This window comes from Rissa tridactyla, chromosome 2, assembly GCF_028500815.1.
Source record: "Rissa tridactyla isolate bRisTri1 chromosome 2, bRisTri1.patW.cur.20221130, whole genome shotgun sequence".
In the NCBI taxonomy this organism is placed as follows: domain Eukaryota; kingdom Metazoa; phylum Chordata; class Aves; order Charadriiformes; family Laridae; genus Rissa; species Rissa tridactyla.
The window spans coordinates 109963877-110237237 of record NC_071467.1 but is presented as its reverse complement, the minus strand read 5'-3'; the positions used below and the strand labels follow the sequence as shown (position 1 = coordinate 110237237).

Sequence of the window (273361 nt, the reverse complement as noted above, 5' to 3'; positions counted from 1 at the left end):
AATGAGAAGGGAGTCAGTCCATTTCCGCCACAATGAAATCTCCGACTATGCCACTTTGAGAGAAAAGGCACTACCTTGATACACCTCGCCCGTAGCTCTGGTGTGGCCGGTCCTTCGTACGTCCGAGGCTTGTGCAACAAGCCCAGGCTGCACTGTGGGATGAGGAGGGAACCTGCCTTTCCTGTGGCTGAGCAGCTGGTTTTCAGCCAGAGGTTTCGCCGTCAGTCCTGTCCCAATGAAGAACAGCAAAGGTCATGGATGTCTGGATGTGCTCTGCTCTCTTTCCTCCTTGAGGATCATGCTGGGAGGGAATGAGCAGAGGTCGTTATAGACTTGCAAGCACCTTGTGATCAGCTTGTGCCTCCAGGTATGCTGTCATCAAATGTGACGGGCTATTAAAAGGCTGTATTACTGAGACTCTCAACAGGGAGTCGGCCATCTCCTGCCGCACACCTTCCCAACCTCGGGTGTTTTCAGGGCCACGGACCTGGCCACGTTTCTGAGCAGGTTCCAGCTGCTAGTTCTTCCACTTCCACATCACTGGAGAGACCAAAAAGCCCCATTTGCTTCCCTTCCTATCAGCTGGCAGGAGGTTTCTTACCTGTAGGTATCTGTGTGTGACCAACCCACCATCCGCCCTTCCTCCTTCAGCCAGCGCTGCTCTACTTCCATCCCACCAGCCGTGTGTCTCCCCAGCCAGGGTGGTGCAGGGTGTGGACTCTGCTCCCCAGGTGGAGGGAATAGTTTATTTCTCAGGTGTTTTTCAGGTCATTAATTGGGCCGGTCTGTCTACAGATACCGGAACACCTTGAGATTTGTTTTGGATTATGTTAAAGCAGTTGGCTGCCTGATGAGTGCTACAGGTAAACATTTGGTACAGACATAGCCTGGCTCCTCCACGCTGTAGAAATGCACCTCTTTGGCAGAAGAGACCTTCTTCAATACTGGTTTGAGGAGGGTGGGCAGGCTCTGCCTGCCTCCCCTCGCCTCCGTCATGTGTGTGAACCACCCTGCCGCTGGACACGGATGTGAAACCCTGGCAAATGCGATGCAGACTGGGAGGTGCTCAAACGCTCAGCTCGGTGGGTTTGGGCAGAAAATCAGTCCCGACTGCTGAATGGCTGCCCTCGACTCCTGCAGCCCCATCTTGCGTGGTGGCAGAGCTGCCGGTGGTCTGGGGTAGGTGCTGCACCAGGGAGATGTTTTGGCAGGGGGAGGCTGGGATATGGGTGACCTGGTGGTGGGGGGCAGATGGGTGGGTGTGACCCAGCACCAACAAAGGGACAGAAACGATCCCGTTTCCAACAGTAAAGGCGTGAAGTGGCACGGCCTGAAAACTTGCTGGCTCGCATTGTGCGCGGTGCTCTGTGTCTGTGGGCAGCTCCAGGGGGTTATGCAGACGTTGGTTATCAGCCTGGGTTTGTTGGCGGGTTGCTGTGGTTTGAGTGGGGAGGAGAGGAAGAACACTCTTGTAATACCATCATCTTCTACCTAGCTACTGTTAGGAGTAAGCAGGGGTGCAGAGCGACTCCATGATCATGGGACCAGCCTGCAGATGCTGTGTCCTGCCTGTGCCAGGAGGCCTTGGGAATTCCTTTCCTTTAGCTCCCCGCCTCTTTGTATGCTCCACACATCTCCTTTCAACCCTGCAGCCCGAAAGTGATGGTTCATTCAAGATGATCCCCCCCCCAAAACGCAGCACTGGGGATTGCTTTTCTGTCCTTCAGCAGGGCTGTAAAGCCTCTTTCAGCAATCAGGCTAAAGCTCACCCTTCAGCCGCCGCTGACACGGCTCTCGCTGCCTCAGGCTCACACTGAAGCAAGGGCTGGCTGCCGCCAGAGCATCTCCTGAGCCTGGGAGCTGCTTTTTTTCCCGGGAAAGTTAAGTTGTCTTCCCACAAGGTGCCTTCCCTCCAAGGTGCCTGTTGCCTTCCATGCTGTTGAAGGAAGGCTCCATATTAATGGCTGAATTATGTTCATAAAGTTTTGCTGCTTCTTTCTTCTTCAGCCTTCCAGCAACTACACAGCCCTGGCACTTGCTGTCGGGCCCAGACCGTCACGGCGGCGCGGGGGGAGCTGACGCCACTAAAGCAGCACAATGAATAATCATGGGATTTTTGTTCTCGCATCTCTCCTCCACCTCCTTCTCCCTGCTGTGACTGGGTGCCCCATGGCTCACGAGAGAGGGGCAAATGTCAGCGGCACTATCCGGCGGTGCCTCCTCCCAGTAATTAGCAGGCTGCCTCATCAGTTGTGCTGCAGATAGGCCCCCAAGGGGGGTACCTAAGGAGGGTACCAACCCTGCCACTTCCCTTTGGGGCTGCCAGGCATTCATTATCACTTGGTGAAAAGATACTGTAGTTGACAAGCTTTTTTTGTTTGTTTTGTAGGTGGTTTTGTGTTTCTCTTTTTTTCCTTTTCTTTAGAGTCCCGTGACCACTTACACTGCTGTGGAAACAAACAGCTGCGACTATATTTTCCAACAAGCTTTTCAGACTACGTGAAGAAGCAAAGGAGGTTCTACCTCAAACAAACCAAAAAAACCAACCCCCCCCCAAGCCCTCAGATGTGTTAAGTTTTATATGCATCCACCCAAAAAAGCCACTTTTTGGCACACAGGCCAGCCCAGAAGACAAAACACCTTGTCAGATAGCAAAGCCTTACTGTTTTCTCTTTTTTTTTTTTTTTTTTTTTTAATCCCCCATTTTTCTTTTTCTGGTCTAAACTAATGCGTCACTGCTAATTAAGTGGGCAAGAAGGATGGCCCAGGATGTCTTTGCAGGCCCTGTGGCTGTGGGACCCTCCCCTCCGATGCCCTGCTGCTGGCATTTTACAGTTGTTTGTACTCTGACAGGGACGTGACTCCAGAGACAGCGTGCAGGGGAAGATCCAGCGTAAGGCAGTTTCTACAAAGCAATTGCTAGATAGTGATGCTATCAAAGAGGAGAGGCGCAACCGGCAGCCACTGTCCCAAGCTGCCGAGTGCTGCGAGGTGAAGGGGACAGTAGAGAAAGCAGAGGGAGCAGTGACAAGTTAAGCAGCCCTCCCACCCACCCCCTGCAGGTGGAGGTAGCTGCTTAGCTGCACCTATGTCTTACTTTGGCTTTATGTCATGATCATCCCCCTGTACTTGGCACTGGTGAGGTCCCACCTCGAGTACTGTGTCCAGTTTTGGGCCCCTCACCACAAAAGAGACACTGAGGTGCTGGTCCAGAGAAGGGCAACGAAGCTGGTGAGGGGTCTGGAGAACAAGTCTTGTGAGGAGCGGCTGAGGGAGCTGGGGTTGTTCAGCCTGGAGAAAAGGAGGCTGAGGGGAGACCTCACCGCTCTCTACAACTACCTGAAAGGAGGGTGTAGAGAGGTGGGGGCTGGTCTCTTCTCCCAAGTAACAGGCGATAGGACAAGAGGAAATGGCCTCAAGTTGCAGCAGGAGTGGTTTAGGATGGATATTGGGAAAAATTTTTACAGTGAAAGGGTTATTTAAGCATTGGAACAGGCTGCCCAGGGAAGTGGTTGAGGCACCATCCCTGGAGGTATTCAAAAGGCAGGCAGCTGTAGTGCTTCGCGATATGGTTTAGTGATGGATTTTGTCGGAGTTTGGTTGATGGTGGGACTCAATAATCTGAAAGGTCCCTTCCAACCTCAGCAATTCTATGATTCTAGAAGGCACAAGGACAGGTGTCTGTGGCTGTCTCTATGTCACTCTGCATACAGTTATCACCTGCTGCCTAACCCTAGCTTATCTAATCGTTACAGCTGGATTTACAGCAGCCCACATGTAGCTGTTGAAGAGAAGCGGTGGCCAAAGCCAGGTCCCTGCTGCTCCCTGCAAAGACTGGGTTCCTGCACCTGGGAGTCGACACAAAGCCCATGAAAACAAATGGGGGGAAAGTGAACAATTTCACCAGGAAAGAGACTGCTGCATCAGCTGCTGCGACAGGGCTCAGGCATAGCTATTACCCGACACGAAGCACACGTGCTCCCTCCCACTTTTCTATCCTACCCTATTTTGACGTTACTTACAGACAACAGTACTTTGGTGGTTGAGAGCTATTGTGCTAGAGAAGCCCCCATTTATTTATCTAACTACAGCTTTGACGAGAGGAAGGAAAATAAATTTATAGAGATTTTCTTCGGGTCCCTACCTCCAGCCCAGAAATAATGCTATTAAATCAAAAAAGCGAGAGTTGCTCTCAGTGGCAGAGGGCCCCGAGTGGCACACGGGGCTTTGTGAAACGGAAATACTGCTCCTTGCCTGCAGCATACCTGAAGTTTTCTTCTGTTAAAGCCCAGCTAGAGAAAAACATCAAGAAAACAGATGTTAGTCAGCTGGACAGAGAAATTTCATACATGTGTCCTTAAAAACCAGCTAGTTATGAATCAGGCTTTAGCTGCAAACTGTTCAACAGCACCCATGTGACCAGAAAGGAAAGCAACGCTTTGTACTAAGCAATGTACACCAAAGATCACCTGAGAGAAGCAGCAGTAAAGAGGTCTTTGATGCCACCAAAAGGTGAAGGTTAAAAAAAAAAAAAAAGAAAAAAAAAACACCCCAAAAATTTGCTCACGCTCGGGCATGCGTTTCACCCTGCAGGACTATGAGATCGAGAGGCGGATCAGCAGTCACAGCGGTGGGACAGCTTATCGCCACAGGGCTGGAGGGAAGGAAGGAGTACAGCAAAAAAAAGAATCACGCAAATTACCACCACAAAGCTTGATCTTTACTAATAAAGCCAAAGAACAAAACATCAGCATTTTTTTTTTTTCCTCTTTTTCTGCCCGAAGAGCATCTCCATTTTTAACACTACTGCTTTTTTGCAACAGATGGACTATTACACACAGACGAAGCAAACCAGGGAATATTAAGACATTTTCCACATTTTTAGTTTGATGTGATTTCTGAAAACAATGCCTTGGTGAAATCCATTTTTTCACCTTCACACAATATCTTTTCTTAATGGGCCACCTAGATAGCACAACACTGTGACTAACGGAAAGGAGGAGCCATGGGGAAAGTCACATCAGGAAGACGAGGCAGATGCGCTGTCAGAGGCTTCCCGACTTGATACCTTACATTTCCAGTCTTTCTCAATTCCAAGAGGATTCTGCGGAGAAAGACGGTGCCAGCCCCCACGGCAGCAGAAGGCTGGCTGTGGTACAGAAAGAGCTGGTAGCTGACTTGTTCATTATTTCGATGGGTGCGCTCAAGCATCTCAGAGATCTGCTCAGTATTAAGCCATTCTAAGTGTGCCTACACCTATGTATTTTTTAAATCAGCAAGTTTTAATTCCCCTTAGGCTCCAGCCAGCCAAAAATCACCTCCCACAGGTGCCGTTCCAAGCTCAGCAGCCAAGAAGGCATATATGTACATAATAACTGAATGAAAATACCTGCCTGCCGACCCCTTATAGTTAAGCGGTCAGTACAACACATGCTTGGCATCTGCCGGGAAGGCCTGTGGTTTCTGTTCTGTGTTGGCAGGCGGTTCCTGCAGACCTGGCAAGCCCCTTCCCTTAAGTTAACCCACCAAACACGCTCTGCAGTCACAGCGGAAGGGAAGGCAAAACCGGGTAGGGGTGATGTGAAACAGGATCAGGACTGCTGTCTACCTCCTTTGCTAGGATTTCTGTGAGACTTCGCCCTGGACCAGTTTTGTCCCTGGCTAGGGATCAGTGATCCACAGGCTGAAGACAGAAACACAGTGTTAGACCTTTGCATGCTTGCCAGGGAAGAACACCTCATCGGAGATGGTCTCTACCGCTAGAGTCTATGCATTGCCTCCTGTAACCTGCTCTCCCTGTTCCTCACTGATCCCTCCGCTTTCTGCCGCTCTGCTCCCCTTTGCTTCACCCCAGCCACTTGTCAGGCCGCTTCCCTCATTCCCCACTGCCTTTCAGCATTTTCCCTCATCCCTGGCTGGGTTCGGTGCCCCCCCCCGCCTCATCTTCCGCCCTTTGCCAGAGGGGTGGAAAAGTCTCTCCCGCTGCTCCCATGTTTTAGTCCTACCTGACAAACCAGCAGAGGAGCTACGCTGTGACATTAAGCTGTCCCTGCACTGGCACTGCTGCTCTTGCCCAGCAAAACTGAGTGTGGAGATTATTAACGTCCCAATGGATTTGGCAACAGACACTGTAAAGCTCAAGGACGTCACCCGCTACCGGTCGGAGATTTATGCAGGAGCAACAATGCATCTCCAAGCCTGACTGCAAAATGCTGGCGCTCAGCAGATGTCCCATGGGTCACGTATATCCCAATGCACGCCTGAAAGGTCACACTCGCACCTGATGGAAGATATCAATTAAAATAAGCACCTGGAATGACAAAGCACAGGGAGGCCTGGGGGAAGGATAACAACAGAGCCCGTGCGAGTGAGAGTGCACTACACTTACTTACCTTTCCCCAGCAGTAAGCGTACTTGCTATCTGGAACACATAAGCCTGTTGTAGGTGTACTTACAGCACGTCCCACTTCTCCCAAACCAAGAGCCTGATGCTCAGGAGCATCTGGAGGCAGGTCTAGTAATTCACAACCCCACCACACTACAAGGGGAAGCACAGCACTAGCAGTACAGTTAAAACGAAGGGCAAAGGGCTTTTTCTGTTCGGATTTTATGATGAAATCAACTTCAATTACAGCCTCTAGCAATGGTTTCGCATTGCTCATTAATCTTCTGCAGCCTGCACAAGCAGCTGGTATTTATCGCTCAAATCGTACTATACGGGCTAAATGCAGCGCGGCTGGGAGAGGGAGGGAAGGGCCCAGAAGAAATCACCGCCTTGGTTCAGAAGCAAGAGTCATCCTGAGTTACCAGCATGAGAAACTGCCCTGATGCCCTCCCTTACTAGATGCTGCAGAACAGGTTTATTACAAATCCATGTACAGGAGAGGAGAAGCACAGTTATGCTGTCCCTGCTCTGCTCGTGGCAGCAGTGGGAGGTTAGTGTGGGTGACTCCATCTTCAGTTTGTTAAGGTCATGCCATGGGATGGGGCTTTGCAGAGGTGGGGACAAGCATCTCCACCCTGCTGTAAGTGCCTAACACGCTAACCAGGTGCGGGTATCAACAGTAGCCTCTCTTTCAAGCTTTCAAAAAAACCTCCCACAACAGCAGCAAAAGACCAAGTCAAGTCCCTTCTAACCTGCCGAGTTTCTGAAAACTGAGATGGGCTCATACCTCTTCATCAATAAAGGCTCATCTCCACCACCTTGACTTCTAGGGACTGTGGAGAAAAATGCAGAAAAATATGAACATAAAAACGTTTTTCATCTCTTTTTAAAGTTGCCAGCTCACCAGTGAAGCTGGGCAGTGTCCTGCAGCAAACTCTCTGGCATAAGGTGGAACTCTCTGGGTAACCACGCTGCAGAAAGCCACACTGCTGTTAAGAGTCATGCACGAAGGTACAGGACAGAGATTCACACAGAGACCAGCTTTTTTGCTAACAACAAAAGACTCGAATCAACAGACAACACCAATACACATGCAGAGCATGTCAAAGACCTGAAGAAGACAAATACAACAGAAGAGAGAAAGTTCAAAACTTGACTTCTCTTGTCCTACGTCTGAAGGTATCAATCACTTTAACTGAACTTAAGTGTGGCTTCTCCTGTTCATGCTCTAATGACTTCATGGTCCTTGGAGGCGGGGGGTTGAGAAAAGGGGTTTATCCATCCGTCGGTTCAGGGTCGAGTTAGTTCAGGATCAGAGGCACTAAACAGTCTCATCTCTTTTGGCATCAGTTTCCTTTCAAAATGATCTTTTAGCTGTCCTGTTCCACTTTGTTTTCCCTCCTTTGAGGTCCAAGTTCAAACGCTGGAAACTGGGAAGTCTCCGGTACTGAAATATCTGAGAGGAAGTGAATTGCTCCAGCCATGCCTAAAACATAACGAGAAAGAGATCTTTGTGCATCTTTGACATTAAAATAGCGCAGCTGACAGCAAAGGCAACCGCGCCTGTTTGAACACCTCTCACTCGATCTTTTTTTGAACAGGTGAACTTAGGGCCTATAGAAAGGCCATCTCATGTTACTTTGCCCAGGAAACCAAGTTTCACTTGAAAAGATCAAAGGCGAGAACCAAGATCTCTCTGCTACCACCTTTCCAGCTGCACAACCTCAATCCTACTTCAATTAAGAAAAAGTAAATCCCAATTTGGACCGTCCCTCAGAATTTGAGCAGCGCTTGCTCGTCATTTCACTGGTTAAAAAACAAAGGCAAAACTTCGTTGTACTTGTGATGTACAGATTCATTTGTTCGCTATTCATAAAGAAGTCATCCAGAGCCTGAAGCACTACCACCAGCATCACCTAGTGAAACTCTTAGGGTGACACACAACAGAGGCACCCTACAGCAGGACAGCATACAAATACAAGTTCAGTTTTATGGTCAAGTTAAAATCCCATTTTATCAATGGCTAAGGACATACAAACAAAGGAACCTTCCTGAAATACAGCATCTGATGCAAATGAAACGATTAAGACAATCCTGTAAGATGCACATGCAACTTCCACTGAACATGTGCTCGTACATGTGGAACCGGACAACTTCACACACAATTTTAGCTACAAAAAAAAAAAAAAACCAGCCCAAAATCAAGATTTTTTTGTCTCAAATTTGAGACTTCGAGATTTTTCTAACAAAAAAAAGTCACGGGCATTAAAAAACTAAAATAAAAGCAGTATGTCAGCATTAGAGTACAAATCATCCTGTTGTTGGCACTACTTCACCTTCTCAACAAATCTCAATGCTCTTACACAACAGATTGTAGGCCTACAAGTGCATCCAAGGGAGCTCTCAGGAATAAGAATACTTACGCTTTTCTCCCTTAAACATTAAGACAATAACTCTATATTTAGGAGGGATGCATGTAACTACTGCTCTCTTGTGTTCACACCTTGGACTGGTTTATTTGTAAAATAATCCTATTCGGTCTGCTGTAATTTCACGTATTTGTGATAGGTGGCACACTAGGCTCATTGTTCACCAAGCAGCAGCGCTACTTTAAGTAAGTCCTACTTGGGTCTGTGATTCCTTGGTACTGTATTTCTCAAACATAAGGATGAGATAAGGAATAGAAAATAAACTACGAATTAAAAAAAAAAATACAAAGGTCTAGGAAAGTATTTAGGAACATCTTTGAACTGACAGAAAAGCCCCTGAGAACTCTGTGTTTCTTTTCTGTTCAAGTGGTTTGGGTTCGTACTACAAGTAGCTTTTCATTGCTTCAGTACTGCAGCAGAGAAGCCCTAATTCTGACAAGCCAGCAACTAGTTTCAGACCTTCTACCCACAGCTGCTCCTCTGCCCTGGCCCTCTGCAGCAACACCTGTGACAAAACTGCTGCCCAGACTTCTGTTTGCTCTCAGGCTTTCAGCCAAGAGGCATCAGCACAGCAGAATTTTATTCAAGAACGACAGAGGCGGTGGCTTTATATTGGAAACTACTGAAACACAATCAAAAGTTCAAGTTGTGATAGTGAATGATTTTCTTTTGTCTCCCCCACCTTCTTTTAGGCAGAGGTGATGGTAGGGAGTGGGTGTATTTTTAATAGTAGAGGAACCCACCAAAGATTTCCCAACTCCTAAGCACGTGCCAAAACTGCAAGGTTGCCCTTCTTTCCTGTATCATACAATACCATTTGCAACACCAACACTTTACCTTCGAAGAGAGAATAAGGTCGGTCAGGAATACGACATCCATGTGCACCATACTCCAAACACCATTCAGCAAACTGGGGAAAACGTTAAAACAAAAAAAAATATTTTACTTTCAATTAAAGACTATTACATGCAAGCTTGAGCATCTGCATATCTTTAATAGGTACTAAATGTAAAACAGCGTAAGCAGAGACACAACACAGAAATCACTGTCCCAGATCAACTTGTCCCACTTCAACCGTGACAAGGCTGCAGTTAGGTGTTAGGATATGTATTTCCACAGCACGAGTTTCAGTTCCATAGCACCATAATTAGGTGGGCTGTACTTAACTTCTGTTTCCTGTAAATCAACCCTTCTACATGTCAATGAAAAATGCTACGAGAACATATATATTCAGTTTCAAGGGCAAAATTTTTCTAATACTATAGTGTCAGTTTCTTATTTGTCTTGGTGCTTAATTTATCCACGTGCTCAGGACTCAGGGTAGTAAACTGCATTTTGTTTTTCTTTCACTTCCATGCACCAATTTAAGAGTACTAAATCTCTAGCTGTCATTACTTAGTTTTATTTATTCTCTCTCCCCAAGCCTTATGAAAAGTCGTTATAAATAGTTAGACTATTACGGTCATCAATATTTTGTTGCAGAAGATGGAATACCATTAGAACGAGTTACCAGTGTCTGTCTTGTGTTTGCTCAACACTGCCGCAGCAGCTACACGAGACATACACGACTTATGAACCGCATCTGGATCAATTTAATAGCAACCATCTATTTCTCCTTTATGGTTCCCCAGAGCATACAGGGGGGCACAAGTTCCCCCGGCACTTCTGTGCTTGGAAGCAAACCACTGCTTATTCAAAATACAGCGCAAAGATTCCTGCAAAGCAAAGAACTGAGAGGCCTCTCCCGGCTCACCCTGCAATTTGGGCAACCTGCTAGCAAACGGATCATCTTATTCACTGGATGTGAGGATGCCCCCAGAGCCATCAGTCTGTTCAAGAGAAGGATAAAGGGGGGCATCTCCTCCCTTCTTCCCCCTACTCTGTTCTGTTGAAACCTTTATTGGGGGACGGATTTTTCTTCTCTTGGTAAAGGTGTGTGCATGTGTGTGAATGTCTTGAGGAAACCCAGCAAAAAACACGCAAACATGGTGGTCCACACTGTTATTGAGAACTGAGGAAACATCTTTGGGCCCCCTGAGTATAAATCTTCAAACCAAGGTTTAATTTGCCATGTAATCTTGTCTTATATGTGAGGACTGAACATGTTTGTGGCCTGTTTCTAAACGACAATCAATTCTTGCAACATCCACATCTTATTGCATACTAGCCTTTATTATTACTGCCGGCTTGGGAACTGCAACAGAAATTTTAAAAAAATGCACCCCAGGCTACTGAAGCATAACCAAGCAACATTACAAGTTCATAGCTTCAGCACAACTCACAGATCCAGTATGCCACACTAATATCTTTGTTAAACCAAGGGAAAAAAAAATAAAAATCTTCTAGCAGGAGTACATCTGCCATTATTTGTCACATAGACTGGTTGTGCTTGCCGTCAGCAATGGTTTAATCACAATGCTGAGTGAGTGGCACAGGGCTCGGATGCTCTCTGTTGCCCGGAGCCCAGGATGCCACAGCCCCTCTCTCCTCTCACAAGCCAGCTAGGAGTGGCTCAGCCTCCTGGGAGCCTGTCTGATAATGCTGGAGAAAAGCTGCGAAGCCGAAAGCGAGAAGCACAAACCAGGGGTCTCTGTGAGCCACAGCCCTTCAAGCTCTTCTGGTTCATTTGTGAAACAGTTTCACAGCTCCTGAGAGGTAACCAGGGATTCCTGGCCAGGCTCCTTCCCCTGGGCCTCATGTTTTCGGTGTGAGCAAACACCCCGGGAGGGGAGCCATCTAGTTCTCTCAGATACATGCCTTTAGGTACCAACATAACTGCATGTTTGCTTCCCTGCGTGCTCTGGCTCAAAACGGAAAGATTTCAAGAATGCTAGACAAGCAAATTCCTCTGCCTGTTTCAAGATTTCCCCTCCAAGAGCCTGAAGGGCCTGAGTGAATGCTGGAGATGCTAAAATGCAGAATGGTTGCAAATATGCTGCCAGACCTGCTGGGCACCTCCAGCAAGTAATCTTCGGCCACTGTGCCACATCTTCCTTCCCAAAGGGATTTCAGGTACGCAACTGAGTCTCTTCCTTCCTTTGGCTTTGAAACAAATATGTTTGCTTTTCTCTAGCTTGGTACGGAAGAACATCAGGGCTCTCCTGGGCCAGAAATGCAGCACCACGAGGAGCTGCCAACACGGCACAGAGCCATAGAAGGTGTACTAGCATGGAGTACATCCCCATGGGGGAGAGCTCAACAGGGAGCGGCCGACAGCAATGCTGGTTTTGGTGCTGTGGCTCAAACATCAGCAGTGGGTGACTCCACACGTAAGAAAGTCACACATTTGCCGTGGAAGTGATAGCGGTTTATTATGTTCTCTAGATGCAGGTATGCCTACCGGCATCCTCATGGAGTGATGCTTTGGTAAATGTAAGGTGAGACAAGCAGCTCTGCTAGCATGACAGGCTGACCATGGAGATGAACACAGTAGCTTTACATGTGGCCAGTGCTCATCTGAAAGCACCTAAGAAGCAACTCATCAAATTTCCCATTACAATACTTTTAAAAAGGCCTCTGCTAAATAGCTATGTATGCAATATGAAACCTAATATCCATTAATTAAGCTGGAAAAAAAAAAAACCCAATCAACAAACCAAAACCAAACAAAGCAAAAGTCTTAAGAGATGAGGAAAGAGAGGCTGAGAAAGCCTTCTCCTTTGGTAACTGCTAGCATTAACACAGCTGACAGCAGAACCTGGACAATTCCAATGGAAAAATTCTGAGCGTGTCTTTCTCTGCAATTTGCATTAATGAAAAAAAAAAAAAAAAATCTAAGTGAGCAATTTAATAACTGCAATTCAGAGCTCTAAAAGCCCCAAACAGACACTAGTCTGAAAACAAATAATTACAGAAGACTACAAACAGTATTGCTTGAGGAGCTGAAGACGACAGTGGATGTCTCAATGGAATAATTAGCACCACATAACATTAGTCTGTTATTGTTCAGGCAGGCTGACTTTCAGACTCTGATTTCTTCTGAATACGTGTTTAGTCCCTCCTCCCTTACAGGACATTCGTGCATTTCACTCTGTGTATTAAGATGGTGCGTGCCCCACGTACACTTTGACTGGACGTCTTCAGCTGTGTGAGTGAGGGGGAGCAAGTGACAGGACACCGTTGTCCCACCCAGCCAGCTCCAGCTCTAGCACACAACAGCCTACTCTGATCACAGTTTACTCTTGTATGGGCATTATGACATGAAAGGGAATGGTAATTTTGCTGGGATGCTGCGGATCTCACCTTGCAAGCCCGGTAGAGGTACTTTTTGTCCTGAGTTAGGTTATAGAGAGACAAGAAGGAGTAGCCATTGCCAGCAGTACCATGGCAGATCCCGTACCCTTTTCTCAATAAACCTCTCTGCCAGATGACATCGCTGCAATCCATAGCATCTTTCAAGTATTTATCCTCTTTAAAAGTCTGTGGAATGAAAACAGAGAATAAATACACATAAATTGAAGTTCTAATGAAAACATCTCTCAGGTCCAGCTTCATTTTGTTTCGCTGTTGGTGTGGGGGTTTTTCCATATACAATTTATTTTGAATTTTAATAATCCATTCATCATAGGCTTGCCTTTCTTTTCTAAGTTGTTTCTCCTTTTCCTGCATGGAAAAATAAAGAACTTCTCAAGTTTTGGCTTCTGAAATCAGGACCCAAAGGAAAAAACTCAAGGTCAAGGCCCTTGGTTCTACAATCTATAATCTATTTGAAGGGTACATGGTCTTTTTTTGCTTCTCCCCTCCATTCCCAAACCACAACACCATTTGATTTGAAATACAGAAAAGTACTTATTGCCTCCAAGAAATGTAACACAGGCTACTGGTCATCAATTCTGGTCCCAAAGGGCTAGGTCCTGGTCTTCCTGAGTAATTCTTCCTAGTTACTCACCATCTGCCTTCCATTCCATGTGAAAAATGCACAAGAATATCTCTTTGTGTAGCACAGGGCTCTTTTCTCTGTCACAAGTACAAGTAGGAACACTCCATTACCTTGATTAGTATTTCTATTGTAAATACTCAGAAGCACTAGCCAGTTTGGGCAAAGGACTAATTTTGCAAAGTTTATTGCAACTGAAGTGCATTTTGAACAGAGAGACCACCAAGAGAGCAGAAAACAAAAGCAAGTAATTTAGCTGAACACCACCAGACTTCCACCTTTATAAAGCTAATTTTTTACTCCCCTTTGTCGAAGTCATTCTACAGATCAGCAAGTCAAAAAACACCAATTAAAAAAACAGTTATTAATGCGCTACTGTAGACTGAGTCCTTTAGAGACAGCATTCCCTGCCAGGCTATTTCACAAGGTAACAGAAGCAACTAACATGCAAGTTTCTTAAATCCACAAGCTTGATAAAGAAAGTCCCTCTCTCTAAACAGGGTTTGTCAGCTACTTAGCTGTAACATTTCAAATTAAGGGCTGGCAACAGCATTTGATTTCCAGGACAAACACTTCTGCCTGTTATTGCAAGTCCCTGCGCTTGGTATGAAAGCATAGCCAGCAAAACATACTCTGATTTTCTTATCGCTTCTTCAAAAAGCGGAATATAAAGAGTAAAAGAAAAGCATCATATGCCCCATCACCTTAAACACAAAAAGAGGCCAGAAGGGAGACCGCTAAACGGAACTTGGCCCTGTCCCTCTTATCTCCTGCAAAACATTTTGTGCTGGGGAAAGCATCGCATTGATAAAGAAAAGGGGGAGAGGGTGGGAAGAGGTCTGCAGTGTCAAGTCAACCTCCTACCACAGTCCAAAGAAAAAGCAACTATGACTGCTGCTACATTCATCAATGCTGTAAGAGATTTACAGTTCACATTTCAGGTAGCTGCATGAGTAATTATTCCATAAACCAAGCCTGCATTTCATCAGCCCACCCAGAGGCCAAGCAGGGAATCTGCCAAGGAGTGCTGTCGAAAGCAAGAATCAATTTGCATAGATTTAATTAAATGGCACACTTTCAAATGTCATGCAAATCAGAAGTGCACAACACAAGGGAGAGAGAGAGAGAGCGCGCAAGCGCAAACCTAGTTAAGGATGGATAAGAGCAAACCGTAAGCTTGTGGTAGCTCAGTGATTACATTTATGCCCTTGAAGGGGCCTGGGATCTTTGCTCTGATGTTAAGTTCTCAAGAGCTATATCTTAATAATGGAGTGATTTATGGAAGACATTTGTTGGTAAGACACAATAACCTACGCTTTTGAAAACCAACACAATTCTTCAAAGTCTTGGGATGAAGATTCAAAGAATTTAGGTCAATGTTCTCACACCCAGGACTCTGATATCAAATTGTTTAAACACGTGACTCTTTTCCAAGAAAGCCTAAAGTCTGGTAACTACTAACACCCCGAGAAGCAATTTTACCCACTTATTTCCTCTTTACAAACATACCTATTCTGAGATTTTTAGATGCCTAGCCTAGGGTTCTGGTTTGAAAGTCTCGATCCAGAAAGATGTAAAATGTGAGCCTTACAATCCGAGAGGCCTTCGTACAGGTCTCTCTGTAAAAATAGAGGTCTATATGAACACAGAATGATTCACCTTATAAGCTTGCATGAGCATGTGGATGACTCCGGGGGCACCATGGCACCAATGAACCAGTCTGTCAGTCTCGTTGCTCAGTGACGACGGGTAGTTCCCAGATCGGAATTTTTTATGTCGCACATAGTCAATGCTTGGCTTGACCAGCTCTGCCAGGGTCTCCTGGTCCACGTTTGCAATTGGCTAAAGAAAACATTAAAAAAAAAAAAAAAAACACCACCAAAACCATAAACAGAAATAGTAACGAATTGTGTATCAGTACTAATTCTATGATCTATTTTCAAGTATCCTACATATGTGCCCTTGATCCAAATACTTTGAATCACTTCATACAGACTTAATTAATGTCTGCTTACAATACCCTTGCGAAGAGCATTTTTACAGCTACTGTAGAGACAAAGAAATTGGGGCACCAAGTTATTACCTGTCTTACTGGAGGTGACACAGAAAGACTATGGAAGAACTGAGAACAGAATATGGATTTCAAGACTCCCAGGCCTCTCTTTATACCTTAAAAAAGAGAGAACACTTACAGGAGAAAGATGGTTTTGTAGCTACCTTGCTCATAATACACACTTAAAACACAATGGGTTACACATTTTGTTTTAAAGATAACTAACGTAGACAAACCTGTCCTGTTTCCGAATAAATGAAGAAGAGTGTATGTGGCGGCATAGCTGGCAAAGGTTTGTGAACGTTGAAGTCTTCCATCATAAAAAAAACTTCCCTGAAGCTATGGGCTATAAATCTGCATTTCCAATTTCAGAAGCAATAGCTACTTCTCCAGGTAGCTAAATATCTCTGTACTGCAAACTCATCCTTAGATTGCTCTTCTGAATTTTCTTTCTTGTTCTATTTAGTTTACATCCTTGCCAAAAAGAGAATATATCCATCAACCTGCATGCTCCTTGTAAGTAAAGGTATAGAAGCTGAGTACCTGGTGGGTCTGCAGTTGTTCTTTTTTGGCATCCCTTCCTCTACCAGCCCATTTTACAGTATTTTCATAACAGAGCTCTCTATTTTTACACAGCCTACACAATTTCTGGAATTCCTGCAAGCTGTGGGAACAACTGTAGCAACCGGAGCCTAGAGGCGCCTAATAACTGAGCTTATTTTTTTAAATAACTTGTCTTTGTTGCTGACTCGATGTCATACAATTTCACTGTTTCCCACCAGCTCCAGCACATTTGCATTTAATAGGTGAGCACACTGCTACAATTGACAGTCTTACAGCCAAATGAAGGAAGACTTTCAATAGCTGTATTTTCAGTAACCTGAAAGAAACCAAAAGGTTCTGTTTCATAGAATCATAGAATGTGTTGGGTTGGAAGGGACCTTTAAAGGTCATCTAGTCCAACCCCCCTGCAGTAAGCAGGGACATCTTCAACTAGATCAGATTGCTCAGAGCCTCATCAAGCCTGGCCTTGAATGTCTCCAGGGATGGGGCCTCCACCACCTCTCTGGGCAACCTGTTCCAGTGTCTCACCACCCTCATTGTAAAGAACTTCTTCCTAATGTCTCATCTAAACCTACCCTGCTCTAGTTTAAAAGCATTGTCCCTCGTCCTATTGCTACACGCCCTTGCAAACAGCCCCTCCCCAGCTTTCTTATAGGGCCCCTTCAGGTACTGGAAGGCCGCTATAAGGTCTCCCCGGAGCCTGCTCTTCTCCAGGCTGAACAACCCCAACTCTCTCAGCCTGTCTTCATAGGAGAGGTGCTCCAGCCCTTTGATCATCTTCGTGGCCCTCCTCTGGACCTGCTCCAACAGGTCCATGTCCTTCTTGTCCTTAACCTCAGCCAGGAAAGCTTTGCCAGAGATCTACCTACCAGGTCCCTCAAGCAAACTCCATCTCTGCACTTTTCTGAGTGGCACAGAAACCTTCACGCTTCTAATCAGAAGTACACCTGAATACAGATCATCCTACCATGAAGAACACCCTGGAGCTGATCAGCCCCCACTCAGATGCTGACCTGTGGGGGAGGGAGGCTCTGGGGGAAGTTTTGTTTTGGGGCTCTGATTTCACGCTGCACCCCTGCAGCGGAAGACAAAGCAGATGGGCACCAGCAATAAATGCCTTCAGTCTTGAGCTGTGCAAGGCAAGCCCAGTCCAGCATGTCTGTTCTTGGGAGGTAAACCCAAGAAGAGCAGAGATCTTTACAAATCTCCTTCTCACCTTGTGCTTCTGAGAAGATCTGAGAACAAGTGAGTTCTTTGCACAAGCTGCTGAGGTTCCCAGCATCTACCACCAACAGCAAAAAAGTAACCTACAGGTATGTGTCCTGACTCTCTGGACAAAAGCAATGATATGAAAACAGACATTTTTGCCTCAGGATTAGTGAAAGGGGCTAGGATTAGAGATTCCTAGCTTTCACTTCAGCATTCTCCCTCTACATCCTGGATGAGTTATTTAACACCGCTGTGCTCTTATTCTTCCATTAGACTTTTGTAAATAAATCTGGCAATACACATTTGCTCATAAAGGTGTACAGAAACGATGATCAGTGACCTTCACATCTCAGATGCTATGTTGGACACCCCTTTTTTGTTATCAAACAACCACTCAAAAAGCCATCTCCTGAATTCTTTGCTGAAAATACAGAAAAATTCTCCTCATTTGGCATGGGAGGGATGGGGAAAAGATGGACTCCAGTATGCCATCTTCTGCAGTGGATGACTCAACTCTGCATGACTCACAATATTTAATGTACAGTGAAAAGACAGTAATCTAATGCTGCATAAACAATGGCTTTGTGGTAATTCTTAAAAGCAGCAATTACAGGTAAAGGAAAAGTTAGTTACGATTTTAACTTGTAGACAGAGTAGCTTTTACTTAAACCAAAAAGCACTGTGCAATTATTTCTCCTATCAGCCTTGAACCTCAGTAAATGAAGGATGGAGCCTTTAAAGAGGCTACTTTAAAGGACTGGATGTTTCTCAGAAAATCTAACAGAGCCAGGGAAGGAAAAATGGAAGTCAGGAAGATGAGGGAACTGAAAGAGGGTGGACCACCTTGTTGAAACAAGCAGGAAGTGAAGAGCCTGCTGGAGCAGGTCCAGAGGAGGATCAGAGGGCTGGAGCCCCTCTCCTAAGACAGGCTAGGAGAGTTGGGGTTGTTCAGCCTGGGGAAGAGAAGGCTCCCGGGAGACCTTATAGCGGCCTTCTAGTACCTAAAGGGGGCCTTACAGGAAAGATGGGGGGGGACTCTTTATCAGGGAGTGAACTGATAGGTTGAGGGCAACGGTTTTAAACCGTGAGGGTGGTGAGGCACTGGAACAGGCTGCACAGAGAAGCTGTGTCTGCTCCATCCCTGGAAGTGTTCAAGGCCAGGTTGGATGGGGCTTTGAGCAACCTGGTCTAGTGGTAGGTGTCCCTTGCCCATGCAGGAGGGTTGGAACTAGATGATCTTTAAAGGTCGCTTCCAACTCTAACCATTCTATGGTTCTATGATAAAGGCACAGTAAATCAGAGCAGCCTGAGGCCCCACTGAGATTGTCACTGCAGAAAATGGCTGTAGTGAGGTTAAGACATGCCGCCAGGCAGCAGAGCAATAGCCACTTCCACAGCAGAGTCGGCAGCTTTAGTCTGAGCTACCAGTGGAAGTGGTGTGAGCTAACGTGAAACAGGTGGGGAGAACTCACAGCATCTTTTGCAAATGATGGATGTCTGAGCAGTGGCAACACCAAATACCAGCTCAGTGACTTCTGCAGTGAACATCTGTATGCAGCTTCAGGCTGTGAGGACGTACAGTCTTTCCACTTGCCTGAAGGAAAGTCATTCTGCGTGAGCTGGTAAGAAAATTAACATTTACAAATGTGCCTCGACTGGCAGTGCCTTTAAAAACCAGAAACAGGTACAATACAAAATTTGCAGCTCTACGGCCATCTTCTGTAATGAATCTTCAGGCTCTTTTTCCAGACTGTACAACAGAAATAAGATACACAGGTCTGTTTTGAAAAATATCATAGTCCTATTGGAGAATCTCAGGGCAGGCGGAATGGATTTAAGTGTGGGAAAGAGGAGGTATACAGAAGAGAGGAATCTCACTCGGGACAACAGAAAGAGGAGAGTAAGGGTTATAAACGCACTGAGGAACATCAGATTTTTGGGGGAGAGATAGGGGGGATAAGGAAGAGGAAGAACTTCTAAAGAATAAAAGCATACTGAAGACTAATGTGTGATTAAGGATAGTCTTACAAAAGCTTCGAGAGTGAAAAGAAAAAAAAAAAGTCACCAGAGAAAAGAGGAAGGGCATGGAGGGCAGGAGGACAGAAGGCATCAGTGGTGCACTCATGCTAAAAGAAAAAAAAAATTGAAGAGTGATGGAGGGTGAGTTAGCAAATATTTAGCTGGACTAACTGCAGGCACCAGAAGAAGTAGGTATGGGGATGAGGGAAGGCACCTCACTGTCTCTGTTGATAGGAAACTTCAGCGCCTGGAACACTAGTGCTCTGAACTCAAGGGTTAATTCACTGTAATGCGAGGATACCCGAGTCACAGTTTTCTTCTGCTACCAGGGCCTGAACTAGCATCTCTGCACGGGTCTGTGCTGCAGAGCCTAACTCCAAATTGTGAGACCCTGACCCAGCACAACACTGCACAAGCCTGAAAGCCGAGGATAAGATCTTCTGATGCAAAATAAGGTATGGTGTTTCACCCCAGCCCACAGAAGATGCTCTTACCTGCATGAGCATGTAATAGATCCCAGCCACTCCATGGGCCGCTCCAACGTATTGCTTCCTGTGCCACTGGTACAACAGAGGACAACGCTCTGTTTTCCGCTCCTCCTTCGAAAAGTTTTTCCCCGATTCAATAATAGCATCTATTACCTAAGAAAAATAACACACCAATTCATTTGGACTTGAGTGTTGAGGTAGAAATGGATTTTTTCCTAAATGATGGAATCCCTTATATTTCTAAAAGTAGAAATTTAATACATAAATATTTCTAATCACTTTTTTCCAGGCCGGCCTTCTCTGGTTCTGGTATCTGCAGAACAGTCATGCATCTTCCCCACACTTAATTCTCCTTCTTTTCACTTAATCACTTCCACACTTCTGTCTTAAGGTTTTTGGTAACAATTTCTCAACCTCAAATGCTCCACAACTAGTTATGGATTAGATCCACTTCCATGGCCTGTCTCAGGCCCAGCTGCGCAGCAGGGAAAGAGGGAAGAGATTGGAGGGAGGATGGGACTGAGTTCCCAGTTCCAGGTCCCTCTCCTCTCCAGCATCCCTCTCTTAATCCCTTGAATTACGTGAAGGACTGATTGCAGTTCAACCTCACTGATGTTGTGGCACTGAAGAGAGAAAAGTACCTTACCTCTTTGATAACAGACTGTGGGACAGTGTCTGGACCGATTTCAGTATTCAGGTACAGCAAGGCATATAGGTAACCTGCTCTGCCATAAAGCAGCTCATCTGGAAGTTCAGCATCTGTGCTTATGACTGTCCTTTGGAGCTGCAACAACCTGTATCAGACAAGGAAGGTGGGGAGAGAGAGACCATACTGAACTACGTATTGCACAAGCCATCAATCAAACCAGAAGCCAAAGCCCCACCACCTCCCTTCAGTCATCCCCAGTTCAGCTGGCTGCCAGGTTTACACACAGGAGCTCTGCGAGCCTGCCATCCCTGATGGGCAACTCAGAGCCAGAGCCAGGTGAGTATCAGTGCAACCGTCAGGTTTTTGTGCAGACTGAAACAGATATATGGGTGCAGGGTGTGGGCTGGATGAGGCTGGAGGACTGCGCCAACAAATAGGGAGCACCACACAGAGCCTGTGGGAATTTCAGCTAAGCAAGAACCCTTAATTGGAGACGTACAAGAGGAAAATAACAAACAAAAATACCCAACACCACCATTCAGCTCTCCCCCTCCCTAGACAACACGTCGTCTCAAACGTTTAGCAGCTCAATTTTGAAAAGGCCACTGCTATTATGCACAACGTTTTGCTTGCATTTAGCGACCAAAAAAAAGCCAACCTTGGGCTGGCCATCGCAACTCTCATTTGCTCCAAAGAGACACCCTACTATTACTCCACCAGTCTGCATTAGAGTTGAGGTGGAGCAGAGATCTGTTTTCCTGCCCACTCCCTCCCTGTCTCTTCCTACCTTTTGTGATTAAATTGGCAATTAGATGAAACCACGGAGATGATTACATTTTAAATTGGAGGAGGGGGCAAGACAATCTGGATTGAGACTAAATTCAATTCCCAGATGCCCTCAACAGCTATTACTTAGCAGAAACGTTAGCACTACCATCATGCTGGAGCAAAAACACTGACTCCAATGGCTTGTTTATGCTGTCACTGCTTAATACTAGGGAAAAGCCACTCACAAAAAAAAAAATAAAAATATTTTCTGTTAAACTGTCCACTGTTAAGTTTTATTATTCGAGTCATAGAACTGGACAGCTACAAGGTAAAAAGTTAAAAGTGCAATCATAGATTACATTTTGACATCTATAATGTACCACTCAGCTGGTGTCATGAATATATTTGTAAACAAAAAAGGAAGAAAAGGAACAAATAATCAAACTAACCTTGTCAGTCCTCCTCCTAGAAATGACTTTCCAAGCAGAGGCGAGACTAAAAGATTTATTGCTAATCTTATTTTGCTATGCTCATGCTTCATGCCTTACAACACCACTGCTCTCCTAGCTGCATCCAAAATGACATGCCCAAGTTTACTGCCAGATCTAAAAGCAAAAAAAACCCAAACCTACCACCCATTTCAAAACTGGAATATTCATTCAGCAACAGCAGCAGAGATTAGGCGCACCAGGATTCCAGATTAGAACGAGATCAATCACATTTTCAAATATAAACCAGAATGGAGATGAGGACACAAGACCAGTCCGCAAACTCTGGCAGCCCAAGGTATGCTGCTGGACTGCTAGCAGGTGGATTGCTAATGCCGAATGCAAACCCCACAGGGCTCCAGTGCTTCCAGCCCTCGCCAAGACAGCAATCAACTCCATACCAGCAAAGAGACAGTTAGCTCTCCAAGGAAGCTCTACATCTAAATTGGATTTCTCAAGACATTTGTTACATTTAGATTACTTTGAAAGGGTCTGGAATTTTTTCAGGCTATCCTTCATACGCTCTGACCTAATTAAATGCCTTTGACGGTTCAGCAAATACCTCCTCCTTGTTTTATTAAAGCTTTGTTACATATCAATTTGATGTACCATGTTTCTGTCTGGATGCTTCCAGATCCCTGCAGTGTACATGTTTTGTAATGAATCTACAATTAAGACCCACCCTTTACAGAAAGTATCACATACTGCACAAGCACTACATATTGCCGATGACAAGCGTGCGGCTTTTGTTAAATATCACTTCAATGTGACAAAAGCAAAACGTGCATGCACTACAGATATGCCCAGGACATCCTGTTCTTACAGCGATAGAGGACTCAAGATAACCCACTAAAGATGAATCAAGTGTAAACCAGCTTTAAGAAAGATAAAGCCTATTTTGTATTCTTCTACTGAAAATGTATCAGGGGAGAAAGTGTCCCCTTTTTTTAATCCTGTCCTCCAAAACTCCACTTGCTAATGTTACTGAACCAATGCTCTCTACAAATGAAGGGCATGGCTTTTTCCACCATCAACCACTTACTTGGCAACACATTCTTTGGATTCACTGTCGTTTTTCAGCTTGTGATAAACCACTGCACCCACTGCCAGTGGCCCAGCATCACCACAGAGGAAAGTAACTCTTCTGCCATTCAGATTCCGAAGGATTCTCTTCACATAGTCAAGAGATCGCTGCAAATGGCTCTGGTTTTTCGTGACACGGTACAGTTGCAGATATAAGAGGGCAATACCTGGAGCATGAGAGAGAGATATTTTCATTTAGTTGTCCTTCAAAGTATATCACATTCCCCTCTTCAGTGTGTCTGAACCAGTAACTCAAATGCAAACAGGTATTTGGGCAATTAAAACATGTCAGTCAAGGGTCCTAGCTCATGCAATGGGATGGAATTGGGCCATCTGTTTTTACTACATTTCAATTTGGATTATGACAAAAGTAAAAAAAAAAAAAATTGAGACTGAAGGCCAATGGCAGACTCACAATTTGCAGAGAACAAAGGCAATTCATGACACAGGCACCAATGCTTGGTGAAGAACTCACTGAATCACAGAATGGTAGGGGCTGGAAGGGCCCTCTGGAGATCATCTAGTCAAACCCCCCTGCCAAAGCAGGGTCACCTAGAGCAGGTTGCACAGGAACACTTCCAGGCGGGTTTGGAATGTCTCCAGAGACGGAGACTCCACCACCTCCCTGGGCAGCCTGTTCCAGTGCTCTGCCACCCGCAAAGTAAAGAAGTTCCTCCTCATGTTTAGGTGGAACTTCCTATGCTCAAGTTTATGCCCATTACCTCTTGTCTGGGCACCACTGAAAAGAGCCTGGCCCCATCCTACTGACACCCACCCTTTAAGTGTTTATAAGCATTGAGAAGATCCCCCCTCAGCCGTCTTTTTTCCAGACTAAAAAGACCCAAATCCCTCAGCCTTTCTTCATAAGAGAGGTGTTCCAGTCCCCTAACCATCTTGGTAGCTCTCTGCTGCACCCTCTCCAGCAGTTCCCTGTCCCTATTGAACCGGGGAGCCCAGAACTGGACACAGTACTCCAGGTGCGGCCTCACCAAGGCAGAGTAGAGGGGAAGGATGACCTCCCTCGACCTGCTGGCCACGCTCTTCTTGATGCACCCCAGGACGCCACTGACCTTCTTGGCCACGAGGGCACATTGCTGGCTCATGGGCTTCCTGTTGTCCTCCAGGACTCCCAGGTCTCTTTCCACTGTGCTGCTCTCCAGCAGGTCAGCCCCCGACCTGTACTGGTGCATGGGGTTATTCCTCCCCAGGTGCAACACCCTACACTTGCCCTTGTTGAATTTCATAAGGTTCCTCTCTGCCCAACTCTCCAGCCTGTCCAGGTCCCTCTGTGTGGCGGCACAGCCTTCTGGTGTGTCAGCCGCCCCCCCCAGCAGCTTTGTGTCATCAGCAAACTTGCTGAGGGTGCACTCTATCCCCTCATCCAGGTCACTGATGAATATATTGAACAGGCCTGGACCCAGTACTGACCTCTGGGGAACACCACTCGTCACTGACCTCCAACTAGACTCTGTGCCCCTAATCACAACCCTCTGAGCTCTGTCTTTCAACCAGTTATCTATCCACCTTACTGTCCATTCATCTAATCCACTCTTCCTAAGCTTCCCAATGAGGATGCTGTGGGAGACGGTGTCGAACGCCTTGCTTAAGTCAAGGTAGACCACATCTACTGCCCTCCCCTTGTCTATCCATCCAAGTCATGCCATGATAGAAGACTATCAGATTAGTCAGACATGATTTCCCCTTGGTGAATCTATGTTGAGTACTTCTGATAACTTTCTTTTCCTCCACATGCCTTGAGATGACGCCCAGAACAAGCTGTTCCATCATCTTTCCAGGGATGGAGGTGAGGCTGACTGGCCTGTAGTTCCCCGGCTCCTCCTTCTTGCCTTTTTTGAAGACTGGAGTGACATCGGCTTTCCTCCAGTCCTCAGGCACCTCACCTGTTCTCCAGGACCTTTCAAAGATGATGGAGATTGGCCCAGCAATGACTTCTGCCAGCTCCCTCAGCACTCTCGGGTGCATCCCATTGGGGCCCATGGACTGGTGAATATCTAATTGATCTAACTGATCCCTCAACTCAATCCTCCTCAACCCAGAGGAAGCCTTCTTCTTTCCCCGTTACTTTCCCCAAAGCCTGGGACTCCTGAGGGCTGGGCCGAGCAGTAAAGACCAAAGCAAAGAAGGCATTCAGTAACTCTGCCTTCTCTGCATCCTCCATCACCATGGCTCCTGTCTCATTCAACAGTGGGCCCACAACTTCTCTGGTCTTCCTTTTGCTTCCAAAATACTTGTAGAAACCCTTCCTGTTGAGCTTGACGTCCCTAGCCAGGTTTAACTGGCTTTCCTTGTTTCATCCCTGCACGCTCTGGCGGCATTCTTGTAATCCTCCCAAGGGGTCAGTCCATTTTTCCACTTACTGTAAAGTTCCTTCTTCCACTTGAGCTTTTTCAGAAGCTCCCTGCTCAACCATGCAGGTCTCCTGTGTCCCTTGGCCAATTTCTTGCTCTTAGGGATGCACTGATCCTGAGCTTGGAGGAAGTGGTCTTTGAATACCAACCAGCTTTCTTGAGCCCCTTTGCCTTCGAAAGCCCTAGCCCATGGGATCTCTCCAAGCAGTTTCTTGAAGAGGTCAAAGTTATCCCTCCTGAATTACAGCCAAGGTTGTAATTTTACTTCTTGTTGTTTTGCGCGTAGTACCCATGATCCTGAACTCTATCCTTTCATGATCACTACAACCTAGGGTGCCCCCAACCTTAATGTCCTCCACCAGTCCCTCTGTGTTTGTCAGTACCAGCTCCAGGAGTGCTCCTCTCCTTGTTGGCTCCTGTACCACCTGTGCCAAAAAGTTATCAATGCACTGGAGGAGCCTCCTGGACTGTGTGTGCCTGGCTGTGTGGTCTTCCCAGCAGATATCGGGGTGATTGAAGTCCCCCATGAGAACCAAGGCCTGCGATTGCGAGGCTACCTTCAGCTGTCTGTAGAAAGCCTCATCAGCTTCACCATCCTGATCAGGTGGCCTGGAATAAACACCCACAACAGTGTCCCTCATATTTGCCTGCTCCTTAACCCTTACCCATAAGCTCTCAACCATCTCTTCATCCACCCCTAGTGAGAGCTCGATGCATTCCAATTGCTCTCTCACATAGAGTGCAACTCCACCACCACACCTCGCTGGTCTGTCTTTCCCGAAAAGGACATAGCCATCCATGACAGCATTCCAGTCATGTGAGCTGTCCCACCACGTCTCAGTAATTGCAATGAGATCGTGGCCCTGCAACCGCACGCAGATCTCCAGCTCTTCCTGCTTATTCCCCATGCTGCATGCATTGGTGTATAAGCATTTCGGAGAGGGAGTCGTGCGTGTAGTTTTGACCCTTGAGATGTGGTATGCCTTCTGGCGCTCAGAAATACTGGCACACTGGCCCACGAGCGCTGAGCAACTATGCCCTGGCACCTCACCAGCAAGCCCAGTACCGTCCCCACCCCGCTTCAAATCTAGTTTAAAGCCCTATCAATGAGCCCTGATAACTCTTGTCCTAGAACCCTTTTCCCCCTGGAAGTCAAGGTATTCCTGCCTGTTACCAGCGGGCCTGGTGTTTTGTAGATCAGGCCATGATCAAAGAACCCAAAGTCCTGCCAGCAGCACCAGGCTCGAAGCAGGCATTGATCTGCTGGCTCCTCCTATTTATCCCCTCATCATTCCCCGCAACTGGGGGGACAGACGAGAACACAACTTGCGCTCCCGATCCCTTGACCAGCCGTCCCAGGGTCTTGAAATCTTTCTTCATTGCCCTTGGACTTCTTTTTGTTACCCCATCGTTGCCTACCTGAAAGGGCAAAAGTGGGTAGTAGTCTGAGGGCCGTACCAGGGAAGGAAGCATCCTCTTCACGTCCTTGACCCGGGCCCCAGGGAGGCAGCAGACTTCCCTATGTACCGGGTCCGGCCTGCACATTGGCCCTCCTGCTCTCTTCAGCAGCGAGTCACCTATGACAAGGACCTGTCTTTTCTTCTTTACTGCAGAGGTTTTGATGCAGGGGGAGGTCTGACTAGACCTTGCTGACACCTCAAGGTAGGAGAACTATCGTGCTCGTCATCATCCAGGTTCCTCTGCAGAGCACTGTACCTGTTCCATAATAGCACCCGGGAAGATGGGGTAGTCGCCGGGCAGTCTCGAGTGCGGCGCCTGTTGCGCCATGCAGGAGCTTCCTGCCATTGCCCCCTGTCCTCCAGGTTACCACCTTCAGTTGAGGTGAGAGAGGACAGGGAGTTTTCTGTTGCGGGGGTTCTGTCTGCCTGGCGGGTTTCTGTCGTGGGATGCAGGATTCTACTCCAAGTATCTATCTCCCTCTCGCAATCCCTGATGCTCCTCAACCTACTTACCTCCTCCCTGAGCTCCACCACTAATCGGAGGAGATCCTCTACCTGGGCACATCTCTCACAGGCGTGCCCATCGCTGCCACCCAACACCAGCATAAGAGCAGGGCCCACCCTACAGCCTGGTGTCTGTGTGGCAGCACGTTCCCACAGGAGCTCCGGCTGAGAGGCCGCATCAGACCTGGTGGTTGTGGAGCTCATGGATGCCACGGTCTTCTTGCGAGTAGTTACCATCGCTACCTGGCCGGGTTGGCGGTCTTTCAGCGCTACCCTGCGCGAACTGCCGTGTGACTGGACTGGTGTGTCACGCCCTGTTTGGCCACCCCCTTCTCCAGCCCGGGAGGTACACCCTTGTCCTGGTGCTCCAGGATGGTTCTGCGGGTGACACCCAGGCAGCGCCCACTCGCCCCTGGCTTCCTCAGCGCCCAGCGAGGTCGCTGCGCTGCCGAAGGGCTTCTTTTATGAGGGGGGAGAGCGGTCCCACCCCCTGCTCGTTCACACCTGCCGCCGGGGGGTGGCGGCCCCGCCCTCGGCTCCTCAGCTGCCTCCGCCCCCCGGAAGTGCCGGGTACCGGCTCGGCCTGGCCGCTTTTCCGGGCTTGAAAAAGCCTCGAAAACGAGCCCCTAGCCGACCCTTTTTTGCCGCGATTCCCTTCCCCAGTGCGGACTTACTGGAGCTGCACTGAAGACCCAAAAACTTGGGCTAACAACCATGCGTACGACCGAGTACACTGACTGTACAATACTCATCTATTCCATGCAAGAAGTGAGTTATTTTCCATTTGATTTGTAAAAGGATTTTTTGAGGAGTTTTTGCATTCAACTTGCCAAGTCCTTTATAACCCTTAAATGTATTTCACAACAAGATTATGAGCTTCTACAAATTAAGCTGGTTTGTAAAAGCCAGAAAGCAAACAAGTCCTCAGAGAATGCCGGAAGGTAATATCAAGCTTCACTCCATTAAACTCATTACATAGTTTTACATTAAAACAAAACAAACCCGAACCTTAAAAATTGCAACAATGTAGACTGAAGAAAGGGAAACAAACCCCTCCCGGTGGATGTCTGTTGGCCAATTTCCAGCACAAAGGTACAGAAGCAAAACGTTTACCTCCAGACCATAGGGCATCTCAAACTGGTTTCTGAACAGGAAGAGCTCTCTCCTGAACCACAACTAAAGCCGAGTCCACGCAAGACCCGCTGAGCTCCACAGAGAGGTTACCCGAGGAGTACAAGAACAGCAGCGCCACAAGAGCGCTGGTACGTCCTCAGATGTTCTCCGGTCTGGCTTTGAAAAGGCCATCCATCTCTAGATGAGGCCAAGAGGAGAGCTGCAGAGCTTGGTTAGCCCAATTCAGCAGCACAGAAACTTGCGGGCTATTTACTGGGATTTCTGTAACCTTTTTTATGTTGCAGCAAACGTGTAGATATCCGGGCTTGATCAAAGGATGATCAGAAAAGCAGCCGTGAGGCCCAGTTTATCCAATCCTTCCTTTTTCGACACCCTTAAAATGGCTCCTCGAGGATGTCTGGCACATAAAAGAACACTTGTATAAGCAAGATGGACTCTAACATGAGTCCTATGATTGTTACATGCAAACAGTATGTGTTGCAAGATTTTAAAGAAGTTTCACAAAGCACAAGCTCAGGACTGCACTGCCAAAAAGATTTGTCTAGACTGGGTACGTAACAAATAGGGCACTTGTTTTCAGCATTGCTTTTACCTTCTGATTTGCACACTAGCAAAATGGTGCATGGAGCAAGTTTGGGGAGAAAGTATTTGCACCAAGTATTTTAAAAGCCAGGTCATTTATATATTTTTATTCAGAGTCATTTCCACAGGAGCCTTGAAAGAAGTTTATAACTTGGAACCAATGTAGCTGGCGATCCTGCTAGAGGATGGAAAAACCCCACTCTCATTAGACTGAGTCACTTGTTCATCTATCTTCTCGTTTCAGCTAATCATGGCTGTGTTACTTTTAGCTTATGACTCATTTTCAGCATGCTCTGATTTATCAGCCGTAACTTCAGTTGTCAGTCACAGTGTCAGAACACAGCTCCCGGGAGCCGTTTTGTAATGTCAGCGCGAGAAAGCCCACCACTGGAGATCTTCTGCACTCACTTAGCAGCCACTCACTTTCAGACCTTGAAACACATCTACTGTTTAAGTCTGAGTTGTCTAAAACTTCCCCACCCATCCACCCACAGCACCATCTGTACAGAAACATCAAGAAGAAAGCAATGAAGTTTTACCCTTTCATTGCCAGAATTAAGCCTGAGCACGGGCAAAGCCTGGAGAGTTTTTCCAAGCTGTTCCCCCTCACGACACGAAGATAAAAGAACAGATGTCCTCAGGGCACATTTCAAATATGCTGTGCTAAAAGCATAAGTATGCCTGCAGCGTGAGCTAAACAGAGCAGGAATAGAATATGCCATTGTAATAGCAAAGTGGCACTTAAGAGGCCTAGACAGGAAAGCGTGTTGGCAGCTTGAAGAGCAGTGGCCGCATGAGGCTTGACAACTGCAGGCTCTGCCTAAAGGATCAGAAGGGCTCATTCACATTTGGACAGCATCAGTGATGCAACACTAAAGGAACAATGGTGCCTAGCAATAACCGGCGCTCACACAGGCCTTTTTATCTTCAGGAACTTCACAATCTTGCAACCCCACCTCCATACTCCCCCCTCCTCACACGTTCTTTTACCATTTCTGTACAGACAGAACAAGCACAGCCAAACTATCCATATTCCAGATTTTAAGGCTGCAAGCTCCAGGGCACAGAACAGCCCCCCCACTACCTACCCCCTGCAATGATTAGAAGAGGTTGTTAGCATTAGACAACTGCTAACTAATAGTCAGTTGAACAGAAAAAGGTGAAAATAACTCATTTTAAGAAAACCTTAAAGAAACAAGAGGTAAGCAGAAAGAAAGAGCAGCCTTAGAAAATCCATTCCTTTTGCAAGACAAAGATCTCCACACACAAAATCCAATTATTTCTGAAGTCAACGGAAGTCATTCCAGACCGTAATGACCAAGGGTCCAGGGTTAAAAGAAACCAACTCACACAAATCCCTGTATCAGAGGATTTCTGCCAGTCCTCTGAGAATATCAGGACCTCCTCCTATCAATAAACCCAATTACATCATTTAAAAAACACACTTCATTCAAATTCTAGCTTTCTCACCAGTCCAGCCAGTATAGGCAGAGCAGTCATGTGGATCTGCCGTCTTCAGCCCTTCCTCCATTTGTTGCAGAAGGTCCTTGATTTTTGCCTGGATCCGTTTTGAGAACCGAGCACTGACCTGAAAACGGGAGACAAGAGAAAGGGAGCGAGTCAGAAAAGGAAAGAATCCAAGAATGCAAACTGTCTGCTCCGCTTACTCGTTTGAGAAAAAAACCCACAACAAAACAAAAACCAATCAAAGAAAAAATAACTAGGGAATACAGCAATCAGCAGTGTCAAGGTGCTTCATTTTAAGTGTGTCCCGCATAACGCGTTCTGATTACACATTAGAGTAAGTTACTAGTATCTACATTAGACAGAAATTATCTGGGGATGCTTTAAAGTCACATGAAGAGCAGCTATGGACACTGTGACAGTATGCAATTATATGCTGCCTCTTATCTCAGGCTTCTAATACAGTAAGCAGAGCTTCTCTGAGCTGAGTAAAAGGTAAATAGTAGCAAACAGAATACAACCACCTGCTGCCGCTCCACGGGCCAGTACTCCATCTAGGGTCCTGGTACCAAAACCACGTTATGGATGAACACAATACAGTGAACGTACAAGCCCCCTGTTATAGGTGCTTGCTCTCATCACAAGGTCCCTGCACGTTCTTTGTGACACTATGGAGCAGGAAATAGCTAAAGGAAAATAAATGCTCATATATGAGAAAACCAAGTCCAAGTCAGGCCATCATCTTTAAAGATGTGCTGAATCACATCAGCCATGATGTATTCACATCTCCTTCTTAAATCCAAGACTTTTTTTGCTGTCCCAGCTTGTGATTGCCACACTGAAGACAAGTCACATAAATGCCCTTCCTCCTGCTTTTTGCTCTTCCCTGTCCCTAAAACAGTATTAGGATTGACATGCTTTATCATGAGAGGAGGTTGTTAAATGCAGTGACGTATTGAAGAACAACTACCTAAAAGAGAGAACTAGACACAAAGAGGACGAGTTAAAGCAGCTTGGCAGCTTAAGCTCACTCATGAAGGTGAAGAAACAAATCTTTGATTTTACACATTGCTTGCTTTTACTTTTGACCAACAAAAGCTTACACAGATGCTATATATGAAATGTAACAGAGGACACTTTACTCTTGCCAACATTTCTCTCTCATTAAGTATACTGTATGGGAAGATACATTACCGATTACTCTCTTAAGCCTATGGAACATGGAAATAGTCAATTAACTATACTTTATTGCCCTATTAACTTCCATGGGAAAGAGTATTCATGAAGTCCCTTCACAAGATGATTCTACATTTGAGTGGGAGCATCAGGAATGACAATCAAAAATTATTTTTTTTTTATTAAACAGTATCACTTATTGATCAGCTTTTCCTATTAACACATTTATTAAAAACTATTTTATAAATTTAAATAGAGGTTAAGGGCTAGGCTTACTTATACCACAATTTATCTACTACAGAGCTAAAGAAGAAGAAACAAAAAACCTCTTTCCTTCCTGGGCTATAGGAAAAGCTTTTTCATTATCAGATAATTGCATCACCCTGACAAAATAGTGATGTACATAAACCTTGTGCCACCCAAAAATATTTCCTGAATGTGTTTTCCATCATTTTCAGAAAGCACACATCACTGGCCACCCACATCTTAGTTATCCAGGAGCAGTCAGATGAGAAACTCTCTAGGAACAGGAGTAACGGTTTTAAACGGAAAGAGAGTAGATTTAGGTTAGCTATTAGGAAGAAATTATTTACTGTGAGGGTGGCGAGACACTGGAACAGGTTGCCCAGAGAAGCTGTGGCTGCCCCATCCCTGGAAGTGTTCAAGGGCAGGTTGGATGGGGCCTTGAGTAACCTGGTCTAGTGGAAGGTGTCCCTGCCCATGGCAGGGGAGTTGAAACTGGATGGTCCCTTCCAACCCAAACCATTCTATGATTCTGTGAACATGGAAGCCAACAGAGCTTCCCCACCTCGCAAACCAAGAGCCACAACACAGTGGTCATCAGAAAAATGGCATTATGCAATTTGGCTACTTGTCAGCTTACACTGAGAATAAGCTACTGTTTTCTAAACAGTGCTTGATCTCCTTCCACCTCTTGCTTCCCAAATAACATCTGGAACAAATCAGATCAGTGAAGGCTTAGTTTGATGTTAAACACATCTACATTTATGTTTTTTTTTTTATTGGAGAAGGAGAAATTAGTTCATTAGGAAGGTTCGTTCTCATTTGATTACAAGACATCTCAAAAGGGATTCAGCTAAGTGACTGGTCCTGGATGCCACCATGCAACTGATTACTCAAAATACACCACACTTTGTACTCTTGTTCATAGCGAAAATTCAAATACATATCAGTGAATTCAAACATCCATTCAACACATTCAGAAATCAGAAAGGTAATAGGAATTAACACAAGTCCTCTGACACACCAGAATTATCCAGGGTCAACAGTTCAAATCTATTTTATGATGGTAGGATAAGGAGGGAGAAGGAAATTGTGGCATTTTATCTCATGTCGCATGTGTACCACTCTGGGAAGGAGGTAGAGCCCTCTTAACCTTCTCCAGTAACTCTAGAAATAGCAACCAAACACAGCAAGCACCTGATGTCTATTACTCTTTGGCCTTAATATAGCGTTAAGCACCTTTTTGTTAAGAAACTGCACCATGCACACACAACACCCCCCCACACCCTTTTGACTAGTTCAGTGAAGTCTCAACACACAGCAAAACCTTTCCGAAGGGCAGGGCTTCTCTCTTTCAAAAGACAACTATGCCAAGGCTAAGGCATATGGTGAAACAGCATGAGGATACCCACGCGGATGCATCCAGGCATAGAGCTCAGCTTATCTGACAAGAGTGAACTAAGGTTTCAGCCTCCTGGTTTATTTAGCTACTGCACACCACAAGCAGGCTGGTTATCTTTTTGTTCTGACAATACCTCTGCCGTTACCAAATCCAGACATTTTTTTATCAAACACCAAATCAAATTACTTTAGAGGCAGGAGGGGAGTACTAGGACATCAGGACACTTAGCTTCTGCTTTGAAACCTCGGTCCCATACAAATAATTTAGCTAAAGTTGGCATATCCCTCTCTCTAAGATGGGAATTGTAACTTACCTATCTTGATTCAGTGCTTGTAAAAGCATATACAAAAGGATTTTAAAATTATTATTAAAATTATTTGTCAGCCCAAACAAAGCTACTCCCAAGCTTATGCCAGTGTGAATAGGTTATGAGTGGCAACAAAGTTTTCCTCAGCTACCTATTCCTCCACCACTGCCTATTTTTTTTCCATTTGCTCTGAAGCTTTCACAACCGAGCACTATTCATTTGATAAGATTCCACTATAAGCTTATAACAGATGCTTACATGCACAAGAATAACTTAATTACATAAAGAAATGAATGTTGAAAGGTGGCTTTAGAAGATTTATAAACCTCCTTCAAGGAATCTTATGGCAGCATTACAGCTGAGCATAAAGCACGTTAATTCCTGTTGAGCACAATTGATTTTCACGAGAAGTGTATTCATTTCATGAGGATGATTCCAGCTGGCATTCAGCCTTTTTTGCAGGTGACTCTTTTTATTCCTGAAGGGACAAAGAAAAACCAGGAAGCCTGACCTCTGACCACGAAACAATGGGCCAACACATCTGTATGGTGTAGTCAACAACTCGAGTGCTCCTGAAAACAACATATTGTAAGAATTCCTGGTTCTGCATTCAGAGATCTCTGCCAGAAGTTCAAGCTCAGGGACACCCAAAGAAAAAACTGAGCCTCACCAACTGCCAAGAAGACCCTCAGAGATGGGGTGGCTGTAGATCAACATGCCTGCTATGGACAAGGACAGCAGAATAACCACAGGCTGTGATCCAACAATCCTGACATGTAACCTCTGATGTCTGGACCAGAGGATCCATCTGTTGTCACATTGACCTACTTCATCTCACTAAGACATTTACAAAGACAATATTTTGCATTTTGCATATTTTAATTCATGTTTAAAGACAAGAAAGTTCCTCTTAACATTTCGCCAAGAAACTGTCTGTTTAAATTGAGACTGTTGTAAACTCTTTCACCCACAAAAGCTTGAAAGCCTTGGATAACTCAAGACAACCCCATCCCTCGTAAACAAAATCCAGTTTACAAGAGAAAACACCCTGCAAAGACAAATGTTCGGTTTGTCACGTGGATTGTTACTTGCAGTCAGAATGTCTAGTGGGAGGTGTCCCTGCCCACGGCAGGGGGCTTGGAACTCGATGATCTTTAAGGTCCCTTCCAACCCAAACCATTCTATGATTCTATGATGATATGCAGTATCACATTTACTCCCGGTTCACAACAGACTGAGTGATGACAGGAGCTGAAGAGTATCTACCTAAAAAAGGCTCTCCCCAGGAATCCGACTGCTGCATTACTCCTCTGCAGCTGCAGGAAGAACAAACACTGTCATCCCAACCACTGCTCAACTTTTACATTGGCAAAACACAAAAAATGAGAGGTCCTTCCCCATTACAACCAACAGAACCCTGCACTATATTGATTATAGTAACAAGAAAGGCTCGTTAACAGCATGAAACAAAAGTAGTGCAGAAAAATACAAATACGTTGGTTTTGCAAATTAATTGTTTTGTGATTTTTTGGATTCATGTAACTTTTTCCACTGCAGCGAGGCAGTATGCAATGCTACACCCCAATCCAAAGCCAACAAAAAATCTAAGGAAGTGACTATGTAACATCATTCACTTTTGGCACTAATGACATGGTGTCAAAATTATGCTGTCCTTGTCAGCAATACCTGTTTCCCCTATCCGTTTTATTTCATTTGTAAGGTTCCTAAAAAGAACTTAAATAATCTTCTTTTGTAAACCCAGCACTAAAACTACACACACACATTAAAACTACACCGTGATGCAAATATAAATCTCCTAAAAGAAACACACATTTCACTTGCAGCTGATATTACCGCAACATACCAGTTCTTACTGACCTACTTCTCCATTACAGCCATATCCAGCTTTACAGACATGGCTTTAAAACAAACCAGCACCAAGAGCAGATGAGGCAATAAGCAGCTGCTATATATGTGTTTTATATCATGATTTCTGGTAGGTAAGAGAAGTCTGTACCTTAAAGTCTTGCATGCGCATTTGGACTAGATATCACACTGCTTACGTAAGTCTGACAACGCAACTGTGAGACCTCATGGCACTATTTTTGTGGTTAGAAGTAATACTCTGGTTTGACAGACACAGAATGAGTTACGTCATTTGCCTTTGTCAAAGACATTTAGATACTGAAGTGTTTTTCAAAAACACCCCTCAGCATTTATTTGCACTGTGACGCATCTATGCCAAATAACTTGTGCAGACCCACAGCAGGACAACGGAGACCTGATCTCAGCTTCTTCACAAGTTGCCAACGTATCAGCCTTTCCTGCTGCCACCAGCTCCAAAAACAACCATCTCGTTATTAACCCTATTTTACTTTATCAGCTTTTGGGGGACTGATGCTATGTGCAAAACTATACTGGAGAAGGAAGCAATTGATTCTGCAGAAGCAGCAAGGTGGTGGCACAGTGCTACCTATCAAACAAGCAAAACACACTTTAATTTCATCTCATCTCAGTTGGAATCAGGTTAAGAGACACTTCAGAGAAAAGTGACTTTATTGTTGGTGATGCGTAGAACATGAGACATAACACGATGCTGGGTTTTCTTTCAGCCAGAGTGCATTTCACAGAAAAGAAAATACAGCTTAAGTTGGCACTGAAGCAAGGACTCACTCAAAAACCAAACTTCTATAGAAGACTGCATGAGGAACATGACAGACACTGGTAAGGGAGAACGGTGTGGGGGACGACTCACAGCTCTACTGAAACGAGAAATCCTGGCCATACTGAAATCATTGGGAACTTTGCCACTGACTGTAAGGGAGCCAGGTTTCACACCCACGCACTGTGGCACGGGTTTATTGAAGCAGAATGAGGTCTCACACTCACCTCCACAGAGCTCCTGCAAGAGCAGACCAAAAGGAATGGCAGTAGGATCTCACGTGCGGTGACCTGGGAAGCGACCTGCCTTTTTGTACAAAAACCCACAAGTTTTACTTTGTTTTTACCTAAATCAAAAGACTCTTACAGCTCCAAGAACAGGTTTGTTTTTTTTCTTCTCTGAAAATACCAGATACTAAGAAACCTCATCACCCAGCCTCTGAAACAGTTTAACACAGCTCTCTGCTACTACTGAGTTAGGTCCTTCCAGAAACCAACACCAGTTCTGCAAAATCACATGCTTAATAAGTGATTTGAAACACTGCTGCCTGTAGAACACATTGCTCTACAGTGATCTGTTTTTCAGTGATCTGGCACCTAGTGCCATACATGTGACGGTGGGGAAAAAAAGGAAAAAAAAAAAAAGAAGAAAAAAGAAAAAGAAGGGAAAAAAAGGGAGAAGGGAGGGAAAGGAGGAGAGAGAAATCAATAGCTGTAGGCAAACTACTACACTGTTAGAAATGCCAGTTTAGGAATAGGCTTTAAATGCAGACATCACCCTACCTCAGAAGAGATGAGGGCGTGAAAAACAGCATCAAAAGGCAATTCATTCAAGTAACAGAAAGAATTGTTTAAAGCATGTAAGAAATAATGAGACTGTGCCTCTAATGCATTTGTGTGTAAAAGGAACTATTTGTCTCATTGATGATTAGGCTGCAAAAACCCCAAAGCCTCAAGATTTAGATCATCATAAAGAATCATCAAAAAGCTTAATCTGATAACAAAAATAAACACAACAAAAATAAACACAACAGACACTGAAGAACATTTCCCAAACTGATCCTATGTTTGGGAAATGGGAGGCTGGTAAGGCAAAAGAGCAATACTGAAAATCACCGGTCATCCCAGTAGCCTAACACCAGCATGCTATTTTTGAAAACTAAGAAAATCAAAGTCTGTTTTGAGTAGGATTTAAATTCACCCACTACACAAAGGTCTCCGCCCTAGCTGGGACACCTTAAGGTTGTAAGAAAAAAGCTAAAGCCTCGACCAATACTGTCAAAATTATTTTGATGCACAGAGAGCAGGTATATTCCACATATCGAACCTGACAGCATTATCAGTGTTGTGCAGTTAGACCCCAAATATCATTTATTTCCACCAGAAAACGAGTATGTGTTATTGCACTTTCCCATGCAACTAGGCAGAGTAACAACTCATTAACACACAGGTCTGCAAGATGAAACTAGAAAGTGGCGGAGTGGATGGACATGAGAAAATTTAATCAGAATTTGGGTTTTCATTATAAAAAGTATCTTCATTCAGAACTGGATGACTAAAGCCAAACAGGATTAACAGGAGAGGCTTTTGATATAAAAGCATCAGAAAAGCACTAAGTGATGCTGACGTGCAGTGTAGGAAAGAAGCAGCAGCTTTTTCTCTTAGACTGTATACACTGACTGCCACGAGTTAGTAATACACGGTGAAGTTCAGTAAAATGATTCTCAGTTTTGACCAAGACTCACGAAAAGCAAAACAAACTTTTCTTCAACAGAAACATGATTTGCAGTACACAGAATCCCCTCTCTGCTAAATAGAACAAATCTGAAATGGGGTGCCACGAAATGGCCAAAAAAGTGGCAATCTCAAGAAATGCAGCTACCCATCCCACAGCTCCAGCAAAAAAAAAAGTGGGAAGATGATACATTTACTGGCTCTAGAGGTTCAGTTTTGTCTCCAGTACAATGAGTGATATGATTCCCGTTAGTGTAAGTGGTTGCACATCAGTCCCAGAGGAGAGAGCTTGCTGCTCTCAGCGAGACAACTAAAATGCCCAGTGAGACAATCCAATAAGTATAAAAAAATGCCCCAAGGAAGGGAAGGAAAAATGAGGCAATGATTAAGAACTTTAGATATTATTATTTTTTCTGCATATTTTAAAAGAGGAAGGAGACTGAAAAGCAACATAAAGGAATTATCAGAACTAACAGGAGACTGAGAAAGCAACAGGAAACTAAACATCACTATATCACCCAAAAGATAATCTAAGTAAATATTCTATATCCCCATTGCATGATAATCTTTGCCAATAGCATCATTAGCTTTTTAACAGGTTCCCTACAAGGTGTCCCCTGCAAAGCCTAATTAAGTACATTGTATACATTTGTCAGAACACACAACCTTCTACTAATATTCTTAAAACATCATAGCAAGTCAGAAAAAAATTACCAAGAAAGAACTGGCCCAAAAAAGAAGTCACTGTTTGGGCATCCTAGTGACCTATCATATAGTTCAAATCCAATTTCAGTGCTGGGGTTGGGATGTGATAATGTCTTGATGCCAGGGTTGCTCTTCTTGCAAGCACGCAAAATCCACATCAGGTTGCCTAGGCACGGGATTGCTTACACCTTCCCCTGGATGAGCAGGTAAAATCAGCCTGCCTTTGGTTCACAAGTCACTGGCGTGAAGGTGGCTCCCAAATCTCACCCGACTATGCTGTGGATGCAGCCACAGAGCTGTGGGGGTTCCAAGGATGGTGGGCAATCTGAGGTTGATACTGGTGGGTCACCCACGGAGCCAGGTCCTTGAGCAAGCCATCACCACCCCTTACAAGCAAGCTCTCCTCACCTTTTTTTTCCCAGGAAATACATTACAGCCTTGTAGCTCTCTATCACACGAAGGTTTTGATAAACAGTTTCTGAGCCAGGACAACTGGCTGCCCCTGCTTTATCCAAGCCTGCTCAGACCTTCGCATTCTCAGTCCCCCACCCACAGGTAATGGGCAACACAATGCCAATGAGTCTTGACATTAATTGCAGCTATAAGTTGCCTCTGCTCCAGTCCAGGTGGGAAAGCAAAGCACAATACTGCTCAGATGAGTTACTCTTCAGTCACCAACCTGTACAGGCCCATAGCCTGACACTGCCACATTTAAGAACAGGTGAGTTTATAACCAGAGTTGCCTACAATGCAGGGGAAACTGTCAGAAGAACATCTGCTTTTCAAATATCAACACTTTCCCCAGTAGACAAAATTAAATGAAACCTAACAGACAAACTGATTTTCCCATGAACTAGGGAATATGCTTTGTTCTGAGTCTATAGCTGTCTATTCATTTCTCTGCCTCCCTGACCATTTACGTTTCCATTTTGAAAACTTTTGGACCACTTTCAGATAACATCTACAGGTACTTCTTCAGGCTAAGGTAGCACTATGGGATCCACATCAAAAGGAAAAAGGCTACAGGATATATATTTAATTGAAAGATTCATCATTTTTTAAACAAAGACTTAGATTTAAAATTATGTTTCTTATTAATCTGGAATTAATGCTGCCTGAGCAATTATTACCTTCAGCTTTCTCAGAAAAATTACAGAGGCAATTCAAGTTCACAATAGTTTCATGGTGAAGAAATCTAGTTAAGAAAAAGTGGATTTCAACTACATGAGCAGAGCCTACCTATACAACTGCAGTGTTTACTGTCACTATTTTTAAGGCACAGCAGCAGCCCCAAAGTTTGTTTTCTCTTCTCCTGCTCCCATACCTTCTGGCTTCCTGAACTGTAACTTATGCATACAAGCACACACTTCCATACGCAGCACTTCGCCCCAATTGTCTCACATTTCAGGCAATGACTTGAAGAGCTTCTTGTCCTTTTATCAGCCGGATGAATTTTAGATGGCAATCGTGGCAGCTTATGAAATCAAATGGAGGGATTAATAATGCATTGCCTTCCATGACAACAGCAGGGCCCCGCACACCTCTAGCTGTCATTACGTGAGTCACTCAGTGCTCCCCACTCCACACAGCAGCAGACGGGAGGAAGAATTTATGCGGGGCACTGAGGGCTTCTGAAAGCTTCTCTCATTTTTAGGAAACTTGTGTATTGTGGACAGCGGTTTACAGAACAGACTGCCTAACCTGCGTAAATTCCTTTGGTCTTCACTGGGGCTTTAGTCAGGCAAAGACATTTCTCTGATGGGACTGGAGCCTATTAAATGTGAAAAAAAAAAAACACAGAGAAAAACCCACAAACAAGAACAACAGCACCCCAAAATACTCATCAGGAAGGCTCATGAAGATAAGGATAGCACTAGGACTGACAATATGCAAATGCTGCAAAGAATATAAATACACATAAATATACTTATAGCTATGTTCTAGTCCAGAAATATGTAGGACAATTCCTCAGATTTTGCAGATGCAGAAACAAAAGAAAATGCACACTCGCACCTGCCTTCTCCTATGAAATGCACAGAGCTGAAAAGATTCAAAGACTACTGAAAGTTCCTGTAGTTACAGCACCTTCCGTACTGCATTAAAGTGATTTTTTTTTCCAGAGAGCTTCATACTTTTGAACATAACAAAGCCCAGATAGCACCTATTATCAAATACACAGCTACACAGGTGCTCAAAGATATTTTCTGAACAAAGCTGCACAAATAGCTGCCAACTGCCACCCAGCAACAAGGAATGTCACCTACCAGTGATGCTGTGAAAAAACATTTGCACCCACTGTAAAATAGCATACTCATCTACAGCAGACATTCCTAATGTGAATACAGGGCTAGAAATTCTCAACTAACTCATTTCAGCTCTGCCACAGAAGAACGTCTCCGAATTTGTATTCAGTCAAGGATTAAATCTGAAGTAAATTAAAGGTGAACTGTTCTGCAATATGGCTAGTATTCTTTTTAAAAAAAAAAAAAGGAAAAAAAGGTTCACCTTCCTCTGATATCAGTTCTCACTTTGGAAAGCTGCAGTGAACCTAGATCAGCAGTAAATGGCTTAGTTTCTCTCTAAAAAAACAGACATGAAGTGTGGGATCTAAAGCAGGTACAAAAGGATGACTGGCCTACAGAAGGCCTTAGACAAAAGTTCGTGGTATGTTTTTTTACTAACTTAACCACAATATATAGCTATAGCTGTTCTGCCATCTCTGCCTTCATAATTCAACTCATCATACTTAGATGTTTTTTTACATACTGAGCCAGATACGAAAGAACAAAGAAATCACCGTTCTCTTTCACACAAAAAAATTACCTTTACCAGCACTGAGCATACTCACATGGATTTTTGCAAAAACAAAGCAGATTTCACTTCCAAACCTACCCTTGCTTTTTAACACTTTTCACATGCCAACTTCTCCTTTTGACAGTTGCAATTAGCTGTCGCAGTAAGACACCAATCCCCCAAAGTATTCTCTTCTGTGAGCTCTGCCTAGCCATGCACAACTTCATAAACCTCAGCTGCAAAAACTAGTGAGACCTTTCATTGCCTCGGACTGATGGTGAGCTGATGCTGTCCTGCTCATTCTTACGATGGTCAGGAAGAATGCTGCTCCTGCTGCTGGGCATCACCATCCTTGTCCCACCCTATCAGTAAATCAAAGTAATCCCTGATCATCACAAGCAGGAAAATACAGAGCTGAGATTAAAGGCTCTCCTTTATCCACCGTGGAGTGAGTTAGGAAAGTTAGCTTCCCACCCACCGCATTCGTGCTTCTTGCAATGTCACCGCGCAGTGCTTTTCATCCAAAAGATGACGAAGCAGCACAGTATTGAAAAATGAGGCTGCTCAGGGGCTAAAATGACAGAAGCTCCACATTCTGGCACTCATTCTGCAGATTAAGCCCGCCTGCCTGGTAACAGGCCTGAGCAGCTTCTGTGCTTAAAGCCTAAAATGCACATAGCTGCCCAACCAGCAGCATGGTGTGGAGGAGATAAGCGAAGCAGGAAGGACTGTGAACATGGTGTGACGACCAAGCCTACCAGACAGACCTTCTGCTGGCCCAAACCGACTGACAGCTGCCTATCATGATGCACCTGAATCCATAGACGTAGGGATGTCAGTAAACACACGCCTCCGACAGTCCAGTATCACCTAAAGCCTAAGCGTTGCTGTCACCTGAGCAGAAACTCGTCTTTTCTAGATGGGCGCTCATCTTTTCCCTTCCCTGTCTGCTTTCTTTGGTGAAAGCCATCCAACTTGTACGGGGCGGGACAGAACCGCAGCGCTGCCTCCAGGCCCTCCCATTCAGGGGGGAAATAAACAGCTTATGGCGGGCACTTCCACCGACTCCGAGCCGTGGGGCCGGGCTGAGCTGAGCTGAGCTCCGGCGCCTTCCCTCAGCTCGGCCCGCCCGCCCGCCTCCCGCCTCTCCCCTCGGCAGCCCTCCAGGCCGCTGCCTCCGCCACGCCGCCCGCGGGGAATCGGCCCGGCGGCCCGCCCCGAGCCCGGCCGGCGGGCAGGGGCGGCGCGGCTCTCCGCAGCGGCTCCGACAGGCCGCGGGCCCGCCCCGTCGCTCCCGGGGCCCCGCCGGAGGCCCGGGACTCACCTTCCCATCGGCGCCGAAGGGGAGGGGCTCCTCCTCCGCCGGCAGCGGCGACTTGTCCCGCAGGGTGTCCGCCACGCTGGGGGCGGCGGCGGCGGCTCCGGCTGCCTGGGGCTGGTAGTCGGGGTAGGGGTTGGGAAAAGCCCGCTCCTCCATCTCCGCCTCGCCGCCCAGCTGCAGCTTCAGCCTCTTGGACATGCTCTCTCCCATCTCAGCCGGCCCCCGGCCCGCCTCCCCGCACGGCGAGCCGGCGGGGACACACTCCGCCCCGCGGAGCGGCGGATTGGCAGCAAGGCGAGCGCCGCGGCCGGCAGCCGCCCTCCGCTACAGCCGCCGCCCGGCGGGCGTGGAGGCGGGGGACCCGCGGCGGCCCCGCGGCGCTGGGGCTGGGTCAGGGAGGGCGGCGAGGCGCGGCCCGCCGGCCCCGCGCTGAGGGGGCTGCGGTGGCAGTGCCCGCGGCCGCTGGCCCATCGGGGCCGCCTCAGGGAAGAGGCGCCGCCGGCCCCGTCCCCGAAGCCCAACTCGGGAAAGCGAAAGGGGAGCTGCCACCCCGCGGGCTCTTGCCTGGCGTCCCCGTCAGACGGCGAAGGGGAGCGGCGAGCGCGGCAGCGGCGAGCGCGGCAGCGGCATCACAGCCGCAGGGGCAGAGCGCGACCGGGGCCGCGGCCGGGCGCGGGCTGCAGGCTGGGTGGCACGGCTGCAAAAACCCCCCGAGCTCCTCATCGCCCCCCGCCGGGGCCTCAGTCCCTCGGGCTGCTGCTGTTGCCGGCGGCCGCACGCCGGGCGGCGGAGCGGGGCTCCCGCCGGCTCCTCCCGTCCGTCCCCCCGTGGCGGGGACAAGCCGCTGCCCGGCGCATCTCAGAGGAGCGGCAGCAGCAGCAGGAGGGGGAAGGATAGCCCCAGGAGCAGGCCGTACGCCACCAGCTCCTTCCCCCGGCTCATCCGCAGCCTCCGCCGGGTCGCGCTCATCCGCCGGCAGCTCCCGCGCCCGGCGCGCCGACCCTCGGCCAGCCCCGGCGGGAGGGAAGGAGGGAGGGAGGGAGGGAGGGAGGCGGTGGCCGCAGCCCCAGCGCCCGCCCTGAGGGGAGGGAGGCGGCCCCTCGGCTGCCGCCCGGCGGGGAGGGGGGAGGTGGCGGCGGCCGCCCCTCCGCCGGCGAGGGGAAGCAGTTCCCCGGGGAGAAGCGGAGGTAGGGGGGAGGCTTCCTCCCCTCGTCCCGCTGCCGGGTTGCCATGTCGGCCCGGCGGCTTAGCGCGGGCGCGCCGGCTGCTCGCACCGCTCTGCCTGCGGCGAGCCCGCTCCCCCAAGTTAAACGTGTTAAAAAAAGGCAAAAAACACCGAAAATCCCCCCCTTCCCAGCACTGGAGGGGGGGCGCGGGCGGGCGGGGAGGTACCCCGCGATCGGCCGGGCGTGAGGGGGGATTGCACCCCGCCGCGGGAGGAGCAGCCGCCCCATCCCGTGGGGATCGAGGGACTGAGTTTGGGATCCAGTCCTTGGGGAGGGGGGCTGAATGCCAGCGGACCATGCCAACATAAATTTAACCCCCATGTAAATCTAGGAGAAGAGCCGCAGGTGAAGGGGCACTGTGCAGTAACCAAGGGTAAATATTCTCCGTTCACAAGTAGATGGCAGATGCTGCCGTTATTTGTCGTAGCCTTCCGGAATTCGTAAGGCATACTGGAACAGGCTTGTGTAGAAACAGGTTTGCAACAAGCCTGCAATCCAGCCAAACAGCGCACAGCATTGTGTAAAAATACAGACACGGGAGACCTCATTATCCCATCAAATATTTACTCCCAGCTATGCCATCGCTTTTTGCTAGTAATTGTAGGTCAGCCAGACTGTAAACTATTAATTCAAGATCAGGACACTGTGCAGACTTATTGATCTTTTGTTCTCTGTGCTGAGTAATTTTATTGCTATCGAAATACATATTCAGTGTGTAAGAGAAAGTATAGGTGACACCTATCCCAGCTTCAGTCTGTGGTTGGATGTAGCAATATGCATGTGAATAAAAGGGACGTGTCCGTTATCTTGTGGCAAGATCTAAATTTTAGGAAGTGCTGTTTTCATTTTTTGTATTTTTAGAAATTGATCTGATGACAAAGCAGAAATTCCCAACAGCTTGTCCGACAAGAGGTACCTCTTATTTGCTCTGGAAGTGAAAGAAACCATCCACTCAAAAATTACACAATCATCTATAAAATATCCTGTTCTGTAATAATTTTTTAAAAATCACTTTGTGCACGATTTCCTCTTTAATGGGGAAGCTTTTTGTTCTGTGTTGCAGAGCCTGAAAGGGTAAACGCAGAACCTTTTTTAAAAAAATCTCTTGTCTCTGTGTAGACATTTTACTGTGCAAAAACCGTGTTTTCATCTGGAATGGTTTCCTGCCTTCAGCAAACACCAGCTGCGTCAGTGCAAGTAACTACGTCCCCGTAACGAAGGTCCGAATTAAGCCTTTAATACAAATGTGTGTGGCTTCTCTTTTCTTACACCTTCTAGTCTTCTTGAATCAAAATGGTGGGAATATAAAAGGAAGACCATCCCAGCTGGTACCTGCTCAAGGCCTACAGATGAAGAGTGAAGGTGCTCCCTGGCACCTTGCAGGAACAGGTTCTTCTTTTCCTCTGGGGTGGCGGGTTTGCATCTCTTGCGCTGTGCATCATTCTGCTGCTTGGTTATCTGCCCGCTGCTGTGTTTAACACCCTGTTAAACACCTATTTCTGAGGCACTTCTCTCCATGTTCACTGTTCTTCACATTTGTTGCAACGGGGTACATTTAGTCTCAAGCATACAAGGTCTTCCTTTGTTCTTAGCAGGTGGCACATAGTTCAAAAGACTTTTAGGCTTCCCCCTTTTTGCTCACTTACCCTTGATACACACAGAGCTCCCAAAGCCTGAATGGGAATCATGGATAAAGGAGGAAGAGGAGACTAGGCTGAGTGAGGCAACAACTTCTAATGTAAGTTTTAAGGAAGAATCACTTCACATCTCTAGCAATAGAGGCCTTGCCTACTGAAATCACAATTTCACGAGCACCTTCATCCAGAATGTGTCTAAATGCTACTGAAAGCAGTGAGCCCTCGTCATTTCTTCCCGCTCCTGCTATGCTCTCCTGTAACCTGCCTTCTGCAGCATTGGCAAACATGCAGCCCTGCAGCAAGCTGATCTAGCCGGAAGCTGTCCTTTTTCTTTCTGTGGTGTAGGTGAAATTGCAAGGAATGTTTCACCAAGGCCCAGTTCCTACTTAGGTATCAGTTTCTTCATGTAAATCATGAACATTTTTGCTTAACAGATCATTGGGCTAGTCATTCTTTACACGGGAGGAATTCATAAACCCCTCTCTTTTACTTCTCACCTTTCCTTCCCTCTAGTCCTCTTTACATCCTGCAATGTCTGATAATTGTGCTCCTGATGGGACTGGTGCCAGTTTTTTAAAGAGTAAAATAAAGTGTTGTTACTTTTGGGGCCGGGACTAAATAATCAGAATCCGTGCATAAACCATTCATGACGCTGTGCTTTCCCATGTGTTTTGCTGTTTGATTCCCAGTAAGTTATAGTAAGTGCATAGTAAGTTATCCTAACTAACAAGGAGGGAAAGAGCATCATCAGAGCCAACTCTCCCAGGGCTGGCATGCCGCTGCCCTTCACGCTACACCCCACAAGAGCTACATCATATTGCAATGGGATGCAGCTTGCAGAACGAGTGTGTGCAACCGTCAGGAATCTCCGAAGCTCAAGCCGTGACACGTTTAATGGTTCCTTCAGCAGCTGTGTTCATTCTTATTACAGTATAATAGCGCCCATCTGTTTTCATGCGCAGCGGCTCCAGATACATGCAACCAACAGCCTTATCCATGTTTTGTTCCCTGGGGACAGGGTGATGAGTACGTGACTTCAGCACCCATAGTAAAGTGCCTCGTAAATTCTGGGAAACCAATGTAGCAGCTGGCATTAATCTCATTTTATTTCTAAATATAGATCTACGAGATTCAGCTGAAATTAACTGAGAGAAGCGAGAGCTTCAGGAATGGACCCTGCTATTGTGATACATAATGGTGGACAAGGCTCTACACTGCTTCTTTAGTATTTAGCTGTGGAAAAATAAGGTATGGCCATTTCTCAGCTGGCATTAATTAGGACAACAGGTCAGTGGAGATGGGGCAGTTTAAACCTGCTGCAAATCAAGGATCATACATTTGTTCAACATGAATGAAGTCTTTCATACTGACTTTTGCTTTCTCTCTGTCTGGTCCTCTCCTCTTCAGGCTGCGCTTTGTCTGTGCTGCATCCTTTGTGCTCTGCAGCAAGGCTTTTTCTCCTCTGGTACTACCATAGGCCTATAATAGCCTACAAGGACTTCTTAATTCCCTCTTCACTGTTACTATCCCCTCCCTGAACTGTGCTTCCTAGTTTCTTTTTCTCTCCAACACTCTCTAATATTATAATCTGCAACTATATTCTTTAAAAGTGTTCAGGGCTAATAAACTTAGGGGGACTGCTTCTTGTAATACGCAAGATATTATGAAATAAAATCTGTAGGATTAGGTGTTGCATTTTAATTGCAGAAGACTTACAGACTCTGGACCCCATTCAGTCCTGCTTTTCAATTCAGCTTCAGGTGGAGTATAACCCAATGTAAGAATGAATGGGTTTGTGTGATACGTTATTTTAATATTGCTTTTCAGTAGCAACAAATTTTGCTGCTGTAACTGATCTGTATTATAGCATAATCTTGCTATTTAAGATCTCGAAGATTTCTGTGAATTTAATACGACATTGTGCTACTCAACCACCAAAAAATGTTTTAATAATAAATCCATCTAATATAGTTCTCTTCTTATTTTGTGTTCTCATCTTTGGTGTTGTAGCAGAAAGAGCAGTGTTGTCGAGTCTGTTGCACTTCTGTTTTGCTAAGTGCACACTAAATAAATGATAAGCCTGAGCAGCAGTTGTTGCACTTCAGCCTGTTTTTAAAGAATGGGTTTTGTCATAATCAAACACTTCCCTTCCTTATCCCCTTAATCCCAGCAGTTTTTGATTTGCACGTCCTGAGGAATACAGCTAATAATCAAGTCATGCAAAGATGCCTGTAAATGTTCTTATAGGTCTTTACTGTCTATGCTGAAAACGGAATCAGCTCTCTATTGTTAAAATGTACCCTTAATAATCATTGGTCTAGTGTTGGATTTTCAAAGGAGCTGTTTCAAACCCTGACAAGGTTTGTAAGCCCAGGGAAAGAAAAGTTCAGTTAGTAGAAAGCAAATGTAACTGTCCCAAAGGCAAGGAGCAGGATGAACAGAGGTGAAAGATGTGTACTTTTAGGATACCTGTGGCTGGCCAGTATCTATAAAAAGGAGCAACAGAACAAGTGTTGGAGGAGAGGATTCCCTTTGCCTAAGGAAGGTGTTGCAAGCTGGATGTTCAAATTTGACTTTAAGTCTGCTACATCATGTTTTCTTATTTCTTCTGATATCCTTTCAGTGACACAATGTCAGTGTGGCTGCAAAAGTAGCGCTAGTCACTACCTTGAGGTAAGGATGGGTGAAAGACCCAGGCCCAGGTTTCACCAGAAGCGATGGGCATGGTGCTGCGATGCGCTGAATGACCTCAGTCCTGGATGTTCAGGGTTTGATTAGGGAGATTTGCTTTCCTCAAAATGTGCTCGCAAGGTCATAGGTTTGGGTTCTGTCTTCAGTGGTTTTCGCCACATCAGGACAGAGTGGAATAATGGTTTTTTGGGGGACTAAACATGCAAACCGCAAACACATTCAAGCAAAGTAGCTTTATAAAGTTTTCAGGATAAGAACAAATTAAAACAGTACAAGATAGGAGAGGACAGTCAAGGAGAAACAAGGGAATGTGAGGAAGCCAAGACAAAGATAAAACCATCAAGGACTAGTGAAGTGCTGTTCCTCCTACTAAAGGAGATGGGGAAAGATCTCAGTGGGTTTAAATGAGGCAGCTAGCTTATCTCTACCCTGACGCTGAGAGCACAAATACAGAAAGTACTGCTCAAAATAGTGCAATCTGGATAATGATAGTAGTGAAATGGCAAGAAAGACTCTAACACAGGCTGTACCATCCACCGCCTGTCGCTGTGGGTAGTCACCAGCCTTCAGAATCATCAACACGGTGCGGAGAGGGAGAACAAACAAACTTCTCACCCGCCTTCTGGCTGCAAGAGGTCAGGGCTGTTCCTGACACATTTGCCTGACCAGATTTTAAAAACCGCCGTCAAGAAGAGTTGCCTCCACAGGCAGCCGTCTCTGCTGTTGTTCCCATGAGAAAATTATTCCCTGTGTCCAACCTGGAAGTCCTTTGCTGCAGTTTCAGACTATGTGGAGAAGAGTTTACACTGTGTGATTCAGGCCTCTGCAGCCTAGCTAATAAATCAGAACTAGCACCACCATTTAACTAAGGTGAAAGAAGAGCCAAACCTACTTGTGTATCTCAGTTGATTACCACTAATTGCTCTGAGAGCCCTTGGGACTGCAGTGTTTGTAGAAGCATAGAAAGTCTCATTTTCTGCTGTATGTTATGGATGTGTTCCTGCAAGCTGTGGCGAACTTTTCTGATGAGCATGTAATTTTCAGAAGCCTGGATCAGAAACCAATTTACTAAGATGTTATTGGAGCATTCAGTACTCCGCTGGATTCTGTCCTTTCACGTATACTGCTCACATATTTTACTAGAAATATAAAACTTTTAGGTGGACTTCTGGTGGTGGAAACATTCTGCGTGTTGCCTGAGAGCACCAGGCAGTGCTCTTTTCAACCTTTGCTGTGGGGTCCATGCCCCAACCTTAGTCACGGAAACAGAAACTGTCTCATCTGGTGCTTTAGGTCCAAGCCTGAACTGAAATCGCAGCATAAGGAGATAGATAGGGGGTCAACAAAAGGATAAGCATTTTTCCCTTCTTACATGAAAGGCCAAAGGAGAACCACATTCATGTGGAAAAATTCCTAGCACTGCCTTCATACAGGAAGAGACTCCATATGGATACCAGCCTCTTGATTTAGGTATATCAGATCCCTCTTTTAACCTTGTGGGGAACAGCAAGGGAGCTGGTGTGTTTTTACAGAAGAGCAGCAATGACCAGGGGAGTCACAGCTCCCTTATTATCATTCCCTGGTGCAATTTTGCTCACGTGTCGTAAGATGGAGTCACAGGTACAAGGCTGTGCAGCTCATCCCTTCCAGTTCTTCCCAGTCAGTGCAGGGCTTCATCTGCCCCTGCAGGGTGTACAGTTTGCACCATTAGCATCGCTCTTCACACAGTTTCCGCATCTTGAAGTTGGGAAGAGGGAGAGACAGAAAAAGAAGCAGATCTGTTTTTTCCATTAGTAACTTTCCATTTGTTAACCAGAAACCCGTCTGCCAAATGTGTCTTGATGATCTTATCTTTTAAATTATTCTTGGTCTCCAAGTTCTGATTTGCATCTCTAAAAAAACCCTCCTGTTTTGTCAGAAAGTATGAGGAAAAAAGTCAGAGTTCCAAAAATTAAGGTGACTAGGATCTTGAAAAGAAGTCAACTCCTGCTGTAACAATGGTAAAATCCTTTCAGTGATAAAAGTAACAGAGAGCAAAGAAAAAGATGTGGGTTTTTTAAATAAGGTAAGGAGAATGTTAGAAAGTATTAAGGAGATAAGGGTAATCTACGTCTAGTGAAAAGCAAAATGAGTATTTTGGCTAATATTTCAGTAACACAGCAGTTACAGAATGTAGCGGTGAAACAGGGTAATGGGAACAAGTGAAGGAGAACAAATTACCACATTCTGGGTTTGGGTTGAAACGAAACTTAAATTCTTTAATACCCTGTTTAACTGGGATCATAGAAGTTGGCAAATGAAACAGCAATTCCCTTAGTGATGTTTATCTGTGCAGTTATCAAATTAGGCAATATTGTGTTGTTGGAGAATGGCACATATAGGACCTGTTTAACGAATAGAGAAATAATGAAGCATTCCATTACAAACCATTAGTACGACCTCAGTAGGATGTAGAGATTTAGAACAAATGTTGAGGAAAGGATTAATAAGGGAGATGGAGATAAATGGAAAAAAAACCAAACAATGGGTTTGTAATACATCACTCACACTGGAGAAACTCATTATGGTTCTTTGATGAGTAAAGCAGGTCTGTAGCTAAAGGATGTCCGGTAGCTGTCACTCATTTGTACAGCTGCAGTAGCATAATTGGTAATTTCCCATGTAGCCCAGGAGAAGATGAATACAATTATTTTACAGTAAGCAAGGATCTAGCAGATGGGAAGGCAAAAATGCATTGTCAAAGGGGACGTATGGGGCTAGAGGAAAGGTAATAAAGTTGATGGCAGGGTAATAGAGGAGTGGTTTTGGGACTGATCCTAATGGACATTTGTATTAACAACGTTTGTACAGAAAATACGAAAACAAAAGCCCCAGTTAATTTTGCAGAGAACAAACAGAATGTTGTGGTAGAAGACCTAAGTGACAGAAATGGGCAGCCATGAATGTGAGGTTGGAAGTTTCCATAGGGATAAGGGTGTATTGACCACAGTACAAGGTCATAATAACTGCCTGCAGTAGAGCTGGTCAGTCATACTCAAAAAAGATCCATTAAAATTGGAGCAGAGGCAGAGAATGGGAATGGAGAGTCTGTTTCATGAGGAAAGCCCAGGCTACTCTGTCTTTTTTAGCAGAATGAAGGCTGAAATGGTGTATAGTTGCTGTTCATAAGTACCAGAAAGATACAAAAATAGATCTGTATCTATACTAAGGAGAAGGCAGAATGATTAAGGACTATACTCGCAACGAAGCAAAATGGTTATACATTGCCCATAATGAAATTCAGGCTAAAAAAAAAAAGAGGTTTAACTATCAGAGGAGGAGGGTCTTGAAGCATCCTTTCAGTGAGGCTTTTTAGAAAGAGCTTGATAAACATCTTAGCAAAAAAAGGCTATACTGTGATTGTTGTGAGACAGTAAACCAAGAGGCTTGTAGTTATGTGCCTCTGAGAAGTGGAGTAGTGGTCTCAGGGGACGTGAAAGAGCTTCTCTTTATTCATTGACAGCTTCTAGTAGCTAGTGATTAAGAGAACACAGGGTTGTTGTTTTTTTTTCCTGTCATAAAGTTCCCGCTGAGAGAGGTATATTGGCAAGTGAGATGTTTGTAATATTCACTGAGCTTCCGGGTGAGATTTCCTACAGCAGGCTTTTGAAGTCTAATTGTCATTAACAGTTCTGCACATGTGGTGTTTACGTGGGGATGGAGAGAAGGCATCTAAACCTGCTTAAAATTCTGCCAGGGGAATGACGAGCCCAATCACTGGGCTGACAGATAAGCGAAAGTTAGAAAAGGATGGATCTAGGCAGCTTTCCATTTTATGGCTTGAGGGGAGATTTCTGTCTGAAGTGAATTCCACATTCAGACAGTTTCCTGACATGGGTTTTTATTTCCGTAGCTCTCTCCTGGTATTTAACTGTACAAATATTTCTGCCATCCAGCACTGAGCTTCCAGGTCCAACAATAATGAGAAGACAGCTGAAATATGAAAGTAGTTCCCTCCTGGAAGCCGTTTAAAATCTGTCAGTCTGACATAAAATAAGCTACTAATAGTGCCATGTTGAGATTTTTCCTAACCTGAACAGGCAAGGAATTTATGTGGGGTGTGCTCCCCTTTTTTTCCTCGGCTATTCTAGCTTTGAAGAGCATTTGGGGTCACAGAATAGGGGAATGGCTTAGTTGTTCTGTAGTTCCTCCATCACTGTTGGACTGGATGCCATTCACGATAAGGCTGAAGGGTACCAATATGAATATCCCTCTCCAGTTATGAAGATGCTCAGAAGAAGTCATACAGTACAGAAGTTTGTATGCTTGAATAATGTGAATGGTGATTGCTAACACCTTAGAAAATCTAAACTCTTCTGGGGTAACTGCGTTGACTGGTTTAGTAAAAAATTGATTAGCATTACTTCTCCGCGTGTGTGTCGCGACTTGTTTGCCACACCATATCAGAATTAAGCAGACCATCTTCGCACATTTCTGAAGTAATGTTGACCATTATCAAGTAGTACGTGTATTGTTGTATCCAGGGTCAGGCGGGACATGCTTTGCAGGCCTTTTCATATCTTTTTTTTTGGCCAGAAATTACAGCCGCTTTCAGACACAGGGGTTTCTTAAGACACCGGCCCAACTTCTGTAAAAATGATAGATTCCAGGGACTAAGGGGGAGGAAATGCAAAGCTATTGATCATAGTGCACTATTTTAAGAAAAGGACAGCGTGACAGAAGCAAAACAGAGATAATGGGCTTCGATAAAGCGGACGTTGATAAACTCAGGGAATTTGTAAGCAGATTCTCTTGGGAAGATAATTTAAGGATAAAGAACTGCAGGAGAGAGAGCAATTACTGAAAGAAGCAGTATTTAAGGCACAACAGAAAATTATTGTGCTACGAAGGAGAAAGAAATCAGTGTAAGAAGAAGGAATAGCTGCAGGAGAAGCTTTTTGAAGTCTTGAATATTAAAAAAAGGATTTATTTACAAATTAGGAACAAGGACATCTGTCTGAAGCTGAGTAGAAAAAAAGTAGACCAAAAGTGTATGGTTGAGCCTAGAAAGATAAAGTACACAATGACTTACTATGATTGAGGGTGATAAAAAATTAATGTGAAAAGATTGTATGAACACTACAAGAACAGAAAAAGGCAAAGCAAAATTCAGGCCCATTCCCTAATAGGGGAGGATTGCAAATAATAGACCATGGTAAGAAAGCCAAGATATTCAGTGACATCTTTTTTTTTCAGGCATGATATAAATTGTGAGCAAAAGCCTAATGAAATTAGGTTGTTTACAAGAGCACAGATGCAGGAGTCTGAGTAGGGAAAGAAGAGGTTAGAAAATATTTAATGTGTTACATATATTAAAGTTAGACTGGCCTGGTGGAATTTACCCTGGGACATCTGAGAAGCTGAAGCAGTATATGAACCATTAACACTCCTTGGTAAGAAAAGAGGAGAAGGGTCTCTAGGAACCAGAAGAAACCCACAGAACCCATCCTTCAAAAGAGGAAGAGGAAGGTTCAGGGAGATAACAAGCCTGTCTGTGTTATCCTGACAGATACACAAGACTAAATTATTAAAGAATCAATGTATAAGTACCTAGAGAATAATAAGGTAATAAAAAGAGCTGGAGCAGATTTGTCAATAATAAATCATGTCAAACTAACCTTGTATCCTTCTTTGACAGGATAATTGTTCTCATGGATAAAGGAGAAGCAGTAGATATGTCTTGACTCTACTAAGGGTTTTGACATAGTCCCGCCTAATATGCTCTTAAGGAAACAAAAGAAATGTGTACCTATGCAGAATCATGATACGGTGAGCACACGTTCACGTGGTTTGGTGTTAAACTGGGAAGGCATTAAAAGCAGGGCTCTGCAGAAATCACATTTCTACTCAGGATTTTCATTAACAACTCGAAACATGAAACACACAGGTTTTTGAACAACACGAGGCTAGGAGAGATTACAAGCTCTTTGAGATACAGGATCAAAATTCAGAACCATATTGAGAAACAGCACAAAAGGCCCAAAACCAACTAGGGAAAATTCAGTACTTAAATACAAACATTTGTACTTGGAAAAGGGAAATTAAAAACTAAATCATAAAATAGGGAATGAAGAGATGTGATTGCTCTAACGGAGCCACCTAATGGAGCCATGACAAATGAAATTATCGTAATATGATACTGTTACAAAACTAAGCAAATTTCATGCTGGGTGGTGCTGACAGAAATGTTGTTGGTAACATATGCGAGGTAATTATCTTTCCCTGCTTGGCCCTGGGATGCCGACATTGGCACTGAAGAGTTTGGGGCGCCGCACTGTCTGCGGTGTTGCCAAACTGGGAGGAGTCCAGAAGAGGGAAATCAGAAAGGTAAGTGGTAAAGAAAACATGGCCAGAAAACAAGTCTCAAAGACATGACTTTTGAGAAAAGATTGAAGGAAATGGCTTTGTTTAGTATAAGAAAGAGAAGATGAGAGATAAGATGTAATAATAATGCGGTATTCAAGGCCTGTTAAACAGAAAGGTGGCAATTTGTTCTCACAGACCCTTGCCCATAGGCTGTCATGAACTCAACGAATTGGCATTGGAGATACTTTAGGGTTTGGTATCAGGAAGTATCTGTGGTGCAATGCCTAAATATGCTGTGCAGAAGAGAACTGTTTATGGAAGGGTTTTAAAATCAAGCTAGACAAATTATTAGACAAAGTTAGGGTAATAGCCCTATCCTTCAGAGAGAAGAAAGAACCGTGTGATCCCAAGAGGTCCTTACCAGGCTTGCATTGCCATTATTTTATTAAATTAAGACCAGGAACACAGCAGGGTTGACTGTTATTATCTTTGCAGATAATTTTCAGTTCCAAGCTTCAAACATACAAGGCTATTATAAGGCTCCTTTTGTTTTATATGGATGTTAGACAACCACAAGTAAGAAAGGAATGTGATTAAATATATTTTTTAAACTGACTTTAATTTGGGGCCAGTTAAGGAATAATGATACGTGGAGAACAAGATGTAATTAAGGAACTGTGGGAGGCCTGTAAAGAATTACATCTGGTGTGTATAATGAAATCCCAGTAACTTCAGCATGCTGGTCAAGCTCGTAGCCTGGTTGGCAGAAATCAGGCTAATTGCACATAGCCTGAAAAACCATTTTTAGGATTATTGTGGAAGAGAAAATGGAGGATAAGACAGAACACAACCTTAATGTGAAAGACCAAGCATACAAGAAACTGGAAGGCAAGAAGAGGTGAGAACAGGTCGTAGGAATCCTGAAGACCTCAAGAACCAGAACCAATAGCTGAGAAATATGCTTAAGCCCAAAATCTGCCAGTTGGGGAGCCTCAGATTTGAGATGTAACACAGGAGTTACCTACAAAGGAGGAAATGTGGTGCTCTCCTTACTTAGCTGCTGGATCCACATACACCATTCAGTGGCTCTGAACGCCGCTGACAGCCTTGAAGCCGGGGGCTTTACTGACTGCTACCACTGTCGAGGCAAAGCTTTGGCTGGTATCACCAACTCAGCCCTCTGCCAGCCAACTTAGGGGTGCTTTATGTGCGGTGCAGAGGACAAGTGCCCATGCAAAGACAACGTCCCTCCTGGTTTCTCTTCCCCCAGGCACTGCAGTCTCATCCAGTCTAAACTGATCCCCAGAGACAAGCTGATGGAGCAGCAAAAAGGGCAGAGCTCTTCTCTCCTGCCTAGGGACATGGGAACCAGCAGCCTTATGGTTTGGTGCCAGCTCTTCCTTCTCCCACATAGTTCCCCACTGCAACATCCACAAGTGTTTGAACCCCTGTTCTGCGGCAGCACTCCTCCGAGGACAGGGGCCTTGGGATCTCTGCATCTCAGTCCTGGGGCTGAGCCTCCTTTCATGTGGGGAAGGCAGGTGGAGACACCCAACACAAGAAGCGTGTCAGGGATGCAAATAGAGTTGCCCCATAGTCCGGGGCAAAAAGATTTCCCTTTCCTCACTGCATCCTAAATCTTGATGTCTGACAGCAAAAGACTCATTACAATGAGATCTCCACTCTTTAGCAGAAACCCTGGCATCTGCTGTGGTATGCTGTTGAGAAAAGGCACAGAGTAGGAGGGAAGGAAGAAGCTGTTCTGAGGAAAGTGTGTTTTCTGAGAAAGCTTCAGAAGCAGAGGGAATTAAATTTGAATGAGTTCTAGCTTTATTCCACATTAATCTCCTGGCTATTAATCTGGACTCATAATCCTCAGAGCACCAGTGACTGCAAATGCCCTTCCTGCCCGTCTGAGCAGAGGTATGGGTGTACGCATCCATTGACCTGCACCTCGAGGGAGCAGCAGTAGATAGTGGGCAATAAGGGTTGGGTGAGGGAGGTAACCGTCCTTAGCAGATGGGATTTGTTAATTCTTTTTTCTTAACCAGACTTGTGCTGTTACTGAGAAAGGAAAAGAAAAGAAAAATTGTGAATTTTCTGCATCTAACTGAGGCAAGCAGAACGCCTGAAATATTTGATGTATGTCTGCTCTAGTTTACAGGGACTCAAGAATCTCGTGCGGTATATGCTTGGGGATGAAATAGAGCTGGACCCTGAGGCACAGTGACCTATAATTCTTAAATGGGTCCACTTGATTTTTTTAAAAGAGGCAGAAGCAGCCATAAGGTCAGCATCTTTGCCTTGTAGTGCCTGAGGCTTTAAAGTGTTATTCAGAGCAACCATTTATCTTGTACCTACGAGGAGTTAAACAGCAGAGTTTTTTTGCTTAGAGGAAATCACAGCAAAACTTTGCTCCTGTCAAGAAAGAAGACGTGGCATCTTAATTAGCTAAAAGACAGAGCTGGTTAGCTCTTCTGCTAATGATGCCTCAGAAGATCTCACTGACCATCAACAATAAAATAGGCAAAGGCCTAGCATATATAGGATATATTATTTCTCTGCAAAGGGAAGGATTTATGCACAATGCTTACTTTAAACTTTGGGTATTCTTCTTACCGTATTGCAAAAAAGCCCTTCCCCATTAATGAATAAGATTAAAATTTAAGAAAAAGACTTTTAATCTGTAACTTCAAGCGTCTCAATGGAGAAAAGTTAACATGCAATGATGCGACCTCTGTTTTCTGTATCCAGGATGCTTATTATTGCACTTCCAGACGATGAGGCAGCCTGTGCTACAGCTAATTAAGCTCGCGTTTTCTTCAAGATGGGTGGACATTTAGTCAATATCCAGCAGTGCATTGTCCGGAGAACATGATCTGCTTATCTTCCTTATATCAGGAGCTACTGAAATGAGCAGATGTCTACTCTAAGAATGCAAATTGAAACAGTGTAAGCATCTCTATTTATCTAACAATAAATTGAGCATCTTTTGTAACAGGAGTGCTGCAGAGAAAGGAGGAAGGATTTGTAACAAGAAGACGTTGATAATTTGCAAATCCTAAAAAGCTCAACGTGGTATTTAAGAACTGATATTAATTTTTTTCTGGCTTAATTGTCATCACCAGTGATTAAAACTTGCCTCTAACTTGTAGAATCTTTTTGGCTGGGATTTAATTAAACAATTCTCTCAATGGAAGGCAATGCAAGTTAGAACCTGGTTTGTGCTTTCCTAGCTGTATGGCATTTTTGGAGCTCATGCGACTAAGACTCAAACAATAGTATTTGAATCTTGAAATCAGCACAGAAGATTCTGAATAGAGCCCTGTGTAAGAATGGCCGAATAATAAAGAAACACCTTACATATATGGCTTCTTTCCTGATTTCACTGACAGTAAAAGTATTGCGAGAAAGAATTGGTAAGACTCAGAAGTTTTAATGTATTTTGATGTAGTAAGACTTTTTTTCACTACTTCCTTCTTTGCTTCTAGGTTTTACCAATTCATCTCTGAGATTCAGATTTCTATGGCTAAAAGGGACCTCTGTGCATCAGCATTTCTGAGTAATGCAAACCAAAGAGCAGCACACAGCAATTTCTGCAGCTAGTCGAGAACTTAACTTTGAATTATAGCACATTTTAAAAAGACATCCTGACTTGCTTTTGTCTCTGTTAAAAATTCTGTTCAATTGTCTGTTCAATGATTTTATTCAAGGTGATTTTATGTTCAATGCTTTTATTAGTGCTGCGGTATAGCAACAGAAATATCTTTCTTTGAAATGCCTATATATTGCTCCTCTTCTAAAGAAAAGACACATTAACTTTATGATAGTTAAGACGTGCATTTTACACAGATTATCTTGACAGTATTAATTAACTCCACACCTGGTAGCAATCTGGTAGCAATCTGAAGAAGGAGCTAAATGGGCACACAGACATTCTTGTGATGCTGCCATCTCATCCAAGGTCAAATCTGAAGGGCATTGGTTTAACAAGAAAAGCAGCTTGCTCTGCTGTGGCCTGGCCTCTCATTAGACATATTGATAAAAAAAAAATTGTGGATGTGTTGTGCTCGTGACACTTCCAGAAATTACAGTATGGGGTAAAATATGGAAAATGGATATTTATTCTCCAAAAGGTTTGCCTCTAGTGGAAAAGACTGACATTAGTTTTAATCCCTCCTCTATCAAATGTATCACATCATTACTTTTAGAAGAATCATTATGTCTTAACAATACCAAACAGCTATCAGTGGTGACTATTCAAAGCTCATTCATTGATTGCTAAAGCTAGTTACAGTCTATACCATCCCCAGATTTTTCATTGTGTTCAGTGGAAATTCATTCCTGTGCTGCTTTGGTTCTACTAACAACATTAATGATGTGACATTTTCTGCCTCCTGCCTCCTGGTTTGTCAATGTTGGTTTTGGGTTTTTTTATTCTTGGTATCTGTGTTGAGTTTGCATTGCTTAAATGACCTCTCTTTGTTCATTTTTCTCTCCCTGAAAAAAGAGATGCTTCGCTCTTTTCCAGTTGATCAAGGCTTAGAAACCCACTGCCTCAGGTATTTTGAGTCTCTTTTGAGTTTAACCTTGTTTGTCAGGATTCTTGCCAAGCACCTCAGGATGCAAAAGAATCACAGGCATCTCATCTGGGGATAGATTTTGTGTTCAAGCCCAGACTGAATTGACTTACTGGTTATATAGGGTATTAGGGAATACACATATTCACCGCATCTGTCTTCAAGTCAGGAGTTCACTTAAGCACAGGTGGAGCAAAACTTAAGATCTATATTTTAACAGAATTGTCAGATATGTTCTGCTGGCCATGTTCATTTATTTATTTATTTATCACACCCAGTATTCAAGCGGATATTTTCTGATGCCTGATGTTTTCTGCCATAACCACACTGAATGGCAGTGTCATGTTCAAACTAATAAAAAGTATCTGATCACAGCACTTTGTAATTCGGTGTTCTTTTTTTTCTGAGCATTTTCTAACCTGAAGATGAGCGGATCTGACTTTGGATGCAAATTTTGCCAAAGCTCAATTTTATCACTTGGGTATAGCCTATAAAAGCATTGGTCAGAAGCCATGCAAGTTCACGGGGAACACGGGAAAGGAAAATGCCCTTTTTGGTGACATTACTACCATTCAAACTTGCGGTGTTAATCTTACACCATCAAGATACCATGTGCTAGACAGACATCTTAACACAAACACTTTGTTCTTTGCAACGTGCAAATGTACGTGCAAATATATAGTAATTCACATTTTTCCTAATTTCACATGGTCATGTCCCTACATTGCTGTTTGCTGTAGCTTTTCAGCCATGTTCATTTCCTTATCATGAATATGACCAAGTCCTTTAAAAAAGGTGAAGGTTGGTATTGGGCTACTGTGGGAGAGCTAGAGTATAAGGGAGTTATTTGGAGTCTCTGGAGCCAAGGACAACCAGGAGAGCCATTGATTTTGTCTTTGGTGCTTGGCAGAGCTGAGGATGTGAGATCCTGGGATAGGAAGTCTCCCACATAGAAGAACCAAGGTTTAGGGGAGCTACAGATCTGCAGATTGGGAGAGCATCAGGAAATGTTTTTTTTGGAGGCTTACAAGAGAAAGGACGTTGATGGCTTTGCAACAAAACCACTTCATGCCAGCACCGATAAACTTGATCACAAAGCTCTGAGGGTACTCCCAGTGTAGCTGCTGCTTATAGGTGCAGGTTGAAAAGCTGAGGAAATTCTCCTTTCATCCTTCTTCCCTTTTTTGCATTCATGCAAAGGCCAAGTGCAATCTGGCAATATAGAAATCCAGTATATAAGTCACCTTGAATTCCTCACAGCATTTTCCTGATTGAAAGCATTCAATGGCTGTTGGAAATTGCATGTTGACCTATGTTGGTACTTCCTACATTACACGTCTATGAAATACTGGACTTGTATCATCTCAATCTTCAAGTATTTGAGCATGAACAGAATTAGGGCTCTACTTTTGTGAACCAACCGAACTTGAACAAAACCAGTTTTCTGATAGTCTCGTTCATCTCACTTACACTGGAGTTGGCCCATCAGAAAGCACCCTAAGGCTCTAATGAGCAGTGGTGTCTCTTTTGATTTGGGCTGAGGGAGACGTCTATGCTCAGAGAGCCCCCCTCAGAAGCAATGTGCTATGGAAGATCTATTTTAGGTTTTGCACAGCGATGTTCATGGGATCCATCTCTGAATCAGCAGCTACCTTGATGAAATGCTGGGAGGATCTCTTGGCCTTGCAAGGGAAGAAGGCTTCCCCACAGCCCTCCGTGTCCTGACAGCATCTGGCCAGAGCTTACAGCCCAGTAAATGTTGCGTCTGGTCTGGTGCAGTGAATGATTTCTGACATGGAGATGAATCTGCTAACTCAAAATCAGTTTCTTTTGTGATACCTAAAAGCACAGTTGCAGAGAAAAACCTAGTTCAGTGTCTAACTGCTTTGTTTTTCAGGGCTGTTAAAAGCATGAGATTGTTTTTACTCACGAGATGCCTTCCATCCTTCCCTTCACCTCTGACACAACATTCCTGTTCCAAACTACTGAGCTATTTTTTCTGGACCTTTCAACAAAAATAAGCATTTTTGGCAGACACTGAAAAAAGAAAATACAGACAGGAAAGAGAAAAAACTGTGGCCCACTGAAGACTGTGGGGAATTGTTGCATAATTTGATCTAAAGCAGCCGCTGTGACTCCCGTTCCAATTACTGTTCCTTTTTGACAAATCAAGGATAACCAGTGTAGAATTAAACCACTTGGGAAGCAGAATAAATCACAGTCATCAGGCTGCAGAGTGCTTCATTAAGTAAGTTAAGCTATCAGCTTTCCATGGGAAAAAAAAAAAATAAAGTTTTTTTTCAAACAAAGCAGCCCTGAGGGGAGAAGGCAGCATCAGCGTAACGAATTCAGTGGCTGACAGGATGGAGGTAGCCACAGGCTTTGGTTATGAGATCTGCCTCCTCAGCAGGGTGCATGCTCCTTGTAGCTGTGTCAGATCTGGCCTCCTGAAGAGCATATGGCTCTAGTCAGGGCTACGTGTTAATGCGAAAGAGCACAGGACTGAGGTGAGAGAGCGAGAAGGGATGTGAAGCCAAAGAGCTGGCAGGTAGTTTGAAGAGGTGAAGGAAAGGTGGAAAGACAATAAAGGATCCCATAAATTGAAGAATGATGACTGTAAGCGACACAGGAAGTAGATTGAGGATGTGAAGGAGAAAAAAGAAGGAGAAAAAAAAAAGAAAAGAAAAAAAAGAAAAGAAAAAAGAAAAGACAGAAAAAAGAAAAGAAAAAAGAAAAAAGAAAAGAAAAAAGAAAAGGAAATGAAAAGGAAAAGAAAAGGAAAAGAAAAGGAAAAGAAAAGGAAAAGAAAAAAGAAAAGAAAAAAGAAAAGAAAAAAGAAAAGAAAAAAGAAAAGAAAAAAGAAAAGAAAAAAAAAGAAAAGAAAAGAAATGAAAAAAACAAAAGAAAAGAAAAGAAACCCCAGCCTTTTCCTAGTTTTGTCCAGGAAAAGTTCCTTGGTCTTGGCCAGGAGGAGTTCTTTGGTCAAGTAGCAAAAATAAGTGGTGAGAGTGAATCAGAGAAAAATGAAAAGCCTAGGGGACATTCCCAGAGAGGTGCTTCTTGCTCAAGGAACATGATAACAGAGGCAGAAGGTGGTTTTTAGGGTTATACTGAGCTGTTTGAGATGCGATGAGGCGGGGGGGTGCCGAGTAAAACACGAGGACCAGACATGTTGCTGGCATGAGTGGTACAGCTTTAGCAGCCCACGCCTGCTGAGGTGGGATGGGGAGGAGAGGTATGCTCCTCTCACCAGAGATGTTTCCTTGCACCGCTTCAGATATTTCTGACCCAAAAGCTGTTGCAGGATGAGAAAAGCGAAAGAGTGGATTGATGTCTCCACTCCCACCCTAGATGTGGGCAAAATGGGTATATTTTCTTGATTGTATATTAACCTTGATGCTCACAGAAAGTTATATTCTGGTGATGCCATCATTTTTATTCCAACAGTTAAACTTAATCCCTCTACCTACCACATACATCAAACAGTCATCAGAAGACAGTTTTCAGTAAACCGTAATTCCAAGCAGCCATATACCACTAATTTAGAAACCCATCCTAGTCCTCTACCAATTCCGTGGGTTTTCCAGGTCTCTATGAATATTTCTCTTTCTTCCCATCTCTGGTTTTGAATATAAACAGATGGAGGCTTTAGAAAAAAATAAAAAGGAAATGCTGTGTGGTTTCTAGCTATTGGTAAATACCCAGATAAAGTGTCCTCCGTAGATTAAAGAAGTAAGCTCTTAAGAAGCTTATCTAGCCTCATCTCCTACTATTTAACCTTTATTTTTTCAGAATTAGCACTGATTTGATTTTTTCCTGAAATTGTTTGCTTCCTGAGTGGGCTGTCTTTGTGACGTGTAGCTGTGCACAGTGCGTGCTGCTGGTAAATGTGTAGCAGCTCTGAGGACAGTGAGCGTTCACCTACCACTTCAAGGACTGGAAGAGGAGCGGGCAAAACAGGGAAGGAAAGGCTTTAAATAAAAATCCCCCCAAATGATGATGTAGATAATGTGAGATTCTGAAAGCTGATGAGACAGTAGGAAACGCACAGCGCTTCTGATAACAAAACGCTTGATCGCTTAGAGGAAAGAGTGAAGATGTGGCTCTGAACTTTGCTGTATTTTGCTCCTTGTCGCACAGTGGGAAATCAAAGTAATCTTTGGCACAGTACCAAACTTTTGAAACAATAGCTCTGCAATTTTGAATCAGTGGATCAAAATTTACATGGTCTCATTCAAGGCCTGAAGATTTTAAAGAGAGTTCATAAGGGACAGGAATTTTAACTTAAATATCCCCAGATACCCAGCCAGTATACATTAGCACTGCTAACTTCCAGGCCAAGCCTATAAACTGGGCGGAACGGTCCTACTGTGGAAAACAACTGTCACAGGAAAAAGTGCTGGTAGCCCAGGAGCTTCAGTAGTCCCGCAGAGCTTTGCAGAAGGAAGGGATGGTGTGGGTTTGTAAGAGGTAAGGAGGTGCCCTTCAGCCATATAACATGAACTCAAGCTCTCTTTGAACTTCCTAGTGCTGAAAGTTTCCCTGAAAGATGAGGAAACCCTTTGTGCGCTTCAAACAAACGATAGCTATTTGCCTCAAAGAAGTAGAAGATGTGAAGGTTGCCTTGTGTGAAGCTGAGACAAAAGCTTCAGTGAAAACTTTTCAGAAAGTGAATATAATGAACTTTGAGATCCTTCTGTGCAGGCCTGCATAAAAGCTTTCATCTGTATCAACAGATGTACCCTTCTTCCCATCAGAAAGTTAAAAAGAAAAATCCCATTGATAGTAGCCCGTTTTGTATTTTAGTGTGTCTTGCAACCATTTCCACACCACAAAACTGAAAAGGTCCTTCCCCGTTTGGACAAATCTGCTTTGCTTCCAACACTGTTAGCAAACCATGCTCAAAGAAAAGTTTCTGATGTTTCCAGTTACTTAACCTACAACTTTATGGATCTAGTTTTCCGCTTGCACAGTTTCTCTTGACTGACTGAAACTGCTGAGATGTAAAAATTGCAACTGGACTAGTAAATAGCAAATCCTGCTGCTCTTGATTAATTGTCAGTGATGCCAGCTTACAATAATTTTGTCACTCTGTCACGGCGGTAATCACAGAAGCCCAAAAACTGAAGACATACAGGGAGTCTATCGTGGCAGAGCCTTTAAAAATTTGCGTTTGAAATGAACTAAGTAATATAGTCCTCAGCAAAGTTGTGCGACACTAAAGCAGTAACAACTGCATCGGACAACGAAATCTATGAGAAAGTCATAAATCATCTAGAGTTCATTTCAGAGCAGGAGGAAACGCCTCCTATGAACACATTACTCGGTATTTGGTTTTCGGTGGGTTCTCAGGCCTTACTGTAGCAAGTGATGGGAAATTAAACTTTATGGCCACTTTCCGAAAATAGCTTAAATTTTATGAGGGGGTAAGGAAAACTTTCTGTAAATGAATCAGGATCACATTTTGAAAGCAGTGGGAGTCAGATGGCAATCCATCTGCTAGGAGACTGTCTAAATGTCTAAGTGTACGTGTACTTTGAAGAATTGGGTCCTAAGTGATCTGGTTATTCCAAATCCCATTGTAAAAGAGACCTAGCCACTCTAGTTCTCTGAGCTTTCATAAAGGGATTGACATTATGCTATACCGTATTTTTGATGTCCATAAATCCGAGAGGAAATATATACAGAACTGCATAATTTAAAAATACAGATTTTACTAGTTTTACCTTTTGGATTACAATCATCAGCTAGCGAGTTGAACTCAGCTTTTACAACATGCACAAATGATTGATGCTCTTATCAGTGGCACGGCAGCAAACCGTGCCTGCGGTGAGGCTTCTTGGGGCACAGTCTAGCTTGGGTCTCCAAGTGAACCACAAAGTCGCCTCCCCACAATATAAGGATGCCCAGCAAAAAGACACAGGTGAGAGCAGTAACCGCAGCAGGGCTGGAGATCTGCTTGTGTGCAAAGGCCTGCCTACACCAACAAGAGTAATGGGCCAAACTGCAGATTTATACTCATTATGGCTTTGCTCATGCAAATGTCGCCTGCTTATATTACACCAGGAACAGCTTCACTGTTCTGTGGCACTACTTTACAAAGTTAATCATGTATGCAAGTCTTTGCAGACCCACCCAGAGAAAATCCACTCCAGCAGAGAGGGCTGATGTGCCATTAGTCATGTTTTAAAGACTTAAGAGGGACATAAATGATGCATAAGTTTTTACATAGGTTGTATACGCAGATATACATTTCAATAGCACTGTAAGTGCTATTTGAAGTATTTATAGAAGTGCTTTGCATTCAGTGGTGAGTCAAAAAAAAAAAAAAAAAAGGAATGTGTACTTCAACCGGCATCTTAAAGGGATATTTAGAAACTTTACTACCGTTTCCCCTAAGGCCCTTCCCACGATAACTGCACCACTGAGACATGGAAGGTAAATTAGTGAATGTTTGTAAAGGACTTTGAAGATTAAAAGCTTTCTTTCTTTCTTTTTTTTTTTTTTTTTTTCAAGTGCTAAACAAACTGATGATTATGAAGGTGGGATTTCTGACAGCTTCTTTGTTTTGCATGCTGCACTGAAGTGGTTTGCCATGAATCCAGTTTGCTGCCAGGTTTTCAGTGGTGAGTTTACGAGCTCCTCTTTGTCAGTGTATCTGCTGCTGCCTTCTGTTATTCTGCCGCCTCTCCCATGGACCAGCACTGCTGAGGGTGCCGGCTGATGCAGGAGGAGGCTGGGCTCAAGTGCCAGGTTGCACACCGCCACTTTGGGCCAAATAGAAGAACCTCCCTGTTTGTAACACGAAAGTCCATCAGAGTTTCTCCTTGACTTCAACGAGCAACGGAAAGATAACCTTGCAACCCAGAAAATGAAGATTATTGAACAAGATCTGTGAGACTAACTCTTCTCATCTACAAAGGCGACCCACACTGACGTTCTGCTAAGCATAATACACTCTACCCTTGCAAGACTGAAGACGTGACAGCAGCTTTGCCACTGGGAAGTTTGACAAAACCTTTTCTTCATGAAATCCCATACAAAAGAACACTACATAGAGTAAAGAGCCAAGTGCTAAACAATCCGCACTAGTACTACTTATTCATTTAAACACAAGAGCTCAGCAGCATTGAGTCTAATTCTCAGACCTTTCTGCTGTTTTAATAAAGAAATTTCCCATTGTCTTAATTAGACTCATTAGGTTGTTCTTTAGCTACTAAACGCTTCCACAGGAACCGAAGCGTGGAACAAGACGAACAGCAGTTAGTACACAAGTTAGTATATTTTCATATTCAATAAAATTAGCTAGTGTTATTCTGCCGGCAGTCTTGGTGTGCCTAATTTATTAAGCTTCCATTAAGGTAGACCACTGTAGTGCCTAATAGTATCTAATTTTATACCTAATAGAAGTAGGTTTATGAAACAGGTTATATTGGTACAAATATGTTTTGGGGCATTTTACACATTTGAACGTGTTTATAGCTGAGACACGAGGATACCTTGACAAGGTGCAAAGAGCAACCATCGGACTTCATCTTAGTTACTCGTTTGCTTGTTGCTTCGTTTGCCTGCTTTGCTTCTCCATATTGTGAAAGGCACCTTCCCTATAAAGACCATCCAGAGCACTACGACAGAAACCCATCATTAGAGCAAACTAGCAGTGTTACTGAGAGCGTTTGTATTGAGAGGGAACAATGCGTAGAGTGAGAATTTTCTAAAGGTACAAGCTCCCTGCAAAACGCAAAGCCCCAGCAAAATGCATTTCCCCAGCAAAGAGCAAATACACAGCCAAGAAGCCTCTTTAGCCCAATCTGTATTAAAATATTTATTGTACAGTAATATGATGTTGGAGGGAAGGCGTTTATACCACACAAATAATTCTCCCTCTTTTTCTCGAAATTATATTATAAATTATCATTACAAGTTTATTGAGCACTAATGTCTCGCCACCTATGGGTAAGCAGTCGCTCTCTCTATGTTTATGTTTTCAATATGAAGAGCGTCCCTATTCCATGTTTCAAGGCAAAAATCATAGTCAACATAATAGGGGACAAGCCATAAAGTCGTAAACTGAAATAAAGCACCACTGGCAGAGTGGGTGTAAATCAGTGGGTCTCCAATCGGACCCCATTGCTTTATCCTCACTGAAGAGCTGAAGCAGCCGCAGCACCAGGGAATAACTCTTCTGCTTGGTGGATGGGAATGAACAGCCAGAAGTGTTTCAAGGATGGCTGGAGCTAGGCTTACCCTTTATCTTTATTAAATCAGTATTATTAAAATTCTGGCTGGGTGTCATCAGACCAAAGGTCTATGTAGCAAAATGCCTTTCTGCTTCCAGTGGCTAAAAGTAGGTGCTCAAGGAAAGTGTGTGAGAAAGAGGTCATCCATGCTCTTGGGTAATTCAGTTTATAATGAACCTATTTATTCATTTCCTGGTAGCCTCTGGGTAATTTTTTTGCGTTTCTTTGCGTGAGAAAGGATAAATTTAAGTTGTGGACATTAAATTAGTTTGAAATAGATGTTAATAGAATAGCAGTCTTTCACACAAGAAAGTTTTCTGAGTGATCATTTTGAATGATAACCTCAATACTCAGCAACCCGGTATTCGGGGTGAAATGTCATCTATGAGCCCATTAAGCACACTTTGAGGTGATACCTTCTGTACTCAAGCAGCTGACAGGCTTGCAAAATAGGAAATTGAATCCTCCAAGTACGTATATCCATGTCTCTGCCCTGTTATTCCCGCTGAGCAAACCTCTTAGACCAGAACACCAGCATCTCTTTGTAGAAGTCGTACTTGGTACAGGGGTGGTCTCTTCCATGCAAAATCATAGAATCATAGAATGGGTTAGAGTGGAAGGGACCTTAAAGGTCAAAATCTCACAGGTAGATTTTAAAGGGAACTAACTGAGCTGACTACCTAAGAAACTTTGCTTTTAATAACACGCAGCACACAAAAAAAATCTGCAACTTGTATGTAGCTCAGGTACACGGCTAAAGCTTGTGAAGTTGCACCGTCCCTTTGTTAAAGGAGCTGAAGTTCTAAACATGGCCTCAAAATTTGACTTCCATAGGTACTTCCTTCAAACTGGCTCTTCCTACAGCCCGTTCTTCTCCCCACTTCCAGGCAGGACCTCCAGGCACTTCTTTGCCTGCAGCACTGCCCAAAAAGCCACTTGCTACGTCCTCCTCCACTAAAGAAAACAAGTCCAAAAGACCATCCAAAGAGCAAATCTACCTAATCCTGCCCAAAACATCTCCAGAGGGCTCAAGCCTTTGTCACAAAACAAAATAACACCATGTATAAAGGAGTTCAGTGAATAACTTAGGAAATAAAATGCTCTGTGTGTGCACCTGTGTGTTTGGTCACGCACCAGTGACCAAATTTTGATGCAGATTTATTTTAAAGAAAATGCCAGTTTTCCCAAGCCAGTCAACAAGCCTCCGACACGTCTTTCCTTAGCTCATACCTCTTCCAAGTTTTCTTTCTGTCCTTTAGAAAGATGTTATTCTTCCATCCTGATAGCCCTTGTGGAGCCTCACCACCTATTTGCTCTCTCCTCTTAGGCCATCCCACACCAGCCCCTTTTTCTCGCTTCCCTACCTCTGTGTAACACGCTTTCCTACCTCCCAGGTTCCTTGTGAGGCTAAATTCATATCATATGCTATGAAGCAGCCAGGGCCACCATGGAATTCTCTCCAGGATTACTTTGGATGGTCTGAATGTGCCACCTCCACCCTCCTGCCTCCTCCCACCAGCTTCCCCCTGCAAACCAGCCTGGTGGAAATCCTCCAGGCCAGCTGCCAGCTTTTCAATGGGCTCATCTCTGGCTAAATAATGATTTTAAGTTTCCCAGTGAGTGTTGTCCCCCTGGGAGAAGTGACCTATTGGTCTGAACCAGCTTCTATTGAAGGGAAGCATTAGAAAAGCCAATGCAATTAGCACTCTGACAAGGATGCTTACAAAGATGAATTTGGGATCAGGGCTACCTTGAATAACTAGTGCCTAATCACATTTTGTTTAATCATGTATAGATCACTGCTTCTCCAGGAACTGCCTGGTGCTTGCCTGCCTTTTTGTGTTGGTGTCAAGTGCCCGTTGGCCATCAAGTAACTATGAAGGTGTACCTTGTTGCTGCTGCTTACCCCACGGTGGGGGAATGCCCCGTTGGTATACAAGACCTTGGCAGGGGTGTCAGCATGGTTTTGCTTTGATAGGACACTGGGGAGAAAGCGGCTTGACTTTTAGGAGGAAGGAATCTGCGTGTGCTCATGAAATGTTATATGTTACTTATAGTGAAGCACCTTGGAGGCCTGTCTGTTGCCTTCTGTGAACACAAAAGAACGCTAAATGTGCTCAAAGATCTCAGTTTTTGGCACACAGGCATTTTGTTACTTTTGCCCACCTACACAACTGATTTCTGATGGAAGTTAGGTTTGTTGGCTTAGCACCCAAAACCCGAGAACAAATCAGAGCCTCACCTGTTTACAAGTCTATTCCAGCATCGTTATTCACAGCAAAATACAGGAGTTGTCAGATTTTTTAGGCAGGTCTCCACTGGATTCTGAACCAATACAATAAGTACTAGAAATAATTTTGCATTAGCGAGTCCCAGGGGCCAATATACTAATTTTTAAAAGTATATGGAGGCATTATTTGCGTTAGGCAAGACCGTGACTTTTCTAAAACTGCCGTTCACTAAAAATAGCCTTTTTTATTTCTACAATGGGATAAATCTGTGCTGGAGCCTCCTCATATGAAACAGAAAGGCTGGACAAAGACTGCTCCCCACCACCAGTTTAATGAACACAAACCAAAAATTAACTTAAATCTCTTTGTCCTGACACCGCCTGTTTGCATTATTTTAAGACGTTTTACAGCATCACCTGCACAATACTGCTTTTCTTGCAAGACATGAAGAAACCCAATAACTGAGCGTTAGGGGAATGGAGTGCTTCACAGTAACATGCACAAGAGCTCCTGAAGGCGGGAGGGTGTCACACACATTATGATCTTGTCACTTGTACACTTACCACCAGGAGGTACAGTCATGCCCTTCAGATGCACGTTGCCATGTCAGACTTCAGCTCTACCGTGTATGCAATTGCACTGCAAGTCTACTGAAACCAAAATGCCAAAGAGAAGGATTAATTTTCCATCGGATCGGTGCGGCGACCGTTTCCAGCAGCAGCCCCTACTTAAGTTGGATTAAATGTACCATGAACCTGTACTCCAAACGGACTGGAAAATAAATTGCCTACGCAAGCTTATTTTTTCTGCTCTGTTTCCTGGGAGACTTATTTTAAAGCTACCTATGTTGTGGACAGAGTTTCTTTCTCTTCCAAGAGAGGGCACTATTAGCTTTCCTTCTGCTGCTCTCTGAAGCAAGGGTAATTGCAGTAGTCTCGTTGTGGGGGGGGGGGGCATTGAGTGCCAAGCCAGAGGTACAGGCCCCAGAAGCCACGCAGACTTTGTGACCTTGGCTTCCCTTTGGAAATCTCAAATAGCTGCGTGTGCTTTCTATGGTTGCGCTATGGCAGGTCCATCCAGGGAGGAGAGCGGTAGATGGGCTGCTTTGTGCCTGGAGGACGTCACCATCGTCTTGTGCCAGAGCTGTGTCCTGGTTACATTTATGCCTAGCCCAGCTCGGTTTGACCTAGCATGGCTTGCTCTCCACAGGCAGTGGTAGGGGTCATGCATTGGTGTATTTCTTATCCATGAGCATTAAACTCACACGCAGGTTTTGATGATTTAACAAGCTCCAAGAGCACGATGGAAATCTATACAACCAGCCGTGACCCTTATTAGCCGTACTTTGGCTTGTTAAATGGGTGCCAATACAAATACTGCCAAATAAAAGCTGTCTGTGAAACAAGAATAACCACCTCTTGTATCATCTTCACTCCTATCTGAGAGTGACGGTGTCCAGTGAAGCCTAGTGCAACCCATAAGTCTGTGTTTCCCAAAAAAACAAAAGGAAAAAAAAAGTGCAAACCAGGCCATACGATACTGGATAAAGATGACAAACGCTTACCACACTATTTCTGAGCTAGCTCAGTTTCGCAGGGCTGTAACTCACTGAAGGCAGCAGTCTCTGGGGTTAACACATGCATTAAATCACTTTCCTTCTGCTCTTGTTAGAAAGGAAACAGGTTTGAAAGTAAAAGGCTTTCTGCAACAAGAGCTCTGGTGTTGAACTTCGCACAGATGGTGCTTATTAGAGAGATTTCAATTCCCAACAAACAATTTAAAGCACCACCTGATCTCTAATTCTAGCTCCTCTCTCAACAAAACAGCAACAATAATCCACATTGTGGGACTGGGGGGTTTACTCCCCCCGTATATACTTACAGATAGGCTCCGAGCAGGCTACCTCATCCTGTGGGCAGGGGTGTGAGGAAAAAGAACAGCCACCCCACCGAGCACCCTGGGCAGGACATGTCCCTTGGCACCTGCTGTGTCAGTGACACCCCTCCTGGGGGTCTGCCATGGGTCTGACTCAGGTGGGCCCTGACCTAGGAGCTGAGCCTGTCTCTGCCAGCAAACATAACGCAACTTTAAGGAGGCCGAGTCACCTTCTCTGTAGTTCCCAACACTTGCCTTTGAGGATTGCAAGGCCCCTCTTTCTTGCCAAATGCTGCTGCAGAAATGTTGCCCCAGCAGGCAGCCTTAGGAGAGGTACGAGCAAGGCCATCTGTGACCAGCTCCTGCTGAAATGTGACTGCCCCAAAGAGCAGTGGAGGAGCCCTTCCACCTTCAGTGTTGTACTAGGCATGTAGGTCTGTCCCGGGCGCCGTGGTAGGTGGTCTGATCCCGGCTGTGGACCTTCTCAAAGCGTGTCGGTTCATTTATTGGCAGCCTTGGAAATTTCTTAGGCAACCTGATGTAATTATCACGGGTTCAGATTAGTTCCCTAGGGGCTGGCTTTGTTGCTTTCCCTGGTGGAGCTCAGGAGAGCCGTGGGGCGAGGCTCGCTTAGCGCCGCTGCTGCTGCTAGTGACGGAGCATGCGGAAGAGGCTTGTATTTCTCTCCTATCTTTAAATAGCAATTTTCTATATTTTATTTTAGCCTGCCATATCCTGTGCAGGAAGATAACAGGGGGGTTAAACTGCAGCTGTGTTTCTTTGGCTGACTTCTCCCTTTGCACCCTTTGTCACTTCTTATCTCTGTTTGAAGTTGGCAGCTCTGAGCTGAGTGTAATTTCTGAATGCTCATCTTTCCCAAATACCCGCGCTTTTCTATACCTACACCATTCTTCACTTTAAGTTCCTCTCTTGTGGTGCTTTGAGAGTGGGATTTATCCCCATCAATATCCCTACCTCTCTGGGGTAAGTACTGAGGCATTGCTCTGCCTGTTATCCTACCTGTGAAATATGGAGAACAGCAGGTTCCTGTCTGATAAAGACTTTTGAGTCTATAAGTTGTTTTCTGATCTTCACAGAGGAAGTGCACAGATGTACAACGTATATTTCAGTTTCCTTCTCGATATTAATACTAATTATTATTGTTAATAATATTAACACTAACTTACATAAAATCTTCCCAAGCCGGCTGATCACCAAAAAGGGGGGAAAAAATCACGTGCCAAAAGAGCAAAGATTTATTTAATTACTTTTATTAAAATAAAAATATCATGCATTAATACGCATTAGACATTTTTGAGAACCAGTAATATGAAGAGTAAGACTACGTCATTTCTGCATAAAATAAGTTGAGCTGGTAAAACATGCAGCCTACGTATTGGAAGGGACTGGATGGAAAGATGAAAATGAGAAAGGTGCTGTAGTGGCTTTTTTTTTTTCTGTGTATAAAGTTCATCTATGAAGACAAAAATGATTTAATTTACTAATCATGATACCGGGGACTTATCCAGGCTGAATGTGTACTGACAGTCCCAGCTCCTCTCCTGTTTGCTGTCTTGTTAACCCAGTGTATTTTGCTCTGTTATGTTGAGGACCCTGTAATTCCTTTAATCCTTGTCTGCTACAAGTTCCACCAGTTGGATAATTAAACAGCAATACTCAAGAGGACGCCGGGGCTTCATTTGACTGGTTTTGCTAACAGAATTCCTCTTTCTGCCTAGCGCAGTACAACAATTTAAGTCACCAGTGTGACTCTGGATGAGACTTTATTTTGCCTTTCCTTTCGAGGGAGTCCTGCATTGCTGTTGCGCAGCTCATACCTATGCAATTTGCGAATGGCCAGCAGTGTGGCTTCATCTGCCAAATGACACATGGATGAGCTTTTGAGGGTTTGCTTTGACTGCTCTTCTGCTTTTGTCATAAAAGTTAAGTGAGAACCTGCCATGCATTTTGAAAGAGCAGCTTTTATTAGCGCCCTGATAAGCAGCACCTGGGCTTTCATATTGCACTTCCAGTGGTCACAAGTCTTAGCTGTATTATTGCTCACATTATGAAATTCCAGCACTGTGCATGCAGAGAGCCAAAGAGTCTCGGAGAGAGGAACGGGTCCCATTATTAGCTTCGCTAAGCTCTGGATAAATCCCCAAGGTGACAACTTTTACAAAAAAAAAAAAAAGTCTAAGTCCATCAATAAAGAACTCATAATGTGAGTTCTTCTCTGGCTACAAACCATACAAGCTAGCCACTGATTTTTCTTCCTCCCAAATACAACAGTATATTACAATAAAAGTTCTCCAAAAATTAAAAACAATTAAAAAGAATAATATACACCTCATTTTTATCGCTCAATATACAAACAATTTTTGATCAACAGTATAAACCATTAAACCATATAAAAGTCAACAGTTTCTTATTGTACAAATAGTGCTTTCATAATTGAGTAACTTTACAATGCTGTGAGGGTACCGTCTGTATCTATGGATATATTGCTTGACAGTTTATTAAAACCAAGACATTATACCTTATACTCGGTTGATTGCATCAATACAAAGCAGCCTAAAACGGGCAATGGATCCATAGGATCTCTGATTATTGCGAGGGATTTTCAAAAATCACTCAACATTAGCCTTGTTTTATACTCTCAGTGTAATCAAGTTAAACATCCCATTGATTTCAAGGGGAACAATATTAGGACCGGAGGATTAAAAAAGCAACCTAGGTATGTGAGCCAAGCCTCCTACCATTGTAGACAACTACTTCACTTACTCCCTTTCATAAAATATGAGGATAACATTGATGGCGGTTGCAAATGCACACTCTTCAGCCAACTTGTGAGAGGTAAGGAGAAGGGTCTGGATAAATTCCAGCGTGACTGGAAACGGTGTACCGTATCAGCTACATAGGAACAAAACCTCCAACCAGTCCAGTTGTTAGCTGCGGCTTTCTGGTTTCCACCTTATTAATCAGACAAATCCATTACTTCAAGGAGAGAGGTACAGAGAGACCACAAAGCCCGTGCTGTTGAGCATCCAGACAGCCCCGTCTGCACCACGTAAGAGGACAACTGTAAAGTTGGTGGAGCACCAGCCCTGAATCTTGGCCGAAGGCATTTTGCCTGACGACTCCAGCAGTGCTTGTCTTTTGCCATTTAGATCTTCAGTTGTCAATTTTTTCCTTGAGAAACCTTTTGTTTGGATGCTAGTGAGGGTTTGCTTCACTGCTGTGGTATGGCCCACTATCACCGCACTCTTCTCTCCCCTCCCATGTGTAAGGAAGGGTTGCACGCTTTGCCTCTGACCAACCCGCAATTCTCACACAGCCACAGCAATACAGGTGGATCTGCCAAAACACACGATGTCGAACAAAGGCAGGACGTGTGGCAGAAAGTAAAGCCTATCATGGAAGCGCTGTGATTTCAATGCCCCCGCATAATTAAAGTAATACATAACCAAAAATGTTATCGGTTTTAAAGACTCACTGCCTGCCTACACACTTCCTCACATAAAAAGCAGTTATCTCATCACGTCTCATCTTCACATCATTGTATTTTTTCCTGATACTAAGCCAAAACATGATGTATTTATTTCTTTTTTTCTTGACCGTGTCCCTGTTTAGCTATTGCGTTGAGTAGGAAATGAATCAAAATGGAGTAAAGGTTGTAGGTCTGGCCCTGAAGTGATACCTGGTCCTGATTTGGTTTGGTTTGGTTTGGTTTGGTTTTCTACAGCCAGGCCTCACCCTCCTGTCGAGCTTTCTTGGCTCAGTGGAGGTCTGGCCCAGCCCCAATGAAGGGTGCAGATCTGTAGCTTTTCCCTGTAATAAGAGGCTGTGGAAGTGGTGATCAATACCCTATTCCTTTAAAGCAAGAAAACAAGACATTACATCTTTGGTCCTAATGCAGCCCATTTGACAAGCTACTTGAAGGTGTCGTGTTTTTCTTTTGTATAAACTTTTTTCTGTTATTATTATTTTTTTTTATTTTAAAAAGGCTCCTTAAAAGTTGTATGTCAGAACAAAGAGAGAACACTTACAAAAAGAAAGCTAGAAAATGGGACCCCAATATAAAAATTTGAACCAGTGGTGATAAAACATTACAAAGCATTCTTGCCAAGTGTTATACACAGAGTTTGACGTTTCATGAGTATACATACGGTTTCCATCAGGGAGGAGGACACGGGTACATTTTCATACTTTGTCCTGATTCAGATGTTTTCTCACAGAGAAACGCAGGGGGAAACAAAAGCCACAGTACCGTAACTGCTTACTTGGAGAGGCAGCAGTCATACTAAAAGATGATGTTGAACTCTGAATCTGAAAAATGAGTGCTTGTCTGGAAATGCAAAGTTTCTCCTTGGCACTCTGGAGCACCCCAAGACAGACCAGGGACCTTCTGATGCACCTCATACTGTTTGGGGTCCTGTGACATTATTGTAGCCCTAGCTCCATCTTCCAGGGAAGAGAAGGGATTCGCCCTGTAGTATATTGGTCTTAGAACAAGTAACCTCTGCGGGGGGCTTCACTTCAAGCCGATAGCAGGGGCAGGAGCCGTGTGTCCATTCCCACCTGTACCTGCAAGAACACGCAGTGGCCTCAGTGATGGCCCTGGGCAAATGTGGCAGCTGTCTCATGTGCCATTACTCTCCCTACACATGTCCCTTCCTTTCAATTAAACCACGGGACCGTACTTTCTAATGCTGAGGCTTCACATGGCCATCTCAGGGTGACGCTGGTGGGACACGGCATCACCCTGAGGCGTTCCCAGAAACCACCAAACCTCACTGCACTGTTGCCTGCCAGCTGGAAACGAAAGCAAGCCCCCGACCTCTCGGCTGAATTTACCTGACGAAGACCAATTGCAACATGAAGGAAATTTCCCTAGCCAACTCCCTTTGCAGCAGAAGAAAACAACCCAAGGCCCAAATGAAGTCAAGTGCACTGACACTGTACGCAGATCACTGGAAAACATCCAAGTAAGATGAAGACTCTTGACTTAACATATATTTTCTTCTACTTAGCACTTCTTAAAAGTCTTAAATTATTATTGCAAAAGCAGTTCCATATTAACTGCTGCTTTATGATTAAGAGACACTCGGCATTAGCTTATGAGTGGTTTCGTTTTGCCTTTCATGAGAAATATAGTAAAAAGGGAAATTTTTCTTTTCTCAATTGGTAAGACTCTGTTAGCCTTAGTGACTGTGGCCTACTACATTGCCCTATGCAGTTGCGTTTTGAAAATCAGCATTTTCTACTCACATCTCCTGAGAGACAACGGCAGAACTTTCAAGTTATTTTTGCATGCCGATTTATGTAAGCTCACAAGATGCAGCGCAGTTATTTTTTCTAATATTTGTAAAAAAACCCCAACTTTCATGTCCCATTCAGTAGCCTAAACCCCTTGCAATGCTGCATCAGCAAGGTCGCATGAAATGCTGTCTAACCGTGTTCGCCTTTATGAGCACCTACGACCTGCACGGGGCTCCTTGCTGTTACAGGGGCAGAGAGCTGCAGTGGGAAAACCAGACCGTTTCAGCTGCTTATTGATTTTTTTTATTATTTTTTTTTTCATCTCAGTGGAAATCATTTGGTGCACTGCTAACGTCTGTCACCCTACGAGCATCACCCCACGTAGCACCCGTGCCTCCAGCGATAGCCACGTGGTCCCATCCGCTCCCACTGCCGCTGTACCTGCCCCTGCAGGCACTGCCCGGTTTTTATTTTTTGCTGGCTATTTTGAGCTGCCAATTTACAAATCACGGCTTACAGGATGCCTGTTTACCAGAACTACTTTATATTATAGCTAATCCCACCCATATGGAATACGTACATTTGTATAGAGACTTTGTGGTCCTACATCCTCTTTTCTACTTTCCTCATCAAAACCAACAAATTCAAAAAGTAATGCTCTTTCAAACTTACATGGCTTAATTTTTAGATGAATCTCCCTGTTTCTAGCTATTGAATCCCTATAAAATTGTTATGAGCAAGCATATTAACCTCTATTAAATAATTTTTATGCTACATAATGCTGGTGATACATATTGCTACTTCTTAGTGGCTTGTTTTAGCTAACACATTAAAACGGCAATAAATTCTTTTGTGCAATAGTGTCGTAAAGATTCAGCAGGAGAACGTGCACTATGTGATTTTTCTAGTGTTCTGCTTGGAGACGTAACAGATTTAGCAGATTGAAAATTATCTGTGATTTCTGTCAAGATCTTTTTTTTGGTTTTATGTACATTCCACCCGGGGCGGTGGGTGGAGAGAAGCAACGCTGCATACATGGTGCACGCTTGTGAGAGCAATGCAACAAATCTGCTCTCAGGAATGCAAGGAGAAATCTGCCACTAATTGGACGTGGGAACTGAATTTTGGTTAGCGTTTTAAATACAAGCCAGTAATAATCAAAGTCAAACACTGCATCCTCCATACCGCTGTGCCTGGGACTTGGCCATGGTGACACACATGTACCAAACAGGACAATCCCTGGATTTTGACCCAATATATTGCTCTACCCTAGACTGCAGCGTGGCCGATGAGCTACCGTACACACGCAAGCTGCTAATGCATTTTACACCGTGTTACTTATAAAAGGGGTCATTTCACATGACCGTTCTTCTCCTCCGTTCCTCAATAAATCTGTAAAAACAATGTTCTGAGGATTTGCTGCTTGATGCTGGACTCCAGATGTAATACTTAAACTGAAACATATACTGACATATTCAAAACACAGTGGTGGCATAAATTTGACTATTTCTTGATACTTAATATAGACAGCATATCCTCTGCAACTCTGCTGCTTATGCTACCTCCAGCAAGTTCCCAACATTCAACTAGTTAGGGACCTTTGTACCAAAATCACCAAATGTGCATTTGCTTTCTGATCTAGTGTTTTGATTAAAACATCACTGCCAAGCTGCTGGTGGGATGCATCTCAATTACTGTAAGCATCTTACTTCTCCTACATTCATAAGAAATGTTACTGACGGAAGAATCTGAAGTTCTGTATCACGGGCCCCAGTGAAGAGGAGCTGCTTTTGCTGCTGTGATTGATTTGTACTATGAAGCTAAAGTCTCAGCCTTGCCTAGACCATTGCACACTGATAACAGAAGAAGATGCCGGGCATTTTCAAAAAGCAGTAGGCAGCCCTGTGTTTCAGAAGAGGAAGATAGTATTTTCCATCACTCCAGATTATTCCTCCTTTCCTTAATTCATTCTCACTGCCCCTCCTGCATTGCCAAGACATGTAACCCCAAAGGGACAGGCAACAAGCCCCAGGATCTGCCCCAGCGTGGCACAGCAATTGGCAGTATTCTGCCTTGAAGTGAGTAAAGAATAACACTGATATACCCCTTTTCTTTGCCAAATGTATGAGGGAAATTTCTGCTCTGAGTCCCTTTAAGAAGGGAAATAAAACCGCTGGGCTAGAGCTACCTGTGTTTCTTGCCCTAGTCAAGTTTAATTTAATATAGTTCTTCCAGTCTGTCTCATGAATGCTCCAATTTGCCATCATTTGCATTTCCTTGACATTTAATTAAAGTCTGTTAAACATTATTTGACACTTCATTTTTCAGTTACAGCAACATCTTTAACAGTTTTGTTGAAGAAGGAAGGCATTTTGACAACTTGACAGCTGCATAAGGGATCAGGAAAAAAAAAGTCTTGCGTTTGACCATCAGAAAACAAACTAGCGAGCGCTTTATAACCATGTACAGATGACTTTGAGGTGAGTTCCTCCTGTCAGTTTTTAGCAGTAGTGATCAGTAGGTGATGCGTTGTGCCATTTTGCCCCTTGTGCTAGTTTTCCCCAGAGCGATCCACTCCATACCACCCTGGGCAGAGTCTCCCATATGTCCTCCAGATGCACTTCTCCTCTTCGTGCCAAGAAGCAGTGTGTGGAGCCAATTTGTAAAAATCCGGTGGTTTGGAATAACTGTTTCTGTTCCAGGAGTTTTGGAGAACTACTTAGTAACATTATTTTTCTTTTCCTGCTGGTGATCTGAGCACCGCATAGCAGACCAGCAGTACAAGCATCTGATCTTGTAAAAGATCCAAAAATTCTGCTAGAAACGTTTATAAAAATACAGACTGTAGAAAGGAATTTGACTGTACAATGTGTACAGTTCTCAAGTTCATCCCAGAGTGGCTTCTTACCATGCTACCATTTGAAAATGAAAGGAATGCATCCGTATTTCTTCTGTCCAGGAAGATCCCGCTCCATCCCAACACGCATCTGAGTGCAAGCTGTGGGCCTCAGTTATTACGTGGAAATGGGCGAGAAAAGACCCAAACTACCATCAGATAGGCTTTGTAGTTTCAGCCGCCGTGCTGAAAAGGAAAGGTGTGCTTACTGACGCATTGCAGTCGCCGTTCGCTCTGAGCAAGAGTCCATTCTTGCAGCAGCCAGGTGCTTCATCGAGTCTGGCTTTCCTCGCTGCAAGAAGAAATTCTCCATGGTCATGCTGAGGCTTCAATGTATTCACTTTTTGGTGCTGCTACCCTCAAGTACTCTGGGTTCTCTGCCGCGGGAACTTTCAGGAGACCGTTAGGTTTGGTTTCCTTCGGTAAGAAGTCCTGCTGGTAGTCAGGATTGTCCAGATTTATTTGGTGGTTGCCCGCCTGGATCCAGTAAGGAGAGCTCTCGAAGACTGTCTTGGAGAGCGGAGACTGGTTGGTGTTGAGATACTCGGGGTTGTCCACAGCTGTGCTGTGTGAATTCTGGTAGCTGGAGTCCGTGGGGACCTTTGAGTTTGCTGTGAGAGAGAAGTTGTTGTAGATTGGATTCTGGACCACTGAGGCAGATGCCTTCTTGGGCACCAACTGGTTTACGTACTCTGGAATAAAAAGAAAACAAAAATGAGAAGGAACGAAAATGAAGACATATAACTAGTGCAGCCATTTGCATCACTTGAGGTGTAGTTTCAACTTGCTCTTTGCGCACAGCATCTCACTGAACTTCCCGGAGCGGAAGAGAGCCAAAGGCAGGGACTGCCGTGCCGTGGCACCAAATGCGGTGCCCTGAAGCTCACCTTCGGGAATTTGGTTTGCAAAGCAGCAGAAAGATGGCTTGGACCACGAGACAGCGAGATAGCTACTGCTGATTTTAGTGACGTGTGGGTGGCTATGTCCCAGATACTGCTCTGAAACTGTAGTCTGGGAGCTTAGCTGCCAGAAGCTGTTTCCCTAGAAAAATGTTTAGAGCTGAGGAAAATGCCTAGAAAATACAGGACTGGCAGTAACAGACTCCACGTTTCACTTCGGTGACATCCCTTGCAGGGTCTTTCACCCTTTTTAGCTGTGGCGTGTTCTTGGAAGGGTTGGTTGGGTTTTTTTAAGGACACAATGCATAACCCAACAGCAGCTCCCTCGGTGCTTGCTGGCTCTCTCTCTGAGCGCCTACGCTGTAAGTCCATGTGAAACCGTGAGCTGCCTTCTGTGTATCAACATCTGAAAGCAGTGAAACTGCTAGAAAGCTGTTTATATTGCTGAAATGGTTTAAGGGGTGAAACCCATTTTTTAGAGGCTATTTTCCCAAGTGCAAGGGTGGTAGAAAGCTTTAAACACATAACTACACACGCAAACTCCCCAGCCAGATGGCACACATGGCAAACATGAGCGTGAAGGAACCCAAATGAGAGGCAGCCAGAAGCAGCCAGAAAAAGTCCAGTAAAGGGATACGTGCACACGCTTCCACTCCCATTTACTGAGCAAAAAAGGCAGGAAGCATTTGGATTGCTTCCTTTCTACAGAAAAGGAAGGACAATGATTATATTCACAACCAAACGACTTGTGAATGAATGGCTGTGGGATGGAAACACGGGAGAGGCACTCACCCGGGGCCGGCAGGAAGCCGTCGTCTATGCTGTCCTCCAAGAAAGCACCCGTTGGGTCTGAGCTGTACCTCTGGACAAAGCTGTCTTCCCTCACAGGGTGCCCCTGCTAGGTTGGAAATAGAGAAGATCAGTATCAAAGGGACTGTTTTGTAGAAGCTGATCCACGTAGGAGAAGTTGCTCCTTTTTCAAAGATCATCCCACTTACCCCGTTCCTGTCAATGCAGGTTGTAGCAGAGTTGTTGCTAGTAGCACTCTTAAAAAGAGAGAGAAAGAAAATACAGACATTATGAGAAGCAGATCACCCTTAAAATTGCTTGTCGTGTTTGCACAGAGGAAAAGTTTCATACCAATGAACTCAAGAGAGGAGTGCGGGATGTCGAGGGGCTGTTGAAAAAGCCCTGGTGCGGCACGAGATACTCATCCGCGTCCACTATATCTTCCATGTCCTCCTCCTCCATCAGGGTGCGATAAAACTTGGAGTCCGTAGGGCTGGGCAGGTGCATCCTATCATCTCCCTGTGAGACAAAGTTGGCATGAGAGAGGACTCACAAACTCCCTTCAAGCCCTCCTTATCCCCTTCTCTGAGAGACAAAGTACATTTAGTGAGAGGTCCGAGATGTAAAAGCTTGATCTGTGTGTTTAACCAAATCTACCTACAGCCTGGGCAATCTCTGTCTATGCTGCAGCAAAGTATCTGCATTTTGAAGAGGATCAAACTCTGCTCTCCTCTCAGGACTCGACTGGGACCAGTACTAAGAAAACAGTGACTGGTCTTGAAATTCTGTTTGTGGTTCTAGCTGAATGTGTTAAGACCTGGAAAGCAATGATAAATCTGGCCTTAAATTATCCATATTATAAGTTTTCATATGCATTACTAATCATTTTGGGCCTCATATTAAATGCCCATCAGACATCTTCCTACCGTTGGGTTTAGTACCTGTATAACGAGATAGCGTGGAGGGTCGCGGGCCATTTTCGAGAACTCCGCTATCAGTTCGCGAAACTTGGGACGGCTGTCTGCATCGATCATCCAGCCTGGAGGGACGACAGGAAAAGCAATGCACAAATAAAGTTGTTTTGGTGATCAAACACAGAGCTTAAAATGTAACAGGAAAAAGAGAAGTGCCATGCGTGGAACAAAGAAAGGAGTTACCCACAAAGGACCACCATAAAAAGTTCATTCACCAGCCACTGGTGTGAATTTCAGCATTTACAGTGCACATTTTGGCAATTTTGAGAAAAATGAAGGCGGTAATAAAACCCTGAGGCTGGAAAAGCTCCCGGCTGAGCCAGTCTCCTCTCCTGCTGGCCTGTCTCCGCATGGGCAGACAGTTCCCACTGGAGTGATAATAAGGTCCCGAGGATAGCAAATCGGGAGCCAGCCTGGGTCCGTCCAAAATAAAATAAAAAAAAAGCTCTTGAAGATGGGGATTCAAACTAACTTCAGGGGGCGCCTGCAGACGTACGGTGATTTGATCGTCCTCACTGCACTGCTTTGTGAAATCCTGGGAAGCCTAAAGCAGAAGCTAAACTTTTATTTTTCTACCCTTTGTACCAGATGTCTCCTAAAATTCAAAACATCGTCGCTGGGGACATTTGGAAAGATTAACTATGTCCAAGCTGTATTTAATTAGTAAACGGACTTCAACAAAAACAAGTCCTACAGCTTAATGTGGATCAAGGCTAGAAGAGATTTCGAATCTAGATACTGGTGGTTTAACATCTGAGATTACTTAGGAAACCCACACTTTCTGTTATCAACTAACAGATGAGCTGATGTAGAGACTCTTGTGTTTAAAATTAAAAATAATAAAGGTCAAGCTTAGTGTGTCTGCAGGAACTCATAAGAAACAGCCTATCCATCGTAATGCAGAAATGAAGTGATAATATGCCATCTGAAATCTGCATTAGACAAAATCTCATCATTGCCAGTGACTTTTTGCCACGCTAGAAATATGATCCCTCGCTAATACAAGAAGAAATCCTTCTTGTTTTTAGACAGAGTGGAGTATTTGGGAGTTTGCTGCTGTGGCAGAAGTAGCATCTACTCTTTCTGAATTTATCTCTGAGTTGCGTATGTTTAAATGCTGCTTCTAAAATAATAATAAAAAAATTGCTGTGCAATAAATTTAAACATTTCCGTTTGTACTCTGCTTATAAAAGAGATGACTGAGAATCCTGAATTACTTTAGACAAAATGGCACGGCTTTAACAGGGCCTGCACTGTAGCCTGCAAACATGGGGTGATCAGAGCAGTGAAAGATGTGCAACTGAGTCCTGTGGCAGAAGGAAGGCTCAAACCCCAGATCCTCACACTCTTGCATTTAAATTAACTGTAACGGTATGAAAGGGGATAGGGACACTCCACTGGTGGTGTTTTAAAAGCAACAGGTACCTGATTAGGCACCTGGAAAAACGCCTCCTTTCCACATCTGGACTGGCCCTGAGGAAAAGCAATGGGCTGAGGTGTCACGTAGGGTTCAGTATCACTGAGGATGAATTTCTAGGACGCTGCTTTTGGGTCGGGGCACCTCCCAGGCTAGATGCACACACCTGGATCCAGTTCCTGCTTGCCCTGCTGAGCACAGGATCGGGCTCACCCTGTGTGGTGCCTGTCCTGACAAAGCAACACGTGGGGGCTCCAGGATTCCCCAGAAGTGCTGCACTACGGGGTGTTCATGGTAGCGTGGCTCCTATTTCAGGAACAGGTACATTTTCCTCCAGTGAGAAGGTCTTAAATGCCACCTAGTGGGCTGCTTATCAGCATCCTCACAGCAGCGAGCAGGGATGCGGCAGTCATGGCCTAGAGATGCATGGAAAGCCAGATAATAAGCTGACATTTTAGCAGCTGATATAGATGGAAAAGGTGTTTGGGGTTCAGAAGCCCTTTGACGTGCCCTAAAAATGGCCAAAAAGTGCTTCAGAGACCCTCAGCTCCTGTGATACTTTACTGCCACAGCTGTGTGCCAAAAAGGAGCCATGCAAAAATGAGGATGAAATGGAATAGGAACTCTGGATCCTCATGTGCACCTGCCATTACGGTGGTGCCTGTGCTCCCGGCACTCCTTTAGCAAAAGGAGCACATAATCCATGTGCGTGATTGCAGGGGGACACGTATTACTGAACTAAGGGGGAGCCTGGAGAAGGCAGTGTTAATTTTATTTTCCAGGCATACAAAACCAGAGTATCAGGGAAAGTGGGTGCTGTTATGCTTATTTATACTACATGACAGTATCAGTTTAAAATAATTGACAATATCAGTCAGTTGTGTGGATGGTGAAAAAAACATTAGTTGGCTGAATTAGTGACTAATGAAATCATATCCTGTGCTCCTAGCTAAAGCTCAAGGTGCAGGGACACGCTCTGGTGTCACCACTCTTCAAGTAACCCTGTTTCTGTGCGATCACCAAAACCACAGCATATACAAATGCGACATAATGACATAATCGTGCTACTTCTTCGACTTAGGTGAGCACCCACAACCCCAAATATGAACTCACATTTGACCATGATCATGTACACGTCAATGGTACAGATGGGGGGCTGGGGCAAACGCTCGCCCTTCTCCAAGACAGAGGAGATTTCACTGGCGGGGATCCCGTCGTACGGTTTGGACCCAAATGTCATGAGCTCCCAAACTGTCACACCTGCAGGGTGGGAAGAGAAGACCGTGAGAGAGGCTTTGCTGGGAGCCAGGGTGCTTGGCCTGGGCGTGGAGATGTGGTGATCCTGGAGGCACTGCATTGCCAGACCCCCACACGGGAAAAGCATTTTCTACCATGATTTTAAAGAGAAGCAAATTAATAAAACAGGTTGAAATCGTCCTGCATTCCTTTAAGTTTCTGTTATGGGGGTGTTTTTTTGTTTGTTTGTTTGTTTTTTTAAATCTCAGCTAGCATCTCAGTGTTGAACGTCCCACAAACTTCCCAGCCCCAGAGAAAGGAAATGCAGGTTACCCTCCCTCCTGACTCCAACCCAGCAAGTGGTTTTAAAAATGGAAGTTGTCTTTTTGTTTGAAAACAATCTCTTTGGAGACGAGCAAGAGCAGTTTTTGAAAGACGTGTAAACCAGCTGCCTCAGTGTCGCTTGCTGACATACCACGTACTCTTCTGATGTAGCTGTTTTGATTGTCTGGTAGCTTAGGATACAAAACAAGATTTTGGATGCCAAGATACGTAAATGGATTAAGAGGACCAGAGGCTGTACTACTTCTAAAAGGACACAGGATCTGACCATCTGCGTTAAATATTTTCCAGGAATATCAGAGCCCATGGAGTGGAAATTTTTGGGGTAAGTTGCTTTGAAACGTTTCCTTTCTGCTCCTCTTTCTTTGAAGCTGGGTTATGAACTATACCAAATATAAAATGAATTCTCGAAGGAGGTTATCACTTTGCTTCCCTTTTAGCGCCGTCCTCTCAATAGCAGGACAGCACAAACATTTTAGGCCACAGCAGAGTTACACCGATTGACACTGGCCGACAGTGTGGCCGATGGTTTTAAGTCCTCCCTCTAGTTATGTGGCTTTACTGTTATATTTCACGTGAAGAAAAGAGTCAGCAGAACTTCAGCCAATGGAGCACCCTCCTACCAGCAGCCCCTCTCAGGGGAGGGCTCGTCACCTGCAAGCATGTTCTGCAAAACATCTTCCACCTCACCAGCATGCAATTTCATGGGGATTTTACTTTGTTGAATAGGTGGTTTGGGCCCATTGTTTATGTTTAATCTCTCAGTCTTCTCATAATAGATAGAGAGAAAAAAGGGCTGTGTCGAGTCACTAGCGAATCCTGCAATTTTCCAACCCATTTGCCATAATTATAACTGGTTTTAGACTCACCATAACTCCAGACATCACTTTGATGAGTGTAAATCCGGTGTAAAATTGACTCCAAGGCCATCCACTTAATAGGAACCTAGGAAAATTCACAAAAAAGCCGTAAGAGGCTCATCCAAAATTTATCAGCGGTATTTACCACCAGGTGGTGTTTAAACCAATAGTTTGGTTGCAGAAGGGAAAAAAAAACCCAATCAACAAACAAAACAACTATCTAAGTGGCAAAGCCGGCAACTTTTGAGTCCCTTATGATTATTTTCATTTATTATGTTGAACCTGGGAACTTGTGAAATGTTAAGCATATTAGAAATATCTCTTACAATTAGTTTTATGGTATTTTTAACAGTCAAATTCCTATGTTTTTAACCTTCTCCTGTCATAACAGGACACAAATCCCATCCCAGTCTGTACGACAAAGACTGATCTGCACTCATATGGTTTCCATTTATGGTCTCTGCAATATTTGCAAGCAGCTTCTCTTTAATTTCTCAGCAGGACACACTCCCTCCATCAGCACGTAGTACAACACGAAGGCGTGTTGAACCAAGTCTGACAGGTCTTTCTTCTGCTATAAATATACAGCATTCCCTTTCTCTTCATAAACTGCACAGCGTTATTGGTGTTGGCTGCGCTGATGGATTCAGCCATGTTTGGTGGGTTTTTTTAATGTTTTTTTAATAATCTTGCTTTTTCCCAGACATACTGGGTGGGAATTTCAAAAGCATTCGCCGCTCTGCTACCTCCGCTCCCACTGCAGTCCCACTGCCCTGACGCTGCTTCGGCTGATTTCAGAGGACTCCCACAGGCTTCAAAGGCAGCACGCTGAGACGGCCGCCGAGCGCTTTGAAAAACCCACTCTCTTTTTTTTTTTTCTCTCCTGTTTTTAAGGCTCCTGCGCGAGCACAAGCACCGACGTACGCGCAGCGGTTCATTCGCCGATGTGCTTTACCTTGCCTCCCTCGGCGTGATACTCCTTCTCGTCGGCGCCGAGCAGCTTTGCCAGCCCGAAGTCCGTGATTTTCACGTGTTGAGGAGTCTTCACGAGGACGTTCCTGGCAGCAAGGTCGCGGTGCACCAGGCGACGCTCCTCCAAATAGTTCATTCCCTGCAATACAACAGCCCATGGGTAGGCATCACACGCTTTGGGCTTGGACGTGCCAACGAGTTACCAAACTTCAGCTGCTTTGTGGTAACTGTATGCACACCACCATAAACTTGTGGTAATCTATCCCCTCTTCAGAAAAAGGCTGGCTGTTTCTACTTATGTGATGCTCATTGCAGGGTGAGGATGTGCCCTTAGACAGTTACACGGAGAAGTAACTATAACCCTCCAGGAACCTTTTTGCGTGTCCACGTGCCAGTGGAGCCATGGTATAGCAGGGGATGCGTTTCCTTCAGGATTTAGTTCAAGAGATAAAAAATTGGAATAGGACTTCCAAAAAAGGTGTCAAACCCTTCTTTCAGCTGCATTTGGGTAACCCCAGTGACTTCAGGGGAGCACAGTGCAGAATTTAACTATCACCTTCCATACACACACAGCCCAACCCTACAGACGGTATGTAGACACTAATGGCCTGGGAGAAGAGTCTAAGCAAAAATAAATTAATTGTTCAAAGCTGCCGACTCTGCCTCCCGTTACAGAGTACTCTGCCTGTTCCCTGCTAACAATGAGGCATCCCACTGCAAAGGTAAGAAAAGGAACTAAAACCAAAAAAAAATTCATTTTATGGCTGAGCTCAGAGTTGCCTCTATTTTCAAGTCCTCTTTGAAAAGGCAAGTTCTTCCAGTTTTGCTGCCTCCCATGATTAGACTGGCTTTGCCATAGCATACGTGCTTTTTTGGTACAACTGCCTCTTGTGGAAGAATACAACTAGTTGTGCTGGTTTGACTTTTAAGGTATGAATCTAACAGCTGCATTTCTACCCACAGAGATTATTCCCCTTTCCCTCAACTCCAGTCTCTTGGTGTATGGAATCAAAAAGTTCATGATTTCTAAGTTTCCTGCAAGATCCTTTCTAAAAACCACAATTATTCCCAGTTGATAGGTTTCTGCTGGCGGCAGCTGACGTGCTTTTTATGGAGAATTAATAAAAAAGTACTTCTAACCTACAAAGTTAACGCCAAAGTGATCATGTTGATGTGATGACAGAGCACGGGAGGGAATAATTCCCTTCCATCCAGCCTCCACCCCCCTTTCCTAAGCCCACTGCTAACCTGGACCACCATCGAATCCTCCACCCAAGTTCCCCAGCAGAACTTCACCCATGAGCTGCTGATGTTGCCAAAACAAACCACCCAAACAAGCTGGCACAACGCCACTACGAGTGTGCATTTAATTACACAAATAGATCGTTAGCAAGCAGAGCTCTTGAAACAAAAGGTCTTGAGCTGCCCACAGAAAACAGACTATCCTAAAAAAAATAATAATCACATAATCTAGCCCCAGCAGGACAAAAAATTTCCTGCTAAACATGTCTTGCTGCAGAGACTTATTAAGACACAAAGCTGCTGAAAGGCAGAATATCAGTTTCACACTAAGCTATTTAGGATACTCATAGCTAAAAGACTTGTGCACGTGCATTACCGTACACCAAAGACGTTGAACTGCTCGTCTAGAAAGTTCAGCAGATCTATAATTGTGTGCAGGCCTGGGATTTAAGCCATTTTTCATCATTAAGTGTGAGACCAATGTGTTCAAAGAGTTACTTCTCAGTGTTTCTGCACATGGAGCGTCTACGCTCTGTCATAACATCTTGTCTGAAAGACAGGACTCCATACCTCAGTGCAAGATAATGTTTGTAAAAAACGCAAAGAAAACTTATTTCAAAGCTGTGAAAACGAAAAGAAAAATAAGCTTCCCAGGAAACTTGCCTCCCGCTGGTTAGTTACCAGACATAAATATATTTGTTTCAGTTTTTACCCCCCCTCCAAATGTACGTTTTTAAAGAGTCAGAGAATGTCCAAAAATCTGGCACGACTTTATCAGAGCAGTAACATCAGACACATTGGTGGGAAAAAGCCGTACGTGTGATTTACAAGCGCTTTGAGGAGAACTTCAGTGCAGAGCAGCACAAAGGAGTACGCTGAAGGTCAGGCAGCACTGGAGAGGGTAGAGGTTGCTATGGGTGAACGTTGAACCGACATGAAAAAAATCAAACAGAAGCTAACAATTGTGAATGGCAACCTTTCGGGCAAGCAAAGCCCCCAGGATCAACTTGGGGACTGATTTTGCCACCTTAAAAATTAACGAGGAGGAGGAGGGAAATGTGGCCTCCAGCTCATCCTCCAAAGGGACTGAAACCAGGACAGAGCAGTAATTGATTTTAAACAAGAGAGCAAAAAAGTCAAAAAAAGGCAGTTCACATCCCGGCTGGACGCATAAATTATAATTCACTTGCTGTGAAGCACGCCGTAAAAAAGTACACACACCAAGATGAAAAATGCGCTCTGTATACTTTTTGGTGGATACATTTCTGAGATCCTCAGCATGTTTCCTGAAAGCAAACCACGGCCGGGCAAGCCTGGGATGTATACAAGGTCTCGAGGGAGCGATAAGGCTGTTAAGTGTGTGGTTAGCTTGCAGACCGGCATTCCTGAAATAAGCGGCATTAAAGCAGCTGGGCTTTGCGGATGCTGCCATCTCATACGACAAATCTCCAACAATCTGTAATTTTTTTTGGTTTTGGTTTTTTTTTTTTTTGGCTGGTTTTGCTCCATTCTTCCATGCTTGCAAATGGCAAACCATCTTTCAAACACAGCATATTGCTGCTAAGGGCTAGAGGCTGTACTTCAGTCACCTTTGCTTCTCTTCTCATCGGCGAGCAGTGCCAAGTGTGACGAGTCTTTTATTTGGCACTACGGCCACTGCAGTTAGATTACAGGCACCAACTCAGTGTATATAAATCACAGAACAGCCCTGGGGTGCCTGAATGTCTTTCGGTCACAGCCAGCCTGTGCTAGAACTGACCTGGTGCTTATGAATCAGCAGTTTCGATCCCCAGGCCTCGGCAATTTCAGCCTGAAATTCTCCGAGGCGCGCGAGAAGGTGTATTCAACAACATCACTGTTTGCCCCATGGCACAGCCTAAAGACATCCACTGATGGAAGCGGCATTTTGGTATGGGAATTGCCAAATTTTACTCCCTTCCCTACCACAGCTTCATTGCATCACATTATCAATTCATTACCGGGCGCTTGGTTTGGACATAAATGTCTCGGTGATAATATTAGGGTGTCTAGGAGCATTTTGAAGAATAGTTAAGATCTGCTCAGCAGCTTGAAAATGGTAAATTGTTTAAGACAAAGTAACCTCTTACTGTCACGTATAAGGTATCTAGGAACCATGTGGTGAAACAGAAAGATTTACAGAGACAGGTAAGTAAATAAATACATTATGCGCTGTCAGATCTCTGAGTTTTAGCTGATCTGGAGGCGCGCCAGTCTGCTTACCTTTGCAATCTGCACACACCAGTTGAGAAGGTACTGGGAGCCGATGTTGTCCTTGTGCTCTCGGATGTAATCAAGGAGGCAGCCGTAAGGCATCAGCTGTGTGATGAGCTGAACAGTAGAAGTGAGGCAGATTCCCAACAAGCGGCACACATGAGGATTGTCAACACTAGCCATCACGTAAGCTTCCTGAGAAGAAAGGAAAAAAAGGCAACGTGAAACGCTCCCTTTGGCATGACAGAAATGTTCGGAGGCAGTATAAAATAAGTTGGTCGTTCAAGAGGTTGCTAAAATACTATTTGCAAACTCTGTGCCCTCTACTGCATACGAAACACTTGTATTTCCCATTCAGTGAACCAAGTATTTTCCACTTGCTGGAAGGTCCAGATTTTAAATACTGAAGCATCATTGAGATGCTGCAGAAGAGTCAGTCTTTCACTACTGGTACACCAAGAAAACACTGGACATAAAATCCTGGGGACAAAACTTACAGACCTAGGAGGAATAAATAAATTGCACATCAGCTGGAAGCTGATGGGATATCATCATTTTGAGCACCTAATTGCAAGTCCAACACATCTTGTGAACATGTGTCATATGGCTTTTTTTCCTCCAAAGATCTTTTCACAAAACTAATTGGAAAACAGTATTTTTGAAACTTCTGCCCCTCTGACAAGTTTTGTACTAACCCAGAAAGTCAAAAGTTGTCACCTAGGATGTGACTGACAGTTTGACTTTTTAAGAGACCACCTTCTTCTCAAACATATTGTTCTTCAGTCAGTGTCAAACCAAAGAGGTTAATAATCAGTTTACCTCTTTAGAAGCTTGGATACATGTATTACTTTAAGCAACACTGATGAAACTATTGTCCCCAACTGGAAAAGCTCTTTTAGACCCATACAGCAATGTAAATAATACCAGGAAGGTACTTATAATGTGGGAGCCAAGCATAATAAACCCTTTGGTCAACTGGAATTTTGGGTTTGAGTTTCATAAATACGTGAAAAACTCTTCTTTCAAGCCTGGGCTCAGCCTATGTAGCTTTAGGTACCTATCAAAGGTGCCCAGGGTACCTCTTCTTCCTTCGCTCTTCTGTAGGAATGGAGAGGCAACTTCAGAGGCTGGTGCAGTACACTCCAAGCACACGGAACACATCCTTTAACACGGCCACAGGGTAAAAAACCCTGACTTGATGGGTTTTGTGTGCAAAAACTACTTATAGATTGAAATTTGAGATCTGTATTTATATTGCCATCCACAGTGAAGGCCAGCTCAAAGAATGGATTTGAACTGGGGAAAAAAATTAGAGCTGAAGTTGTTTGCTTTCTTTAACTAACTTTGTGTCTGATTTACAGTATGTCATTTTTAGACATTTTTAAAGCCATTTGATTGAAAACCAACACAACAGGAAATAAATGGGCATTTTTCCATGCAGTGAGCTTTGAGGTCAGCATCTTAACTCAGCACCTGGAGTGACACCAACTCGTCATCCCTCGGCAATTCAGCATTAGGCAAGCAGCCCCCCAAAGCCTAAAATCATAGTGAAGACACTCTTGTGGCACGGAAAGGGGCAAATCTGCACTTTCTAAAAGCTTAAGAAAAGAAATACCATAGCTCTTTACTCATCAGCTAACAAGCTTTCCACAGATGTCACATAGCTGTGTAGCTGGTAAGAACTATTATTAAACAAAGTTATTAAAGCAATGACGTTAAAGAAATAAGCAACCCCAAATCTTAAGCAATACTTTCTGGCCTTGGTATTGTTGTTTGACGTGCCAGCCTAGCAAAACATGATGTAATGCAGCTTCTTCTTCTGTGCTAATTCTGCATTTGGTATCCTTGTTTTGGACCCCTGGGATGAAAGTGGCCTCCAGGCAGCCAGGTTAAAGAAGATCTCTAGCAGAACTGGGTAAGTGCTCCTCAACGTAATGCAGGATATGAGCAGGTCATTGAAAAACAACCCTCCGTCATGGATAGCACTGATTCTGTGGGCTAGCTCGAGGAAATATAAAGCAAGGATATAATCTGCTGGTCAATTACATAGATATTTGTGGCACCATTTTTTTAGAGAAGCTTGCAAACCTGTTACACGATGCTCAGATGTAAACAGCGACCAAAACACACTCATCTCCCTAAGCTTCCAAAACTGAGCTGTCGTACCAATGAAGGGCGACTGTTCCTTGCCTTGCTTCCTGTTGGGATTCAGATACATATTGTATTCATTTCAGCTGGGGGAGAAAAAAAAATCTGCAGAGTCGGAGCAGTTCTCGCTGCCCATCTGCCGCACAGCCCGCGCGGGGCTGACCTGGGGGCTGAGAACTGGGATGCTGAAGGAGCAGGGTGGGCGTATGGGCCACACAGCCTTCGGAGAGCATCCAGGCATTGACGCTGCCTGTTACATTGGATACTGCAAAGTAAAATAGGCCACCATCTCCTGGCAGGGAGCAGAAGGGAGCTATTGTGCGGTCGTGGGTCCCTCTAAGTAGCCCAAGACATTAAAGTGGGCCTTTGTTTCAACTGTTTATCTTGGAAATCTCTGCGGTACGCTCTGACCTGCTCCAAGTATGCTTGGTATTCAACAACAATCTTCTGAATTAGCCCTACCCTAATAAAGCCAGGGAGAGCTCGCCTGGATTATATGAGCTAAAGCTGCTGCGCTTGTTCTATACCTAACGTGTTTCTGTAAGATAAATCATCTTTAATTGGACATTATTATCTCTGAGGTTTCAGTGACCTTGAAAAGTTGGTTGTGTAGCAAAAATCTGTTTTGAGAGGAGCTTTTGGAGTTATCCCTCTGACTTCTTTCACTGCTTTTGTATTTTTGTATTTTCTTCTTAAATATAGAATGAATTCCACCAACCAAATAATCTAAAAAGTGAACAGGACTGAAAAAAGCCAGATCTTTTTGTTAAGCTTCCTAATTGAAAGGAAAAGAAAAGATAACGTGGGGATAAGCTACAGAAACTTCTTTGAAAAGAGAAAGTACTTTAATATCACTGAAGAGTGCACAGTCCCTATATCTACTGCCCCTTCCTGCGACTATCTTGATCTGCTGAAGGCAGGATGCAGTACTGTAGGCTTAATCATTAACTCTTCCTTCAGTATACAGGAATACAGTTAAGTCCAAAGCGTCCTTTGTGAAGATTGTGTTACGCTCCTTATCACTGTGAAGAGGCAAATGAGGGGCAGAGGTCAGGGCAGGCAGTTGAGAAGCATCTCTGCCAGCTCCTCAATGCGGGGAACGCCAGCGAAGGGAGGGACCGCAGCCTGCCCGCAGGCAGGCGAGGGGCAGGGACTGGGGCCACACGGGTCAGGGGCATGGGGAAGGGTCTGAGACTGGTCTGGAGTCTAACTAAACGAAAATCAGGATGGATATTGCTTCAGGTATGGTTTCTGAGATGGACCACCTGTTCTTTTGCATTGCTGCAATACCTGTATCAAATCATATGGTACATAACACGCACACTGTTGAAGGAGAGTAATGTACCCGAATAACACTGTTTATTCAGGGTGATTGGAAAAATCCGGTGTGGTTTATTATCATCAGTAGCACAGGCGGTGGTTTGTTCACAGCCATTCATCCTGACACTTCTCACCACGACACTTGGCTTTTTGTTAAGATCTTCGCCAGCTTGAACCATTTGAGATGGCCTTCTGACCTGAGGTGTCATTTGCTGGCCGAAGCTGGATTTATTTGTTTTTCTTTTAAAATAAATTTGCTGCTAAAATGGTTCAGTTCCTACCAAAATTAAAAAAACTCCACAGTTTTCCCCATGGCTGAAAGATTTTTGCGGTCGATTAACACCACCATCACTTCCACGCAAACAGGCTGTCCCAAGCTGCGGACCTGCACTTCACAGGTCCATTTGGGACGTACCAGGGACATGCACCTTGTCCCTGCAAAAAAGCACTCGATAGATGAGCCCCTGCCAAATCCAAGCTTCCAACCTACGCTTTCTAGAGGCACGCTTATGCAGGTATAGGAAGGAGAAGCTTAAAGACTTCATCTGTACCAAATTCACTGTGTGGCTTGGAACGCCCCCGGACTGACCAGTCCTCCAGAGCGACCCAGCAGGCTCCAACTCAGCGCTCAAAGAGCAGAACAGGACATGGCCAGCCCCCACTCGTTTCTTGTTGCTGAGGACTGAACCACAGCACGCGAAAGCTGAACTGAATGTATACTGAACATCTGAGTGCTTGTCTCCGCGCTCAGCATTTTCCTTTCCTTTCATATAGATATATATTCTCGGTGCTATATGTTACGTGGCTTCGGATCTAGTGACAGAGTTCAGATTTTTAGCTATCCCAAGTTCAGGGAAATTTCTACTTCAGGCTCTGTCTCACCCATTGTAAACTCACACATCTATAAACTCCTGAAACCGTGTCCCATAGCCCTTTTCCCTGTTTTCTGAAGTAATGAGCTATATCCAAGCAAGAGAATAAAATTCCCATGCCTCTTTTGGGAAGCAAGATAATTTCTTGCTGTTCATGGCAGAGAACCCAGACAGCTGGGATTTTTTTTTTCTTTTGGATTTATAGTTAATTTAATCCCATGTAACCGAGCAACTAGCTTATGACAATCTGCAATATCAGGATTCAAAAATCATTAGATACGTTGTTATTGAGTTCAGTCGTACGGCCATAATGGCAATGAATGCCACAGGCTAAGGCCTGAAACACCAGAATAAAGAAAACAGAATTAGCTGTAAATGTATGGTTGTAATCTCTCCTTAGGTGCTACCCGCCAAGTATAACACCAGTATTTGGACTATGAGCACGGGGTTCATAGGAGACACGAGCGCTTCACAGGCTGGGATGCAAAGGCCAGTACTTCCATATGGAGAAAGCAATTTGGGGTGCAAAATACTTCTTCCCACCCAAAATCCTAAAATCTCTTCGGTTGTTACAGAAGAAAATCCACAGACCACAGACAACCTGGCAAAACAAAGACGAAAACTTACATCAAGTATTTCCTTGTTGGCTTTTGGCGATGTAGCCTCTCTCAATTCTTTAATAGCAACCGGAATTTTAACCTTCTCCCCTTCTGGGATCCAAAGTCCCTACCAAAAAGAAGTACAAATAGTTACTCAGTCTCTTATCTAACAGGTTAATTCTCACCATTACATATGCGTCTTACATCTTCTGAGTAGACTTAAATATTCTGAGCAATGGGAAGACATGGCAGACCACAAAAATTTGCAAAAAATGTGTCTTGTGGGTGTTGACAAAATCCTGTTAATGCAGTGAGCGGTACTTCTCTTTCAGTCACCTCTACCGTACTTTTTTGAAAAGGCATGTTCATCACCGCCCCTGTATAAATAGCCCAAGAGATGCATAAAGAGCAACTTGTGTGGATGGAAATCTAACTAATTAGCGCATCACGGCAACTGCATGTGCAAAACCTTGCCAATTCTGATTTATAAATCATGGGATGAAAAGAACTGGGATTTTCTCATGAAAATGGGATGGGATCTATCCTGTAAAATAACCCGGTCCTAAACGCATGCAGTGGCACGTAGGTTTGTGTCTGACTGGTTCAGTGCAGTCACCTGCAGTGTCACGAGGGCATTTAGGCAGCAGGTGAATGGCGTGGTGCTACAAGGACGTTCTGCTGAAGTACCAGCAATGCAGGTGCACATTTTCAGAGGACAATGGGGTTTGTGTCCCCTACAGTTCCCAGCCAGAGCTGGAAGCCTGCTTAAGAATATAGAGTTTTATAAAGAAATACATGAATCTACAGTTTATATTTCAGTGCTATTGGCAAAGCCTGAAACACGTATTCTGAAAAGAAGGAGGAGCACAGAAAGGTGGAACCTGGTAAAGCAGAAGTGCAGAGAATAAACAATACCAAGAGAAAAAGTACACAACTGAAGGTGTGCAGACCCTTCCACACATCTGAGTTGGTTCTAATGAAAGACTGATTGACAATTACAAAAACAAGACCTCAGACCACAGAGAAAAATGCCTTAGCACCAAGATGACCAAAGTGCATTTCTTTTTTTCCTAGTATTCACAACAGGGTGTATTTGGCTGTGGCAGTTTTTAAGTAGAGATCTTTGTCCCCCAGGTTCAGCAGTATGGCATTGGCATCATCTTATATAAAACTTCCCATGTTACCTGATTCATAACTCAACTAATGACGATTGAGTCATCTCTCTACCATTCAATATATACACGCTATAGAATCTAGTTAAAAAAAGAATCTACACAATGATCGCAGCTCCCAGTTCATGCTTTGTTTGGGTGGCTTCTGCATGAGGCAGCAAGATGAAAAGGGGAAGAGAAGCACGGTGATCTTACCTTATAAACTGTGCCAAAAGCGCCAGAGCCTAAAACTTTGACCTTTTTAAATTCTGTTTCCTTTAAAATTCTCAGATGAGCCTGGTTCGGTGCCTCCCCGCTGGGTGTCAGTGGTTCAACAAGCTGGTGCAGAGAGAAGAAGATGTTAGAAGGATATACAGTCTAGGAGGCCAGCAAGCAGCACGCTTTGGGGAAGCAAATAAATCCTTTCTTTAAAATAATGAACATTTTATTCCACGTGACGTTTACAGGAGGACAGGCCCACTTTGACCTGCAGCAATAAATACCTAGAGTCGCTCCAAATTTCAGAGGTAAAATCAATCACAGGCTGACGGCTGCCATTTTGAAGGAGAATGAAGGAATACTACCGTTCAAACGGAGGCTTTGACTTCAAAGCCTTAAAACACATGGCACGAAGAACAGTGCAATTACTACAGATCCTAAAGAAGATTTCTTTTTTTTTGAACTTGTGAATGAATTATAAAAATATTTTAAATACTGGGCAAGAATCACCTGCAACCTTTCGAGTCTGCTCATGTTTAACTGGATGGAATTCCCGTGGTACAAAAGGTGATGTTGAACTGACTATTGATGTTTTCAAAAACTGATCTAAGCTTTATTGCAAACGGCAGTAATACCCTCCAAACAGAGATGCTTAATGCTTTTTTGATGCATAAGCGAGCTTTTTCCCTTAGTGATTTTTCTTTTTCCCTTTCTTTGAATAAAACCCTATTTAGCTAGATACAATTTGATTTCAGCGGGCCAGCAACCTTTCTGTTGTCATGAAATATCCTCATTTTGAAGAATCCAGGGGGTACAGTATGAGCTGAGCACAAACTGAACCCTACTATCACAAGTGTAGAATGCAGTGGTATGTAAAATACTGTTAAGTAGCGCATTAAAAAGCAGGACAGCTTTTTTTTAAGGATTTTAGCAACTGAGCGTGTAAAGCCAGCGAGCACAGAAGAAAGCTGCAACTGGGCTTTTAGCAGAACGCTAAACTGCTAAATACAATTTTCTAATTATTTACTAAGACTGGACTAGAAAGAGAAGGGGGCTAATCATAAAAGAGGAGCTTTAATCCAGGATAATGAATTTTGCTATTTTATGTGTGAGGTACCCAGAGGGTGATGCCGTAACACACACAAAACCACACAGAAAATAAAAAGCAAGCTAGAAACCTTGTTCACGCCCGAGAAGGTGAACCATTCACTTTGATGGCTTTGTGGGTTTTTTGTGCTAAAAACAAACCAAAGACAAGAGGCAAACACTTCCTCAATTCCTTTCCCTCCCTCTCCTTTCTCTCTTTAGTTTTCTTCCTCAGGATCAGACATACGCCTGGTCAAGTGGGTGAAATTTTCAAAAACATCCAACTTGTCAGAGCAGACTCAAGGCTTGTCTGGAGGGACAAATGATTCAAGGCTGAGGGTCTACATGGCAAGGTGGTATGGATCACCAAACACATCGCACCTCACCCCGAAGGCATAGTTTTTTTCTGGGTAGACAATCTCAATGATTTTCATTGGGATTTAGACTTCTAAATCCCCTAAAGCTTTTGAAAGCTTTTTGAAAATTACATCCAGAGGGATAAGACTTGAGATTAAGTGAGAAGGTGTTAGGTGCACGCTGCCTCTTTTCCGACTAGTATGGCAGATGCCGTGTTGGCCAACCCAAAGGCTTGTTGAGTTAGAAGGCAGATGTACGGTGCTTTAATTCTTTGGTAGGAGGAAGCTGGCACCCATTGCCCCAAATAAAGCAGTTGGTGTTGTAGCCGTGGTGTCAGTGCTCACCTCTCTTTCCTGCAGCAGCCGGCGCAGGGTCCGCTTTCTGACGATGTGGCGCCTCCGCAAGTAAAGGCCGATGCCCAAGCCAACCACCACCAGGCACAGGAGACCTCCGACGACGCCAGCCGCGATAGACGGGATTTTGGAGCTGCAAGACAGGAGGGGATACATTAAGAGAAAAAAATGCCTAAATGTAAGATTTAAAAAACAAACCCTACAGAGACTGCACAAAGCCTTATGTTTTGATCAAACACATTCTCTGAACATCCACTTAAGCCTATTTGACATTTCAGGTATCTTGGGCATATGCATTTTTAAGTTCTTCATCCAGTGGTTGTATTTATTGGTTTTATTCTTTAAGAAAAAGTGAAGGATCAAAAGAACTGAGTTGATAGGAGACCACTCTGACTTTTACTATGCTTGGCAGTGAAAGTTTCTGCTCCACTGTTCAGCCATCTCTTCCTTCTTCAGCTGATTGTTTCTGCACAGCCTTCTGCACCTACCATTTTTGTGCCATTTGCTTTGCTGGGTTTCTGCTTTTGTCCCATATTTGCAAAGCCCCCTTTAATAAATCAAAGCACTCCTTTAAAACTGCTCCTGCGGTGTGTGGCAGGAACTGAGCCTTGCAGGGATGGGCTCGCTTGTATACAATGGTTATTTTAAAGCAGGAGGGAAAAGAAAAGGCTCTCCACACAGAAGAGGTACTGACAACTTTGTATGTATACAGTGGAAGGTATGTTGATAATCCTTCCAGGGAGGCAGGTGGAGAGGATGTTGAAAACGCTCTCCTATATCCCATTCCTCATTTGAGTTTTTCTCTTCCAGTGCTCAGTGATGATTGGGGTGTTACCTGCTCAAAGTCTTCATTTTTCTCTCAAACTCTCAACTGCACCTGACCCTCGTGGCTTAAGCAAGGGTATTTTTCCTCCCTCTGACAAACCCACGGAGCACATCAGCACCAAATCTGTGATGCCTCTGTATACCAGCCATGGGTAGCATGAATGTGATCAGACACACAAAGCACATGGAGAGAAGGTGATACCAAAAAGGCATACGCAGTTGTGATACCAGCAATGAAGCTGATGTCTCAGCATTATGTGGGGGGCCATGCTCTAAAGGTCGTGGTGTACTTCAAGTCATTAGCCCTCCTCCCCAAGTACAAAATGTCTGAGTCCAGGTAATGTGTGAACCGTCCATGTTGTACATACAGATTTCTGTCTGTTTATTAGAGCCTGGGTCATTTCAAATTTAAGTTGAGAAGAAAAACCTGTTTTCCAAGGCTGTTTTTCAGTCTGTACTTAGAGATCCATCACAGCTCTTTCTAAGTTGCCCCGGGGATTACTATTAAACACAGTCACTTTTTAACAGTACTTCTAGGCTGAATTTGTCTTGCCATAGCATGACTTTGTGGCCAGAAACTAAATCCCTCTCTCTTCGTCAGGCGAGCCTGTTTGCTTGTTGTGTGACCTTGAGGAAGTCAGGAGGTCAAACTGTGCAACGTAAGATCTAGTGTGAAGAATGAACGTCCATCTGTGCACAGAGCGACTGGAGATGTACAGATCACAGGGCTGGAAAAGACCTCCTCGGGATGAATGCCCCGTAATTTCAGGTACCTGTATCAACCCTAAGCATATCTCTCTCTGCTACTAGCCCTTAATCCTTTCTTTTTCCAGATCCTCCTTTTGTTCTCAAGTAACAGATCCCAGGTCTCACCTTGACAAATAAACTAAGCAGAACAAGGTTTTGGAGTCTTGTGCCGGAAGGAATATTTCTCAGTTCTTTAAATCATTTTTATAGGCCAGAGCCTGCTCTAATCTGCCACTTCCCTGTACAGAGCTGAAGACTTTAGTCCCAGCCTTGCAGTGTCCAGCATGGAAATGTAAACACGCATGCATTCTTTTCAGCTCTGTCGTTAATTGTAGCAAATGAAATACTCACCCATTTGGACAGCCTTCAAGACCTGGCCCTTTGCACCTGTAAAAACAAATGAACGTTACAAACATATTAGCTCTGGCATACACACTCCTATAATTCCAACTAAGAGGAGTGCTACTGATTGAAAAGTTTGTGTTTCAGAGCAGTCCAAGTATTAACATAGGAATTTATAATAGTTAAACACTATTAAATATCACTCAATGGCCTTGTTCCAAAATCTTTTATCTAGAGGCACAGTTATGCTCAGTATAAAGAATATTTTAAAATTACTTTCTGTCGTGTGGTAGAATGGGAGGGACACAGGTACGCAAAGTTCAGATGGACGTGGATTCTCTGGCTCTCTGTGGACATCTGTGTTAGCTGACAGTGGAGGAGGACAGAAGTAGTTTCTCCCCTGCTCAAGGGCAGAAAGCCACATGGAAACATGTTGCTGCAGAGCCTCCTCCATAATCCTTGTTTCCCGGTAAGTAAAAGATTCCAATTTCCAGACTTTCTATTGCATTGGAAAACTTGGGTAGCAGATACACACTCCCACCAGAAAACAGGATTTGACAGCACTCCCTTTGGCTGTAGTCTGTTAGTGTGTGTCCATGACATTTTTCTTTCAGAATCTAAGATCTTAAGTCACTGGTAATGTAAACAGGTATGACAGTTATTCAGAGAGCCAGAAACTCTACTAGCAAGTCATTCACCCTCCATTTGAGTTTAAAATGCCTGAAATTCATTTTGGCAGCCTGATGCAAAAAAAAAACCACGGATGAAAACACAGCGACTACATTCACTTGATGGTCTAACGGGCGTGAGAGGCACAGTGCATTCCCTAAGTGCTGCTGGGCTACAAGATGTACGCTCTTCATGGGAATTGTGGTCTTTGTGGTGTCTGCTGAGGAAGGAGAGCATTACAGAGAGGGTTACATCACCTCTGAAAAACAGAGCACAGCAAGGAGAAAAGTCCAGTTTGTGGTATCCGCTCCCTGCGCTGACTTAAAGAAAATGCATCATCCCAAAACAACTCCAGAGGAGGTCAAGTAGGGGGTAAGGAGTGAGCCTGTGTCAGGAAAACTGCTCTGAATTCCCGCTTGCCAAGAGGAGGAACCAGAAAAAACTCAAAATGGCAGGTGGAGTTGCAGGTCTTATCTCATAACTTCATCTAGGTCTGGGGGAGGAAGAGGTGAAGCAACTACTCATTTTATTGGGTTTTTGTTTGTTTGTTTGTTTTCATTACTCTGATCTTCCCTCGTGTATTTCACTTGTCTCTGGGCCAACACAGTGCTCCAAGACCCAGCATGTGGAAGGTCTTGTAAGTTCACTGGGCTCCCATGCAAGAATGTGCATCCTGGTGTCCTGGACACGCTGGAAGTGCTGTGCATACCGGTTCCCGGATCCCAGGTGCCCAGCTTTATTAGTTAGTGTTCCCTGTCTGCCTACGGCTCGGTTTGTTTGCTCAGTTGTGTAACTAAGCAGAGAGAGGCCGCACGTGCAGAGCAGAACCACCAGCTTGCTTACGCTCACAGAAGACGTACCACGCTTTGCACCGGGCTTCTCTCTTCCAGTGCTCAACAGAAAAGGGATCTGGGACCCAAGACGTCATTCTACCACGCTCTACCACTTGGATATGAATTTCTACGTGCTAATGCAACAAAGCACGTGCAGCTTCCCCCACTAAGGATGTGAAATTAAAAGACCTCACTTTATTTCAGAACGTGACTGTGGTTCCTCAAGTTATCTCTTCCTAAAAATTCTGGCTTGCCATGCTGTTTTATGATGGCAATCCTCCATGTGGTTCCTACCAGCAAAGAAAATTGGCTGAGGGGACAGTATCTACAGCCTGAGGAATGACTGATCAGTTATTTTCCCTACACCAGAAAGCCTGAGAAGGAGCTTTCTGGTTTAGGGAAAGTACAGAAGTAGCAGGAGAAGTGCAGATTTTCATCTGTCCCCTTTTTTAACATTATTTCCCACACAAATCCATCAATATCAAGTCTAGTGGGATATAGTAAAAAGGTGTTTGGGAAGAAAATGACGGATCAGCTTGTGCTTTTCAAATCCCACATGATTTTCTGATTCATTTCACAAGTCAAAGGAGAAACAAAGCCTATGACAAATATCCACCCAGGACTAAATATAAACATATTTCTTAATGTGGAATTTTATGATGACACCCAACATAAGTAACCCAGGTTTTATGGAATCTAAACAATCGCTTTTTCCATTCCTGAATCGTTTTTCTTCTGCTTACAGAAACTGAGAAACGTGACCTTGTGTTATGAACTGCCTCAAGATCTTATGGATATATCAGGTAGAATTTAGCAGCAGTTGTAGTCTCTGAACTACTTCTCTAGTTATTGGAAAATTAGTGCAGTCCCTGAAAACTACTGCATTCTGAACTCAGTATTTCATCTGTCTAAGTAAATATTACTTGTCCCGGTGCAGACACAGCTATTTATTTCCCAAATCCATCAAGATTTTAACAACTTTCTCCTCCACCCATAGTTCTTAATTTGATATAACACAGCCAGGTTCCTATGATTTATGGCCTTTCAGAGAGAACTCACACTATAATACCTTAAGTTACTTCACAGCCATAGAAGAAATGGAAAACCATTGGGCTTTTTAATGCCTTACAAGAACTTTCCTCTGCCCTTTCTTTCTCATTAACCTTCAGAGTGTGACAAAGGCATCGCATTTGTGCTCTGCTGTTCCTTCTCGGACCCCCTTGGTGCTTTCTGACCACCCCCACCCCCAACATTCCCTGGCATTTAACAGGAATACTGGCGAGACACGTAGCATTGGTAGCCACTGCGGAGAAAGGACGTGTCAGCCAGAGCTATTAATTACAGTGGTGGCTTCTCTCCTCCTTGCTCTCCCACCCCAGGGCCTGTGGCTGAATTTAATTCCTGTACTCTGGGAGAGTGGCTAGAGAAAACCAAATCCTTCAATGGTGAGCAGATTAATTAAGCTGGTGTGTATCATGAGTTTGCTGGAGGTACGAATGGGGTAATCCAGGACTTTTGGGATGTCTTTGTTGGAGTGTATTTTCGCAGCTGTACTGGAGGCAGAGCAAAAGGAAGGTGGGGTACAAAATCCCCAAGAGGTTACAGGGGAAATGGGAGACAAGGGGTCTTTTGGGCTAAGCAGGAGAAAGCTACCTCCCTTCTGTTTTCTAATGAAGACTGAACAAATGACTCGGCATAGAAAATGAGACTAGCCAAGACTCTTCACAGCGGTACAAAGGAAGCAATGCACTACCAGTAAGCACACCTAAAGGAAAATCCCAAATTCATGACAAAGCTCATTTGGAAAGTGAAGTCCTCTTAACTTGCAGCTTCTTCAAATAAGGAAAATAGAACCAAATCCTGGAAACCCTTTCTTGCATGACTACTGAAGTCAGCGCACTTAATCATGCTGATAAGATTTTTGTGGTCTCTAGCCGTGAAATTGGACAGGGACAGAAATAAAGTTGTTGTTTCTTGTCATGCAGAAATCGCTGAGACTGTGGTTTCTAAGGATGCAAAAACTTTGCGAGACAGATGTTTTCCACCCACTGCTGAACAGATCCCTTTCCCGCAGCACAACGAGGGAAAGGCGTGAAGAGAAGTAAGTGGCATTACTGATTGATTGCCTTCATGGGGACAACGCTGTGCCAGACTGCACATTCCCAGATTATGCCTCTCACACTGGCTCCCTACCCATCAATGCCATTGGCCTCAGATGTCCCATCTGTAAAGCAAAAATAGTAACACTACCTTCTTCTAGCTCTCTTGAGCTCTTGAGGGATACAGCCTATTTCTTCTGCCACATTTGGGCAGCAACTCGAACAGGGCCATTGAGCATCTCCACAATATAACTGTGGCAAAGTGAGCCCAGTTCTTTCACGTAAGAGATGAAATTGATACTAGTTTTTATGTTCTGTCTTAATAACACAGGGCCAAATACACTGAGCCATATGTTGGGTATCCTTAATTTTAAAAAACATCTCCTTACTCTACCCCCATCACCTGCCAGACTCCTGTGGTACACCCATCCACTGCTAATGCCAGGCAGGAACTGACTTTTCTGATGAAGTCTGCTCTGGGGACTTGCTTGTGCACAAAGAGCCACCACATGGCTTGTCTTTACATCCACGTCTGGCAGATTATGTTCTCCAAGTTTGCATTCATTTGAGTCTCGTGTTTGATCTCACACAGTGGAAAGCCTTGTTCAGATGTGGTCATCCATTACGCTGCTCCACAAATCAGCCACATTTCCACGTGGCCAGTTAGAAGAGGGATATTGGATCACCGTGTCCAGTTTTTATCAGTAGGGACTACTGAGGTTCATTAAAGAAGAGCAAAGTTATTAATATCCCTCCTCAACTGAGCTCATTTGTTCTCAGGCGTGTGATGGGAAGCCCTTATAAGGCTCGCCTGCGACTGTAATGAAACATGGGGCATTGCTGTAGTTCAGGGCAAACCCACATGGCTGTTACAGCTACCATCTGAAAACCAGAGCACTGAATTCCCTACAAGCACTAGGAAGGGCCATTACTTACTGGTTTGACCCTTCATCTCCTTTTCTCCATGAAAGTGGAGGCCTGGGCACTCTGCTCTTGAATAACCTGGCAGTTGAATTTGCTAATATACAATGGGATGATGGTTGGTCTGAATATGTTATGACTTCTCTCTTGCAACATTTATTACGGGTATATTACAGAAGGATTTTGGATCAGAAGAACCTTCAGGGTACAGGGCAGGGACCAAAGACACCAAACATGGGCTGTTTTCTTGCTCTGAAAGCATCACAGTCCAACAACCACAACTCAAACCCTAAAACCTTTACTGTGCATCCTTTACAGGTCAGAAACCAGGAGAGTTGTTACTTATTGTCATGTAGGTTAAATACAGATCAATTCACAGGTCGTTACAGGTGGTAGTTTAAGCGTGCCACCCAATAAGGACAAAAATGGTCCATACAGATTGGGTTTACTGTGATACCCATTAATAAAGCCACATGCAAGAAGCAAACAAGGCTTTAAACTCAGACCAAGTGCTAGCATATGCAAAGAAGAAAAAAAAAATAATCACTGTGGTACCCCACTGGGGTTTCCCTGCTAAAAAATCAAAGGTGCAGAATAAAAATGGGGCCCGGGAGCCTGGCATCCACCAGATGTCACTGATGTTCCTCCCAAAACCAGAGGACCCAGCACTAAACCAGGTGGTAAAAACCAGAAAGCACATCACTGGTGAATGAGTTCTGTAAAATTCCAAGAACTTTCCTATTTAAATCAACAAACAAACCTGTTTCAAACCCCCTAAAGCTTTTTTGCCTTTTTTTGCCTTCTGTGTAAAGATGGCGTGCCACTGAACTTTTCTTATTTACAAAGTCCGTTGTGCTCTGCTTACATTACCTCCATACTCCTGACCTCCCTCGCTCCCTGCTATTTCTTCTTCTCGGTGGTTTGAAATGGGACCACTAGGAAGGGAAAGAGCTCGGGACAAGCTGTTCGCCTATTTTTCCCCCACCCTGCTTCCATTCAGCCTGAGGTATTACTTACCCCCGGGTGCAGTTTGGATGGCAGAGCTGGCAAACGGCATTCGCGTCGGCGTATTTCCAGACGAGGGTGTCGTTCTCGCCCAGAACGCCCGCCGGGCAGGATTTCACGCAGTGGGGGCCGTCTATAAAATGGGCACACTTCATGCAATTGTCAGGGCCCTGCGAAGAGAAACAGCTTGTTTATAATGCCCTTACATCAGCCCATTCAAGAGGAAATTCAGAGAACAAATCTAAATGCCTTCAACTGCTAGAAGTTTTCAGCATCATCTGCTTTTATTACCTTGTTACCTGATATTCTTGCAAGTATTTGCTCTTGTAGGATAGACTGTACAAAAGGCAGTACCTGATGTTTAAAGTTAGTATTTTTCTTGAGTTTCAGCGTTGCTGCTTTTTTTTCCCTGCCTTCTGCCTGGTTGGAAAGTTTGCATTTTTCATTTAAAATAGGGAATAATTTAATGACACTTTGATAAGAGGTAAGCTCAAAAACAGAGGGCCGGGCTGCTGCCTGGTGCAATCTACCATCACACAACTTAAAATGATGGAGGTGGACCTGAGGACACCTCCCTGAAGAACTGGCTTCAGATCATTATTTTCCCGTTTCTCAGCACAGGTTCTTTCCTCTGCTTCCAAGAAGCAGGGGGTAAGGGAGGCAGCCCAAGGAGTCCAAGAGTTTTTCACATTGAAGAGCGCTTAGTTTGTGTTTAAAGGCATTGCCTTTGGCCTTTTCTGGCAGAACTGGTTTTATTCATTATTATTTATATTTATTTATAACAGCACCAGGGATGCCCTAAATATTTTAAAGCAGGGAAGCCAGCAGTTCTGCATCCAATTCTACGGTGAAGAAAAACCAGACCGGATCCACAGTGCCGGTTTCAGTGGGACTATAGTAAGACATGCTATGGGAAGATTATTATAATTACTGTAATGTCTAAGGGCTACTGTAAGAGACTGGTCACTAGACGCTGGGCAAATACGGAACACGGGGGTGGTCACCGCCTGGAGAAGCTTATAATGTTAATGACATCCCTTAGGCCATGGTGGTCTAAGCTAGAAGGGAGGATGGAAATGCTTCACGTTATTGAGCAGTGACTCTGCAGAATGATGATGGGCAAGGGTTGAACGCCGCAGCCAGTGGGTGCAGGGGGTGGCAAGAGGTGCGTAAAGAGCTGGGTTAAGTAGCACAGAAGAGGATCTGTGACGGAAGCAGGAGATTTGATGGCAATTACCAAAAACAAATGAGAATTAAGAGTTCTACAATTAAGATACAAGTTTGATCTGACTAAAAGGAAATCGTTTTGCATCTTTGCCAAACTGGACGTTTTGTAACACATTCAAGCGTTCTCAAAATTAAAGGAGAACAAAATTGAGGAATACTCTGGATGACTAGCCAGAGTACACTGTACTGACTTTTGTAGAAGGAACTTTTGTATGAGTTCGGAATACTTAAACAAGTTTGAAAATCCAGTTGTTTTGTTTTGATCACCTTTCTTTGAACATAATTTACACCTGCAATTACTTTAACACAGGTATTTACCGTACCCTAGTTAGAGGAGGGAACATGGTTTTAAGTAAAAACTGCTTCCTGAATATTTTCCAGTAAATAATCTGGTTTTGATCACAATTTTATCATGGTTTTTCAAAAAGGCAAAAGGTTACTGTTTTAATCCACTGTTTTTAACAGTTCTTTCCCTCTGAATAAGGAAATGTAATTTGTTCATGCCAACTTGGCCATTCAGTAACCACATGTTCCTGAAATGTTCACCAAATTACCGTAGCATCACATACGTAAGCAAACCTTACATTTTTTCTTCTGCAAAAAGACAAAAAAAGAAAGGCCCCACAACGTCTGTGGCTGTGGATTACATGTATGACGGGTGACACGGAAAAGAAATAATACCCTGAGGATCCCTCTCCTGTTTCTGTTCCCCTGCCCCCAGATCTTGCCCTCTAATCCACCCATCTCCTCCTGATCCCGGAGAAGGGTAAATGAAACCTCTGGATTATCTCAACACGGGAAATACGTATTAATACACGGCTGGAGGTGCAGGTTTGCTAAGCGGAATCTGCTCTTACAGGTCCAGTGCAGGTTGCGTTGTACATGGTGGAGTTTTGCACCAGGCACTCGGGGTGGCAGGGCAGGCACTTGGAGTCCCTTTCAAACTCTCTCGGCTCCCTGCAAAACAAAAACAACAACAACAAAAAAAAAAACCAAAACCAAAAGAGAAATAATTAAAACCCAGGGCAATTAGCGACCGATAAATTATGGTCATCTCTCCTTTTGTGTCTTTTCCAGTTTAGATTGGGATGATGGTACTGAGACAGGAGGAGGTACAGGGGGACCCTCCTGGCTACACCAGTAGCACTTGCTCAGCGCAACCAGGGGGAGGTAAGAGCAAGGGAAATTTGGTTGACGGTGAAACACATGGCACTCCAGATTGCATACTACAAATTAGTTTACTTTCCCTTTTAAGCTAACCACACAGAATATTCGCAACGATTTCCAAAGGCTTTTAAATGGTAGTGATGCAAAGAGATCAGCAAAACCAGCTCAAGCAATTCCAAGGCTCCAAATAATAATTAGGAAAGTTAAACGGCAATGCACTGATAATTAAATTCATGCCCTCCCCACAACACACAATGAATCATTAAAATATGAAAGTTGGGAACAGATGGTTTCAATAGCAATAAAGCTGTTCCACTACAAGTAATGGTGTTATTAATTAAACTAAATCTACCCATCATTTGACATAAAAAATGCCCAGATCTGCCCTTCAGGTCATAAGAGCTGCTGGAGGGAATTCACTTACATAAAAGACAGCTGCTGAACTGCAAGTTACTAGAGAAATACAAACACCAAGGGGCATCAGCACCCTGTCAAGTATTTGCTTAATACTCATGATTTTTAACAGTCAAACTTTGAAAGATTTATTTTTTCCGTGCTCGCCGTGCCCTTGCCCCCTACTTCACCTGCTGAACTGACTGAAAAACCCAGCCGTGGTCCTGACACACAGGCAGCGACACATTTTCCTTGGCCTGAGCAAAGCCGAAGGCAATAATTTTGCCTGAAATTGCTGCTCCCAGTCCTTTTCGGATTAAAGCTCATTCTCTCTTGACTGCAACTTTGCAAATTGCAAGGGTGAGCCGCTCGTTTGAGCAAATATAGGTGTCCCTTTGCAGTAAGGAAGCCTACTGAACAGCAAAACCCTGGCTTTGGGGCCGACTGCGATCCTGGTGACTGCAACTGGCTCTGCCTCTCATCCGATGTGCTTGACGTGACAGGCATAGCTGGGGTTTTCACCCATGCTTTAAGCTCCTTTATTTCTTAGGGGAAGGAAGCGTAAGGCTTAGCCTCCTTGGGCCTCCAGACAGTCTCCTCACAGGCTTGAGGTGATGTTCTCGTGGCAGTCACCATGACAGGAGCAAACTCCTAAGCAATGCTGAACAGGGAACCTCAGCTCCTGGCTTTTCCCTCTTTTTAGGTACTGTGCTCACACAACATCTCTGCAAAGCTGGTGAAATCCTTTCTTCCTAGCTATAACATGTTCTAAACCCCCAAATCATTGCCAAAACCTCAAGCAGCCCCCCAGACACCTTACCCTTGCAGGATATTGCACTGTTTCACACACTCCTTCTGGCGATCGAAAAACCTGCAGGAGAAGCAGTGGAAGGGTCCAGGGCCCCAGCAGCCCACGTCCGAGCACAGGGGGTCACAAACATGCCTGGCGGCAGCTGGGAAACAAAGAGAGACAAGAAAAAAAGCCATAAACTTCAAGGCAGGAGAGAGGGCAAACACAGCACTGCAAGTGACCCATCCCGACCAGCCAGTTTCTCCAACCTGGTCCAAAGCAGACGTGAATGGTCCTGGAAATGTGGAAGAGGAATATGCACACTTTTCTTAATTGCCAAAGCCCAAAATTAAGAGTGACTTCTGGTCTTTCAAAGTAAGAACAAGCTCCTCTGGGACAGCTTAACAGTCATATAACAAAGTTAAACCAGTACCAGGCTGAGAGAGTTGGGGTTGTTCAGCCTGGAGAAGAGAAGGCTCCAGGGAGAGCTTATTGGGGCATTTTCAAAATATAAAGGTGGCACACAAGAAAGATGAAGAGAGACTTTTACTAATGACTGCAGTGTCAGGACAAGGGGCAATGGTTTTAAACTGAAAAAGTTTAGATTGGACATAAGGAAGAAATTCTCTGAGGGCGGTGAGACACTGGAACAGGTTGCCCAGAGTTGTTGTGGATGCTCCGCCCCTGGATGTGTTCAGGATCGGGTTGGATGGAGCTTTGAGAAACCTGGTCTAATGAAAAACGTCCCTGCTCATGGCAGGGGAGTTGGATTAGATCATCTTTGAAGGCCCCTTCCAACCCAAACCATTCTGTGATTCTATGATCAATTTCCAAAATACAACAAATTCACATTCTGCAGAGGTATAGTTAGATTTTGGCCCAGTGACCGCTGCTGTCAACAGCAGCATGGCTGAACAACAGCTTCCACCTTATCAAAAAAGTCCAATGTTTGGAGTCAGCTTCTGTGTCCTTCAACCTAAGTGGCTTCACTATGCCCATAGTGGTAAAGCAGCTCCTTCCCATCTGTGGGACACCATGAAGTCCAGATCCTTGGTGGGAAAAAAATGCCACTTTTCCCGCACCACCTTCATTAAAGCAGTATCATTGATGAATTTTGCAGCCAGGGGAACAGAGAGAAAAAAGCTTTCTCTGAATTACTCTTGCATTTTAGCACAAGCTTCCACAGCGGGCAGGAAGGCAGCGTTGACTTACCACACTCATTTTTATTTCTGTTCTGTATAATCTTTGTTTTCTGGCCCTGAGTTGCAAACAGGCTGCGCCAGTCCATGGTGTCAGCATAGCAGAGGTTCTTGTTCTTCATAATGGCAACATCTCCGTCACTTATTTCCTTGAGGGACCGCAGCCCCAAGGACTGTATTTTCAAGTTAACAACAGCAAGGGAATACTGGCCACTAAAATGGACATGGATAAAAAAAAAAAACAACACAGAAGAAAGAGAATTAGTACGCAGGGTTTAACTCATCACGTTTTTCTTTTGGTTTTCATACTTGGGTTGCTGCGAACAATTTTGTTCAAGCAAGACATTGGTCCGCACTCTAAGCTTAACGCCTGGTACATGACATACCTATCATAAAACAACTGCAATACTCATATCTGGGTTTGCAAGGGCATTTTAAGCTAAAACTGGCAGGACATGTGCGCTCTGTCAAGTAAATGATGTCCAACAATTGTTGTAGGGAGAGTAGCTGTTATTTCGCACTGGTCCACCAAGCCATCCTTCCTCTTGGGGTTAAGCCCAGGCAGGCGCTGGACACACTGCCAGTGTCCACACTGCCTGGCGGCCATGGTCTCCATCCCCGACTGCCCAGCTACCTCAAATCCCAGAGTGCTTCTGATCACATCGTGACTTGCCCTGTGGCCTGCGAAGAGAGCTCTCCGTCCTGCTTGCTCTTCCAGGCTGTGGGGGGAGAGCCCGGTCCTCGAGCAGGCTCAGCACAGCCCTCTACACGCAGCACAGAGCTGCAGGTTTGATCCTCCCAGGGCTACATTCTCTACTGCTCCAAGGATGGTGCTTGGCTCCACATAGGCTTTTCCCCATTTTGCATCAGTTTGGGGACACCTGCGTCTCACCGCGTGGTACCTTGGTGCGCCCAGGCAAACACAGCTCCAAACAGAGTTTCTTTTACAATTGCTCTGGCACATGATTTACTTACTGTTGCTTGGTTCTGCCTCGTATAATCTCCAGATTTTCGAAGGCATAGAGATCAGTAGCATTATCGGGCCAGGCCTGAATCAACAAAAATCCTGAAATGAAGAAAAGAAGATTAAAAAATAATAATAATAATAATAAAACCGCAGCCAGCATTGGCAGCAGAACCTCCTCCTTGAACTCCTCCTGTGCTGGGAGAAGGTACTTGTGCTTTCCCTATGCTTATCTAAGAATCTCAAAGAGAAGCATGACATTTTAGGGAGCAGGGAGATATTTTTAAACCCTGTTTTATAAACAGTTTACTTCTTAGCCCACCATGAGGGCTTAGGAGTGCAAGAGCGTGTTGGTGAGCTGCGCATCCTGCTACACCAAGGCACCAGTGATGATGGCTCTTGCCAGCAGATACCCTGGCTGAGAGGCTGCGGGCTCCGGTGCTGTGGGAGAAAGGCATAGCTCCCTCCCATTCGTGAGCTGCCCTCAAGGAACGGGAAAGCTGAAGAGAAAGAAGAAATGGAGTACAATAGATAGCTGCTCGGAGTGCATTTGCTAAGGCAAGCAGGTTTCCCCACTCAGCCGAGGCGCTTGGGAGGAATGGGAGAATTTGGGAAATTGCAGGCTGCTGTATGAAGCTCTGGGGTTAGTCATTGCTACCTTGAACGGAACCAGACAGGTAAAAGAGAGAGAAAGAAAAGGGGAACTGGAGACATGCCTGCAGACCCAGCTCTGGTGTTATGCTCATTTTCTAATGGGCTGAACAAAATTACTTTTAATTGATACTTGGCGCAAGACGGTGGCTGAGTGTTCCGCTGGCCGCTTTGTGCTCGTGGAGACACATTCACCCCAAGGAAGAGCTCTTCAGGCTGGAGAGCGTGTCTCCGCGAGGATGACGCAAGCCAGTGAGCACACTTCCCTAAGGAGCTGCTGAAAGGTTTTCCACAAATAGAAACACACTTGGCTTTTTTTAGCCGAAGTGGCACGCCTCTGCATCACCACATACTTCTTGGGTGGCTGAGGATCTCCTCTGCTTTTACTCTTCGCTAGGGCTGACAGTTCAGCAGAAGGGATGGTCTGGCCAAACCACACACCTTGGATGGGAGAGCAGTATGGGTTATGTGGGCGTAACGCTGGCGAAGCCCTGCTGACCACCTTTGTGAAGAGTGACCCCTGGTAGCTCAGAGACAGAAACCATTCGCTTGCATTTCTCTTCACGCGCTTAAAAAATTCACTCCTCTCCCTTGGCTTTTTTTGTTGATACCAATCAGAGAACATCTCAGCTTAAAACCCATTGCTGACCTGATATTTCTTTGACTGTTTTGAAGACATCCAACTTCTTGGGGTCCAAGGGCAGGGTCTTCGTGAAGGCATCGCTGAAATACACAGAATGAGGAATTGGGAAAAGAGTGGCTGAGCCTGAATTTCTCTTTAGCCCTTTTCCTCCAGTGCTAAATGACCAATGGGCAACTCACCCTAGAAACGCTACTGGGAGAATGCTGACGTCTCCATTGATCTTGGTACAGTTTTTGAAGGAGTCGATGTTGGTGGCATTGATGGAGAGGATCCCTTTAAGTTCACCTATTCCAATGCCATTGCACACTGTCAAAAAGAAATACAAGAGTCAGGGGGGAGAAGAGTGAACCCCAATCACATGGAAGGGAATAAATATGGAGACGCCATTTGTCCAGAAAGCACTTCCATATGGTCAAACCTACCACTGTAAGATGAGTTTCATAGATCTTTTGCCTGCTTTTGCTTTTCAGAAAGCACCACAGGATAAATGCTGCCTGCTTGCCCAGCTGTGCAGCTCTGGTCCGAGCTTCTCTGCACACAGGCTCTGGCACATGCCCTTCTCTCTTTGTCCCATTTTCATTTTATTCCCCTTGATGAGATACAGGGAAGGACAAACCAAGGAGAAGGCTGATGTGCAAGATACACATGCACATGATGCACGGTTTATCTACTGTACTTGTGGTGTATCCCAGTTGGAGAGCATGTTGCACAGCCATGTTTCCTGATCACACCACTTGTCAGATCTCCAAACTATCACTGGATATTTATATCAAATTTCTACTTAATTAAGCTCAGAACTCCATGTACTTTTTCTAGTAAGTTACCTATCATCTCAAAGCCTTACTGGGTTATTCCATGCTTTTTATACCTTTGCTGCATAGCCCATCACACTTTTTACACTTCCGAACACCATTTTCTTCCACTTCGTAAGTATCGGTATTGCAAGAGCGAACACAGGAGCCGTGGTCTGTCACCACGTAGTTGTCTGGAAAAAACAAGGATACAAAGGTCATTGAAATAGGAGGGGTGCGTTGGAGGCTGCACAGGCACTTCAGTACTAGGAAGAAAAAGAGGGTTTGAACTTTTGCCATACTTAGCAAACTACAGGCTTTAATTATTAATGCTCACAACATCCTTTGAAGGTAGACAGACATACAATGCTATCACCATTTTACAGAGAGGGGAATGGTCACAGAAGGATAAAACGACGTTGTCAAGGTCAGGCTGTGCAGCAGTGCCATCATTGGGATCAATACATGCAACCTCTGATCCCTCACCTTCACTCACTCTTCCAGGTTAAGGACCAGGCAGGGCAATGGTCAACCTCAGAAAGGGATATCAGTTCTGCAAGGTAAACCCTCTCTTACACGTAAGTCTTGATGGTTTACAAAAACATGGACATGGAATAGCATGAAAGAAAAAGCAAGCATCTGTAGAGGAAGCAAGGATCACAGGCCTTGAGGGGAAGTGTCTGAACCAATTACTTTCTATCAGTCCTAATTAAGAACCAGTTAAGAGTTCATAACGCTTTGGTAATCCACAGGATTGATCCCATATGACTCGTTTGGCTGTTGTTTTGATGATTCTCATAAGATGTTTTTATTTTCCTACCAAGAGAAAAATCTTCAGAAGTCAAAATTTAATGGTTAAATTTCAGGGAAGGTGATGGATGCAGTCAGTTTGAAGAGGCTGTCTTCTTTACCAGATATTCTCTCTTTTTTTTCACCTGTTCCCAGTTTCCACAGAAGCTGAGGAGAACAAGAAAGTGCCCTTGCACTTGGCCATAAGGCAGAAGGATGACACAGGTCCCTTCCCACCTCCCTCCAACCACCGTCTCCTCTGTGGCTGCAACCTGAAATGAACTTACGTGGACATTCCCTCACACAAGTGGCTCCAAAGCTGTATTTTCCATCAGGGTTGACATCCATCTGATAAGTGGTGGGGTTATAGAGGACCAACGGGGGACACGTATCCTTGCACGTAGCATCATCCCGAAACTTGCGGCATGCCTGTTATTGAAGAACAGCACCCATTAAACTACCTTCTCCTTAAAAAGAGACAATGGTTTTCACATTAGCTCTTTAATAACACTCTGATGGGCCCATCTGTTCCCTGTTTAGTTCTAATGGAAACCCCAAGAACCTACAGGGACAGTCCCTCGTGTTTTGAAGCTGAAAGGTTGCTTCAGGTTGGGCAATCGAGTTTAATATTTGAAAAAAAAAGAGAGAACATGAGGTTTTCTTTTTCTCAACAAGAAACTTTGGCACTCTGCTGGAGAGCTGCTGGGATTCACGTGGGAACAGGAGGAAATCTGCATGCCTTAGAAGAATTTTCCCTACAAGCAGTAACCAAATCAAGACAAACGGTACTTTTCTTGGCCGCTTTTTAATAACTTAAATCAAATCAAGTCCTTTCCTGCTGATTACTGACTTTTTTGGCTAAATATTAAACTGAAGCCATTATATTTGGCTGCAGGTGATGAACAAGTTAGCAGGCATTTATGAAGGACAAGTTGGTTCTTCCAACCTAATTCTGCATTAAATTAATAATCACTTTCTTTTCCCCCCTTTTCTTCCGTACTTCTCTTTTTCCCTCTTTTCTTCCCAGGTGAGAGAGAGCAACTGTCTTCTCTGTGAGCCAGTAAGGGCATCATAGCCATGCAATTTATAAGGGGACCAGGAATACAGGTAACAAGAACAAAACCCAGACTGGATGGTTTCTGTGGCAGTTACTCAAGTGCCACGTAATTCAGAATGAAATATAGTGCAAATATGGGGAAGAGTTAAAAACACAGCATACACTAACCCCCTGAAACTCTTGCAGAAAAGCAATGGGTTTTTTTTTTTCCCTAAAAAAACCCTCCATTTGTTCCTTCTCCCTCCACTGCCCCAGGGTCCCCCAAACACGGTGTTTTTGTGGCAAGTGAAAACCAGAAAGGGAAACTTTGATTTCATGTTTGGATTACAATGAAACACCAAAAAAATGTGAAGATGCATCATATTTGATTCCCCTTACAAGTTCTTGCTTTGGTAAACTGAGATTATTACTGACTAGTGCTGAGAGCACATGGTAAAGCTGTGCTGGCACGGGAAACCACTGCACTGTGGTGGCAGCTGAGGATCTGCAGACCTGCTTACGTAGGGAAGTCACCCTACAGCAAACACGTAGCAGCTCTGCAACGATTTTGAGCTCACTGGGCTCTCAAAGGCACTACTGCTGGTTTGGCATGCGCTAGGAAGGTCCACCTGCAGAGACAGTAAAGACCAGCTATGGGTGCCATAAAGATCACGTCCTCTTTCCTCTCACCGACCACCTGGGCAGGGAAGCCCCGGAGGACCCTCTAGGTCAGCATTTCTCAGAACCCTTCTCAGATGCAAGAAGGCCAGAGGACATGCAGCTGAAAGCCTGCCCCGCCATGCCAGGGATTTAAGCAATTATGGTGGTGGTGTAACATCGTTACCAGGCAGTCGCTCTCCCGAGGCCCCGTGCACCCCGCAGCACACTGGTTGTGGCAGCAGTCGCTAGGCACTTTTCCCCGGCACCGGCCAGAGCACTGCTGGGCACAGATGACTTTCGTTACTGGAAGACACAAGAAAAAAGGAAAAACGTCAGGAATGAAGCACGTTCAAGCTGCAACGAGATCAATATGGAGAAAAGGTCCGGTGCAGGATCTGTGCTAGATTTTCCCCACGGAATGCGTATTCTGTCCTCACATAAGGTCTAAGCTCGGGAGCAGTGAGAGCTGCTGTGGGTGGTGGCAAGATGGGGTTGTGTTCAGCAGTAATTATCTTGGCTTTGGAGAGGTGCTAAGCACTCTGGTCCTAGCCAGAAAGCCATGTCCTGCTTAGAAAGAGCATCCAGGTCCCTGTGGCATCAACGCCTAAACGAAGAAAAACTCTGTGGAGTCATTGCATCTTACAGCTGGGCAACAGAGCAGGATCTGGCTTCATTTTGTTGAGAAAATCTGTTATTTTTGGTGCTAGCTTTGGGAAAAACAACACGACAGGAGAACTGCCAGGACTCTCTACTATAACGGGAAACCGTTCATTGTTGGTGTGGTGTTAGGATCCCTCCAATGCACTAAAAATATTTCTGAAATTTGCAGAGAGGGGAGACCCACTCAGCAAACTGATTCCATACACATATTGTATTATTTTTCTTTAGGCTTCAATCCTGTGGCCAAATTTTATCTTCATTACTCAATTCCCACAGGGTTTGCACTAGTGCAGCAACCCGGAGGAAGAACTGGCCCTGATTCAGCTTTTTGCAGGGAAGCAAAAACGGCCTGCAACATTTTGTTGAGAATCAGGAAATCGTCTCCATTTGAATATCAAAGGAGAGAAAAAGATAATCAGTACAATTAAAAAAAAAACAACCCAGAAATGAATGGCTAGCAAGTGTTTGTATCAGAAACCCAAAATGGGATTGTTTGTTCTCTACAAAAAAAATTACTGATCCCCAGACCCTGGCATTAGACATCAGAGAAACCCGATGGCTAATCCGCTGCATTACAGCACCCTGAGCATTTGGGCTGCCCACTACAGTAACTGTTATCAGCTTTGCAGTTGGTACAAATGAATTACAATATCATCAGGAATTCCTGTAAGTCCAAAACAGATGGTTGTTAATTAACAGAAAATTATTGGGAAATGTAGCCCTCTACAGGGTATATAACAGAGATTTTTTTTTTTAAAAAATCATATTTCCTATCTTTTTCTGTTACACACTTTTGTATCCAAACTGTATTATTTCATTTTTCTTGTAGGCCTGTAAGCTAGACAGTATATTTTCAAGGAAACAGATTATTTCCACAATATATATTAGCTTCTCTGATAGCAACTCCTCCGTTTAACTAGGAACAGGGGAATAAAAGGCACATTGTTCTACACGAACAGCATTTTGATACCATTTTTTTCATAAGCATCAGCAGGGGAGTAAAACAGCTCGTCACTTTGATAGCTATTGACTAGAGCTTCCTGCTGGAAACATATTTCGTGGCAAAGGTTTATATTTCTTACAGAATATCCCACGTTCATTGAAGGAGAAAGATACGCATCACCCCAAACTTTCCCACATATGGAAATGTGGGATACATTTTCAGTTGGCCAGATTCTCAAAATGCCTGGAGAGGAGAGCCAGAGCCTGCAAACGGTTTCGGTTTATGCACTCCTAGTTGTCCCTCCCGAAGGCAGCACGAGTTTGTAAATGCTGGAAGCTTGCAGGGCTGAGACCCGAGGTTTCGCAAGCCCCTGGGACAGCTGCGCGGCATCAACTGCGGGGACCGACCTGGGAAGGGCTTTGTGTGCACAGCCACTGTCCACCTCAAGAGCCAAACTGCAGAGCTGACTGAAAAAAATCTAAGGCTTATACTAAATAAAGAGAGAAAAGCCATACGTTCCTTTTTCCTTAAGCTCTAGATAAGGTACAGATTTGACCTGGTGCTTGCGAGCAAGAAACTGAGGTTTAGGTGATTATTTGCAATGGAAGATCAAAGATAGGATGTTGCTTTCATTTGCGTTATGTCTAGATCGTTAGTCTTTCCACTGAACTTTACACAAAACAAAGAATCAGAAACAGTGCCTTTCCCCACTTATTACAGAAAAAGGAAATAATGAAGTAGCGAAAAAAATTGAGACGGTCTTCCTCCTCTACCTTTACTGTAGGAAAAATAAAGCCTTGCAAAAACCCAAGCACTTCTAAATGGACGTTTCTGTCACTCTATTAATATCAGGCAAGCACCCTACTTGCAAAATTTTACAGTAAAGCACAGGTAACCAAACTGAAAAACCTCACGATGCCAAATATCTCCATTTACAAATCAAAAGAGCCTTCCAAAGGTCCTCTGAGTACTGTATCTAGTGTGATTACCCACATGAAGGTGACATCTTTTGTGCCTACAAAAGAAACCTATGGGGATTCCAAAAAGAGGAATTAAAGCCACTGAAAATCAGGCTATGTTGTTGCTTCTAATAGCAGAAATTAATCCAAAGTGTCGTTAACTGGGCTGCAGAATGGCTCTGCGGGAAATAGCAGGAAGGCAAACAACTCACCACCCAGCTACTGCGTTCTCTCTTATATGGTAAAATAACTTAAAGAACAAATGTTCTCAAGGGCAGATGGGAGAAAGTTGTGGGCGACAGACAAATGCTTTCAGTGCGGGAGGCAGCTGCAGACTTTTGCCTCTGGAGGAACAGCACATCTGCAGGGAAATCCAGACCCAGGTCAAATTCCCTCCAGGTTTCCCCTCCAGAGGTGGAGCTACTCGGGGGAGCGGGCACAGCCGTCCTCCCTGTCACTGCGCGTCTGCAGAGCGGGAAGCAGGCCACGTCCCTCCGTGGTGGGCTTCCAGGAGACCCAGTGTAGTAGGATGCAGAGAAGGACAAGTGTGAAACACGTGTCACTGATTCGCACTTGACAGGTTAGTTTTTGGTTAGATAGAAATTCAGTATGTCAGCGCACACCAGGTATTTCTTAATTAATCTGCAGCCTTACATGTCTGGCAGTTCTGTTCACCAGGGCCCCAGCAGTGGTCTTCTGTGCAGTTCGGATGGCATTTGGGACCTAAAACACGAGAGCAGACTATTATATTCTATAAACATGGACAACAACAACATTACGTGAGTCACAGAAAACGAAGACTTGAGAGCTTTCCTTCTCAATAAATCAGGGGAGGAAGCACCTATATACCAGTGCTCAAAAATTTTGAGAGCTGGACCTTAAATCTCTCTCCTTTCTTCATCTCTGATTTCCTACGTGCAGTCCTCCACACCTCTGAGCAAGCAAGTGCAACACCCAGCCGGTCTGGCTTACGAAAGAGGTAGATTTTTCCCAGGAACAGGAATCTCAGCTACTGCCCGGCTGGCCCTTCTGCTGGAGTTTGCATGCAACGGCAAGTCACCGCCGGCTTGTGGCCGGGCATGTGCCAGCTGCTCGCTACAGGCCACATGTAAATCAATGTTTCTGAACAACGCGGTTCTAAAAAGAAAACAAACCCAACTGGATTCGCAGGCAACTGCCAGCTACTCCAACCACAAAGTAATTCGACTTGTCTGCTTCGCACCCTCCTCCCACCCTCTGCCAAAAATACTCCTCGGCGTAGGACTACGCAGCAGATGGACAGTCAACGGAGAGGCAGCAGGATAGATGGATAACTTGCCTGACCTTGAAGGTTCAGTGCTGGGTTCTTTCCCATCCCTCCCTCCTTACTCTTCTCTTACTTTTTCTTTCTCTTAATGACAAGCAAAGCCCCAGAGAAACAACTTATTTTAGATTATGGGATCGTTATTAAAACCATAAATGGCTGTCTAAGCCGATTAATCTGGAATTCACTACATTTAAGAGGCATTTCCTACTAGAGTGATTCTTCCCGCTAACAACACATGATTCTCCCTCCTCCCCACTGCCCATCAAATAGCTGAACAAATGCCAATACTTGTCCAAGAGTTGATTGATTTGGTGTGGGACCAAAGAACTTCTTTTTTTTTTTTAAGTTGAAAAGTTAAAGGTTAACATTTCTGTGGTGTTTAGAGCCAAAATCCTGTGCTGACTTGTATGGTTTGCAACTCCTTGATTACGCTAGGGCTCTGCAGAAAAATATGTCAACACAGAAGTTGGCTATTAGCTCTCAAGCAATTACGCAACTGGAAGAAGATGAAGAAAATATGTTTTTCTGCCAAATTATCGTGCCAGAAATGAAATGCTCAGAAATGAAAATAAACTCTCTTTTGCGTGAAATGACTGGGGATTTTACAAGGGACTCATAAGGCTGAAGGATTAGCTTGAGCTCACTCAATGCATATCCTACACAAACTTTTGAATATGTGCTCATCTCCCTGCTGATCTAAAGCATCACATTTATCTGGCTGTTTATCATTAATTTTGCAGCGGTAATCCACGCAGCCCCAAACACCAGAGTTTTACAGCATTCAACTTGGGCCTTCGAGCTAAAAAGGCTTCAAGTCCCACAGTAACTCCATGAAGGTACCCACATGCGTTTTCTAGACCAGAGCCTTATATTGTAAACAGAAGATTGCTGGAAAGCAAATGCGTGCGTGTTACTCTGAGCTGCCTTTGAAGAACACATACTGTCTGAAACCAAGAGCGGCTTTCCCAAAAACTTCACTGAGCTATGAGTTAAGGACCTAACCACCATGAAAAATTCCATCTTAGGCCAGCGGTGAAGAAATGAAAGGAATTCCCTCGGAACAGGGCTCGGTGGCCCCGCGTGCAGGAATTGGTGGACCTGAAACCCACCGCATGAAAGACAGGATGTTTGCTCTTCTCTCTGAAATGGAGGAGCACATAGCATTTTGGGTAAGTTAATACTCACAAGAAGACAGGTTGCTTGCAAATTCAAGCACCTTGAGAGGCTGCTTGCTCGTGTCAATGATGTCATTCCAGAGAACAGTGTCCATGTTGCACAGTTTGGGGTTGTTGCTGATTTTAACACCTCCATTAAGAATTTCTGTGATGGAAGGAAAAAAATTGGTAAGTGAAGCAAGCTGCCCAAGTCTTCTGTCTCTGATCTAAAGAAAGGGAAATAAAACACGTATTTCTTCACCTCAGTCACACTATGCTGACAGAAAAGGACAATCTGCACGGCATCAGCGCTCCTGATGGTGCAACTAACACCCGGCTCTGGTTCTGGAGGGTTGGCTGCTGTTGGATGCCACTAAGACGCCACTACATGTGGCTTTCTGCCTGGTGCCACCTCCAGAGGCCACTGCACACAGCAGAGATGGCACTGCTGGTGTGCACAGCCAGAGACTGTCAGCCAGAGACTGTGTAAGGCCTTAACTCACATATCAGCAGGTCCCACTGGAATTTAGCAGAAAACACTGACATATGGAATGCGCCGGAATCAAATAATGCAAAATAATGAGTGGATACTTCTTTGCCATTTTGGGGGACACAAATAAATCTCACCACGCTGTTGATGCATTGGATTTTCTGTATGTTTCTGCAATGGGAAACGATGAACTTTCCTCATCTTTTGAAGAAGGCTGGCTAGCAGGAAAGCTAGGGAAACTACTTGTTTTTAAAGCAGGATTTGATAGCATGTGACTTTGAGAGGAGATCTTCAATCGGATCTCGATACCCATAACCTACGAGTTGAAGTTTGCTTTACAGGTACCTCCACCTCTTGCCTGCGTCTCACCTGATAGCCGTTTCATTGGCAGCTGCTGGAGTCCCTGGGTTTTATTCATGTGGTAATTGGATAAAACTGCCAGGGCATAAGAATTGTCATACAACACATTGCCTCGGATGATCTGGAGGTTTTCTAGGGGAATGACATCCACCATGTTGAGCGCGATGAGCACGTAGCCTGCAACCTCCTGTATCGTCTGAGAGAACAACAGAAAAAACAAGGTGCTTAATCCATAGCATTCTTCTGCTCTTGACAGAGTCGCTTTCCTCCTCCCACCCCTCCAATCTGCCATCTTTCAATTTTAAGGAACAATAAACCACTTAATCTCATTAAAACATAAATACATCCGAGAACCAGAAGGGACTATATGTAAAAATTTGCCGTCTAAGCAGGTATAAATTGGCCCTTACAGCAGCTACCAGGGGGTACTACTTGCAGGGGAACAGGGCAAGCATGTATGATATGGCAACCAAGTGTGATGCTTCTCTTGAATATTTTCCGAGCCTCCAACCATTGGCAGCAGAGACGCCATCCGACTGAGGCTTTTACACTCTCTCTTCTGTGCACCTTCCCTTGAGGATCCTTCCAATGCTCAGCAGAGGGGAAGATCGGGTAACCTTCTCCCTCTTAGGTAATAAATAGTTACAGGACAAAAAGGCAAGCGAGGCACTGTCCCTGGATGTAGATTAATTCCTGCCTTGTACTGTGAAATGTGTGCATTTCTATCTCCTACAAAAATCACCATAAACGAAAAACCTCAGGCTGACACTTATGTTATTTTCCTATTCCATGAAGACTACCAGTGAGTTTTCAAGAGACCTGTTATGTTCCTGGGAACACTAAGCTCCACGATCAAGTTGTGCTTGGGAAAGAAAAATGGCAGTACCATCATATTTGTAACCCATATGTCTGAACCATCTCTTTTCTGATGTTCTTGCTTGTTACTATGATGAAATGGGGTTTATCTTTCTTTGTTCCCTGAAAAGAAAAGGTCCCACAAAGAGATTACTCCTCTCAACCCAGAGGACTGACCTGTTTATTCAAAGCTACCGCACAAGAGCTCTTGATACCAGACATACACTTATGTTATAAAAACTTCTTCCTCTCCTGCCTCTTTCTTTAAAAACCTCCTAATCTGAGGTTTAGGTATGTGAAAAGCAATGCATTTAAAACACCTTCTTTAAAAAAATAAATATAACCTAAGGTGCAACGCTATTGCCACTGGTGGCAGCCCGGCAGCGGGGGAGCAGAGCTGCACCCCTTGCCCAGCCTCTGCTGCTGGAGAACCTGGAGGTCCCTGTGGCAGACAGCGTTCCTCCTCATGCCGTGGCTGCGTTTTAACATCTGTCCCCTGTCCGTTCCCCTCTCTGCTTGCCATGGTTGCTCATGCGTTTGTGCACAAAACAAACGTTGAGATGGGAGTTGCCCGGGTGTCAACTGCAGAGGATTATCTTGAAGATCGCTTGAAGGGTCCACGTGGGAAGTTATCGCACAGGACCTGCCTGCCTTGCTCAGGGTGCGGGTGCCGCAAGCTGGAGAGGCACTCACCACCACGGCAGGGGAAGGGGTCACAGCTTGGAGGGCAGGGTAAGGGCCTCCGCACTTCGGAATCTGCCATCAGTGAGTCGCCACTCACTTGGCACTTTGCCCAACAGCACCACAAAGCCTGTTGCCCTCCGAGGAGCGAGGCAACGGTTAAGGATGTAATAATACACATAAATAAGAAGAAACCCATCTGCAGGGCAGCCAGCACAGGTTGGCAGATGCTTGAAAAGCTATTTCTCAAAGTACCTGATTTAGTACAGTAGGGTTGAGCGCATCCTGCAGCCTACAGGTACGCTGAGGCTGTGATCTGCAATTTCTCTGACACTAGCTAGCTATGGTTTTGGATCACTACAGAGTTTTATAGGTAGCCGATCCTTTGCACTTAAAAAAATACAGTAAGATTCCTCTAGCAGGGAAGGCCACATTGGCCAAGAACACTAACCTTCAGGAAAGAAAGGTCACGATTGTGCTCCACGTATGTAATCTCTAGGTTGCTGAGTACCACCTCGCAGTTGTTGTACATCCTCTGCAGGCTGGTGAAATGGTCTTCCACATGTCCCAGCTGGGTCAGCTTGTTATTTGTCCCTTGACAAACTGTGGAGGAAAGAAGAAAGCTCCATGAACGAAAGCAAGAGCAAGTAATTGTTGCCCACCTATAAGCACCACAATAAGTGAAGCGTCAGCACAAATTCATAAGAAACAAGACCGTTATCTTGCATGACCTTAATGGCAATACTGTAGGGAACATGTGATGTTTCCCAGGCACAGAGTTGTACCAGGTATCACCAAAGGCGATTTCCCTGAGGGGGTGGTGGGTCTCCTTGTAAGCTCAGGGGGAGGGAGCAGGGAGTTTTCTTCAGGACCCCTCAAGCTAAAAGTCAAGGTTTTAAGAGCAAACTGAACCTCCAGGGATCACACATCTCTTGCCACTCTGACATATTTGGGAGTATGATAGATTCATGAAATGTCCCGGCATATTCAGCTTTGGCACACAAATCCACCTAAGCCTGCTTTGCTGGTGGGGAAGGAAGCGATGCCACACAGAGCACCACTGAGATTACAAACATTTATGACGGCATGATGGAAAAATTAGCCCCCACCTGAAGTTCTATTACTCTGCTTTACCAAACCTAGAGGAAATGACAGACGTTATCACCACTATATTCGACTGCAGCGAAAGAGCAAAACGCAAATTGCTCTAAAGAAAAAAACACCACGCACAAGCCCCAGAAACTCTGTACTCATCCAGTCACTCCCTGAGCTATCCTTGCATAGCTAAAATTGAAACACCTCTGAGTTATGCTAATACAGAGGAAAGGAGAACGATACAGAAGGCAACGTGGCAAGAAACTTCTCAACACCTTCCAGGTGGAAAGTGTCAGCCCAACTTTGCTCTTCAGTGGGAGCAAAAGGTGGCCGTTACCTCATCGTCGCTATAATGCAACCCCAGCCTGACCTCATGGCTTCCCATAACACGCTGAAAGAATTGCATTCTTTTAACTTGCAGAAAATAGTAAGTTGAATGATACTTTTGTAGACCCATAATTCCTAGAAGGCCCAGTCACAAACTGGAACACCATTGTGTGGGGTGCTATAAAGCAAGTAACAAAGACTCTTGACAAAGCTGGAAATAAGTTTCGGAGCTAGACAACACCTGCTGAAGATTTACTGGACAACTGATGTTTTATTAGTAGGAAAAATAACTTAATAAGCAGTGATAAAAACATGCATCAATCGTCAAAACCATTTGCTGAACATATGTTACTTCTCAGTACAGTCATCACCATTAAGGAGCTACAGTGATAACAGATTAAATACTCTTTGTTCATGTTTAAAGCAAGGCTATTCACTCGAATTCCTCAGTTATTCCTCATTATACATCTAGATAAACATTGTGGTGTTTGGGATCAGAGTGGCAACTGCTGGTAAAAGGGGACAGTTCAACAGGGGCTGTGATTACACCATCTAAGTCGCTTGTTACTACATGAGCCTCAAGTGTAGAAAATGACCCTTTTTACATTTGCTTTGGACAGATGAGAAATTTCTAAGCAGGATTTTCTGTTCCAGTTTCAAACTTAAGCGTTCCAATGTGTTCATGCTTAAAATCGGCATTTGCCTTCTTCAGCCTGAAGTATGAGGACCACAAATTATCAACCAGAGTCACAGGAGGAGTCTTATTCTGTGGAGTGGTCGCATTTTGAAGGCAGAATGATAGAAATTTTGTCATATGCTGGCCTGCCCTGTAAAATGGGTTGCTGTTGGGGATGGGGGTGAAGAGACTTTGAACTGATTGGAAAAGTCAGAGTCCTCCCAGAGGTCATCTTGAATGTTAAGAAATGTTATCCTCCAACTGAGGAAAAACCCAGTAATAAAAGATTCTCAGGCGGTTCAAAACCTCAGCTCGGATGCTCAGTTTAGGCATCTTGGATCTGATCTCTAAAAAGGCATGATTTTGAAATGCTCTCAAACACAATGCAGGGGCAGGTGCAGTTTAGACTGCTCACAGAAATGAAGACATGCAAGTCAGCCTGTTATGGTCTTCAGGGTCCACAAATGGCCTGATGCTCTCACTGCATCTCCCGTGTTAACAGCAAACATCTGCCCTGGTACTCAAGACAGGCCCGATGCAAATGCTGCAGTGTTTATGCTACGTCTGAGCCGAAGGAAGGGTGGAAGGAGGCATCCTCCTGGCCACCCATGCCCGTGATTGACCCTACACAGCTTGGCACCAGTTGGATTGAGCAATAAACAGTCCAGCTCACGGACAAAGCCCTAGGAGAAACTGCACATTTGAATGTGCTTCCCTTGGGATCAGACAGGCGTCGGAGCTCTGCACTTGGCTCAGCCGTCTTGAGAAACACAGACTTTTTCACTGCTTACTAGGTCAAGGCTGATGCAGCAGATGGAGGGCATGGTTACTCTTGCGCTTCTCCCTCTCCCTCTCCCATGGGGCCACTCAGTGAACCATGCCAAAGAGTTGATCCAAGCTACAAATAATGCAGAACAATAAATAAATAAATGGACAGAGGGTATTTTTAGCTCAGGAAAGCTCACTGATTTATTTGGTTCACAGCGGTGCCCCATGAACCGCTGCATTGGAAATAGCTCTGAGGACAGCAAGGAGGCAGGGGCAAATAGTCAAGAGAAGGAGCTTGCCAGCTTGTGAGGCTGCAGAGGGAAACCCAGACATAACAATCTCTGAAGAGGCTTCAGGTTGGCCCTCCAGGACCTACTTTCTTCCCCTGTTCTGCGTGTAGAGAGCACTTTGATGGCTCTCTACCAAAGGCAGAGATAAGCCACAAACATGCAAACCCACTTGTCCCCCTCCATCAGGCTCATTACATCTTCTAGGCAGTAAACAGAAGATGTAGACGAGATGTTAGTTAAGATCTGGAGAGCAAAAGAAAATGGGTTCCTTCTGTTAAGATCTCAGCAGTATATGGCTAGCATCAGTCAGACCACCCTATAGAAGCTGATGCTTCGTGCACAATTTTTTGTTTGCTCAAAGAGACACGAGGCCAAATCCCTGTTTGCTGCAAAGAGATCTAAGTACATCCAAAAAGTGAACTTCATCACAGCAGTATTTACCAAATGAGAACCTGGGTCATACGCAGTATATGCTGAGCAAATAAAACCCAAATCAAGCAAAACAAGCGAAACCCCTGCAGCAGTATCACTGAACTCAGGCAAACGTGCTGAATAATTTTCCAACTAGAACATTTGGAAAGAAAAGAAAATGGCCTGCTTGCATCTGATGAATAATACCATTCCTGTAATTTCTTTGCTTATGAAAACAGTGTTCTGAAAAGATACATGCTATAATTATCTGTCTATAATCCTACAGTGTGAATGTCATTCTGGCCAGAGGCAAAAGCACGGGCAATGTGGTGCTCGCCTCGCTCCACAGAGTTTTAAGTGGGACGTGCATGCTTGAGTGGATGGATTATATTATGATTTAACCTCTACTGAGCTTGACCTATTTGCCTTCCAAAGGACAGATTTTGATGCCACATACATTCCTGATATACTTTTGTTTTGACGTGTAGCAAAGCCAGCGCTATCCAGGTTTAGGAGTCAGTGGTGGGAATGGATCCTTACATGGTACTGTTGGGGGCTACGGTAGTAAGCATCACATAATACATGTCCCACTTACACTTACACATGCAGCACATTTTAGCTACAAAGGAGAGTAAAGAAAAAAACAAGTTTCCCGATGAAAAATCAGGGTGAGAATGTCCCTGACCGGCAGAAAAGCTCAGATACAGAACTGAACTTCAGGGCGCAGGCTGACCCCGAAAAGACGAAAGCTTTGCTCTTATCTGTGATGTTAATATAACAAAAAAAACCAGCCAGTCTGGAAAGTTTTGACGCAGAGAGGATGTCCCAGGAGGCCGCCGCCTGCAACAGCGCGAGAGTGGAGCTGCCTGCTGGGAGCATGGGGCTCCTCCTGCCCCAGCCCGGGTGTCCCGCCGGACCCCCACGGCCCCAGCCACCACCCCTGCAATGTGGAGGCAACCCCACAGCCCCAGCTATCACCCCTGAGACGCAGAGGCGACCCAAAACGTCTGCAGAGCAACAGCATGGGATACCACTGCAAAGCATCTGATTTCTACGGGATGTTGCTCTTAGCACACATGCTGCGCTTCCGAAATGCCAAAGGCATGTTGATCTTGAATCGGTTACGCTATTACCTCAACAGACAGCCTAAAAAAAAAGGCAGAATATTGCTGAAATGAGCCAAAATGTGAGGTGCTGTCTGCATAAGACAGCAGCAATCAAAGAGCTGAAGAAAGAGGCACACGGAAACATGGAATTTTTCGAAGTTGGAAGGGACCTCCAGAGATGATCTAGTCCAACTCCCCTGCTAAAGCAGGATTGCCTAGAGCACATTACTCAGGACTGCATCCAGGCGGGTCTTGAAAGTCTCCAGAGAAGGGGACTCCACATCCCCCCTGGGCAGCCTGTTCCAGTGCTCCATCACCCCCACCGTAAAGAAGTTTTTTCTCATATTTCATCGGAACTTCCTATGTTCCAGCTTGTGCCCGCCACCCCTCGTCCTGTTCCTGGGAACCACTGAAAAGAGTCTGGCTCCATCCTCCTTAGACCCACCCTTTAGATACTTATAAACATTAATAAGGTCTCCCCTCAGCCTTCTCTTCTCCAGGCTAAAGAGTCCCAGCTCTCTCAGCCTTTCCTCATAAGGGAGATGCTCCAATCCCTCAATCATCTTTGTTGCCCTACGCTGGACTCTCTCCAGTAGTTCCCTGGCTCTCTTGAACCGGGGAGCCCAGAACCGGACACAGTATTCCAGTTGTGGCCTCACCAGTGCAGAGTAGAGGGGGAGAATGACCTCCCTTGACCTGCTGGCCACACTCTTCCCCATGCAGCCCAGAATTCCATTGTCCTTCTTGGCGACAAGGGCACATTGCTGGCTCATGGATAATTTACTGTCTACCAAGATCCCCAGATCCTTTTCTTCAGAGCTGCTTTCCAGCAGGTCCACCCCTAACCTATACTGGTGCCTGACATTCTTCCTCCCTGGGTGCAGGACCCTACACTTGTCCTTGTTGAACCTCATTAGGTCCTTCTCTGCCCAGCTCTCCAGCCTGTCCAGGTCACACTGGATGGCAGCACGGCCCTCTGGGGTGTCAGCCACTCCACCCAGTTTGGTATCATCAGCGAACTTGCTGAGCATACACACTGTACTGACAGATGCAAACTCACTGAATTTTAGTGCCTATGAAGTGCAAGGTTGGCTGCCCTGGGTACTAAAATCCTCTCTCTGCCCCCAGACATGCTTGCTCCCCTTCTCTGCCTCAAGCTTGGCCTTAAGGAAGTATTTCTAGGTGACGCAAAGAGGCTCACCCTCTGCAACCCTCTGCTCCTTGGCTTTTTTTTCTCTTGTGTGGCCCAAAGAAGTGGAGTGACTAAATGGCATTTTCGACGAGTGACGGTAGGGAGACAGAATGCATCCGTCCATCCGTAACGCTAAGCGACCTATTCTCCCCAATCCATACAAGCTCAGATTAAACAAAGTGGTCCCTGCAGCAATTGCCCTGATACAAGTGAAATCTGTTTTCATCTTTTCCCCAGAAAATCTGATTACTGAAGTCCCAATCCTGTCACGCATATTTGTCCCAGACTTGAGAAAAACCCTGGAGAATGCTTTGAAACTGAATTATCACCAATCCCCAAATCATCAGCTGTTTCTGTCTGTGCTTAGCCTCTGTTAGTCTCCCTGCAGCTCTGACAGACACATCAAAATAGTAACTCGCAAAGGCAATTTCAGAGACACGCAAGTCCATTTCCATGCTTCATATATCACTTATAACTCTATATGCCCTGGCATAATACATGTATATACTTTTTTCTGCATGTTTTCCAGCCATTATTGACAACAGCGCACAACTTGCAGACAAGAGATATTTGTTCAATCTGCCAGCACATTTATAAATATTCCTCTCTCCTCACTTACTGGCAGTAATTTCACTTTTGATTATTTTTTTTTTAGGTATTTCATGGAAGAGCGGTATCTTCCCAGGCACTTGGTTCAGATACAAAGCGGCCTCTGAAGGCCAGGGGAGATGGTGGCACTCGGTGTCCTACCATCAGCGCTGCCCACAACCAGTGCTGCCACTGACCTCCACCTAACGGGGGCACAGAAATTAGATGAAGATCCTTGTGTCATTCAAGAACAAATCTGTACGTCAGCCACAAGGACAGGTCCTGTATATCGGGTTTTATTTTTCACCGACCTCAAAGCATTCCCTTACAGCTATGGAATAGATCCACATAACCTACTGTGGAAACCAGAAAAGTGCAGCTAGTACTGTCAAATGATCAAAATAATGGCATTTAAGCTCACGAGGAAGTATTAGAGCACACAGGACATTTGTTGTCGTGACTAACCTAATTTCAGATAGAAAGAGAAAGAACCATCCAATGCCTTCCCTAAAGAAGACAGGGTATGAAATATCAGAGGTGGCAAAAAGAAAGCGACACTTCGTTACATGTGATTAACCATTTGAATAGAAACACTTCATACATTAACCGGTTCCTCGACACTAGAGAGAGATGTGATGGAGAAATTTCTGTATTACTGGGTTGAGTGTGCTTTACATACTGAGCAAGAATTTCAAGAGGGAGGAAAGTCCACACGATGCAAAAAGAAAACCAAATCTGCTGTGATGTGCTGTGGGGAGTTACGAAAGGGAAAGGAAAAGCTAGAAAACAGGTGAGGAGCACAAACAGTGCTCAGATGCGGGCAGATGTTTTCCCTCGAGAACAGTGGTTGCAAATGCATACAACGCCTAAAAAGACCCGTTTCAGCTTAATGACAGCAACATTCGAGCACTGGAAATGCTGCCACAGAAGATAATAATTTTTGCACATATTCAAATGCTATTATTTAAAACATCGTGAAAAATAGCCTCGCGTGGTTGTACTATGTCCCTCCGCAAACAGTGTAGTTTAGAGTAATGCAGTTACTGAGATTAATTCTGACTTTTAGACATACTGGGAAAAAAACAATGCCAGAGCTCTTCAAAATACTTAGCTGGAAACTGTAATTGCATAAGTGTCCCAAAACTAATGCCACAGTGGAGAAAAAGAATATGCCTTAAGGGAAAGCTTTCCCAGATGGTTTCTTATTTCTATTTACTCGATGAAAGCAACTTTTCCAGCTAAACCTAATTTTAAAGTTTCCCTTGCTCTGCTTAGGAGTGGAGACCTGCCCCCCGATGGCAAAAGTCAGGTCCTGAATTGCAAGGGATGGAGGCAGTGTGACAGCTGGATGGCCCGATTGCTGGTGAGTGTCTTTACCTGAAAGAATAAATAATTATAAACAAACCAACTTGCTCCTGAATGAAGACATCTCCGAAGTCAGAGCATTTCTGACAACAAGGGATTCAAGCTTTATTAATACCCTAGGGTGGTTTTTTTTCCTCCCCAATATCATTTAGAAATATTTCTATTTCTCTTCTCTGTTGCCATTATTTAATTCAGCATGTATCTTCATTAATCCTCCAGATTAAGGCCAGACCAGGATGTGCTGAAATCAATCTTTCCCCTGGCTTCAATGCGAACTGGGTGGGGGATTAAATTCTTCTCTCGTGGAAGCCGGTGTAAATTTGGAGCAACTACAATGACATGATGGGCTACCCCAGAATTTGAGCTTTCCCCTCTAAATGCCTTAGGGTGCAACTGTGGGAGGGATAGTGGTATTTTCCATTAAACACCAGCAGAATTGCAAAGAAATGGGAATTGTCGCCTTGCAATTTTCTACAGTTTGGGAAAAAGGTCGATTTCTAAAGGCAAGTAATAGATTGCAGTCTTTGGAGGTGCTGTTTCTAGTGGGGTACTGAAAAATAACCCAGGTTTAAATCCATTTTTTTCTGATGGCTTTGTCAGTGGTCTGTAAGAAGACATCAAATCACTGCTGAGGATGCCTGCAGATGACACAAACATTGCCGGGGTTTGAAACTATAAAGAGGTACAGGTGACATGCACAGACTGCTTTGCATAATTTAGGAGAATAAGCCCTCTGAACAACATTTATTTGAAATATAGCCAAAGGCAAGGTCTTACATCAAAGACCGCAGAACACGTACTAGACAGAAAATGGGGAGCTGGGATGCAATCGCCCTGAAAAGGACTCGGGGATCATAAGAGGTGACCAGCTCCTCGCTTGACGCAAGAGAAAGCGGCAGCTGCTGGGTGCCATCAGCAGGGAAATGCCGAGGAAGGGGAGGCAGGAGCTGGCATTAATCGCCGGAGGTGCCCCGGCATGCCCGAGAGCGGCGGCCTCTGCACTAGAGGGCTCCCCTCTCCCGGCAAAGCGGGTGCTGTGGGGCGCAGCTCCCGCTCCCAACAGCACCGGGATGCCCCACCCAGGCTTCGGCCCTTCTCCAAGCTGCATTTTAGCCCCATATCCCCACCACAAGGCCCATGGCTACTGCAGTATGACTTTGCCTTGAGTTTCGCAGGCTATTTAATGAGAGCGATGGCTGGAAAGTCAAGCTCCCCAAGATGTCCTCACCAGCAGCCGGGGTGCTGCTGCCAGGCTATTCCTCCCACTGGCAACCTTTGGGGAGGCTGCTATAACAGAAACCAAGAGCTTGCGTGGGGCTTTCTCTGTTGAGCTGTTGCTCAAAGTTAATGGACAGGTCTATCGCAAGTGCAGTCACCAATGAACTCAATTAATGAGCTGTTCCTATGATTTATTAGTGAGGAAAACCCAAGAATAACTTCGTATCTATCGACCGCTATGCAAATATATGCACACATATATACACAAATGATAACAGTTTCTAAATCTTATACACACCACAATAAATTTTGGACAGAAAACCACACAGGCACCCTCCCCCTATTTTTTAACCATCTTTATAGAAACCCGGGCCATAACTATGTTATTTGAAGTCAACATTGACTTTGAGGTCCCCCCCTCAAATTTTCTCCATCTGAGCCTGATGCAGCAGGGCAATGAGCTTGGCCCTACAGACCTATCAAGACCAGGATGGGCAAAGTGATGAGTTCATGTCATAGCTTGCTATTTTCAGGCTCGCAGTTCCCTACATACAGCAGAGTGACTGAAGGAGGATGATCTAAGGTGCAAAATGTGGCTGTTCAAGCCAAAACACCTGCTGCAGCTTAGACATTCAAGCAGTGTACAGCACAGGGCAACACCACCGAGTGCTATGGAGAGGAATGAGACTTCAGAAACCCCTGTGGAGGAAATCAGGTCAGTGGGAAAGGCAGAGTCGGTGGTCTACTGGCAACACCGGATGGAAGTATTGCCATCCCACTTAGCACCGGGTCGTCCAAGAGGAAGCATTGCCCACACCTGTGTTTCAGCACAGCAGTCTTTATGCTGCGTGAAACCCACATACTGACCAAAGTAAGTTTGTCTTGTACCGTGGAAGACAACCCCAAACAAGACCGTGCAAGCGACAAAGGACCCCCTGGCGTCAGTCCCAGTAGGCTCCATGCCCTCTGATGGTCTCCCCCAAGGGTGGGCCCACCAGGTGGCACAGCCTCTGGATAACAGCCCATGGCTGCAGCCCTCCCGCCCTCCAGCTTCACGCACCGGCACAGCTGCTACACCCGTCTCAAAAAAGCTGTATGCATCCACCAGGCAGAGCTCTGGAGGAGGAGAAGGGCCGTCACGCAGCCTCATCCACGCGAGGTTCAGGCCCTGGGAAACGGCTTGGAGAAACGCAATGGTTCTTGGCATCCATGGTGAATTTTGTATCCCTGCGTTGCTGCAAGTGGTGTAAAAAGCCTGTGCAGAGCGCAGCAGCAAGCGGCCGAGAGACCTCCGACAAGGGGTATGAGTCACCCAGCCTTTAATCTGGGGAGACATGTGTGGCAGGGGTGTGCCACCTCAAGATTTACACCGGGATATTTGGGAAAACAAGTGGATGGCAACAGATACGTGAGCTTGTGCTCTGTGATCTAAAAAAATTACATTCTTCATTGTTGTTTGTTCTGGCAACATCTACGGAGCAGCAGGATTTTATAGCACAATAAAAAGAAACTGAAGATGTGTGCCCATGAAAATGTGGGACCAGTTTCTAGTTACATCAGCACTAAATTGTTTAAAATTGTTTCAAAATGAGTTAATTTGAGAAACGAAATTTAAAAGCATTAAAATATGCTGTGAACATTTTACCACATGGGATTTCTTGAGGCACTGCAATTGCATATTTTCATTTGTGCCTTCCAATGAAAAGAAATCACATGTTTTTCTTTATTTATATTAAATCAAGTCTCATATTGAAGTAAGCCGTGGTGCTCGTACACGTACTTCTGAATCCCTTGAGGTGTAAATTCTGTGTGAGCACTCACACACTGACTCAAAAAGCGCAAGAGAAACCACTTACATCTGAAGACTAAAAGCGTGCTGTTACAAATGGAACACATTCTTATTTTTTTTACCAATAAATATGTATATGTACACATACACATATATAGGTACATGTACACATATGTATGTAGCTCTGCCAGGTGACTAGACTGACGTCTCTAGAGACTGCAGTATACCTGGAGAACTGCTGAAAACACAACAGCAAGCATGCAAGTTTTGCTCACTGCCTTGAACTACGCGTGCCCACCCCCACAATAACCAGCCCCGGCTACTTCTGTGCGCGGTTCTGCCCACTGAAGTCACGGCGAGCGTTACCGGCAACCACAGTGGGTGCTGCATCCAGCCTCTGGGCCCGTATGGCTGCATCACCCCAGGATGCTTCCTCCAAAGCTGGTCCATAGCAAGGAACTATAGCCAGTTCCAGCCTTGTACAGATTCAAGTTGGAAAGCTACAGAAAGAAGGATTTATACCCCCAAATTCCCCGGGAGACATCCTGCCCCTTAGGAATGAGACTGTCTTTGCGAGCGAGGCTAAAACAAGACACAAAAATGCACGCAGAACTAAGATAAACAATATTTGCTGCTTCAAACACTAAAGGTACTGTTAAGTTATCTGTACTAACGTAGCAAACGTCCTGTCAACTAACTACAAAGGACAAGTAAAAGCCGATAAAAAGCTTTAAAAGCTTGTCTCTAGCTTCACGGGAATGAATGCTATGGTTAACACTTCCATAGGGCTTCCAGCAGAAATTTGGATATTTGCACATGTTCACAAGCGAGCAAGTTAACACACGCTGCTGGGCTTGAAAAGCCTCCAATAATATTTAAGTTTAAAAGGAATAGCTGAGGAGCATATTAAATGTAAATGAGCTCTGGATCACCTTCTGATCTTTATTTAAGCCTTGAGTAAAACTCAATGGAAAGACTGCTATTGAAACCAATGGGATCTGAATCAAGCTCTTATTTCACTTAATTTAACTGTGTGAAATTCAATAAATGAGGTAAATAGATTTTCTACCGCCCTTTTTTCTGGAAGGAGGAGAACTACAATTACATTTTGAAAGCACAGCTAAAAAGCCACAAAGTGATTTAACAGCACCTGGGTAGGTTTTGAAGATGGAGCCCAATTTATCTTCAAAAGTCTGGGAAGAAAAAACACTGAATTTAGTCGTCGGTACTATAAATGTTGCATGTTACAGCAAGTGGAGTGCTTTTAGAGTCGGTCTTATTTAGCAATAGGGAACCTCAGCTGCTTGTAATGCCAGACTTTAGTTCTGAGAAGAAATGTAAACAAGTTTGAACATTTTAAAAGGTACTTGAAATGCACGATTACGGTACGTTACATGCTGTTCAAACTCTGTAAAAGCTGCCTCTCCATCTCTTGATTTGCACGCTTAACCTCTGCCATGCAACCTGAGCTGGAAGGCAGGCAGCCTTCCTCACGCTCTTCCACCCTCTCCAGCAAAGCAAGTGCTCCATCGCTCAGTACCAAGCCCAGGAATTCTGCAATCTGAACTCCCAAAATACGTTCCACTGGGTAAACCTCTGCTAACGCTCCCAGTCTTGTATCATCATAACACCCATTCGCACAGGTCCCAGAAAATGAGACAATGGGGTTTATCTTTTGATTGGTTATAGAATAGGGCCCACACACAGGTTTAACGTCTCTCTGACCTTGCCAAAACAACTCTTCAACTTCCTACTGCTTCCTTTTCTCCAGTTCTTTAAAAGAAACTTTTCTGCTTCTGCATAAAGCATTTGAGGCCCACGCATGCAACGGGCTGCACCAAAGCCTGTAAAGCAACTGTTACTGTGGCAGCCCTTTGGGGACCCCTTATTTATCTCTTGTCTTTGAAAACACTACTGAAAGAAACACATGGGTCAATGAAATTCTTTTCTGTCCTGAAAAGAATGAAAATACAGATTTGTCAAAAGCTGATAAATCATCCTGTACCAGTCTTCTGAGGTCAAATTAATATTTTGTATACTCTCAGAATTTGTGGCTGTTTAGTTTTGGGCAGTTTAAAATCATTACGAAGACGAATGCAGCTGCTACATTTGATTCTACAACTCCTTTGTGCCCAAAGTTTGAGGGACGGTACTGGTTTTGTCTTCATCGCGGATCTGTTCTAAGCAGCCAGGAAGGCAAAACGCCACGCCGCTTTCTCAAACACAAAACCCCCCTACATGCAAATACGAAAATTGAGAAGACGACATGCTGATAAGGATTTTAAAAAATCCACCCTTACATAAATGCCACAAACCTGCTTTAACGCATTCCACTCCCTGCAGAAAGAGCTGCCAGAAAGAAACTGCTCCATCAGTTCAGTGAAGAGGGGAATAAACATCCCCTTTTATACACAAAGCTGGTAACTCAGCTACAACCTAAGCTACAGCACAGAACGTAAAAATGTTATCTGTAGCAGACGGTTGGACTGCACTTATCTTTGCCAAAGATGTCTTGAGGGGGGGGAAAAAAAAGACACTTTTTACTAATGCAGCAGAATTCATGTAGAGACATGAAAGCCTGACTGTAAAACTGATCTCATTCACTCCTGCTCCCGTCTGCTCCTCCGTCCCTGCAATATTTCTTCTGCAAAAGATTGTGCTCGAGTATTTTGACGGGTGGAGGTTTTTTAGGAATATGCTGGGCTTCGGGGGTGGTGGGCTGGTGGGTCTTTTTTTTTTTTTCTGCTCTGACTAGAAATAATCAACTTTTGTCTTTTACTATATTACAGCATTTTGGAAACTTGCTGCTGCGCACAAGTTTGGGTCCCTCGGCAGCGAAGCCATTGCCTGCCAGTGGGCGAGGAGAGGGCGAGAGCGGGTGTGCAAGCCCTGCTGCACCCCCATCCTCGCCCTCCCTGCACCGACGGTGTGGCGGGGAGCAGCACAATGGCTCTTAGTCCCATTCTCCACGATGCAGGAGGGGGTGGGTTTTTTTGTTGTTTTCTGGAAGAAAATGGAGAGGAACAGAGCTGGGAACATCCCAGCGTAAAACTCCAGCACCGGAATTACTGCTGCGGGGCATCTCAGCGGTGTTGCAGGAGGATGGTCCTTGCTCACCTGCAAGTGCATACACTGCGTACGCCCATCACTCAAACACTGCTAGGATGCCTCATCGGTCTAAGAAACCCACCGCACTTTGTGTCCCCGGCATCTCCTTGCCTTCGATTTTTTGCTGTGACAAGTTTCTTTAGCAGGAGAATTAAAATCACATCCTGGCATATTTCTGGTACTCTGTGCGGAGGTGCCACGTTTTTCTCTAGCCCGTTCCTTATGTGGAAATTCAAAGAAAGAAAGACTTGGTGGAGTAGCACGCTGTGAAGAAATTAAAGGCAAGTGATGTTAAGATTTGAGATCCACCACTCCAAGAATTTGCATGCTTGAACTTTTAAGCTTTCAAAAACTTTTACTGAATACTAAAAATATCAGAAAAAAAATAATGATGCAGGGCAGGCACTTATGAACCTCAGTTGCAAAACATAAATAAATCACACTTAGTTTTCCACAACATGACATTAACTTCGGAAGGATCTGGCTTTGGCCTTTGCATCCCAGAAAGTTTCCAAAATTGCAAAACAGTCGCCTTCTGAGCAAATACGTACGTCACGCTGCCAACTCTCCCACTCCGTTGCGAAGCTGCTCCCCGTGTTAAGTAACTTCTGATAAGCTTTACTAAAACCAGAGCCACCTTATCGGGGAAAAATGACACCTAGCAAGTTTTTAAAGCCGTAGGTCTGTTTGGCAGCCTTTGATGCATTTGCCAGTCTCCCATCGCTATCTAACGCTTCACGGAGGAGCTGCAGCAGCTCTTGGGAGCCCAGTAAATCACCTAGCTGCAAGCGATGAAATGCTACCAGCTCCGGAGAACAGAGCAGCTTTGTGTTTTAGCAGCTTTGTGTTGCCCTCGTCTTCACATCCCACACACCCCCTCCCCAGCAAACTTGGAAAGAATTACCCGGCTTGAACAAATCAAGCTATTTCTTCCATAGGCTAGGAAATAAATTTTGCAGGGCTGAATGCGAGACATGGGATTGTATGGCCAGTCTCGGAAAAAATACAATCCTCTTCCCAAAACTAGAAATAAAGGTCTGCATTATAAAAATTTAAGTGGAGGTTTTCCATAGTAGGAATAGGAGTTCGGCACGCAAATTATACAGCGTGCAGTGGGAGGTAGCCATCAGAACAGGCTTTTGGAAATCCCTTCTTTGAGATGGATCAGTGCCGTTCAAGCAAGGATGGAAGTTCTGCGACTGAAAAGTAAAGTTTCCAAACCTACTATGCCTTCATGAAGGAACTTTCTGAAGGAACGAGAGCACAAAGTTTGCTCCAAACACCAAATTACTGTGTTGATATCAATGCGGCATTAGGGTATTTCACGAGCCTGTCTCATTCTAAAATTACTTCCCTTACTTGCAGTGGGCTGCAGTACCTTGAAGAAGGCTCCTCATTATGAAGCAGAATGCAACACAGCCTTAAAAATAAGAGCGGTAACATAAAAAAAAAAAAAAAAGAAAGATGGGCTTAGAAGAGACAGAAACCAGCTGCTGGTAGATGCATTACATCCTCACTCAGCTTACAGGCTCCCAAAAGGTTCTGGTACAGGAGTTGAGAAAACCCCTGAGAAAATCTAGCTTGTGATGTGAATATGTTATACAGCTACGGGATGTCTCTGCTGTCACCAGGTTTGCTTTTATGAGCCAGCCTCCGATACAAGGGGTTTGTGTTTTAGCTCTCGGATCTCATAACAAAAATTATTGAGTGCTTTCAGAGCTTTGCCAAAATAAGTTTCCATTAAATGTCTCAAAACAGTCTATGGAAAGTTTCTGCTATACTCTACTGATCTTTCCCAATAAATGGCAATACAATTTATCCTCGCGGGAAGAAGATCTGTCAGCGTGCATCTATTCCAGATAACGTGCTACTAACACAAGTCAAAAAAGAAAATGTGGGTCAAACAGTAACTCCAATGTGTTTTTTAGGGTGTCGCTCTTCTCTCTGCACGTTGTAGCCGACAGATGCACAGAGGAGTCCCACAACTCTTGCAACCGCACTTCACATGATGTGACTGCAGGACACCACATCATACACTGCAGGACATTGGGACACAGCAAAATTCTGGTTTTCTGAAAATTCAGGGTTGAGTTGGTGTTCTTAGGAGGCAGCAATCCTACCCAGAACTGTGGGGATGCTCACAAACACAGTCATACCCACTCCTAGTAACGCGTGTCTTCAAGCATGCAACATTGTCTGCTCTTCTTTTTCCATTTAATTGCCTTTATCTCAAAATTTGGCTTTCCATCAGCAAGGTAAAACACGGTTTACGCTTCGAGAATATAAAACTCATACGGTGGAAAATCTGCGTTGGCCTAGATCAGTGACCGTGTAAAGGTAATGTAGTTGAAGCTTTGATGGCAACACTGCTGCTTTTGAAACTTCTGCCTTACACCTTTCTTTTTGGTTTTAAGCTCTTTTTTAGACCCAAACCGGCTCTAAATGATCACACCCTACACCACACAACTGGAAATCTTTTCACCACGATCATTATGTAAAAACTGATGGAAAGGTAACAGGATTTCAAAAGCAGTGAATAAATATGCACATCTCTCAGAGCACTGGAAACCTATTTTTTGCCTGTATTTTAGTAGAGGGATGTTATTACGTCTCTGTGGTTATTACTGCAAAAGCGTATTCTCTCATTCATTCCAAGGCATCATTTAAAGTGCTCCCTCACCAGTGATTTTCAACCTGTGCTCTGCGTCTCCCTGGGAGTCCCTGGACTGTTTTGACGCCCGTGAAAGGTAAATAATGAAAAGCAGGCTTACATTTGCTAGACAGAGGTCTGTGCCACATCTCCCTTAGAAATACTGTAGGTACCTACATATTGAGCAAGGCTGGAAACCACTGGTATGCATAATCCCACTCCAAACATACTGTGAACTCCTTCAAAGCAATTCCTTCCACTGCCTTTCCCCCCACGCGCACACACATATATATATTACATATAATATTTTAAGTGGCCTCTTGAAGCCACTATAAGTCTACCTGAGGTATTTAAAAGTGAGACTAAACTTGCAATTTTTAGGCTTGGAAGACGAGTATGAACTCCCATGTCATAGACAAACAGAATACATACGCCTAATTATGATTAAAAATAGAAAGCGGATGTGAAGAATAAACAGCTTAGTTGCTAGAACCTCAGCTCTGCTCCTTTTAACCATCACAAGCCCCTGGCGTCCCTGCTCGCTGACCCCCATCAATACTCCCCGTGAAGGCACATGGCTGCAGTGCTGTCACTGACGCGCAGTGACAGTCCCACTCCCGCTGTGGCACCTCAACTCCCGTGGAGTTCACTTGGCTGCAAAGAAAGCGTGCTTTATTGTCAAAACGCCACTGCTAGGCACTTTATCTTCGCCAGATAGCACTGAATGCTCTTTATCCCGCTTTAATACACCTCTTGTTCCGGAAACACAGGCATGAGCAGATTGCAGAGGCAAGCTGAGACTTAAATTTGCAACAATGGAAACCAGCAACAGGTGAACAGGTTATTTACGTCCTGTTGAGATGAAATACATATATATTTTATTTTATTTTTTTCCTCTTGAGGACCACAGATCTTAAAGGGGAAAAACGTTTCTGTCTCACTCTAATAACCCAGTGCCAAAAAGGAAATAGTGCAGTAACTATATCCTGATCCTGCTTCCCATTCCTAACACGAAGCTTCGTGTCCTGACCCACATAACGAAGCTGACACCTTCTGAATGCACAGAACCTTACTTGACCCCCTGCGCTAACAACTCACAGCGCCCAACGGCCTGGTTTTGGGAGGCAGGCAGCGCACCCCGAAGGTGTGATTAAGTAGCAACACCACCACATGTGTTTACCCACCAGTAGCGGCGGAAGGGTTGGTCTACAGCTTCTTGCAAGGGCTCAATCCACATAAATCTATGGGCCCGGAGGAAATCCACCCCGAGGTGCTAAGAGAAGCGGCCAACGTTGTTGCGAGGCCACCATCTATAAAATTTGAAAAGTCCTGGATATTGGGGGATATCCCTGATGACTGGAAGAGGGAAAATGTCATACCTATCAGCCCCTTTTCCGGAGGGTCCCACCCCAGCCCAGGCTCGGGTAGCACAGCTCTCAGGACGGGTCCTCAGCCCAAGCTGTGCTCCAGCAGCCTGGGCAGATGTTCCTCAGGGCCGCCCCAGGGCAGACGGGTGGTATAAGCATCGCACACTGATTTCCGAGCTCTCCCCGCGCATGCACAGTGCATTCCGGTCTCCCATAAAGTCTCGAGCGCCGGTGCGCAGACCCCTTAACAAGCAAACACTCCCCATCGTGCACACGCTTACGCGAGCCTCCCCACGGAGCCGCTGTCACTTCTTCCTCTCTTATTTTCAACGAATGCATGTCATCAGCTTTAATTTATACAGAGCAATTAAAGTTCCAGATCAGACGCATAAACACTCCTCTAATTGTATAATGAAAATCCCAATGGTGAAGACGCAGCATGCTAGGAAGTGCTCTGGAACAGCTTCAGAAAGAAGGACAGGGACTCAAGATATTTTATGGCTATATGTGATACTAACAGAACCACCGCTGCGAGTGAAAACCCATGCTGTCCCGACTTCCACAGGAGTTTATCATCACGTAACCCAGATGCTGTAACTATTTCCTTGCTATGACATGAAAAGCTTCTTTCCTTGTTCAACAATTGCTTGGATGAAAAAGAGGGGGGAAATTACAGGGGTTTTTTATGATTTTCCCCCATGACGAACGCCCGAGTAAGAAAGTGCAATAATTATTTCTTAGCACTAGTATGTAACAGTGTGTTTCTAAATAAAAGTAGTCAGCATATCTTTCAGTGACTTAAAAATGTACTTTATCCTCTATGGCACCATACCATGACTCAAAGCAAAGCGCGAATTCTTCAGTCGGTGTTTTTTCCTCTAAGGTTATGCTCCTGTCTTGATTAAGAAAAAAGAAAAAGTTTGTTTGTTTGGGTTTTTTTTTTGAGGAAAGCACCAGATTTTCTTTAGTTCTGTTATGAGATGAAATATTTACAACTGAACACATGCTACAAATATATGACAGTGCAATAAAGACTATTTAATAGCCTGGGAATCTCTTGCTCAAGAGGGCTAAGAGGTCAAAAGTTACAGTGTAAGATCACGATATGGCTTTGACATATAACATATGCTTTCTAAGTGCCTTTTAATTGCAGGAAATGTTTTGATTTCGCAATCTTACAAATATTCCTGAAGACTCTGAGGTATTTCTCAAAGTGATTCACTCACATGGGATTTAAAAAATCAACGCTTCCTCTCACCACCTTACATTAGCACAGAGTACCTTAATGAATGTGTATCTAAGTGGTCATGGACAGCTAATGAGGTATTTCCCCTCCTGGAAGGGCCAAAGGGACTCTAACAGTGATATTATACGCAAAGTGCTGCAGATGGAGGAAGAGATCACCTATCGTCATGCCAGTCGTAGGACAAACAAATATCAAGTCCCACCGTACTGCAAATACACACAAGCCCCACCAGTTCCCTGCCAGCAGGGCTCAATCCCTGCCTCTGCAAGGGCAGAAAACCCACGTCACGTCCCAAGCTTACGGCTCCTACCGACTGGGTGCTGCCGGGAAAAAGGAAACAGCAGACACACTTGCTTTCAAAGGACTCATCGACACGAGCTGTCACTAGACCCTTTGCAGTCAACAGGGAGAGATAAGCAAAGCCAGAGAACTATTCATCCCCTCTGCATAGGATACCGTGTCCCTTTTTTGCAGAAAGCTAAAGATTTCAATAGAGACAAAACATAAATCATATTTCACTACAAACATCTGGCTTATAATCAGACCTAACTTGCCTGTGATTTATTAATTTATAAACAACTAGAAGATTTATAGGAATGAATGACATCAGTGATAGTTACAAGCAAGTTAATTATCCATCGGAACCTACAGGGACATATAACATTCCTATAGGTTCCTCAAGTAACGCTCAGGTGTGCCGTGCCACCTCCCTCCAGAGACGCACGGAGCTCCAGCGAGGCAGTGGGTCCCTCCGTGCCTCTTGGGAGGTTGTTCCAGATTTTCATCCCTCTGACATTTCTGAAATTTGCTTCTAAATGGTCAGCCCAAACTCAGGCTTTACCTTTCATGCCATTTGTATAAATTGCGCCAGCATTGTTCTTTACTTTAAAGCAGCCTGTTCCCCAGTCTGGTATTATCTTTTCCAACGCATATACCAAGTCCCAGATTAATTTGATTTATTCAGCTAGCCAGACTTCTTTAGCCCTGTCTTATAAAAAAGTGTATTTCCCCATATTTGCCTTTTATTATATGTCTTCCCCTTCATATCCATCTTCCATTAAGCTGTGGACCAGAACTGTACACAGTATTCCTGGAGAGGACTTAGCAGTGCATTGTAAACGGTATTAATGCTTTATCCCTACTGGGACCTTCTGCACAATGTATCCTTATTGTCTGCGTACACACAAGGGCTCCACTGTTCTTCCAGCTTAAAACAGAGTCAGTACGTACTTTGGGTTCTGCACAACGTTATCCAACTTTTATTCCACTTCTTAGGATCCTCCAATTCTACTTAAATGCTACCCAGACCTTCCTCTTCCTTCTCAGCATCTCTCAGCTCTCCGCTGTGAAACGTCACTGAGACAAACTTACGCCCTATGCCAAGATCCTTAATGAAAATTTTTAATTATACATGTCCCAAGAACAATCCTTAAGGATACCCAGTAGACACCTGTCTCCAGAGTTTTTCTGATACAATCTGTTGTGTCCTCTTTAATGAGCTCTTCATCCAAATTTAAACTCCTCTACTAAACCTCATCTCCTTCAAGATACGTAGTAACTTCCACCGTCTCATTTTTTTACTTGGGTTACTGAAGTCCCAGTAAATAATTACTTCCCTAAAATAAAACAAAAGCAAAACCCAACCATCTCAACAAGAAATACAACATGGTAGGATCGATCTTTGCTAATGCAACTACAGCTTTTGACTATTTTCCATTTACTTCATTAACTTTAATTTTCCTCTCCTTCAAAACACTTTCTGAAGCTGTGCATGGTCTCAAAGGCAGAATAAAGGTTCCACCTCCTTCCTCGAAAATATGGGGACCTCATTTTATTGGATAGGCATGTAGAATCATGATCGCCTGATGAGAGATTAAATTGCTTGCTTTTTAAATAAAGTATTTATTACTCCTTCTAAACTATACGTAATAGGACCTTGACCTGGGTGTGCTGTGACTGGGGAGTGATGGGAAAAACGGAGATGATACGTTTCTCTCAGTGAAGATTTAAGCTTGGGAAATTCCATCAAGAATTACTTTCCTACGGGTACTCTCCTGGCCATGCACCTTTTACTGTACATCCTGTGTGTCTCCAGTATCCTGTAACACATTCCGTGGTGGCAAAATCCAACCTGACACAATTGGGAGTTAATCTCTGATTCACTTCCTTCTTAACCGATGCGACTTTCTGGCATTCATGCCCTTTGCAGAGAAATAAGGAAGGTTGGTCTTTAAAATCCAAGTTAATTTTTAAGGGCAAATATGATTTTAAAAACAAAACCCAGACAGTCATATCTGTGTCACTGAGGTTCTGTGAGCTGTACCTGATAAATTACCTGTCTGCAATGCCTCAGAAAATACTCAGTGCGGCCTTCCTTGTTTGTAAAGCTCTGTTTACTTACCTGTCACTGTTTGGCTAACTATTAACCACAATTAACCTGATGGTTTTGTGTGGTTTTTTTTTTCCAAGCAAACCAAATATTTATCAGAAAAACAAAACTTATTCAGTAAGCCAAATGCAAATGTTGTCTCAGGCAAGGCCAGAGAGGTCAGGGGGAGCAATAAGTCTCTATTTCCACATGCTGTTCATTACTGCTGGTTGCAAATTAGAGGGAGATAAGTGGAAGATCAGAACCGTCATTTTCTGCTCATTACCGGCTTTCTTAAAAAGTATTATTTGCACGTGATATATAACCCACTTATGTATTTTTCAAGGAGAAAAAAAGCTGGTTTTAAGACTGGTTAACATTTTAAAATTCACTGCGATGCTAATGACCAATTTTGCAGTTTGTTTCCTGCCCCCCCCCCCCACTGTCTGCTTCTGAGCAGCAAGCAACAAAATATTTCTGGAGCGCAATGGATGTCGCATCCTACCAACAACTTCTGCATCCTTTACTAACCTCTCACTGGCACCTCTGCTTGCTCTAACAACTGGGTGATGGCTCCCGTCCCCTTTCTGGTGTCCCTGGGACAGACCTCCAGGGCTACACCTGTGACACAGCCCTATTGCTTGGAGACATCGCTCTGATGCGCGGTTAATACTCTTATCTCCCCATGTCTAAAAATCGTCAGAAATAAATGGCGGTAAAGCTTTATACTATTATATAAATATAAAAGGAAGTAAACTTTTACACTAACGGTGCCAAAAGTAGCCCAGGCTACAGCTGAAATAAAAAACGTAAAAAAGACTTTAAGATGATACCGTAAGTGCCAGCAGATCGGTCTTAGTCCCGTATTTGTCAAGGGGTGGAGGTGTTTCAGCAGATATTGCAGACATCTAAGCTGCGAGCCCAACTGGTAATAAAACGTTTCACTTATTCCCAGACAGTGCTCTCCTCTTCGAGGATGTTTGTGAAACCGTGCTGCCAAATCTGTGATTTCACAAACTTTTCCACAGTGATAACATAAACAGTGAGTAGTGATTTATCTGTAGGATCAAGCTGCATTAAAAGGGGAATGTGAAAAAATGTGCATTTAAAGACATTCTCTCCCCTGAGGGAAGAGCAAAGCTCATATACTTGTATAAAATGAACCACATGCACACCACAGGACTTGCCAGAAACAGAGCTTTGCTTTTTGTGCTTTCTGAAAATCCACGTCAAGTTCAATGAATTGAAAAAAAAATACAAAATAAAAAGTCCTTTTTGTTAACTGAATTAACCCTGCCTTACCTCTTAAATAAAGCAAATGCGTGAGATTTGCATGGCAGATTACATTAGTAATTTTCTCCATATCCCACTGAGCTTCCAGCCTTCACTTTTAAACTAGTAGATGATGGCTTTCTCAGGGACAATCAGATTTTCCTCTCAGTTACATCCACATCAAAACAGAAGCAATGCCACTGACTAGGGCAAAGTTACTCCAGATTTACACCTCCCTCATGGACGGCACCGAGTAAGAACAGTTTAAAGAAAATCCAGTTAATTAAATCCAAATGCATCGTACTTTTAAAAGTTACGATCAAGAAGATAAACTTGTCTTAGTCTCATCACCACGAAGCATTCTAAAAGCTCCTTAAATTCAAGATGAACATCCACATACGTTGTACGAGTGAAGCTATGGCAGAAAGGAGAATAACTTTCCTAACTTAGATAATTGATTGGTCTGGAGTTTTGATTAAATTGCCCTTCCAGTAAGAAGTTATTCTTTAAGAGGGCAGCAGCCCTGAATTCCCCCTCATACTTCCTTAATGGCTTTCACATTTTATTTTCTCTGCTGCAGTCAAAACAACTTCTTTGGCAGTCGTATCTTCCTGCACTCCGCAGCCTGTGTGACCACTCTTATCCCCACCGAAGGGACTATATTCTCTCCTGGATGAAAGTGAGAGCATCTGTCTTCACCATAGAATTGAAATCCTTCTTGTTTTTGCAGAGCTCTCAGGGCCCCGGTTTAAGTACTGGGAGGAAGGGAGGGGATACCATATAGGGCTGCTCGTGCAATTACCAGAATGTACATCCATGGTAAACTGGGGGGGGACAGGGGAGGGAGAGGAGTGCGGCAAGCTACCTGTCCCAGCATCTGTGCCTTGCCCCAGTGCACCTCTCCACCTGCTCCAAAAATACACGCCCGGGTTTACAGCAGCCAGCACTGTTTAAAAGAACCACATGATGAGAAAGTGTTTTCTGATCTTTGTTTTCCTCCTTAAAATGGATGCTCCAATGAGTCAAAAAAGTGATAAAACTGCCCATTATATAAACTGTCATGTAGTTTATCATATTGCTTATCATGTACTTGGGTACCACTCACAGTTGGGCAGCGCTGTGCCCGTACGGGGAAACAAGCACATCAGAAAGGATAAATTCTGTTCTGACTCGTGCTGCTCTGAAGGCCAAATGAGCATCAACATCTTAAAAGAGGGAGAGATGACAATCTTGCAAATCTGTTTTCGTCATTTGTTTTGAGATGCACCCGCCACCACCTAAACTAGGACACAGTATTGAAGAGCCAAAAGTCTGCCAAGAAAAAATGGTCCTGTCATCAATAGCAGGGCCGTCACCGTCACCGTCGGTCTGCCGCTAACACCTCCAAGGCTTTCTCTACACGTTTCTTCGTCCTGGGCTCTTCTTGATTTCATCTTTTCGCTTGCCATTTTACCACTGAGATTCAGCTTTTTCTTTTCTTTTCTTTTAAATGCCCACCCTCTGCAGTCTGCTTCCTTCCAAACAAGCAGCCAGGAAGCAGCGACCTACAAGGTCGTTCTCCCCCAACTTCTCTCAATATAGCAAAGAGAAGGCAAAAAGAAGGAAGGCCTCGTTTCAGAAAAGCAAAGCCCAGGAGCGAAGGCGACATGAGCTTACCGTGCGGTGAGGAGCGTGCCCCTGGGCTGCAGCCCAGGGAGGGGGTTGGCATGGTGTGGGGAGCCATTGCTCCTGCATCCTCGTGCCCGTCCTAGAGCCGACACTGTTTTCTTTCCCACTGCCTGACATCACCATCCAGAAACCCTCAAAAGCAAAATCCTTTTGCCTTGTGGTTATCTGCGCCATCCAAAGCCATTTGCAAGCTGAAAACCGGGGCTGTGACACGCCCAGAGTAAATTTACCCAGAGTAAATTTAATAACTAACAGTGGAGTTATTGTTTGTTAATGTGTGGGGCCTTGTGCCTTATCGCTTCATTAAAATGTCTACATGTATTTATCCACTTTCAGGAGGTGTTTAAACTTCTCTGTGACCACTAACAGTGAATCCCTGCCAATATTTGTTATTACGAAGTGCTAGGCATTAGTGAAGTGCCAATTTCCAGGAGTCACGAGTAAAAACTCCCTCGTGAACAGACCAAAAAAAAAGAAAAAAAGACTAGATTATTTAGTTCTCCAAGTTGAATGAGAAATAAATAAATAAATAAATGAACCCCACTACAAATAACAACAGAAGAAATATGCAAAAAATTAAGACAGACATATTTTAGGATGTGTTTTACATTTAGTAGCCGATGGTTCTCTGAATGGCAGCTGTAAGAAAAATGAGGTGCTGGGGTCATCTGTGAGGGCAAGGAGGTGAGAAGTAGCCCCCCAGCCCCACGACACGTGGACACCAAGGGAGTCGCAGAGGGCAGAGGTAACACTTCTGCTCGGGGAGCACAACCAGGAGCCGGATCCCAAAGGATCCGAATTGCCCCGCGATGTCTCCATCAGCTCCCGCGCAAAGTGGTGTGAGCCGCTCGTGCCCCTGGCTCCGCTTGTGGTGCTGGCTGAGCATCGGGCAGTAATGGCGTTCCCCAGAGCAGAGCGGGACCACTGTTTTCTAAACACACCGGTCACGCTGAGTGGGTACGGTTAAAGAGACAAAAAAGAAAGAATCGTTCCAATTACTAAAATGAGCAGGTTTTATCCCTTATTACAGCCCTGGCTTTCTTATAAAGGCTCACATTGATTTGGGGCCACTAAAGACCCGCTCGCAGCAAGCCAAGTGAACCCAGCTCACTCCGCTCCACCGGATTTTCCATTTCCAGCCCCAAAAGGCCACTTGGGGAGTTTTCTCAGCCACCGTTCAGCGGTTCATTGTATAATCAGGCTGCTGACAGTCCGGGCTGGGTCTCAGCCCCCGTGAAGAAAGGCCAGGTAAGCATCACGGAGCAAGATGAAACGTGCCCGAGTGTGATGGCTGGCTGGAGTCAAGGTTACCATGGGCTGATTGCCCTGCCATCCCAAGCCAGGGACTGGCTGAGCAGAGAAGCCAGCATTCTACTGCAATACAGCTCATCTCCCAGACGCGTTAAATCAAAAATAATAATAATAATAATATAAAAAAATTAAATTCACAGACTGAGTTACAGATGTGGGATTCGGGAAGAGCGAAGGGGAGAGGGCAGCGACCAACTGGAGTAGGTGCAACCAGCTGCTCGCCAGCACGTGCCAACTCGGGCCCGGTTTTGCATGGCCACTGAATCAGCTTCTGGGCTGTAAACAGAAAAAAACCCCACACCACAAGCAGCAAAACATCAAAACATTACACGCAGGAGGAACGTCCAGCCACCCACTCCTGGGACAGACTTTTCACTGGGATCTGCCACCCACTCAAGCCCGCTTTTTACGTTTTGGGGGATGAGAGGAAAGCAGGGCCAACAAAACTGTCTGGGACACAGGACAGCATTGGCCTTCCCACCGGCAGATACACTCCCGCTCCGCCGTTGCCGGCTGCTGCCCAGGGCAGCACTGCGATATTTGATAGGGCCAAATCTGTCCTCAATAAAAACGTTGCGTCTCATTACGAGTCAGAATTACGCCCAGCGAGGGACAGGGGAGCTGTTTGTCAGGTGTTCGCCAAGATTTTATCGCTGCTGGTACCGTTCGCGTACAGCCCACAGGCAGCCGATGCGAGACCAAACGGGAATTACTCATAGGATTTGGCATGACACATTGTTTTACTATGGAGAAACACAGGACACTTTGGTCCACTTGATGCCAGAGCCTGAGGAAGTCTGAAGTCAGTGCAAGTTATTGGTTCTTCAGGCCTCTCCGAAACACATGCTAGAGGCATTTAGGTGCCCCTGGGGACACCAACACCTCCGCCACCTCCATCTCCACCACCGTGACGTCCCTCTTCTCTAGGACGGTACCAACCGGGATGCAGATGCACCAAGCAGGGCAAGAAGAGAATAAGAGCGTAGAAATCCTACAGAGCACAGGCTCACCGCCCATCTCTGTTCTCCCTCAAGCAAATTATAGCATGTGGGGCTGATTTGCATAGTTGATCAAGGACGCTAATTGTCAAAGGGGCTCCAATGTATGTACATCAAAGGGGCGTAGCTGACATGACACTGGGTATAATGTGAATTTTCCTGTGGAGTATGCTACAGTTCCCTTTCTAATTTCCAGTGCTACAGCAACGAAAGTAGAAATACTTTGCAAAATGCTCTGTATAGAATAATTTCCTTAACGCTCCCTCTGAATGAGAGCATGAAGGGAGTGCCACAGGCCACGTGCTTGGGGTTATTAAATCAAATTCTGCCCTCACTTCATGCCATCCTCTGAACTGCAGAGATAAGACTCAGGGCAGAACACAGTCCACAGCACACGGTAAGTAACAGGAACAATAAATGCAGTCACCTCTGCCCAGAAGCAAACACATCTCCCTGAACTGCCTGCCATGGGAACCTACCCCGTTCAAACTACCAGCGCTTCAGCCCAGCCTTTCACGTCGTGTTCTTGCCTGCAGCGCTGGCAAGAACACTGGAGGGGTTTTCCCTACGGATGCTCAAGCTTTCCTGGCAATAGGGTCTCTGGCCATAGCCTAAAACATGCGCTGCCTTGCATGCAGTGCTTATTCAGATCCACGTATTTATGGCCCAATTCCAGAAATGCCTTAAAAATTTAGGTAACTTAAGCTTTTTTGCAATGCAAAAACTGCATTAGGGAACACGAGCAAGGGCAATATGAAGCAGGTTTCAAAGTATGGTTTCTTTAAATCTCCACTCTTTTTCTTGGTCATCTGCATAAATGGCAAAGGTAATATTCTCAGGAAGACTGACTCATCTGGGAAAAGGCAAGAGCTCCCAATTATTTTTCTCATACCTGTCCCTTCTTGCTTTGCAGCTTATTACTTGTAAAGAAGAGAACAACTGTTAACCAATAGATAATGTGTGCATACTACCCCACCTTCCTCTTTAAAGTGATCTGAGATCACCAGCTTCTTTTTCCTCAAAGATACACAGCTGAGCCCATCTCTGCACACAGAACGGGCTTTGCATGAGCTGTGGCAAGATTAATCTTTTTTTTTTTTTTTTCCCTTCTCGGCATTGGCATAAGCCTGTCTGCTTCCCCATCCTTCCTGCTTTCAAAAGCTATTTTATGGATGAAAAGTTATTGAAACCAAAACCTGAGAAAGCTGTTCTTGGAATCTGGGGGGGGGGGACCCTGCTCTTAAAAATTTACAGATTTTTAGCAACTTTTCCTTTCCTTTCAGCGAATTACCAATGTTGGCACCAGCACATGAATACGTCTGCAATGACACGTGTCATGTTAATGCAAATACCTTTAAAAATGCAGATCATTGATGACCCACTATTTGTGAAGGGCACACCTCCGGGCAGCACCTGCAGCTCTCTGCAAGCAGGGATTGCCCCTGCCAGCCCTCGCAGATCCCGGCCCTTCAGCTTAAATCTGATGCAGCTGCCCACAGAGACACAGGATGGGAATTTGGTGGCAGTCGACCTAGTGAGGGCCCTTTAATTCATACGGGAGGGTATTGCAGGGAAAGGGATCGCAAGCTGTCTCCACCTCTGCTTCTTTTTCTATTGCAGGCAGATGCCTCATCTTCAGCCTTTTGTGGAGTGAACAGAAAGTCAGCATGTAGTTACCGGGAGGGGTTTATGCACCGATGCTCTGTATATTTACACAGCCTTTAAATATTTTTCTTAGCTCCCAAACAGTTCATCCTGCCTGCCGGTGATTTGCTTCAGGGCCTCACAGATCTGTCTGGTGGGCATAAGGAGGGAAAAAAGGTGCCTTTATTTTGTACCATTTTTTCTAACAAAACCACTCATGCTAGCTCCCCTCAAATAAAAGTAGAATTTCACCAGGGAAGGTTTGAGTACAAGGGGTGGTTATTCCCGATCTCCTCTCTGCCTCATGTTTACCAGGAGTGGCAGAATTACACAGAAACTAAGCAGTTTACACAACCACCTGAAATAACAGGATTTGTACTGTTTTAACTCTATAGGAGTTCATGACTCACTAGCAATGATAACACACTTCAAATAAAGACATTCGGCTCCATTTTTTCAGTTTAGCAACCTAGCCTAGCAGGGGAGGTCCAAGCTGTCATTCCTCTATTAATATTCTTTCAATAATTAGCTGCTTCTCACAGGTTTCCCTTTTATTTCGTGCCAGAAAGCAAGCCTTTCCATGAACAACATACCAGAAGAGAGAGCTACTATTTTAAAGTGTCTGTGTTCGCAATATGAACCGCTCTGTGTAAACAATGAGATCTTCCCTTGCCTCGAGTGAACCAGATGTTTCAGGAAAAAAAAACCACCCCAATTGTCCCCACACAGAGGACAGTTACGGCAGAGAAGAGATTCTTCCACCAAACTGACCGATGGACTTTTATCGCTGGTGGAACAGGTCCACCTTCCACCTTTTTATTTCTTCCAGCTGATCTGCACTATTCAGGCAGAGAGGTATAAACCAGTTCTTCACCATCATGTCTCAATAAGCAAAGCTTTAAATGCAAGACTATATCTACATCGCGCCTGTCTCCTCTCTCCTACACAAACTGTCCTTGCTATATTAAGGTGTTGGATATGACTGATCATAGTTTCTTAGCTGTTTTCTAAATCCTGGCCAGCGTCCATTTGGCACAATAAAATACTGTTTGGACACTGCTAGACAGAGCATGCTTCTGTTCCTCCCGATACGGCTTTTTGTCCCTGACAAAGCCTGCGCACATCCCACCTCTGAGCATGGGTTAAAGCGAGCAAGGTTTTGGCTGTGGCTTGCTCAGAAGGGCTACCAGAGCGGGGATCAGCCCGACAGGAGCTCTTTACTTTGTATTTGCAATGATAATTTCCAATGGCGACACGCTGGACTTTGAGATGACTGAGGGACCTTCTCACAGTGTTTCACCTCGTTAGAAAGAAATCGGTGTTCAGTGTGTTATTAAAAGATTGTATTTAATTAGCCAACAGAACAAAACCACCAAACAACACAGCCCTGCATGACTTCCAAAGCAGCAAACATGTATATTAATTTTTTCCTCTTTCTCTCATGAATCAAAGTTCAATTTCCCACTAAGGTGATATAAAGTTTCTTTTCTGAGGTAAGCATTCCTGTGCTTTCCTCATGGCTCCCTTTATTGTTAAAAAAAGCCATCTCAGAATTACAGTAGTGAGAAATGAACTCGCCCTCTCCTCTGTCTTAATAAGAAAAATTGATTGTGGGTAATTATGTTGTCTGTCTCTGTAAAAAGCCAATGTAGATGCAAAATGTTCATGGCCAAGCTCAAATTATCTTTCAGATGATGAATGTGAATACAGAAATTGGGCTTCAATACTGAAGTCAAGCATCTGATTTTATTCTCTGCCTAGAAAAATGAAGAGCTGGATACTTGCTACTGCTGAAGAAATTAAAATCCCAATGAAATTAATTGAACATGGTTGGGTACCAGAAAAGCACTACACGGCAGGCTCTAAATCTTCTTTCTTCTCCTAAGTCATCAGTCAAGACAAGACAATTTTTTCCTCCTGTTTTCCAGCAGGTTGACTCAAGGACCCCAAGGAATCCCAGTCCCAGATGTGTTTATACTTCCAGCTTTTCATCCTGGTGTCCTCAGAATAGCACAAATAAAAACCAGAACCCCTATAACGAGGTATCTAAACAAAAAAATACAAACATGGTCTGCATCAAAGAGCTTGGGCTATAGGATCCCAAATGCCTTTAAAGTACAGCTGCTGGAGCCATCCTCCACACAGCTATTGTTAATTCAGTTAAACTGCTCAACCAGAAAGGATATGGCCTGTTTTAGTAACCTACCAAGTCCTCAACTTACAGAGCTAGAGACATGCTCCAGGTCTCAGATCAGTTGGAAGGAGACACGCTTCTGCACATGGTTTGAGAGGAGACACCTTGGGACCACTGCACTTCTTCACGCCATGGCTGCAATTCCTCCGATCCATTCCTTCCCCCCCTCCCCCCCAAACTCTAGGAAGCAGCCATTGCAGACACCTCATCTAAAGTGGAGATAAATCCAAATGCATCCATTTCTTCTGGTCTTGAGGGACCGGTCACCTGCTGGACAGCCTTTATATGCTGGCAACCATTACATGAGAAAATACGGCATGTTGCCTTCTGCCAATGAGGCTTCAGTGCCCGAACAACTGAAAAGAAATCCTGAAAAGCTATCAAACATTGTCAAACTAACATTGCTGTCATCTGTTTATGGTCATTGCTTAGTGTGCATCATCAGTTACTAAAGAACAGCATCGTACATTTAGAAAATTAGCAACAAGCTGAATGATTCAAATCCCTTCCCCAATCATGATACTCAAGTCTCTTCACAGCATCCACTCTCCTACTAGAAAGGCTCAAACCATAGCCTGAAGGTCAAAAGGCTTCAGTTTCTGCTAGGCCAGGAGGATAAGCCCTTTCCAGACTGGCCAGGTGGGCATCCTCTCCCAGGGTCTGCAGGTTTGACCTGCCTGAACCAGGGTTTGGGCAGATCTCTGCTTCTGGAAGGGGGCACAGCATCAAAATGGCCACGTCCGCCTAGTGTCCAACCGAGATGATCAAACCATAACTTGCTGGAAAACGTGCTTGAAATTTCAGAGCTTGGGCAGAGGAGAAACTTTGCTGAAATGTGTCCTCCCTGACACAGTATTGCTAGCAGAGTTGTAATGGTTACCTTCAAAACCAGAAACACAGGCTCTTTCCCATCACTCATATTACAACACAAAAAAGTACATTTCTGGCACTGTTTAAAATATGTATTTGAAAATAAAGTCCACATCCTGTTGGTATGCAAAAATGACTTGTAGACAGTAGACTACATAGCCTACTAAAAGCTCCCAAAATGGCCCTAGAATTGATGAACGGGCAATCATTTACTTTTCTAAAGCATTTCCAAGCTGGTAAACGTGACCTTTCATTTGCAAGGAAAAACAGAAGTTGCCTCTACCATTCTCCTCCTGCCTTTCACTTCACTCTGCAGTACCCAGAGGATCTTCACGGTATTCTCCTCTGTCCTCTATATTAGAAATTCAGCCGAAATCCCTTCCGCCTAAACTTAATGAAAAATACAGGATGATAAAAATCTGTTCTCTGTTTCCCCCCGCCCCGACTCACTATCAAGTAACTTTTTGGAAGGCACTGAAAGTGATAATGAATATACCAGGCTTTCTAATATATTTGGTTTCCTAGACTGGATAGGACCTTTACATTAATAGTCTTTATATTAAACCTGGATGGATTTAATATAAAGACAAGAAACAAGAAAAAACATATAGGAATAGCGAAAGGATAAGATGTCGTAGCACGAGGACAGAGTGTGCCTCTTTGTGTTCTCCAACTACACTTTGTGGTTTGGGATCACGTAGGTTAAAAAGGACCTACGGTGCACTTCCAGGTGTTACATATTTTTTATCCTTAAAGATTGTTAAAGACATTTGAAGGTTCTATTAAAATCCCAAATCAATGATACTGCTGTTATCAACACAATTATCCTCAGAAGCAAATCTGCCCAGGATGAGATCTGCACCCCTGTTGGATCCCAGACACACTAGTGACAATTTTGGGGTTGAAGATCTGCTTATGTTTCAATTGTAGGCAGTTTCCCCTAGAAAGCTTCTTTGCCAAAAACCTATGTTCACCTTATGGCTTCGTAAACAACACAATTGCAAAAGAAGGAGAAAAGGCTTTAATATTAAAACATTTTGAAAATCTGCATGCACAAAAAAAAAAATAAATCTTCAAAGGTTCTTTCTCTCCTTTCTCAAAGTTTGAGCTATAGAGACGTCATCATGAAAAAGGCCTCCCAAGCAACAAAATCCACTATGCCCATTTGAGAACTACAACCAAAACTGCCATCACAGAAAACGATCTTTTCCGGCCCTGCTAATGTTATTTGCAGGCAAGACTGAACTGGTATTATATGCTACATGCTGGTTTGAGTTTCTCGTGACTTAGCACCCAGCAGAAGAGAACAGTAAATGTGAGCTCCCTGAAGGTTAGGGCTCTACAGACAGTGGCATGTCATTTTGACTCTTTTATTGCGATGCGTGAATTACGATACTGAGCACAACCAGTTCTCTCATGCCAAATAACAAGGGTAGAAATAACTTGCAAGAATCTCATCAAGACACGTATTTAAATATACAAACAACAGCTTCAGAGCTGCACTTAATCTTATATACAGCCGAGATCCCGAGAGGAGCAGAATTAGGTACTTAACATATGCTGAGCAACAATGTTACACCCATATACAAGAGCTAAGCATCTTTCCCATGCTTCTAATACTATTAATCTGGAGAAATGCATTCATAGAGTTCAATAACTCTGCTTATAAAGTATGTGGTTGTAAGAAGTACATCTAGTATGTACCTCTGTTGCGAATTTCAGCTTCAAATTGTTTTCCTAAGTTGCCTTCTTCATAATGGCTTAGCATAAAACTCATGTACTTACACATCTGTTCTTAAAGCAGTTATCCTAAAACCAGACTACAAACAGAAAATAAATTTAAAATAGTAATTTTAAAGAACATTCATGAAATCTGCACACACAGCTGATTTTTCCCCCTATTTGCTATTTAAATGTGTATTGCTGCAGCAAATCCCTTACACCCTTTCGAGATACTTCATACTTGATTCAGTAGTACTGATAAAGCATAAGAGCAGCAAAATGTTAACTATAAATAAAAATGTCCTGTTCTTCTTCGGCCCTTCACCAGAAGAGCCAAAAAGCTTACTTCTATGAGACAGGTGTTATCCTTTTTTTCAATTAGAAGAACTGGATCAAAGTTCAGAGACTCTGAGGATGCTGAAGAAAAGCAGACTGCAGATCAGTCAACTGCTGTTAACCCAATGCATTTTCTCTCTCATACTGGCCTGGAGAAAATAATAAACAACTGGTTTAGGACCAACATTCCTTTCATGCATCAAATCAGCTTTTCTTTTATCTGGCTGGGAAGCAAAAGAACCCCACCCAACACCCAGATAGACAAATTACAACAAATGGTCTTACAAGATATCTCTGATACAACTGTTTGCTGAAAACATCTGTACAACCAAGTACAGTCCCTGTGTGCAAAACCCAGCTGAGATTGCATAGTCTCATGACCATGATGTCATGCCTCACAAATGCAAATGTACATCTACACAAAGTTCTTGAAGTAATCAAAATTCAATTTACAACTAAAGGAGACATAAAAGAGAAATTTTCTGGCCAGACTGGTCTCCAGGATTTATTAGGCAAGAAGGCTTCTTTGCTGCTTGGGACCTTCAGCCTGGGAGAACTTCTGCTTAATTGTGTGCACTACAGGTAGGGCACAACTGGGCTCTCCAAGCAAGCCACCACCAGCACCATAAGCTGTGAGGTTTGATGGTCCCCAAAATATAGAGGGGAAGGTCAGTACACACAGTTCTTAACCAGGCGTGATTGATCTGGGGAAGCGATTGTTATATTAATTCATTAGGTTTCAGTAACAGCAGCGATAACGTGCCTCTTGCTTAAAGAAAGGGCTGAAGCATCTGCAGTGCTTTAAATATAAGGAGCAGTATCTTGTGGAGTGACACAGAAACTTTACTGGAAAAAGTGATAGCTATGTTTAAGTCCATGTAAAAGCCTCCGGACCAGCTCCTCCTTATTTGAACATCACGCCATTAAACCTAACACGGGTACAGTGGCTTTTCATAAAGCCTGACCTTTAAAAACAAGCCAGCAGCATTAGACAACAAACACCAACAAAACAGTCAGCATTATGGAGGGATAAAGGAGAAAATCGTTTTCCTAAGGGAAGGTTAGGCTTCAGGACTGGGAGGCAGTGCCACCTGCCTCAGCGTACCTCGGGGGCCACCAGCGTGGCCCCAACCGACCAAAGAGTTTTATAAAATTTCCTTTTTAATAGAAAAGCCACAGACCACATTCTGTGGCCTTTTGAGCCACCAAAACATCTACAAATCTCTGCAGCAGCTGGGGAGGGACAGGTCTTCCTCTGAAGAGCGTGCCCATGTTAGTGCCTCAGGTCAGGCAAGGGATGTGCTGGTAAGGGAAGAAGTCTCTTTGGTTCACAGACACCCTGACACTCTTCCCTCCCCAGCGCTCCTTGGGCTTTACAAGTACAGCATGGAGGACGGATGCTGGCACCAACTCCACAGGGCGCACACTGCCTCAGCCAGAAGCCCCAGTCTCATCGTATTTCCTGCCAACCAGCAGAAATTAGGCATACCCCAATACCTCATTAATTTTGCGTCTTGGTACCATGTTGGAACATGGGGAGACCATCCTCTCACAGACTTCCCTGCACAAGAATTCAGAGATAAAAAAGGCTCCGGGCTTTTCCCTGTTGCAGTAGCTAGTAATGCAGCTGCTGAACACCCACCACATCAGCAGCGTAAGACCAATCTGAAGGTGCCTGGTCGATCCAAGTGGCAGGCGTTGAGCCTGCGTGTGGTAGGAGAAGCCAAAGGAAAAAGCAACACAAACAAAACCTCACCCCACGCCCCCTGATTTCCTCCTTCTAAACAGTACTATAATAAACCAGATGTGTGTGTTATTGCCTTTCTCCGGCAAAAACTCTTATATTGCAGTTTTTCCTTCTTCCTTGTCACACAAGCCCAAAAAAAAACCCCTGGCAAACAGAAACATCATGAGCAGTTCCCTCAAGAGGGAAAGACAGAGATGCCTAGAAATATGATACGTACTGAGTACAAAGACTGCTGGATGCTGAGAAAAAGCGTGTATTTCCAGGAAACCAAAAAGAACGCATCCTTTTATTTTACCTCTGCTGGCTCAGTCTCCTCTGATAAGCTTCCGGATGAGGGGGATTGTTTTTTCTTGCTGTTATTCTACAACTATGAAAAAGGACAGCATAAGGATTTGACTCAAGCACTACAATCGAGGTAATATAATTAGCCAAATATTTGTATAGGAAAATGATGGAAGCTTTGTAGCTTCCCGCGTAATGATGGGGAATGAATAGTAAAGAGGTTGGCAAAAGGACTCTGGGGTAGTTTCTCGTCACCACCCAGAGGGAAGAGGAGCATTTAAGGGACAGGACACACACGCAACCTACCCTAAAATCTAACTGAACTCCTTCCCCCTGCTCTGTTTGTAGGATAAGCCACAAGCCAGTCTTGTCCAAGGCCTGCTAGAAGCCTAACCTGAGGGTTTCAATGGCACTTAAGGGCTGTGGAGCCTCGTGCAAGCTACACAGTGAATTTTAGCTTTGAAGAAAACAGAGCGGCCATCAAGTTGCTGTGTTCCTTGCTTTACGTTTCAGGCTCGGAGTTGAGCAACCCCTCCAAATCCTCATGCAAATCATCAGTCCAACCACAAAACAAACTCCCCCAGTTTACGCAGGGAACAAGAATCTGTCCCCTGGCACAAAAACAACCTTCACGCATGCCCGATGCATCCGTGTGAAAGCAGAAGAAGACCTGGAAAGAGAAAGCACCCAACTGGGCTCTAGTAACCTGGTTTAGCCATAGCTCACAACCATGGTCCCTGTGATCGCATCGGAGAGCTGGTGCAATAGGAACACTGAAGGGACCATTGAGAAAGGCAGCTGGGGATCCTCCTCCTTCTTGTCACCTCTCAGGAACCAGTCGAGTCCTCTTCCTTCTCGCCACCTCTCGGGAGTTTTGAATCCACTGCCAAACCCATCTTTGAGAGCGAGAGTATTCATTAACCTTTAGGAAAATGCCTTACCATATGAATTAAGTCAGGTGACATTTTATAGGCAGCGAGTGATTTTTCCAGGAACGTTTCTGTACTTGTTAGTAATATATTTGGATAAAATTTCAGTGTCGCTCCTAAGGCTTAGAGCTGGAAGGAGAAATGAGCACACTCACATGATGAGGAATGGGAAACAAGCGGCACCAGCCTCCCCCTCGGCTGCAGAAAGTGATGTTTCCTCTGAAAGACCACAGATGAGAAGCTCTGGCATACGTTAAGAAATACACATGTTTTGCTTTTCTAACAGCCCTTGCCTATTATTCCCTAAAAGTTTGAGGCCAGACCTTTTAAATCATTAAGTTTTCATTCACAATTCAAGTATAAAGAGACCAAACCAAGACTGAAAACTATTCCCATTTCTCTCCTTCCCTGGGGGATTTTCTCCCTATACCATGGGCTTCCCTCTCGAAAACCGCTGCCCCCAGCTCCCTAGACAGCCTCTCCGCATCAGCCTCCTGCCAACCCTTAATGGCCTCCACTGGGAAGCCGCCGATTTTTTAACCCCGCAGCAACGCTTCCCCTTGAGAGCGCTGCATGTGGGTAAAAGCCTTCACAACTTACTCCTCTGACTGTAAACCCTCTCCAGATCGGAACGCTGCTCTCTCTGTTGGTGAAGAAACTCCGCTCTTGATTTATTTAAACTCAATTTACTTTATAATGGAGGCGTGCTATGGCCGACAGATTTAAGATCTCCAACATTTCAGTGGAAGGACGTAGCCGTGCCTCTGCACCAACTCTGAGGACATTCACCATTTTGTATGGTAGTGTTCAAACCCAACAGAAGCAGACAGACCCCGGTGCCTCAGAGCACATGGAAATCTCTAAAAATCATTCACAAGCAGGATGGAAACGGATAGTAGACTGGATCTGAGCGCGGGGATGCCATCTGGACGGCCCTCGTCTGTGAGGCAAGGTGAGATGCGAGCTCTGTTAACAGCACTTGGTAGCCCTGCAGGGTTTTATTAAAAACAAAACACCTCCCCTCACAACCCATGCCAGATCTTGAGGTTTATATTTATCAAGAACATGCAAAGGTAATAAATAGGACAGAGAAAGTGTAGGTGTGGCCACCAGAATACTTGTTTGCTCTCATGAAGGCAATGGGATGTCATTTTGCGTATCACGATTTTCTTCTCTACTGCAGACACAGAAAAACTTTCAAATAATATCACGAGGGCATTTCAGTGAGATTTTTACAAATCGGTGCTTATCAATCTGAGTGGACCAGAACCACTTTTTAATAATAGGATGATGTTTCCCTCTGCCAAACACAGAGCTATTTAGAAGCTGAGCAATATACCACAAATAAACAGAAATATTAACCAGAGTGCTCTGTACTAAAAAGCCACAGATTTATTTTTTTAATGTATGGACCATAAATATTATTAGAGAACAAAAACACTAAACATACACCATCTGGCACACATCTTTAACTTACACACCAAAGTTGTTAGCAGCTTTATTTCAAACATGGATCTATTCTAATGAGCCCACTCCAGCTTCTAGCGCTATCCTATACTGTTTCAATACACAGCTGAAAAGCTTCCACTATAATTAATTTTTCTGCATTTTCAGAGCCCTGTTTGGCTTTTTAACATTTGGCCTACAAAGGCTAAAAGCTCAGCTGGTTGATATCAAAGCAGCTTCAGAGCAGGAGACTTTTCAGATAGCAGCAGCTTCTCTAGCAGACCGTACTGTACTGGCTGTTGGCGATAACTGGAAAGGGCTGGAAGAGATTGTAGTGGGGGCAAGGGAACGGCTAAAGCTTGGTTGAAGAGCTTCAGCTAGTTAAAAAAGAAAAGCTCTGCTAATATTTCCCAAACTTCCTTTTGCAAAGGGTGTACGAAGTGAAAATATGAAATACGCCACCTTTTCTGCTTGCGTGACTGCATAGAGAATAACCCATATAAAAGGGAGGGGGAGCCTTTTAGATAAGAATTAAAAAGCTAGGATGTTAATTACGTGCCCAGTCCTAGTAAAGCAGAGGAGTTTATAAACAACGAATCCTTTCCGGCGAGTGGAAGCGCTGGGCGTTAAGCTTAATTGTGAACCTCTGATCGCTTCCCTCCTTTTCTGCAACTGCAAACTCTCTCCGCGTGTACTACACACCCAGCCCCTATATTAGGAGCTCTCGCTATGTTTAGGGTTTTTATTACAGACTCCTGCAAAAACCTAACGAGCAATAAACTTGTTGTTGTCTGACGTCAGCAATGACCATGACAAGGGTATTCTGACTAAGTTTCTCTGAATCACCCAGTTATTTATCAGTTGACTAGAATAAATATTGACTGTTCTTTGCACTGTCCTCTACAAATACAAACCCACCAAAGGGCTCAAAAGGCTAAAAAAAAAAAAAATAAATCAAAGTTTCTAGATAAATAGAAAAAAGAGCTCGTTATTTGCCCATGGATTTTCTTGCTGGTACACATTTCCAGCGCCTCAAATAATGGCATTTAGAGAATAATCTTCAAAAAAGAACACCTGATGTTAATATAAGAATCTGAGTAGCTGAAGTTTTTGTTTGTTTTTAAAGGAATTGTCCAGAAGAAAAATAAAACCAAGAGACCACTTCTTCAGTTGGCGAAGTTTTCTTTCCAGGAACATGGATAAACACACATTCTCTGATTCGCATGGGTTTGGAAAAGCCAGAGACAATTAAGCCTGGAGCTCTTTCCTAGATCCTTGCCTGTAAGTTTCCTTCTTCTGTCTCTTCTATTTATAAATGATACAGCTAAAATTGTCAACTGCAATCACCATCTAGGAGGTTTCCTTTTTTAGGCACCCTATCTGAGGCACCTGTATTTCAATTTGCCAAGGTGCTTGTTTCCAGAGACTTCAGTCACAGAGTCTGAGGGATGCGAAAGAGCACCTGAAAGTAGCAGCCCTCAGCATCGCTCCCCGAGCACCCAGCCAATAAGGTGCTCAAAACTACAGAGCACTCGACGATGGGATACTCGACAACGTTTACTTGCCTGTATCTTGCCCAGACCAAGCAAAAAAGCAGTCAAAACAATGGAGAAACGAGTCTCCACTCAGTCTCTCACACAGACGAAACACGAGTGCAGGCATTACTACATGTGACCTCATATATAGCTTCTTCTATTACTGTAATAACAAAACATATCAACTTATGAGCTTAAAAAAAGGCACAGCTTCACATAACCATCTTTCAATTCTCCTCTCCACCCCCTTATTTAGCGAATAAAGACTCCGGGAAGCCAAACCAGCAAAAACTTCCATTGACTTTGGTGCACTGTGGGTCAAAACTTTCACTTCTCTCTCCCTGGGCGCAGCATAAAGTTGCCTTTTCCATTCCTCCATCACTGGCCAAGTGGAATGAACTGTCTCCTACAAGACAACCCAGCTGCAAGCTACAGTCCATGGAAGGGGAGGCCAGCGGTGGTGGAAAAGGAGGTCACAGAACCCAACAGGGAGGTCAACTGGAGTTACCGTGAGGAGGTACCACATGCATGAGACACAGGGAACATCAACAGAGAAGAAGCTCCTTTAATTCCATCACTCACAGACTCCTTGGTGCTCAAAAGTAACATTGAGAACAGAAAGACCAAATCCAAGAAGTAACACTTTCAGAAGTAACTGGATGCAATTAAATGGTCTATGTTGTTCTGGATGATGTTAAGGGTTACTTTTAGCGTGAAAAAAAAAAGAATCTGTGAAGATATGTATCGAGTTCTGCTGCTGGTTTACAGGTAAAAAATCCAAAGCACACAAACAACGCAAAGAAGCAAAGAAGCGTAGCAGCAGAAATACCCATCAAAGGCAGTAAAAAGGAAAAGCCTTTCAATTTTAATTCAAAGGAAAACTTAAACACACTATCTGGATGGCTGTCGGATCAATGTTTTCTGTCTCTATTAGTTGCCCTAACAACGTGCATCTGGTAAGCCTTAGCTGAGGGTAGCACTCTAGGAAAAGAAGAAGGTGTTCTTTCCTTGATGCTTCTCTTTCTGCATGAACATATCCACCCATATTTTGGAGGCAAATGAATACAACTCCTCAAATGAAAAGTATGCGTGTAATTCTAAGATACTGCACGCACTCATATAATTTTTTTAATAAAACATGGGCTTGAACAAAGCATTTTTAATAAAGATCAGACACCAAAAGACTCTTTTAATGTTTTCAAAAACAGTTTTAATCTCACACTTAATGAGATGCATTTCACTTTTCTAAAATTCCAGCCCTCTTCCAAACAGACTAACTTAAAACAAAAGCAAAGAAACTACGCTGGCTTCAAAGTCACTCCAGCTGCACAGCCCAGCTGGAGGGAGACAGAAGGCGTTACTCCTCGTCCACTCCTGCAGGGACTGGAGGAGTCCAGTGTTGTCCTTGACTGTTTGATATGCAGAAGGGGAGGAGAGGAGACACATAGTTAAGAGCCATCGGAAGGCCAGACGCCTGGGTGGGAGCCCTCCCTCAGATACCGCTGTCCCCCAAATGCCGAGAAGCACGGCCGACATCAGACGCTCTCCTGCTGCTGGCTCTGCTGACGGGCTCCATCAGATCCCGTGGACATCAGCAGGAGCCCATCCATTCACTTCAGTAGCGCTTTAGTACCAGGCCCCCCAATCTAAGTAGGTGGAATTTTAATTAAAGAAAGAGAAAAAATGTTAATCTCATTATTAACCGTGAAGGGGAAAACCCAATAAGATGAAAGCCTTGTTTTCTACGGGCCTGAGAAGAATTTCCCTACGACTGGCACGTGCAGTGCTTTTCACTGGTCTGTCCGTCCATCCTTCTCTTCAGGAACATTTGGTCAGTGAGGGGTTTATTTTCTGGGAGGGGATAACATCATGCCCCTGTCTCTACCTTTGGACTAAGCACCAGCAAAGCCAAGGCAAGAATGCATATGAATAATGAGTAACTTTATGCATTACATCGGTAAAACCATCCAAAATGCAACATCCTTGTGATGGTCTTTGCAGTGTTGCACGTGCATTGGGATTTCTAAAAAAGAAGTATTTTTGCAAGGCACGCGACAAAGCACATTACACGGGCATGCGATAGATCATAAATACACTAACAAAAGAAAGTGCAATTATGGCAAGTGAGGACAATCCTGCTCACAGCTGAGTGAATCAAAGAACACCACTGTAACATCTAAAAATAAGATTGTCCAGGTAATTGCATCATCATAGGGGTTGCAATTGTGTTACACTGGCTGCTTACATATGCAATCAAAGTAGACCACAGAGCCAATATGAATAACTGATCCCAGGTTTTAACTCAAAATTTAAGTCTGATCTCTTTTTAAGGAAGTGCAGAAAAATCCTCAACATCCAAACAATTCGGCAAAACTTGTAATTGGCTGATGGATGAGAAAAGAGAACCAGGTTACAGAAAGGAAAGGGAAGTTTGTTGAACAAATTTTCAGGGACTATTCTAGCAATTTATGTTCTACTTCTCAGCTGTGAAAGCTCTTATTCACCTGACTTGGAAGCTTTAAATAGTCCTCTGACCATCAGTGAGTAAATGAAATGAAGTACAGATGATAAGGTTTGTAAGCTCTGGCCTCAGAGCTCCCTCTGAAATCAAAGAAAGTAGAGAGTGTTTATCACCTAAGAAACTTTAAAGTGTCCATTTGTGCCCTTGCTGTGCAGGTTATCTCCTGTTGACTTAAACCAAGGACAAGATTAGAGTCAACAATTAAATTCCCATCCGTGTGTTGAAGCACAGGACCATTTTCTGCTCCGTATTTTAGAAGTCTTGGATTCTTGGACTGCAGTTTAGATGCAATTGCTGTGAGTAGAGACTCTGATGCCCATGAAATGAAAATAAAAGACTTGTCTGGAAAATGGAATAACATTCACTTCATCAGAAGGGGTTCTGTGCTGGCAAATGTCGCCCAAGCCACCTTGTAAATAAAGCGGGTTTATTTGTATTAAGCAAACATTAGATAATCTAGAGTTTCTATCTGATGAGTTATTTCCACATAGCATTTACATGAAAATTTTAGGTTTAGGGTTTTTTTTAAAATGCTCTGAGCAGATGGACAAAAGTAAACATTTTTCAATGCTCTTATAACTTTATCAGCTATGCACAGGGCAAGTACTCTATTAAAAGCACACATTTTATCTAACCTACCTTGTTAATATTGTGCTGGATGTCTTTCTTTGGCAGCTCAGTATAGCATACGGCACCAAACTAGTTCGATCCCAGGGTTTTTATCCAGGACTAGAACTTTGTGTGTGCACCTCAACACTACTTAAATTAGAAGTCTTAACTCATTTTAAAAATGTAATTATGTTCTCTAAACAATGAGCTGAGAATTCATGCTTGGGAGGTGGCTGTGGTTAGTATCACTTGACCACAGCGAAAAGAATACATGAATTTTATATCATTTCATCATTGCATCTGGTTCAGCAAAATTAATCCAAACCTTCCCTGAAGTCTAAAGCCTGCCATTTCCAGGAGACATCTGAAACTTAACAGTATTCTTGTGTAATAGACGGGATGAGTTATGTCCTAAGTGGGTGTGCAGTTTGATACCGTACCAATATATTTTTTCCATCAATGGCAACTGTCATCTGCACAGAAACAAAAGTTCCAAAGGAATAAATGCTATCACCAGACATCATCCCCCGGGACACGGCCTCAGGAATTATGTTTTCTTCTTGCAATGTGGAAAGTTGTTCAGTGTGCGGCATCTCTGGGAGCCTTGTGGACAGCATGTTCTCTCGTTAACTTGAGAAACATATTTAATAAATGTCAGGGTTTGCATTTGATTTCTAAAATATGCCTCTCACCTTATTCTCCTTGGGTACATGTAGAGGGCGTCTATTAGAGCCCTAAGGCATGACTTATGAACACAGGAAGATTCACTATGGCAACTGGATGCAATTAAGAAAAGCCAAGACCAGCTCTAAAGGTAACACACCGGCAGTTGTGACTGTAGTGGTTCTATTACTGGTGCTTCCGATGTTTTTTGGAGATATAGAGGAGAAAGAAGAGGTTCAAGGACTCTGTTTCTCAAATCCTGCAAGTCCAGGAAGGCTTCTTCTGCATCCATCCTAGCCTCCAAAACACTTAAGAGTTTAATTAACACATGGCTTCCACGGATCTTTTTAAGATCATTAAAACTGCCTTAAGATGAACTGTCTCCTCCCACATGCTCAAAAGCCCAGCAACTCACTCGCATTTTGGGCACAGCAACAAAGTGGGGGACAGGCCACCTCAGGAGACGTGCTGCCTGGACCCTCTCCCGTTCTGCTTCAGGACCACAGCCCAGAAGACCCCACAAGGACCCAGCATAAGCTTCTCCCTGGTCACAAACATACTCCAGACTCACTTGGGGAGGGGAGAGCGCTCTTTTTTCACCCCTTGCTTTCCTGTCTTCCATAAAGCCCTTTCAAAACATTTTAAGCAAACATTGATCGAATTAGCGTTGAGCTATAGCAGCAGTCATTAGCTTTATTTGGGGGCGGGCAGGGGGGGTTAGCTTGAAAATCCAAAGAATAAATGCCATTTGTCCAGTCGAGCTTTGCAGGCTTGCATGGCTGGCACAGGAGCACGCACATACAGTAAGAGCTGGTGCGTGTGTGCACTCATGCACTGGCGAAGGCTTTACAGGCCAAACTGTCCAACTGCTCATCCTGAACCCGCTCGCAGAAGAACACAAATCAATTGTACAACATGAAAGTAAATTTGGGGTTCAAAGATCACATAACTATTTTCTCCTGCCCATTTGCCCTAACATGGATAACTTATCGCATTTCCCTTCCTCTTCTACAATAAGCAGCACAAAGTTCCTGACAAAAAGTAGATCCTGTGATTTGTCTCGTGCACAATTTTTCCAGTGGCTCACCTACAGGATGGCTGGATCACCTACATTATATTTGAACGGCAAAACCAAAGCCACAGGTTATCCCAAAGGGATGCTAAGGAAGACTCAGTCCTCCCAGTCATTGCGCTTCGTAATCTCCAGAAGATCTGCTTCAGGATTCCTGAGATGTTATTAGCAATAGCTTTCATACTCTCCCATTAGCACATGTTAAAGACCTACTGCAACTGCACTTGCAGAAGGGGATAATTCATGGAATCACAGAATAGTTTGGGTTGGAAGGGACCTTTAAAGGTCATCTAGTCCAACCCCTCTGCAATGAGCAGGGACATCTTCAACTACATCAAGTTGCTCAGAGCCCTGCACAACCTGACCTTGAATGTTCCCAGGGATGGGGCATCTACCAACTCTCTGGACAATCTGTTCCAGGGTTTCAGCACTCTCATCACCAAAAATTTCTTCCTGATGTCTAGCCTGAACCTACCTTCTTTTAGTTTAAAACCGTTACCCCTTGTCCTATCACAACAGGCCCTGTCCCCATCTTTCTTTAGGTATTGAAAAACTGCAATAAGGTCTCCTTGGAGCCTTCTCTTCTCCAGGCTGAACAACCTCAACTCTCTCAGCCTGTCCTCACAAGAGAAGTGCTCCAGCCCTCTGATAATTTTTGTGTCCCTCCTCTGGACCCGCTCCAACAGGTCCATGTCTGTCCTGTGCTGAGGAGTCCAGAGCTGGATGCAGCACTCCAGGTGGGAGTAAGCACACTAAAGCTGAAAATTTGGCAAACTTCTGAAGCAGTTTTTCTATAAATAATAATAATGTCATTTTATGTCCCATTGATATCTTATAAATAGTAGATTAAGGAGAGGAGGAGCTTTTGAGTCTTCCTTTGCACTAACTATAATAGCCCCCACAAGCCCCCAGTTTGCTGCTGGAGCAGAGCATGAACCGGGGGCTCCCGGCCGCAGCCCAGGGAGCGAGACGGCAGCACAAACCCCACGGGGACAGGCTGGGCCGACAACCCAGGGCAGCTGCTGGTGGCTCAGCGGTCAGGAATGCGAGGGATTAAGTGGGCAGAGTGCAGGTGGGGCAGTCACATGCAAACGCAATTTCTGCGTGCAGCTATCCAGGGCAGATGCGCAAGTTCAGAAAGGGCCTTGAGATCAACTCAGCGGCTGTGTGCTTGGAGCGCACAATATACATGATCAATACAGTCGGGTTCAAATACACGCTTGCTTTTATGGAGGACATACGTCGGTGTTTTCCACTCTGAACGTTGCCAGCGCTCACAGCCCAGGCCAGCCAGCATCACTGGGATGAGGCTAAACCTAGCACACGCCGATGGAAGCCAGTGAGTGTGCAATTAATTGCACAAGCAGGCTGCCGGCTGGCAGGACGGCTGGCCGTCAATAGCAGAGGATGGGCCAGCCTGCAGCAGCCTTGCACCAGCACCTCCCTTTGCTGGGAGCATGCCTGTGCCCACCCTGAGACCCCCACCAGCCTGAATTTTTGGTCACAGGGGTCCCACTTTGGTGCCAGGACGTGGAAATCCAGGGAGAAAAAAAACCTTGGTGAAACTTGGCAGTTGATAGTCTCAGCCCTAACCATCTTCAACAAAAAACCGAGGAAGAACAAACATATAAAGGATAATTCCTGTGCCTATTTATTTTTAGTATACATTTAATTCTTTGGCTTGAGTCATGCCACAGAGTGATAACTATTTGTAACAGAAACACTGCAAAACAGATGCTACAATCTAATCTCATGCCTTTTCCTTTCTTTTCTTTCAAAGAGAGCTCAGAAATACAATTTAAACTTCCAAGCAATTCACTGACTCTATAGAAAGAGAAGGAAGAACTAGAAGCCTTTAAATATTTGACTTGCCAAGTGGACCTTTCCCAGGATAAACCAATTACAGCAATAAACATCAGCATTTCAGAAGAGGAGTTGAAATTGTAGCTCTGTAAAGACTCTGATTTAGCATAAAGGAGTGGACCGGATCTTTTCTTTCACATATGTCACATAAGGGAAGAATTTCAAGTGCCAATTGATGTGGTAATCACAGGGGTAGCTCACACTATAATGCACTTACTCAACTTTACTGTAAATGTCACATGCCCGTAGGTGTTCCACTGTACTATAATTTGCTTTATAATGTAGCATTACTTCAAGAAAATAACACCCTCAGATCTTATATTTAAAGTTAAAAAGACCTGGCAATTCACTTAGAAACTGCACCGAAATTTTCTTCATTTGATACAACTAGCCACGCGTGCGTTTGATCCGCTCGCTGCCTGAAAATGAAGGAATTAATTCCCTCCCTTCGGAAAGGAATAACCTTGCCTGAGAGCTGCCCACTGGAAGGTGCGCATCATCTGCCAGCCAAGGCCCACCTTCTCGGTGCATGAAGATATCAAATGGATAATGAGGAAATGATCAAAATCTGATTAGTGATGTCAGATTTTAAGCCCCACTCCTGAAAAAGAAACCTAGAGGCCCTTCTCGGTATTGTATATGATATTGCATACACTATTGCCTACAATATCCCCTCGACCTTCAGAGCCAAACCTTCCTGCTGTGTTGTTTGGAAAAGGCGAAGGGCTGAGGGCTAACGAGCTTCAAATTACTACCGACTTGGTCTTTGCTGTCTCAGATCCATGTATCCTGCCAGTTCAGTAAGTGGAGTCTGAAGAGAAGTTGGCAAAATAATTGAGTGTTTGCTTTTCCTTCTGTGCAGTGTTGCTGCGTGTATTACTATCCACATCAGCTCTTCTTGCAATGTACTATTACTTCCCAAGCATCAGAAACACTTGAATGACAACTTCTTAGCAAATACAACTGCCAAAACACTCTTTGGGGTTTATCATCCGCTGCCTAATCTAAATTTATCACAATATTGCCAGCATGCTTCAAAGTAGAGGAAAGGAAAGAAAAGATAAGGGTTTCTGCAATGATTAATGAAGAAGGGCTCTTATCTGATTCTCCTGATCATGAAATATAACCAAGTAAAATAGGCATTTAATATCCGTGACTTCTGGGCAGCCCTACTGGTGAAGGTTTCTTCAATCGGCATCGTACGAAATGATCAGTGCTGCTGGATGAAAGCACGCAGTAACGCCTCGGGGGTCTCTCACACGACCGAGTCCCCAAAGCTCTGCTGAGAAGATAAACGGGATGCTTCATTGCCATAGTTTGGTTGGTTTGGGTTTTTTTTTTTCCTGTTGCTATTGTTGTCTTTAGAGGATTAAAAAAAAAAAAAAAAAAAAAAGAAAAGTTTCCAGATGAAAATATGCGTGAGTGTAATGGAAACGACATGCAGGCAACAGCTTCCCTCCCCCATTTGGCTGTCAAATTGAGCTCAGGCTAAAGGAGCCCAGCAAACTGCATGGGGGGGGGTGAGGGGGAGGGCTCGAGTGGGCAGGGGAAGCAGTGAAAGCCTAAATAAACTTTGACCATTAGATAACAGGGCTATTATTGCTCTGTAAGACTTCCTGAATGGCCTAGAAAAAACAGAGACAGTTCTTGTTCCTGCCTGAAGGAAAGGAAGCCCAAGGATGACTGCTCAGTAGGTCGACTGAAAACTCTGGTTGTTTCCTTCCTTCCTTCTCTCTTTTTTTTTTTTTAAATTATTTTTTTATCTGTTCTTTTTTTTTTTTTCCCCCCTACTTAAAACCCACGCTGTATACTTAGCCAAAGCCAGGAGGACCCTCTTTTCGTGCCAAAAAAAAAAAAAAAACCAAACAACCCTTAAAGTTTCTATTGCGGGATGTGAAACCCACACATTTTGCACAGGCGCCGGGCACAGGCTGCCAGCTGCTCGGACAAGGCGATGGATGCATCCCGCTGCTCAGGCAAGGCAATGGATGCATCCTGCCGTGCTGCCGGCAGCATCCCGGCAGCACCCCAGCATCACCAGCAGGGAAGAGCTGCAGCTCCCCAGCAGCATTTCTGCACCTGGCCAACAGCGAGAAGAGCAAACAGAGCAAAGATAGGAGCATCCCTAGTAATTAAAAGAACTAAAAGGTAAAAATGGGAGGAACGAAAATGGCTTTTTTGAGGAAATATAACAATTTTTGACAGGGGGTAATTTAAAAATACGTACGCTTTATGAAGGCTTAGTTCCCCCTCCACAGATTTTATACTGAAACAACTGACTGGCAAGCGCAAAATCTCTGCCCCTTCCCACATCTCTCCTTTTCCCTCCAACACATCATCTCTCCACACAAAGACATTTCAATCTTTCAGAACTTTGAAAAAGTTTTCACTCACTTAAGTCACCTCAGTGAAGGATATTCACTGTTGTTAACCTTTTTGCTTGCATATACGATATTGTTGGTGTGCTAAAGCCGTTAAGACTCATTAGGAAAGCATCTACACCAGCAATGTATAATTACAATTTCTCAAGCTCAAACCAGATGCTCCACACTGTCACGAAAACACTAGCTTGTGTTGTTTATATTCACTGTTCTCTTTTAAGGTGAAAACAGTGAGAAGCACATCACACTCAGCACCACATTTGGAAGACTGCGTGTCTTTGGTCCGGAGACCTAGCCAACCTTCCCCCCCCCAAACCATTACCAGCTTATTTTCTCTCCACCTCCTCCTGGTCCCTCAGGTGCTCCCCATCTGCTGCGAGCTCCCACTCTGGCTGCTCAGCTTCCTCCATCTCCACAAACGTTGCTACAAAATGCAGCAACTAAAACCACCTCACCTCTCAGGCGGTGCTGCTCACCTCCCCAAACCTGCTCACTAGCTTTTGTACTAAATGGGAACTTTCCACCCATCGCTCTCTGCTACTGCAGTCAGACCATGCCTGTATTTTCCACTTATTTCCACACTCCTTGCCGTATTCATGCTCTTGTCCAAACCACTCACTTCAGCAGAAGTTTTCAGTTCTTCCCCAGCTCCCCACTGCTCCGTACTTTCTTTACATGCATTTCCCATTCCTTCCCCACTAATCCACTTTAAAGCCTTTCTCCTTGCAGCCTTCAATATAAAATCCCACCGAGAGCAACCACCTCTTCGGCGGAGGAAGGGTGAGCAGGATCTGTGCAGGACTCCTCACGCCCTAACACCTGCTCCTCGGATTTGAGCAGCATCAGGTTGGCTGGTGCCAACCGCCGAACAGGAACGTCAAACTGGCAAGTACTGGTCTGTAACTGGAGCTAAGGGGGCAGCCTGTGTGCACAGAGACCTCCTAGCTCTGTGTGCTCACATTAAACAGAAAATACGCGGCTATCACAGACACACACATTACAAACCAAAAAAAAAAAAACCCACCCAAAAAGAAAAGACCAAACCCTTAAACGCCCCAGTTTTGTCCTAGTGGCCTTAATATGTTGCTCTTCACTTGAGCAAGGAGTAAGTTTAAAAACCAGAACCACAGAGGAAGGGAGAGTATCTCCAGGCCCAGGAGAACACATGAAGGCAACCGGGAAGGTAAGAGAGAGAGAGAATGCAAAGAGCAGGCTTCTGAATGTAAAACTGAGCTTGTGGCAGACAAGATAAAAATAAAGCTTAAGCAGATTTCTGGTGCAAATAATCATGATTTAATTTTTCGTAACTCCTTTCTGATATTCCCCCAATTTGTTCCTCTTAAAATACCTGCCCCTGGATGGGAAAATGAACACCCAGAGGGAAAAAAAAGTAAAAAACAGAGTGCAAGCAAATTTTGCACTTGCATTTTAGTCAGTCTCCAACATAAAACATTCACCAGCTGTGAGCTCATCCAAAACCTTAAAAGGTAGGAAAGTCATTCTGCAGGACTGGAAAAAGTGATGCTAGTTTAACTTTTAAGTGACTTACAGAAAAGTCTAAAGCGTGTTTCCTCCAGTTTCAGCATTCTCCTAGGAACGCCGAAGAGTCAATTCAGGAGCCCTTGTGACCATAAACAATTTTTTTTCTGGTTAGTGGCTGTTTAATTTTTTTGTTCCCAGAAAGGCTGTCATTAAATAAACAACAGGGTTCACGTACGAAAAGACAGACGTTTTTTAAGCCTGAACAAAGAGAAAGCAAGTCCAAAAGCTCCTAAAATGAGCAACCAAACCAAGAGACAAGGATGGTGTCGGGTCTGACTCAAGGTCTGACATGCTCCTCCAAGCCCTAATGACTGACCTCAACCAGGACTCAACAGGGAAAATAAACCTCCCCAGAGAAAACAAAGCCGTTACACGCAAATAGGTGAGGAAAGACAGGAAGCCAGGGCTTGCTGGTGAGAAGCCCTGTCACTGCATCCCGTAGGTTTGAATCAAGCCTCAACACACCCTGTGGTTTGGAAGACCTCGTAGGGTACCAAGGATGAGGCAGTTGGCTGATAGGCAGCAAACATGTGGTGGGGGTAAAATAGAGGAGCCAGAAGCGCTTGTGCGAGCTCCAGGATGCGGACTGGTATCTAGCGCTTGGCTAGCACGTATTGCAGTGTTAAACTGCTGCAACAGTTGTTAAACAGCTCCTCTTGTGATATCTCAGTGGTACAGACAGGACCAGACCCTGAAAGCACATTCATGGGGTCCCAGGAGGGGGTGAGACCCATCCCCATGAAGGTGAATAGCACCAAGCCAATACAGCACATTGGCTTTGGTCTCTGGCCTGCGGTGAGTTTCCCCACTAAGAGCTGGCTGGTAAAGTCTTCTAAGAAACAAGGTTGTTCTGCCAACACCTGTGTGCGCCTGACACTGGCGAAGCCCCACCTACGGGCTCCAGCGGCATATTGAAAAGCAAGGACCCGTGCTGCTATTGAAGCCTTCGGGGCTACGCAGAGCTCATCACAGCTGCTCTGAGAAAGCAACTGCCCAAAAAACGATGGGTCCAGACCAGTAAATGCTCTAGAAATCAGTTGTCACAGTCTTGGCTGAGAAGTTGCAATTAAATGTCAAATCTGCCTACGTGCTAACCTTGACTTTTGCCTGTGCTGTTACCAAGTGTCGTATCTGACTGTCTCCTCTGAAGAAGGACCTGTTGGAAAACCTCCATAAAGATGAAATCATTTCCCATGGTCAAGTGCAGTGCAAGGGTTGGTGTCTTATCACGTGGTAAATGGTTATCAGAAAGGGTTACCCTGATGATGGCTGCCCGTTTATTCAAGCCTGGAACGAATATTCCCATCATGACTGCACTAGGCATTTTGAATTGAGATTGTCACCACAGAGAGAAGGTATAAGCAAATTTGGAAAAAAACAACCTCAGAATGAGATGTCTCGTATCTTCTTGATGCAAGCATTTCAGTGTAAGAAAAATAAAAGACAAAGACCTTGCATGCTCTATTTTTATTAGACCTCCCCAAGCAAGGGACGCTCGCTCCAGGCTTGTGGGAGCAGCACATCGGTAAGGTGGGGCTTTTTTGAGCGGCTTTGCATCCATATTACTTTGAATGAAATTTCTTTCAAGTGCACTAAGACACTCTTGACAACACACTGTTAAAGTTAAGTAACTTTAAAAGGGAAAAAAAGTGCGAAAACAGGTTTGAACTGGATAATAATAAAATTATTCTGGTTGAATGCATTTACCTCTATGCTCATTTAAATGAAAGAATGTACTCCAGCGAGTCCTATTAGTCTGTATAACTAAGGAACTTGGCCAAAAATGACTGAATGAAAGAAATAAATCCTAAGTTTTACTCTAGTTTCTTGTTTCAAGCTATCTGATCAGCACGTTTCCTTTCCCTGCCCTCAGCCCCCTGAAGCAGTGTCAAGGTATCCTCTTTCACGGGAATCATCGTCGCTTTACCTAGATAATTCTACCAAATGAAGCTGATTCCCAATCCCAGTTTTTTGCCAAGTGATACTATTACCAGAACGATGAAAAAAGAAATAGAAGAAAGAGGACAGAAATGTAAAACCTGAAATAAGTTTCTGAATCTGAAATCACAAGGGGAATGGCCGCAGAAGGTCACCATAGTCCTCTTATTCACGCTGTGCTGGGGCTTCCTGTGAGCACAGAGCGATACCTGAAAATTGTTGAGAGCACAAATCTGAAACACTTCTGCTTCTTAGCATCAAACTGAGACAGTTGCTAAGAAAAGCTTAAACAATTGTGCCTTGCACATCTACTTCTAGGAAACAGCATTTAAAAAAAGAAAAAACAAAAAAAAACCCCCAAAAAATAAAAATCAGAACAACAAAAAACCCCAGACCCAGTTATTGATAAATAAAGTACGCTATTACATCTGAAAGTTTTGATAAGAGATATAAGTGCCCAGAATCCCTCGGGACACAGTTCATACCTTGTAAAGCTGAATAAAATACATTTTCCAGATTACTGAGGGTAAACAATAAGGATGCCTGATGAAACAGCAAAAATACGATGTAGGACCAATTTGCAAGGCCACTTCTCTTTTGATGCCTGCCCATGTCAAAAAACCCTTGTGGTTTCCATCACTGTCAGTAGTGTGGGAAACCTCTTCTCCTCCAGGACAGGAAGAACAGCAACTGGGGTACAGCTGGCTCCTAACACCTCCCAGACATGTTGGGTAGTGTGGGTGGAGCTCACCCACCATCTAGGCTTTCCTGGTACAAAACTCTTCAGCTGCTGTGTCCAAAGGAGAAGACCTTTCACAAAGCACGTTGAACGTAATGGTGTGAAAGCTGTAAGAGCATACGACTGCTGGCTTCGGCAAAGACATGGTCTATACATCTACTGACTGCTTGTTTGCACGGTGGCAACGTGGTACTTTGAATGCCTGTTGTCTTCAAGGCCTGATCTGTTCTCCCTCCATCAGACATCAGTTCCTACGCTCTTCCACTGTTTTCTTACCACTAGCCTACATGAGGACTCTGGTGTTACTGAGTTAAGATTATGGGGTTTATTTTCCCCACTGTAAATGCTCTCCCACTGAAGCCACTTGGTGTCAACCAGAATGTTAAACAAGTCACTCTAAGTCTAAAACATGGGAAGGCCATAGCCCCATCCAGCATTCCCAATTCTGCAACAGAACGATGCTGCACAATGTGAGAAGCAAGAATTTATTTATTTTTAGCCTGCCAGAGCATGGTTACCTCCACCCCTTCAAGGACCCTGTCTTCTCTGTTTCTCTCTCCAAGCCTGTTCTTATCCCTAGCTCAACTCAAAGCATGGCTTTTTTTTTTTTTAATGCCCAACACTTTAATCTCCTCAAACACTGCTTTCATCCTCTGCCAATGGGACCTCTCACTGTTCTCACAGCTAAGAAACATCTCTTTCTAAGCAACCTCAGGAGAAAAGTAGCTAAAATGCTGTAGTTAATGATCTGGATGAGGAAACATTACCTCTGTGCTCCAGCCTGGGCCCCATCACACATCTCCTGCGTGGCACTGGTTAAGTAAATCGCTCTCCCTACATCTTTGCAGAGCCAGGCACAGAAGAGTCGAATCAAAATTGGATTTGCTAATATTTGCGAAGCGCTCACTGATCATAGCTGGGAAGCGTTATTAATACTTTATTACAGAGATGACGGGCTTCGTTGCAGAGCTATACCTCTTCCCCTCCACGGCTGAGGCTTTGTGAAATAACCAGCTGACCTAAAAACCTCATCAACCTCCGGTGAGACCTGCTCTGGCGCTGCCATGCTGGGGGTGGGGGGAACTGTGGGACAGAAATCTCATTTCATCTCGTTAAACAGGCTCAGCTACGCAAAGTTAACAAATTGCTAGAGAGCCCTGCAAACCCCTGTCAGCGTGGTGGCGGTGGCGGCGGCGCAGGACTGCAACAGAGCACACAAACTGCGAGCCCTGTGAAAGACTGATGAGATCTTGAAGCAAAAATACAAACTACAGACTAGAAAATTAAAAAGAGCTTGTGTGGGCACGTCTGCCTCATTCCCTCCGGTTTTTGTAGTAGGAAAGATGCCATTATGAAGTGGCTGGAGCGAGTTAAACACCTTTTGAGTGTGTTCTAACAATTAGTGGTATCATGAAAAAAAAAACACTTGGCATTTGTTTAAAAAAAAAATAAATAAAAATTGTCTTATTTAACTACAACTCCAGTGTTTAAAGTATTAATAGCTGCCTATGCTGCTCGTTCCTACATGCTTACATGCTTTTCAAATTGCATTTGGTAAAGCCCGGTCCATCTGTTTTCCCACACTCCGTCAACACATGCAACAAAGTGAGCAGAGGCTACCTACGGCAGGGTCGTATTTTGCTCAGAACTTTCTGCTCACATACCAGAAATTCAATGCTAATTCAACATGCTTTGGGGGCATTTGAGCTATAAAGGAGGAGGGGTCAGGAAGGGGAGGGGAGAAAGGGGGTTTTCACTCATCCCGATACACGCACTTACAAGACGGACAAGTGGCCGGGAAGGATTTGTGCATCGCCAAAGCCTGGTTGCTTCGGCTCCAGCGCAAACCTGCTGCAACACGACAACATTATGCACCAGACACTGGACAAGCGGCTGCTAATTCGCTGCACTAACTTCAAAAAAACCTATAAATTTTCTTTTCAAACCCATCCAACGGGACAAAGAGAAGTCTGTTTGAGATTCATCGCAAGTCCCAGGCTGATGGCTAATTTGTATGAAAATGGGTATGGTGGTTCCTGTAAATAGCTCTCCTCAGATGCTCCTTAGGTAAGTGGCCTGGGGAGGATTTGAAAAGAGATCACCCTCCCAAGAACCCAGTTGTATCACACTGGGTTCAGCTTCTGGTAAATTTGAAGTATCTTCATTTTTAGCAGAAATCAAGTTTGAAGAGAGCAGAAGTTTGGCATTTAAGGAATACAGGATCTCTTCACATTTCATCCATAGCACTTAGGAGCAAATCTATGCAAAATTCATTAAAATATGAAAAACAACATCAGAAATGTAATTATTCTGAAATGGACATGGGGATTATCAAGGCTATTATGTAATCCACGGTAAATTAATCCATAGTCTAAACTTTTATACCTGGTTTCAAGAGAGCCATTCTGTACATAGAGTTATACAAGCAAAAACAGAGACCACAAGTTCACAGGTCTCTTCTGGCACTCGATCTTAGCTTAATATGGAATAATTTATTGCAAGGTACTTATTTGATCCTATGCTCAGGTATAGCCCCAGAGGGGTGGTGAGGGGGTCTTTATACAGAACTGGGGACCACCGAGGTGCAAAGGCAGAAAACGAGGATGCACTAAGGCTGTGGTTTTCCAGGTGAATTCGTCACCGGCCGCGTGTCCTGGTTTACTGCTGTCCTGCTGTTTCCCCGTCCCTGCCCACAGCACTGTCTGTCTGCCACCCCCTCCGTTGCACCAGCACAACTGTTTGAGCAGCCATGCCCTGTGAACCGGATTAACAGGTCTGGCTTCCCCCCATAAAAAAAAAAAAAAAAAAACCAAAAACCAACCACCCAAAAAAAACCAACCCAACCAAAGTATTTTAATTGCCAGGCTATTTTTAAATTCTCCAATGTTACACAACGTGGCAGGTATGACTGAGGGGGTGGCACTTATTAGCACAAGGTAAGGGCAGGAGGAGAGTGAGGATGCTCTTAGCAGGCAACATCAGGAAAGGGTTTGTCAAATGAAATGCACAGCCTCACTTTCTCTCCTCCATTAGCGTTCACACCAGCTGCTTTGCCTGTCTTTTAGGATGGCCTGATTTCGGAGTCATATTAGCCTTTATGCTAGCACAGACATTTTAAGTAACTACTAATTTCTTCAGACTTCTACATTTTGACTCACAAAAACATTTAAACAAATCCACCAACTCTTGGAAGGAAGCCAAGCAGACACAGGATTTTAAATATTTCTTTTTTTAAAAAAAGTCTTACTTGGTTGGGATTTATACCATGAGGCAATACACCAAATGCTGGTCAGGCATAGAACAGCCATAATTTACATTATCACTTTGTCTGGAAGTACCTGCGAAAAGACATTGCACTTGGCAGAGGGCAGACAAAGACACAGGCAAGTGGCCTGGCACTCCCATCCCTAGAATCAGTTTTAGGTGGAGAAATGAAGCAGCTATCATCTAAATCCTTCGTACATGAAGCTTAGGAGGCTTTCGGGAAGGAGAAATGATTTTTAAAATTCACAAAGGAAAAAATTCTGAATTGTCTCACTGTTATTTTGCTAATGTAATTTATCGTCTTTGCTTCACATCAAGGTAGACAGGCTGCTAAGCATTTACTGTTGGAGATCAGAATGGATATTTAAAATACCCATCTATTACAGATGGCTTTCTGGTGATGCAGGTGGGGTGCTATATACTCTCACTATTAGACACAAGGGCAGTAGTCACTTGTGTGTGCTCTGGATGCCACCTGAATATCAGCCAGCAACCCTGAAACGGAGCTCAGAACAAAAAGTTCCTCCATTCAATATAAAGGTCAAAATCCGTCCTCATGTGAAGCCTAGATTTTTAAATAAAATATTTTTCCCATTTAAAGCTCTTGCGCTTCACACTGAATTCTAATGCAGCCACGGTTTGTGCTTCAGGACTAAAGGTTACTGTTTTAAAATATGGGCAATACTTGATTCACATATCCCCAACCATATATTCAGTGACACTATAAAGTCTTTGAGTAGCTTATGCCAGTGTAAAACCTGGAATAACAAAAAGGGGGTCCCCATTCAACTTTTAGTCTTCCTGGGAAGGTCTTCATGAAAGCATTTAAAAATATTCTTTGCCTAAAGATTTCGATATTTGCTTCGAGGAATGACATCCCAGTCCCATTCAACTGTAAATTTCGGTGAGGCTAAGATTTAAGCCCAGACTTTGCAAAGCTGACTGCCCGCAACACTAAAACTGGTTTCCAAAACCTTCGTCACGTTGACTGTATGGGGCCACGCTGCTTGACCAATGAGTTTTATTTTCCTCAGCCTCCTTCGTCTGGAGCTCTTCCTGTGGCATCAGGAGGTACTCACAGCTCCGTAAACTCTGACTCCCCAAAAGAAAAATCCCCGCACCTTGTGGGATTTCCCCACCACACAGCGTGGTTGAACCTAAGGGCCAGTAAATCTCTACTTCCACTGTGTTTACGTTGAGTGGCATGGAAACTCCGAGTCAATTAAAGGAGTTTATTTGGTATTACTGTGATTCCCCCCCCGCCCCCCGCCCCTCCTTGTTAGTTTTTATACACACAAAGAGGGAGGAAGGAGCTCTGCAAACACAGGAGACAGTTAGGAGTTCTTCCTTCAGCTGTTCTGGTGCTGCTTGCAGTCAACTCGTAGGGATGAAGTGAAAACACCTAATACTATGAGTCAGTCACAGAGGTGACTGAGCCAAACAGCCTGGAAGCATATAATGCCAGGAAGACCATCAATGCAAATAGCAACAGCAGACTTTGAGGGAGCAGAATTATTCTGTGGTGCAAAATGAGCCCGTTCAAAAGAAAATCCAGAAAGATGGGCTATTCATCCCACTACCGGAGCTGGAGTAATTAAAATAACCTTTCGCTTCTACGTGCTTGGTCCACTTTTGTAGAATTTAATAGCAACCTGGAACTTCCAACCTGCTTTCGCCATCTGCCTGCTATGTAGCAGGCACCGGACATTGGTGGGGCCTCACCTCACCTTCAGCTCCAAACAACCCTAAACCTTGGTTCTGTTAAAATGATAGGAAGGAACAGTTGGACTTCTATTCAATGCTTTCGTAATGTCAGCCAGGTTATAATTTGCTGGGAACAGGACGAAGCAATCAAAGCAGCACAGGGGGTTTTTGTTCACTGCTATTTTTCTTCCTAAACCCAGCGCTCGCTTGAAAATGTATCACTTTATCTAGGAGATATTTTCATTCACAAGCGATTTGTCATGCGACTCCAAACTTCTGGGTTTGTATCGATTCCAGAACTGCAATTGCAGTTGTCAGCAGCGCAGGCTCCTGCGATCTGTTAAACACATTCCTCAAAGGTGGTTACTATCCTCCCTTTCCCTTTCCTGTGGGAAAGACAGCAGCAACGGGCTCTCACTCACCATCCTCTGGAAGGCTTCGCTGGGGATGGTTTATTATGCTAAAGCCCCCGCCGGTCTCTTTGCCCTTCCTCCCTGTGAGTCTGCCTCGCAGGGGAGCCGGCCGAGCTGGCTGATGGCTGGCTGTAGCCTGATGACTACCATGTAACGGGGATCAGGCCAGCCCAGCCACAGGGGCTGGAGACCCACCACCCGCTACCTCCGACACCCCCAAGACAGGGACAGCAAAGGCATAGGGTAACCCCCAGCTCAATTTGGACAAGAGTATAAATCGTTTCCTCAGTGTATCTAAACACAAGGCAAGAAGATTTTTTTTTTCCTTTTTCTTTTTTTTTTTTTATTTGCTTTTTAATGCATCTAACAGGACAAGAGCAAGTTAGCAGCAAAACGGTTGACCCACACACACACATACAGCCAAAGAGGCAGAAGCTGAGCTGCTGCTTCTGACCCCTCACTTTTAGCTTTCCCTGCAGAAACCCCTCCGGGCCAGCTCCCGTTAAGAAAAGGCTGTGAGTTACACAGAGCATGGAACAGACACGTTCTTCGGATCCCTCTTCTTCCAAGAGGGCTTACCGTTGCAAATTAAACCCTTTTCCAGACCCGGCAGTAAGGCAAAATGAGGTATAAGAAATCACTCAGGCTCCTGCGCCAGCCCTTCAGCTGGCACAGCCTGGCAGAGGGCCACCGAGAGGCAATGGCACGGCGCTGATTTGCACCGGCTGAGGCTCTGCCAATAACCCTTTTAAGGATTTGGAAAGAGTCCCTGTGAACTAACAGGCCGCGAGATTTTAATCCCAGTGATGGGGCAGGGCGACTCCATCCGACCTTTGCCTCTCCCGAAGGAGGGGGAAGGAAAGCGGGAGTGGCCAAGCTGAAATCATCTGAAACAAAAGCAGGTGCCGGCATACATGAGGTACTGCCTGGAAAAGAGAGCTGCTGCAGTCTAAACCAGCATTCCTTCATACCAGAGACATGAATAATATCAAATAATACACGAAGGGCAGATGTGCATCATTCTCATTGATATCTGTTTCCTTCCCCCTTGCGCATCTCAACTATGACCAAGATCAAAGAGAAGGCTATTCTGGTGTGGAGCCTAGGCTTTGGGGGTTTTTGTTTTAAATAAAAACGCAACAAAGATGCCAAAAATAACATTTAACAAATACAGCATTTGCATCAGAACAATCCCACCGAGGGTGCAATGTGGCACAAGGGCTAAACTCATGATGGTCAAAGCCCAAGAGGGATTACTTGGCTTTGTTGTGAGAAACTTCTCTCTAAGCACTTTCTTCTTTCAACACTCCCAAAATTGTTGCTAGCAACGCAGCGAAGTAAAAACAGAAGAAAATTTGCATCTAACACGCTCTCAGCAAGATAAAGCATTAGCTGGCAGTCTGCATGGCAAAGGAGACCTACAGATTTTACGGCAAGTCAAGCTCTGCCAAAAATGCAATAGATATATATATATATATACACATAGTCAGATCTTCGGAAAACTCTGTGCAGTTTGCCTTTAATTAATTTTACTGTCATATCGTCTAGCTACACTCAGTGCTCTTTACAGGAACTGCTATGGATACCACAGTAATCATGAAATTATCGAGGGCAAATGGCACGGTTTAAGAGCAGCCACTTGAACTGCAGCTCTTTTTACAAAACTAACTCAATTGGAGATGAGTTTTCTCCACAGGCATCATACACTTACCATCAAAGGCTGATGGCCATGTTTCTAAAAAGGTGTATCAATGCATAAATGGAGCTGCATCTCCTCAGAAAGCAGAAGATACTGGATGGACATTACATGTTGTTGAAGCGTGCTCAAAATTTGAGAGAGCAGGACGTACTACGCTTTTGCAGAAACACCGGTGTACAGACAAGAGTGACTTATTGCAAATATATACGACTGCTATTATATAAATTCCATTGTATTAGTCACCATGTTCTTCTAGATATTAAAATCCCTTTCTCTAATGAAGGCAACCTTAAGCTACTCCAATTCTCTAAGTAGGTCACAGGATACTGGGACATTCAAATCCTTCCGTCCAGCAGTAGTATATGCAGCAGCTACACCAAAGAAAATGCAATAAATATAAGTGTCTATATTTCATCTAGCTGTGCTTGGTTTGTTGGTATGCTCAGCTCGGTACTCTTTGCAAGTGGAGAGAAAGAGGCAGTGCAGGTTATATGCCTATGTTTGTATATACAAGGACCGTAGGGGAGGAAGAACCAGGGAGAAAGGAGCCATGCTGAGCTCCCAGGGGAGTGAAAACACTTGGCTACCACCAGCAAACCTTCCCCTAGTTCCAGCCCTACCCTACCATCTCATTGTTGGATTCTGCAAGGGATCCAAGGCTTGAAGTTCTTGCTTATTTTGGGGGCAGCTGATGGGATTTAACATCCCATGTGTCACGTGGCAGGATTTCCCACTTTGGTTATAGTTCTACAATAATTTTCTCTAGCGGGTAACAAAAATGCACTAGGCTATCCTCTAGCCTCTCCCCAAACTCCCAACAGAAAAACATTCTTATCCTTCTTATTCTTGTTATTATTACTTTAAACATAAATTAACTACTCTGACCAAATGACCAGAGGCCTGATTTCTAGTCCGTCCCTACAAACAAGTTGTACAGGCACAGGGTAGAGATGGGAAACTACAGTCGAAGGCTATGAATGAGGGGGCAGTGCAAGTATTCCCTAAGCCAGCTTTGTGGATGAGGAAAATGGTCTTGGAAGCAGTTTCCTAAATACACGCATACGATAAATTATATTGGCATTTCGTTCACTGTCTGTATCTTCTAGACTGTCTATGTTAACTTCTCATACACTGCACTTACAAACATTTTAAATAAAGCATTGGAGGTTATTTAACTAAGGCTCTGTTCCATATAAAACACTCTCCCCTGGGCACTTTTGATTAATTTTGGTTAAAGCTTAATAGAGTAATACACACTGATAATGCCTTTCTACATTTCTCTTCCTGACAACTTAGGCTACAGAAACCCCTGAATTTAAAAAAAAAATCAGAGTCGAGATTCATTTAAAGAACTCTTCCTCCTCTTTAACTTTTGCAATTCATTAGACCTCCATAATTAAACCAAATGGGATAACTTCCAGTTCCCCAGTGGGTTTTTGTTAGTCAGAAAAAAAAAAAAAAAGGAAAAAAAAAGTTTTCCTGTATGTGCCTTTCAGCTTGCACTGAGAAAATCCCAGGCTTTTCGCATGAGCAGCTGCAGCAGGGTTACCCAGGGTCGGCTTGGGTACGAAGCGAAGGTTTCCTCCAGTCAGTTATAGGGGGAACATAGCCATGGGTGGCAAAAGGGGAAAGAGAAAACAACTCCCATTCAATTCGAAGTGCTTTTAAAATGGAAAGCACCAAGAAACATTTAAGAAAGGGGCTTGGCTAATGGAGATGATGAAGAGAGGAAAAAAGCAAAAAATCTAGATGAAGTCCTAAACATTCAGCAGAAAAGTCAACAGAATCGAAATAAGCCACTGACCAGCCTCTGACATGAACTTTTGATTTTCTGTCTATGCAGACAGTCAGTGTACCTTAACCTCGCAAACTCGTGCTCAATACCTTTCTTCCAGTCCTCAGTCTCAGCTGAAGCAGCTTTGACTCCCACAGCCCCAGCCTCCACCAAGTGACCCACATCCCTAACAGCTTAGCAGCTTGCCCATCCCACGTACGTGGTTACACACGACAGCATGAGCCAGCACATGTAGCCTTGTCCTTTTAATTGTACGGTATTTACTTTGGAGCAGGTCAGGAGGAACATCCTCCTGCCCCTCAAACCAACGGGGAGAAGGGGCAAAACCTGTCTTGAGAGGCTCTCCATAGCATTACCCACCAGCGACAACTTCACACGGGCTCAAGTAAATCCCATGACAGTATAGAGGAAGGTGCCCAGGTCAGAAAACAGATCCGTTCTGCAGACTTTGCAGCATCCAAGACCCCAGCCTCTCTGAGGACTTAAAAGTCAAGAAGAGTAAACCAAACCATCATCCTCCTCCTCTAAAATCCCCGTCAAACCCCAAAATGCACTGTGACTTGCAAGGTTCTTGGAGTTTCAATTTCCGTCCTGTTTACGAGAAAAGGTTATTCTTACCCATAAACGAAAAGCAAAGCTGATCAGTTTTAATATTACTAATGCCAAGACCAGTTCTTTCTATTCCTCAAAGCCTGCCCCCCACTTGCGTACACGGTTATTCTCCTTGTCCAACATGTGTCGCTCATTAAAATTTCTGGGAGACACGTCCACATGAACCACCTGATGAAAATACCCGCAGTGTTTATTTTTGATACTGGTGGTATTTACACCTCCTCCCCATTGCATAGGGTAAAAAAAGAGTTTAAAATATTTCCTTAAAACTTAAAAGAACAGATGAGCAAGCTGGCTTTTTTTTTTAAAAAAAAGAAAAAGAAAGAGCCCTATGTAGCACCTGACAGATTGCAATAGCTGCAGAAACTGAAATTCGGCTTATCTCCGGAAGAACTGCAAGGAAAGGACGTAGCAGAAGCTAGCCCATCAGGGCCTGCCTGTGGCGACGAGGACCACTCCTCTGCCACCGCGTGACGGCTGTAGCGAGCAGCACCGACCACCATCCCAAGGGCGGCCACCCTGCGTTTTGCAGAGGCCCACCAGCCAGTGGCAACATGGCACAGGGGTGAACTTGCAGTCCAGAGGTTTAACAAAACGAGCCAAAACAGGTGGGTTTCCTCCCACCCCCCCATATTCTGCCCCCACACCGTACATCAGTGTTATCGCAGCCGAAGAACTTGGTGCTGTTTACACAGTATCACTGCTTCCCTCCCAAAGCATCAGACTACGTCAGTCTACAATGTACATAAGTAGATGTTCAAATAATCTCCAAAATCAATACTGATCGGCCACAGATCTTGTTTACCATGTTTTTATTCTACAAGCTGCGCACCTCACTGGGAAACCACATACCTATGGAAAAAAAAAAACAAAAACCAAAAAAACAAAAAAAAGAACGACTCTTATTATTTGCTTCATGACAAGATTAATGACTTGAAACACATAGGTTAGTTTCTTGTTTCAGACTACACCGATCCTGTAACAGCAGATCCCTGTTGCGAAACGAAAAAGAGTACAACTCAATATGCTATTCATGAGTAATCCAATGTGGATACAGAGTTATTCAGCTACAATGCAATTAAGAATGAAAGAGAGAGGGTAACAGCGGTAAACACCCAGGGATATTTTGAATTTAATTGGGATTAGCATGTAATACGCTTACAGCCTTTTGAAGAGAGGCTACGCAGCAGCGTATTGAGAACATAGGGGTTTGAAAGCCCCAAGCACCTCATTTAATGGTCTTTTCGGCTGGCAAAAGCTGCTTTCGACAGTGGGTTTGTTTGCAGGGAGTTTAACCCAGTGCTATTGCTTGAAGCTGAACAGAGCTGGGGGGGAGCAGACTCCAGTGCTAAAGTATATTTTACAGTTTCGGGGCAGGGGAGCTGAAGCATGTGAGGGTATTTCTGAAAGCTCAAGACCTAATCTCCTCTTGCACACTCAGCTCCTCGCACAGAGAGATACCGCATGTAATACCAGTGACCGTTCTCCTTGAAGTAAATCGCAGAATAAAGAGGGATATGGAGAGCTGCCAACATGATGGTGGGTGGGTGTACAAAGGACCTACCTGGATGCTACTTGGAGAGCAGGTGTCACCTATATGCCTTCTGTGCATAGTTCTTCTAGGGCAGGTGTAAATAGGGGGGAAAAAAATAATCAATGACTATTTTCAACTTCTGTTTTGGGAAGACGTATGGGAAGAAATCAAGCAGCCCTTGATGGTTCCTCCTCCGCCCACAGGAACTTGTACCAAAGTTTTGGTACTGCCCAAGTTTTTTTTAAGAGGCAACGGTGCAAATATCTGCAGGCTGTTTGCAAGAAGAGGACACCCGTTGGCACCTCAGATAACTGTGCTGCCCTTGCCTGGAAGGATGTCTCAGGGAAGAGGAAGGGCTGGTTCAGAGCCCACATCACTGTTACGGCCTCTCAAAGCATATTCAGCAGCTATGAAGCTCACAGAGGGTATCTCTAAGGCTCTCTCATGGGGCCACGCAGAGGTGTAAGACCAAGGTACTGTGAATTTTACCACGCAAATTTCCACAGCCCATTCATTTTTTGGTGACTTAGTCTAGTAGGAGGATAGTATGGAAACTCGGGCAACACAGGGGAATGAAAAGTAAGGAAAGTCTTTGATATTATTTTTCTTTCTACCTGCTGATTCCCTCTCCTTCAGATCGCAAGTGTCTTTCTTCAAGATCGCAGAACGGCTTTATAAAAGCCAAAGTTTGCGGTAGAGCTCCCAATGCAAAGGCCCTACTGTCCTTAAGTAGTCTTTGAAGATTTTCTTCCAAGCTGTTTCCCACCGTGCTCCTCCTCAGTTACCAAACCCAGTGGGAATGAGTTGCACATGTTGCCTCAAGTATTTCTCCAACTGCAGAGCTTTGTTTGTATGTGGTGATAGTGGGGGAAATGGCTTTATTCTAAATATATCTCCCCCTTACATCTGGGTGAAGAAACAGGGATGATGTTATCCTTTCAAGTGCTGGTAAACCGGGGCTAGTGTATTTGTTATTCCTGCACTTCTGAGAAAACCGAATTAGGGACCGTTGTACTAAGTGTTATTTTTCTCATGTAAGGACAGTCTCTGCTCTGGTGAGCTTATACAAATCCGCCCTCTGCCAACAACTTAGCAAAACACGGAGCAAATATTCCGCTGACTTATGTCTGCCCCAGCCCCATTGAAATCAATGAGGTTGACCGACTTGTAAATTGAGCAGAATTTGATTCCTGTGTTTATTTGTGGATGGCTACGGAAGAGGCTGAGCAAGTCAGCGTGGAAAAAGATAACCCACAACATCAGAGGTAGCTTCTGCTTGGACTAAAGCTTCAGAGGGCTGAGGACAGAACATGGGAACGGATGGACGAATCCTTACAAAAATAGCAACCGAACTTAGCAACTTTGCTTTGTTAACCTGAAAAGCGCTCAGGGAGCTCCCATGCTGGGCGAATTCACGTGATCTATTACGCTTACTACCGCTTTTCATTTATACACCTAATTTGAATAAAAGGAAACCAGCTGCAAGATCAATGACATACACCAATACCACAGCGGCAGTAAATCGAAAGCAAAAGGCAAAGAAAAACCCAGAAAAGGTTTTTAGCCACACCATGGAACCAGCAAGGCAGCAGAGACTGAAATGTGCTTCATCAGCCAGGCACAGCATTCGCAACTGGCCTGAACACCGCAAGCAACGCAGCAACGTAAATCCGAACATGTGCCCGGTATTAAAACAAGAGAGCATTAGCATTCGCCAAGCGGCTTCTAGTTGCCCCAGGTTTAACACAATAGAAGAAGTGAAGGGGCATAGCTCAGAGCCAAAGCAATCAAAGGTTTGGGCTGATGACTGGGATTAAGATACCGGCACCGCTGTTTATCTGTAAGCACTCAGGAATCCCAGGAGCAGCTGCACCAGTTGCGGAGCTGCTGCCCCAGGTTCAGCAAGGATTTCTGCATCACAGCCTGCAAGTATCACTCCACGGGGCTGGGAGGAAAGGACAGCTAGATGAAGCCTCAGCAGGCTGGAGAATACTTCTGAAGCTTGCACCCCTGCTACAAAAAGCTTTTTTTGGAGACCACAAGTTTTAAAAAGGCTGGGAAGTATAAGCACATAAGAATTAGGAAGTCACAGAACCCGGATTTGGAAACAGCTGGGAGTAAAGCATCTCTTCAGCATCCTGCAGAAAGCAAGCCAGCCTCCTATCAGACCTAATGGAAGCTGTGGCTGTCGCTCATTGACTAGCCAGCTGGGTGGGTTGAGAGACAGATAACATCATGTCTGCAAAAAACCGGACAGAAAAAAGTAGGCTAGCACGAAGTGAGCAAATACAGGAATTACTTAAAAGTTCACAGGGAACGGAGGAGGAAAAGTCTGAGCACAGGCAAGGTAAAACATCTTAAAAAATGAGCCTTCACACAGGGCTCTCCATCATTTCCAGGATGCTCTAGACCAAGCTGGCATGCTGCGGTACAAAGGCCAGTTTTGACTGGCACGCAATAGCTGCTGGCTTCCAACGATTTCCAAACTCAGCAAGAGCTAGGAGCCAGGAGCCACTACCTCTTGCAGACACGCTACCAGCATGCTTAATTTGGGAAAGGAAAATACAGTCTGGCACATTAGCCCTGAACAGCTGCCAAGTTCTGCTCTCATCTATGTGGTGTCGGAGCTGGCCAAAAAACAGGGGAGGGGGCGGGGGGAAAAAAAGTCCAACACCAGGCTGGACTCCCTCAGTAACAATTCCCCTTCCCAGCCACCTCTGTCTCGGTGTGCTTACCTTCTTCTGACCATAACGGGGAAGCACAGCTCATATTCAGAGCTGACAGAAACATCAAACCATGAGCAATCTGAGAGAAATCAAGAGTCAGGCAACACAACGCAAAAGTGAGTCTACACAGGAGCTTGCACTCCCTATACTGTTGAAATAACCAGTTCTGGAGATTGTGCTCGGGCTTGGTTCACCATCCTGCTAGATACCACCACCAGGTATGACAAAAATCTTGCCTCCAAGGCTGCTCCACAATACACACTCCTGTGCCTAATCCAACTATAATGAAATAAACCTAATTTCAAATGGGGAAATTTCAAATCTATTAAGAAGAAACCTGCATCTGTTATATGGATAAAGAGACATTTGGGAATTATACATACATGTATTATTAACACAAGTTAGGCCTAATCGGAAGAAAACCCCTATGTCTTTGAATAGAGTATCACAATCGCCTACATCTTTTCAGAAATCATAAAGTAAACAGAAAGTAGTTTTATAAAAATAAATGTATGATAATAAATGTGGAGATAGCTGTATTTATTTACAGTTTAAGCCCTAGGAAGCATTGATGTCTTATTTCAAAACATTCTCTACAAGCAGGAAGACTAAACCCAGCATTTTGGGTGGGCTTGTTTGGGTTTGTGAGGCTTTTTATAACTCATTTTGTCATTTAATCACTTGCTTCCAGGACACCGGGCTTTAAAGAAAATGTCAAGTGCCATCAGTTGACAGTGCTGACAATGGAAAATAAGGGTTTGCAAGTACGTACAGGAACTTCAATTTGTCTTTGACCAGTTCTAACTAGTAAACAATGTTTACCCTCAAAAAACCTGCTCCAGAAAACACACTTAAATACACACGCAAATTTATTTGCGTGCTGTCTGTTGTTGCAAGTGCTGGTATTAAAAGCTTAACAGTTTTCTGCATTCACTGAAGGAAGCACAAGAGGAGAGGACTCCGGTAACACATTTCAAAGCAGGACAACAATATAGCGTGCAGAGCACAGAGAGTAATTCAAAGCTAATCTATATATCCACAGTCCCATGAATTGCTTTCAGCAACAACTAAAATTCCTATGAATGACACAAGCAATGATGGATCACACTTGCCTCCATCACCCTCCGATGTTCCCACTTAGTCATACCATGCTGTGGAGCAGTCGATAGCTATCTCTGTCCACTACACCGATACTAGCCATCCCACTGAGTCAAATCAGCTCCACACCTCTCACTTTCCTCCTCAAACTTGAGTCACCCTTGAGTTTTCATTTGCAGGGATGAGCCTGCCCCGGCTGCAATTTCAACGGGCACTGGTGGAACCAGCACCTGGCACCAGCTTAGAAGGTTTTCTTGTGGAGATGAGCTCACGTGTGCTGTCTCCCAACCCATTCATTCTCAAGAGCAGGAGGAAGCAGACATAATAATTGATTTTCACCGTCATGATTAAGAGGACTATTGATTTTGCCCCCATCCCTAGGGTTGGTCCCAACACCTCTCCAAGCTGCGGGGAGATGCTGGACAGTTTCCCGTCCACACGGCTGGCTGGAGTTGACTCCAGTGGCACGGACAGTAAGGTGTCCTCCCTGGTCAAGTATTAAATAGAGGGGATCAAATCACCCATTCTTTTTAAAAGTTCCCACCATTTATAATACTCAAGCCACCATAAAGCGCAGGGAAACTAACCAAAGCTAAAGAGAATTCAAAAGATGCTGTCTTAGATTAAAAAAAAATAAAAATAAAAATAAAAATAAAGGATTAGTTTAATTTCTTGGATAGATAAACTACTGAAAAAGGTGTTGGAAAGAAAAGGCGGGGTTTTTCCAATGAACCGTGTAGTAAGGGAAGGGCCTCATTTTGGAAGCTCTACCAATTCCTGATGCTTCCTTGCCTCCTCTTCGGTTCATTCAACTAAGAACTAATTGCTCAAAAAGTGCAGCGTAATTATAAAAAGATGATGCCACTCATTCATGAGAAATCAGCCTGCTAGGAAAGCAGCAGCAAACACCCTGCTGATCCACTGCCCCAAAGAACTTTGCTCAAAGTGTATGAAAAAAGAGTACAAACACTTACATAAACAAGGCACTGTTCTTACAAAACCTTAATATTCTGGATTTGTGTTGCTAACTTTGCTACTGGAAGGAGCTGAGCAGCTGGTCTGTCACACAAGAAAGACCCAGCCTCTTGGACACAGCATAGACTAGACACTGATAGTCCACTTTCAGAACCTGGCAGAAGTATCCCAGCCTCACCCCATCCTTCTTTAACCACAGGCTCTCTCCTTGCTCACTTTACTTAACATCAGCCACCTGTTTACTGCTCACTAAAAGGCCTAAAAACTGCCTAAGTCTCTGGAGTTGCAAGAATGTTGCGTCTCACAAACCAAAAACCTCAGTTTATCTCAGAGAAGGATGGAACCATGATTTCCTCTTTCTCATCATTTGTTTGAATTACCAATGCTTTCAAGAAGAAAGAAAAGAAACCCACAAAACAAACCAAACAAATGAAGACAATTTCCACTTGATTGGCCCTCCCTGAGTGGACAAATACTCTCCTCTCATAGCACCAGCACTGCCCAGATGAAGGGGCCGGAGAGGTTGGTAAAATAACTGTGATGTCCTCAGGGTGCCCTCTGCCTTGTGTTAGGGCTAACAGTGAGTTGTTATCAGTAATTAATTACTTAATATTTTAGAGCAGTAATACTGCTTCGGGTATTTTTTCCCCTTGGAATTTAGCTAGGGTCAGATATTGACAGCACCTAATGAAACGCTTTGAGAGGAGCTCATGACCAGCTATCGTTTTCAAACATATTTTGGTAAAGGATAGAAATGCGCACAAATGCAGCAAGGAAAATAAGCAGAAGGATATAGTTGAAAGCACCCATTTTTTAGCAGTATCATCAGAAGTTAAAGTAATGGGAGGAGGACGTCTCCTTCTGTCCCGTAACTTTCCCATATTGTTCCCCTCTCCCCTCCTCCTTGGATGGCATGGGAGAACCCGTGCTCCTGTATATGGTTTGCTTTATTTCCAGCCCACTGGAGCTCTGACATAGCATAGGTAGCCATCTCCCATCAGAAACCAAATTGTCACGTAAACAGGGTAGGCCTAGCTATTGGGTCTCTTCAAGTCGATCTGAACAACATGCGAGAGGGGAATACGCTTCCAATGTTCACCCTGAGAAGTTGGCTCTCAAACTAAAGGCAGCTCTTTCACTTGCTCTACGACTATGGGCCATGCTGAAATAAAGCACGTCTCATCCCTACTTTCCTTACAGGCCCTTCCACGGGTTGACCTAGACCAGGATCTCCAGGGCTGTACTTCATTATCTGCCTATACAGTACCTTTTCTAAGGGGACCACGATCACGCCTGGAACTGCTGGTTACCCACCCCAGAAATCAACATAACAGGAGCTTGCCTCCCGGCTGTCTCACTTGCAGACAGTAGAGACCCAATTTTACACAGGCATAATTTCATGCATCAAATTCTTGTTTCAGCTGCATTAATCCACTAACTCCAATAACGTCATGGAGAGGCGTGCTTTCCCATTTCGGTCCATGTACGTTCTCTAGCTGTAGGGGACATTAAGCTTCAATAAAGGCTATTTTAAGAAGTCAGCTCATCTCTTTTTTTTTTTTTTTTTTTTAATTCCTAACTCAACTATGAAATTGAACAAAACCAGACAATTTGTCATTAATCTGTCAATTGAGATAGACCCACTGAGCTAAGATAATGGCATCTATTGAATGGTACAAGCTCAAGAATTGCGCTGAGCTGAGAATGCGCTAAGCTGCCATGAGAAATCTGTGGTGTCTCAGTGTGATCTCACGCTGTAATTTCCATTCAAGGGAGGCCCTGTCAATCAAGACGTATTAGAAATGATCTAAGACTTCTGATGTTGCTCAAAAAGGTCTTAAAGCACCAAATTTACGTGAACACTTCAGTTTTAGTTTCTGACATAACAGAGACTACGTCAATGGTTGGGGTGTTCAGCACTATCATAGCATAAACAAGTCAAGATACATAAGCAAAAACAAATTAAAAGAAGCCCCGAAATTGAAAGACAAATCTTAGAACATGTTGGAAAATAAGTAGCAAGTCAACATGGAGTAATGCATTCTGGTCATACATGGCAGACCATGGGAAGGTAAGGAGCAAGCCCCATCTCTAAAGCAAAACAAATAAAAATGTACTTTTCCTTAATCCAGTGTTACAGGACTTGTAACGCTGTAATAAAGGTAATAAAGACTTGTAACTTGTAATAAAGGTTTGGTCAAAAAAGCCCAAAGAATCAGTAACCATCTGCTCTTCTAAAAGCGAAGTGAAATCCCGATCTGTAGCTAATGGCAGCCCATGATGGGCATCAAATCCTCCTACCTCCTCCGTCAGGCCTGCTGCTGATGTTCAGCAAACAGAGGTCGCGCAAGTCTCCCAGCTTCACCCGCCTCCTCACATCGTGCTCTCATTTTTTGGCACAAGGCTTACCTGCCCGACGTTACTTCCATGACATGTTTGATCTGTGTACCCAAGTTGCCATGGAGTAGGACAAAACTTTGTAAATCTCCACCGTTCAAACAGATTCTCTCAAGATGTGTCATTTTAATGCATTTTCTCAGTCTCTCTGTACATACCATCTCTCCTCCCTCCTTCCCCCCAGCCCAGTTTCCCTTCTCATTCCCTTCAAGAATAGCACATGCAGTAAGAAGTGAAAATGCAGCAGCTGCTCACTTGTTAAAATATTTATATTTTTCATTTATGCTTTACAGATTGAGCCAGTTATGCTCTCTGACCTAATATGAAAAAGATATAGAGCTGTATGTTTTATTTAATCTAAATAAACATGCAAAGGGTCCCTGGCATTTGGGAGAGACAAACACAAGTGACAGGTTGGGAGATGGGACGAAAGGAATTTGCTGGCTATTTCTTTTTAAAATATAATCCTGCTTTCCAATCCTTTCTTGGGAATGTTTACTTTTGTATTAACACCACAGATTTTTTCAGTTGCACTGTAAATATTTCTGTTAATTTCCTAGTTTAGTTTAAATTTCATTAGTGTCCTAAGCACTGAAAAAAGGAAGTGTCTTTAAACGATCAACAAGATGCGGAGAATTCTGCCGGCATGCTGGAAAGGCTCCTGTTTGGTACTGACCCCACTGCACTGCAACAGCCCAGGGGCAATTTCAGGAACTTTCTCTTTAGCACAGTTATAGCAATACTGACAAAAACACTACAGACACCGCACTAACGTGCAATTAATGTGCACGCAAAGAGAGGTGCTTCTTCTGCAGCGGGAAGTATGAGAATTAAGACCTGCTTAGGTTTCAGCCGGACTAACATTAGCTGAGCACAAAGAGTCAGTCCATATGGAAATAATCAGTTAAATGAAGACTGAATGCTCAGTACAAGCTTTCCCTAAGTAAAGCAGAAAAATATATTACTTTTCAACTGTACGAATGACCTTAATATTTTTTTTTTGTCTTTTCCAGTAGAAAACTCCCACCATTCATTAAAGCACTTCACATATAACAGAGTCCTTAAAAGGAGATGTGGCTCTCGCCTAGGAGCAAGATGGATATCTACCCGGCCCCTACCCCTACAGTCTTCTCAGCTCACAAGCTGGGGAAAAAAAAGGAGAAAAAAATAAGGGGGGAAGGGGGGGAAGAGTACAGCATGTCTCTTCATCGCTTTAATTTTCCTCTTCATATATCTTTGCTTTTCATACCATTAGGCTGAACCACAGCTGGATAACATGTCATCAACTGAGAGCCAGGGTTAAAACCCATGGATGGGTTTTAACTTTCTTGGTTTGCAGTTCTCAAAAAACTAGGAGAAAAAAAAACTTCAAGCGGACAGTAACTCACTGAGATGTTCCGCACTTCCATTGCTCTGTGGCAGAGACCCACAGACACGCACTCATTTAGCAAACAGCTGAAGCTGACCATGTCCCCACCTCCCCGCTGGGCTTGTCCCGGCCCTGGCTCCACTAGCAGGGGCTGATGGACCTAGACCCGACTCAGTTTGTGTTTCCTTCCTCCCTCACCCGAGCACCAGCTTCACGACGGGGACGTAGCCACCTGGGCTTTAACTCACAGCCCCTTGAGTTCCTATTTACAGAGCCAAAATGATACGGAACAAGCAGGTGAAGCGGACCATCCCACGGCCGTAAGAAGCTCTGCTTTTCCCCTGTATTTTTTTCCCCCCCAAATTTGCTATTTTCACTCATTTTTTATGAGTGTTTTTCAGGCAAGCCTTGCGATTTCTTCGTCTTCAATTCACAGGTGAGGATAGCAACGCTATATTCATCAGCCAGATTGCAGAGACAGCTTTCTATCCTTGTTCCGAAATCCAAGTTAGTGGAGATAAAATACTGGAAGGAGTAATGAAGAGGGCCGGCCTCAGATGACAGCTTTATGACCACACACGTCAGTACCAGAGGAAAGCCACAGCACCCATCAGCGTGTGGCAGACCGGTTTCCAGCAGGGAACAACAGCTGAAAGAAACCTCATCAGGGCAGGAGGCAAGGTCACCAGCGGCAAGCAGAGAGGAAAAGGGCTGCTTTTTTCCCCTGTCTTGTTGGCGCTGGTTGTGTTTATTTTACCAGAGCCAGATAATTCACATCACAAAAGGGCATAATGACCTCTGAAACAAACCCTTACTCCAGTTATTTATTTATTTTATTTTTTTTTTTATAACAAGGCCAGTGCCGTATTCATTTTTCACAGGAAGAGTCACGACTGTAAAGAACTTGCTGGTTCTTTCATCAAAGAACCAAAAATCGCTTTGGCGCTTCACAGAAAATTCACATTACTTCTGAAGGCAGAGGCGCACCCCACCCAGGTCTAGCTAATTAGCCTTCACTCAAGAACCAGCTTGCCACAAAATTTCACTGGCTTGTAGCTCAGGAACCAGGCAGAGTCTTTCAACAGCTTCTTTTTCTTTCCAGAACCACAGCATACCTACCCTCAATACATAAAAAAAAAAGAAGAGATGCCAAAGCCAGACGTTCAACAAGGAAAAATGAGCTGTTGGTAATGCTGAAAAGATACATTATTGGTTGCATACAAAGAGGTTGATACTGGGATACACTGAGGATTACCCACTAGTGGTATCCCACAGCAGGCACAGGGTGAGCGCCAAATGCTGGAAGGGCAGGACCCTTCCCCCCTCATCGAATGACTGGTTTCCCCTTGAGAAATTGCAGCTGGAGCCATGGTGGGGCATGCCGACACCCTCCCACCTCTCTCTTTGGTTTGAGCAAGAGGACAGGAAAGCCACAGCTCCCTGATCACCTATGGCAAGCATCCCATGGGAGGAGGCAATGGGTCCGGGTCAGCCACAGGCACAGGACAGCATTTCTGGAGGGTTAGAATCATAGAATCATTTAGGTTGGAAAAGACCCTTGGGATCATCGAGTCCAACCATCAACTCCACTCTACAAAGTTCTCCCTTACACCATATCCCTTAACACCACATCTAAACGAGTCTTAAACACATTCAGGGACGGTGACTCCACCACCTCCCTGGGCAGCCTATTCCAGCGTCTGACCACTCTTTCTGTGAAGAATTTTTTCCTGATGTCCAGCCTGCTGCAGCTTGAAGCCATTCCCTCTTGTTCTATCGCTAATTACCTGTGAGAAGAGACCAGCACCAACCTCTCTACAATGGCCTTTCAAGTAGTTGTAGAGAGTGATGAGGTCTCCCCTCAGCCTCCTCTTCCTCAAACTAAACAGTCCCAGCTCCTTCAATCGCTCCTCATAAGATTGATTCTCCAGGCCCTTCACCACCTTTGTTGCCCTCCTCTGCACTCGCTCCAGCACCTCGATATCTCTCTTGTATTGAGGTGCCCAGAACTGGACACAATACTCAAGGTGTGGCCTCACCAGCACTGAGTACAGGGGGACAACCACCTCCCTACTTCTGCTGGTCACACTATTTCTAATACAAGCCAGGATGCCATTGGCTTTCTTGGCCACCTGGGCACACTGCTGGGACATGTGACAGGACATTTATTTGGACTCAGTGCTTTTATACCACCTTCATGTCAGCTGTAGAACAGTTAGTATCTGATATGGCACCAAGCCAACAGGTACTGAATTACAGAATTCAACTATTCTTTTCTTATTTTTTTTATTTTTTAACGGAAATCTTGAGACTGGATGTGCAAGGAGCAATAAAGTGGGATTTACCTCATCACAAAGCCACCACGGCAAAAGACAGTAAGCCTAGGAGGGGTGTCTACACAATGTAGACTGAACTGCCCATCAGACTTCGCCACTATTTAATAACATAGCTGACCCCTGCCCTTCCAGTTATGCCTCACAAAAGTTTCCCACAAGAAACACGACTTTTCCAGCCTGCCAAAAGGCTTAAACAAGAACTTGAGGCTCCTGTGAGGCTCTCCTAGGAGAGAAGAGAGCGTCAGCCTTAGGCTCTCCTTAGTCCTGAGGCTGAGGGCTTGTGAGCAGCTACAGGAACATGCCCTGACAAAAGTCCTCCCTGTCAATGCCAGGACATGCCACCTACCGTACCTCTTGAGCTGGGTGTGCAGCGGTCACGGGGCATTTCATGGGTGCCATGCACCCTCTGCCGCGGGGCTGGGTGGGACTGGCATGGCATGTCCCTGCATGGAGCCAGAGGAGCGTGGCACTCAGGGCGCTCCAGCCAGGGCTCCGTGTCCCTAACGCATTCTCAGTGTTTTCAGACCTCTGACTCCGCTATTCCAGTGCGGGTTCTGGTTCAAAGGGCTCTAGAAAAATTAATCAGCATGCAAAATGGCTTGCTAAGGAAGAGAAACTCTCCTGTAGGCACTCGAGAGCCTCCTATTTCAGCTGGTGCAACAAGGTCATTCACATCTCCCCCTTCAGTCTAACTTAAAAAATTCTGTTTAATTACTAAATCCATACCTAATAATCTGCCTATTTCTGGGTCTCAAAGCTAAGGTACAACACAAACATCAACTAGATTTTTTCTCTTCTTAAACATTCTTGGTCATTTCTTTGAGGGATATTTAAAAGAAGATGTTTAGACTCAAGGAAGTGAAAGTACATATTTTTAAAAAGTAGATTACTGCAGATACTCGGAAATACAGAGAGGAGTTTGCGGACTTAGCCTGGGAGAAGCCCCTCTGTCCCCCAAACCCAACTGTCTTCAAAGTGCAAGTGCAACCTCACTGTTGAAGAATGCCTGACGCAGCACGTGGACAAGAGCTAGAGCCAAGCTTTTCACCTCCTACAACTAGCATTTTATGTATCTGAATTTGTGATGAGCCTCAACTGCAGAGGCTGATCCAAGTTTTTTGTCCAGGTCTATCTCTTTATTGAATAATGAAAATGCACTTACACGCACAACACTTGTAAATGTTTGGGAATACCTTATATTTTATGAAAGGATCCTCTGTTGTTACAGCAGATATCCCTCTGGTTACAAGAAACTATAATGGAGACATCGATCCTGATATTAATTTCCCTTTTTTCTCCTTGTATTTCTGAACTGCTGGCCTAAAGAGTTTCTTCATTTTACCTTAAAGCACTAAACAAAGTTCCTTTAGTGGCACTGTATTTAAGAAACCTGGTGGCTTTCCTCACCTGCAAACCGTCACTGCAAAGACATTTAAGATAACATAAAAATTACTTTCTCCATTTGGAATTTTGGGCTTTAAAAGTCACAAGTTACCTGAAAATATTTAAGCCCCACTTAAATTTAGCAGTAAAATCTTCAAGTCATTAGCTGAGCTATAGCATGAACTTCAGATATTTTCAGGCACTACGAGATTCTCCTTGAGCAGAAAGTGCTAAAAGGAAAATGTAGTTAATCCTAAACTGGTTGTTTTATCCCTGTTTTCCAACACAGGTGTGCTTTTAGCCTGCTGGCAGATGTTACCAGGAAGCAAACTATAGACCAGAGGTTAAAACCATTACAAGAAGAGAATGTTGTAGAAAAAACAAGATGATAATTAGGAAAAAGTGTTTTCCAAGATTTCTCCCTGCTCTTTTATATAATTTATGTATCAGTTTTTTGTTTGTTTTCCCCCCCCACCCCATTTCTCTTCTGACAATCTAGCTGACAGTGCTGGTTACAAGGTTCAGCTCCCCACGGGTAGCAATGTTGCCGTGACAGCTGAGTGACCCAGGTAGGAACAGACCAACAAGTGCTTGAGAACAGAAGTGAATCTGAGGAGGTTTTGTGTAACAGTCCTCCCTTCTCCTGCAGACTACCTCCCTCATCTCTTAAAAGGACTGTCCGAAACACCTCGTCTACCCATCTGGAAAGGGAGGTGGCATGGTCTATATAGGTAGCTGTACTTATAGTAACTGAAAAGCCAGCAACTTTAACAGAGAGGACATGGCAGGAGGGGGGAAAAAAAGCCCCAAACCCAAATAACTCCAGGCAGACTTGACATCACGGGGGAGTAATAGCGAAGGGAAAAGAATCGGAAATGAGCAAAAGGCAATATAAGCACAGTGGTTATTTCCTGTTCATTTATTTCTTAATTTTTTATTCATGTGTCAATTAACCCCATCTGTTTTTTTCATTCAACCCCTGAAGGGAGAATATGGGCCACAGTTTAATAACAAAGTTCCCACAAGACAATTCAACGTCATCTCAATGCATTGTTCCAAAAAGTAGAAGGAGGAGGCGCAGCACAGAAGACCGCAAGAGTGCCACATGACAAGCAATAGCCATTTGCAGAGACATGTAGGATGAGAATGAACTGACAGCAGAACGGAGAACAAACCAAATATAATCCAACTGTAAACACGAAGAAAGGGCATACATTGTGAAGGCTAGTTCCAGCATGGCTACAAGCAGCAAGGGGACTTTCCCACTGCTACTCCTGCCATGAATTTTGATGGTAACCATGGAGCACTTGCAACATTGTGAGACAGAGACCAAGAATACCGTATTTTAGAAAAAAATCTCTATAGATCATTCTTTTGAAATCTCTTCAAATTAAACATTATGGAAGAGGAAATCCGTAACCATCTTTTGGCAACTCTGCGACATAATGTTCTAATTTCATTTCGATAAATGGCCAAATGCTACCAGGTCTCCTTTAAGGAGTGCCATCAAAGCTACCTGAGCTCCTGCCCGGCTGAGGTGGCCGTAGTCCTTATTCAAATAAGAGCAATCATTTCTTCACCACTTCAGAGGAACCCATCTAAGAGTCTGTTTTTACACCAGTCAACTTTGGATACAAGCTTTCAAGGTTAAAGACTGAGAATATGACTTCTGAACAGCTATGTGCATGTTGACCGAAACCACCTGTGTGGACAGAATAGTCCCACCATGTTATTTGCGTTATAGTCCTCCTAATACGGATTATGGATGTTATGAACTTGCTTTAGACGCAAGTCTTGTTTATTTACAACTTATTTATAACAGCCTCTTCTTATTCAAAAAAAAGAAAAAAAAAAAGAAAAGAAAAGTTATCATTTATACTTCTCCCCCACACTTTGGGACTGAGGCATCCAAGTTCTCCACATTACCCTGATGCCCTAAACTTGGGGTTACAATCATATAGCACCAAGTGATTTATTGCCCTGGGATACTCTATGAAAGGTACCCAGCTCTGAAAACAGGCTTAAAAAAGGAAGTTTTCATCACCCGGTTCATAATAAAAACATTTGAAAACGAGGGAGGAATAAAACAGAAAACACATGCACAACACAGATGTTGTAGGAAAAATCTGTTTGTTTCTAATGCGCTGGTGAAATTGGTCAAGATTATCACATCTGTTCTGAAGTACAGTTCTCAAACACAAACAAGGCAAGGCAAGGATTAAGCAGAAAGGAGGAAAGCTAAGAGGCCTTCACCCCTTTAGCACTGGCCACCATGGCACATACCCTCAGACTTTTTCAGAGGCAGAAGTGCCAACACATACCCCTAGAGATCAGTGACCCTCCTCTTCTGAGCATGAGAGAGAGGGATGTGATCAAAACAACTCGGCACCAGGTCCTTGGTAAAGCTGTTCCTCTATCTAACTGCATCCATCTGCTGTGGGACACGGGCACAAATCCCATTGCAAATTTTTTCTGGGAAAACAGAGATCTTATTTAAAAAAAAAAAAAAATAACAGAAAACACACAAATCAGATGCCTTTTCATTAGATTCCCAAACCCCCCCAAGATATTAGAAAAACTTCAGTCAGTATAGATGGAAACTATATTTTTGGAAACACAAAATTCAAGCATGTGTAAATTGAGAACAGCCAAGCACTGTCCACCCTGCAGAGAAATGCCTCCAGAGCATTCCCTCTCAGCCCTGCAGTTAGAAACAAATCCTTTTGCTATATAGGCAATCGAGTTTTAAGTAGAAATTCTTGCTTTCAATAGGATATCAAAGTCAATGGCGAGTTCTACTAAAACAAAACAAAAAAAACACAATAGGAGGAGTTTGGTCCAATGAGACTTGTATCTGTCCACAAAAATTTATGGAGACGAAATGACAACGCTCTCTGGGTACTTTCTGGGAGCAATTGTCAGATGCAGCTAGTTATAAAAGAAAGGCAAGGTAGGAAATCAAGTATGAAAAATATTTTCATATATTGTATTTGCCATGGAAATGCATGTAATAAAGTGGTACGCTGAAATGGAAAAATATGCAGTTACCAAGGGGGAAGCAGCATGCTCAAATAACTCATTTTCCTTTAAACTTCCTTTATAAAAGAAGGATAGAAAGAAAGTGCTCTATGAGTCCTGAGAGGCAAAACCCACTACATAACAACTCAATAAAAGAAAGGCTATTTCACACAGAGAAAATCTCTATTAAGATTAATTACAAAACCCTGTAAACCAGTAAACTTTCCTTTGCCATGCTCAGTCGTCATTTTCTTTTAAAACCACATAACCTTCTCACCGTGCCCTTGAATCGTAGCATTAGTTATACACAATATCGTGAAGTAAAATGAACAATGATCATCCATGCCCAAACTTTATATATAGATTTTAAAAAACATCAGCAAATGGGCTATTAAAAGTGGATGCACCTTATTGATTCCCCCTTAAAGCAATTTACAGTTAGACAGCACTATTTGCTCAGTAGCGTTAGAGCAAAAATTGCTTGTATTTATCTTGTTGGCAAGGACAAAACACATCAGCGCATTAGAGATGAGATTTGTACCTTGTTCAAACAGTGCTAAGAGCTTGCACATTGTACCACGCACAGAACTGCACATGTGCTAACATGCCGATACTTTGAAAGATGAAGATTACCAAAAGAAAAATATTTTGCCCTACAATTGCATTTCCAAGTGGTTCCTTATAATCTTCATTCCTCGGTGGGTCTTTTTCAAGACAAGTAATTATAGAAAACACTTTCACTGCAAAATGTCTGGAGAGTTAATAGTGTATTTTATCAAGACAAAAATATCTTTATCTATGATACTTTAGTTGATGCTCCCAAAGAGGAAAAAGCACATATTGGAGGGAATGACAGCTACAGAGACCAAGAAAGGAAGGAACAGATATCTTGACTGACCTGAGAAAAAGAGCTCGGCTTGGCCAGTTCCTTACAGCACTCTGGCTCAGGATAAGTCCCTCCACTAATGTGCCCTCTTCCTTTATAGGTCTCCTCTTACACATCTTTATTCAGGTCCATTCGTGGAACTTTTAGAAAAATGCGGGAGCACTGCATTTTGCTTAATTCAGTGAGAAAACCTTTCACAGACCATGCTGCGCTGGACAGTGTTTATTAAAGATATATAGAGGTTCTCACCTGCATGCCTTATCGAGTCACGCTTAATGGTTTCACAATCTGCCCACCCTCACCAGGCACCACTTCGGGTACACACCTTCTCACTTTATTTATAAACAGCCTTCTCAAAAACATGCTTCCCAGAACGTCAAATAGTTATAAAAATATTAGTCATTGTAATCAGACAAAAGAGAGATTGAGAGAAAGGTTCACTTTTGCTGCGCAGAGTAAGGTTAAACATGTTAATCACTATCCCTAATGACTGCAAACATCATTTAATCCAGCCACTGACTGAACCACGAGGTCAAAATCAAGCAGGGATGCTAGTGATGCCATCATGACATTAAGTCACCGGGAGCACTGATGCATCAGAAAGGCTAAGATGACTTGATTCCGTTCCTAGCAGGTGCTTATCCTTCTGTACAACCAACCACTGCTGCACGTCCAAGCACCTACCGTTAAGAGTCGAACTACGTTTGCTCTACCATATGCAGCAAGGCCACGTCACAACACAATGACACCCTGATCTTGACCTGCATTCCTCTGCCGCTCTGGTTTGGAAACCTCTGACTTGTGTGTGAATGCCATCTTTCTCTCGTACTCGTTGCCATCTACGCTGGAGATTATTTCCAATTCAGGTAAACAACTTTCTCATTCTGATAAATTCTGAGGTGGATCCATGAAATGGATTTACTGGTTTAGAAGATACAACTGTAGAAAATCCAACCTCATGTCTGTCTATTAGGAAGGAGAGCTTTCAGATTAGAGGGTACCAATGCCTCAAAATGCATTCCCGCAGTAATAGATTAGCCCTTATTCACTTAACGCTATTTATTTTGTTCTTTATCAATTTAGCAGATAAGATCAGAGCGTTGAAATGCCTTGAACAAGTTAAAGAGCCGGCGTCCTTGAGATTAACTGATCAGCCACAGCATGAACCAATATCTGAAAGCTCTCAATAACTACAGACCACCGTGCTTTTTTGGCAATTTCTGGGAATGCATTCTAGAAATTCTTATCTCCAAAGAGCCTAGGGAGACAATGGGAACCACAGAAACCCTGCATCCCCAAAACACTGGCAAAAATAGCAAAGCCTTCTCCAAGGGGAGTTTATCTGACACTTGCCATTTTGGAGATCAGTGGAAGGCAGGTCGGGCAGCCCCCCTGTGCTGAAGCAGAGGAGATGCTCTCTGACCTCTGAGAAAGGAGGCATTTTTGTCACACGGAGATCATGTGCGTCCAGGAACACTTCCCGTGACCAAACGTAACTGGCAGGTAACTCAAGATTGGAATCAGGACACAGAACAACAACAACAAAAGCCCTGCAGCTGCCTTGATGTCATACATTTGGATTGCACAAGTCATCAATAACATTCTTCTGCTACCATTATACAAAATAGCCATTTCTGTCATTGATGACTGAATGTGATTACCTCCTAGCTCTCATCAAGGGGCACCACGCCGGGAGACACATACTGAACGCTTCAAGCGCTCCTTGTTCTGGCTTCTGGGTGCCCATAAGTACGTATGTTAACAGGTAAAACACACAACTCCACAATTACATCTCATCGAGCAAATCAGATTTTTCTACTGTATTCATCACACAAACAAACATCTCAGCAGTTACATGTAATGCCACCACTATAGAATTGGCAAAGCGTTTGTGAACTTTGACTGTTTAAAGGGAAAAATAACAGGCTTTTGTATCAGGCAGCAGCAGAGGCATACAAAATCTGTGTAACATTCATCTGACCGTAACAGAGCTTCTCACTTCAGGCTTCTCACAGGCTTCTGGAGCCGTATTAGTTACATCTTTGTGAAAAACCAAGTTGTTACAGAGATAAAGAGTATGCCACAGTTGTATTATTTCCTCACACTAAAGTAAATACACATTAATATACTGGAGATGGCTGATTTACAAAGCGCTGGGTCTGATCCCAAAAGTCACACCCATGCATTGACTTGCTTTCTTCAAATCAGTGTGAGCTGAGGTTATTCAAAGCCTCCCCAGAAAAGCAGTAAGAAACAGCTGTGTTTTGCTCTGTTAACCGTTCTTTAAGCATTTACAGGCAGGCTACTGTTAGTAAATAAACATATAATACTTCCATGATACACTCCGTTTCTATACTATTGAAAGGGAAGTTAATTTTATGACTAAAGCTTGGTTTTCACTGAATACAGCTTTAGCACAGGTGCTTTGGTGCTCCTGAAATCCACAGGATTTCCCCAGCATCTGCATCACTGGTTATTATCGCTATTAACTCAATGAATCTGTGGTTCGCCAAATCTATACAGGCAAAATGCAAGATCTACTTTCAATTGGGAGTAGGTTCCTGGATGTCAAACAGGACATTCTCTCTCAATCAGCACTGCTGGTTCTTTGAGGCATTTGCTGAATTTTGCAAACCAGACAGCAGCAATTTGCCCGGCTCCTCTCAGCGATTAAGACTGATTCAAAACTGAGCAGAGACACTTGAAGTCAACGAGCAGCATAAGAGGTCTCCTGAAGAATTCCTATGTGTATGTGGAAGGTGGAGATTTTCATCCAGAAAGTGCCTTCAGCTGGAAGAGGCATCACAATCTTCTTCCAAATAAATGGTCTCCTTGAGCTCCAACGAGTGAATGCTAAAAGGCAAAGAGCACAGAAACAACAGCAGGGTCTTCTGCCTGTCTGACTATGGCTGCCAAGAGGGAAACTGAAACTGGTTCAGGAATTCTTGTTCCTGGGAATACCAATAACTTCAGGGAGCTGCTTTACAAAACCATTTATGGCAGCTATGAGAAGCATCTAGAGGTCAGGAGGCTTCATTAGCCAGCACCAGCAAATCAGCAGGAATCGCGTTCAACCAGTTGAAGGACTGCAGGTTAATAGCCTCTAGCCCATTCAGCAATGTCCTAGTTAACTATAAAACATCATAAACTGGACTAATAGTTTCAAAGGCTTTAACAGATCAGCAGAATAAGAAAAGCACAATCCTATAAACCGTATAGACGTCATGCTGGTGGTGGAAACTTCACAACAGCATTCACATGTTTGGATTGAGTTTCCTTTTAAAAATCCAGATTCATGTTTAAAAATTAAAATATTGCTGCGTGGGGTAATCTCTAAGATGGACAACTAACATGAGCTCTTTTCCTGGAAACTGCTAGATGGTAGAAGGAATTTCTCTGAAATTCGTCACTGAGTTTTACTACTCCTGAAAATCTTTGCTTTGATCATCCATTTCCTGACGTTAAATCACCCTGCTGTATATACCAGCCTGATGTCTACAATATCACTTAAAGCAGGAAACCACCTATGTTGAATGAACTGCCATGCTAAAACTGGGTTGGTAATTACTCATGGAGAAGACCAGGCCAGGCCAATTTTATTCAGTACTGGGTTTATCTCCAAGGGTGCTTCTGTTGTTTCTTTTCTTCTTCAAAGCCTATACAGTTCAAATCCCCATTAACTTGTGCAGAATAAAATAAATCAAGCTCAACATATCTCAGGACTGTAAGAACCTTCTTACCTTTTGGACCACAAGCCTCACCGTCTTGTTCCCTGTTCCAGTAATAGCAGCAGCAAAGAAAAGCAGACAGGAACACAGTGAAGAACAAGAGATTTTTCTCATGATGTTTTCTGTCTTTCCATCAATCTGCTACTGAACAAATTCTGCAACCAGGGGATGTAGTTGTATTTAATGGCACTTGAGAGATATTTCAGCTACAAATTTTTCCCTGCTTGCTCTCTGAACCCATGTAAACACTGTGGTAATGAGTTCAAGGGTTTAAAAAAAAAAACAAAACACACTCTAAATAAAACTTGACACAGCTGTCAAATGCATGACATGGGCTACAATCTACTGTTGCAATACAGTGGTATTTATGAAAAAGCAAACATAGGAAAGCTAAAGGCATTGGTGTACGCTTTGAAAAGGGAAGTCACAGGCCTGTCCCTCGACCCCTTTTGCAGGAAGAAACTCATTGGTAACACAAGGCCATGCCTCGAGGGATGATTAAAGGACCTGTCCTGCAAACGTTTAGACGACAGCTCAGTTTCAGTGGGATTCCTGACGTGCTTATAGCAAAGCAAGGGTGTAAATGTTTGAAGAAAGCCCCTTTGCTAATGTTTGACACTGTAAGAGCACCAAATATTTGTTAGTGCCTTGGGCAACCTGGGGACTCTCAAAGAGATGTTACATTCCTACTCACAGAAGGATTCGGCAGAATTTGCATCCCACAGCGAGGTGGACTGTGTCAAAGGAAGGTCAGGGGATCAGACCTGTTAACGAAATGCTAAGAATTCACATCTTTTCCTCTCCTGGTTTAGTGCCTGTCACCCGAGTCTCTTTTAGCCTCCAAAGACTACCAATACAGTCCTGTTTCAGAAACACAGCTCAGTACACTGGAAAAGCTTACATTTTCCAAATACTGTCTTTAAAAATATTCTATAGTTTTCCTTCTTCTAGTCAATAAAATAAAATAAAATAAAATAAAATAAAATAAAATAAAATAAAAGCATGAGACAGGCTTTTACCTCACTCTCCTGCCCCTGGACATGGTACTACACCACACTATGGTATAATACCAACCACCGTCCAAAGACTGCTGGAACAGCAAATCGGTCCCGAATTACGGATGCAGTGTTATCCCCTGACTCAAGCGCTATGCACGTACAGAACGTCTCCTTTGCCACTCAAGGTGGTTTACTGAATGAGAGTTTGTCCCTCAGACCCATGGCTGAAGCTCGGACTGGCACCGCCTTTGCAGCAATACCTCCTTGTGAGCACCACAAACAAGTCCCTGGTACTGCCCTCCGGTTCCCCAGCTGCTCGCCGGGCAGGAGGGAGCTCAAAGCCAGGTCCGGCGTTTAGCAAGGACAAGGCATAGCCCAGCACAGCACCCCAAAAACCCAGGGGCCTGAGTGCAGCACCCCTGGCCCAAGCAGTGGGACACAAGTAGAAAGGGTGCATCTCCCTGGGCTTTGGGCATCACGGCACTTACCCACTTCCCCATTTGCCATGGAAACAGCTTACCCGCCTTTCTTTTTTTAAAAATAGTACATTATTGAGGCTCTAGTTCTGCACTAGAGGGGCACGGGCAGCAAACGCTGGCTCAGAGCAGTGGTTGCACACATCGGCCAGCCTGCTCGCTCCTGTCCTCACCTGGCACCGCTCCTCCCAGCCACACCAACCCAACTCCTGGGGACTAGCACGGGGCCAGCCCGGTTCTCTTGGCAAGGGAGGATTTTTGACTTGGCCAGTGCAGCAATTCCTTTCAAAGCACAGTGGTGATGGAGGAGAGCTTCGATACACCAGGATGGGAAAGGTGGCAGAGGAGGAAAGCCTATGCCAGCACTGCTGCCAGCACTGCTGCCAGCACATAACTACAAGGAAGATGACCACCTTCAATCCTGAATAACGACTTCTTCAGGCGGGGGGGGTTCAAGCTCCCCAGAAGAGAGAAGAGCTCTCAGAGTGCTCACGGAGCTGCTCCACAGTGACACAGAGCAAAGAAGAAAGCAGGTTTAAAAAGGATTGGTTTGGGCTTTTCCAAGTACATTCCCTTGTTTAGGATTAGAAGATAATGACTTTTGCTACACTGCAGAGCAATTATAAAAATAATTCTATTTACCTAGTATCTTTTATCCTGAGAGATCCAAGGGGTATTTATGAACCATAGGCCAGATATTTTAGCTCAGGAATGTCTGCAACTGCAAACAAACACCTTCTGGTCTGGTTCAGTTCAAACATTTGCACGGGTGAACATCCAGCTACGTATTTCATTTCATCTGCTTTTAAATAAACAAACAAACTAGAAAATATGCTATTTGCAAAACTGATTTGCAGGAATAAAATTCATGTGTTTTCAGGAAAATACTGAAAAACCTCCACTAAAAAAAAAAAACAACCAACACACTCTAGTAAAATTACAAATTCAAGTGTGGTCCTGTTACAGATTCCATAATAACTATATTTAATTATACCCATGCATACCAATTTACCTCCGCTTTCTCCGAGGTTGTTTTATTATCGCTTGACAAGAATATCTCCCAGGCAACTCACCTGGGGGAGTGGTGACAACGGCTGTTTAATCAGTAGAGCAATTAGCTTAAGTTCTGCTTAATGGCTGAACATTCAACCGATGGCACGGACTTCAGCGATGTTTAACTCGGGGATGGAGCAAAGGCAAAAGTTTAAACCTCAACCTTGTTCCAGAAGAAACTGCAATGACGATTAAATGGGGGGGGGGAAGAATTAAAGAAGTATCAGATAGCAACAAAAATTCAGTAAGGGTCGTTTTCAGGATGTTTTTGGGGTTTGTGTTTTTTTTCAAATAAGCACTGTCCTCTTGGCCAAATACGGTGAGACGATTCCCAAAGAGAACTTCCTAAGGGAGCGCTGAGGGTGGGAGGGAGAAGGATTCCTTCCCCCACTGCAAAACTACTTTACATCTGATGGCTGAAACAGCTTTCTGCAGCCACGCTGCTCCCCTGCTCCAGAAAGTTTGGGGCACAACCAGGAAAATCCTTGCTAGATTACAACTGCTTCCAGATGCACCGTAAATAAACCAAAGTGAAAAACCCACCCAACCTTCCACCCAATTCCTGTGCGACTGAGTCTCCCAGTGGGGTCAAGAAATAGCTGCGGGCTGGGGAATGCAGCTCTCAAACCCTGCTGGGAAGGAAGCCTCGGGGACATTCTCTTCCAAGCTGTGAACCACTAAAAAAATGATGCTGAGGAGGTGGGGAAGGGCAACCCCCCCTCTGAAAGCCTTATCGCCTCCGTTAAAACTCCGCAAAAGAAAAGGCAGAGGGCTCCATCAGCCATTTAACATCCTGCAGCGGACACGGTTTTGATCGAAATTCTGATCTGGGGCTTGAGAGCCTCGCCAGGGAAACGAATTGGGCCTTTGGAGACTGATGAGAATCCAAGCTGTGTTACGTCAGTCTTAGATTTTCTTGAATAATTGCCATATTACAATTATAACCGAAATCAGACCATCTTTCTCAGCACAGGATACATTATTATTATAATTTGCATGAAAAATACCTAGATAAAGGATGCTATTCATTCTAACAAAGCTAAGGTGGTCGTAGTAGACACGATATATTACTGGAGTTGAACCCTCAAGTGAACTGTTTTTACCTATTTTGCGATATTTGCTGCTATCTGATGTTCTGAATATCAATTTCTGCAACAAAGCAGTGCTAAACCTCTACCACTCAGAGGCCAGAGCACAAGATATAATTCAATTCACTTAAAGGGGATATGATTCACTAGTTTTTAGAAGCACATGGATAGCTCTCCATTTTACGCCTGTGCTACATATAAAGTTCATTAACTTTACCATTTTGGTTGGGTTTTGTGTAACAGTGATTTTTCAAGCCTTCCTCCTGAATTAAAAGCAAGGATCAAACCAACATGTATTCTCTGAAAAGGAACAAATACAAGTCCCCAACAGATGTTAAACTGCATGCCGCATTTAAAAGGCATGCAAGGCACGAGTGTATTAGAAAAAAAAAAAAAAAGTTGATGCATTAGTAATGGGTTTGCAGCATAATTTTGCCTTCTCTTTTCTTTCCAGTAGAAAATATTTTGCAAGAAAATTGTGCTGCTAAAAAATGATACAAACACGGTAAGTGGTATCAGCTGTCTTAGTGCCATCATGTTCATACTAGAAGAAGCAGCCCTTCCTCAGTGCCATGAAATAAACCGAGGAGTATATAGGCTTTAATCAACAGGGCTGCTTTACCATAGAGTTAATTTTTGCTCAGCTTCGCGCACACGCACACACTGCTCTTCTGCTCCACCACCACCCACATATTGTGCTCTTCAGAAGTATCTGCTCGCCATTAAACAGGCAGCTTTCCGCTTTCCTAATCTGCTTTGACTTTTTGGAGTGGATTTGGCCACACATGAAGCTACAGTGATACATCAGTTTACATCCACCCCTCCGCTTACACCGCTACAGCTCTTTGCGCTTGGCTTGTGAGATGCAACAGCAGGTCGTGTAAACGCAGGGGTTGGAGAGCCAGGGGCTCCTTCTGGAGACCCTTCTCCATGGAGGCTGTGGGTGCTAACCCTTTACTCCGGCCACTTTGTCCTTCTGCCACCAGACCATCCGAAGGGAACGTTGCCTCCCATCTCCACCGTTCCTGCAGGGGATCCTGGAGCCAAAACCTTGGCAGCGAGGGCTGCTGCTGCTGCAGAGAAACTGTCTCAACTTGAAGCTCTTCAGAGAGGGCAGGGAGGAGCTTCACCAAATCAAGGAGTTCAAGGCAGAGGAGGGGGAGCGTGTTCCAGCTCTTAATATCAACACGAGGAGCTCTGCTCAGCCAAGTTGAATTTTTTTTGGTCTCCTTTGTAAGGCTCACCGAGGTGTTCCACACGGCAGAATAGAACAACAGGGTTGTTTAGCACCCCGGGCAAAGAACAAATGTTTATTAACCAAGAGAAATATTCCTGCTCAGACTTGGCCTGGCACGTAGAGCTCTGATGAAAAGTCACTCCAGCCTTCTACATTAATCAGACTGAGCTCTTCATTAAGAGTAAAAGAAGCGTCTGCTCTACATGTCCATCATAGCTTTTACTCTTTTTTTTTTTTTTTTAATATTTAACTTTTTCCATTTTAGTTTTAATTACTCTGTCATTCCTACCTGTAGCCATTTGCTGGGTACATCACAGCTTCCATGTAAAAGGGTCTGTTTTCATTAAACATACGGTGTCCTAATCATTTTGTACTTCTAACTTCCCTTCCTCCTTCCATCTCTTAAGATGCTTGAAAATACAGTATCTTATTTTAAATGCTTCAGGAAAACACATATGTTAAACAAAGCCAGGAAGTGTTTAAGATCCCAGAGCTTTAGCAAAGTGCAGGTGAAGCAGAATGGATTTCAGATCTCTGCATGCGAACAGAGCAGCGACTTCAGGATGTGAAGCCACTGCAGAAACACTTCTTTACAGTTGCATCAATTATTTCATTTTAAAGCTAAGCACAGGAAACGTTAACCAAAATTCTGCTGAAGTTAACAGACAAAGTCGCATCCCTCCACTGGTATCAGGGCCGCAGGGTAAATGGCACACACACACACACACAGAGTTCCACTGTGAAAATAATGTAGATCTCTTTCTGGGGCAATATCCCTTATTTGTGCATCCTCTCTACAGCACGGGATTGCAGTGTCCCTCCCACATGGACTAAGTGCAACCACTGAATTTGGATGAGTAATGAGTGGCTGGGCTGAAATGCCTCCACTAAAACGTTCCTCCACCACAACGTCTGAAGCCTTTTTTGTTTTCTGGCTTTTTAGTTCAGACTACAAAGTCCACAGATTCAAGCAGGAACCTCCTGCCTAAGCCAAAGATTTGGTCTACGGAAAGTTCATGCTTGCTTGGTAATGCAAACAGAGCACGCTGTCACCTAGAAGGGACTAAAGGAACAGAAACAGGATGACATGTAGGAACAATACACCTCAAAAAAAAATAATCAGCTGAAATAGAAAACATGTTACAATTACATGTACAAAACAGGACAATCAGCATTCATCTCAGTAGTGTTATGGCTCCTAATTGTACCTAACGATCTCGCCAGGTAGCAAGTTACTCATCAGATCTACCGCCTCAGCACAAGACAACAGATGGCTCTTCTACAACACGCTCATTTTCCAGAGAAAGGTAGGAAAAGCCAGTAACTAACCCAGAGGACTACAAGTCTCTCTCCTGACTCCATTGTCACCCATTCATAAAAGACTGGTTACAGTAATTTTCTTCACAAGCAGCCTTAGAGGGAGTCTGTGACCCCAGGGCAGATATTTTGAAAAACCTAAAGATAACTCCCTGATAGAGAAGCAGTGCTAGTAGGAGAGATGTCTTAACAGATCCCATATTCCACATCAGCTGCCCATGGAACAGCATTTTAAAAATACAAACACCAAAAAGACAACCCCCGCTCCCACAAAACCCTTTGCTCTTCCAAATGCTGAGGAATGAGAAAACACAAGCAGAACATAGAGCTTTACTCCCTTAACCAAGGTCTAAGCGTTAGACCTCTGTGTGTCTTATGCAGAAAGGATTTAACAGTCTGCAGTGTTGGCCGTGGGCATTTAACCGTGTGCAGGCAACCGCCAATTTGAAATGTGGGAAGGGACCCAGAAATCTCTCCCCAAAGACGAACGTATGGAATTCAACCACGTTATCTACAAGAACTTGGAGACATTCCAGCAACAGGTTAGAACAGCCTTGACATATCTGATGCTTCAGCAAGAGCCCTGTGGGAATGGCTCACGCCAACCTGCGCAGCTGGCAAGCATCCATCCAGCTTCCACACAGAAGATCAGGAGAATCCCAAGAACTCACCAGGATGGCAAGAAACCATTAATAACTTCAAAGCCAGGGGGATAAAAACAATCTTCTTTTTTGAAGGGTGGGCCAGAAGACCCATAAAAACAAAACACATTTGGAACTGTCCAGTAGCTCTTCAGTTGTAATGTTCTGCCACTTTCCTGGAAGAAATGAAGCACCTTAAATCCTGTCTATGCTTATGCGATCCAGGAATACCCACTAGCTTTTAAGACTGCTAGCAGACACAGTCCTGTGGGCCAGTGAGCCTAGCAAACGACTTCTCTATCAAACGAAGGATAGAGATCCACTGCAAAGACGAGCCAGATGATGACGGAATACGAGAAGTTCCCCCATCCTGGCGCTCCCCAGAGATTTATATAAAAGCAGAATCTCCACAACATCACCCACTCAATCTCAGTTCAGCTCTAAAAGTCAGACTGTGCTTTTCAGTTGTGGCACGACACACAGCACGTCCTGATTTCTCATTAATTAAAATCTAATTCTGCGTATCTGCGTGGCCATTTCTTCCAGATCAGAACAAAAGCCCTTGCACATGCAGCCTTCTGGCTGTTGGTTTCATAGACTATGTGCTGAGATTGATCATTTCAGCTTAATCAGACCTTGATGCTCTGTTAATCCTAATGCCACGCCAGGAGGAAACTGTCAACACTACCGAGGTCAACACTGCCCATCACTTCTAACTCACACAGCCCACTATAAAACTTAAGGGTTTGTGCTAAGAGTGAACATCTCCATCCTAAAGAACCTGAATGCCTCCCTAGACTTTCTGAGCTTTCGCTTTTATTATACTGATGCCAATTGGACATACTTTGGAGTTCGCTCATTGGTGATTTAAATGAAGGCGTTAGATTCACGCTCCAGAAATGGAGGTGCTTTTCCCTCTGCAGACCCTCTGCTGGGCTCAGCAGCGTTGGGCAAGAGGGGGGGGGGGTCCTCCCACCAGTCCAGCCTGACTTAGAAGCATGTGTCTGAACTTGACCGCTGGTCCTAACTGTGCTTTGTGCAAAGCTTTGTGTTACAAATGCAGGATTAGGATGGAAAAGGAGTATATGAAATAAATCAATTTTATAAAGCACTTTTACTGGCAGAGAAAAGTTCCCCAGAAAGTTCAAAAATGGGTGCTACATGGGAGTTGCTATATTTTGCATACATATTCTACTGACTGTAGAATAATTTCTCATATTAAACTGCTGGGGGGTGGGGTATTTTGAATTGTATCACTGCACTTTTGAGAGGTGATTAATCAAGCTCCTCAAATTAGCCCGAGGGAAACAATTGCTCGCTCCCGATATTTATTTATTTATTTTTTAACATTTCATTACCGCCAAGGCTTACGGTTTTGAACCCAGTGCCTAACCAAAACAACATACCTTCTCTTTCGGAAGGTAAAAAGTAGAGATACCTTTCAACTGAAAAGCAGCGGGGAAGATCTACCTTCCTTTTAGTCACATTGCTGCCTCCTGCCCGCGGCTTCCCAGTCTCCCTCTTTGCACAGCGGGCTCGGATCGGGCTCCCAGGTTGCACAGCACTGGTTACCAACCTTATCTTCACTCAGTAATCCCGCATATCTTTAAGAGGCATGAACAACTTTGCAGAGCATAATTGTGAATAGCCCATGAGCTCCCGGCGGTGAGCTCCGGCGTGGGCCTTTCAGGTCACTGCACTTCCACCTGTGAGGTACGGAGAGGCACCTCTTCTCCTCAGCTCCAAGGAGCTGGAAGGGAATGTCAATGGAGATGCAACCTCACAGGAAGCATCTACTCTCCCCTCGGTGAGTGGCTGGGCTGAAAATCAAAATCAATATTTTATACGCTGCTCCTGCTTATTTAATCCTGCAGTTCACGTTGTGTTTTTAAGAAACAAGGAGAAGACTGGATTTAAAAAAAAAACAAAAAAAAAACCAAAAAGAAACAAAAAAAACCCATAAAGGCTATGCACTTTTTTTCCCCTCCCACAAACATGTACAAAGTCCTTGGATGTTCCCATCAGTTTCTGGCCTTGTCTTTAAAGACATTAATATGCTTAAATACCTGGGAATTAGGTTTCAATTATCACGATCCCCCAGAGGTATTTTTACTTTTTCTTCTTCATTATGCAAAGAACATGAAGCAAGATCAGGTTTTTATGAGCCCACCCACAAAGGCATCAAATATGCTGACTCTTAATAACAAATTTGGAAAGGAGAATCTAGTCTTGGTGAATGTATTTTAATGTAAAAAAAAAAAAAAGAAAAAGACAACTGCCTAAGAGGTCCTTTCACTCTAATGGCACAACCACAGGACAGTAGTGAAAGTGATGCGATTTCCCAATGTCCCCACCAAAAGGTCACTCCATACAATTTCATCACTTGCCAGGATGCAGGGTAGACCTAACTATTCCTGCTGCCTTCTTTCTTAAAAAAAAAAAAAAAAAAATTAAAACGGGGAAAAGAGAGATCTGGCATCTTGGCTTCCATCCTCTTCTCCAGGCAGTAGCATGAGGCGGGCAGAAACAGCACCAGCCGTCACTCACTACACCTCCCTGGTGTTGAAAAGGCTGAGCTGGTTACCAGAACAATAATGCAAAAATCAATGGGTGTAGGCCCATAACAGGCAGTTAATACTATTATTAATAAATACAGCCATTTAGTAAAACCATCCACTTACTTTAGCAATTTTAGGCCTCCTTGGAAATTATCTTTCATCCTCTGGGAATGGAGTCTTATGGTTGGCTTCAAAGATGCTGGCACAAAGCGCAGACCTTTTGTTTAATTGCTCTCTTTTGAAGCGGAATATTAAGTCAAATGAAATTGAATATGAAAGGGAGAGGCCATACCGGAGTCGATGGGAACAAACAAAGCTAAGGCAGACCATATCTGCCCCCTTCTCCCCATCTCTAATGTTATTAAGGGAAGCGTACTTTCCCGTCTAGCCTCTGCAAAATGCTCCAGCAGGAAAGAAAAAAAAAAATATGGTTTGGATGGAAAAAAAACCCTCTACTTTCCCAAGTGAATTTTATTTCATTTATTTTTTTAACATACAACAGTATCCACGGTATCTAAGGCTGGCACTGGAATCACAAAATCCCCGATATCAAGTTAGACTAAGGCCACTTGAAAAAAACCAAACCCATTGGTCACGTTTTTAAAGAACCAAGATTTCTACGCAGCAGAAGTGTGAAAGTATGAATATACCTATACATACATTTCCATGGATACATGTAAGTAAATACATACAGAAATGCCCCAACAACCACGCCTCTGTGGACTCTAGGGGTTGGTTCTCCCCCCCTCCACCAGGACTCAGGCCTTTTCCAGCACGCTGCAATTTAGTATTTGCATTCCCTCTGTGGAACAACTAACTACTCGGAGGCCTGTACCTATGAACATGTGACAAATTGCTTAACTTTGACAACGGAAAATGGGGGGGGGGAGGGGGGGGGGGCGAGTTTTCTTCTCCCTTTCCTGTAATAGCAAAATTTTCTGCTCTTTTCACAGACATTCAGGACATTGCCTACTTAAAGCTTGCACAATTTAAACAAAGTCGCAGCGCTGCCTTTATCCAGTTAAGGAAAGTACAACAGAGGCTACAAGTATGAAATTTATAAAATGCAAAGAGGCAGCTTTTTCAGTTGAAGTGCCCCAAAACTCCTCCTTAAAACATTTGGTGCTGGATTTTTATTTCGCATTTGAAGGACTTCTTTTCCTTTCCCTTCCCCATTCTTCACCTCCAACGAGTTAGCGCAGGCTGGGATCTGATGGGTTGAGGGACACAACCAGGTGCCTTTACTTTTGGCACCCGGAAGCATATGCCATTTGCATGAAGGAGATAAACTGTGGTCCCAAAAAGGACGCGCAATCTGGGATTATACAGTTGATAATGAGTCATTACACATAACATACAGCGAAACGCAGAGGCCGCGTGGATCCAAACTGCTGTGTACATTTAAGTACAGGCACAAATGCTTTCTCTGGGCAAATACAGAAATTTATGCTGTTCCCTGCCATGGCAGACAGGGAATTCTCCAGGCAGGCATAGATCCATACTGTATTGTAAATTATGGCCTGCTATAAATGAAAAATGCTGATTTGGGGATTGTTCACTTTGTTATAATTTTCCAAGAGTAATATCCTGCAGGGAACAGCCAAGTTAATACAATGTTTCCACTCAAAAATTGGCAGCTTGAGCGAAGCCGATGGGGTGTATTTCATGAGAGTTTGCCTGCTGATAAAATGTTATTGCGGAACACGCAGGCTAAGGAGAGCCTCTCATTTTCCATCCCGGGATGTAACCTTAGCCTAGCAAACCGGGTAACTAGCAATAGTTCTCTGGGTTTGTAATACACCGTATATTTTTACTCTCTTTTAAACGTGTTCTGTAATTTATATGGTCTTTCAGCCATTAGAAGCCTACAGACGCTGTTTTGTCAGGTTTATTCTCAAAAGGTAGCGGCTTGGGATCTTGCCCACGGATGCGACTCACACCCGTTATTTTCACACTTGGCGCCAAGGTGCCACGCAAGGCTCATCTGCTCCCTCTGAACGGGAGCGTAACGCACAGACCTAATCACCTCCAACACAAGGGTTTGCCCATCCTTCCTTTAACCTGCTTACGGCTGGCTCGCTATTCTCTTCAAACTTCCTATTTCTGGACCGGCGAGTGAATAATTTACAGTGAAACTACCGTCACGTACAAAACAAAAGCCGGGATTGAGCAACTGAACTGGAAAAAAAAAAATCCAAAGTGTCAAAAAGCCCCTGCTGCTCTGTTGTGAGCGTGGCACGACGGTAACAGATGTGTGCTGCCCTGAAACCATCCTCCCTGCCCCTCTCCCTGCCCTACACCTACAGCGCTCAGCGCTCCTTTCACATCCATCACCTTACATAAAGCTCACAAGCTGCTAAAGTCTGAGACTCATGGAAACGTAGGGAGGGGGTGGAAAAACAACACCTTTTCACGCTGCATCTCGGTGATCAGCATCACGCGCAGATGAGGTTTCAACTTCTGCCACCGCCGCCGGATGACGGGTCGGTGCGTGAACACCGAGAGCTTGAAGGAAGAAGCCAAGTGCCACATGAGCCCTTTGGGCACAGGAGGATGCAGAGACACACACACCAACAAATGTTACACGCCTCCCCCAGGGAACCCCGGGGATGAACGTGATGCGAGCTATACAGAGTGACAGTTTTGACATCATTTGTAGAACACTGTTTTGCAACAGAACTGGTTTACATCCAGTTATCGTGCAGAGGAGGAAACAAAACCCCAAATGCTGCCTGGAGACGTCAGGCCAAGTGCTTGCTAGAAGCTCCTAACAAACACGTGCGCGCGTGTGTGCGTGTCGGTATGTGCGTGTAACTCCACAGCTCCCTTCTCCACCCCCGGATACAGCGCAGGGAATCTGCTAATGCTTAAATGGTGGGGAAGGTCAAGGATTTGTTGTGGGAAAGCCGACGGTAATTTCGCTGCCTCTCTGGAATACTGCAAACAGCCAAATCGCAGAGCTTAAGAAGAAAAATAAATTTCCCTTTAATTTAGGGCTTTAAAGAAACCGTAGCTCTACTGGTTTTAGAGTCAACCACCGAAGGTACAGACCCACTGTACATTTCCATAAACCGAGGGCAGCAAGTTATTCCTCTGTAAGCAGAGCTGCTTCTACATAACGTGACAACAAGCTTTCCAAGAGCAGAACTGGGATTTCAGAAAACTCCTTGGTTACAGGCCTGCCAAAACCCCAATAGCCTTCCCCGCCTTTCCTAAGGATTCCTTCAACTCGCCCTGATGCTCCTCCAAAAGAAGAGGCATGCAAACGCTTTGGCGAGCGGCAGAAAGGTCTCCCGGAGACACAGAGCGCAGCACCGTGCTTGGTCTGGGAGCACAGTTTCCTTTAAGGGAAGGGAAGGGAAGAACAAAGCGAGATTTTCTTTCTTTTTTTTTTTTTTGCAGGAGAGGTTTGCTTCTTTACACAAGCGCCCATTTGCCTTTGGTTATGCGCACGCAACTTTGGGGAACACCAAATGCTGCAACTGCAGGAGTCCCAAAGACTGATGCAATTCAAATACCTATTCAATTCCTTGGCTGCAGGGTGGCACCTCCAAAGATGTTCTCTGACATGCCCCCCACACACACCCAGGCTGGTCCCAGGAGGAGAACAGCTCACGGGTCTCCGCTTTTGGGAATAACTGTTTTCCATGGAAGAGGGCAGCTAGCGGGAAAGACCCTCTGCGCTCAGGAGCGGCCGCCTATTGCAACACCCTCATTTGGCAGAGGAGGCTGCGGCGTCCCTGCAGCTGTCCTGGGCAGCGGCCAGGGGCTCTCGCTGAAGGTGCTTCTTCCCCGTCCAAGTCTTTTATGAGTCCCAGACTCGCACAAGAGGACCGGTGCCAAGTTCAGTATGTTCTTGGTTTTACCAGCTGCATTTTTTTTAATTAAATTAATTTAATTCATCACGGGAGGAGAGACTACGAATAACGAGGTGCGAAAGCTTCGCTTGCTTTCGTTCAGGTTCCTCGGTGTTTAGCTGGAGATGTTCACCCAACAGCCCAAGGCCTCAGTCGGTGCCAGTGGGTGATGCAGACGTTTGTCTGGTAGGAGCAGGACACTAAAAGCATCAAAGAGCCAATCCCATGTAAAAAAGCACGGAGTATCTGGCCTGCGCTGTACTCGCCTGTGTTAAACTGCTGTTACGTGCCATAAAAAGCGAGCGTCCCTATACATACTTCCTCCCAAAGCCTCCGGCAATTTGTTGCGTTACCAAACCTCAAACCAACTACTTTTTCAATCAGTTGCTTTTTAGACCTGTGTGCATTACTTTTTCATTTCTCGTAACTCATTTTTCATAACTCAGAAAGCAGGTACTTAGCCATTTTTGCTCTCTCCACCCTTAAGCCATATGACGAAAAGCTCCCTACGGAGACAGGCAAGGGGCAACGCTCAGCGGTAGGGCCTCCCTGCCTTTACTTCTCAGACCTCACCACAAGCAGGTCTCCTGCTCACTGGGTGCACCGAAGAAAACACTCAATGCTACGCAGGTCCCAGGCCCGAGGGATTTTCCTTTGCATCACACAAATTTCTCATCCAACCGGGAACTTCTCGCCACGATGCTCGGGAAAGCCACTTAACGAGCACTTATCAAATTTCAGAAGAAACCCCGAGGTATGAACGGGCTAGGCTTTGATGGCACACCGCCACACGCCCCGTCCAAACAGCTCGACCTTAACCAGTGCAGGAAATGGAGCAGATAAACTGTGCCAGCAGTTGAAAGGTTTTTCTAAAAATCACCGAGAAGAAAAAAAAAAAAAAAAAAAAATTAATTGCCGGCCTTGCACAGTTCCATCAATACCCGACAAAAAGCAAGCACTTGGTTTCAAAGGGGTCATTAAGCCTTTAACTATCCACTTAACACGAACGCCACTAGCAATACTGGTCAAGTCAATGTTTGTGCATGATTACACTTCAAATTGAGACGGGAAGCTGTTGTACATAACACGATCTGTGGAGACTTGTTTCTCTTTCTAATGGATTGAAATTGCCAATAAAACAGGGCTCAGGACACAGGTGTAAAAGGAAGCTCAAAGAACAAACATTTTTTCTGTCATCAAGGGGATTTTGTCTTGTCTGTCCATGCGTGTAATTTAAAAATAAATAAATAAAAAGATAAATAAAAGTTGGCGGGGGCGGGAGTGTCTTTTTGAATCAAATCACATGATGGACAGCTGTTACATGGCGCTCCTCTCCACTCCTCACCTGAAAAAAAAAAAAAAAGAAAAAAAAAAGGCTGCAGGTAACAAATACCCTGTACCCGTAATGCCTGGGGGTGGCAAATTACCCGATGCTGCTGCCTGGGGGAGAGCAAGCCCCAACCACCCAGCTATAAGTTGCTTTTCCTTCCTACGGAGCTTCGGTCAGGAGCCACAGCTCAGCCCTGAATCCCTTCAGCCACCCGAAAACTGCTGGCAAGGGCAACGGGCAAGTGGCTGAGCAAAGCAATACGCCTATCTCTGCTTGGGAGAAAATAAAGCAAACACAAACACACCCAGGAATGGCGTTGGGTGTCTTTGCCAGGGAGAAGTTTCCACCCCCTCTTCTTCAGGGCTCAATCCGGCCAGTTTGCAAATATCCTTGTAAGACCTTAGTTGGGCGCAGAAGTCGTTCGGCACCTTTTGCAGGCTTCCCAGATATTGCAGGGCTAGTTTTTGCTTACAAAGCCCTTTTTGGCTTCAGAAATCACGTAAGATCTGCAAACCAACTAGTGTCCTGAGATTTTGCCAATGCATAAAAGGACCAAATTCTCTTTTGATGGAAATGAACTATGAGCTCCTAAACCTGTATGGGATCAAATGCTTTATAAAGAGAAATCAAGAAAGGAGATGTAAATATCCCACCTGTTACTCTGCCATACTGCAGAAAGTAGTGTCACTTAAAAAAAAAAAAGACAACAAAAAACCACTAACGACAAAGAAAACAAATAGCACCCTCCCAAACACCCAAACCAGAACTTGCTGCTCCATGCAGGTGCCCCATAAATATCGTCTGTAAACCTTTGCCCATGGTTGAATTTGGACTGCAGCAAAAAATCTCATTTGTATTCAACAGAAGGATTGCTGCTAATGCTGCAGAAAAACACAGCGCAGATTAATTCTCAATATTAATGAGAGCAGAATACCCCAAAGCTGTGAACTAATAAAAAGCTTTCTTCTACGCAGTCACGGCTAATGGCAGTTTGTAGACAGCACGTAGTTCAAAGCTTAATAGATTTTTTTTTTTTCCGGTTCGTTTTCTATTGCTCTATGACTTACAAGCCCTGACAGACTTTGCAAGAAGACACTATCGATGGATAAATGAAGAGGACCCTAAGGAAGAGTTTAAGCAATCCCTCGCCTAGCCAAGTTTTGACACGGTGAATCATGCCTAACCCAAACACAACCTCCCGGCTTATCAAGGAGACTCCAACCACTCTAGCCACCAAGCTGGGACCAAAGAGCCGACGCGCAGCCGGGCCACCAGAGCCCTTGCTCCCCGGCATCCCCGGAGATGCCATCCCATGGGAGCATCTCCCATACAGCGCTTGGCCCCGGCTGGTGCCTACGCTCTCCTTGGAAAGTCAGAGGCAATGAACAATGGACACATTCCCCCAGACCATCGGATTTTGTGGTAATTTCCATACAGGCACACACAGACACTTCTCAAAACTCCAGCATCTACATCTTACCGTGGCTTCAGCCACCCTTTGTTTTATAGCTCAGTAAATGCCCGGAGGAAAAAACAACACAGTTTCTTTAACCCATGTGCCCTGTATCGAAGCATGTAATTTCTTGATTATGTACAATTACTTGGGGTTGGGGGCGGGGCGGATTTTAGACCATATCAAAGCTATATAACAGTGCAGACAGTTATAATACATAGATCCTGATTTTATAATCCTCTTTTGACTATCTCATGGGAAATCCATTATTCTGATCCCTGTGTGGTCAGTCCAACCCACACAAACAAAACCAAAAAAACCAACCCCCAACCCTCCCCCAAAATCCAGAGCCTGCTGAAGATTTGATACTTGAATTCAGGTGATTTTAGCTCCTCCTTGCTGTATTTTTTTTTCATGGCCATACTCCTTAAAGTACTTGTTCTGAGATAAAGCAGGGGATTTTGGTTTAGTTATCTGAAGCAGATTAATTATGATTTCCATGCAGAATTCTTTACTGCAGTTATACAGTGGCCTGAAATAAACATCCTAAACATCAAAAAGTAATTTAAAGAGTTCTGCATAGGACTTCTCTACAAGGGCTTGGATTCATAAAGTACAAACAACTTTTTTTTTTTTTTTTTTTTCCCCCCACAAGCCCTTTGCGCCAGGCGGCACAGAGCGGGAGCAAACCTGAAAGACTCGCATCCCTACTTTTGAATGCTGCTTTCCTGGCTGTAGACCCAGGTCTACTTTTAGTCCTAAGTATGCTACCTCAGTACTTCAGCGGGGCGGCGGAGGTTTCCCCGAGGGCAGAATGTGACCTTGTGTTTTCATACCACGATGTTGCAGATACTTAAGCTCTCCCCCTTCCATACCTGTGTACAGTACGTAAAGGAACTGTTAGCTTTAGATAACAGCTGCCCGTGCAGCTGCCGGCTGCACAGGTAAATGTTTGCTATTCCTGCCTGTAAATGAAACTATGCCATGCAACTAAAGACTTCCTTACAGGACTTTCAGAAGCCTCTGGTGTTTACCCATAGCTAAAGCAAGCGCTCTCTTCTTAGCATACTGCACCACACACAATCAGGAAACACAGCAAGGGAACACATGCATTTTAAACAAGCAGCACCAAACATTATAAATAAGTTTGGTGCAATGAAGCCCCGGGAAGCTTCCTCCCTGACATCAGCCACTTGCTTTCACTGTGCAGAAGTTGCGAGTTGTGGAGAAAATGTCATCTTCAGATATCAATCCTAGCTTCAGATATCAATCCTAGCTGGAATAATCTCACTGGTTTAAATTTTGAATTTTAAAATAGACCATCCCCTCAATGTCTCTGTGAGCAGACGAACAAATAAATTCCCTGCCTGGTTAAACCACTACCACTACACTGCAGTTCCTCTGCCACTGGGAACTCCTTTCAGATAAACAGTCATCAGACTTCTAAGCTTTTCTGTCTCTCTGTCTCCAAAAGCATTTTTAATATACATCTAAAGCAGCTTTTGTAAAACCCAGCTAGTGCTGGAAAGCATTCCGCACATAACACCAAGTTTATCATCAGAGGTGAGTCATTAATTAGAAATCAAGCAGACAGAGGTTGCATTTTTAAAGGTATACGTACATTTCTGAGATAAATCGCTGCCTGCCTAATTATCACTGTACTGCATTTAAAAGATTGAATGCAAACAACCAAAGGTCTCTTAAAAATTCCACTTTTGACTACAGTGACTTTTTTTGTTACGTTTCAGGCAAATTACCATACCTGTTGCACGTCTGAACACCTTCACTAAAAATCTATTCATTTAACACAGTACTGCAATGCGCATGGAAAACCTTTCATGTACTGGAGCCCCCTGGCATATTAGTACCAGAACTAAACTGAGTTACTGAAAAGACTTCTGGGGGACCACAACGCTCGGCTTTCCGTATCCTTTGGGTCGCACCGCAAAGATGTCCCATGCAGAGTTTCCTGTCCCAGGGTACAGGCACTGTCACTGCCATCAGCTTAGTGACCTTCAAAGTGCTTTCAGCATTTGTTCAAACGACATGTACCGAGGCTGTAGGATGGTTATCGAGTATAAACCTGCTCCACCGTCCTAAAGTACAAGTCACAATAAAAATCAAGGGGGAGGATCTGTGAAGGTCAGAATGGGGTTACAGAGGAGGAGTATCAGCACAAGCGCTGGAGGTTATACCACAGTGAAGGTGTAAAAAGTAGCGGATTAGAAATCATTCAGAAGTCATCTTTAAGCATTCGTGCCTACCTGACTCAGCCTAAGGAAGGGAAAGGGATGGCTGCCTTCCAACCCAACACGGCTTTCACGCAAAACTTCCGAATTTTCACAGGCATTTTAACGGCACCCTGGCTTCACCGGAGCTCGGGTTCAGCTCTGAACACCCAGCGACAGCAGATGAGACAAACTTCTGCAGTGCTCCCTCCTAAGTTATCCAACTAAGTAACCTCACGGGGCAGAAAGGATGCAACCCCCAGCGCTGCCTGTCCTCAGATGGATCATCAGGACCAGCCCCGGAGGGTTCCAGGGAAAGCACAGGAACCCTGCAGGAGCAGACACACCACTAGATGAGCTGCTCCCTCCAGCCTGGCACGTCATTTACCTCACAACTAGCAATAGCTCACTGGCGAACATTAGTAGAGGAGATGGAAATTCAGGCTGCGAAGCCCAGGACTCATTTTTACGTAGTTTTGGATTAGCGCCTATGCAGATTTTTGTCCATACAGTGATTTCAAAACACTTTCAAAGACTAAAGGTGCCATCCAGAAATTCCTGTCAAGAGGGAAAAGGACCAGCATACATGAATAGCATTTTTCCGGGTTTTATTTAAAGAATTAGAAAATTGCATTAGTGCTTTTGTTTTATGCAATCTGATAAAAACAGTAGCTGCGGGGAGAAAGTCAACAAGAGAACAGCAATCAATAATAATGTTGCAAACACAGTGCTACTGAGAGCAATAAGTAATTCCTCATAATCCCAAGTATGCTTTTTCTAAGAACATAGTTTTATTAATACACAGATACTCAGCTCTTTCTAAGAGCTGATGAGGATTAAGAATACAAAGTAAAGTAGTAAATTCATTAGCATAGAAGGTCTTCCTATACCACAGTCTTAAAAGGAAAACTCCTAAATCAAATATTGACCTTAGACTACTAGGTTTTCAATGATAAGGTATAGTCTTACTGAGTCCAGACTACTTTAAAACCTTTCCTAGGACTCTTGCCTCCTCTACAACAATTACATTTTATTGTACGGAAACATTCATAATGTACCACTCTAAGGTTTAACAGACAGCAAAACATCATCATACGTACACACCTCAACACCATTTCCTTGCTATCTAATAGAGGTGATGCACAAACGTTAATACAAAACCTTGTCCAAAATTCACGCCCATAAACCAAAACTTCTGATACCTCCAGTTACTCATGAGTTCCATTTCAATCTTCCTCAGTGGCTCATTGTCAAGAAATGCCAAGTATCTGCCCTCGCCAGTCACGCCCTACGAAATTGTCGTCACTTGAGCCTCTCAAAACCATCACTCGACAATTAAACAATATAATTTTTGTCCCCTGTAAAACCTGTGCAAACTCTAGGCCTGCACACAACTCCCCTGATCTCAAACAGATCGCACATAGACTTCAAACAACGCATCTGCCAAAGCAGCTTGCAGAATCAGAGCTATTGCTAATTATTTCCATTAACCACTCTTCTCAACTTCTGAACAAACTCATGCCCTCCTTTGACTGCAGCACTCAGCAAGTGTTAACTTCCTACTCTCACTTTAGTTACATGCACTTTAAAAATCTGTCTAATGTACTTTTATAAGTGCTACATAGATGGGAGCTGCTTCAGTACCGGGTGGTATAGCAGTTGCTGTGGTAACACCATTTTTTTCCTTAAGTATAAAGCAAGAGTGCCAGAGGCCTCTACAAACTAAGAATCGCATATTAACATATCATCTCAGGACTACAGTAAATAATTCATTTGATTTCATAGAGAGGAAGGAATGAGTTGTATACGCATATACATGCAGGCTTCTTTGTAAGAATTCCCGTGTAAAAGTTCTGGGGCAAACACATCCAGTGTGTGAATGAAATACCACACAACTCAACCAAGTTCATTCCAGCAAGTTTAGAGACATCTCCTTTTTGCTAAACCATCAGACCATGGCTTTGGTTAGCAAAAATCAATGCTGAAGCCACACCACTTTACATGACCTGAGGATTCACCCATCTTAATCCCATCCAACAATGTATCTAGAAACAATCTTTTAGGAAAAGAGTGGAAGGACAATTACTCAAATATGTACTTACTGGACTTACTTTTAAGCACACACAGTCAAAAGACTCTTTTCAAGTTATTACACTGACACCACAACACCTTGTGATGTGATTATAATTTATAATACCTTCTGTTTCAGGAGGATTACTTTTTGGCATAGTCTTCATATAACACAGTGTGGTATTCTGTATCAGTTTTTCCCTTTAAACTAGATGAGAAGAGTTTTCTTAGGCAAATAAAGTAATAAAAAACCTGATCCTGCCAACCTGGCAGGCAAAATATCCTTAGACTTCAAAGGAATATTATGCCTAAGGTTTGCTGGATCGAGCCTCAATAGAAGATGGGTGTCCCTGCTGCAGCGTTACTGTAATTGAGAAGCAAGAGTTCCAGATTTTCTTCTTTCTCCTCCAGCTCTCCGTAATTTTACCTTTTCCATCAACTCCCCTGCACGTAGCTGCAGTGCTTTTCTCCAAAGTTGCACGCTCTGAAGCTGGGAGCCAAACTCAAAATTCGAGGCCCTCCTTGAATGCCACTTTACCACCCGCTGCCAAATACGTCGGGAAAGCGGAAATGGAGCAAGCAATTCTGTCACAGCTAGTGGGAGAGTCAATATCATTAGCTTGAGAATTATTTTTCTGGGGTAAAGTACTCCTGAAGCTGCATAGGTGGCGATTGGAGAATATCTTCTCCCAGGTTAGGTTCCTGACTCTACCGCTACCCCCTGAAAAAAATTAAGCACATAAACATGGGCAAGTGGTAAGTCTAGGAGGACAGGCCCTGTGTCTATTTAGCAACAGGAACATTTCGGCTCCCCTCCTCCCTAGAGTATGAAAATGAAACTCCACCTACAGGCAGGCAAGGCAGCTCCTCCTTCACATCCCATGCTGCAGAGGTGGAAAGTCCGTGTCCCACTCTTCATTACGCTTTGCATTATCAACGCCACTGCATTAGATATGCTGAATATCACCAACAATATCAGAGCCAGAGCATTTCATCGCTTCACTAAACTAATGACAGAGTATTTTCCTGCTCTCGTCACTGTGTTATGAGTGCAGTCTAACAGCTACCTTGTTTAATGCACTGTTAAATACCCCGTGCTATTTATTTTCTTGCGAGAGAACTTCCTTCTCGTCCCACTTTGGATTATAGCCCATTTCGCATCACGCTGTGGCTGATAATTTGTTATTTAACCAATCACGTGGAAGGGATGAAGGGGGGAAAAAGGAAAGGTAGGAAGCAAGTAGCTGTGAAAACAATTTGAAAGGGACCATACAAAATTTAAGTGCTTCTGCATTTTTTTCAGAGTCGCATATTAATGGATATGAAAGTAATTACACCTTTTTAATGTTCACATTCTAATAACTGTCATGCTAAAAATACCCACAGAGAGAACTAACAACGGAGGAGAACTACAGTAAACTGTTTTTCAGTTTTCACACGAAACCCGCACGGACATTTCCCATTTCTGCTGACCTAGCGAGTGCTTGGCAGAGGCAATGAGAAGGCGCCTGTGCTCCACACACGGGACTACGGCTTCAGGTGTAAACCTACCCCAGCCCAGGTGAGAGAGTTCTCAGCAGTCACAGCAATTGCAGATCTGACCTATTAATTTTCAGCTGACAGTATTTTTATTTTTTTTTTTTAATTTGAGTTATTACACCATGAGACCGAAAGTCTTATTTTATATAATTACATAAACACAATTGATGGTAGCAATTTATTCCAGGGGCTGAAGATGTTCACTGGCAATCTAACAATGGAGGGAATTATTGCTGACAATTTCACAAAAGCTTTTATCAAAGTTTATGGGCCATTAAGCCCAACAGTGCGATTACCAGTACGATATCATCACTCTCAATAGTACCATGTTGGCCCAGAACAATCCATTTTCTAATCCTGTCTGTTATAACTAGTCTGTTTACTCAGAAGTCATATGCTTGCTATTTCTGAAATGATCCAAGTCTGAAATAGTATTTGAGTTTAGTTCATAGACAGGATCCAATCAGTACCATATTAAACCAGGAGAGCATAGCCCGAGCCCTTTCCAAGCGCCCATAACTAATTCAGATTTTCTCTTCATATGACGAAATACAAAATACAGATGTTAGCTGAGCATGTAAGCATACATACATTAAATTCCATGATACGCGGAGGCAGCTCTGAGAAACAGGCAACACAATATATTGTGTAAAAAAAAAAAAGGGAATATTTCTCCCTAGAATCTCAGAGAATTCAGTTCTTGACTTGAGCTTGGCATTGGCACCTTCCATGTCCTATGTTATCAGGAATTAGTTTGGTTCCTAATAACTAATGACCAGACACAAAAAGAAATCGAGAAGGTGTTAATTAGCTATTTTTACTCTTAATTCACCGAATACCACATGCTCATTGATGCACACCAGACCGCTGCTGTTCAAATCAAGACGACCCTCATTTAGAAAAAGGGTCTGTTCTTCCTTTTTTGCGCTTGACAAATCTTTTAAGTGTCAGGGAGAATTACCCACACATACTGATGGGAGCGTCTTACACACTGGTGAACACCAACTTCCACGGTGCTGGATTAGTTCATCTACCATAGACAACTGTGATAAAGTGATGCTGCCTAAGGGATCTGCCTCATTAAGGAGGGAAAGAGAGAACAAGAGCGGCTCTGAAATAATAAAATCATTAACGAGAGCACCTTGCAGAGCTTATTAGGTAGAAGCAGACTGGCAATACCATTGCTCAACACTTAATTACTTTTTGAAGACCAGATGGAAATGAGACAGCGTTTCAATGACAAACCCTTCAAATCCCATGCGAAACGAGAAATATCAAACCAATACATTAATTGGGCATGTGTCCTAACACAGATCTTAGGAAACGATCAGATCCTACCAGATAACTGAAGATGTTGAAGTTTTGACTTCACCTCCTACTGCAGACGCCCTCGTTGCAAGTGGTCAAATTAGGAATTACAAATGGAAGGGATGACATTTTTCCTTTTCCACTGAATTAAGACTGCTGCAACTCAACTACTTTCCCTCAACTACTTCTTCCAGACCATGTGGAAGCCAACACGCAACATGAGCGTGACTTGCACGTTTCCCTTTCTGGATGTGCAGTGAAATACTTGTCCCTGCTCCCACTCGCAAAGACTGAACTTCTGCCATTAATTTTGGGGAAGCGATAACAGCATCAACACCTACCTAGATGTTACAACCACAACAACAAAAGCAAAGCGCGGCGCTTCTGTTCTTCTTCTGTTCTTTTGTTAACATTACCACAGGTCTCCGTTGGGAAAGACATGGATCAGTACCTGAGGGAGGGGAGATGGGGCTGTTACTGCTTTTTCTGACAGCTCGTTTTTCAGGGAGTGACTTCTCTCCTTTAGGCTGCCTCTGAAAACGAAGTCACACTGCCACCACTTTCCAACCCTCAGCAAACACCAAGGGCCCCACATCCTACACGCTGCTCTGCGGTACAAAACCCCTGTTCATGTGGAGATCCAATACCTTAAATTATGGTCTAACTCTGAGAAAGCAGCTTCCAGAGTCAGGATTTTGCCCGCTGACACTTCTGTTTCCAAAAAATTGGTTTGTTTTGTTCTGGTTTCATTGGTTTTTCACTTGGGGTTTTCTGTTTGTTTTTAACAGGTTGTTGGTCTGTTTCTTTTTTTTTAAAAAAAAAAAATAAAAAAGGAACAGACTTGGTGCAAAAGTAGTCTGAAGAGCAGCAAAACAAACTGAACCCTGTTCAACAAGTGAGAATGTCAAGTTTCCATTCATGAGAAACAGGCTGCAATAAAAACGGAGGAGAAAAACAACCACTCCACACATGTAACAGCTTTTGCCTAAAGGCACTTTCTGTTCAGCAGTTCCCAACAATGTCGTGCCAAACAGTGATAGGCTCTCACTCAGGGACTCGAGGACATCTCCCTCCCTTTTTTGTGGGGGAAGGTTTCCTTGTCTTCAAGTGCTCAGTAGATGATCTCTGTACCTCCAGATTTAACAAATGAGGAGCAAGCTTGTCAAACATTAGTCTCATCTGCTCTTCGCCCAGCTTTCCCTTTCCAGTGATTAAAGGGAATGAAGAAGGACTTTTTTCATTTTCAGCTTCCAAAGTCATAGTTTGTGCAAAGTTCACCACCAACACCTTCAGGTAGGAGAACCGGTAACTTCCCCTCACAGCAGAAACTGTGATCGCATATGCAAAACGGTATTTTTATCTGGCACCGAAGATCTGGTATCCTCATTATTTTGAAAGGCTCTTTTATCAAATAGGTATCCCTAGTGTCTCACACATCTTTTATGTTATATTAAGTGAAAAAGTTGGAAAGAAACACGATACCAAAATTTTCTCCTGAATAAAACAGATGATCATCTGGCCAGTAGGTCCCCAAAACTTAACTATTCTCCATATCCCCAAAGCGCACCATCAGCCAGGGCTGCTCATTGCCTTTGATAGCTTAGGGTGTACTTTCTTAAATTAACCAACAGTGCTTTGTACATGGTATAACCAGTTATGACAGAGTAGTAAAGTGACCATTTTTTTTTTTTAAATACTACTTTCACAATGCCAAAACCACACGGGATTTTTCAATTGCATAATACAGCTACTTAAATTTAAGACAAACTAAAAAATAACAACATTAGGAAACAAAAGCCAAGAAGACCTTTTCTTCGCTGTTCCTCTACGCCGAATTAAGATGCTCTCGTCACAAGTCCAAACTCACCAGCAGGAGTTGGAGGTGAACCATGAAGCACGTCCCCTTGGAAACACTGAGGATAGCGCGTAATCCATGAGCACATCTGAGAAAAGGAGTTTTCCAAATCTCTGGTTATGGCACATCCGTTGGAGTTGATGGCCCAGGAAGACACGAAGGAAAGCTAAGACTGCAGCAAATTGCAAATGTTTGGGAAGAACCTGCTTAAGAATCCTCCCCTACAATTAAAGAAAACGAAGGTGCACTTGGCGAGGTGACTCCTTTTCCCTGTTAAGTATCTGCTTGTGGAAAATTAGTAAGAAAACATAACTCTTGAAGATACAGCACAACGCCACCTGCACAAAACAAATGTGTATCTCATTTTAATGTAAGCTTTGGTTAAGTGGCTTGTGTTGAAATGCCACCTAGCATTCCAAGTGTAACCCAACTTAATCATATCTATTGAAAACCACATAATAAATAACATGAAATATTCAGCATGCCATCCTAATTGCAGAGGTTGTCTCATTTACTAGAAGTCATTTATTTATTCAAATGACTTGAACTACGTGATTCAATCTGAATCATGGGAACTAGTTACTGATTTGTGGAAACAGCCTCTTACTTCTTTGCTAAAGGCATTGTTGAAATAACTGACCCAACTGCTAAAACAAGCTTCTTCCTTGAACCCTGCCTCCTTCCTTAGTCTTACCTCCCGAGTGAACTTCAGAAAACAGGATTGTTCTACAAAAGCATTTTGAAATTAAGAATTTAAAAAAAAACCAAAAAAACAACAAACCCAACCCTGAATTACACGCAATGAAAGAATGGTATTTCCAAGATGACAGAATTGCTTAGCAATAGGGAATTGTGCAGGGAACCATTATTGCACTTTGCAGAATTTAAGTACACAGCTCTCAAAAAGAAATGCTTAATACCTCAGACATGAATCAAATTCAACTTTCAGATGTGTATGTATGTCTCTCAGATCTTAATGGGGGTGCGTGTGAATACATATCCCCAGACAGAAGCAGCTACAGTCTTTTTTTGTTTGGGTTTTTTTGGTTTTCTTAAGTTAGGCCTTGAAAATATGAAGCTTGCCATCACAACTGTGCCGTAGCCATGCAGAAAGCATAATTTAGGAAACAATTCAGACTTTACATCTGCTTACACCCAACCTTGATTTGCAGCTACTGTCTCACGCCACTGTTATTTCAGGAGGTGCTGGGGTTTCCCCCGGGGCGGTGGAACAAGGGGCCAGGCAGGAATGAGAACGTTTCGGTCACAAGGAGCCAAGCCAGATGCACGCCACCATAGGTCACCTCATCCCAGGCTACGGCCAACCTCCGTCAAGGGACACGTCCCCAGGGAAGGACAGGCAGAAGGGCCTTCAGGAAAGAGGGGAAACGATGCTCTGTGTGAGGCGTCGTTTCAAAGCTGGCAAATAAGCCCTGAGCAGGATGTTGGTTACCTTCAACTCCAGGCAGTGTTTATCATTGGCTTGGGCATGGGACAAGAGGCCAAAAATCCTGGCAGGCAGCTTCACCAGCGGCCAGCTGTGTTGCCTCAGGCAACCATTCAAAGCCTCCGTGGCTCTGATCCTGTAGCTCCTGATAGGTAAAAATAATACTTTTCCCTACTTAGGAGAAGGGCCGCGTAAGCTTGCTGTGCCCCAGTGCCAAGAGCGGCTGATTTCCAGGGCTCTTCTGGTTATCTTCACATTTACTGCTGAATCTGGCGACGGGAAGGCAGGAATTACGGCACGGCGTTTTGATTACCAAACGCACACAAACCCCATTCCCACAAACTGATAATTTCCTTCTCGTAAAAGCCAGAGTTAAAATACTACTATCCTGTCATCAAGACAGCTGGTTTATATCCTCTCCTCCTTCCTTCCACATCTTCCCCGGAAAACATCCCGCCTGACGTGGTCCCTGCCGACTCACCCAGCACCATGAGGAGCCGTCTACCCCAAGAGAGCCATTCTGGAAAAACCACCTTTGCTGGTCCTGCATGTATTTATTATTTTTTTTATTTTTTTTTTTATTTTTTTTTTGGTTTGGGATGGAGGGCGCTGGCAAATCCACCGCTTTTCCAAGGAGCTGGAGGGTACCCCTGAGGAGTCTGCCCGCCCTTCACATGGCACCTTTGCAAGGTAGAGGAACCAGAGAGCGGTAACCGCTCGAAGGAGGTGAGGAGGAGAAGGCTTTTCACCCACACAGCAGCGCTGCCGGCCCTTGGGGCATTGCTACTGCTCGGCAGCTTTCACCTCGCCTGCCCAAAGCCCCGGCCCATCTGCTTCTGCGCCTCAAGCGAGGACCTGCAAATCTCCAGCTCCTCCTCCTCTGGATGGAGGTCAGCAAGGTACGACAAAGGCACCAAACATACGGAGGCCAGGGAGATAATGGATACCATGCTTTTTTATTATTTATTATTATCAATAATAATAATTCTCATTATTTTATTATGTCTATTATCACTTTGATGTTTTCGTTATTATTTTATTGTTTTTATTATTCTCTGATGAAAATGGAAATGCCATCACGACCATTTCAGACTGCATTTCTCTCTCGACTTGACATTCGGAGCGTTGCTTTTCTCACGTATCTAAATGACAGCCTGTCCCACCCCCAAAACCTGAAGTTTTTCAGGGAGGAGTGACGGAGGGAATTGAAGTAAATTCATTAATTTGAGCCAAACTCAGCAAACATGCCTTGGTCAAAAAAAAAAAAAAAAAAGAGTGGGAGGGAGGCGTAAGAAAATTAAGTGGTGCTCTGGTATTTTCAAAATAAACCTGCAAATTTTCATTTCAAACGGCATTTCATTTTCCTTCTTACCCAACTTAAAAAGAAAAGAAATGGTCTCAGGTTAAATTTAATCTTCCAGATTATCTTAAAACAGGTTTTTTTGGTTGGTGTTTTGTTGTTGGGTTCCCCCCCCACCTCCCCCTTCACTTCACTAAAACCACCCCGACATATTTGTTTCAGTTTGACTAGAAGTTATTCTTTTTTTCCAATTTTTTTTTTTTTTTTTTTTTTTTGCTTCGACCGCTGAAACAAACAAAACCCACCCATGATGTGATGCACTCGAATAGCAAGACATGCATGCGAACACGTAGATGTTTACTTTCATGTACGCAGATGTGCTGGGCAGGAGAAGGCACGCTGGCAGGAGGAGGAACCTTGCATCTGCCTTGCATGGATCCGTCAACAGCCAAAACACACTTTGCATTAAAACTTCAAAACGAAAGCTCACACGCCTTTACGGGCTACATAAATCCAGTGCTGCTCCCTCCTAGATTGCTGGGAGATTGCCTTCTGTTCTTAAAAAAAAAAAAAAAAAAAAATTAATAAAAATTAAGTAGTAAATGTACTTCTTAGCTCAATGGCCAACCCACACGGCCTCGTCTTTTCACTCTGGTCATCAGAAAGTTCTCCTGTTCAAACACACAATCTCACAAGTGGGTTTTTTTTCATACTTCTCCCCTGCGAGCAGCCCTCAGTAACATTACTAAAGCACAGAGAGCACGAGACCCACACCTACACATTCCCCCTACGAGACAAACTACGAGGGCACGTTATAGCTCTCAAATTAAAAAAAAAAAAATCCTGCTTCAGCAGGGATAGACATTTATTTTGGTACAACTTCTCTGTACATGGAGTACATCTTTTTTCTTTTTTTTTTTTTTTCTTTCTTTTTTCCCCTTCCACATTTCGCTCAGGAATGACTTCTGCTGCCCATATTCATGCCAAATGTTCTGTAACTATTTCTGAAGGCAAAAAAAAAAATAAAAAAAAAATACACTATTACTCAATACTGTTAGGTCAGCAGAATTCAGCACTAAAAAAAGAAGTATTACAGTCCTGTTTGCTATAGTTGGAAGCCAAGAAGTAACACGTCAAAAACCAGAATGGGCAGGAATACTACTAGATCTTATGCTGCACCTACTAATACAGCGTTCCTGGAAGTGAAGGGGCGCAGGAGAAGGTCAAATCGACAGGTATGTAACAGGGTCAGCACGTATTGTACCAGGCTAAATAACTATCAGAGTCCGCACAAAAGATCACGCAGTGGATTCCCCTTCTGCGTACTGTTAACTCCTGGGGAAAAAAAAAAAAAAAAAAAGAAAAAAAACCCAAACAAACACAAAACACCTGAACGGTTTCTACCCCCACCTACACAATGCTGGTAAATCCATAGTGCTGGCTCCCCACATCCTCATGCATTTCACAAGCTCTCCAGAGCCAACAGGCATGAACGGCAGCGGTCCTCAGGAATGGAGAACTTCTGATGAGCCGCATCCAACACAGCTTTTATCCCACCCTTGTCACCCAGACCCGGGGACATTTGCCATTGCATCAGCCTCATCCAAAGAGGGCATCCCCGAGGCGAGGGCCCGTCTGCTAATCCCTCCTCATTATTCCCGCTCTCCCGCTGCTCCATGAAGCAGCGGCTCCCGCTCAGCCATCGTCCCCAGCACAGGCGCTGGCTGAAGCGCTGCTTAGGACCCAGAAAGGCAAATTCTGCACTAAACTTTTTTTTTTTTTTTTGCCAACTGCACTTAACGGCAAGACGTGTTTGCTCAAGCTAACCTCGAGGCGAGAGTAAGGCAGGTGACCATCCCCGTCACAGCTATAACTGCTGCTTGAGTATTCATCGGAGGCTACGCACCTTCTACAACGGCTACGGAGCGAATCCGGGAAACGAAAAGCAAGAACGCGCCTTCCACTGAGGAGCAAAATAAAAGCGCTGCTGCCTTTCCTAATAACCTCCCCTTTCTGCTAAAACCAGGAAAATCCTAGCTGGATTGAGCGGGATTCCTGCGCCAGCTGAGCCCCGACCAACAAAATTGCGTTTTTCCCTAGCAGGTGCGCAAGGAGAGCAGTAAAGCAGGCTGGAGTTTTGAGAAATTGTGAACACAAATAGAAGCTGCCTAATGCAATTCGCGTATTTCCAGAATAACAATTGCTCTAGCTAGCAGGTCATCTTTTTACAGAATAAGACCTCACCCTATTTTGAATAGTCGAAATTAAAGAGGTTCGTCAGCCGGGTCAGTCCAGCAAGTGCTCCTAATGTAGACTGGCCAGAGGATGCTTTTGCGGGTGCAGCCCATTCTGGCTCCCCCCGGTCAAAGTTCTCCAAGTCAAAGCATTTCTCTGACAGCACAACCACGTTTGCGTTACCCAAGCACTGTTGCCATACAGATCCGAGTGTAACACGAGACTTTACATAAATTGTCATACCTGTAAACACCAGTGCTTATAACATAACATGCCGACAAGTACTTTTGAACGTACGTTAGTTCTTTCTGGGATACTCCACTCACACACGCGGGGTGACTGTACCCTCTGATGCACACATGCTACCGAAACTTGGACTAATCCAGGAGTTTGTGGCAATATCAACAGTTTCTATGCCAAACCATTCCACGGAGGTACTGTCATCCTCCCTAAAATGAAGCAAACCTTTCACTAGGCTTGTTTCTGAAGAGGTATTAAGCAAAGGCAGATTGTGCTCAAGGAAGATAAGGACACCTTCTGAAGGAACTGGTTTGGCTAGTCAGCTATCTTGCTGCTAAAGCTAGCATATCCCAGTGATTTCAGCGATACATGGATACCCAAATGCAAAAGTCAGCCCTGAGGACCATAATGGCATTGTGCGACACTCCCTGAAAGTCGTTCTCTAGAAATTAACAAATAAATTACAACGGACTACTCTGATTGTAAAGTCTCCAGGGCATTGATCTTGATTTCTTGATTCATCTGCAAATCTCTTAATATACTCTTGATGCAAGAAATAACACATTTGTATTTACCACTATCGCTCCCGCGTGTAGTTTGCTCATCACAAACACAGACTTTGCTGAGAGGCCCGTCTCTTTTGTGGCATTTTGCACGTAGTCACACAGATTGCCCAAATTAAGGAGGTGACTGCTGGCACTTTACTTTCCCTTCTCCGCTTATGAGAAAATGACCTTAACGATGGGAGGATTTGTGTTTTGTTCTTAATCACTCACACCTTGAGGCACCGGAGTGAGAGCAACTCTATAGCAAAGGCTACTTATTTAATAATATTATTTCACCAAACCGGATTGTATCAGTATGTAAGTTTCCACATCACTAACTGCACTCAGTGCCAAGGCTGCACAGATTTATTTTAGTTACCGAATCCGAAGAAGTTCGGTCATTTACCAAGGAAAAAAATAAATAAATAAATGGGTGCATACAGACAAGACCTTAGATAATACACAAATACCTGCACACGCACCACGCACATTTGCTCGCGTCTCCATGCAGAAAACTCCACTTGCATCAGTGATGATACGAAGACAGGAATGACAAACCAGCGTACCAGCAACGCCGGTACTGCAACAGGAGCACGAGATGTCCTTCACCTGAGACCCGGTGCCTGGCACTAGGCAGGCAGAGGACACCGATGACCCCTCGGCCAAGCTGCAGATGTGCAGGCAGCCGCCTGCGCCTGGGAGACCCCCCCGCCACGCTCCTTCCCACAGCAGCCCCATTCCACTGGGATCTCTGCTCCCACGGAGCAGAAGCCGGGTTACACTGGAGAGCATCTCAAAAGGCACTGGATGCCCGGGCATAACCGGATCCAGCCCTACACGGTCCACAAAGATTAGTCTACTTGTATACATCCGTTGCAAGTCGGTATGGGATAATATACAGCGCAGAACCTATAAAACAATGTAAAGGGCAGCAATACATAACAGCAGCACACAAGTGGCCCCCAGATAAACACTGCCTGGGATATTAGATGGAGCTTTTTCCTTTCACATGAAAATGAACACTTCAGCATCCTAAAGGAGCTTCCTTTTCCGTTGTTTTTCAGAAAGCCGTGTAAGACACCAGGTACACAAGGCCACCGCAGACACCGAGCTGCCCAGCGTGCTCGCACGCAGCTCCCAATATAGAGCAGGGCGCTCCCATCCCACAACGGCGGCAGCTACAGATCAAAACTAGAGATATAAAACCAATATATAGCAACAAAAAAGCAGTTTGCTTAACTGTACCGCTGTCACTGACACACAAAACTGGACACGGGTCAAGTGCATTCTGCGTTTGTGCCATGCCGGCTGTCACAGGGATTTATCTCAGGTATCACCGAACAGGCCATCCGGGGTACATTAATGGAAATCCGGATTAGTTCCACTGTGGTTAATCTGGGTCAACATCAGAGCAGGTAGACAGAGACAGGTATCGATTCCTGTGAGTGTACTTCAGTTTCCAGCAATGCCATTTGGTTCTGGAATATGCACATCTTAATGACTACGGCGTTACAACTAAACCAGTTCTCTCTCATCCATATTCAAAGAACTCATTCAACAATTTTGGGAAAAGACACAATTGTATTTAAATCTCCAGTCAAACATTATGTTGATCAGATTTTACAGGTTGATGCTGACGTTCTTCTAACAAAACCAACATTTCAACATTTTCCCAGGTTTTTCTTTTCTTTTTTTTAAAGATCTCCTCTTTTTGGTAATAGAGCAAATCAGATTGAAATTTTTAAAGGTGTAATTTCATACGCCATTTGAACTTCTAAAGTCCACACAACTTGATCTTAAAACTCAAGAGCGTTGCACATATTTATTACTTCAAGTATTACTCTGAATTCTGATGCTGGGTCCAAGGAGGCAGATCCCCAACATACCCTGATGCTCTATTACCTGTTGGACCTGTGGCTTCAAACCAGCATCTCACAATCCTCAAATGCCGCTTTATTTTGTACCCCGACTTATTTTCATGCTCATCTTCAAGCGTGAGGAGAAACTAATAAGGACCAATCAATCGATTCACGCTTCCGGGAAAAATTCTTCTGTCTTCACCTCTGCCACTGAGCCTCCAGCTCTCCTCAGAGGAACAGTTACTTGCTAAGAGAACATACTGAAAATAATCTCTGATGGGTTTATCACTTAGCTGTTGATTATTTAGTAATCCTCAAATAACCGGTACCCTCATAAGTGTATGAGACTAACATACACATATGTGTATGAGAATAACATAAACACTATAAACAAAGTATTTTACCCTCACGGTCTATATATCCTACAGGGCATGTGCACCTGAGACTGCATCTCAAAAGACTTTTAAACACAAGCACGGAGTCACCTTGCTTCTCATCATTTTCAAAGGGTGAGGGAAGCGGTGGAAAAAAAAAAAAAAAAAAAAAAAAAAAAGGAAAAGAAAACCGGGAAAGAAAGACTGCCCATGTTACATCAACAACAGGTATGAACTTGATTCCTGGAACAAGAGAATCTCCACTTTTTGAAGGTTGTGCAACTAGTTCTTTTGGACAGGGTGTTTCTGCCTTTCAGGAGGGTTTTACTGTCCACAGTCACGAAAGACTAACTCAGTCACTTTAAGCCACGCATCAGCCCTTCTAAAAGCTATTAATTCTCATCTCCCGCTTTTTCTTTAAAAAGAAAGAAAGGGTAAAAAAACAAAGCAAAACAAAACAAACAGAACCCCCAAAACAAACCCAACCAAATCCGCATTTTTTTGCTGGCTGGCAGATTTCCAAGATAAAGAGGACTGCACTCTGCCTGGAACAGCAGCAGCCGGGGCCTGGCTCTCCAAACTCACAAAAGAGAACACCACAGACGGAGAGCAAGAGGGGGAAGGAGAAAAAAAAAAAAAGAGAGGAAAAAAAAAAAGAAAAAGCGACGGATCTGACCAGCTAGAAACGTTTTCTCACCCTTTAAACCAGCAACCCCCCAAAACCCACCAACCCACCCCAGCGGCGCCCGCTCCGCGCCGTTCCCACGCACCCGCCGCGCCGGGCGGTCACTGCCGGGGGTGACAGCGCCGGCGGAGCCGCGGCGGCTTCTCCACGCTGGGTCGGGCGGGGGTAAATCGCTCCTTTTCCTTTTTTTTTTTTTAATAACTGGGCAACCAGAACCCACATGAAGTTTCTCTTTTTTCCACGCCCCCCCCCTTCCCAGGTGCATTTTTTTTTTATTATTTTAATTTTTGTTTGGAACAGGACAAGCGGAGGTGCCCAGGTCAAGGCGACAGGCGGGGGTTACCGGAGCGGCGCTCGCTCCCGGGGGTCGCCCGGCTCTTCCCCGCCGCCACCGAGGGGGTAGCGGCAGCGGCTGAGCCCCAACAAGGCAACGCGGGAAGGGAAGGGGGGGAAGAATGAAAAAAAAAAACCCAAAACCCACGAAAGGAGAGAAGCACGAGCGATGAGATGTGCCAAGGCTTATTCCCTTTTATTTCCTCCACCCCCACAAAAGAAAATAAGCCTAGAATCAGGAAGTCAGAGCTGCGTGATCGCTGCTATAGGTTTGGGGGTTTTTCCCCCCTTTCTCCTCTCTCTCTTTTTTTTTTTTTTTTTTTTTTTTTTTTTTAAGGAAAGAAGTAGTTGGGACTTTCCCTCCGCCGCTCCCCGCGGGAGGCCGCGGCGCGCCGCCGCCCGCAGCCCGGCTTCCCACGGGGGAGCAGCCGGCAAAACGGCGGCGGGACGCCCGGGGGAGCACTCCTCCCCGCGCCCCCCATCCCCATCCCCATCCTACCTTTCTTTTCCTCCACGGCGGAGCAGAGGGCGACGCGCCCCAGCAGCAGCACCAGGACAGCGGCCCCGCGGGGCCCGGCGGCGGCGAGGGGGCTGCGGCCGCCCATGCTGCGGGACCGCCGCTGCCTCCCGAGGGCTGGGGAGGGGGGGAAGTGTGCTGGTGAGTGTCGGACGGGACGGAGGTTTCCGCGGAGCCGCTCCTCTCCTTCCCTCCTCTTCCTCTCCCGCGGATCAGCTCCTCGCCGCCGCTCTGCCCTGCGCGGCTCCGCGCAGCATGCTTGGAGGGCGGCCGTCGAGGGCTCCGCGCACACGTGCGTGCCCCCCCACCTCCGCTGCGGGCGGGCTGCTGCCTTCCTCCTCCTCCTCCTCCTCCCTCTGCTCCTCCTGTTGCTGGGGGTTGCGCAGGGGCTTGCGGAGCGGCTGTAGCCGGCTGCGGGACGGGGCGCGCCCGGCTGCGCTCTCCGCCCGGCCGCGGAGCGCAGGGGCTCCCTCTGGGGACGCCGAGGAGGAGGAGGATGGGGCGGGAGCAAGGAGGAGGAGGAACTCGGCGGCGCCTTCCCCGCCCAGGTGGGGAAGGGGCGGACCCGCCACCTGTCCCGGGATGTGGGGTGAGAGGAGGGGTGGGTGGGGAGAGAGTAGTTTAGCGGCCCCTCCTTGCTCGGGACGGTGCGGGGGGAGGTGGATGCTCCGCTCCCCGGCGGTAGCTGCCGAAGGCACGGGTGTGCATTCGCGCCGCTACTCGCAAAAAAAGCGGCGCGGCCCCGGCACAGCCTCCACCCGCCCACCGGTGTCCCCTCCCGGGGAGGGGACCGCGGCTGTGCGGGTACCGGAGGGACTTGCAGCAGAAACCCTGTCCCGTCCTGCCCCCCCACCCCCCCGGGGTCCCCGCAACCCCCCCCCCCACCCAGGGAGGGGAGTGCGGGCAAGGAAGGGCTGAGGCGCTTTATCGGGGAGCAGCCGCAGCGAAGCGGCTCCGAAGGCTAAACCCGCTAACCCGCTCCCTCAGGGGCTCATCTCCGGGGGGGAGGCGGGGGGAGCTCTGGCCCTCCTCTCCGCTCCCCCCAAATCAGCGGAGCCCGCTTGGCTGCTCTGCGAAGTGTCCTATTCTCGTTCTGGTCATTTTACCCCCGATGGTTGCAAAGCCATCGGTGTGTGCGCGTGTGAAAAAAAAAGTACACGGTTTCTATGCGTGTTTTAGCGCAAGGATAACGGGGTCGGGATCTGCGGATGCCGCTTCTATTCCCCTGCACCGGCAGTGAGAAAGCGCTCCTTGCTCCGCGTAGCCAGTCGCTTAAATAAACACACAATAATACAAGTGTTCCTGAGGTGCTCCAGGGACATCCGCAGACATGAAAGAGTACGTACGTGGTGCTCCTTCCCCCCCAACATCTTTTCCGCCGGAGAGGCAAAACCAAGGTATTCAGTAAAACACGCTTATGGTTACAATCTCCTTTTTTTTTTAAACAGGCTGCTCCTCTGGAAAGTAGGAGGAAGCACCGTCTTGTCACTCAAGCACGTTAATAGGATGTAGAAGTGTCACTTGTCTGGGCTGGGATCTCTCTGAGTAGATCATGATTCAACATTCAAACTTGTTAAAGGCTGGTGGTAATAAAGCTCTTGTGAAGAGTTGGGTCACACAGTCAATAGGATATGAAGCCTTAGAACTGTTATGATTAATTGGGAACTCCAGAAACAAAGTCCCTAATGACATGAGGTTTGGGAGATTACGCGCTAAATGCCTAAATCTATCACAGGGTGCTGGAACACAATAGATTGCAAAATAGCCACTGAGTGTATCTTGACTTTCCTCTGTGATGCATGTCCTCTGAGAGATGCCTTCCTTCTCTCCTACCAGTCAACTTCCTCTGTACAATCTTTTTTCTGATAGTTTAACTAGTTACTGTCCTAACTAGGCAAAGAAAACCACTGTCCCATTTCCTTATCCTAGCACAAAACCTGACCACATGCCTTTAACCACGTATTATCCCGCCATGCCTGTAATCATTTATTAAGATAAATTGGGTTACAAGTCAGCTTTTGTATGCTGCAGCTGACATTCTGGTTTGATTATATTTTGTAAATAACGTGAATGATGTACTTTGAAGTAAACTCAGACATTAGTAACACCCGAGGAACTCTGTTCCTATGATTGGTTTCGTGGCTGTAACTGCGGGCAGAGTCTGGGCTTACAATACAATATTAATGCAATTTGCTTCAAAGATGCTCGCACAGCGCAGCTTCATAACCATTGTGTGTATATGATTCATTTTTATTTATTTAGACAAATAGGAGGATCTTTAAAAATGAGAGGCCCAGGAAAAAAAGATCAACAACCAGGGAGGGGAGATATGCAAAGCATCCTCAGCACGCACTAATGATTGCAGCTTGCATTATGAGAAAGGAAGCGCAATCAAGACAACCGAGAAATGAACCTCAAATCAGTTCTATAGATAAATACTAAATAAAAACATCTGCCCCTAGAGGTGCATGTTGAGCATCAAGCTGCCACTATGGAAGGCAATGGAGTTTTTAAAATCCACAAAAAGAAAGGATTCAAAGCGACAGTTGAAAAACAAACTAAACAGGGAAAAAAAGAAAACATCTTTCTGCATATGAACTCAGTGGAGAAACTTGTCCAAGTCCTGTCCTAACATGCTTAAAGAACAAACACTTGCTTTGCAGAATTTTTCGTGCAATTGTGATTCTACCGGCTATACTGAGGCAGGAACATTTCATGCTTGCTTCACCTCCCATCACGTACTGCCCTTACGTAAATGCACATAAACCCAAGTATTTGATCCTAAATAAACCCTTCCTTCATTCCCGGCATGATGGGCAAGGGAAGAGCAGGCAAAGTCCCCTTTAAATTTGCTTTCCCACACTGCAGACAGATACCCACTACAGGAGACTCTCATCTGCTGCTGGCAGTGCAGTACCGCTGAAGGGGCTGCGCAGCGAGCTGCCCTGAATTCCGTCCTCCCGCCTTTTTGAGCACAAACATGTTACTTTCATGGCATCTGCGCTCTACTTGCCAAGGTCATGAGATACATAAAGAGGCTCTAAGACTGAGGTTTGAGATGCTTGTGATCACAGGGAGGGCTTCCAGACCTTTTTTACGCAGCCGAACAATTTCTGAAACAGTTTGAATTCAAACACGACGTTTTCCCCAAACAGCTGGTCGCATACCCAGTCACTGCCTTTGGTATAACTCCTTTGAAGCTAATGTAACTACATGAATTTTGCCAAGGGCATGCAATATTCATATTACAGAACTTTTATTACCAGCTGCATGCGTGCATGGATCAAAGGGCATGGGACAAAGGCCAACCTTTTGACCACCGGTTTTTAAATTGATAGTTCGCCGTGAGAATATCACATTTAACTTGCTTCAGCTTTCTTTTGACTCGCTTGCTTTATACTACAACTATTATCTCCTGTCTTCTATATATGAAGCGTAAACATGCTGACCCATGAAGTAAGTAAGGTCCGTGTAAGCTGGTAGAGCCTTCACACGAAGAGACTGCTGGATTGCAGCACCGAACTGCAATTGCTCACCACCACTCGCCTGCGCCGCTGAGCCGATTACTTTGCCGCACGCGGAGAGAAGTAACTAATAAGAGGATGAATAATTGATTTCCCTATCAGTGGAAGAAGCAGGATTAATTCTCCTCTCTCTCCCACATTCCCCCAAAACATAATAGAGTCTCAAAATCCTTTCAAGAGTAAAGAAATCCTTGCTGCCGGGTCCTTTCCTTGAATGAGACAAAAAAAAATTTGTTGGTTTTCATTATCCACTGAGAAGTGGGTCAGCATTTGCCCCTCCCGAAAAAAACCATCAGCAACTCTTCCTTGATGGTAACGCAGCTCCCCTCTGCGTGTTGCAAAGGTGAATTTAAAGGGCGGGTTTTTTACTGGACGAGAAAAAATGAAGTAGAGCTGAATTAGCGGGGTTTTACAATCCGGCTTGCTCAGATTTCATTTGCATGGTGTTTGAGATTACGGACGTTGTCGTTTGCGTTGTAGTTTGTATTCTATCACTCCTCGCTGAGGTTTTAAAGCCAGGACTGAGGTAATAATTTATGGAGCTTTATGGCACTTTGCATGTTGAAAACATTGCACAAACATTAACCAATTTATCTTCGCAAATCTCCTGTAAAGCAGGTTAGTAGCTATCATTTCCATTTTATAGATGTAAAATAATTTGCCTTGGGCAGAGTGTTAGTGGCAGAGCTAGGGTTATCACTCAAGAGCTGTTTGTTCTAAACATTGTATTTAGAGCTCCTCGGATCACGCTGCTTCTAGAGAGTGTTCCTGATGAAAATGTATTTTTACACACTCAGATTCTCTCTCTCTTCTCTTAACACTGTTTGTTTGTATAACAAGCACTTAGAAAGGACAAGACCAACACGCACATGGGTGCTGGAATTAAACCTTAATTATAGTAAATTCCACAGTCAGTATTCCAACACGTGACCATGGTGTTATCTCAGGAGGGTTTCTACATGTTTCCTTTTTTTTTTTTTTTTTTTTATGTCCAGGTTTTATCTGTCGTCTCAGTCACCAAGTTCAATGTTGCATGTTCCAGGGAAGTTTCACTTAACTCAGAAACAGACTTCTAAAATGTTTTAAACTCTGATAGGGAGCTCTGATAGTTTTAAACTCTGATAAGCAGCACCAGCTCATTCACTAATGAAAGTAGGCAGCAAAAAAGTAAATACAAAAATAAAAAAGACAATATAAAAATAAAACCTGTGTGGCTGTAGTGTGTTTTAGTACCCAAAGATCTTATTGACACCCATTGCACAGGAGAAAGTGCTACCTATCCTCCAAATTAAGGCTTCTCTTTGAAAAGACCCCCAATTTTTGCCCGGTATAAAGCAGAAAATAAAAAAATAAATTGCTTTGTACATTTTTGATTAACATCTAAAATAATTACAAGAAACAAAAAAAAGGCTGTAGGAAATCCAGTATTGCAGATAAGCGTTACAGTTCATAACATAAACTGAACAATGTTATTAGGGTATTATGGGAATAACTATACCGTATTTACAAAAGTACGCAGTTTTAATTCCCATATAGTCATTATTTCCCCTCTTGCAAAATCTCTGCTGAACTGCTGGGGAACAGGGCATCTCCATTGCCATCTAATAGGTCATTTCAAAGGGTAGAATACATTTCCTGCTTAAACGCATCCATTGCTTTGGCGTTTGTAACAACACGTAGGGACTACTGTGATATCTCACATACTTTAACAAATCCTGAAGACGGGAATTTCTTGCTCTGTTCTTACCTAAGTAAGTTTTGCAGTTTGTATGGGTAAGCACATAAGGACTGATACTGTGATGGAATGAGGTATGTTATATCCAAAATCTTTGTTACTAAACAGTGCCGTGGCTTCCCACATAGCAACAAGATTCTGCCCTATTTCTGTACTTTGGTAGGATGATTTACACTGATATTACTGTGCTACATGTACTCTTTCGCTCAACCAGAAATCATACGTCTCTGTATGACTGTAGCAAACACAATTTGAACATGCTGTCAATAAATCGGATGTCAGTCGAAGTAGAGCCAATGTCACCAGATCATGCCGTATAGTTATTCAAGATTTGTGATGAGTAATGGTAGGTGCCTGATAATGAACGCTAACACAGTTAATTGCATTATTCTCACTGTCTGTTCCGCAAAAGCAATGAAGGAGGTTATACCCTTGCTCACCTAATGCCTGACCCACTGCATAGGCTGCCATAGCCCATGTATGTCCACAGTGATAAAGAGAGGAGGAGAACAAGGCACAAGCCCGTGCCTGAACTTTGCCTTAGGAAGAATAAAAGCGCCCTGAAGCCAAGCTCAAGTGTGGTGGTTGGCTGGGGCTCGTTGTGCTTCCCTTTCCCTTTCCCTTTCCCTTTCCCTTTCCCTTTCCCTTTCCCCTTCCCCTTCCCCTTCCCTTTCCCCTTCCCCTTCCCCTTCCTTCCCTGTAAAGTCCTTTCACCTTCCCCTACCCAGCTCCCACCCGAAGCTCAATACCATGTGCAAATATAGCGAGTGGCTGCTCAAAATACCGTCTCCTTCGGTGTTGGTAGTGCTGCAAAATCTATGGCAAAGCGAGAGTGAGGAGCACTGACAGCCCTGAGTCAATGTGCAAAGAATGTGAGTTGCATCAAGGGTGTGGCTAATGGGGGGGTTTCTTCAGATTCAGCCATCTCCTGCTGTTTGCATCCAAAGCGGACACAGATAGGACCGATAAGAGATTGCAACACCATGATTTGTGATTCTCCTAAACAACTGCAGCTACCAGTCATTATTTGGGCTAGCAAATATAGAAGTCAGCCTTCCCTTATATCCACTCCTCATTTTGCATTATGGAGGTATCTCTACCTTAACTCACTTTTCTACCTCAATTCCTAAATGTTACTCAAATTAAAACACCGACACACAGAGGCTGACTACACTAGTCAACTCAGTATTTTCAGGATCGTTCTCCAGCATGTAAATGAATTGCTGCAGAGCAGCTTGGGCCCACCAAAATGTTAAACTCATTCTCCAGCGTGGTTGCACCCAAATTACCTACTGGGAGCAATCCTTGGCCTCTGCTAACTCTCAAACAGTGTTAGGGAGAACACTAGCCAGCCTAGCCTGGGACTGTTTGTATAAATGAATAGCGCAGATGATGTAGCACAATGTGCAGGAAACACTCCCTGCATAATCGACCAATCCGGGCATGGTCATACCTATTTCCCAATATTTCGAAGTCAGCAGTTCTGTTTCTTATTCACCTCAGCAGGCACACATTCAATAACTAGAATATCTCAGTAGGCAAATTTTCCTTTCTAGCCAAAAAAAGCAAAGATGATCATCAGTTCTTTTCTCCCAGCCCTGTTAAGACAATAACCACCCTAATAATTATAGACACTTCATTGTCTGTTGCTCCTCTGTGGCTCCAGACGTATGCCATTGAAATCATTACCTTGCATTTACCGCGTGAAAACTCGACAGATTTTTCTGTCGTGTACTTTGAGGTTGTGTCCCCAAAGCATTTTAACCGCAGAGTAGATGGTCGTTTTTATTTAAAGCAAAATAAGTCATAATGCCTAAAAAAAAATGCCATCGCATTTTATTCAGCCCTACATAGCTAAATAATAAAGACATATGTGGCAAAGGCTGGGCAATTCAATATGATTAATCTAACCTATATTCCAGAGATATTGCAACTGTGCTGAAACAAATCCCACAGGACACGGCCAGCCAGCCAGTTGCCTTTTACCCTTTATCATACCTTTAACTTCCAAAATCCTTCTCAAGTTTTCTGCAGCGTGCTGGATACCATCACCAAATGTGACAGAGCAGAAGAGCAGGTTCTGGAGACCAAAGAGATCACACAGTGTCTGACTCCCCGGCAGCGGCGTGTTTATTTTCTAATGAGGAGGAGCCAATGTAAGTGCCCTGAGGAAGGTCTTAGGGCAGTTTGGCCAATGTAGCAAGGTACCATATTGAAAACTGAGATTTGGGCAAGTAACGTGACTATGGAGGATTGGATCTGTAAAGCAAACCAGCTGGTACAGAGACCCTGACATCCCCACTGCATGCGTTTCTGGGCATTTCAGTTCAGACTGCCTCTTGTGTGATCCTGTGGACTGAATGTCCGTTACCGGCTGGGCTGTGCTACTTGTGCCCCTGGAGCACTTGAAAGAAGCTCCATCTGCAAGAAACGTAGGCTGGACACCCCACGACCATGGCATGAAGAGGATCACCTTCAAAAGCACGTTCCCGATCCACACCAAAATGCTTTTACAAATGGGTTTTGTTTACGCTCTTCCTTATTTCCCTTTCTCTTTGCCAATTCCCTTGACCGCAGTCTGCTCTTTCTAGAATAAAAAGAAACAACAATAAAATATTTGAGTTCCTACAGAAGTTTTAACCTTTAGAAGACGAGATGGGACCTGGAGGCCAACTTCAGTCTTTGAGGTTTCCAGACTGGGCTGACCCCAAACCCAGAACATAAACAAACCCAGTCTTTCATCGGTTACCGAGAACACGAAAATGGCAGTGGGATGAGAATGCCAAGCACTTCCCATTACCCAGTGATACTGCAAGATAAGCTGGATGAAATAAAACCACGGATAATACAAAACATACATAAGATCTGTAATGGAAACGGCCAGGCAGCTCGGCAGAGAGCCCGTCCAGTGGCACACACCCGCGGGCAGGCAGGCCAGGAGCCAGGGCTGGCCATCACATCCTCAGGAATCGGGTGCCACTACCGGATCGAGGGAAAGTTAGTTAATCCACAAACCAGATAATCAAGGGCTGACATGACATTTTAGGTGCTGTCAACATGGCTACACAAAGGGGTGGAGAGGGGTCACCTGATTGCCCTGAGCTTTTTCTTCCTTCCGATTTATAAAGGGGTCCCCAGCACACCCCAGGATATGTGCTTGATCTCAGCTCCCTGGTATTTACTTCTTGAGCTCCCAGCAGCTTTGATGGCCGTACTCCCTTTCTGTTCAGACGGATGAGCAATTCTCCAAGCATCTGAGTAAACCTTCCAGAGGTAATTAAGATATAGCTGTCTCCGCAGCTTCCTCTTCCCAAAACCCAGGTTCAGACCTTAAAATCCTCACGTGACTTGCTGCCGAGAGGACGTGAACCTCTAATCAATTCCGTGTGCACACTCCCACCTCTGTCAGACCCCCCAGCCACCAGCGTGTGATATCCTGCACCGCTGGTAAGAACACAATATCCCGATATAATAGAAAGCATACCATAAAACACCGCAGGGATATATGAGGATAAAGCGACCTGTCTCCTGCCATTGTTTTTTCTGGGGTGTGTCGGATTATGTAGGCTACTTCACGTTCACCACCGCCCCATCTTCATAAGCAGCTCCCCAAACTACAAGCTCCTCGTCATTTGATTTCATGCATTACTTCCTTTCCCAGCCACTTCTGCAGAACTAGAGATCCACTTAATTTAAAAAAATGAGACCCAGCGCAGCGCAAGAGCATTAACTTCTCCAGACCTGCTTCCTTCCTGACCTCACTGCTTATTTGACTGCAAAAGAACTGATGCTGCAGTTTTCAAAGAGGCAAGAGAGGACCACAATTTCTATTCCCAGTCTGTGGGAGTGGGAAAGTGACTTCGGCATAAATACATGCAATTTGATACTTTAAACATATTCTAAACCAGCTCCTTTTTCTTTAAAACTAATTTCCTCTGAAGACAGAAATTTATCACCAATGACTCAAGCTTCCTCAAGGCTTTATCAATTTAAACTTCAATGATCTTCTTTCTTCGTGTATTCATGCTACATTGCCTAGCCCTTGCTCACCCAGCCAGCGCTTGCACATGCAAACTGATACTTTGGCTTTTCTGGTTTATTTGGGTGAGCGAGTGCTTTTTCATTATGCGTCTTTCCCAATCCATTCATTTGAGACGAGGGTCTTGTGGGAATTGCAGACAAGCCTGCAAATGGGTGAGTAGTTTAAAGTTTTCCCCTTTTTCTGTATGGTTGCAGCAGAAGGAAAAAAAATGCCCGGGCGGCTCAGCAGAGGAACTACTGGAGACTGCTTTTCTACAAATGGTTTTGCTTTCGCCCTTTGTTGCCTGTCATCTGCAACACCCTCTCGTGCCCTCCAACGCCAGCTGGATTAGAGGCTGCCGGTATGGAGATGTACACCTGCTAACTGGCCGAGTGGGCGGATGGTGGTGACAGAACAGATAGCTGCTGAGGCCGCAACCTCTCGTCTCTACCTACCGCCAGGTTTCACAAGGCTGGTGAGGTCCTCGCTCTTCCACGGAATTTGGTTAAAATTACTGAACAGGGACAGGGACCGATAGATGGAGTGACTGCACGAATCTTGCTTGCAGGCTAAAAGATCGGGAGCTGGCAAGAAGATGTGATTGCTTGACTTGAAACAGTTGAAATGTGCCCTTGATGTCCTTGCTAGTGCCTCAGGAATAATGACAGGTTTAGAGAGTGCAACTCCATGACCTTATTTGAATTGGAGCACAGTGCAGTATGTCTGAACGCTCTCTCGAGGCTTTTTTTTTTTTTTTTTTAAGTTTAAAGAGACTATATCAGAACATCAGTGTGGTCCAAGGTTACCGAAGTTGCTGTGGCTAACGGGAGAGGCATACGCGCTCCACGATCCTGATGTTTGTCATTCACAGATCGGCTCCTGACCTTTGTTTTTATCTCTGCATCTCACCCCTGAAGCTAACATAAAGCGCAACAGAAGCCAGACCCACTTGAACAAGCCCACACAGAAGTCAGAGGGCTTCCCTGCAGAGTCAGCCACCGGCTCACACGGACTTCCCTCCGGAAAGGAAACCAAGGAGGTCGCGTTTCATTTGCAGTTTCTCAAGAACCAGAAGATTGACCGTACGTGATCGCCAGGCTTACCCAAGTACAGAGAAGATGGCAATGGGAAAATAAGAATTACAATGAAAAAGTCTCAAAAACACAAGCGAGAGCTCATCGTTCCCTTTCTGGGAGACTTGTGCAGCGTACGGGTGCAAAAAGGAAAAACATCTTTCCCAAAGGAGGTAAATGTCTCTGTATGATGTGAAAAATTCGACGCTGAAGTAGGAACCAGAGCTTCATAAGCTCTGTCTGAGCCCAACCTTTTCTCTGTAAAATAGGAATAACAAGTAGCAATAATAGCTAAATAATTTTAAGAATAAGGACTTAATAACTACATGGTGCTTGACAGTCAGGGCAGGCTTTAGGAAGGCTAAATATTCTTATAATCTTGACCTTTTGCCATGATTTCGTTTTGGTATATCCCAGAGGGTGTTTGCTGTTGGAGGGAACAGCTGCACTCTCACTTCTTAAGCGAAGCTTCATCCCTGCAGTAGAAAGACGGCAAAGCCGATGAGATACAGCATTGGCATTGCTGCTCTCTTCACTCTTAATTACCAGTGTGGTGACGAGTGCTGTATAAATCAAGCCAGTCCAGTAAAGAGTTCTTACCACAGGCTGGTTAACCACTACATTAATGTGAACATCTGACACTTCATTTTCTAGGAGGGATTAAAACTAGGGTAAAAGTTGGGGGGAGGCCCTTTGTTTGTATGCACGGGGCGGGTGGGGGGGAACGGAGGCTGTGAGCAGCAAATTCCATGGTTTCGGCTGGTATAGATGCTTCATCCCTTCTTTTTAGCCCATGATGTAGAGCCCACTTACGCTTACTTGCCCAGTGTGAAAGAGGGCAATGAACTTGGATGGCTTTTGCTGCATAGTGGTTGCCTATGTGCCTATAGGCAGGTCCAAAGCAGACAAATAATTCACTGCTGTTGGTAATCAGAATGGAATGATGTATTTGCTTTCATTCCATTAAAAAAAAAAAAATAATCCAGCCAGCCTGAGCATTTTTAATAGCAGCATTTCTCTAGGAAAGGCATTTGTTTACTTCAGTGCCTGTAAAATTTGTCGTAACGACAGTCTGGGAAATAGAAAGCCTCGTCTTATTCACAGAACGAGTATAACAAGTCCTGCAAGCTCCCTTCCAATGTTTCACCAATATGCCTCTACTCAAAGCCGGCAGATTAGACTTCATAGTCAGCACAGCACAGATCTTTGCCTTAAGTTTAAGAATGAAACACTTCAGCGTCTTCACAAAGCTGGGTCTAACACAGATGCCTACCTCCCACCCAAATAGCAACGGCGTTGCTACAGGCACAAGTTTTGTCGGGGACAGGGCCAGGACATTGGGAAACTCGTGCTGACGACACTTGCCCAAGAAGAGCAGAGGTCACCGGCCACCTCCTGCAGGCCCCACAGCCCACACTCGACAACAGCACTATTTTACCAAAGCTTCACTTTTCCCCCTCAGTGCCCAGCTTTGCTGTGGAGCTCATCACCGCAGGTGAACGCGAGCAATTAATCAAAAAGTTGAAGTTCATTGAGGGGTCTTAAATACGGGGCGGCAAAAGTGCAATCGGTCTCAGGAAAGGTCTAACACCGCGGCAGCCGTTGGGATCAGGTGGGATGGGGAAGGAGAGGTATCATGGAAGCATTGATTTCTGTTTGCCACAGTACAACTGCTCTCCTGCTGCACTGAATTAATACTGGCAAGCAAAAGTGGAAGTCCTTAGGCACTGTTCCCCAGCTCTTCGGGTGTTTGTGTACACAGAACAGCTTTTCTTCCTCTGGGGAGGGAATGGCCCTCATCTGCCACCACCAGAGCTAGTTTTGAACAGCAGAGAGGGATTTTCCCTGGTGTCAGCTCAGGAGCTGCTCTCTCTCTGAGCTCATGGAGTGGGACACACGCTCTGTCCAGCTACAAAAAATACTTGTGGAGTGACGGGGGGCTAGGGACTGCCAGATCTCTGATATATTCATTAGAGGTGGGCGATAATTTGGGTTGAGTTCCCCTGATTTGGCTCCGATACCGGGCTGCCGCCTACGTGTTTCTGGCTGCTGGCTGCGTAAATCACTCCCACATGACACAAACCTACCCAGGAACTGTATGTGTGGGATCGGATGGACCCAGAGGTACAGGAGAGGAAGAGACAATATTTGTCCCTAATCTTACGGGGAAAGGCTCTAAAGCTTGATCCCACGTTAAGTAACGCTTCATTTCACTAGGAGCTTCCCTGATCTCCAAGGCATTATTCACGGAGGAGGGACCTACTCACTTTGAGCAAAGGCTTTGGAATCTGGCCTTTAATGTAGAGCACTATCATAGCAATACTGAATACGTAAATCTCTGCTCCGTACAATGTATGCATGATATTAGGAAAACAATGCGTAACAAAGACCAAAATAAGGAAAGTTGTAAGGAGCTTGCCCAAGTTAACACAGCCCTGTTGATTTACACGGCTACAGGACAAGCTCTTGACCTTATTTTCCAACAAATTGCAGGAACAAGATGCTGACACGTTATTTAAGGAATGTGCTCCTCTAAGAGCTTATTGAACCTGTCCATACGTCCATCCACGTGCAGAGGCATTGCAGTTTTGAACAGCACTAAGAGATGAGACTAGCCTCCATAGGCACACATACGCCTTCCACAGATCCTAGCAGAGTCTTACAGAAGACAAGGATACTCAGGACCATTAACACTCGCTGTCCGACCTTCCTTCATCCCAAGCAGCAGATTCCCCAAAGTAACTTACCGTGACAGAGAAAGAAAGGCAAAGGAATTTTATCTGTGAAGACTTTTGGCCACGTATTCTTTCCCATAGAAAAGCAGAGCATATAGCAAGACAGAAAGAACATTTTTTGCTCTGCGCTGTTGGCTATACGCAGTGGTCCAACCTGTCTGCTGGTACCGCTACAAAAGAAGAGATCAAACCCATCAGATTATAGCCTCATGAATTATGTTTGCACCTGATTTGGGGAGGGGGGGGGGGGGGGAAGGAGAAAGAATGGAATTTGTTTCAAGCTTGTCTGCCCTCTTCACATAAAAAAAAAGAAAAAGCGGGGAAACAAATCATCTTTCTTAGTTATTTTTGCTGTAACAGAACTGTGTTCAATGACTACACAGCCCAAAGGTAGGTAAGTGGTGAAATTAACTCATGTAATATACCGCAAAAATACACTTAGGTTCTTCGACTGTTTTAATTTCATACATCGCTCGCAGTTCATAATCTACAGTGAGAATGTCATTAAGAGAGTTAAGAAACTAATAAAAAAATAATGTTATTTTAGTGAGCAAGTTCTGCAGTCTACATCATGTTAGCTCACTAACTCCACTTGAAATGAAACAACATCCAGTCTGAATATCTGCTCAGTTCCTGTCCTACGCAGAGATGTCAACAAGAGGGCACAAGCTGATTTTTATGATGTGAATCAAGTCTGGTAGAAACTATTACTTCTTAAGTTTCAGCAGCGCGTTGGCCCGATAGATGATATAAAATAAAGACTATCCCTGCCCTAAGGGGCTTGCAGTCTAAAAAAAGACCAAAGGAAAGTATTTGTGTCTTGCAAAGTGATTTATTTGGTTGGTTCTCTGAGTTTATAGTCTGCTTTGGAGGTGGGCACATTTCTCGTGTAAATTTTAGCTGTCTGTGAGAAGCGCAGAACAGGCCACAATGACAATGCATGCCGTTTCAATTTTTCCAGAAATTGTGCTTTGTTAAAAAAAAAAAAACAACCAAACACAAAACAACCCACCAAGAAAATATTCTTTCCAGCCTGTTCAGGCATTTTGAAGTTGAAACGCTTTAACTGATTGGTTAAGAATAATTTTTATTTCTAGACTTCCTTTAAGATGCTCCTAAAGAAACCATCTTATGGACAAAATACGTCACTCCCAGAAGTGATGCTGTCTATATTTTCGTTCTGTTGAAAAATTCTGGGGAAAAAAACTATTCTGAAGAAAAATTCAAAATCTGAAAGTTGCCAAACAACTTGCTCTTCAGTAAGCTCTGCCGTACTAACCTAACCTTTCAAGAAAGAGTGATTACTGTAAACAAACCTGCAGCAAAGCAGAGGGCTGGACTAATTGTCAGATCAGGTTGTCTGCAGGACTCTGATTTAGCATTCCAGGTTGTAATTGGGTCCATGACCACCTGCTTTGGTCACTGGAAATGAATGCAGCTGGACTTGGCAGGTCACTCTGTCAAACATTTGCTAAAGGACGCACGTGAATGCTCTTGTTTGCTGTTATTTGCCGTTCAGCCTTTAGCCGATGTAAATTGTTGCTGAAGTCTTGTTGTTGGTAGTAGCAGTAGTGGCAAAGTTCCTTAGGTAAAGAAATACAATTTCGCCTCTCCATTGCCGCGGGGCTTTCTGAACACAACAGCGTGAATGCATGTTAGACAATCTACAATTCATAATGCTTCCTAAACAGAAGAGGCACAACAAGCATCGTGGCTCAGCAGGGATCGCAGACTTCATGTCAGAAACTCGGTGTCCCGGCCATGTCTCTGCCAATGACCTGCTCTGTATCCTTCAGCGACGGGCATAACCTCTGCCCCTGTGCTTCACTTTCCTTTAGATAATGGTATCTACCCTCATTTTATAAAATATTTTAAAATATACACGTAAGATAGGTTGGATCATTACAGGGCAAGCACACAAACAAATATATACACACCCAGACAAGCCGTAGTGATACATAAAATGCAGACACTCCCTTGCACAGAAATGTACGGATGACCTTAGGCTAATGACTGAAGTCTGGGTGGTACTGCCGGTATTCGCAGAGCACACACTCGAATAGCTGTGCAGGTCTGCGCAGGCAGCCAGCGAGCCCTTTTGCACAACGTTGGCTAGCGTGGATGGTCCCGGGCAAGTTGAGCCCTTTGGGGTAGCCGGCAGCTGCCGGGATGCCGCCGGGTGTGCGGCGATGCCAGCTCCTCTCTAGCATTACAGGGGGAGGGCTTATAGACACAGCGGAGAAAAAGGGAAAACATTTCCCACTTTCTAGAGAGCTGGGATTTTTGTTTACTTATTTATCATAGCTGCCATCTCCTATAAAGCCCTTCTTATAATTAGCAGGAGCCTTGCTAGACTAAATGCGGCGCGGCTGGTGGCCGGGTTCCAGAAGCGTGTCTTGCTCGACGCTTTCCACAGCGGCGGCACGGCCTGACTTCTTCCACGTAGTTTGAATTTCTACGTTTGGAAACACAGAAATGAGAAGCCTTGGGAGGAGAAAGGAAACAAAAGGAAAACCGGTCGTGGAGAATATCGATTTCCCCGATTTTTAAGTGCAATTTTAGAAGCACTCTGAAAATAGTGCTTCCAGATGGGCCCACACTTCATAATTTTCGCACTTCCAGAGTCCTCCCACAGGATATCAGGTTATTGGTGTTATTTTGTCAGAAACAAATCGCACTGGCGTATCATACGCAGAGTACATGGCACTGCAGCTAGCCGTGCCAAGAGCTTTACCCAAGCGATAATCCCTTCACCGTCTGACAGACACCTCACGGCTTCAAGTCTTACAGCAGCTCACGTGTGGTACACAGCTGAGTCTCGTTTCATCTATTGCTTGCTAGGTCACCCATAAACTTGTGAAGTTAAACTGTTCTTCTTTACAAGAAAGAGCTCTAGGGATACCCCTGCTCTCTATGAACTGAGCTCTTCCTCCAAACTCCACGCAGGGTTCCTGTCCAATCTCATGCAGGTTGTTTCACATCGTCCTTGCCAAGCCAGTTAGCACGGACTGAACAGCGCTGGTCAAATTACCACACCTGCAGCGTTCTGGTTAGAGTCGTAAGCCGAATGCTACTCCATCCCAGAAGGAAGAGGCTTCCGATACTTTGCTCCCCTTAGTCTGCCTGGACCGTACTTTTTCCCAGATACGAGTTCAGTCACACAGGAACAGAAACAGTATCGTGTAACTTTGGACCTTATCCTACCTCACAAGCAGGGCTCAAGTTCAGAAGTCATTCAGAAGATGTTTATAGCAGTTCTGTAAAATAAAAACAAAACTAAAAGCACGCAAACAATGATCGATGCCCGAACTTGAGCACCTCAGCATGCTTTTGGCTATTCCATAACCAGACAAATCAGTCTAATTTCTCATTGTGTGCATTCAAACAGGAAGCTACCCTGCAAGCTACCAGGTTGCATTTGACCCTGAATAAAACTGCTGCTTTATCAGGTAATGCAATCCTAAGCAGACTTATAGGAGACTTAAAATTTATTTCATATGCAGGCAAATAACTTCATCACTGTCTGACTTGCTTTATCGCTTTGTCTTTCAACACGTTAGACGTTATGGGATCTTCCTAGGTTTCTCCTCCAGCAGCACCTCCCTCCCTGCTACTACTAACCCTTCAGGCACTGCTTCTAGTCTGGTGACTGCTAGTTACTAAAAATAAAAGGTCCTTTTAACCTGGGTTCTGAGAAGAAACAGTCGTGTTAGGATACTAGAAAGTGCCCTCAGAGAAACAGAAGTGTTCTGTAACGGAAAAGATTTCCACTGAAGTTCTCATCCTCTTCAAACACCAAAGACTAGAATAAATAAAAAGATTTAACTCTTACAGGATTTCTACATATTTCTGTAATGAAATAGAAATTTATAGGAAATTAGGTTCCATTAGTTCATCTGTTCTTGGAACTAGTTCTTTTCCTACACTCGACATAGCAATGAATTTTACAGATTTGTCATAATTTCTCAACAAATGTTTGTAATAGTTGAGAAACGTTTCATTTCCAAAAATTCTTTGAAGCAAAGGCTCCTCTGCATTTTTTGACGTTTGGCACTCTGTATTTGTCCAGCGTGACTCAGCGCGGGAACGTGGTTTCTGTTCCCTGCATGGATGACTCAATCTGTACATACGAGAACAGTGCCTGAAGAGAGCACATCACGTTGCACGTAGGAAAAGATAAGGAAAGGAGAATCCTCTAAGAACTAGCCCTGCTTCAGAAATATTAAACATGCTCTGGAAATATTGTTGGCTTTTTCTATATAGGAGTATAAACTGTCTGTGATTTTAAGAAAAAAAAAAAAGTAGCGATCAAATTCACCAACAGTTCTTATCCTTACACCTTCTTGATACAAAATAATTTCCTGGGTTTTTTAGAAATGCATTTAATTAATGGATTAGTGTTTGTATCTGAAGAAAAAAAGCTCCCCTTAAACATTCCCGTGCGTAAATGTGGTAACTTAAGCTTAAGGCACTATACAAAGGAATCGGATGGCAAACTTGGTACAAAGAATGCAAGTAGACAGCCCCCACACACTAACTCACGAGAAGTCAAGGGGGATGGACTTAGCAAACATGCTTGCCAAAACCAAAGCAAACTTTCCCAAATGACACCAAGTCCATTGCTAAGCCCACAAACTCCAAGAGACGGGATGACTGCAGGAGGACACAGGCATCTGCAGCAGGCAGGCCCTCTGCATACAGAGCCTTTTCCCGCTAAACATCTCGATAGAGAACTCGGGTCAGTCTTAAAACAGCTCGCACGAGGGTTACTGCCTTTATAAAACACACACAAGAAAGCTTTACCGTTCCCCAGTCTCTCACTCCAGGAGGAATAGACGGTTACGGAAGCACGGCTTTAAGTCTGTAGAAACACATGACCAACATCTGCTGTATTTTAATACTTCAGCAATAAGGGGTTATAGATGCTGGAAACACACACAGAAAGGATTAAAGCTATCAGTTTTCAGTCCAATGTGACTATTATTAGGAGTTTTGCATTTTACTCTGTTCACTGCCTGGGTTGTTATAACCTCCTAGGTACCAGCTAGAGACACGGGAAAAAGCCATCAGAAGGAGAAAGCAAACAAAAGCCAGGCTCCTTGTAGCCAGAGCCTGTCTCTCAGGCAAAACATGCAGTAGCTTGCAGTACACCTTGACCACAGCACTCGGTCACTCCAGGTAGAGGAGCCCAGTGGCTAAAGGCGGCGGCTAGCAGGCAAAACGTGTCTGCAACTGAGCACCAGCCACCTCACATTCCCACCGCGGGCAAAACATCGCAGCCCACGTTTGCCAAAGTGTATGGGTGCCATGGGGTTAGAGGCCTAATTGCCTATACGAAGTTGGCCTCTTGCCTTCCCAGAGCAAAACGTACCCATCCGTAAAGCCCGTCGTTAATTCTTGCCTCACAAGAGTTTTGTGGAATTTGAAGTATGTTACTTGAGACCTTTACCTGAAAAGTGCTCTCAGTGAATCGTTATAGCTCATCACCAGGCTTTAGTTCTTCAATAACAAAAAAGCAGCCTTGGTCACTTGATTAAAAGTTGATTGCATACCAGCACAAACCAACAATTTGCTTCCCAGAAGCCAAGCCATATGAATTAGGAATAAGGAATGCTTATGGCTCTTGTGCAGGAACCGGCAATAGCCCTGCTTGCCCTATCGAGGAAATTTAGTCCTTAGCTGGCTTCTGGCTGAAAAGGTTGTGGTGAGGCAGACACATCTGTTGAGTGTTGGTGGCCTTGCCCTGAACCGCACAGCTTCAGGAGGACAGAGATAGTTGCCTACCGTGGCGTCTTCTGGAAGTCCAGGTTGAGAAAGGGTAGAAGACAAATGAAGTGCCCAGTTATTTTGGGGCCTGAACCAGAGCCCATAAGACTCAAGAGAGTCATTCTTCTCCATGGCAGGATTTGAAACCTGCAGAAGCACCTGCCGGCTGTATGTGTATTCAAAAAACTTCATTCAAATAGTACAAACTTCCATGTTCAGTCCAAAACTGCAACTCAAAGGAGATAAGTGACTCTCAGAGGGTGCAAATCACATTTTGATTTCACATGGTCTGTTTGCTGAGTCTGTAGCATATGAAAACAGAATTATCCTAATCAGACTTTTGCAGGTTGGCTATGCCGAGTGTCCTTTAAGGTGTTGTGACCTCTAGAGCATCCGCTAACTACCACCTGCTTGGTTGCATATACTCTGATTGCTTTCAGTGCTTCCTTATGTTCCTTGCAACCTTGAACTTTTTCAGAGCTTTTCAGCACTCCAGGGCCCAGAAACTCTTCCGTGAGGGCATTCTTATGATGCTCTCATCTGATAAGGGAATTATTTGATTTTTATCTTGCTGTCTGACATCCTTCTGTGAAGCCTGTCTGATTTGAAAGTCTGTGGCTTGCAATACCAGACACAGATTTATCTGTACAGATACAGGGAGAAGGGGGAGGAGGGAAAGGGAATGTGGTCCCTCATCCCTGGGACCTGGGGGTACCCCTGGTCATCTTCCACGCAGAGGCTTCTTCACCTCCTGTGTAAAGTTCAACTTAGTTGTAGGACAACTACTAGGATGAGTTGTAGATGTCCCTGTGCCATTCCTTTCACTGCTTCTCTGTGAAGGCTGCATTTAGAGGTGGCTGAGAGCAGGGCATGCCGAGAAAGGTTCCCTGAGGAACATCGCTGGGTCATTGCTCAGTTCCAGCACTCCCAAGCAGGGAGTCAGATTGCCATGCATAGTTCAAAGCAGTTTTTATACAAGAACAATGGCAATCTGTGGCCAGTTAGCCTTTAAAACTTTTCTCGCATGATATATCAAAACTTAGTATTCGTAATAAATTTATCTTTGAGAGATGCAGCTCTCTCTTCTGTTAGGCATTTATCTACTCGCTGCATTAGAGAATGCCACCAGAATAAATGCTGCTTATAAGCCTGTGGAGTTTATGATATGGTTGGGAGCTGGGAAAAAAATGCTTTGCCTGTGCCTTGCCAACTCTGTGGTATCATAAAGCTGAAGACAGACATCAGAACATTAACTGAGAGAATGCAAAACAGACTTGACAATATTTTGCACTTACCAGACATTTAGTCAAGTTTGAAGAGGTAAATATATTCATAGCTGCTTTCAGAAATGTCTGCAATGAACTCAGCTGTGCACAAGTACTTAGTGCTTTCAATACTCAAAAGACAGGAAATACCTCCATATATATCACTCAGAACTAAACGTTGCCGTCCTTGCTCTTATGAATTATTATATGCCTACCAAGTATTGTACAAGTCAAGATGAATTTAAGTACCTGATTCTTGCCTTCTGCAATTTAACCTCAGTAGTTTACAATTACACCAGACAGGATTGCAGCTTCAGTTGACACCTGACCTAATTGCTACATCATCAAAGCCTATTGAAGGCTGGGGAGCAACTCACCCGAAAATAGCCTTGGCATGAGGCAAAACTTGAGCACTGGGAACAGCATCTTGCCCTAATCTAACATCCACACAACAGCTCTGGAGCAGTGGGAAATTCTGTAACCACATCGTGACCACTATGACAGCGTATAGGTTGGAGAAGCAGCCACAGCAGCTTGTTCCAGGACTGGAACAAGGACCAGAGCCAAACATAGCCTCTAATCATCCCTAAGGGGATGCTTAAGACAAATCGTCTTGGCCATGGTTAGACGGTTGTGTTTTGGACATTTGAAATGGATTCCTTTTCTTTCAAAAGAAAGAAAAGTCCATCACTGTTGATGGACTACTGTCCACTGTAGCCAGGACAGTACTCCACTAGGTAGGTTTCAAAATGTAATTCCACCACAAATCTTGACTATGTTGTTCTTTATTTCTGCAGAGAGAATAAAAGCGATTCTACTCGCTTTAAGTAACATAACTTAAATTATACCCACTGCTCAGTATACCTGTATGTGTATATTACATTACAAGCACACCCATGCTTCAAAAATATGGTAGTCACTTGTGTATATTTTCGAAGTGGTTTTCTTTTCTCCTGCTGATAATGTTCTCTCTCTGTATGCATGTGTATGTTCAGATATCACTGAACTACTGGTTGTCCAAATGAACTTAACTGACTGTCTTGCCATTGGAGGAAAATACCGTTTTTCATACAATCCTACTACATCTCATGCTACTTGTAGCTTAGTTTCCCAAGGCAATGAGATTAACGTAATCACACACCGTGTATGTTTATGTGTATGCATAACTTGAGTCCGCCTCCTCCCAGTAAACTCTGATCCTGTTGGCCAACCAGTTCAATTTAACAAAGACATGGCAGCCTCAGATATTTTAAGTTCCTCCAGCTAGGCAAATAGGCAAGCAGATAGTGAGGAGAAAAACCCCATGAACTCTCCCAGTGAGAAGGATACCGCATGGATGCCCTGGCTGAGTGCACAGTCAAGTGTCCTGAACTCTCTAGTCTTGGGGAAACAAATGGACTTTGCATTTAATTAGACAGCAGAGAACACCACCACAAGACAAAACGATAGGCAACCAAACTACATCAACTCCACAGCTCTTAGATGAGTCGAGTATCACCTAGATATGGGTTAAGGTTTAGGTCGCCTCTTGAGACATGACCACTGCTCAGGGGAGACCTAACCCATTTTTTTACATCATTAAAGCCCACTGAATTTTCAAGGAAAATTCCTTGCAGAGCAACTCGCCCCAAAATAACCTGTATTAATGAAGATGTGGTGCCCTTCTGTAGGCTCAAGGGCCACCATGCTTTGCAAATCAACCTCTGATGGTACTTGCCCTTTTCTTTCCTCTTTATTTAAGGTGCTCAGTAATTTGCTACCTATACAATGGCAGACAATTACAACACATTCCAAGCTGCGGTTGTGGATTCAGTGGTGGGGGAGGTGAGAGAGAAGCTCATCGACCTCTGTCTGCTTTAGCTGCTGATGGCTACTATTAGCTTAGGTCTACCAATATCTCTCGTAAGATACTCAACTCCTTTTACCCAGCTTTGTCCTGCAGTCCAGGACATTGGCAACATTATCAAGACTACAGAGGCCCTGTGTGTAAACAGGTGTGTTGAAATGCCATTTTTCCAATTCCCTAATCCGTAAGCAATGGCGTACTTTCTCTTGTGCTATTGAGCTGCTCCACCCACAGTCAGAGGCCATGCTGGCCAGTCAGCAGCACAGCCAGCCCATCTGCAGGCAGCCAAAGCTCAGGAAAAAAACACACAAGAAATCTTGACAACTCATCAAGGAGCATAACTTCCTCATATCCAACTGGCTGTGAATTGCTCTGTCTTTCTAAAATGATGAGTCAAGTTAGATCAGCAAGTGCGGCCTTCCATACGCTGTTAATTTTCCTCATGGAAATACCTTGTTCTTATACCAGCATTGCCTCCATACGGCCAGTAGGTAAGTGTCCTGGGCTTTGCAAATCATAGAATATCTCAAGCTGAAAGGGACCCAAAAGTACCGAGTGCAATTTCCTGCTCCTCACCGGACTACCTAAAACTAAAACATATGACTAAGAATGTTGTCCAGATGCTCCTTGAACTCTGACAGGCTTGGTGCCACGACCACTTCCCTAGGGAGCCTGTTCCAGTGATCAACCACCTTCTCCATGAAGAACCTTTTCCTAATGTCCTATCTGAACTTCCCCTGATGCAGCTTCATTCCATTTCCTCGTGTCCTATCGCCAGTCACCAGAGAGAGATCAGCACCTCCTCCTCTGCTGCCCCCCTTGAGGAATTTGTGGATTGTGATGAGGTCACCCCTCAGCCTTCTCTTCTCCAAGCTGAACAAATCAAGTGACCTCTGGCATTCCTGTAAAATGTCCTGCCCTCGAGGTCTTTCACCATCTTGGTCACCCTCCTCCTGACACACTCTAATGGTTTGATGTCCTTCTCATATTAAGGCACCCAAAACCACACACAGTACTCAAGGTGAGGCCCCACCAATGCAGCGTAGACTGGGACAGTCACCTCCCTCTACTCACTAGCTATGCTGTGCTTGATGCACCCCAGGACACGGTTGGCCCTTTTGGCTGCCAGGACACATTGTTGACTCATATTCAACTTGCCATCAACCCAAATCCCCAGATTTCTTTCCATGGGGCTGTTCTTCAGCCTCTCATCCCCCAATTTGTACTTACAACCAGGATTATCCTGTCCCAGGTGCAGAATCCAGCACTCACTCTTGTGAAATTTCATATGGTTGGTGATTGCTCAGCTCTCTAGTCTATCCAGATCTCTCTGTAAGGCCTCTCTACCCTCAAGGGAGTCCACGGCTCCTCCTAATTTCATATCATCAACCAACTTAATGTACATTCAATTCCTGCATCCAGATCATTTATAAAAACATTGAAGAGAACCGACGCTAAAATTGAGCCTTGCGGAACCCCACTGGTGACTGGCCACCAGCCTGATGTAACCTCATTTACTATAACTCTTTGAGCTCAAACTGTAAGCCAATTGCTTACAGTATTACAACACATTATGGACTTGTCTAGCTGTCTGCTGGACATTTTGTCCAGAAAGATCCTGTGACAGACAGTATCAAATCTTTGCTAAAATCCAAAACCATTGACTTGCTTCCCTTGGTCAACTAGATGAGTGACCTTTTCAAGAAAAGGAAATTAAGTTGGTTAAGCAGGATTTTCCCCTCGTGAACCCATGTCATGTCGGCTATGACCAATGACTGCTTTGTCTCTCAAGTGTTTTTCAGTAACTCCCAGAATAACCTTCTCCGTAATTTTACCATGCACTGAAGTGAGACTGACAAGCTTGTAATTACCAGGGTCTTCCTTCTTACACTTCCTGAAAATTGGCACAACATTTTCCAGCTTCCAGTTGACTGGGACCCTTCCAGATTCTCAAGACTATTGAAAAATAATGGAGAGAGGTCCCAGTACATTAGCCCTCTCTTTCAGTACCCTGTGATGAATCCCATCAGGCCCCATAGACTTAAGCGCAACCAGCTGAAGCAGCAAGTCTCAAACACTTTCAGAGTCAGCTGGGAGCTTATCATCCTCTGGGTTACGGTCTTCCAACACAGGGCTCCAGGGGTCCCAGGGCCCATCAACAGTGTTGAAGACAGAGGCAATGTCATTAAATCTGTGCTTTGTGTACATCCCTATTTGTGAAGTGACCGACCTCATCAAGTAACAGAACAATGTTATCATTGATCCTCCTTTTGCGGTTAACATATTTTTAAAAAAATCCCTTTTTTGTCCTCACAGTATTGGCCAGCTTGAATTCTAATTGAGCTTTGGCCACATGAATTTCTCCCTGCAGTGGTCAACAGCATCTCTGTAGTCTTCCTGTGTTGCCTGTCCTTGCTTCCAATGTTGGTACAGTTTCCTTTTCTGCTTGAGTTCTAGAAGATTCCTGGTCAGCCAAGCTGGCCTTCTTCCCCACTAGCTTGACTTCCCAAGCTTTGTAATTGCCTGCTCCTGTGCTCTTAAGAGATGGTTCTTAAAAAGTGAGTGGCATTCACGGACCCCAATACCTTCAAAAGCAGATTCCCAGGGGACCTTACTAACTAACTCTTTCAGCAGCCCCAGATTTGCTCTCCCCATATCCAGGGTCAAAGTCTTGCAGGCAGTTTTTCTCCTGTTGCCAGTGATGTGAAACTCAACTACTTGCTGGTCACTGTGACTCAGACAGCCACTAATCACCACTTCACCCATGGGTCTCTGTTTACAAACAACAAATCTAGGAGTACACCTTTTGAGTTGGCTTTCTTAGTACCCGCACCAAGAAGTTACCTTCAACATGCTCCAGAAATTTCCTGGACCTGTTTGTGTCCGCTGTATGATGTTCCCAGTTGATGTCACCTCCCAAGGGCAGTTGAACTGATCTACACACATCCGTTAATTCCTTCAAGAATAATTCATTGGTGTCATCATCCTGGCTGGGTGGTTGATAGTAGACTCCCACAACAACATCTGCTTTATTTGCTTTCCCCACGTCGTCACCAACTGTAAGCACCATAGAATCCAACCCCTCCCTTATATACAGCATTGCCACCCCCCTGCTTTACCTGCCCTGCCTATCCCTCCTGAAGAACCTATAACCGTCCATCACGGCACACCAGTCACAATTCTCATCCCACCAGGTTTCACTTAAACCAATGATGTTGTAGCTGTGAGACTGGGCCAAAGCTTCTACCTCCTCTTGTTTATTCCTCATGCTGCATGCATTAGTATAGAGACATTTCAAATGTGCTCCAGTGTACTTAGCACACCACGGAGCAGGCTGAAGGACCTCACTCACATACCATCCCTCAAACATTGTCATGTCATCTCATGACTTATCACTAGCGAGCCTGGTTTTATCCCTTTCCCCCTTCAAATCCAGTTTAAAGCTCTTTCAATGAGCCCTGCTAACTCTCGTGCAAAGATCTTTTTCCCCATTTGAGACAGGTGTACCCTGTCCTTTGCTAGCAGGCCTGGTGTCTTGTAGACCTTCCTGTGATCAAAAACCCAAAAATTCTGCCAATAACACCAGTCATGGAGCCAAGTATTGATCAGCTGGGTCTGCCTGTTTCTTCCAACATCATTCCGTGCAACTGAAAGGCTAAAGGAAAACACTACTTGTGCTCCTGAACCCTTAACCAGTTGTCCCAAGGCCCTGAAGTCCCTTTCGATTGCTGTTGAACTTCCTATTGCAACTTCGTCACTGCTTACGTGAAAAAACAATACTGGATAATAATCCGAGGGCTGTATCAGGATAGGAAGTTTTCTCATAACATTTTTAACCTGAACCCCAGAGAGGCAGCAGGCTTCCCTAAGAAGCAGGTCTGGTCAGCATATTGGGCCTTCTGTTGCCCTTAGGAGAGGGTATCCTATGACAATAACCCATCTTGTTTTCTTTAAAGAAGTGGTTTTGATGCGGGATGTAGGCTGACACCCCACATCAAACACCTTGGCAACGCCTCCAACCTAGATGGACCATCAACCTCATAACTATTTGCTTACAATTCCAGACTCTCATACTGACTGTACAAGGGAAGAGATTAAATATTGCTTTATGATACGCACAACTTGCATTTTTTTAAAAAGATACACTAAAATTAGATAACCAAACAGCACACAAGATAATCCCTTACTAAAATTTCAAATGAGCATTCCTGCCAAGATCTATGAGAGTGTCAGAGAACAGCAAGAGCAGCAGATAAGCCAGAAGCCAAGGGTGACCCCAGTGCAAGCAGTGCCCTCACCAACTAGGGTACCAGCCCACAGGGCACAAACACAGTGGGAACAACATGCTCCAGTGACAACCCCCTACAGGGCAAGCTGATGGATCAGGTCCAGTGGACATTCCAAGGTCTAGTCACGAACACCAAGAGACAGAGCTGAAGGTCCACCCTGGAGACCAGGTCAGAGACAGCACTGAGTACAAGCACACCCATAACATAGTTCAGGCAAGAACTAAAGGCCCAGGACCGTGCTTTAATAGGGCTCCTGGGCCCATTGCCCGGGGGGCGGGTGGGGGGGAAGCCCAGGTGAGGCTGGTCTAGGCTATTAGGGTCTATTAGTGCCCAAAGGGCACAGAAAAGAGCTTGGAAATTTGCCCCTAGTCAGGTATCAGGACAACATCTATTGCTGCTTACAGCTTCCTCTGTCTGTCCGTCCATCTGTCCCCCCAGAGGTAGTTCCTGCAGACAACCTTCCATGCTCCAAGTCTAACAGTACGCGATGGAGGAATCACAGTATGTACCTGCACCAAGGAAAAAGCCACACTGATACAATGGGTGGAGTCACAGACAGTGACACCAGTTAGGAAAGAATGATTCAACGGTGAGGGATCACCACCCAGCACTAGAAACCACCTGCAGGAGAAAGGCAAAACCATAGCTGATAAATGAAATGCTTTTCGGTTTCTGGATCAGCTACGCAGGTGAGTTGCAGAATACCTGCTAATTGATCAGCTTTTTAGTTGGAAGACAGGCCAGCCTGCACATCCAGGTTATCTTGCAGTGGAAAGCAGCGTGTAGGTGGGAAGAAAGAGGGAGCTGGGGCAAGAACACACGGACACTCGTGTCTTGCTAGGTCTCAGTGTCAGGACCTGTCCAGGACTCCTGCCAGGCTCACCCCAGGGAGATAGGCAGTGCCCTCAGGACCCGCAGTCCACAAAGAGCCAGCTTATTCCATGACAGATAGCACAGCCGGCGTGGAGCAACCAGCAAAATATAAACCGAATTTGATTGCCAGTATTGCCCCCCAAACCACGGACGCCCAACCACAACATGCCCCACCACTCCAATTCCAAGAGTCAACAAGAGGGCAAGAGAATTCTCACAAAAACAAGTTTACATATTGCACTTTGATACCACACCAACACAGAGTGAGGATGACACCTACTGAACACCCCCCCGCATCCTGAAGCGTCAGCACAAGATTCTTCTAAGGGTTTGAACCTCAAAGCTATCACAGGGTAAAGTGGTATTGCTGTGAGGTTAAAAGGCAGAGCAGGAATTAACTTTTTGGCAATATCATGTTTGCTTGATGATAAAAGGTCTTTGCTATCTCAGACCTGTGTTTGGCAAAACCATACAACTAAACGGACACCTTTTTTTTTTTTTTTTTTTCCTTCAGATTTTGATCTTTGTTGGAGCTTTGCTGCCACGATAGCTAATGGTACAAACATATATTTGTCTGAATGCAAGCACTGGGAAGGCAGAGAAAAAACTTTGCTGTTGAATCTGTTAGGAAATGTCTATAAAGATGCTACATAGAGCAACTGCAGAAGAAATTTGCCTTTTTTTCTTGTTACGATGTGACAGAGTGTCGGGTCATGCTGGCTTTGCCTGTAAGCTCATCAACAGTATCTCATCCTTTAGGAATCTCTGCTACAATTTTGGTTGAAGTACCTTTCTGGAAAAGAGGACTCTTGAGAAAGAAAAGCAGTTGTACAAGATGACCTAATAGTTGAATAATCTTCTCCCTTTAGGCAAAGCATGAAAGAACATGAAAGCTACCAAACAGGGTGATCAGAAATAACTGGAAATACGTGTCCTGAAGGGTGGTGCGTGGTAGATCCCAAGGGTCACTCACAAACACACCACCAGTTATTTGCTCCTTCTAAACCTGGAGGGGTCTTTGGAGATTCACACTCCCCTTTACTTTTTTCTCTTTGACACACACACACACACACTCACTCTCTCTCTCTCTCTCTCTCTCTCTGTGTCTTTCATATACACACACATAGTGACAGTATCTACACAGATGTGTACCGCTGAGGGAAAACAAATGTCAGTATAGGAGCCCTAGAGATCCACGAACTTTCCTGTTCTTACTTGAGGGTATGTCACTGAACTGACAGGCTCTCCCGTGAGGTATGTACCATGCATACATTGCCCAAAGATGCACGCGTTATACTCCACTTTGTTGAACGTCTGCTTCCTCAAGTTGTCTCTGCAGAGCTAATTCAGCATAATTACAGTGGACTGTGAAGACCATTACTTAGACAGGACAATATTAATATACATTTTGTTTAATGGAGGCTTGTTAGCTCACTGCCAAGGAATATGTAAGCAAATCATCATTAATCCGGAAAGCTTGAGTAACATCGTAAGCTCTAGGACCCAATTTTGATTAAGAGCCTGAAGTTATCTCCGGGAACATATCTTCAGATCTGCACCAGCATGGAAAGAGTAGTTTTTCCTGAAGTTACTTTTGTATTCTTCTGCTCTTTAGATGTGTGTTTAAATACATAAATTCACATGAACCTGAGAAGTGACTTTCTTAATAACAAACAATAATAGGAAGTAGGTCAAATGCTGGTCTCATTTACAACTTTGCCGACTTCGGCAGGGTCTTAATGATCTGCCAAGGACAAAGATTTGGCTCCATATTCCCAGAAAGGGTTCTGGTTAGGAAATCTGAAACCATGTAACCTTTGTGCAATCATCAAGTGTGTAAGTAATAGAACTGCTGGTGTACGAAGTGCTTTCGGACTGTGCCCCTGAGAGTGGCTGTCAGCCTTTACAGAAAAAAACATTGCCTCTTCCCTCTTCTTGAACTGGAATGCAGAAGACAGAACCCCCAGAACAGACTGCCTGGGATATGGAGTAGGGTTAGGGTAAGGAGAGTCGAACTTGGGCTTTCCTTGAGACTGATCAGCAGCATCCTCCCCCACTCCCTTACAAGTGATCTGGGTAGTCTGGGGGATCAGACAGCTTGTGCCAGTTACCAGACACACTAGGGAAGGAGTCAGAGCATCCTGCGGAAAAACTACATTGCAGGAGGGAAACTGGCTGGCCTTAATGGGCACAAAGAGGTAGACAGACTGGAGACGGCTGTAGGGGGAGACCTGTGCTGTGGGACCACTGCACCACACCTGAGTCAAAGGGACTGCAAGAATAGCTCTTGGGAGCAGGACCCCAGGCTGGCTGCTAGTGGCTACCATAACATCAGGAAGGGAAGGTACATAAAGCTTTTAAGTGAAGGAGAGGATTTGTGTATCCAGGGAAGAGGGCAAGGGGAGACAAAGGATAAAATCTCACCTCAGGTGCCAGGGTCTGGAGTGAGACCAACAGCTCTCCAGTTTGGAATTAAACAACTGGCAATGTGCGCTCACAGACCAGAAAGCCAACCATATCCTGGGCTGCATCAAAAGAAGCGTGGCCAGCAGGTTAAGGGCGGTGATTCTGCCCCTCTGCTCCACTCTCCCGAGACCCCACCTGGAGTGCTGCCTCCAGCTTTGGTGCCCTCAGCACAGGATAGACATGGGCCTGTTGGAGCGAGTCCAGAGGAGGGCCACAAAGATGATCAGAGGGCTGGAGCACCTCTCCTGTGAGGACAGGCTGAGAGAGTTGGGGTTGTACAGCCTGGAGAAGAGAAGGCTCCGGGGAGACCTCATTGCAGCCTTTCAGTACTTAAAAGGGGCCTACAATAAGGACGGGGACAGACTTTTTAGCGGGGCCTGTTGTGATAGGACAAGGCGTAATGGTTTTAAACTAAACTAAGGTATATTCAGACTAGATATAAGGAAGACTTTTTTTTTTACGATGAGGGTGGTGAAACACTGAAACAGGTTGCCTGGAGAGGTGGTAGATGCCCCACCCCTGGAAACATTCAAGGTCAGGTTGGACGGAGCTCTGAGCAACTTGATCTAGTTGAAGATGTCCCTGGTCATTGCAGGGGGGTTGGAGTAAGTGACCTTTAAAGGTCCCTTCCAACCCAAACTATGCTATGATTCTGTGAACCAGAAATCCTGTAACAACAAAATATCTTAAAGCCTTGCAGGGGAAAGGTTTCGGTTTGACAGGTCTTAATGAGTCTGCAAAACTGAATAACTTGACTGTCAAAAAAGAAGTGTTTAAGTAGTCTTGAAGTCATCTTAAAGTTTGCCTGACTTACAGAGAGACTGGAAGAGAATGTAAGACAGAACTGCTACCCCCAAGTTGGCCCACCATGAAACGCTTTAAAGGTGGACAGTCTTCCAGACGTGAAGGGAAAGCTTTCAAAATAAGTTTTTAACCTGTTTTGGAGATGTCCTAAAAGAGGTAGGCAGTGCACATACTCAGTGCAGTGAGGTATGAGTATGCTCAGGAACTAGTTTGAACCTTGGTTTGGGAATTGGACCAAGGCACAGAGTTGAAAACACTGGACACAAGAGTAGCTTGAACAAGGATATTATGCACACAAGCATCCTCATGGAGCGACAGACAAAGAACAGAAAATGCTGTGTCTCGAATGCCTTTGCATCTGGCTGACAGAAGGCATATCTCCACTCTGAGGTGCAGACAGTGACATATTACCATGGCTTGTGTTGTGTATAAGACACAGTGGTTTGGACAAAATCTGATGAGGATGCTATAGATAGGTTTCCTAAGAAACACGCCTAAGTATAAGCAGGCCCAAGAGCAAACCTGAACAGTAAACCCTTAGTCGAGGCTTCTTAAGTCATGT

General features: G+C 44.4%; 2 protein-coding genes across 5 annotated transcripts; both read right to left on the bottom strand.

Annotated features, from left to right (window-relative positions):
• Positions 1–4381: 4381 nt before the first annotated feature.
• On the bottom strand, positions 4382–43868 carry LANCL2 (LanC like glutathione S-transferase 2). Its single transcript, XM_054192820.1, has 9 exons — positions 42870–43868; positions 30531–30648; positions 22971–23178; positions 20670–20817; positions 20030–20176; positions 15350–15532; positions 13057–13233; positions 9652–9724; positions 4382–7871 (listed from the first exon to the last, which is right to left on the bottom strand). Exons 1-9 carry the CDS (start codon positions 43074–43076, stop codon positions 7756–7758), a joined length of 1377 nt encoding a protein of 458 aa, XP_054048795.1. The 5' UTR covers positions 43077–43868; the 3' UTR covers positions 4382–7755.
• Positions 43869–75641: 31773 nt separating this feature from the next.
• Positions 75642–242752, bottom strand: EGFR (epidermal growth factor receptor). Of its 4 annotated transcripts, none has more exons than XM_054189747.1 (28): positions 242385–242752; positions 124528–124679; positions 122550–122736; positions 121722–121856; positions 119885–119953; positions 116853–116971; positions 115260–115401; positions 114261–114377; positions 113572–113698; positions 113399–113472; positions 112110–112200; positions 111148–111347; positions 109966–110098; positions 108443–108542; positions 106371–106528; positions 100841–100876; positions 98909–99050; positions 97119–97241; positions 95780–95878; positions 90822–91007; positions 87322–87477; positions 86376–86451; positions 85042–85188; positions 82479–82576; positions 81889–82056; positions 81747–81794; positions 81541–81646; positions 75642–80541 (listed from the first exon to the last, which is right to left on the bottom strand). In XM_054189747.1, exons 1-28 carry the CDS (start codon positions 242488–242490, stop codon positions 80165–80167), a joined length of 3672 nt encoding a protein of 1223 aa, XP_054045722.1. In that variant the 5' UTR covers positions 242491–242752; the 3' UTR covers positions 75642–80164. The 4 variants fall into 4 exon arrangements, with proteins under 4 accessions (XP_054045722.1, XP_054045723.1, XP_054045725.1 ...); XM_054189748.1 differs by having other exon boundaries at positions 81541–81643; XM_054189750.1 differs by lacking the exon at positions 242385–242752 and adding an exon at positions 147217–151296.
• Between the last annotated feature and the right edge of the window lie 30609 nt (positions 242753–273361).

Bases quoted from the DNA above. Each gene is read 5' to 3' on its own strand.
- LANCL2 (XM_054192820.1), bottom strand. From the start codon at position 43,076: ATGGGAGAGAGCATGTCCAAGAGGCTGAAGCTGCAGCTGGGCGGCGAG. The intron at 30,649-42,869 runs GTGAGTCCCGGG...TCCCGTTTTCAG, and splicing joins CCTTCGGCGCCGATGGGAAG to GTCAGTGCTCGGTTCTCAAA. The intron at 20,177-20,669 runs GTAAGGTACTTT...TATTTTTCTTAG, and splicing joins CACAGTCTGTTATCAAAGAG to GTAATAGATGCTATTATTGA.
- EGFR (XM_054189747.1), bottom strand. From the start codon at position 242,490: ATGGGCGGCCGCAGCCCCCTCGCCGCCGCCGGGCCCCGCGGGGCCGCT. The intron at 113,699-114,260 runs GTATAAAAAGCA...TCTTTTTGACAG, and splicing joins TGATGGGCTATGCAGCAAAG to TGTGCAATGGCATTGGAATA. The intron at 81,647-81,746 runs GTAAGTGGGATG...TTTCCAACCTAG, and splicing joins CCTGCATTGACAGGAACGGG to CAGGGGCACCCTGTGAGGGA.